General features: G+C 48.6%; 7 protein-coding genes, 1 long non-coding RNA gene and 1 other non-coding gene across 18 annotated transcripts; 6 read left to right on the forward strand and 3 right to left on the reverse strand.

The window, feature by feature from the left end:
• Positions 1 to 1,895: 1,895 nt before the first annotated feature.
• On the reverse strand, positions 1,896 to 14,661 carry FAM78A (family with sequence similarity 78 member A). The gene is made up of 2 exons (XM_069031942.1): positions 13,554 to 14,661; positions 1,896 to 6,286 (listed from the first exon to the last, which is right to left on the reverse strand). Exons 1-2 carry the CDS (start codon positions 13,814 to 13,816, stop codon positions 5,758 to 5,760), a joined length of 792 nt encoding a protein of 263 aa, XP_068888043.1. The 5' UTR covers positions 13,817 to 14,661; the 3' UTR covers positions 1,896 to 5,757.
• A 6,071-nt stretch (positions 14,662 to 20,732) lies between these two features.
• Positions 20,733 to 34,115, forward strand: PLPP7 (phospholipid phosphatase 7 (inactive)). The gene is made up of 2 exons (XM_069031773.1): positions 20,733 to 21,375; positions 33,276 to 34,115. The coding sequence occupies exons 1-2, from the start codon at positions 20,925 to 20,927 to the stop codon at positions 33,638 to 33,640; spliced, it is 816 nt and encodes a 271-aa protein (XP_068887874.1). The 5' UTR covers positions 20,733 to 20,924; the 3' UTR covers positions 33,641 to 34,115.
• A 3,021-nt stretch (positions 34,116 to 37,136) lies between these two features.
• On the forward strand, positions 37,137 to 47,624 carry LOC138119771 (uncharacterized). Its single transcript, XR_011155613.1, has 6 exons — positions 37,137 to 38,191; positions 38,291 to 38,323; positions 39,041 to 43,748; positions 44,668 to 44,845; positions 45,437 to 45,538; positions 45,915 to 47,624. It is a non-coding gene; the product is annotated as an uncharacterized lncRNA (long non-coding RNA).
• A 1,334-nt stretch (positions 47,625 to 48,958) lies between these two features.
• PRRC2B (proline rich coiled-coil 2B) lies at positions 48,959 to 92,037 on the forward strand. Of its 7 annotated transcripts, none has more exons than XM_069031924.1 (32): positions 48,959 to 49,136; positions 62,469 to 62,636; positions 63,558 to 63,735; positions 63,950 to 64,052; positions 65,003 to 65,075; positions 67,793 to 67,936; positions 68,553 to 68,794; positions 69,152 to 69,273; positions 69,728 to 69,870; positions 70,468 to 70,558; positions 70,961 to 71,153; positions 71,520 to 71,835; positions 72,447 to 72,643; positions 75,189 to 75,393; positions 76,082 to 76,301; positions 76,934 to 79,000; positions 79,136 to 79,335; positions 80,019 to 80,164; positions 80,611 to 80,752; positions 81,362 to 81,444; positions 82,138 to 82,329; positions 82,469 to 82,663; positions 83,087 to 83,173; positions 84,102 to 84,206; positions 84,796 to 84,988; positions 86,166 to 86,263; positions 86,912 to 87,039; positions 87,638 to 87,875; positions 89,278 to 89,454; positions 90,127 to 90,218; positions 90,745 to 90,865; positions 91,262 to 92,037. In XM_069031924.1, exons 2-32 carry the CDS (start codon positions 62,522 to 62,524, stop codon positions 91,400 to 91,402), a joined length of 6,747 nt encoding a protein of 2,248 aa, XP_068888025.1. In that variant the 5' UTR covers positions 48,959 to 49,136; positions 62,469 to 62,521; the 3' UTR covers positions 91,403 to 92,037. The 7 variants fall into 7 exon arrangements, with proteins under 7 accessions (XP_068888025.1, XP_068888027.1, XP_068888026.1 ...); XM_069031926.1 differs by having other exon boundaries at positions 62,473 to 62,636; XM_069031925.1 differs by having other exon boundaries at positions 48,959 to 49,088.
• Positions 85,223 to 85,305, forward strand: LOC138119913 (small nucleolar RNA SNORD62). The gene has a single exon (XR_011155667.1). It is a non-coding gene; the product is annotated as a small nucleolar RNA SNORD62 (small nucleolar RNA).
• A 4,282-nt stretch (positions 92,038 to 96,319) lies between the features above and the next one.
• On the forward strand, positions 96,320 to 109,308 carry POMT1 (protein O-mannosyltransferase 1). Of its 4 annotated transcripts, none has more exons than XM_069031490.1 (21): positions 96,320 to 96,334; positions 97,081 to 97,204; positions 97,815 to 97,958; positions 98,614 to 98,720; positions 99,296 to 99,346; positions 99,690 to 99,836; positions 100,797 to 100,908; positions 101,382 to 101,447; positions 101,580 to 101,673; positions 102,119 to 102,274; positions 102,849 to 102,979; positions 103,205 to 103,300; positions 104,599 to 104,691; positions 105,688 to 105,784; positions 105,874 to 105,966; positions 106,477 to 106,597; positions 106,859 to 106,956; positions 107,471 to 107,584; positions 108,066 to 108,192; positions 108,276 to 108,453; positions 108,681 to 109,308. In XM_069031490.1, the coding sequence occupies exons 3-21, from the start codon at positions 97,837 to 97,839 to the stop codon at positions 108,853 to 108,855; spliced, it is 2,178 nt and encodes a 725-aa protein (XP_068887591.1). In that variant the 5' UTR covers positions 96,320 to 96,334; positions 97,081 to 97,204; positions 97,815 to 97,836; the 3' UTR covers positions 108,856 to 109,308. The 4 variants fall into 4 exon arrangements, with proteins under 4 accessions (XP_068887591.1, XP_068887588.1, XP_068887589.1 ...); XM_069031487.1 differs by lacking the exon at positions 96,320 to 96,334 and adding an exon at positions 96,382 to 96,650; XM_069031488.1 differs by lacking the exon at positions 96,320 to 96,334 and adding an exon at positions 96,382 to 96,626.
• A 1,290-nt stretch (positions 109,309 to 110,598) lies between these two features.
• Positions 110,599 to 116,055, reverse strand: UCK1 (uridine-cytidine kinase 1). The gene is made up of 7 exons (XM_069031491.1): positions 115,945 to 116,055; positions 115,549 to 115,708; positions 114,689 to 114,785; positions 114,424 to 114,566; positions 114,252 to 114,346; positions 113,109 to 113,157; positions 110,599 to 112,117 (listed from the first exon to the last, which is right to left on the reverse strand). The coding sequence occupies exons 1-7, from the start codon at positions 116,029 to 116,031 to the stop codon at positions 111,930 to 111,932; spliced, it is 819 nt and encodes a 272-aa protein (XP_068887592.1). The 5' UTR covers positions 116,032 to 116,055; the 3' UTR covers positions 110,599 to 111,929.
• An 839-nt stretch (positions 116,056 to 116,894) lies between these two features.
• PRRT1B (proline rich transmembrane protein 1B) lies at positions 116,895 to 118,721 on the forward strand. Its single transcript, XM_069031696.1, is given in 6 exon segments — positions 116,895 to 116,996; positions 116,998 to 117,042; positions 117,223 to 117,234; positions 117,236 to 117,583; positions 117,763 to 117,903; positions 117,991 to 118,721. Coding segments are annotated over 6 exon segments (795 nt in total). The 3' UTR covers positions 118,138 to 118,721.
• Positions 118,722 to 123,724: 5,003 nt separating this feature from the next.
• Positions 123,725 to 205,017, reverse strand: RAPGEF1 (Rap guanine nucleotide exchange factor 1). Its single transcript, XM_069032168.1, has 26 exons — positions 204,858 to 205,017; positions 173,027 to 173,166; positions 168,575 to 168,753; positions 165,727 to 165,883; positions 161,254 to 161,342; positions 160,725 to 160,877; positions 159,232 to 159,355; positions 157,751 to 157,934; positions 156,662 to 157,177; positions 150,131 to 150,333; positions 147,533 to 147,691; positions 138,184 to 138,465; positions 136,791 to 136,883; positions 135,060 to 135,148; positions 133,688 to 133,799; positions 131,974 to 132,049; positions 128,849 to 128,937; positions 127,297 to 127,385; positions 126,737 to 126,922; positions 126,497 to 126,581; positions 126,179 to 126,273; positions 125,650 to 125,728; positions 125,404 to 125,505; positions 124,879 to 124,976; positions 124,374 to 124,502; positions 123,725 to 123,876 (listed from the first exon to the last, which is right to left on the reverse strand). Exons 1-26 carry the CDS (start codon positions 204,880 to 204,882, stop codon positions 123,726 to 123,728), a joined length of 3,684 nt encoding a protein of 1,227 aa, XP_068888269.1. The 5' UTR covers positions 204,883 to 205,017; the 3' UTR covers position 123,725.
• Between the last annotated feature and the right edge of the window lie 34,320 nt (positions 205,018 to 239,337).

A 239,337-nucleotide genomic window follows, 5' to 3' on the forward strand; every position in this document is an offset into this window, starting at 1 on the left:
TCTCCAGTGCTGCTCTCCCATGTTTGGGTTCTTCATAGAATCATAGTATGGTCTGGGGGGAGGAAGGGACCTTAAAGCCCATCTCATTCCACCCCCTGCCACGCAGGGACACCTTCCACTATCCCAGGTTGCTCCAAGCCCCGTCCAACCTGGCCTTGGACACTTCCAGGGATGGGGCAGCCACAGCTTCTCTGGGCACCCTGTGCCAGGGCCTCACCACCCCCCCAGGAAATCCTTTTTGCCAGGACTCTGTAACCAAAAGCTTTGTGGAGACCAATTTACAAAAGTTACTAAAGGCAGCCCCGGGAATCTCAATGCAGGTTGTTTGAGGAGCTCTGTTATAATCAGGTGTCAGCTCATGACACTGTATTTTTATTTTATTTTTAATAGGTGCTTCAAGGTTCTTCAGGGCATTGCTAAAAACGTTTTGCTTTAAAACTTGAAAACATGAAGGAATGAAAGGAGTATTGCAGCTGTTGCACGTGAACAGCTTAAGGAGATGTGAGAGAAGAAATAGGGAACAAAACCTGATTTGCATCAGCAGAGGAAAGTCCCTGCAGAGTTTCAAGCAGGAACTGTGGAGGTCAGAGGGTTTCTTCAAATTAAGGAACTGTTGCCTCGGTCTGCTTAAAACTGAGGTTAGAAAATCACAAAGCCAAGGGACAAAAAATGTAGAAAGGTGAAGTTTGAGATGTGCTGCAGTCAAGGATTAGTGTTACCTGAAGCACCAGAACGGGGCTCCAGCAGCCCATGACCTTCCCTCTGTCCTTCTCATCCCTCGCAGGGGCTTTCCCAGTGTCCCTGTGCAGAGAGAAGTGACCGGGTGCTTTCGGCTTTTTCAGGATCTCACCAAAGCAGCTGTGAGTTGGCTGGTGTCCCCTCGCCACCCCTCCCTCCCTCCAAAACTGGGGCATCCAAATTTAACCTGCTATCAACAGATGAGGCTGGAGTGTTTCCACTGTGGAAAGGAATCCCACTCAGAATCTGTCCTCTCCCCTGCTCAGGCTCCATCCCTGCACATTCCTTTTCTCGAGCCGGGAGTTTCCTTCCTCCTCTTCCCCTCCTGCACTTGCGTGCGTGTCACTGCCACAGCGCTGGTACCACCGCAGACGGAGCAGGTCTTTGCTCTGCTGCTTTTTGGAGAAGCTTCGATGCTGCTTTGCCGGCTGGATCAGAGAGCAGCAGAACTTCTGAAAGACCAAAAAAATGTCAAAAGGAGAACCCTGTGTCTTGCTTGGGCACAGCCGGTGGGACGGGAGCCTGCAGTGGGGTCGGGCTGTGGCAGGAGGAGCTGGAGCACAGAGCTGGAAGGTGCCAGTGGGGCCCTGTGGATTTAAGGGATCAGCACTGGAGCTGTGCTGGCCTCTTGGCCAGGCACCCCCCGCTCTCCAGAACTCATGTCAGCACTTTTCTTTACTGGAAAGCAAACAAAACCTAAACGTGAAAATTTTCGGGGGCGGGCAGTGAATAATGAATGAATACAGGTGCTGTTTGAAAACCAGTCAGGGACTACAGCAGCTTTCACGCTCTCCTCTGCCCAGGGCTCTGCGCTGCTGCCGCTCTCCAGATGTGGTATTTTCAGCGAACATCTGACCCGGCTTTTGCTAAATAAGCAAACGGCGTCAGGAAACCAAAATGTGCGGAAGCTGAGCCGCTGCCTGCGCCGACCGGCCCCGCTCCGGCCGCCTGAGATGCGCAGCAGCCTGGGGATGAAAAGTGCAGGATGTTGGTGGTGTTTTCACCATAAACCTCCAGGGTCTGTCTGCTGCAGCCTAAGAGCTGACACGGAGGGAGAACTGGTGGTAAATAGGGTGCTTATCGCTGCCTCGAAACGTGAGCGCAGAGCCATTTGTTTAAAAACAGCCACCGCCCAAACGACTCCAGGCAGACGCGTTTGAAAATTTCACTTTATTTCTCTGTCTGTTATAAAAGCAGGGTTTTGTTTTTTACATCTCTGTAAGTGTCCAGACTCGGTACATCTTGGTTTTGTTTTCACAGTATCTCTGCAAGACCAAGGACGATTCTTATTGCTGCGCCGGGAGCCAGGGCAGGAGGGACGGCGGTGCCTCGCCCTCGCCTTCCCCCCGGGCTGGACCCCGCCTGGCGCCGGCTCGGCAGGTCTCTACCCCTCCCCAGGGCTGCTGAGGGTCTGCACTGACTCCCCGAGGGGCTGCCCCTCTCTTCCCACGCTCATCTCGGTGTCAAGGGTAGGGAAGGAGAACCACGAGGTCCGCGGCCCGCTCGGTGCCTTGGCGGTGCTCGGCAGCCCCTGCCCGGCCCTGGGTGCAGGTGAGGGTCTGGGCCAGGGCTGCTTCCCACCCTGGACCACGACGGGGCTTTGACGGGGATGGCCAGGCTGCACTCCGAGCCCCTGTGGGGATCCGGGTCTATAAAGAGCTGAGAGCATCGCTGATGGGAAGGGCGAGGCAGAGACACGCTCACGCTCATCCGTGTATCCCGTGTCGGTGCCCCAACACCTTCCCAGCGTATCCTTTGTGTATTCCTGGTTCTGCAAAAAGCTGCCGGAGAAGCTTGATTTACCTCTGCTCATTTACCACTCTGCTCTGGGTCCCCAGACATTTAAGTCCCCACTGGGACCCTGTCAATCCCTGTTGTAACCACGTGGCCAGTAACCAGCCATGGCAACAGTGGTGTCTAGCGCCCCTGATACTTCCAGCCACCCTTCCTGTTACAGACAATCTGTCCCCATCCGTTTTGTAATGAAGCAGCATTGGAAAAACATCACTTTCAATCGCAACGCATGAAATCTCAAAAGAGGCAGCATCACTTTCTATGCCATGTCTGGTGATGCAAATGGAGGTGAAGGGGCACATTTCGACCTAGGCACGGGATAAAAGGCATTCTTTGGGAAGGGAGAAGTCCATGCAAAGCCGACCCCAACGTGAAATTTGAATTTTGTATTTACTGCTTAGCTGGGTCCGTTCAGTGCAACAGGACAAATTAGCCAGGAGGTTACTATCAAGTTGCATGGATGTATCCAGTCCACCAGGTAGAGGGAATAGGAGGAACCAGATTTACTTAATGCACTGGGAGACTAAGTCCAACACAAAGCTAAGTGGAAAAGGACGTAGGTGTTCCCTGAATGTGGTTTTTGGTGACTGAGAAGAAATCTTTCCTTGGAATTCCTTCGTGCAGCTAATTAAGACAACTGGGTCCGATTCCTTTGACCCATGCTGACATCAGTGAGAACTGTAAGTACTCAGCACCTGGAGACAAAGTGAATACCAGACACAAATCCCCCTTCTGCTCCCACCCATGGGACTCAGCAGCAGCCGAGATGCGTGAGAGCATGATCAGCTATTCACCCACAGCTCACCATTTGTCCTCTTCTGCGTGTATTGCCTCGGAGAAAATACAGACAAGTCCCAAAGGGCTGTGCCAGTACAGCTATAGTTGGATCTGAATCCAGATAAGAAAATGGAGTTTAACATAGAGTGACTGTGCAAGTCCAAGTCTCCCTAGCTTCATCCTTTATAGTCCCAAAGCCGAGATTTAGGCACCCTTTGGCTCGTGGATTTGGGTTTGATCCAGTCCAGTCATTTGCAAGCTGGACCTCCACCTCGGAGCTCTGCCCGTGGAAAGGAGCAGCTCCATGGCTGAGCATCTCTGAAAGCCGGTGGATGGAGGAGGTTGGGCTCCCCTGGAGACAGGGGAATGGCTGCAGGGCCCCAGGATCCTTGTTTGCTGGTTTGAGGCTGTCTTGGTGGGGGACACAACTTCTGGGCATGCGTTCCCTGGGCAGGGGCTGATGTTGAACCTGTTGCCGAAGGAGGTGGTGTGGCTGTGGGGAAGTGAGGAAGGAGAATTTCTTGCTGGTAACGTCCCGTGTGGAAGATGAGGATGGGAATAGCAGCTAATTGGTGCCTCTCCGAGGGGAGAGCCTTTTGAGCAGCGTGTGTGGGGTTGTGAGACCTGTTCAGACCAGCTCGGCAGGGCCAGACTTGTACCTGGCATGCAGAACTCTCCTTAGTGCCAGCTCTTGAGGCAAGTTGTTAATAGAGGGAGAAATGTTTTCTGGGGGAAGGAGCTGCAGAAGGAAGTGATCTGCCTCGGGCCACGTGCTGGAGCAGGGCAGATCCTCCACTCCCCATCCTGTGCCCTGGCCTCCAGATGCCACCTCTACCACAGAACTTCCTCTGCCTTCAAACCCTCCCATTCAAACGGCTCTTCTGCTTCACCCTCCTCTGCAGAAGAGCATCTGGTTATCTCAGAAGCCATCTGGTCCTCATTAAAACCTACAGATTTCACCTCCCCCTCCAAATGCTCCTTCCTCACTGAGGATCCACACCCAAGGCTCAGGTGTTGCCCTGCCTGCACCTTCTCGTGCGTTACCCTTTGCTACAATGGATGTTTGTGCCATGACAGACAGGGACGGTGTCAAGGTCCTGTCTGTCCCTCATTCCTGACAGTCAGGTAGATTGTGAGGTCATTGGCAAGAAGATTATCTACTGATCCCAGTGTGATTCATTACCACAGAAGGAAGAGTTTTCCACAGCTGTCGCTGCTGTGTTTGCCGGGAATGGGTGCTGTTACTTTCAGACGTGGCTGCTCCTGAGCTACAGATCTTGCTGGGTAGACTCGGTAGGTAAGATCTGCCCTCACTGACACCTGTGTGTCTCCAGTGACCTCAGAAGGATCCTTTTTACATCCTGCTCTTCGTACAGCACCATCATTGGGATTTCACAGGCAAATGGGGCAACAGGGCTTCACCCAACAACAGCAGGCACACAAGCCCTTGGCTCTTACCCATGAGAAGGTGGGACTGTGGGCTAGCTGGGAAAACAACTGTGTGTCCTAAAGATAAACCCAGTGGGACATCCCCCCACCCCCCCTTGATTGGTGTTGACTCCCAGGGCCACAATTCCAGCTGTGAGGTTATTCCATATTAAACTGCTAACGGGAGGCTGCAATCACCACGGGTGAACAGCAACGAGGAGCTTCCCACCCCTCCTGCAAAGCAGGGAGATGGCCTGGGAGCTCCCCCTCAAGAGCCACCCGACAGCAGGTTTGTTATTTGCATTGCTTTGAAACTGAGATTATTTCCGTGCTTCCTTGTTCCAGGTTTTGAAAAGAGGAAGATTTTCTTGCTTCTTCCAATTTCATGCCCTTTTCATCCATGCTGACAATCTATTCCTTGTTCCAAAACTTTTTCTCCAAAATTCTGTAGAAAGGACATTCTGCCTGGCGGTGTTGTTGTTGGTTTTTTTTCAAACATAGCTTTAAGGCAAAAGTTTGGCAATGCAAAGCAAAGTCTACATAAGGCCGCATGACTTGGATTTGCAACTCAGAACCTTACAGCTTAAAAAAAAATACCTTATCTTAAATAGTCAACTTTTTGCTCCAGGAACTTGTTTCGTTCTCAACCAAAAAGAAAAAAAAAAAAAATTCTTAAAATCCCAAATAAAATGTTCTTATTGTTCTGACCAAGCTAATGAGACTGAAGTTCAAACGGGAACTAAAATAGGGAAGAAAAAAAAAGCTATAGGGTAGACATCAGTGTTAGTTTCTTCCCTTAGGAATCCAGTGATGAGACAGACCCAGTCCAAGGTCTCCTCTTTAGCTTTAGCACAGTGAAATCCGTCCCAATGGGAGAAGGTAGAATGGTTGCATTTGTTGAATGAATAAAAAGTGCATTTTGATTTTGCTCAGATTATACGTGTGTATCCTAATACCTAAGTGATTGTTTTGCTTCGGGTTTCGTTTTCTCCCTTCCGGTGCCGGGACGCCAGGTGTGTATTATCGATGTTTTGGGGGTATCACCACGAGTGGTGGTCCATCCTTTGGCCTCCACATGAGTACCTGAGCATCATTGGCATTGGGTTTGACAAGGGCACTGGGTGGTATTGGCTCATTCTTGCTAAGGACCTGGGGCTGCTCTTGAGCAGAGGGCTCCTGCAGCTTGGCACGCTGCCCCAGGGGCCTGCTGGGGTTCACCTCGATGCCCAGCCTCATGCGCCATTTGATAGTCTGCAAGGTCACCATCTCATTGGTGGCCGTGTTGGTTGCCACCAGCCAGGTGGTGAAGCTCTGATCCCGGTGGATGCTCGTGAGCTTGGCCACGTTGCTCTCGCTGACGGGCACCGCCCACGTCACGCTCGGGTAGAAGTTGTCGTTCATGCTGATGTTGAACTTGGACTCCTTCTTGGTGGGACCCACGATGGTGCAGGTTTCTGTGGTGTTCCCGTACCAGGGATAGTTCACTCCATCTGAGTCACTGATGGCCTGGATTTTACCATCCAGTAGATCTGGAAGCTCCCAACTTGACCTGCCATAATCAATAGCAAATTATGGACAATGCATTAATTAATTAGTTTAGAAACATGCCAGACTTTAGACAGGAAACAGAAGAGCTGTGGATGCATTCCCTCTCCAGCTTTTACTGGAATTTGTGCCCTCCGTGCCATCCTGCTCAAAGAGCTCATCCCTGCCATTAAAAGCATCCTTCTCGTCAGGCTTGCTCTCAATCCATTCATCCCCTAAATTTCTCTCTGGATGAGCCACTGTCCCTCCCCGCTGTCTGCCTGGCACTGTAAGTGTAACCCATCCTCCTCCAGCCCTTGGAAGGACCCAGCTTGAGGGCTGCACAGCAGGCTCTGGGCTGGGGATGGTGTTACAGTAATCAGAGAGCCCGAGGTTGAGCTGCTGGTAAAACTGCCCACGCCGGTCACCTGCGAGAGGGACAGAAAGGTCAGTGTTTCTAGCAAGAATGTAAGTGAAAACAGTCCCCTGTCACCTTGTACTGCTGATGCACAACTTGGAGTGGGTTTTTTCATTAAATTCCAATTTAATTTTTAAGATTAAGATTTGCCAATAGAAGGAAACTGCAGTAAATGTCTCAAAAGAAGGGTTGGATGTTTGCTCGGAGACAGCACAACCGCAGATCACTTGCTCAGTGCACACCAGCTGTTCTAAAGGACAGTCTTTCACAAACCAGGCTGGCAGAGGTGGCTCTCATGTACCTTCTCCCTCTTGCTCATGAATCAGCACTCCCTACCACCCAGGGATGATGTCCCAGCCATCAAGGTGGCAGAAGGGACTGGGTGGCAGCAGCAGTGGCATTTGCACCTGACCCCGCCATGGGACTGGCTGTGCCCCAGTCCCCCAAGCCTTGTGGCTCCCTGCTGCAGGCCGGGACATGGGAAATTATTTATCTTGGAGAGACACAGAGGGGACGCCCTGAGGCTCGTCAGGGACAGGGTGACTGTCCAAGCCTTTCATAAGTCTGGTGCTGCAGCTTAAAATAGCCCCTTGATTGCAGAGGAGGCTGTGGCTGGGGGTACTCGTTGGCCTGGCTGGCTCTTACACAGCTTTGGGATGAGCTGCTCTGGCCAGGACTGATGTGACTGTCTCATAAGGCTGTTTTGACTGTTAATTAGTTAATGACCGTGAAGTGCCTCCATGTTTGTACCCGCTGGATCGTTCAGCACTTAGCTGTGTCTGGCTCTGGCTAGAGGATACCGTGGGGGATTTAAAGGTCTCATTTGTATTTTTTCTATGCAAGCAGGGGGTCCTGGCAAACACCTCCCCAGTGGGAGATGAAGTGCGAGACAGGACGTGGGGTGCCCCGGGGGCTGCAGGGATGCTGGGAGCGGCAGGACCAGGGGATGCAGGGATGCTCTGAGCCGCAGGAGCAGGGGTTATGCAAGCACAACATCTCCCTGCACAGATTTACAGGCTGCTGTCCGCTACGGCACCGCAGCTGCAGCAATCCCTTCCTCCCGAGCTCATCGCCAGCAGGCAGAGGGAGTCCTTTCCCTGGAAGAAAATGTTTAGTGAAGGCAGCCAAAAGGAGATCCCTGAGCAGTCCTGCCAGGACCCTTGTGCACTGCAGAGATGTTTATACACTCTGCTCTGCAAACCGGAGTCATCCTGGCTCCCCACCCCTCGCGCCCTTCAGGCGGAGCTGAGCAGGGGAAGGCCCCGGGAAGGCTCCAGAAGGCTCTGGGGATGTTGGGTGACCCAGCCCTCGCTGATGGATGAGTGGAGGTCGCACTCTGCAGCCCCCACCCCTTCCCACTGCACAACCCAGCTCTGAAACCCCATCTGGGGGCTCTTCTCTCCCTTTCAGGAGCTGGTTTAGGATTACTTTCCATTCAGACAGTGGCCAGTCCTCAGCTTGGCTGTCACCCAGGGATGAGATGTGACAGTGTCCCAGAGGTTGACTCTGAGGTGACAGGAGTGGTGCAGCCACAGCATCTCTGCAGGTACAGAGGTGCCTGACCAGGGGGAGCTGACATGCTACAGAGGGTGATAATCCTCCTGGGCTGCTCCAGCCAAATCAGATCAGAGCTGGTGGGTGAGTGGCAGGAGAATCTGGTAGAGTATGCTCAGTCCTCTAAGACCTGCTTGTCCCCATCTTCATTCCCAGTGCTCCAGGTCAGTATGGATTTGCCCAGGGTTTAAGCAAGAGCACAAAGGTGGAGCTGTGTCAGGGCCTGGGCAGGATGCTGAAAGCAGGATGGTGCCTGCAGAGCCTGCAGCATCCCAGGACAAAGATGAGTGTGGCTGGGCTCAGGGTGGCCCAGGAGGGCACCCAGCTTGAGGAAAGGCGTGGGCAGGAACACGGAAGGAGAAACCAGCCTGTGTTTCATCACAGAGCACGCTGTGCCTAATTCTAGCCAGTGTGGTTAACCCCAGGGTTTCAAAACAATCATGCTTGAGCTGCACAGCTTGGAATGAGCAGAAAAACGAGGCCTCGTGATGATCCATGAGCAGAGCAGAGGCTGCATGGTGGTTGCTGCTGGCGGTTGCCCCTTGCCTGGTGCTACAGCAAAGCCTCTGTGCCAGCCAGGCTGGCAGCCTCTGCTTGCAGAGCATGTCCATGTTGAATAATATGCCAACAACTGGATGATTTTGGAAAGAATGCTGTGGAATGATCTTTGGCTGCATCAGCATCTTTCTCTGGTAGTGTCGAGCCAAGGAGAGACCAGAAAGTGCCCAGTAAACACTTTGCTGACAATAGCAGGAAAGAGGCATGAAAAGAAACCAAGCTATCTGGTTTCATGGATTCACTGATCAGCTCCAAGATCAGTAGGTTCTGGCTTATAACAGTGACAAGCCTGTTTCTGCCTCTTCTGAAACCTTCAGAGTCAGTTTGGGCATTGCCAGAGACTGGAGCTGCCAAGAAACTTCTCTTAACAAATGTCTTCTTGCTACCAGAAGGAACTTTGAGCTATTTCTTGTGGTACAACCGGAGCCCTGCTGCTGACAGCCAAGCAGCTTTATGTAGGTTTTAGCTTCCCAGTCCTCATTCAGACACTTTTTTCCTGTTCTGTCACACGGAACGAATCCCCCAGCTCATCCTGAGCTCCCAGATGTCTGTCCCACAGCACCCACCAGGGCAGTGGCAGCAAACCCAGCACAGCAGCCTCCAACCCTGGGCACCCAGCAGTGTGGATACATCCAGTTAACCTTTTCAGACAGGCACCAGGTACTGTTGCATCCTCAGCTCTAATTGCTTAAAGCCAGCTCCTAATTAGTCACAGGCCAGATGGACTTGCATAACCTTGTGCTTTCCAACACCTTCCTCTCCAGCAGCTCCCTAAATAAGAGCAGCCCCTCTGGGACACAGCCCCTGCTCGGTGCAGGGACCAGGGCCATGTGTGGGTGCAGTAAAACTCAGGCATTTCACATCCCTGCTCCTGCCTCCCTCCACCGCTGGCCTGCACTGGGGACTCACTGAGAGAAAGAAAACCTGATAGCCAGAACTGCTTAATTTTAAATTCTCCTTTACAGTGCCTCTCTCACCTACTCCAGCACATCAGGCAAGTCAAGGCAGGGTTAGAAGGAAGAACAGGAAGGAAATTTAAGATGCTGTTCCCCAGCTGACAGAGCTGTGCTGTTGTGGTCCCTCTTCCTCCCACCCTCCAGCTGCATGTTCCTGCATCTCTTGAACCAGCAGCAGCATTTGATGGCTGGGTCAGGGAGTAAAACTAGCACAAAACTGGCATTAGGAAAAAGGGAACAATTTCTGCTGGTTTAGGGGAGCAGACTCAAGTCCGACTGGACAGCCTGTGTAACTGGGCTGGGTGCTCACAGCACAGGTGAGAGCCAGGGGCCATTCCAGGGCAGCAAAGCCTTTTCTTCTAAATCCCTTGAGGGGTAAATTCCCACAGTGAACTGACCTCCCTTCAGTTCCTTTGGAAGAGATACCCTTGTGAGTTTTTTGGTGAGTTTTGATTTTGTCCTCCCTCCTGGGGACTGGGGGTTTATTCTCTTGACAAGTTGAGTTCATTGTGTCCCTGCTGCAGGGCATGGAAGATTTAATCTCACCAGGGAGAGATGCCTGGTAAAATGAAGTGATGGTGTAATGATGCAAGTGCTCCACTGGGCCTTCCATGGGGAGAAACATCCACATGAAACTTCTCCAGATTCTTGCCTGATCATATTCCAACCCCAATTTATTTATCTCTCTCTTTTGCGTATCTCCATCTGCACCGCTTCTTGCACATCTCCATGGAGATGAAGGAGCTGGATAATGCCATTCCAGCATGGCCCAGCCGCTGACACAGGTGCAGAAACCAGCACCCACCCCGGGAGATGCCAGCAGGGACCTGGCCCAACTGCTCCTGCACAGGTCACGGCTCTGGCCTGATCCTGATATCTCTCACTGCAAAGCAGCATCGTTCCCTAAGGACAAGGGTAAAATCCTGCATGGGAGGAGCAGCAATACCAGCCACGGGGTGAAGAGGAGTTTGCCCCAGTCCTGCACAGAGAGGGGTCAGAGAGCACATCCACCTCCTCATCCTGGGGGTCTTCATGTTCCCTGCAGCATCTACCGACTCACATGTAAAGTAATGCCAGCATTTATGTGTTATCTGAGCTTTAATTCTTTCCCTTTACATTTAAAAATGCTGCATTTAGCCCCCAAATTGTCAGTGCCACTTTAAACGTGCGTGTCTAAATTATCCCCTCGGTAGCTCCCATCCCTATAGCAGCATTATGCACAGCTCCATCTGCTCCAGTATTTCTCAGCTGTTTCCATCCTCAATGTAATGGCCAGCTTATGCACAGCTAACAACTTCCCAGCAGAGGAGTGAAAAATTAATCCAAAGCCTGCTGTAAGTATTGGTGCTTCAGTTGGCTGACTGATTTTTGATTATTTGGAGTTTTTTGTTTGCCGGTCACCACAGGGATTAAAAACATGGATGTGGCAGTAGCCTCTCCTGAATCATGGAAAGTTGGGACTCTGTTGGCATCTATTGATGCAGCTCTGTGGAGGTCAGTGGGATTACACCCAGTTACACCAGCTAAAGCCTTGGCTCATCCTTTCTCTTAGGTTTGTGTCCTCTCTCTCTCTGTAAAGGTCTTCCATGTTTCAGTGGCATTGAAGAGGCCTTTCCTCCTAAATGCCTTTATTTATAGCCTTCAGATGGCAATGAGTCTATAGAGAGTGCAGGAACAGACCAATTCCTGCTTGTGTTTGGGTAACTTTTTTTTCTTGGTATCAGTTAAATGTCAATGAACCTTCTAGGGAAAAATCTTTGTTTCCATGATTTTCTGGCTAAAAGCTCTCATACATAGCTGCAGTGTTTAATTCTACCTGTTTACAGCAGCAGCTACTAGATACTCCTTTTTTGGTTTTTTGTCCCAAAACATTCCAGCAAGGGCAGACTGTACCAAATCCTCATTTTAAACACAGGGAAACTCAGGTGCAGGGAAATAAAAGGCCACACAGAGGTTTGCAGCCCACAGCAGCACAGGCAGCATCACTCTGTGCCCAGTCCTCTCTATTTCGGTGCATCTGAGCTGTATTTATATAAAGTGCGCTTTTCTATTTTCCTTTGCAGCTGGTCACTAAAGACAGGATTCCTAAATGAGCCTGAGAATTACACATGCAAATCCCAAAGGCCTGGAATTGGAACATCTGAGCAACAAATTGTCCTTGCTAAAGATGCTTTCGGAGCCAAAAAGCCTACAGATTTCGGGCCTGCTGTAAGTACATTTCAAATCAGGATCAGCCGGTCTGCACTGCTGGTGTTTGCCAGGTGCCAGTTCGCTTCTCAAGGCACTTTCTGCTTGAGCAGAGAGGCGACACGGGGACAGGAAGGGGGGCAGCCTGTCGCTTCGGGCTGCTCCTCCCGTGCCCTTCCCTCTGGTCCACATCTTGCAGCCTATCCGTGTGATGCCGAGATGCTGAACCCGTGTCCTCGGCGGGGCTTAGAGGCAGCGGGGAGGGAAGGAGGGCCGGGCTGTGCGTGCAGATGTTCAGGCCGTCAGGAAGGCGCTGCATTAAGTCAGAGCTTGTCCTGCTCCCCACCCCCCCCGTGTCCCCCTCCTCCCTCAGCACTCCTCATTCAGGGATTTTTTAAGCCGCCCAGACTGACCCTCAGGGGCTGAGCCAGCATCCCCCTGACTCGGAGCACTTGGGATGAGCAGGGAGAGGATTGCTCAGACCTGACCTTCTCGTCCTTCCTCCCTCACCCCCAGAGGCTGGGCAGCATCAGCACCTCCAGCCACTGACCCATCTGCCAGCTCTGGCTCTGCGGTCAGGTTCTGTCCCCGTGGCTGGACAGACACATTTCTGCTGCGCCAGGAGGCTGCACCTGGTGCTGCCCAGCACCGTGAGTTGCAGAATTGCTGTTCTGTGCAGGCATTTGGGGATCAGGTGCTGGGGCTGCCTTAGCTGTGGGCCAAAGCCTGCAACGTTTGGAGAACAATCTGGTGGGGGACTGGGGAGAGATGACTTTTCCCGGCAGGGAGGTGACATTCTGATTTGACTCATTCCTGTCTCACTATGACTGTCTGACCAGTAACACGGGGATTTTTAGTGTGCAAACAGCCCCTGGATTCCTCCCACCTCTCACATATACCTATATATTCCCTTTCACATTACCCATAAGGAAGGTAACGTGAAATTTGCGCCCTGCTCCAAGGTGATGCAGATAGTTTAATTACCAATGGGTTAAATCCAGCTTGTGCTTTCCCTGTGGGCTGCCTGCTACCGTGGGCAAAGCAAGCAGGATTCCTCCCGTGACGTTAAATGTGCTCCCAAAGCTGGTGGGCTACTGAGCTCCCAGCCACAGCTCACTGCAGCAGCAGCAGCAGCACAGCACTCCAGGGACGGCTCCGTGCCACAAGTGGCAGCCCTTGGCTCTCCCTGGGGCTCCTCAATGCGCAGTTTGGGATGGGGAGGGATGCAGGCAAGAGGAGCTGGAGGTCAGGAGAACCACTCGTGTCAAACACGTATCAAAGCAGGGGTGCCTGTCATGGCAGGGCTGCCCCCAGGGTTTCAGGATCCCCAGTGCAACCCAAAAGCTGTTGTGAAATAGTGTTGCTTTTGGGTTCCTACCAGAACAAGTGGGGTTTTGCTGGGGCTTGGGAAAATTCCCACTACTCCTTTAAAAGGGCAGGGACAAGCTCTCCTGTATTTTAAACACACGAGAAAGTCCTGTTAAGTTTCAGAGGGGCTGGGTTTTCAAATATGGATTATAATTTTTGGCTTAATCCACTATTTCCCAAGCAGGCCATCGTCCTCCCGCTCCCTCTTCCCTCTAGGCAAACGCACCGCACGCGCTCTTGGAAATACTTACATTCCCTGTTCCCCGTAGTGATTGTAAAATTCCATGTGGCTGCAAGCCTGGATCCAGCCCACGATCCAGGTCTCCTTCTTGGGAAGAGGGGGCACCAACACTTGCGCAGAGGCTCGGAAGTGAGGGGTCCGGTAGCGCAGGACCACGCTGGAGGACTCGTCAATGCTGGTGGGAATGGGATCAATGGAGGCTTTGACTTCAATCACCGAAATACTTTCCCGGAAAACTTTGGATTTGCAGCTAATACTCTGAATACAGCCCATGGCATACCCCGAGTACAGTCTGACGCAGCTCCTAGGGTACTCCAGCAATCCTGGGGAATATTAGGCATTGAAATTATCTGGTGCTAGATCAATTACAGATCTTCTTGGTTTGTAATTTCAAAACTGATATCCATAGGATAGAAAATTCATCATGTAAAGCCTTAATTTGAATATCTGTCTTACAAGTACTGCTATTTTTGAGGTTAGCTGCGCTTCAGAAGCAAAAGGGCCTTTAAATTTTTTTCCCCTTTTAATGACCCATTAAATCTCTTGCTCAAACAGTCTTTGGGTTAAAAAAAAGTCTCTTGAGTTCAATAAATAACGGTGGTGTTCTTAGCTGATATATTTAGTCCTTTCTTTTGCTCAGATGCGGTCTGTCATTCACCGTCAAACATAGGACCAGCCAGTATTTCCCTTTATTCTTTGGATGAAAAGCAGAATGTTGATAGACACATCTATATAAATAATGAAATAGTTTTTAGCCCCAGCTTGTCACAACCGGTGTGGATTTCCACTTCCTGACTTGCAGTTGTTCATAACTTCCTTTCGCGCAAAATTACAATAATAACAGAAAGAAACGACGGCTGGAAAATGCAAAAAGTCGCCAAATCTCCGATTCTGGAGGCTCCTCTGCCAGCGATGTTGTCTGGGCTTTGGGGATTAATTTTTTTTTTTTTTTTCTTCCCCTTAGAAATAGCCGGACGCAGAGGGAACCGACCGCGGTGCCGGTGGGGCCGGCGGCTCCGGGAGCGCAGCGGGGCAGGCGGCGATGGAGCCTCCCCCGCGCCCGCCGGGGCCGCGCCGCTCCGCGCCCGCTCAGCGCCGCGGAACCGCCGCCCGTGACATCCCCCGCCACGCACCGGCCCGGGGGGCGCCGGCCCCGCCGCTCCCCGTCCTCCTCCTCCTCCTTCTCCTCCTCCTCGGCGAGCGGCTCTCCGCAGGGGTGTCCGACCTTCCTCCTCCTCTCCTCCTCCTCCTCCTGCCGCCGCTGCTGCCGCCGCTCCCGGGCGAGCCGGCTGTGGCTCAGCCGGCGGGGCTCATGGGCGGGCGGCGGGGCTGCCCCGCACACGCGTGGGCCCCGCAGGGCGTCACAGCATCCCGGGGAGCCGCGCCGAGCCCCGGCCGCGCCGCCGAGCCCCGGCTCCTGCGCTGCGGGGGCGAGCAGCGGCGCGGGGCGGGGGGAAGGCTCCTTCTCTCGCTGGGTTTTTTTTTCCCTTCGCCTCTTTGCTGGCTGCCCGGGGAGGTGAGCGGAGCAGGGTCGGTGCCTCCGCCTCCCGGCTGCCGCAGGCTTCCTCTCCCGCAATACATTCACGCACCCGGGGACGGCGCCGGCCCCGGGTCTCAGCCTCGCCGGGGGAGTGGGGGGGCGCGGGGGGGCTCCCGCTCCGCTCGCCGCCGCAGCATCAAAAAGGCAACGGGGTCAAACTTTGCAGAAACTCCCTCGCAGCCCCTCGCTGCCCCCGGGCGTGCGCGGCCGCTGCCGCCGGCTGCCCGGGCAGGGAGCGCCGCATGCCCGTGGCTCCCGTGGCTCCCGTGGCTCCCGTGGCTCCCGCGGCACCGGCTGCGGGTCCGGGCCCCCCCGCGCCCCCCGCCGCCCTGTCCTCCCTCCTTCTCCCAGTCCCATCCCTCCCCCTGTATTTCGCTTTTAAACTGCAGCTGTTGAAGCTAAACCTCCTTTGCAAAAAAACAGCATTTCCTCCCACACGTCCGTGAATTGTGGGTAATGTAGTTTTTTATTTTAGAAACGCCTTCCCCCCCCCCCCCCCCCCCCGCTCCCCCTTATTATTATTATTTTTTAATTTAGCCGCAATGTGTTTTTTCTTGGGGTTTCGGATTAAGATTTTCCTCTCCCGGCTGGAGCCTGCTGGGTAGATTTGGTACCAACCAAAGGGCACCAGAGGGGATGGTCTCCTTATTTGCAGAACCTGTAGCCCCAGATTGGATGTGATTCCAGCAACGAATAATGTAAAGCTCTCCGTATCAGCAGTGGGACTGAGGAGCAGCTGGAGCAGGGAGTGAGAAGCGTCTGAGGCAGCAGTGGCCTGTGGGAAAGTTGTAAACTTCTATTACAGGCAGTTTTAGGAGTAATGCTGCCGGCTGGTCCTGCTGGCCCTCAGCTGGCTGAGGATCTGAGCACCAGGTGAGGTGAAATTGTCTGGCTTTTCAGCAATAGCTGATGGACATTGGGCACTCGGTGGGTGTGTCCTCTGTCACTTTTTTCTAAATGGGAAACTTGGGGAAATGAGAGGTAAAAATCTCTTTGCCAGTGCTGCTTCTGGTGTGGCACAGCAGCGCAGAGCTGCTGTAAATGTCTTTTAGTTCTTCCCACCTGGCACTCTCAGCAGGCTGGATTAGCCCTTAGCAGGTAGGACAGACCAGAGCTGCCAGGTGATCCTCACAAGTGAATGTCACAGGATGGGGGTAGGCAGATTTGCTCCTTTCCACCCACAGCAGGTAGAAAAACCACCGTATATTGTCATGTTTTTCCTCCTTGTGTGTTTCTCAAAGCATTGAGAAGTATTTATTTTAAACTTCCCAGTTGCTGTGAAAGGCACAAGTTAGACACTAGTCCTGTGACAGAGAAACACTAAGAACGTGCTCAAGTTACAAGCCACTTACTATCATGTAGTACAAGGAAGACTGAAATTAGCATCTTCCAAATGAAATATCCAGCAGCCTCCAGAAGGTGCTGAAATCCTTTGACATTTCCAAGACTCTTTCACACTTTTCAAACAAGCTTGTCACAGTTTCCCAGAGCATCATGAGTCTGGTGAAACTGCATATTCTGCGACTCTAGTTTCACTGAAGCTTCAGCCAGGTCTTGCTTCAACTTGGCTGTCTCTGGTGCTCTGGTCAACTAGGAAATTGCATTATCTCATTCTAATTAAATCATCTTTTCATCTTCAGCTAGAGTTTTCGTTGGGTTTTGGTCATGCCCGTCTCCATCCCGCTGCTGTGAGTGATTAAGGCATTACCACATCCCACCCTGGAGCAGCTGCTTTAGGCCACGTGCAGAAGGGCTCCTGTGCCTGAGCTCATGGTTCTCTCTGATGGCATTGCTGGAGATGCGAAGCCAGGCTGTGATAAGTAAGAATTAGGAGTGGCTGGTGATGCTGTGAGTTGTGGTTCCTTCTGCTGCTCATTTGAGGAACCCAACCATATCTCCTTGTAGCCCAGCCATGCTCCATTCCTGCGGCCACTCCCCCTGGCATCATGGCCTGCACTGTGCCTCCGTGTCTTTCCAGCATGTTTTCCAGGTTTATAAAGGACAGGCTCTCCCCTCACCAGCCCACCAGAGGCTGCATCCTGTAAATACTGCAGGATATTGTATTTTATTTTGGCCAAGCTTTCTTTTTTGTCCCTAGAAGAATCCCACCCAGGAACTCTGCAGGTTTGCTGGGTGCACTTTGGTTGCAAGTGCTGCTTCTCGGCCAGCTGCTGCCAGAGGTTGGGATGCACCAACACTGCCAGTGAATTGCAGAGAAAGGGGATGGGGCTGTCACTCCTGTCCCACCCACATTCCAGCGTGGTTTGCCTGGCCATGCTGGCCACTGACACCGCGTGTGGCCAGGGCTGGGCAGGGAATTGTGGCCGGCAGCCCTGCAGGCGGGGTGGGCAGGACAGCGGGGAGCACAGCCAGGGCTGAGCAGACTGGGCACAGAGACCATGCTGGATTTGTCTGTCTGGGCATTCTCCCAGGTGCCTGATGGCCCCTGTGGATCATGTGTCAGGACTGGAATAGCCCCACCGGAGCAGGGAGCCTGTCCACAGGGATATTTATAAACCCCTGGGTTAGTGGCTGTTTTGCAGGATGGGGCTCGTCATGGCCCCAGTGCAATCAGGGATTTTTCCCTCCAAGCTCAGCTTCTCCAGCTGGGACTGTCAGTGACAGCCCACCTGGCTGCAGGAGAGACCAGACAGTTTTCCTTTCCCACTCCACCACTGACAGGCGTTTTGCTGGCACTGCATCCATCCCACGCTGCCCTTCCTCCTCCAGCCCCTTCCTGCTTGGGACTCCTGCTGGAGTGCGAGGCTGGAGTCTCATGGGGAGGCTGGGGCAGAGAAATTCCCTCATATCAGTGTCAACAGAAGAGACAGGCACCAGATTAAATTCACTCCCAGGGCTTTCAAGGTATTTTTTAACCCATGACATCTCCTGAGGAACATGTTAAGTTGTAGCTCAGCAACCCCAGCACCAGACTGGGCAGGAGTCTCCCTGTTTCTGCGGGGTCCTGGCCACCAGTGCCCTCATCCCTCTGCCCACTGATATTTGCAGAGCCCAACAGAGCAGCAGCCTTGCACAGAGTGGGAAAACCCAGGAGGCCACCCACTGGGGAGGTGATGGCTACAGCCAAGTGGTGCAGTGGTGACAGTTCTCCCCCTGGCTGATGTCAGGTAGGCTGAGGTTTTCCACACGCCTGGCAGCCGAGCAGTGGGATGAAGGCAGGCAGATAGGGATGGGGTGCTGTCTGCCCTGATAGCGTGAGAGTGTGACTGTGCAGACGGGGATCAAACAGGAGCTGGTGGGTGTTGGTGATGTGGCAGCTCCTGTGCAACCCCAGGGCTGCCACAGCCCCACGTGGTACCTGAGCCGGGAGGGTTGTGTTTTATGGGATGGGTAAGGGTGCCTGAGAAGGGAATGAGCTCTTCCTCCAGCTGGGATCATAGAATCACATGGGCTGGGTTGGAAGGAACCTTTAAAGGTCACTTATTCCAACACCCTGTCATTGGCAGGAACACCTTCCACTATCCCAGGTTGCTCCAAGCCCTCTCCAACATGTCCTTCCAGGGATGGGGCAGCCACAGCTTCTCTGGGCACCCTGTGCCAGGGCCTCAGCACCCTCACTGTACAAAATGTCTTTCCAACATCCCATCTAACCCTGCTCTCTGTCAGTGTGAAGCTATTCCCCCTTGTCCTGTCCACTCCATTTCCAGCTCTCCTGGAGCCCCTTTAGGCCCTGCAAGGGGCTCTGACCTCTCCCTGGAGCCTTTTCCCCTCCAGGTGAACCCCCAGCTCTCCCAGATTGGCTCCAGAGCAGAGGGGCTCCAGCCCTGGGAGCATCTCCATGGCCTCCTGTGGACTTGCTCCAACAGGTCCATGTCTCCCCTGTGCTGGGGATCCCAGAGCTGGATGCAGTGCTCCAGGTGCGGTCTCGCCAGAGCAGAGTAGAAAGGCAGAATCACCTCCCTTGACTAGGGATAAGTTCCTGGAGGGTAAGAATCAGAAATAAATTGATGTATATTATTTTCCCTGGAGAGAGGAAAATATGAACAAAGCCCAGGAGCAAGGGCTCCTCAGGATCTCAGACACTTGCTTGTCCAAGCACTGCTGTCACCTGGATGGTCTGTCAGTAAGATGGGCACAGCCCGGATGCACAGTTGTCTGAGAGAATTTTGAGAGCTACATATAAAAGTGCAAAGAAAATGTTATTATCTTTGGAAGCCAAAGAATCACCTTCCATTTAGCACTTAAACTCCCCAGTGCATTTTGGACAAGACCTTTAAAGAAACATGGGTGCCCTGTTCCCAGGGTTACCTGTACAACCACTGACCTCTGTAAACTGGACAGTTGTGTAGGCAAATGTCACCAGCTCCAAGAGATGTGGCTGTTCTGCTCCTCACTGTAATATCCCTCTTCTCCAGTTCTCCATCCACGGGGGATTTCCAGCCTATTTTGCATAGGAATAATCGTGTTCCTGGGACCTGTGGGTGGTGTGGAAAGCCCATTGTCCAGGGAAGGTGATGGCAGTGCAGGTGACCTAGCTCAGAGGTTGCTGCAGCTGGGCTGTCACCCTTCAAGCAGGAGGAGCCGAGATGGATGGTCTCTCCCAGAGGTGCTGGAGGCTCAGATCCACACAGCTGCGGTTCAGGGACTGTAGCATGATTATTCAGACCTGTGAACTGGAGCTGCAGGCTCCGATGGGATGTTCCCAGGGGCTGCTCAGCGCTGGGAGATGTCTCGGGGGGGTTCGCCCCAGCTGCGGCGGGGAGGTGGGAGGCTGACAGCGATGGAGCACAGGGTGTGTGGCAGGAGGGACAGCAGGTATTCCCTGTCCTCCTTGGGGCCTGGCGCAGCCTCCCTCCTCCCCGTGCCGCGATGCCCGTGCTGCACAGTGCCCGTGCTGCTGTCGGGGGACACAGGCACCGGCTGTCACCTGCGTTAGCACGGGCTGCGCGGTGCTGGGACACGGCAGGGATACGGCACGGACACGGCAGGGACACGGCACGGACACGGCACGGACACGGCAGGGACATGGCACGGACACGGCACGGACACGCGCGGTATCGAGGCCACGCGCAGCGCCGCGGGCAGGAGGACGGGAATTCATTAGCGGCTGCTTCGCGTGTAATCAGGAGGCAGGTGATGCTTTTCCTGCGTCCCGGAAGGGGGTGAGTGATGGAAGGCGCTCCAGGGGCGCATCCTGAGCCGGGAGGGAGGGTGGGGTTAGTGGTGCTTGAAAGGTATCCGTGCCAGGGTGGGAGGGGGTATTTAGGGTGCCCAGGCAGGGGGGCAGAAGTTGCAAAACAGATTAATCAGGAAGATTTGGGGGAGAGCCCCTTGAGGGGAAGCCCCTGAGCAACACCTGGTCTTGGTGCTGCAAAGCCAGGCAGCACAGCCCCCCACGGGGTGCCCTGGGGAGGGGGATGTCATCATCCCCAGCTCTGGCTCTGGCACTGAAATGTGAATTGCAGCACAAAAAGAACTACGTTTCCCAGTTTCCCTTGCAGCCCAGGGGAATAAGCAATTGGAAGATTTAAATAGACCAGGCCAGAAGCAACCAACCTTTGGCACAATGTTTTTCCCTCCTCTTCTTTGTATCTATTGGCTGTCCAACCTTTTTCCCTGGCACTGGAGTGGCTGCCAAGCCTGGCATTAATTTTCCTTCCAAGCTTGCTAGGCCCATGAAGTAAACAGCCATGTGCATTCCTTACTCTATATTTAACAGCTGCAGTCTGTGCTGGGGGCAACTGCAACAGAGGGGAACCTTTGTAGCTTCCCAAATTCACAGCTTGTGAGGGTGGGAGTGGGGGAAGCTTTCTGCAGGGAGAAGAGGGATTTCTCTCCTTCCCGGTATTGCAAAGCAGGTTGCGTTAAAGAGAGACTGCAATGCCAGCATCCCAGCCACGGTCCAGGGCCAGAGACAGGAACAATGTCCTCAACAGGGCTGAGTTCCTCTCCCTGAATCAGCCCTTGAAGGGGAACCAGGAGAACAGGAGCTCCAGCAGGAAGCAGAGCGGCCAGGCCGGGGCAGCCGGTGCCCAGAACACCAACCCCAAGGAGCGGAGACAGTCGCAGCAGCTGCCCGAGGAGGATTGCATGCAGCTCAACCCCTCCTTCAAGGGAATTGCCTTCAACTCGCTGCTGGCCATCGATATCTGCATGTCCAAGAGGCTGGGAGTGTGTGCCAACAGAGCCTCCTCCTGGGGAGGTGCCCGCTCCATGATCAACCTCCTGGGGATAACGGGGCACGGGATCCCCTGGATTGCGGGTACGCTCATCTGCCTGGTGAAGAGCAGCACACTGGCAGGCCAGGAGGTCCTCATGAACCTGCTGCTAGGTGAGTGGCAAACCTCCCTCCCTGCTGGGAAAGCCCAGCCCTGGTCACAATGGACAGCAGCGCTGGGACTCCTCCTCTGGCTGTTCCCAGCATCAGATGTGGTCAGGAAGCAGGGAGGGACCTTGAGGGTAAATGTTGCACTTATTGGCCCTCTTAGTCCCAGGTACTGTGGGTGGTGGATGTCACAAGAAGTTGTCTAAGAGGGATGGAGTAATGGTGGTAGGTGGGGACACCCATGGAGCAGGGACAGGCCTCTGGTCCTGCATGGGGCAGGGTTGTCCAGTCAGACCAAGGGAGTATCCGTGGTGGGAGGGTGGATACCAGCAGTGATGTCTTTTATTTAATCTGTGGTCATCTGCCTTGGTGTTTGATAGGTGGGGAAAACATAAAGATATTAATCTTTGATATCTGGATCAATTCCTGAGGATGTTATTTCCATCCCCTTGCCACTTCTTGACCAGACCCTGGCTCCACGTGATGGAGTCCTGTCACCTTCCCTGCTGCAGTTCTCTCTCACATCCTCCTTCCCTTGGGTACCCTTCTTGCTGCTGTCCCCATTTCCATGTGCTAATTTGACCCAGAGGCTGTGTAGGCAGGCTGGGATGCCTCTGGCTCTCCTGCTAGTCGTTCCTTGCATGGTGGTGGTCAGTGTCCCTGGTTCTGGAGATTGGGATGTGTTGAAGGGTTTGGCTTCTCCATTGTGCGGGGCCCATCCCACCCTGATGTCCCACCAGTGACCAGGATGAGCTCTAACTTGCCTTAGATCCTGGCCCCAACGTGCCCTGGCCATGTATACCTGAGGACCTTGCTCTTCTTGCTCTTCTGCCTTTGGCACAGGGTCCAGTTATTCTATTTTTCCTTGTGACTAATTACCCTCTCCTCTGGCTGTGACCCACTCTGGCGTTTCACCCTCCCTAAAAACTCAGCAATCCCACTTTTGGTTGGTGGGAGAAATTGAAAACATTGGATTTAGACACTTCCTTCTCAGGGAGAGTTTTGAGGGGCAGGAGGGACACTTTTATTTCACAGGCACCACAGGAAAGGGACATCCTGTCTGCAGGGGCTGACTGTGATGTGATACAGCTCAGCAATGTGGCCCCGGGTTTTGGGTTTTTTTCCACAAATTCATCCTTCAGAGAGGGTGAAGACTGAGCTGGACTGGCTTGAAAGGCACAGTGGTAGCTGCCTGTTCTCCCCTGTGCCTTTGGAGGAGACTGTCCTCGTGCTGTGGCATCTCATGGCGGGAGGCCGTGGCAGGGAAGAAGCCAGAATAGCACCAGCGTGATGCAGAGCCCGCCAACGTCAGCAGTTCTTCCAGGGGCTCCTCGGTGCGCGGGGTCAGCCCCTCGCTGGGAAGAGAAGATCCATTTAAAAGGGCACGAGGATGAAATAGTAGGTGACTAACAGGGGCCAGCACAGTTTCCAGGTGTCTCTTGACCCAAGAGCCTCTGATGGGGCTGGAGTCTGAACACTGACCTCTTTGACTCCAAGTTATTTGAGATCCTTGCAAAGAGCTAATGCCCATTTTGGCCTGAAAACAAGGAAAGTTTTCTCACCTTTCTGTTGCTGTATGAGGAGGCCAAATGCAAAGGCACCTCGGGGTAATGTTCTAACTTTATTGAGTGGTGGCTGGGAGAGCTCAGCCCTGCATCACTACCCACATCTCCAGGTCTCCTGAGCTCCAACGCGGTGCCCAGGGGCAAGTTGGGGGTTCTGGAGTCTTGCATCCTTGCCTAAACACACTACTCCCACCTCCCCTCTCCCCCTGCCAAGACAGGAAATAGTTAATTGGTGTGAAGGACCAGTTCCATAGGTCTGGCAGCCTCCAAAGAGCTCCACTGCTCCTTCTGAAAAGACAACACTGACTGGTGGGACTGCCCAAGGTGCCCTCAGCCTCTCTTGTGAGAGCTCCTGCAGCAGGACTTGTGTCACCCCACAGAGCAGATCTCTGCTGTGAGAGTGGCCTTGGGCTGATATTTAAGACTGCAGTCAGGAACTCTGAGTATCTGAGTAGCTGCTGCCATGATACCTGCACTGCTGGTGGAGAAGGAGCCTGGCTGGGAGCCTGGGGCTGGCTCAACAGGTCCCAGGAAAAGTGGGGTCTTGTATAGACAGAAGGTCATGGCACCACTGCTGCATCTGGCATCCTTGGTCCCTCTTGCTGCTGCTTTCCTGTGGTTCAAATCCACTGGGATGTGGTGAAAAGCCCTCCTGGACAGGCACAGGTCAAAGGGAAGGGAACCTCCTGGTGCTTCCCTGCTGGAAGAGGGAAGCCGGGAAGTTGGGGTTGTCCGTGGCACCCCTTCTGTACCTCCCCGGGCTCTCCTCCCTTCCCCCTGCTTCCTGAGGGTTTGATACATCAAGCAGAATTTCTGATGCAGTCTCTGGGCAGGGAGCCAGCCCATCATAGAGCACTTGTTTAGGATTTGCAATCAGGCTTCCAAGGCGAGGAGACAGGAGACTGCTGAAATGGGACTGGGAACCTGGCAGAAGCACCACTGCAGATGGAGGAGGAGCTCTTGACGGGGGCTTTGCCAACACATGTGGGAGCATTCCGGGTGAAGGGGTCTGACCCTGGGCTGCTCCATCCATCCCCACTGCAGATGTTGATTAGCAACCCCAAGCAATGTTTTCCCTCCATGTTTATCATCTGTGATGGAATTTATTGATTCCCCTTCTCGCAGTAATCTTTTCCAGCAAATGCCAAACAGCCAGAGAAGCACACACAGCCTGTTACTGAAAAGATGGAAGAAACCAGATATGTGTGCCCACTGTGAAAATCTCTGCCAGGACATGCTTTCAGGAAGACTGTCTCAGCATCACCAGCCCTGGCTGAGCAAAAGTCAGGGAGAAGGTCCACACCCCTTTGGCTAAATTGAGAACATCACAGCTCAGGAAATCCCCAGGTTATAAAGTTCATTTTATTTGTCTGCCAGTGTTGGAACTTTTAGGACCATTCAAGCTTTTCTCTGCAATCACAAGGGTTTCATGAAAACTGAGGTGCTTAGAAAGTAATTTGAACCTTGCAATTGGGCTTGCAGGGGGAAAGCAGTTATAAAACTTTCAGTAAAATGCCCAGATCTGCTTCAGAACCAGACGAAAACTCCATTAAACCCTGGGGGCAGTGGTACCTCGGTTTCTGATTCTGATCCATCTGGTGAGGATGTGAATCCAAATTTAGTGATTCATTGACTGCAAAGCCAGCAAAGAACATTTGGATCATCGATCTAACCCACGGCAAAATACAGGCTGTAGCACATCCCTTAATTTATTCCTGTTCAATTTGTTAAGGGAAAAAACCCAAACACTCAATCTGATGTCCAGTTACAAGTGAGGGTGAACTTGTCAGAGCCATTTCTGTATTACTGCAGTGGTAGGGATTCTCACAAGTGCTTTTAGTTGGATTCTTCCCTTCATTGTGTCTCCATACCCTTCTCTCTCCAGCTGAACAGCTCTTTCAGCCAACATCTCTTCCGCCTTTCAGTATTTTGGATAGTGCTCAAGTAATTTCTTCACCTCCTATTTATTAAGCTAAACAGATTGATCTCGTTAAACTGATGGTCTTTGCAGATCCAGGCACCTTCTCACTGCGGTGGGGATGGAATATGGTCACTGGGGATGGAATAGGGTAACCCACCCACAGTGGTCACTCCAGTAAAGCCCATCTTTTGTGTTGTGAGCCAAACCACCACTGTGTTTAGTTATTTTCAGTCCAGCTGGGTGCCTTTGCTGTTGGGAGGTATCTGCTTGCACATAGAATTGTATTTGTGCTTGGTTTGAAGTACCAGTAACTGGTTCTGCTGTGCTCATGGCTCTCTGGAATAGGTATCCAAACTAGGAGAAGAGAAAGCCCTTGTCTTCTCTTTGCTTGCAGTCTCAGTGACACTGGTCCCAGTGCCCAGCCATCTCCAGCTGGCTCTGCATCCTGCTTGGAGGGGCAGGATGGCTCTTTGGTGCTGTCACTAAGCATTTATCCCATTAAGTAAAGCAGTGCCTCGGGGCAGGGATGTATCATCGAGCAGTGTGTCAGGCTGGGGATGGGTGAATGCCACGGGAGGGGGAAAGGAGGGAGCCCAGGACCGCCTCTCCACTCCTGGAGGTCAGCAAGAAGGAAGTTCTTGCTCTGTCCAGCCTTCTTCCTGAATACTGACATAGCTTCACTCTGACCAGGAACTAAGCCATGATCTTCTGAAGCATAGTCCCCTGCAGACCCCTAAAAAAGAAGATTATAAATACATATATATGGTCAGAACTCTGTGGTCCCACCCTGGCAGCTTCCAAGCAAGACCAGAAATTGGTGGATTAGGAAGGAAAGAGAGCAAGAAATGCCTTCACCAAGCCCCTCGAGACCCCACTGACCCTGTTCTGACAGTACGGACGTGCTTCAGGTATTGTCATGCTTCTCTTTGGAGGCTGTGTGATGAAAACCCAGACAGTACAGCCCATTACTGGTAAAGGTCACCAGGCAGATGAAATGCCCAGGCAGTGCAGATGAGCTGATCCTGTCGAGCCTCAGGGAAGCCCAGACCCAGCAGAGAGGCCGGGGAGCTGCACGGCAGATGGATCAGTCTGTATGCAGCAGAGCTTGCTCAGCCCAGAGCCTCAGAGATGGTTTGGGGCCAAATGTGTCTGTTTTCTTCCCTTTCATTTTTCCACTGTGAGAGCAGGGATTTTCTGAGCCAGGCAGGGCAGAGGACACTCCATCAGGGAAGGGGAGAGCAGCTCGGGAGCTGGTGCCCTGCGGAACCATCCCTCCTTGGACAACCTGGCACATGGAGGGGGCTCAGCCGCTGTCCCACTCCCCTCCCCTCCCTGCCAGTGCCCACCAAGGTCTCACTGAGCCAGCAGCACGTCTGCCCAGTGAGGTGGAAACATTTAAATGCCAAATAACCCAACATGAGTGACCCGTGGAGGGTGCCAGGCAGAGGGAACAACGCAGATGCCCACTCCCTGCATCCAGCATTTAGACGCAGGTCCTCTTCAGCATTCCTCTTCATCACTCCAGGCTGCTAATCTGCCTCTGTTCTGCCCAGATACAGCAGTTGAAGTCCGTGGCCCTTTGGTGGGTGCCATGCTCAGCCTTCATCCCTTCACAGCTGATGAGCTCAGGCATCTCTGAACAGCCAGCAATGCCCAGCTCTCTCGGCTTCCCTGCCCCCCTTCCTGCCTGCTTCCTCTACAGGAACGTATCTTGCTCACTGCAGGGCAGGCTGGCGAGCCTGCTGTGTCCCTTTGCATGAAGGACGCTCAGTGACAGGCTGGGACTCCTCTGACTGTGGCTGGAGCAGGCACGGGGGTATTTCCAGGGACCTGCACATCTCCATCAGACCCAGGGTCTGATCAGCCCCTCGGGACCAGGCAGCACCGATTTGCTTAGGTCCTGGCAGGCTGCTGGGGATGCTGCGAGCCCTGCAGGCATCAGTGTGCAGCCCTTGGGGAGCGTGCAGCGAGCTGGAATCCAACCCTCGCAGAGCAAACAGCGAAACGTTCCCGAGCCTGAATGCAGAGCGAAAGAGAAAAGAAGTGCGAGGGTTGTTGAATAGGAAGAGGGGGAATAAACATGGGAAATGAGTCATCCTTATGTCTGTCACTCTGGGAACAACTTCCCATTGCCCCTGCCTGCAGCTCAGAGGGGACAGTAGCTGTTTCACTCAGGCAGAGCTGGAGAAGCTGAGCCGGGCTCTGGCCCGAAGGGAGATCCCAGGAAATGGGTGAGTGTGTTTGCCTCTAACACGCCTTGACAGGAGCAGTGGTTGGGAAGAGGAAGGTGGGGGAGTGAGGTGAGTTGTTGGGAGGAGCAGCAGGCAGGGAGAGCCCGTCGGGTCTCCTGCTCCGGGTCAGGATTGGTGGAGGATGGGGTGGGAAAGGGGGGTCAGATGAACTCTCCTTTTTTCCTCCGCTTTGAGGAAACCTCCATGTTTTAACCTGGAGCAGAGAACCAATTCCATCTCTACATGGATGCTGGCAGATGTACCTGATCTGGGTCCACACTGTGAGTGGTGGTTGGAGAGCCTCTGAGCATCACTGAATCAGACTTTTTTTTTTTGCCAGTTTGCCTCTTTGAAAGCAGTGGGGTGTAGATCCAAGCCCAAACAACACTGAGGATGAGCAAGGAGCCCAGCCTTTGTGGGCTGGGCCATGCTCCACCTCATCCCATACAGTGCTGTTGGTGCTGGTGCATGTGGTTCTGGGCTGTGCTGATGGTACCTGTGCTGCTGCCATGGGGTACAGGGGCATTTCAAGCTGTCAGAGCCCTTCTGGGAGGCAGATGAGCCATCCTGGTACTGCTCAGCTCCTTCTCCCCAGTGGCATAAGCCCTTTTCACTGTGCTCCCCCTCTTGCCTGCATCTCATCCCAGCCTATGCAGACCGCCAGTGAAGCAGCCACACTCAGTATTTGATGCTGAGTACAAATTTCCCAGCTCCCAGGACACAGTGTTTCCAAGGGGAGAACTCCAGGCAGCCTGTGTTTTCACTCAGGGCTGCTTCTAATCATCTAGAATATAGCAAATCTATTTTTAGTTGTTGTGGGTTTTTATTTTAATTAATTGCACAATTCTGCTTTCCACCATTTTTTCACCTCCCCATGACCACTTACCCCACACTGCTGCTTGTTCAGCCAAAAAATACCCCCCCCCAAACACCACAATGCCTGATTCATTGGCTCTTCAATGTGTCATGCCATCTGTGCTTTTTGTCAGCTCTTACACCCAATAGTGCCACATTTGGGGGACAAAATGAAATGGCGGGGTTCATTTCCAGAGGAGTGGACCTCTTCCAGCTGCCACTGACTCCACTGGAGAGAGGGTGAAGATTCATCTTTTATTAATGTCAATGAGATAAGGCTAGAAACAGCTCATTTACCAGGTCAGGGAGCTTAATGCCTGTGGGAGATTTGGGAAGTTCAGAAGGAGTAGGAGGGGGCATGTAAGTAAAAAGAAAAATGGGGGGAAATTTACAAATTCTAACTATGGAGCTAAAGAAAATGTTTCTTGGGAATGGTGGCATTTGTCCAGAATTCGCTCCTGAGTGAGGGTGGGTAATCTGGGCAATACAGCACCTTCACAGCCAGTCTTGGCCCTACACGTGGCCTCAGCAGCTGCAGTAGGGAGCACATGCCACCTCCAGCACGGTGGGTTTGAAGCCCAGGCCATGAGTTGTCACCAGCTTGGCTCTGCTCTGTGCACATCTTGTCTGAGGCACATCTGCTCCCACACTGGGAGCCTCCTGAGTTCATGAGATGGGTTCTCTCTTCATTCCTGGGTATTTACCTCCCTGTTTTCCTCTCCCCATGTGCTCAGCTGCAGTTCTGGAAGGCTGAGTCCAGCTTGTGACTGTTTCTGATCCCGACCTCACAGGCTGGGCTCTGGAGAGCCGCCTTGTCTCATCCAAGCAGCCCCATGTGTGTGAAGTCATGTGGATCTTGGCTGCAGGAGCAGATGAGGCCAAGGGCTTTTTTGGCTTTCTCCTCTTTTCCTCCCCCCCTGCCCCCAGCACTGCACCCAGGTTGTTTTTCAGCTGCGGTTTTGATAACTTGTTTATATATAAACATCCCAGCTGGAATCTGCCTCTGTCCCTGGAGACGCTGCCTGGCTCCAGCCTGGAGCAGACGATGTCCCCAAGGGTGCTCACACCATCCGCAGCCTCTTCCAGCCATAAGGGATGGCAGCAGAGGTGGCACCTTGGGGTCAGAAAGGACCTTATGGTGGTGGGGGACATCCAACTATTTCAATTTCTCTTAAATACAAACTTTGGAGTTTGATTTGGTTCTGCTGACAATGGTTCAGGTTTGTCCTTGTGCCCTGCCTGCACAGGGCTTCTCTCTGCTCACCTCTCCGCTCCTAATGGGCTCCTAACATTTGGTGGTAGGAGCAAGGCAGATAATTGTTTTCTTTTCCTTATTAATAGATATAAAATGCCTGCCGAGGGGGCTCACTTTCAGCTCATTTACTGTGCATCCGATGCCAGATGTTGCTTTTTACAATACCAAGGTGATCTCTGATGCGAAAATTGTTACATGCAAGAAAATACTTGCTCTTTGTTTTTGTGTTTTAGGGACGTTTTAGATGTTAATGTAGGATTTGGGGATTGGATGGTTTTGCATTGGAAATCTGAAGGATTCTTTCACTTAACACCAGGTCAACAAGGAAATTCCTGATCTTTTTCAGAAAAATGTGAAAGGAGCAAAAATGGGCAAGAGCTAATCCTTCCTTTGCTTGTAAATACGGTGCTACCTGGATTTTACATCCAGTGATGCCTCTGGTTTAAATCCAGTGCTACCTGACTCTGGGGGAATGGCATGATGAAAAAAATGCTTCAAATTAAAATTTCTTGCTCTTCTCATCTCACCCTCAGTCAGGTGGCACTCTGCCATCTCTGCTGTGCTTGTGACAGCCCCGAGGGTCCCCAGAGAGCAGCCAGTGCAGGCTGGTGCATCAGCTGCAGGCTCCCTTCCACGGGCTCCCCTGGGGCTGTGTTTGCTCCAGCCTCCAGTCAGGTCAGCCTGAAGGATTTGCAGGGCTCTGTGTGAGGGACCAGGGAAGGACGGAGCCAAGGTGGCCATGCTGATTTGCAGGTGGCAGGTGCAAGGCTTGGAGCTTTGGGTTCAACAGCAAGAACAGTCCCCAGTGCAGAGACACCCACCTGCAGATAGCACCGAGGGGACCCATGATAAATTTAACCCCTTATGTGCCTGATGCTGTGCCCACCTGAGGAGGGAGGGTTTGATGTGCATTAAGGGTAGGAAGGAAGCGAGCCGAGGTCCAGGCGGGTATGTAGGTCATGGGATTGCAAGGGAATAGGGCTGGGGATGGGGCTGCTGGGCAACGGCACTGTCTGTATCTGTTCCTGAAGGATGGGCCCTTGGCAGCACCGTCGGCAGCAGTGCTGCCTGCTGATTCACCCTGCCAGCGCCGGCGGCAGCAGCAGGAGCAGGAGAGGGAAGGGGAACAGCAAAGACCCAGCACTGGGAGAGGGCCACGGGACCCCCATACCTCGGGGACCGGGGCAGGGCAGGCTGCTGGGGCTGATTCATAAAGAAATCTCCATAAAAGGAACAGAAAGTGCAAGGGGAAGTGACAGAAAAAGCACCAGACGGAGGGATCTTTGGTGGTTTTTTCTTTTAACGGCAAATTAACCCCCGGTTTTAATGCTGTCATGCTTTCCAATCTTGAAATGTGGGCAAACGAGGCTTTTTGCTTTCTGTGCATCATTTGATGAAAATCAAAGCTAGCAGTACTGAAGGCCCATTTTATTCATCTTCTGAATGAAAGGATTATTAAAACTGCTCTTTGGCTTGTTCTCCATGCCCTGAACACCTCCATGCACACATGCCTGCATCCCTCGAGTTGCCCTGACATCACCTTTGACCATAAAAAAATACTGCCAGTGCAAAATACTGATGGACAATGGTGAACACCACACGTTGCTGAAGCATATGGCACTTATGCTCTGATCCATGGGCAGGTTTGGTGGTGAATTTATTGAACACCATGGAAAAGACTGGGATCTGTTGAGGTGCCCAGACTCCTTCTGGAGCTGTGGCAATGCAATGGGTGCTGACTTCAGCAGGAGCAGCTTGGGCCAGAGTCTTCTCTTGGCAGCGCTGGCGCATAATCTCTCCGATGCTTCTGGGTTCCCAAGAATTTGATGAGTCTGGGTTCCCGAGAGAGCATCCTGGAGCTTTGGTTTCACACAGTTCTCATCCAGGGTGAGATGGGACTGGAGGGAAATGCAGCCAATGAGCTCTGAAAATCATCCCCTGAAGCACTTTGTTGGATCAGGGCTGCGGGGGGGTCATTTGGTGGGGTGGGGGGTTGGGCTGGGGGTGATTTAGGAATCCGAGCCTGAGCAGAGCCGTGCACAGCGGGGCAGCCCTGTAATGGTCAGCCAGGCCTGGGCTGACAGCATTTGACCTTAACAGGGAGCCAGGGTGAGTGGCTGCTCCAGGGCTCCACAGCCTGTGTCTGAAATCCTTCTGTCCCTTTCTCCCCCCGGCCGGTGTGTCAAAAAAGAAATCAGCAAATTGCAGAAACTGCTCTGCTGAGTGCTGGGGTCCTGGTGGGCTGCAGACTTCCCCCTGCTCTCTCCCTGTCTGCCAGCCACATCCAGCAGGATCTGGGCAGTCCCTGGTTGTCCTTGTCCTCCTAAACCCATCGCTAGTGCTACAGCCCCGGTGCTGTGACCAGCCTCCTTGCCACCTGCAGCCTCAATGCCTTTGTTCAGGTGCCACCCATGAACCTTTCCTCCATGTAAGCCTCCTGCTTCTTGTGTCTAGCCTGGATTCCTGCTACTGTCCATGCCAGGGAGGAGCTGGTATTCAGATCTTTTCCTCTGCTCCATCTGCCCTCCACAGCTCTGAGACCCCAGGGCATGACCTGTTGGGCAGAAGGTCCAGGGAGGTCCTGCTGTCCCATTTCCCAAGCAAGATGGCCTGCAGATGAGGGAGAAGAGCGGCCTCCTATACGGAGAGGGTTTGGCCAGGATAAATACCAGCCCCTTCCCAAAGCAGTGCCAGGGGCTGGGCACACAGGGAAGGTGGGTGAGCAAAGCTGCCGTGACAGCTCCTCACTTCCCAGCTTCTGCCAGGTGCTGAGCAGGCAGGAGGAGCTGCCTCCCATGTGCCGTCTCATTTCCCATCCCCACCACCGCTGCACTCCCATCCATCCTCCTGAAACCTTGTCATCTCTCAAGGAATGGTCTCTACCAGGGCCTGGGAACCAAACAACTGGCCCCTGGCATTCCTGCCGAGGGAGCAGGCTGTGCTCGTGATGACAGATACCTTCTTGTCGTTGCTGCGGGGAGCTGAAATCAGCACTCTGACTAATTAGGAGGGGTGGGGAAAAGCAGATGAGGGGATTAAAGAGAAATAAAATTGATGCTAGGAAATAGGAATGACAGTACCTGTCGGCTAGGACGAAGCAGGTGGGCTGAAGAGAAGGATGATGTAGACAAGTGCTGATGGGTTTCACTCCTGAAGCTGTTAGGGAAGAAAGGTGGTTTGGTGGAGAGAGCTGCAGCTGCAGGGATGGTCCTGGGCCATCACAAACCTGGGTGTGCTGTGGCTGGGAGGTGTCTTACCCTCAATGCATTTGCACAGGGAAGGGGGTGTGTGGGGTGACTTGCAGGGAGAAAGTCACAGGGAGCAAGAGGTGAGCAGAAACAAGAAATGACTTGTGAGTGTTTGATGCATTGGCAGAGGAGGAAGGATGGGTGCGGGCTATCTAGGAGGATGTCGCCCACCCTCCAACACACCGTGGTGCTGTTTTTAACACAGAAGCCCTTTTTTTCGTTATTGCGTAGCTTTCCCCTTGGCTCACTGGTCCTAATGCTCTTTTCTTAGTGAAATCTGTCAGTGTAGTGCGATCCCCTGGCTGCTCTGGGCAGGAGGAGGTGGTGGGCTTGGGAGAAGACAAGGGACAAGAGTAGAAAGTGCTGTGGGGCACCTTTCCTCCAGCAGGCTGCTCACTGCAACCTGGTCACCCTGGCACAGAGCCCCAGGCAGGGACCTTGCTGCACGAGGTTTCTAAAGCACAGGGTGGAGGCAGCAACAGAACACCCAGAGTGGTGGTTTGAGGGCCAAAAGAGTTTCAATTTTAGCTTTGCCAGTTGCTCTCTTCCTCCCCAGCTGGATCGCTCGCCTCTGCCGTTTGGGGTTCTCCTCTGTCAGATGGGGACAGTGGTATTTGCCTCCTCTGTAGGTGAACTGGGAGGGTTAATCAACATTTGGGTGGTGACCTGAGGATGGAGAAGTTGTGTGCAGCTGCACTGTGGACGTCTGGCCAGAACCAAACCTAAATTTTTATTTAAACATTATGACAAACCATTAATGTTCTGCCTTGAAAATTTCCCTCAGCTCTGCTTCTGTCTCTCACCGTTCCCTCTCTGTCTCCCTTTTTGCAGCCCTGCTGCTGGACATCATGATTGTGGCAGGTTTGCAGAAGCTGGCCAAGCGGAAGGGTCCGTATGACATCAACCCTGGCTTGTTGGACTACCTGACCATGGACACCTACGCCTTTCCCGCCGGGCACGCCAGCCGGGTGGCCATGCTCTCCAAGTTCTTCCTCAACCACCTGGTCCTGGCCATCCCTCTCCGCATCCTGCTGGTCCTCTGGGCCCTCTGCGTGGGCTTTTCCCGCGTCATGATCGGACGGCACCACATCACAGATGTTCTGTCTGGCTTTGTTTTCGGCTACTTGCAGTTCAGGCTGGTGGAGTTGATATGGATGTCTTCCAACACATGTCAGATGTTGATATCCATCTGGTAAACATGGAGGACTTGGAAACTAGAAGATACTTTGAGAGTTCCCCTCCCAGTATTTTCTACGTGTTGTCTGTTGGAAGCAGTTGTAACTTCCATGAGTAGTGGTGTTTTTTAATGTTGCTTCCCCACCTTTAAAAAAAAGTTTATTGTAATGGATTGGGTTTTAGCAATCAAGGGCCATACCTGTGTTATGGCTGTATTCTCAAGCTGTGTTTGGACAGCAGCCTAATTAAGCTTTACAGGTGAGAGAAATGAGCTCCATGTCTGCCTTCTTTAGGTGGTTCACATTGGCACCTTGATATGTCCTCAGGATGGGCAGTGCCTGAGAGCTTCCTGAGAACACATTCGTTAACTTATTAGAGGATAAATGATTTTGGCCACAGTGCTTTTTTTTTCTTTTTGTAAGCCCAGCAGTTGTGTCTTGTACAGAGTCAGGACACTGCTGGCACTTTACAGATAATAAATAATCATAAAAATCCTGCCCTGTTTGGTTCTTATCATGAGGGAAGGGAGAAAACGAACCCAGTGTGGCTTTGAGATATACATTCAGCATGGAGCAGGTCCTGCAGTCTTGCTGCCCAAGGGGATGCAAACTTTTGCTTTGGACGGGGTGGGCCTAGATGGTGCTCAGGACACTGAAGGAAAATCTGTTCTGTGAGGGTGTGTGAGGAGTTTTTGGTCTGGTAGGGAACACACGATGCCCTGACGTGGTGCTGTTTCTTCCCATTATTGACAAGTGGCCTCTTTGAAGCCTGGTGGATCCTTATCCAGGTGATGGCCATGCTCAATGTGCTGTCTCTGAAACAGATCCCCCCTCACAACTGCCATAAGAAAATCCTGTATTTTGAATGTGCCAGTTCTCTGTGGTTTATCTGTCTCTAGAAGACAGTTTGCTATTTGGCAGGTGAGGGATACTATCAGACATAGCACCTTCCCTGACTGGATGAATCCTGCAAAATGGAGGGATCCTGTCATCCCTGTCCTCCTGTGGATCCCAAGTGAGGAAAATACACCTGGCTTGCAAGGCCAGGAAGGAGTCAGCTGGGTCCTGTGCCATCATCTTGCCCTGCATGTTGGGAAGCCTCTTCCTACAGGGGCTGGTGAGAAGAAGACATTCAGCTAATGACTGTTGTAAGCTGCTGACATTTGTTGCTCTTTGATGATTAATATGAAAAGAAGCTAAACAGCAAATCTATCCCTGGCATGTGTCTCCAGCTGGGATGTCAGTGCAGAGCCCTGGGAGCTGCTGGCTTCCCGCGCTGCCGGCTCCGAGGCTGGAGCAGGAGCGTGGTAAGGAAGGCATCCATGTCCTTTAAACACAAGCCTCCCACAGAGCTCACGGATGAGCTGTCCCCTGGGAAGGGCTGTCACTGAGTGTGTTGAGGAAAGGGGAGAGCTCAGGGTTGTCCCTGGAGGCTGGTGCAGCAGCAGGCAGAGCAGCGTGGGTGGTGGGTGCTGTCCTGCTTCCCTCCTGCTGCTGCGGGTGGGAGCAGCGATGTGCTACCCTCCCATCAGCATTTTCCTTTGCCTCCTTTCCTCCTTCTCCTGCAAAGATTTCTGTGAAGAAGTGAGCTGTGGTGCTTTTTTTTCCTTCCAGGCATTACTACACACAGAGTTTATCCTCACCCCTAGCGAGGATGGAGCTCAGGTTCTGAGCTCTGATTGTGGGTGATGCACCGATGTGTAGCTGGAGATGACAGGTTCCTGAAGGGGCAGGGAGCAGGGGATGCATGTTCCCCCATGGCTTTGTGGGAAACTCTCGCTTTGTAGCTCCAGAATTTATTGAACCTTTGCAAATAGACTGGATGATTCTACAGTCGTGTCACCTGGTCCAGGTTTCCTTGCACTTGTGTTGTCTTCTCCTGGTATATCCAGGGTGGCAGGATGGCTTTGTAGGAGTTGCTCCTGATCTTTGCTGGTGTAATCAGGAGAGCATGGCCTGGAGAAGCTGCCACAGTGGGTTAGATCAGCTGAGCTGGTCTCGTCCTAGCACATGGTTGCAAAGCAAGGCAGGAGAGCAGGAGGAGAGGAGCTGGAGTGATTCCCGGGGGTACGTTGGGATTCACAGGCCGGGGCTTTCTCCCACGCAGGGTTTCTCTGGGCAGTCTTCCCCTTTAGCCCCCCTGCAACCTGTGCCCCTTCTCTCCTGCAGTACTTCAGTGCCCAGAGCAACTGAAGGGAAGGTTTTGGGAGACTGCCCACAAGGTGAGTGTGGATTTGGGCACAGAGGCACCAGGAGAGGTCTGGCAGAGCCTTGCCTCAGCCATGGCTGCCCTCCCAGCAAGCCAAGACATTCCTGATCCCTCCCTCCCTGCCTGCCACACCGAAGGTAGCGCTCAGAAACAACCAGCATCGCTGTGGAGAAAAGCAGCTTCTGTCTCTATAGCAACAGCAAGGGATGGTGGGTGCTGTGTCCCCTGTCCCTGTGAGCTGGAGCAGGGCACTGGGGCTGCTCTGTGCAGATGCTCACCATGGCAATGTGGGGAGACAAAAGGACAATTGGTTTGAGCTCCTTCAGGATTGTCCAGCAACGTGTTTTGCCTGAACCTTCAGATCCAAACTGAGCCACACAGGGCTCAGCCTGTGAGGCTCGGGAGGAGGAGTGGTCCTTCCAAGCCAAGACCTGTCCAACCAGAAGGAATGAAGAAGTCCTGACCATGGCATCTTCTGCCTTTCAGTTTGTCTCACAGATTAATTAAGAAAGTGGCCAGGAGGAGGCAAATACAGTGTGTGGGCAGTCCATGGTGCCACTGGGAGAGAGTCCCAGGCTGCTGTGACAGTGATTTCGTGTGTGATCCTGCAGGGGACAGTGAAAGGCCCCTCCTCCCCTCACCCTAATGCTGATTATGCTCAGCAGCAAAAAGAGATTTTAATTTATTAAATTAAAAAAAAAAATAAAAGGGTGCCAGAGCCAGGGCAAGTAGCAAATCTGGATTATATCTTTGGGCATATGTGGCAATCACGCCTGGGGTGTTTAGTTCTCTCCTTAACCTAAGCTGGTGTTTTTTTCCTGACAAGCTGTTTTGTACGTTTGTGGCTGGGGCTGTGCTGAAATGAAGGCAGGACAAATCCTTTCCCACATCAGGACTATGCTGCCCTCCCTGCCATGGTGGGGTCTTCTCTGTTGTCCATATCCTTCCCAGGATGAGGCAGCTGAAGGGGAGGGAAATGTGGGAGATGGCTGGAGGGTGGGTTGGCAGATTTGAGGATTGAGGGGGGCATTAGAAAGGCCTCCCAGCAGTAGCACAGGTGTGGCTCTAGCTCACCCCAGACTGGGTTTTCTTGGGCAAACACACTCCTTTTACTCAGTCAGGATGTTTCTGAGGAGGGTGAAGGGACCCATGGGTTTATCTGGCTGCCAGAAGCTCAGTGCAGCAGCCCCGGCTCCCGTCACAGCCCTGACACTGCTCCCTGCAGCACCAAGCCACACAGGATGTCCCTGGCAGCCACGAACTCACTTTTGGGGCTCAAAGGTTTCATCCCAGTTAGGGAGGATCACCTGCATGGCATTCAGTTAAGATTTCCTATTAAAGTGATAATTAACCATGAAATTTCCAGGCTAAGAGTTTAATATATTGGGCAAAGCCTAAGGAAATGGGATGGTGTCTCCCCTTCACATGCGTGTATCCCAGAGGCTGCTGCCCACAAAAGGTACATGAACACAGATGCCTTTTATGTGGTTTTGGTCACCTGAACTGGAGATGTGGCCAGTTCTTGCCTCAGGACACCAGACTTCAGGCAGAGACATGGACATGGAGGCTGCAGGGTGGGAGCAGGTGACCGAAGAGGTGTTTTTCTCTGGTGTTGACCCAAGTGCCTGGCTGATGTGCCTCTGTCTGCATACAGTGCTTTATTTAGGGGTGATGCTGGGGCTCTGCCCCCCAGACAGGCAGGGATGGCGTTGTTTTCATTCCGTGCCTCGCTGGGACCCGGAGCAGCAAAGATCTCCGTGCTCGTTCGTTCCCCAGGACGCAGGAGTCAAAGCGGATTAAAGGTCCCTCGGCTGATCACATTTATTTCATTATTTGAGTGAAATCCCTTGTAAATGCCGCCTCCCTCCATTTTCTTATTATAAAAATAGAAGGCACGAAAGAATTGGAGATTTAGGAAAAGTTAATCACAGGAGTCGCTTGAAATCCATTAACCTCACACAGCCTGAGCGAGGCTCATCCGTGCCCGAACCCTGCTGCAGGGGGGACATGCTGAATGGCCCGGGGGGCAGCCCCGCCAAAGAAGAGCTTTCCCTGCAAAATACCTGGTTCTTAGCAGGCTGGGTGGTATTACAGCCTTTGTTCACAGTCTGGCCATGATGAAGTGCTAATTGCAGTGTTGGAACAAATTGGCTCAAGCTCCCAGGCGGCTCCAGAGCTCTGGGCGAGCGGGATCACGTGTGGGAGCCCTGCAGCAGATGCTGCTGGCCAGCCTCTGGGCTCAGGGCCATTGGACATGCCAGTGCTCTTCCCATTACCGTGTGGTTCCTCTGAGCCTCTCTGGAGGATGAGACCTGGGCTTTGCACAGGGATCTCCCCCAGTTTTTCTAACAAATTTCAAACAGGTGCAGCTGGTTTCCACTCCCCAGAAACTGCCCTGAGTCCTCATCCCTCCAATACCCCCACACCCTTGGGACTCTCTCTGACTTCCTCTCTTCTCCCAGGACCAGCAGTTTTGTGCAAGACCATCAGTGCTGGTAAGTCAGACCTGCAGAAATTAATTAAATGAAAAGCAACGGGAACAGAAGCTGAGAGCTAAAATGATGGATGTTCATGAAACACTTGCCCAGAGCCCAAAGTGCTGTGGGCATTCGGTGATGTTTGCTTCCAGCCAAGGAGCTGTGCAATAGTTAAACAGACTCAATGCAGTGGTGATAAGAAATCAGTCTCTGGTATCTGGGTGTGGGTCCAGAGCTGGTGCCCTCTCTCCATTGGGATTTGCACCTTGGAGCTGCCAGCACTGGTCTGTCATGGATTGCTTCTCCTGGCTGTGAGGGGGTTTATTTGCTTTAAATCCTAAACCTTGAGCTGTGTATTAATAGCACAGTAATGCATTGCTTTTGTGTCCAGCACAAGCCAGGGGTTATATAAAACACAGATTAATGGGAATCAGCAAAATACAGGAGCATGTGGAGGGATGCTGTGAGAATGCCTTGGAAGATGGGGCAGGAGGGAGGTGGCAGGTCCAGACAGTAGAGAAGGTGGCTGAGTGGGTTCAGAGCGCTTCCTGGCAGGATTTGCTCCAGTAATTGTTCTGCAGCCCCCGATTCAGGCCATTTCCTGAAACAGCGTGTGTGCGATCAGGGGTCTTTTGTCCCTGGGTGATAACAAGAAGGCAGAATGGGGGTCTGGGAATTTAAGTGGAAACGGCTGCTTTTTGGTTTTTTGGTTGGTTTTTTTTTTCCTTTTTCTAGCTGATATGCATCATTTCTGCAACTGCAAAAAAGCAAACAGTACAGGCAGAAAGATGAATGAACAAGCAGTCGTCTAAAGGAAAGGCATATCTTTCACTCGGTGGTAAATGAACCTCCATTCCCAACATGGCTCGTTTCTTCTCTCCCACCACAAAAAGCAAGGTGATACTTGGGTTAAGAAAGGCTGAGAATTCTCAGAAGCTCGTTCCTGCTCTTGCTCTTTGGTGATCGGTGGGAGGTTGGTGCTGATTTCCAGAGAGCCCATGCACAACCCAGAACAGCAGTTCCTCACATTTGGGCAGAACAGTTCCCTGTTGCAGACTCGTCAGCCCAGAAGCATTCAAGATATGCTGAAGGACAGCAGGGATGCTGATCCAAACCCCTCCTGCTGCTATTCCTCAGAGCAGGGACAGGGCAGGAGAGAGGGAAAGCAACAGGTTTTTGGGCACCTGCCTCTGATGTGACCTTCCCTGGGAGAGCATGACCTCGGCAGCTCTGGCCTCCCCGACGGGAAGATGCCTCCCACCCCGGGAGGAAGGCACAGCTGGACTCCAACCATCAATCACATTCCGCCGGGAAGAGCTTGTATGGGTTGTGGGATTCCTGGTGGGGTGACTTTTTTTCAAAGCCTCCTGCAATAACAGCAACCGTTGCTCAGCTTCCTTTCTAGATAACCTTTTTCCTGCTGCCCAACATGCTTATCTGCTGCAGACAGGCTGGCAAGATGAACCGGAAAGCTGATACCTTATCTTTCCCCCTCAAGGAGCCTATTTAAGTGCTGGAATGTGTTGAGATGGTTAATGATTGTTAAAATCCAAATGAGGAACATGGACCTAAGGACAGGTCCTGCTGGGAGGGAGCACTTAGTCAAAAAGGAGACTTGAGAGACTACAGCCTTTCCAGGCTCTTCTATCTTTTATCTGCCAAAAGATGCATCACCTAAAATGTAAAATACTTGTTTAAAACTAAAAGGTACAGACTGGGTTTCTGGCTAATCTGGGGGTTACCACTGCAGGCTGCTCCCAACTCAGTGAGGTTTGCCATGTCCCTTGGATATGGTTTTATCTGTGTCTCAGTTTACTCACTGCAGGAAATACACTGCTGTGGGTCTGCCCTGCAAGGGATGCAGTATGTGATTCCTCACTCACCCTTTAATCTGACTGCTGTGGGAAGCAGTAAGATGCTCACACATTCATAAAGGTAAATAGGATTGGAGAGCTATCGGGCTAATTGAAATGAACGGGGCTCAGCGGCTCAGACAGCCTTACACAATGAAATGAGACCTCTCCAGGGACACAGGAGTCAAGCAGAGCTTCAGCACTTCACTTATTTCACCCACTGCAAGTGGCAGCTACAGCAACAGCAATTGTAGGCACCAGGATTTGAGCACTGTGACAGGAGAGGGGCCAGGGAACGCCGGCATGGCCAGGGTGATGTCTGTAACAGCTGCTGGGGATGGGTGACACAAGCTTATTTTGGTCCTGACCTGGGTGAAAAAATAGCTGTTGGAGATGTTGCCAGCCTGAAACACTGCCAGAAAGAGCTGGGGTGCTCTCCTTCCTGATAGGCAACTGTGTCCCAGCACACCCGGGGGTGTGGAATGGGGAAAGGATGGGGAAAGGGGAGCAGGGCCAGGCAAACCCTCACACTGCTGCATTGTGTGGCCCTAAGGAGCTCTGGAAGTGCTCAGATCCCAGCACACAGAGCAGCAAATGATGGGAGCTCATGTGCATATGAGGGGTCCTTGACAGCACCCCTGAGGGCCAGGCTCAGACCTGGGGATGGTTCTTTGCCACTCCATCTGCTCTTGGGCTGTGTTTGCTAGAGAAACTGTTCAGCTGCAATGCACGCTGCTACCATGGGCTGCTGCATCTGAAAGTTAATCTGTTCCACATCACCGACTACTTTTCCATAGCGATGCATAAGGAATCACCCCGGAGCAGACCTCAGCCTGTCTCAGCCAAGAGCTTCAACAGAAACACAGGTGATCCTGTGGCAGCCAGGATTCAACAATGTGCTTTTTGGGAGGTCTGGTCCCATCCCAAGCATGCTAGAGCTGCCCTAACCCCTAAGGCTTTTCATCCCCTGCAAAACTCTTGAAATTAGACACTGCAATGTGCATGTCTGCAAGATCCTCCAAATTCTCTTTGCATCTTATGAGGTCCTTGGCTCCATCCTTTTGGGTAGGAGCAGGACACCAGCCTCAGTCACAGCCTTTTTGGGGGTTGCAGAGAGGACCCTGCAGGGAAGCAGGATGGGAGGCCTGTGGTACTAATTTTTCTCTCCATGATGGGATTTGATTACACTGATGAGGAACGGGGCTGTTATGGCTGCTATGTGCTGGCATAGCTGATCAATCCCGTGTGTCTCTGCCCCCGACCTCCTTATTTAATTCCTTTAGGACAGCTCTTGTATTTTTGGGGACGTTGCAGCTCCAGTCCTCACCCTGCATCTCTGCCGGGTGCAGTGGCTATCAGGATGGGGCTGGGCTGCCCTGCAGATAGAACAAGGCCAGCTTAGCAGTTGTCCCTGTCAATGTAAAAAGCAGGAATGAGGGAGATCCATCTGAGCTGCTCGGCGCCTGTCTTGTGATCCTGAAACCCAAGAGCCCCCCCTGACTCAGCAGGTTATTAATAACCCCCTGGCTGTGCTCCCACCGCAGTGCCTGCCAGCCCTGGCACCGCCTGGCTCTCCTCCATGGTGAAGTGAGATGCACATCCCAGGCAAGGGCAGGAGCTCCTTCCCGACAGCCCCCACACCCCATCCCCACCCACAGGGCTGGGCATGAGTCTCATGGAGGGATCTGGAGAGACCCAAGGCCTGTGCACCTCCTGCAGCACAGGAGAGGCTCCTGCTAAAGTCAGCCTCATTGCATCCTTGTCCCACATCCTCCGGTTTTTATATCTAAAATCAATCCTGGTCCAGGCTGCAGGACAAGTGAGTTTGGCCTCCTGGAGTGTGGCATCAGTACTGCCACCTACCCCCTCCCCAGGCTGGGGCACACTGGGTGTCCCCAGGCTGCTGCAAAACCTGGTGGCACTTGGCCCCTGTGTCTATTTGAACAGGACAGGGTCTGCCAGCCACTGAGCGTCCATCTGTCTCAGCTGAACCTTTTCTGTGGTCATGGCCTTTGCCTATGCTCCTCTTCCAGGCTTGTGAGGGCAAAGCAGATGAGCCACAGGTCTCTTGGAGACAAGGTGGGGGGAAAGAATGGCACATTCAACAAAACTGTGGTGATGATGCAATCTGACTTTGGTCTATTCCAAAGGGAGCACCCGGGCTGCAGGCAGCTTCCTGGGGGTCCCTCAGCTCTGGTGGTCCCTGCCAGCCCTGGCGTGCACAGACCAGAGCTGCCCAGGTTTCCTCCTGTCTGGGGAGGGCCGTAGCACACCCACATCCCCACCACATTACACACAACAACCCTAGCCCCAGGGGCTCAGCAAAGCTGGGGGTGATTTGGTGTGAGGGTGAGTCCGGCTGTGTTCACCAGGGCTGCTGCTCGCTAGCCAGGTTCATTGGCACTCCTGGGCAGGTTTTAAACAGCAAAGTGGACGTGCCCACAGCACCAAGAAAAACCCGCTCCCACGTGGCGAAGCATCTACTCGACACCTCGGCCGCCTCTTTGAGCACCAGCGGTGAGTGTGAGCCCAGCGCACCGCGGGGTCTGTCCCCCGACACAGGGAGTGGAGACGCGGGGAAGGGGCTGGCCGCTGCCGGGGGCCACCCTCCGAGCCCTCCGGCCACCGGGACACGCAGCAGCCGGGACTGGGGACAATGGGGAGAGCGGGGCTCGCCCGCCGGCGGCTCCAGGCTGGGTTTGTCGCTCCATCTAGTGGGGACGCGGCGGGATGTCGCCGCCGCCCGGGATCGCGGCCCCGGGAGGGCGGCCCGGAGCAGCCCCCGGGACAGCGATGCCCCGGGCCCTGCGACCCCCGCCCCGCCGTGACCCGGGAGCTGCGCCTTGTGCCCCCACTACAAGCCAAAGTCCCGTGGGAAGTTACACCCCGAGCCGTGCGGCCGTTCCCGAAGGGACAGGGACGGAGGGGCAAGAGGAGGGTGGAGCTTTTGGGGCAGATGTTGTGTTTTTCCTGAGCAGAGGTAATTAGCACCCACTGAAATATTTAGGAATTGTGTTAATAATTAAAGAAGAAGCTGAACTCAAAAGGGACCATGTGTGATCTCCTGAGATGGAAGGGACAAATCTAGTCACGAGGAAAAAAACACTCACTAAAGAGTAGAGTTATTTCATGAATTCCCCAAGAAAAAGGAAATGCTGCAGCTCCAGAGGCGTTCCAAACAACGGCCTTGGCTTCGGGGCTCTGGAAGTGCATCCTGCAGCCTGTTAATTGCAGTTTCCATTTCTGTCTCTGCACGTGTGCAGGATTCACACGCTGGCCGGGCTGTGATCATCCCGTCAGTGATCAGAGCCACGCTCGGCAGGGACAGCAAGAGCTGGCTTGTTTACAGCAGGGGCTAAAGCTCTACCAAAATCCACCCATTTTCATCAGCTTCAGCGCATTCAGAAGCAGCTGATAGTTCCCTTTGTCCGGGTGAAGCAAGATATTTTTGATCTGTGAAACAGCAGATGTCTCGCTACACATGGAGGGGAGGAATCAGATTGCTGTGATGGAAGGTTGGAACCATGACCCCAAATGTGTCCGTGAACTCACATCCTGACCGCAGCTATGGTCATTATGAGGGTTTCAAGGTAGCAAACAAAATTATTTGTTAGTTTAAATTTGGACTGATCTTCAGATTTAGAGTGAAAGAAGTTTGATATATTTATGTTATGAATTGTCATAAGAGTCAGACAGGTTGATCTAACACTGGAATGTTTTGACTTTCTCAGAAATATTCCTTGTGTTTTGAGATACACCTTTCAGGACCCTATGTTAAATAACTGGATCCCCTTATTTGTCTTGGATTTTTTTCCAACCTCTTTGAAGAAGGGGGCTTTGATAGAGTAAACAGACATGTTAACTAAAAAAAACCCCAGGTGCTTCTATAAGTGTTTTCCTGTGTACTTTGGAAGTGAGTGTTGTATTGAAAAAACACCCAGGTCTTTGCCTGACAAAACTTTAGTAGTTGCACCTCCATCTCCCCGTTTTCCCCTCTTTTCTGAATGTGCTGAAAACTCAGCATGTCACCAACCATCTTTGGAGTCTTTTGAAGAACACAAGCTGTCACATTGTAAGAAAGGTGTTTGATGTTTCTTGATTTTTTTTTTCTTGAACCTCTTGCTATTTAAGCAACCAAGGTTGTGTGAGGGCTTCCAAGTGGATGTAGCAAGAAAGGCTGGGCTTTAAAAGCTGCCTAAAGAACAGCCTTGGTGTCTTCTGAACAGCACAGGCAGAAAAATCACAGAGCCAGGATGAGCAGAAGCAGTAGACTTGTTTTGCAGTTATGCATAAGGAAAAACTGAAGTCATGGCCGATGAAGTGCCTCCAAAATACTTGCACTATCAGGCAACTGGTATTTGGTTTTTGTTGCAAGCAAAGCTCAGTGCTCAGGCCAGCTGAAAGCAATTCACTTCTCCTTGGAAGAATAGTTTCTTCCTTTTAATCAGCTCTGTTCTAAATGATTTCCATTTTTAGTGCCTTAAATAGTCATTTTGGTTTGTCCTTCAGGCAGCCAGCATTTTCTCATGAAGAATGGAGTGGGTCTGCAGCCTTTTAAAGGACAAACAATAGCCTGGCAAACAAACAGTTCCATGGCATCTTGTTTTCATACAGAGCCTGCAACTCCCATGGACTGCAAAGGAGTAAAAACCAACAGCTCTACCTGATCTAGCAGCTAGAAGAAGTGGTAAGTAACACAATTATCACAATTAACCCAGTTTGGAGTAAAGGCCAAGATTCCTGGGTTTTCATACTTTTTCCCCATTCCCAGTATTTCATACTCTATTTCAGTTTAGACTGACGAGAGACTCCAGCTTCCTCTCTCATCAAAATACCTCTTCATACTTTTTAAAAAGCTTCTCTATTGATATTAGGTCTTAAATAAGAGGGGAAAAAATCTTTTCTATTTGAAACCCAATGTCCCTTTGTTCTACTTGAGGTCTGGCTTTCAAAACATTTCCTTATATTTGGATAACAGAGCCTAATACGTGGGATTACAGAGAGCTGCCAGAGCTACTCATGTCTTCTCTCCCACCTCTCAAATATGACAGCTCAACTCTATTGATGTTCTTGCTGACTGGGTTTTGGGTCCTAAGGCCCTGCTCACTTAGTTGCAGGCTTGAATTTCCCTGTAGCTGTCTCAGATGAGCTAATGAAGTCAGTGCAGGCATGAGGCATTCTTGATTTAGACACAACTGAATTTGAAATCATTTTCATGCTTCAGGGCATAAACAGCTCCTACTTCATGGAATTATAAAGCATATTCTCCCGTGGACAGGTTATTCCACAACTGACCATAGCGTGTTTCTCCTGCAGCAGCTGATGCTGGCTGCTCTGAGACAGAGGGAAAACTGGAAGGACTGTGACCTGACCCACTAAGGTAAATGTGTATTTTGTGGTGCCAAATGGCCTCTGGATGGGGAACAGAGAAGGATCGCTTTGCTTTTTCCAAGTGTGTTGTGGAGCTTTGTGAATGACTGCGAGGGCAGTAAGGCCCTGTCCTGTGGTGCAGGCTGCCACTTACAGCTGAACAAAGTGATAGCAAAATGGCACAGGAGCACTGGGCCTGTAAATCACCTTGCTTGGTGCAAGGCAGGGGCAGATTGATGGATTCAGAGCGAATTTTTGTAGAAGCTGTAGAATATAATAGACATTCCGTTGTTTCTAGGAGGCCTTATACCAGAAGATATTTCTGTAGGTGCATATGCTATACTAGGGCAGTAAGTCCTCTGTAATGGGTATTTTATATTTGGCAGGATTTCTCACTAGTGGAAGGATGAAGCACACAGCAGGATTTCTGCTCTCACTTGTAATTAGTCCTGCAAGGAGGAAGCAGAACATTCCTGAGTTTGACACTCTTGTCCAGGAGATAATTTGGTAAGGTCTCTGGAACAGGTGAAAAATCAGAGTGGGTGAGCTGTTTTTCCAGAATAGACCTGCACAGAGCTATGCACTGAACTTCATCCAGATGAAACCTGTTCTTCAGTCTCTGCCCAAACCTCTTCTCATTGTTGACACTCCTCCTTCACAGTCTGTTGTGGGTCTAATCCTACCAGTTCTCACTTTACATCAGTTGTTTTGGTTTATACACAGGCTGGTGAGAGGTGGTGCAGGTATTTTGAAGAGCACCAGAAGAAATTCCTCACCTTATACCAAAGTCTGATGGTGTCCCCATAGACCACACGTAGTTGACGAGGATGTAGAGGAGCCACACTCTCTCCTGTGGTGGTAGAGACAAGCCCAACTTTGAACAGTGAGGTGGTAGAAAATCCAGTCCTAATGCAGTCCTGAGCCAGACTTGCAGAATTCCAGAGCTGGCCGTGGCACACTGCTGGGCACAGGTGGAAAAGTCAGGAGCTCGTGGGCACTGCAGTGTGCACACCTGGTAATGAATGTACAATTCATTTGTCTTCCATTTGTTTACTTTGGCCTTTTGATCGCCACAACTGTTTGCATTAATTTTTTCTTTAATTGGTGCATCTCTTCCCTTGGCACTGGATCGTTGCCTTGGAAATGCACAGGAGACCTTTGGAGAACTGCTTATTACAGCAGCAGGTGTGGATAGTGCTGACCTGGACAAACCTGTGTGAGTCACCTGCTGATGGTGAGGGTTGTAGGTGTCTGAATGAGTCACTGAAAGTGAGGGGATCCCATATTCCTGATCTCCCGAAGGGAAATGTCAATGCCATTGACTTCTTGTGACTGTGCACCTGTAGCTGCTCCCGTGGAGGACAGTGAGGTTTGTATGGGCAGGAAGCAGGTTAGAAGAGCTATTTGTGTGTACTTGTCTGACCAATGGAGAAAGAAAGAATTAAGTGGACTAGACTAATGCCCCACCTGCCAGTGAGTTGGTGAGAGCAGGAGTTGGGAATGTCGGGAAGGAGGGTGGGCTCCTGTAAGAGGAGAAGTGGAGAGCATTGTCCTACTGTCTCTGGACAGGCAAAACACTTCTAGAAAGATGAGATGAGACACCAAAGGGGCAGGAGTGAATACTTTGATATGCAGAAAAGGACATCTGACAACCAGATGATGGTTTTCAGCAGTGCTGGTGCATCTCTTGGTAGCTCAGTGCCTGGCAACTTCAGTAGCAGCGCAGATCAACTGTAGGGACATCCCATATGGCCCAGAAAGCTGTTCATGCATTTCTTCCCTCTGCATTACTCTTGATGACTGTTTGAGATCAGACATATCTCTCATGAGCAGTGATCCGGGTGCCCGGCCTTACGCTGTTCCTGTAACGTGGAGAGAGGTGGGAATTGTTCCTCCTGAGACATTGCCTGCACTGGGGAAATGTGCTGCAAAATTCCTCTAAAGCCACCTTCCCTTCATGGGCAAGGGCATGTGGGGTGACAGCATATGTCTGGTGACCTGTGAATAAGCTAGAGTGCATTTGCATGAGACCAGCAATTGCCCAGGTGCTTGTCCAATATATATAAATATACATAAATATGTGTGTGCACCAGTTTTCTGAACTGCTGAACAGTCCCTAAGAAATAAATGCACGTGTACCTGCAGTCTGGCCTTCTGTCACCAAATGTCACACTGACAGACACCTGTGTGTGTTACAGGACAGGGAAGGAGAATTAAAGAGAGGCTGCTCTGTCCTTGGGTGCAAGGAGACCACATCTCCAAAGCTATAAAAGATCCACTGGGCAGAGGAACTGCAATTTGCAGTAACTTTTACAACACTATCTTTAGTGACAATTTCTTGCCAGTGCTGCTGCTCGGGTTGTGTCGACCTGAAGCTCTTTTCATCTGAAGCAGGGACTGTGTTTGCCAGTGAGGCTACTGGAATTTTATGGCTCTGTAGAGTGTTTTGGGAGAGGAGTGACTTCCTTGCTCCACTGCATTCATTTCCATCATCCTTAATGACAGACCAAATTAAAAGATATTTCTGGACTGAAGTCCTTCCAAGGGGCAGCTCCTCCAGGTTGCCTTTGAACCTGCTGCCCATGAAACCAGGGAGCCTTCAGTGGTGTTTTCTGGTCCCTCTCAGGCTGGACAGGAATCCTCGTGGGCCTGTCATCGCCCCATGTCCCTGTCATTGCCCCATGGCTCTGGGGTCATAAAAATGTGAGGGAAAAACTTCTGGTATCCCCTTGGAGGCATTGTCCCTGCCACAGGAGGTTTGAGCTGGGATGGTTATAGCAGGGATGACCCTTGCTTCATAAGAGAGATGCTCCAGTCACCCAATCCTCCTCAATGCCCTTCCCCTGGACCCACTCCAGAAACTCTGTGTCCCTCTGAGAGAAGCTCACAGAATCACAGATTAGTTGGGATTGGAAGGGACCTCTGGAGATCAAGGCAGGGTCAGCTGGAGCAGGTGACACAGGAATGTGCCCAGGTGGGCTTGGAATGTCTCCATGGAGGGAGACTCCATGCCCTCCCCGGGCACCTGTTCCAGAGCTCTGCCACCTTCAACCTAAAGAAGTTCTTCCTCATGTTGAGGGGAAACTTCTCGTGTTTTAGTTTATGGCCATTGCTCCTCATTGCACCGCTGAAGAGAGTCTGGCACCATCCTCGGACATGCCGTGGAGATACTTACGTGGATTGCTGAGATCCCCTCTCAGCCTCCTCTTCTCCAGACTAACCCGACCCAGCTCCCGCAGTGTCTCCTCATACGAGAGATGCTCCAGCCCCCAAATCGTCTCTGTGCCCTCCGCAGGACCCTCTCCAGCAGCTCCTTGTCCCCCTGAGGGAGCTCCCCCTCAGCGCCGCCCCCGCGGTGCCGGCGGGGCCCTGCAGGGGGCGCTGTGCGGCGGGGCCGGGCCGCCAGCGGGAGGAGGAGGAGGAGGCAGCGAGTGCCCGGATCGGCCGCAGCCGCCGCCGCCGCCGCCCCGCGCAATCCGCCGCCATCCGCCGCGCCCCGCGCCCGTAGCCCGTCCGCACCCGGCTCCGCAGGCACCCCCGGCTCCCCGCCACCACCACAGGTGGGTATCGGGGGCCGGCGGCGGCGGCGGCCGCGGATATTTGGGGCGGTGAGTGGGGCCCGGGGGGAGGAGGAAGGGGAGGGAGAGGGAAGGTGGGACGAGGCAGCGCTAAAATGGAGCCGGAGCCAGCGGCTGCGGCACCCCGCGGCCTCCCGGCTTGGGCGGGTCCCCCGGGCGGCTTAAGGGGAGACTCCCCCCCAATGTCGCGCTGCTGTAGCCGCCGGTGTTTATTGTGCGAACCGCCCCCCTTCTCCCTGCGGGGACGGGGCCGCCGCGGGGCCTGGCCGGGCCCATCCCCGGTGGGGCTGGTGGGGCCGCCCGGGCTCGGGGCTCCCTTGTCCGGGCTCCGGCCCCCGGGGCCGAGCCGCCCCCGCCCCGCTGCGCTCCCCGGTGGGTGCAGCCGGGGCGGGGGGCTCCCCGCCGCAAAGGCAGGTTGTTTTTCTTCGTCGTCTGGAGTGTGACACAAAGATATTTTTGTCGCGCCGTGTGTGTGTGTCTCAGCAAAACAAGGGGGGGGGTGGCATCCAGAAGGCTCGGCCGGTTTGTTATTGTGCGGGAGCTACAAAAGGGCCGCTGAGGCCGAAATGCGGCTGGGGCGGGGGAGCGAGGATGGAGTTTGTGCGCTGGGCGAGCTCGTTCGGTAGGTTTGGAAAGATGGTTTAGGGTTTGTTTTTTTTTTTTTTTTTTTTGTTCAAGAAGGAGTTTCTCATCTCGGTGTGGGAGCAGCTGTGCTGCAAGCTGGGGAAACCCTAATGTGGGTCCTGGGACACGTGCTGAGCATCTTCTCTGGGGGGTGGTTTTAGTCGTGTTGGTTGTGAGTTTGGAGGGTTTTTTCTTCAAAAAAAACCCTATGATCTCCAAAGTCAAAGCTGCCGTAAGGGGTTTGAATGAGCTGGGAATTGTGGGGTTTGTTAGGAAAGTTGTTTTGTTTGGTTTCTGTCTTCTGAGTGTGCAAAGGGTGAGATATACATTGAGTATCTACTCGTCAGATGCTTGTATATTGACGTTACTGGTGTTTGGGGTGAAAAGGTACAGTAAACATTAAACGTTTAGGAATTTAGTAGTTTCGTTTCTCTCTAGGAAGAGGTATAAAGTGTAAGCACCTTGCAGTGTCTACATGATCTGCAGGGGGGAAGGCATCCCACCCCTTCCAGCACTGAATGCAGGTTTATAATGGAAGTTTTACTTTTGTTAAGCCTTATCTTACAGATTCACTTGAGGCCTTCACTGGAATGGGCTCTTCCATGATGGATAAATAGCTGGTCCCTGTCCTGGAGAGTGCAAGTTTGGAGAATCAGCTCCTGATGAGTAGGTTTCTCAAATATAAACTGACCAGGACATTACTTTTATACCTGCCTTTTCCATGTTCAGTGGTCACTGGGGTACTGAAACCCCAGTGTTCCAAAGACTACTGCTCTGAGCCAGAGACTGGGGAGTAAAGTCACCTGGAAGAGGCAGGGAGGCTGAGGCCATATTCTGAAAGTGGAATTTAAAGAGAGGATGAAAAGTGATGTTTTCGGGCTGATTTCTGACTGAAAATATGAAACAATTATGTGCATTTTTCACTCCAAATGAAGTATGGTAAACGAGCCTAGGTTTTATCAGAGGCACATCTCTGGTCCATGAGATCTTCATGGGCTCATCATGGGTGATGCTGCTTCTTTTGGGTCTCTGGCTTAAGACATTCTTCCTAGTTAGCAGAGTATTTTGGGGTTACAATAAACAACACGTCTCCTGTAATGATTTTCTTGTTAAAATTTAAAAGTTCAGATTTAAAATCTTACTCAGAAAAATCGCAGATACTATTTGGAGTTGCTGCTTTGTTGTTTCCACAAGCCAGTGTGAGTACATCTGCTGTTAGCTGTATTTTGATTTTGTGCTTAATTTGCTAAGTGCCTTGAGTGTAAGTTGATTCCTTTTTTTTGTTCATTAGTCTGGTCTGCTTTTCTGCATGGGTATCACACATCTGAGGATGCTTTCTGCAGTCTTCACTGTTAAGAAAACAAATTTTTACTTGAATTTGACAGATACCTTTCTTAAAGAAAAGAAATTAAACCACGCATTTGATATGGATTTCGAAATTTGTCATTATAGACAAATTGGTGCCTTGTTTTTTCTGAATTGGGAAAATTTTTCTTTGGTCTTACAGTGCATTTTTTGGATGAACTCTTGAGCTTTTCTTTCTTTTTTCTATATGTGCATGAGAGCTTAAAAGGGCAGCTCAGCCAGCTGGCTGAAACTGGAAAAGTGAGTAAATAGTCCATAAAGATGCTGGAAGGGAAATGCAGGGTTTAAAAGTATTTTTGTTTCAGTAAGTGAGTAATATTCCTAAATATTTTTTATTAAAATTATTTCACTTTATAGTGACATCTTAATAAAGCCTTTTAATAAAGCTCTGTGTGTAAAGCCTGACTTCAAAGGCTGATTTATTTGAACAACCTCCTAAAGGTAGTGGTGGCATTAGAGTCTGTGTTTGTCTGGCGCAGCTCCCTGTGGTACCTGAGTGATGGTATAAGACAGACAACCCTCAGTGCCCGTGTGGCCTCCTCGTCCTGCTGGGGTCACACCTGAGGTGTGACTGGGGAAAACAAGGGCCCTGGTGCTGCTGGGCTTTACCAGAGCTGTGCAGTGCAGCCTGTGTGATGATCCAGTACAGAATTACCTGCCTATTCAAGAGTGCTGCTTGCTCAAGCCTTCATTGTGCTTACCTGAGTAATTGAGAGTATTTAAGGGCAAGCTGGGCTAGGTTTAAGTGCTGTTGACAATAATAGCAAACCTTTTGTATTATTATTTTTTTTTTTCTTTTATGATGGTAGTCTACAAAGAGATTTTGCTGTAGTGGCATTTCCACTTAAAACTGTATTTTCATGTTGAAGGAATAGAAGCAGTATGAGCAGGAGAAACTTAGTAATACAGGATAGTAACTTTAGGAGAGGGAAAGGGTTTATTCCAAGGGCTGCACCTCTCTGGTTCCCTGTTTCTTTTTACAGACATTCCTCATTTATTCTGCAACTTGGCACTGAGCCGTTGTCTCAGTATCAGACCTTGCTCTTCAGCTGATCCTGCCTTGTAAGTGGGTTTTGTTTTTCATGTGTCACTGACTCATTCTCCTAATAGGTCGATAAGTTCACAGCTCCTTATCACTAATTTCTCATTTGGAGCAGAAGAAATACAGCGGTGGTTCTGTCAGGTATCAGACAATGAGGTGAGAGCACAGAGAGCAGGTAAAGGCTGGGGAGCTGCAGCTCTCTCCATCACAGAACAGCCTTTTCTAAGTTCTGAAATTAAGTGACTTCCTCACCAAAGGGAAGCACCCTCTGAGGGTGGGTTTTGCACACATCTGGGTTGGTTGAAAAGTTTTTCCTTCCCCTACAAGGATAAAATGGGGCTAAAGCAGGACATTGCATTATATTCAGCCTCACTGAAACATAGCTTGAGCTCATGTTCTGTTAGTAACTTGTACTAGAATTCAGGATGTTCCCTGCATGCACATGTACTTCTTGTGCAAAACTAACAAAGCAACTGGAGCTTATGAGTTGTTTATTTCAGAGCAAAGCTGTTCAGATACATAGAACTGTTAAATCTTGATCTGGTTTTTTGTCTGGGAGCATTTGGACAGTAACTGAAGTGGACTGGAGGCCGCTTTAGTAGCCCAGTGTTGTTCTGTAATTCCCTGTGGCATTGGTTGGTTATGAAGCTGCTTGACCTGCCGTGCTGTGGGGTGTGTGGGGACAGAAGTTGTTAAAAGGTGTATATGCAGTTCTGCAGGGGGTTATTGAGCTTGCAGCCAAAATCCAGTGTCTGTGTTTTGATTCCAACACTTAGATTTTCAGGAAAGTGTTGGTAGGCTGGAAGGGGTGGAAAAGTAAGAAGGGGGTGGAAGGGGGGGATGTCAGCTCACTATTACCTCTTTAAGAGACTGCAGGTATTAGTTTGTGGGGAACTGAAGAAGAGTCATACCTTGGGTGAAAGGGAAGAGGTAATGACCAGGTTTGAAATGTGCAGCTGAGCCGGGCTTAAGTGTGAAGAAATACGGGAAAATAACCGGTAAGAAAGCGAGGACTTGCTAACAACCCTCTGGGATCTGGCCAAGAGCACCACTATGGTGGACCATAGTATTTCAGATGTCTGCCAGGCTTCAGTCAGCTGTTGGGAGCATCCTCAATAGCCTTTTAATTTCAGGTAGGTGGCACTTAAGAGGAGTGAACTACCTAGTATTTGCGCAGTTAGCACCCTTATGGAAGAGATTTGGTGGAGGAATCCTTCCCAGGTAGCCACTGAGACATTTAGATGGGAATTGTAGTGATGGTGCTCCAAGGAGTGAATAGAGACAGATTTGAAGAGCTTGCACTGGGACTTTGCCTCCCCCAGGCACTTATTGTGTGGGAATATAGTGATTTTTTTGGAAGAGTTCTGCTGCGGGGTGAGTTCTTCAGCTCTTCCTACCTGTATGTGGGCCGGGAGGCTGCATAAAAGCCTCAAGTGATCTTGTTCAGAGTTGGGAGTGGGCTGTGAAGCAGGCAGGGGAGTAGGGACATGTTCAAGAGGTGCTGCTTCTTTGGCTACAATAATAACTGTGGTTTTATCTTTTATTGAAATAACCAAGCTTCAAGAACCGTCATTCAGAAGCAGATTCATGAGATCTTGAGTGTTATTATGGTGTTAAGTGTTCTGCATCTGAGCTAAGTGTTGCCTCTAATGATGCCTGTGATCCTATTGCAGTGAAAGCCGTGTTTGGGGTGGTTCATTTAGGAGGTGTTTGCAGCATTCCCCATCCCAGCATGCAAGGACCTGCTCCTCCCAGAGCTCCTCTGGAGCAGGACTTCATGCTGCTGCTGGCCCCACTGCTTCAGGCAGGCAGTGTGATTCAGAGGGTGGTTTTGAGCCCCAGAAAGTGGGAGATGCAGGCTCTATTTCTTGCTCTGCCACTTAGCATAGCTGCAGAGTTCTGCGGTGTCATTTTCCTATCTGGAAAATAGAAGTGATGACGCTTACACACCTTGTCAGTTATGCATTGCAAATATCTGTGTAAATTAAAGCATCTGTGAAATGTTTTCACTTCCTGTCTGGCTTGGTGTAGTCCATATGTCCTGGGCATAGTCCGAGCTGCTTAGCTCTCCAGAAAAGCTGAAGCTTCCTAAAGAGTCTAAAGCCTCTTTCATCAGAATACTGACTCACAACGCATGTGAGATGCTTTCTTAACCACTTTGTACCTCTGTCCCTTTCCCATCACATTCCTGTTAACTCATGTCTAGTGCAAATGGCTCCCATGAATAGGCTTCCTGAGGGGAGAATTGCTGTGCAATGCTGCATTGCCCTAGTGCTGTTCAGATTGGGGAATCTGGAGGAAGACTTCCTTGGAAGCTTCAGCCTCTGCAGTGTTTATGAACTGCAGGCCTGTCTGGACTGCTTGTCATCTTATTAATGGCTTGAACCAGCTGCATCAGTCTTGATGGCTGTGGGAACTGGGAGAAGTGATAGAGAAAGAGGAGTTAAGCTCTTGCCAGGGCAGCTTTGTACCCTGCAGCGTGTACCTGCCAGGGGAGCTCCCAGCAGTGCCTTGGGGAGGAACAAGGCCAGAGGGATCTGCTCAGCAGGGGTGTAAAGGATCCTCTCCCTTGCTTGTGCAGTGAGGGACTGGCATTTGCTGCCTGCTGATCAGTAGCATTGGGCTTTATCTCTTCATAAAGAAAACCTTCTGTGCATAACCTGAGTGGGAACTGAGGCCCTGAAGTCAGCAGGCAACCTGGGAGAGTGGAGACGTGTTACCAAAGTCCAGATTTTGTTGTGAGGCTCATCAGGCACAAGGTAAACATCCACATCCCCATTCCAGTGTGATCCTTCCTGAGACTGCAGAGAAAACAGTGCAGCTTACTCAACAGCTGATGGCATTTATGTGGAAAGAGCTGTATCTGTTCCTGAAAAAAGGGCTGGTAACCCAAAGGACTGCCAGCTTTGCTCTGATTTCATCTCTTGGAGCTGTGACATCTTTGCTTTTCTCTCTGCTTGTTTGCTATAAAATTTATGTTCACTGCTGAGAGATGGAATAAATTGCTGAGCTTGGGACCTGGTGAAGGATTGTGAAATGTTAGATAGAGAAGCATTCTCCAGTGGCCAGTGGTGGCCTTGGATGGGTAGTGCTCTCTCCAAAATAAGCTACACGTAATGATTTGGAGCCTTATGCTTGGGTTCTGCTGCTGCCAGCACAGGTGTTTCACCTATGCTACTCTGGCTGTGTCTCACCTGGTTATATGGGTATCATGGCTCTGATGACTTTTAAAAGTCTGGGTAGGCAAAAGTATCAGGACTAAGGGACTTTCACAATCTTAACATGCAGTGGTGTTTATTATTAGTGATGGAAGAGTCTTTGCTTTCACCTGTCAGACCTAAGGTGTGGTGCAGTGACTGAGAACAGTTTGTGCTTGTGTGGGTTCATCCTGGCCTTGGCTCCTTGGGAGCAGTAGGCATGATTGGGTCCACTTTCTGTGCCAGTGGACAGTCTTTTCCACTGGAAGGGAGTGTTCTGGACATGGCAGGTGCTGCTGCAGCGCATTTCTTCCTTATTTGATTCTTCTTTGCAAATTGCTTCTTTGTGATGAAGAGCTGCATTTTCTCTGAGGGTCTCGGCATGCAGGTTTGGGTGGCTGAGTCAGGGACCTGAGCTCTGGGACTTCTTGTTCTCTACAGTCTTAGTTGAGCAAACTGTTCCTCTGCCTTGGACTGATAGTGCCAGCCCTGTTACCCATCAAGAGATCCCCACCAGCTACTCACAGTCTGTTATTGTTGCTCAGATGCCTAAATGCCCATTTACCTTACAGTTGCCAGGAGCTTTCTGAACAAGTTTTGCCAACAGAGCATTGTGCCAGGTATTTCTTTTGTATTTGGATTTAAATTGCTTGCTTATGATCAGCCTCCTTGTTTTGGTGTTGAGGGAATGGGATGTTGCATCTCTGTGTTCCCCCTGGACACTGAGATCTCAGAGGAGCCTGAGCAGGGCAGAGTGGAAGGCAGAATCATATTGGAGGCTGAGGGTTGTGTTTTTCAACTCTGACCCTTGGTTGTAGGGGAGCCAGAGTGAAAGTACAACTCGGAAGGGTAAGGATTTGCACTTGAATATGAGCCTTGTTGGCAGGCAGCTCATGGAGATCATGAGGTCACTTCCCTTTCCTCTTGTACCAGAGGGGTTGGAATCTGGATCTGTTGAGGCCACAGGTGATCCTTGCTGAACTGAGCGGCTTTGTCCTTCCTGGGTTTGGCCTCTGAAATGTGTAACAGCAGAGAAATAGACTCTTTTACTTCAATTTGTGCTGAGCCTTGTCTCCTTTAACATCCTCATGGCCTAGATGAGAGGGTAAGGAGTGTAATGTTGGTAGCTGGTGCCTCCAGGTTGTTCCACATGAGATAACCTTCCTGCTTCCCTGCAGGGTATGAAAGCCCTGCAGCACTTCCTCTTGGGTTGGAGGTAAGGTTATAACTTCCTGAGCGGCTGGCATCAGCGGATCAGTTCCTTCTCTACAGCATGATGGGGCAGATGGGTGAAACTGGCTGTTTCTCTGGTGGACTGTTGTAAACAGACACTCCTTTCAAGGAAAGAATTAACTGCACACCTTGGGTTTTCTGTTGCTTGAAGAAGAGGGGGAGTTTCATGAGCACAGGATCTCATAAGTACTTTCTGTGGGCTGTGGACCAGCCTTCTGACTGGGTTTTTTTTGCTGTGTGCCGTAGTCTTGCATACTCAGGATGAACTATTTCTTTGTCTGCATCCTCAATTACTGGAGGTCGGGGCTCCTTTCCAGGGTGTGGTATTGTCTGTCCAGCCCGCACAGAAAGGACCACTCGTTAATGTTTTTGTGTAAATACAATTGAGCTATTCTCTAGACTCCAGTCTGCTTTATCTGTTTTACAGTAAGTTACAATTCCAGCCTCTCTGGCTGCCTTTGCCTTGCTTGCCTTCCCAGCACTGGAAAAGTTGTTTAGCAGAGAGGTGAAGCTGCTTCTGTATTTTAAGGCCAAACCTGACACTGCGAAGACCTGGTTTCTCTGTAATGTGCAGTGATTCACTGAGAGTAGTTGTGATTCCCAACCTGTTGGTACATTTAGAAGAGGGGACAGCAGGTGAGCTTGGTGAAGGCAGAACTGAGGAAACGAGGTCACGTCATCTTACAGGACATGCCCTTTCTGTCCCCCCTCCCTGTCATCATGTTTTACCTCTGTCTATAGAAGTCCACAATGTGTAATTAATGATAAATCCACTGTCCAGAAGACTCCGCCTCTCCTCTTTATAGTCCTGCTCCATGTTTCAAATCCCAGGAGGCTTGACTTAGAGATCTGAGGATGGGACTGGGCTGCAGGCAAGTCCTCTGGCAGGCAACTTCCAACAGTATTGCTTGGCCAGCAGCATACTTCGGCAATAAATCATGGGAGATGTGATCCTCCCATTCCCTGAGCCAAGGTTCATGGGAGATGGTGAGAAACTGTAATTGTGCAGGATTAAAATAATTGGTACCACCAAATACGGCTCTTGAGCTAAGCAAGGAGGGTCCCTCTTGTGAATCAGGCGCTCGGCAATGGGGTGTCTTATCTCTTCTCTGCACTGCAGACTCCTGACTTGCTTTTCCCTGTCTGGCAGGATTCGGTGCCATTTTCTGGCGCTACATCCAGATCTTGGCAGGGCCTTTTTCAGGTGTACCAGCAAATCTTGGCATCTCCCTCTGGAAATAATGCAGTAGAATGACAACAAGAGGGTTTTTTGTGGCTTAAACTCTTGCTACAGCCTCTGCTTGCTGCACAGCTCTTCTGCATTGATCCCATTGACTTTGTACTTGGATGCTGATAATCTCCTGTTGCTCCCTGCCTTACTAAGCAATGTGTGCTGGGAACTGAGTGCTGATCTGGTCCCTTCCTTGCTAGGCTCATGATCGCTGCATGGCCCAAACAGGGCTTCTGCAGGATGTAAGGGCATCTGACAGCAAGTCTCTGGGCAGACAATACTAGTGTCTCACCAAAGCCCTTCCAAGGGCAGCCAGTGGTGTCTTTCATCGCTAAGGCAGGTGGTGAATGTTTCACAAATAGCTGGTTCTTGGTGGGACATGGTCCAGGAGAAGTAGTGGTATCTCTGTGTTGACAGATAAATGTTTAGCTGTGGAAGTACCAGTAAAATTGACCTGTGTGTGTGTTTAAAGAAGAGTGAACATCATTAATCTCCTGTAAAACTATGCTGTGTTTTTTAAAAGGTTTTGCATTGCTGGTGACATTAAGAACTGCAGTATATTTCAGTTTAACATGACTCCAGACACTTTTCTCTTCTGAAAGTACTGTTTAGCCTTTCCAGCCTGTGAGTTTCTGAACAATTTGCATAAAGTTACACATCAGAAATCTTTCTGCTTGTGGAGAAAACCCTTTTCACTGTTAATCTCCATCCTGTTGCTTTGTTTTGTGTTGGTGACTGCTGCTGTGAAGTGAGCAAGGAGTGAAGGTCTGCAGTAGTCAGGACTGTGCAAGGAGTGAAGGTCTGCAGTAGTCAGGACTGTGCTTGGTGTAGAGCTCAGTGGTGTGTGAGTAGCTGAAGTGATTCCTTCTAGTATGTGTGTTACCTTTCATAAATCTGTTTGCCCTGCTCAGTTAAGGCTGGCTGACTTCCAGGTACTCAAGCTCCATTGAAGTCTTGTGAATAAAACACCAGCAGCCCAGCCTCCTGCATACATAGATTTGCAAAGAGCTTTGCAGACAATCCTGTTTGTCAGGAGTTCCTCCATTTGGCTGTGTTTTCAGCTCAGGGGTTTCCAGTTGTTACCAGTGCCAGGAACTCAAGGTTTTCACATGGGCTTTTGCAGGACAGGCTCGGTAGATGCCTGCTGTAGCTCCAGGACTTGTATGCTTGTAAGGCTAATGTCTTTAAGACATTAAAATGTCACTGTTGCTCTCTGGATTAGAATTTACCCTTCTAAAAGGCAGTTAGACAGGGTCAATACCTAAAAATCGGATGCAGGGCAGTACAGTGTGGACATGAGGATGCCTGGGCAGTGGAGCTCTCTGCCCAAGTGCTTTTGGTGCAGTTATTTGCATCCTAGGATCTCTAATGGAACTGGTCATACTGCAGTATTTTGTGATTGCTCAGACACTCAGTGTTTTGCTGTCTGGTGCTGTCCCTGGATATAGTAGGAGATGCTGCAAGTCCTGAAAATGGGAAGAGCTACACTCCATGCTGAAACTGATAGCAAACCTTCCCCCACAGACCTCTATAAACACAGAGAGAAATCTTGCAGAAATGCTGGTGATTGATTTTTTTATGATTTCTCTGTAACAGGGGATATTGCTTTCTTCAGGGTCAGCTGTCGGGCATAGAAACCCTGAGCACAGGTCAGAGGCTCTGCCGAGGCTGTCGGTTTTCACTTGTCAGCATCAGCATGTGCCTTCTGGTTCCAGCTCTGCTAATAATGAGCACACAGACTGGCAGTTCAGTTCTAAATAAATCACGATTTTTATCAGAAATGGCTCTGCTCTTCAAAGCTAGAAGGCCTTTATGATCCCTGCCTGGATTCCCTGCTTAACTGTGTGATGGGAAGATAGTCCAGTGTTGTGCCAGTCTTGGGAGGCTCTGTGGCTTCTTTGAAGTGCTGTGGGTGAGCTGGGTGATCTCCCTGGCTGATACACCCTTGGAGTAGCTGGGATCTGCAGCTGGCAGGAGGGACAGGCAGCAAGGTCCTGCCCGCCCCACAGCTCTGACCCAGCTCAGTTCTGCTGCAGCCTCTTTGCACAGTGACTATGGAAATTGCTCCACCTCTCCATGGTCTTGTTTTCCCCTTTGGAGCACACACATAACACATAAACAAAGATGTGTTTCATGTCTTGTTGAAGGAGTTGAAAATAAATTTAATTTATCCAGAGAGCAGTTTTGTCTGTCCCAGAAAGTTTGACAAGGGCTTTATCCCGACATGTCCCCAGCTCCTCCGCTGTGAAGTGGTTGTTTATTCTTCCCGCATCCTTTTAATGATATAAGATGTAATCAAGAGGCAGCTGAGACCCAATTACGTAACTGTTGTCAGGGTTTCTCTTTGGCAGCATTGCCCTGTGTGTTGTTTGCACATTGACTTTCAGGAACTCAGGGGTTTTCTGTTAACCAGATAACTCCTGAACCTGATCTGCTAGGTGGTTTGTTATTGTTGGGTTATTTTTAAACACCTTCTAATTTTGTCTGTTTTGAGCTTTCTAAACTTCAAAGTGGATTTTACTGCTTTTATTGTGAGGTTGGTGCAGGGTTGCCATGGTGTGGATAGGCCCTGAGCCAGGCACCCTCTGCAAGGCGCAGTATACCTGTACAAGTAGGTGGCTGTGCTCTTGCCAGCACAGCACCCTCTGCTCTTTGTTCTGCTCTGGGGCTCCCCACAACTCTGCCCCTTCAAAAAGCTCATTGTTCTCAGTCCAACTTGTGCTTTCCTGCCAAGTTTGTGCTAATCAGTGTGTTTTCTCCCTCTCTCTTTTATGTCTGTCCTACTAATAAAATACAGTGCAAATGGGTAAGTGAGGGAGGAGCTGTTGTTTTCTTTGGCACATAGTGGCCATCCGAGCAAAGATGAACCAGACTGGAGCCAAAGATCTGTTTGCTACTTGCAGGAAAAGGTGCCCTGTTGCCTCCACAAAGCCTTCATGCTGCATCCCCATGTGGTGGTCCAGCAGAAATGCTGTGAGGGGCTTCTTGGGGAGCCTGGTGTTTTTCCTGAGCATCCCGTGGATGGTGTTGTTGAGTGACAGAAAATACTCTTCTGTCTCTCTCCCTGGCTACCTAGCACAGAGTCCATGGCTTCTTGCACCTGACAGACCTGATTTAAATCCTGCAGTGCAAGAACAAATGCTGTGTCGTGCCAGGCTTATTGGTCAGACATCTGCCTCCGGCATCAGCCTTTAGATGGGCTTTACTTGACCGGTTGCACTTGGCACTGCGTTCCAAGCCTGGCTCTATCCAGCATGTTCTCAGTCTGTGCTTTAATTTGTACATAATGTGTGATGGACTAATCCTCTTACCTGCAAATTGTGTTTGATAAGGCATTGCTGATGGGAGTTGTAGCCTTTGGTCAGATAGTTTCTTTCAGAAAGTGATTGCTCTCTCTGTTGGAAAAAGGCTTTCAGCTGGGTGAGTTTCAGAAAGTGTGAGGTGTGGGAAGATCCGAGGGGGGCGTGTGTGTGTATATATATATATATATATATATATATATATATACACGCACACATGTATATAGTGTTTTGTTACTCCCAACACAGAGTTGAAACCCTAGGATGGGACCTAGCAGATGGTAAAATGAAACTGCCAGCAGTTTTAGGCTCAAAGTAGAGGCTTTACAACAAGAAATCTGGAAGTCTAAATTATGTGCAAAAAGGTTAGATGAAGCTGCTAGATTTGAGAAAATTTAGAACAGAATGATGCTTTAAAAAACCAAAAGATAGGTCCATTGAAAGTAAGCAAAGTGTCTTTTCTGACATAAAAGTTGATGTTATAGTGTGTGCATTGCCCATGTTTCAGCTTTGTCCCAGGCTCCAGGAGCCAAAAAGTCAATGTAAGGAGACTGGCTCCATGATGGGTGTTACTCATAGCATGTTGTGCCAGCAAAGATCAGATTGAAAAATAACAAACCGCATCTGCTGTGAAAAGTATATTTCAAGCTAAAAATTATGTTCAAGGTGCCAGCAACAGAGGAATGTAATTTTTTGGTAATGTGTTCGGAGAATTCATAGTAGAACAGCTGAACTCACAGGCTCAAGAATCTGAATCTGGTATGGCTGAGCAGTTTTTTTTTTTTTGACTCCTTAATTCTCTTTCATGGCCAGCCAATGGGAAAAGGAAATTTGGAGAAATAGTTCTGTTGCCTTCCAGTGATGCTGTCAAAGCATTAATTGCTGGTATAACTGGCCAGTGTGGAACCATAATCTAAACATTACAAACCTAGCTGCCAGTGTTTGAGGGGAAATGCAATGATAAATTGCAGTGTGGTATAAGATACAAAGATACAGCGCTTTTCTGGCTTTTATGTTTAGGAATCCCTGTGTTTAGCTGCTTATTGTCAGACTTACCCTTCTAAAGCAAGGACTTGTTGACCCCCCCTCTCGTGTTCTCATACTTAGAGCACCTCACTTCTTTCAGCACTGGAGTGGCAGGAAAAAAGATGCCGTGAGAAGTGTGTTCCTGCAGTTCTTTTCATTCAGTTTGTGAATCTTAAATCCCAAAAGCTTCTTGTGGCTAAAGAGGAGGGAGTTAAAACCTTGTAACTTGATGCGTGTGCTCACTGAGTATGTTCAGTTCTTGCTGTTGTGCGTGTGCTGTGTTTTGCTTGTCTGTGGCTGAACAATCCGTTTGATGGGGGTTTCCTGGTTCTCTTCCGTTAAAAGGCAGATCGGGAGCGGCGCAGAGAAATTTCCTTACTAGATGACATTTCATCGCAATGTCCGATCGTTTGGGGCAAATAACCAAGGGAAAGGATGGGAAAAGCAAGTACTCGACTCTCAGCCTGTTTGATAAGTATAAAGGAAAGTCAATAGAAGCTATCAGAACTACAGGTAAGAAACACCTCCAGAAAGCTTTTGATGTCTTCTAAGAGTATTGTTGCAGAACTCATTCAGGTTGTTGATCCTGTGGGACACCACTGGTTTGCAGTGTCTGTGCAGGTGTCAAAGCCTGTGTTTCATTAAGACATAAAGGAAAATGTCCACGACTCTTTGTGCTGCTGTTGCTGTGGAGACAGAGGAATTACCCAGGACAGCTGGGGGCTCTTGGCCCTTTCGTTTTGCCTGTGTCCTTGCTGCAGAGTGGACAGGTAGCAGGCTTAAATGGAAGCCTTACCAGGGCCTTAAGCTGTGCCAGGGCAGGGCACCTGAGCTGACTGAAGTGCCTTAAGCTCGTCAGATATTGTGTGAGGTGAGAGTCATGGACTGAAGGCCACTGGGAAAGAACTGAGTTGGTTTTGCAGTGGAAATATGACCAAAATTAGATAGTGGGTTCAAAAAATTACCTTGCCTGGACTGGTGCTGGATTTGGTGTGACAATAGAAAACAAAAAATAAAATACTTTCTTAATAAATGTGGTCTGGTGGATAGAGCTGGAAAATGGAGACCTCAGGATTCCCGGGTTAGGTCACCTGTTTGTCTGCTGAGAGGTGGACTTGCGTGGCCATTTCGCCAAGCTGTAAAAAGGGGATGCTGCTGCTCTTTGGTGAAATGGAAGAGCTACCTGTGCAATCCTCCAAAAAGACACTGTGAGCACTTTGTTAGGGAGAAGGATTTTTCTCCTTCCCGCTGTAGGAGCTGTTTGCCAGCTGCTACAACAGACGGCTGCATCTGTGGTCCTGTGGGAAGCAACCTGTGTGTTGACATAGCAGCAGCACTTCTGTTGGGGCTGCACCCAGCCACAGGCTTCCTAATTAAGGTTAGTTATCTAGCAGGATACAGCCCTCTGACCTGCTGCTGTTCCTTTCTCACCAGTTATTCCTAGACATGGCTTACAGAGTCTTGGGAAAGTTGCTGCTGCCCGGCGCATGCCACCTCCTGCAAATTTGCCTAGCTTGAAGTCTGAGAACAAAGGAAACGACCCCAACATCATTATAGTACCCAAGGACGGTACAGGATGGGCAAACAAGCAGGATCAGCCAGACCAAAAGAGGTGGGTAGAGTGAATCTTCGATAAGTTTTGTCAGGCAGGCAGCAGTGGTTGTGCCCTACTGTGCTTGGTGTCAGATGTTACAGGGATCAGTTCTGTTGTCCAGGCCCCTGTAGAGCCAGTGTTTTAGCTTGATCTTTTAGCAACTGCCAAATTGCCCAGAGTTGTTTTCCTGCCTTCCTTCCCCTTTGGTCTCACCTCTTCTGTCTCTGCTCAGTTCCAGTGCGACGGCTGCACAGCTGCAGGAGTCGCTGCCGCAGCAGGGTTTGCAGAAATCTGTCTCCAATTTACAGAAGCCGACACAGTCAATCAGTCAGGAGGTAGGTGCCAGCAGTCTCTGACTGCCACCCTGCTTCCCCTGTCCCCAGGCAGCTTGAAGGCTTTAATTGCCTGTGTTGCCTTGCACTTAAGAAAAAGCTCCTGTATAATCGGTTCTCGTGGAAGTGACTCTCTTGAGTCCCAGCTGCTGTGCACCAGGAGTGTTGTGCTGCAGGTTACAAAAGTAACATACACAGAACTATATTTCTCAAACGTGTGCAGAAAGTCTAGTTGCAGTCTAGAAAAAAAATGGCTGGAATGTGGGATGGCTGGTTAGCACTTCTAAACTATTCTACTTCAGTTGTAATTCAAACGTCACGTGGTGACAACAGATCCAGCTCTTGCTCCCAGCCTGATGAGACTTGATGGGAAGAGATCTGGTTATGTGGGAGAAGTAGCCAGTGTTAGGACCTGAAAAAGCTACTGGCAAGCAAGAAGGTGTCTCAGAGAGTGCAAGGACCTGGCCCCATGTGTTGCGGATCTCACACTTCCTGGCTTAAAAAAAATTCCCAACCCTTGAGGTTCAGGGAAATCAGGACAGGAGTTATGTTTTGAAGAGGAGAAGAGTAGTTAGTGCATGAGAAAGTAGGGTAGCCTTCAAGCTGAGGTGTAGCATGGAACAAATCTGGAAGATTAAGGAGACCATTTGGAAAAATGCAGCAGAACAAAGGGAAAGCTTGATGAGAGTTCAAGTTGGGGAAACAGTGAAGATGGGCAGAGGAGACATTAGGGCAGAGCAGAGAAGAGGATTTTTGCTGTAGTAGTAGTACTACTTTGTAGTACACTAGAGTGGGGGACAGCTCACTGTAGCCCCAGCTTGAAGCTGTGGAGACCTGTGGTATCTGGGTGATCTTGAGGCCTGAACCATAGCAGGTGCCAGTCAGGAAATGAGAAACAGTCATGAATCTTAACTGATCTGTGTTGGGGTTTCTTTTTTTGCTTTTGTTTTCAGAGTACAAATTCAGTGCCAGGTGGACCAAAGTCATGGGCACAGCTGAATGGAAAGCCAGCAGGACAAGAAGGTGGTGAGTATGATAAAGGGGAATGGTGTGTGCCTGCTTTTCCCAAAGAGGCATGAGATGGGGTGGTGGGCTCCATTTCTTCCGGCCCTCCCTGTCAGCCTGGTGCAGAATGGGAGTGAGGCCTTCTGAGTCCTGTTTTCAGTCTGTGTGGTGTGTCGGCTGGAATGATGCAGCTGAATCACTTCAGGGCTGCCAGTGCAAGACATTGCTTGAACAGAATGTGTCTCATGGCTGCATTGAACCAGAGCAAATCATGCTCTTGGGATGCAGCAGGGAGTTCTGGGAGGGGAAGGTTCTGAAGGAGAAGGGAAATGTTTGCCCCGGCATGAGAATCTTCAGTCAGCCCAGAGCAGTGTGTAATAAAGGTGCAGTAAGCAGAGTGAAATTCGGAGGGGGGGGGGGGATTGGTTTAGAAGAGAAGAAGAAAGGAGAAGGGACATTAGAGAGGGGAAATGTAGGCATCTCCATGGGTAGTAGCAAGGGCATCTTCACCTAACTGGGTAGTCAGAAGTGAGGCTGGAATGTTCTTGTACAGAACTCCTTGGATCCATGATCCAAGGGAGTTGCAGTGGCAGTGGAGCTGCTGCAGGGTCCACCTGTCTGCACATTGGCTGAGGCCTTGCTGTTAAGTCTCCCTCAGTAACTGTGCTGCTAATGGCTTCTGCTTGACTGAGAATCCTGAAGCAGTGTTAACATGAATTGGGAGTTTAGTTGTCTTCAGATGCATCCATTTCCACACAGGAGGTGGTTTCCAGCTGCACTGAGTAGTGCCATTAAAACCATAGTGAGAATAACGGCTCAGTTCCACTTTTAATGTGAACAGACCTGGAACCATTCACTTGTCAAGTGAAATTGCAGAGAGATTTGAAAGAACTGCTGAAGAGACAGCTGCTGATTGCAGAAACAAGGGGGGACAAGTTTACCTTAAATTAAATGAGGCCCTTAATGAGAGGGTGTTTCTTGAAGGCTAAATGTTAAAGCAGAAACTTGTACTTGCCTGAGGTTGGTGGCCAGTGCAAAGACTGTCTTGTTTGGTTAATTGGTACTTTCTTGAGTCTTGCTGTGTAGACCTCCTGTACAGTCATTTTGAAATCTGATCATCTAACGATGTTCTTAAAAGATTTTTTGAAAACTCATTCTAGGTCACACTTAACAATGTAGAGTTCTCAATCCAAGAAAACAGTTGCCTATGTGGCTGAGGGCAGCTTAATTAGAAGATAATTGAATCACAGAAGCAGCAGAAATCTGTCTGAAAGGATTTCTTAGGCCATCCCATGCTTGCACCTCTTCTCTAGTGGCACTGAACAATTGCTTTTCCTTCTAAGCTAATTCAGGTTTTACAGACAAAGAGGAGAGTCTCTTGCTTTTTGTTCTTTTTATGTCTTAGAAGAGGGCTGCACCCTCTTTTGGAGGGTGTATCCTGAAGAAATGGGGTCTAATAAATTAATTATGGACTTCTCCATGCCTGTGTTTTCTGTATAAGGGACATTTGGAGGGAAAAAAAAAAAGAGGCACCAGACTTTTTTCAGTGTGATGCTGCTCAGGGTTAGAGTACAAGTTGTTAATGTTTGCACCTAAATAGTTCTTACATGGTGCAGCCTTACCTGGGGGTGGATGTCTCCCCTGAAAGACACTTACCTGTGCCATTCTAGTTCAGTAAAAATCAGAACTCTTCAGGAAGTCTTAGCTACGTTGTGATGTATTTAGGCAATGTCCTTCTCAAGTAATTTCATCTGTCTAAAACTGAGGGTGTTTCGGGCAGCTGTTGCAGAGTCTTCCCTGGAAATTTCACATGGGAGGTCTTGTGCAGTGTGCAAGTTCCAGAAAATAAAAATGACTTAAGCCAGTCTGTCTTGACTCTTCAGGGCAAGGAAGGAGAAGGATGAGACTCTTGCAAGTCTTCAGTACTCATTGCTGATGGTTCTAATATAATTCTGAAATGCCTTTTTTAGAGAGCATTAGCCAAGTAACACTGAGAAACAGTTCTCAAAAAAAGCAATTCTTTTAATGTCTAATAGTACAGTAATGCTAGCAATTTCCTTTTTTTCAGTGTTATCTTGCCAACAGATTTAGGAGAATTGCTGTGTTTTGTGTTCCAGGCACTGGCAGGTCTTTAGAATTGACAGAGAACTGTTGTTCTGGGGTGACTGATGACTCAGCAAGACAATTTCCAGTGACTAGAAATGAACCTGGCCTGATCTGGCCAGTGATCTGCATCTTGAAAATGCTGCAGCAGGGAGGAGAGCGTAGCACATCTGTCCTTACCTGTGATCTTTCACTGATACATCGACAGAAATTTTAACAATTTGCTTCCCTGGCAGAGTGAGGTGTGAGCAGAAAGAGTCTTAATAGAAATGTCAAATACTTGATAGCAGGGTATCATTTATGGGTGATCTTGCAGAATTTATATCTCTGCCTCTGTCTAAATTCTGTACTTCACAAAAATATTTGGAAGCTGAGAAAGTTCACTGACTTCATTGAATGTGAGAATAAATAAAGATCCTGAGTGTAGGAGTGCTGGGTGAGGACATGTGTTGTTGTGTTGGTGACAGTGTCTGAGAGTGTTGGGGATGTGAAGTGAGGTGCTGGTACGATAGTAATTTGGGTTTAAATATGCCAGAGGCCCAGATTCCCAGGAGACACATTTCCAGGCTGATCTCATAAGGGAGTTGAAACAGTGGAAGGATCTTCTCTGAGTCCAACACTTATTTGTCTGACAGGTTCAAGGGCCTCAAGCCGACTGTTATCCTTCTCTCCCGAGGAATTTCCGACGCTGAAAGCAGCTGGCGAGCAGGACAAGGTTGGCAAAGAAAAGGGCGCCTTAGATCCGTCGTATGGGCCAGGACCAAGCCTCCGCCCCCAAAGTGAGTGAAGGATTGTGTCTTTCTGCCTTATTCCAGCACATAACCCACTGAGTCTGTTTTGGGCAGGGGGTGCCAGTTCACAGTAGTACCAAGTACTCCATCCTTATATTTCCTTTTGTCTTTCTGTCAGGCCTGCTTAGCAGATGATCACGTGGTGCTGATGTTCTGTGGTCCAGACAGCCAAGTATGGACTGTCATCTACTACACTGTTTAGTAAAAATTGCTGTGTGATGTTGCAAAGCAGGCCCCTTCCTGGGTGAGGGGAGCCACAATGAAATTAGTGTGTGGTGTAATGTGGCTTCTCTTTGAGTGTTTTTGCATCTAATTGGCCTTAATTCTGCAGGGTAAGGACTGTGGAGATGGGGAACAGAGTTGGTAGGAGTTCAGGTTTATTGGCAAATAAGGATACCACTGATGCAGCAATTACTTAGTAACAGCTGATGCTGCTCCTCTCTTAAGAAAATAAACACAGTTGGAGATTTTTATTGGTCCTTGATATTTTTCTACAACCTTAGTGTAATTAGGGCTTGACCAGAGCACTTGAGATTTTGAGACTTTCTGGTAGAGTGGCTGCCTGCATTTACAAATATTAACATAGTTATTACCTCCCTTCCAGATGTCACCAGTTGGAGGGAGGGCGGTGGGAGGAACATCACCTCTGCCACATCTCTGACCGCCTCCCCTGCTGAGCTGGGCAGCAAAACCTCCAGCACTGGAGACGGGGCCCCCTCCTCAGCGAGCGCCAGCGATCCCAAGGAGCCGTCTCTCCGCCCAGCTCAGCCTGTCCGCAAAGGGGCTTCGCAGTTCATGGGAAACGTCTACCAGCCACCCACATACCATGACATGCTACCTGCTTTTGTAAGTGACCCTTTTTCCACAAGGGTGTCCTTGATTCTTGGAATGTGTGTGTGGGTTTGAAATCAGCTGAGATGTATTTTTTGGGCTCTTGGTTTTCGGAGCTTGCTCAGGGATCCTTCTCTTGACATGTTTTTAGTTTGTGTAGCACAGCCTTGCTCTACCCAAAGAGAAGTTGCCCCTTTGCCTCTGGAGCTGGGGAGGGAACCATTAGCATGTGGCCTGTTGGGCAGACAGATATGAAATGTTCATTTCCCCTTTGTGCGGGTGCCACTACTGTGCACATGTTGTAACCTCATCTGGGTAAACCTTCCTGTGGCAAGGAGAAAAACCAGGCTGTTCTGCTTTGCCTCATTCCAGATGTGTCCACAACAGCCATCCGAGACCCCTGCATCGCTGGACCGAGGGTCTTTCCCCGTTCCTCAGCTTCGGCTTGAGCCCCGGGTACCTTTCAGACAATTCCAAATGAATGACCAGGATGGGTAAGGCTGCCATCACTTTCCCACTTGAGAGGCAGGTTCAGGATGTGGCATGAACCTTAAACTAGGCGAGAGTTTGGGCCAAGGATGCAGTTGCATGTGTGAAGCTGTAGGCACCAAAGGGGAAACCCTGTTTTTTGCCCAAAGGAGGAGTGCTTTGCTCCAGCTATACAGCAGCTGAAATGTTGCAAGGCTGTAGGCATTGTGTGTCTGAAGAGCGGGGGACATGGGAATTGGTGTGTGATCCTGGACTGGAGGGGTTGCAGCTCTGATCTGTAAGTTCTAGGAAGTGTGTACCAGGTAGACAGGGGGAAGAAACTGCTGGACAGGGAGAGAAACTCGGATGCATTGTTCATAAGTGCACAGTAGAAAAGGACTGATTTGGTGTTACAAATTTGGCTTTGCATTCTTTAATTTTCTGTTTGCTGTTTCTGACCAAGTCTGTGTTTTCCTGCAGAAAAGAGAACAGGCTCAGCCTGTCTCGCCCAACACGCCCAGTTCGGCAGCAGATGGAGCGAGTGCCTCGTCCCACCATCATCAACGCAGAGAACCTGAAGGGGCTGGATGAGCTGGACAATGATGCAGATGATGGATGGGCAGGTAAAGTACCTTCATGCTCTAGCTTTGTGTAGTTGTGAAATTGCTGTTGGTGTAAATGATGACACAATGGATCCTTCTGATCCTTCCATCACACTGTGCTCAAGGAACCGGATCTGAAGACTCCTAAAATCTGAAAACACCAAGCGCAGCAGGAGGAATAGCACTGTTGGTGCGGGGAAGGAGATTTAGTCCTGCCTTCTCAGTCATGGCATTCAGTATCCAATTGCACACAGCCTGTCTTGGTGACTGTCTCCTCATTTGCAGCCCCCATTTCCAGGCTGTTTGTGCTCCTCCTCTGGGACCAGCCCAGCTGTTCAGCAGTGTGTGTCCACACTGCTCACATAATTTCTTGCTTGATGTAGTTGAAGTTGTCCCTGCTTATTGAGGAGAGGGCTTGGTAGATGACATTAAAGGTCCCTTCCAACCCAAGCTATTCTGTGATTTCTAGGACCAGTGCTGGACATTTGGCTTTGCAAGTAGTTCATGCCAAGTGTGTGTGTCCTCTAATTCAGTGCCAAAGTGGGGCATAAGCTTTATCAGGACAAGAGACCTGTTTCTTTCCTCTCATAAATCCATTCTCCCTTGCTGCCTTCATAGGCATTCATGATGAAGTGGATTACTCTGAGAAACTAAAGTTTAGTGAAGATGAAGAAGAGGAAGAAACTCTTAAAGATGGACGACAGAAGTGGTAAGAAGTTGCTCTATTTGCACCTACAGTTGTTTCAGTAAAAGTGAACAATACCAGGGTCTTTAAAAACTTGTCCTAAATGTGAAGTCTTGATCTCTCGGGTTTGTTGCTGTGACTTTGTTGATTCTACTGGCCAGTGTTTGAGTGGTCTTCAAGGATATGTGTAGGCCTAGCAGCTGACTGCCAGTTTGCCAGGCTTTTTTCCTCCTCTTTTCTCAACTTTATCCTGCTGCACAATAGTGGAGTTGATTCTTATGCACCTTAAAGAAAAGCACATCACTTCTGGTAGCATTTTGTGATCTTTCCTTTTTATTAGAGTCAGTTGCCTTTGCCACTTGATAAGGCTGCAAGTGCTTTCTGAGGCAAGTAGCAAATGCAATAATAAAGCTATTTATGTGACAGGACCAGCTGGGATCCCAGAAGGCAGCGACAGTTGTCCCTGAGCTCTGCAGACAGTGCAGATGTCAAGCACACCTTGGAGGAAGGAAAAAATTGGAATGATTCAGTTGGTTTGTCCCGGCCAGTCCGGAAAGTGCAGGATTCACAGCAGCCTCCAAGGAAGCTGAATGGCTGGAGCTCTGCCTCGGAATACCAGGTAGGTTGAACCCATGTGGGTGAGCTGGAAGCCCATCTGTGTCCTTAAGAGGCCAGTTTGGCATTTTATTGAAAATGGGACGCTAATGAATTTCTCTGTTTTTAGTTTATATCCACCTATCCACATCTATGTGCATAGCACTTCCACTAGGGAAAAGAAATTGAAGCTGGTCCAGAACAGCGGGGTTGTCAGTGAGAAAATGGAGTTATTAAACCAAATAGCAATAACTCTCCCCAGTAACGGGGATTTGTGTATGGGGATAGAGGGGAGAGAGTCAGGAGGGGATACCCTCAGCATGGGATGCAAAGCTCAAGAGAGAGGAGCTAGTTGGGTCATGATTATGGAGGAATGTTTTTTCTCTGGCAGAAGCCTGCACTGGGAAGTGTTCTCAGGCAGCAGTCCCTCGAGGATAAAGAAGAAAAGGTGCCTGTGAGACAGAAGTTTGTTCACTCTGAGATCTCTGAGGCTGTCGAGAGAGCCAGGAGGCGACGGGAGGAGGAGGAGCGGCGTGCCAGGGAGGAGCGCCTGGCAGCCTGTGCTGCAAAGCTCAAGCAACTTGATCAGAAATGCAAACTGGCTCAGAAGAGTGGGGAGACACAGAAACACACAGGGAATGAAGATGTGCGACCTCCCAGCACAGAGAAAAACACTGCACAAGAGAATGGCCATGCTTTCCGTAAAGGTACAGAAACACTGCCTGCCTCACCCTGTAAAAATTGCTTTTTTTGCCATTGTGCTGATCTCTTACCTGGAGTGGGGGAGTTCCTGGGAGGGAGTGTTCAGAGGGCCCTTCAGCTGCCCTTGAGAGATCTGCTGCTTCTTGCATTCTGCAGAGTATTTTGCATTGGTGAGGAAGGTTGATTAAATAAAAAAAAGCTATTGAAATAAATGCAAACTTCTTTAGTTGCTGTGCTCAGTGAGCTGTGCTAGCAGGGGCCTTGTTGGAATGGGCCTCATGAGCTTCTCATGATTGGATGATAATATTAAGTGCTCATGGCCATAGATCAGAAAATCAGTAAGTGCTGGCAGATTTAAGGACTAAGAGGAAAAGGACTTTGTCCCCAGTGCTTAAGCAGAAGGCTGATAGCAAAGGAGGATCTCAGAATTTATCATTATAACAAGATGGACAAAACCCTTTATAGGCTTTCAAGGTAGAAGATGTGCTGTATATGATTGTAATAAGGTTCAGCCATGCAGTCAGGACATGGCCACACCTGTGTATGTTTGGTGGTGGTGGGGCACTCCCAGCTCTGTCATGAGCAGGCTCTGGAAGGCTTGTTTTCTTCTCTGCAGCAACTCCTGAGTTTCACACGCAGGATGCCTCTGTTGGCTATCTGGAAGAGGAGACTCCTGCTCCAGCAGTAGCAGCCCAAAGCAGCAGTGAGGAGGAGCTCAGAGAAGCTCCCTCACCAGCACAAGAATTCAACAAATACCAGAAGTCTCTTCCCCCACGATTCCAGAGGCAGCAGCAGCAGCAGCAACAGCAGCAGGTAATGGCTGGAAGCTCACAATCCTCTTTTCTGGACCCCCACTGAATCATTGTGTTTGCTGGGTTCTCAACACCATCAGTCTTTGGGCTAGGAGGAGATAAGTGGGTTTTTACCCTGGCTTTTTTCAGTACTTCTGATCATGGATGTATCCTGTCTGATTGGGTAGAAAGGCTCTATATGAGCTACATGAGTTTTCCGTGCACCCTGTGATGCTGAAGCTGTTGTGGGTAGGGCTCAGCCAGGTTTGTCACTTGCCTAGGAGAAAAACACAGTGCTGTCAGAAATGCTGACTTGTCTTGCACAGTTGTCTGGGCATCTCCTGACAGTGGGAGCTCTTAGGACTGTGTGTTTTGTGGCAGAGCTCTGCTTTACAAATGGCATGAGCAGGAGAAGCTGGGGATGTTCTGCTTCCCACGTCCAAAGCCATGAGCACATCAGTGGCTGTCTTGGTGCTTGTGTAGGCCTGGCCCAGGGAAGCTTCTGTTCCTTGGGCTGGTGCTGAACCTGATGAACATCTCTTCTTACTCTCTGGCACAAGATGAGCTGCTGTTCTTCAGCACTGCTGCAGTGGCTGAATACACAGGGGAAGGGAAGGGAAGGGAAGGGAAGGGAAGGGAAGGGAAGGGAAGGGAAGGGAAGGGAAGGGAAGGGAAGGGAAGGGAAGGGAAGGGAAGGGAAGGGAAGGGAAGGGAAGGGAAGGGAAGGGAAGGGAAAACCCTTGGGGTTCAGCTGCTTCCATTTCACTCGGTGCTTGCTGTGCTCTTACCATTGTATGTATGGGCAGCCATTTGCTTGCCAGGGCAAACTGTGCTTAGGTTGGCAAGTTGCTGGACTGCTTCTGGACTGGGAGGGAGTTCTGGTGTGGCACGCTTCTCATTCCACCTCCTGCCTTTGCAGAGGGCCGATCCTTTGCTCTGCTCTCATCTACTGCCTGCTTGGGTTTTTTTCTGTGAGGCTCTTTCAAATAATTGTTTTCTTTGCACCATAAAAATGTTTGGTCTTAAATGTTTCATTTCTGTTGCATTGAAAACTCTCTTCTGGGGCACTGAGACATCAGCTGAACTGCTTTGTGCATCTTGGCTCTTGCCTGACCTTTCAGTGCTGTATGTGCCATACGTGCTGTGCAGCTCTGCTTCCAGATGCAGTGAGCCTCTATAGGGCAGCGGGGCCAAACCAGGGGACAGGATTCAGGCTTCAGATAATGCAAAGTTAATTGCCATTCTTCATAAAATAACCACTTGAAATGTGATACAATCAACTCTGCCGCAGATCTTAGTGAAGAGCTCACAATGGGCTTCTGCTTGGAAGCTCAGTAATTGCTCTTTTATGGATGTTTCCTGTGCTCCTTGCTCAGCAGTTGACATTTTCATGATTCAGATGTACAGCAGCAAATGCTGCTTAATGTTACTCTTGAAAAGAGATGCTCTTAAACAAAAAAGAATTGGATGTCTTTGCTGTCATGCTAATAATACCACAGGTCATTGCTACTGGAAGAACACGAAGTTTTATTTTATTTTCTCTTATCCTCTGTGATGTTAGTATATATGAGGCAGTGCATGTTTTGGCTGGCTTGTATTGCTGCTTTGGTAGCTCTATGAAAAGAATAAAATGGAAAAGTTTTGGTTTCATGAAGGAAATATTTTCTCCAAGGTACCAGAGGACTAGATAATGTAGATATAATCTGCATTTATCAAAGCCTTCCTTGCTGTAATGATGTGTCAGATTCAGATTTAAAGGTCTCTCTTTTGCTCTGCAGTTGGGGATTGGCTTTTTTAATAAACAGGTACCGTATCTGACACTTGTAAGCTTAGCAAAAAAAGATGGTGGCAAGTTTGACACGTAAGTAGATACATTTCATGTTAATTGGAGCTGTTTAGTGTTTGAAAGCTTTCTTCAATACAACAGAACTCCCTTCAAATATATATTCTTTTTGGATCTTCAGCAAAAGTTAAATGTCAAATCAAATTAACATCATGACAGTCCTCAGCTAAAGGAAGGTGGACTGGCCATGTGGGAGATGTAGAAACAACCTGCAAGTGCCAGCCTGTCTCTGGAGGATGCACAGGAAACACTGTAAAATATTAACAGCTCTCTTAATTTGGTTTAGGTTGTTTTTATATAATCTGTTCAGCTGACAGGGGTGGAAGTAATATATATACACACTAAATAAATTTCAAGTTTCATTTCCTGAAAAATGTGACATCTTCTAAAGTATTTGGTTCCAGTTAGGAAGTGGTGTTTTGACAGGAAGCTGTCCTGTATTCATAGGAGTGCTGAGAAGATGCAAATTGTGATCTTAAAGCTGATCTGTTGTGTTTGGCCACATAGCCTGGCCCACAGTGGTGTGATAGTCTGGCTGCTCTGGTATTTACAGAATTAACAACTGCCACATTCCCAGTTGGTAGTGAATTGCCTGCTCCCCCCTCCTATCTGATTAGGGATTGAGCCTTTGATGGATGGCATGTGTTTTCCTTTGGTTGACCGGTATGTCAGTGTGATTCCTGGCACCACAGCCATGTCCAATGGCCCATCCTCTTCCCTGCAGGAGCAGCTGTACAAGATGCAGCACTGGCAGCAGCAGGTCTATCCTCCCCCGTCCCACTCCCATCCCCAGCGGACGTTCTACCCGCCGCACCCGCAGATGCTCGGCTTTGATCCCCGCTGGATGATGATGCCGTCCTACATGGACCCTCGCATGGCCCAGAGTCGCACCCCCGTGGATTTCTACCCTTCAGCCCTTCACCCTTCAGGTGAGGTGTTGTCAGTGTTTATCTTGGCCGTTGAGTCGGTTCATATCTGGAAAGTTGTTGTGTGTCTTAACTTCTGTCCAGACTTTGCCTTCTGGCTGGTATCCATTCTCTAGGGATGAGAAAGTTGGTTGAAATGCACTGCAGTGAGAGACCTTCCCTGACTGCTTTGTGAGCTTAGCTGATGTGACTGATCTTGCCCCTTGGAGGAAAGGGTAGCAGATCCACTGGTCTCACCTGTTGGAGAAGAAGGATGAGTTTTGGAGTTTACTGTAATCATGTGAAATCTTAATAGACCCCCTTTAGGAAATGTGATGGAGAAACCCTGTAGTTCCTGAGCTGGTGCACTATGCACCTTCCTATCTTGTTACTGATCTTCAAAGGTGTGAATGTAAACATCAGGATGTATAAATCATTCCCTGGAGTTTGTGGGTTGCTTGATCCCAAGCCAGTGATGCTGTGTAGTGTCTATGTGGGCTGGGCTCTGAGAGCTGTGTCATCTTCTGTATCACTCCAGGTGTATTTCCCAGCTGTGCATTTTCCAAGCACAGGCTCCCCTTTACAAGAGAGGTTTCCATGGCTGCAGTGGCCTGCTGCCTGAGAAGGAAGGGGGAGTCCAAGCTAGGAGACTGTTAAATTCTTCTTGTCTGTGAGATCCTAGTGCTAATGGCATGAACTCTGTCATGAGCAGGAATTATGAAGCCCATGATTCAGCAGGACTCCATTGGTGGGAGCAGCTGTCGGTCTGAAGATCAGAACTGTCAAGCAGGGCAGGCAGAGAGGAAAACTGCTCCCTTGGATCCTGTGCCAGTGTGGGGCCAGGACAGCTACACATCTCTGCAGAGCAAAGGATACTCCCTGTCACATCAAAAACAGGCTGACAGCATGAGCATGGAGGGGCTGCATGCCAGGTGAGTGCAGAATTCCCCTGTCCTCATGCATGCTGCCATGGGAGGTGCTGCTGTAAGTCATCTACTGAAAAGTGGGTGTAGAGCTGACCTGAAAGATGTCTGTGAACAGGCCCAGGTGCTGATCTGGGAGCATCCTTACTCTCCTGAGTGTTTTTGCTGTAGAGGTGTTTACAGACTGAGCTATTCAGAAATTCTATATCTGACCAGCTTGGAGCCTGTTCAGAGGGAGAGGGGGACTTGTCACCTACATGGGAAAGGTATAAAAAACAATGAGGCAAAAATTCTGATGCTTTCTAGTTTATCTCCTACATTTTTTGGACATTCTAAGACCAGTTCTTTGTTTTCAGATCTCCATGTTGTTGGAGGTTGAATCTCCCTTTATTTCTTAAGTTTGCTGCCCGTCACAGGGACTGTTTCCTTTATCATGCATTGATTTAACAAACCAGGCAGTACAGCCTGAGGCCACAGCAGCTCTTCCCAGCATTTTGGTATTTATAGGTTCAATGCCTCATGATTTAGCATAAACCCCAGTTTATTTCTTTCCACCTCTTGTGTGCAGCCTGGGCCCTTGGAGCTGTGCTGTGCTGTGCATTACCTGACTTTCCTTTGTTTGTTGTTTGTTTTATTCTCAGGAATGAAAGTTACTCTGCTTCTGGAAGACCGGAGAGTCTGAGCACTCAGCGAGATCTCTTTGAGGAGAGAGGGGAGGAGTATTTGAATGCTTTTGACAAGAAGGCCCAAGCAGACTTTGACAGCTGCCTGTCTTCTCAGAGGATAGGCCAGGATCTCTTGTTTCAGCACCAGGAGAGCGTGCAGGAAGCCTGTCCTGCTGGCAGCCGCCATGTGAACCTGAGGTGTTCGCCCCTTGAGCCTGATTTTATCCAAGCAGAGAAGAAGCCTGAATATAATGGTTGGGATATCAGCCACCATCAGAAACCTGTGGAGACGGCAGCAGAAGCTGCTGAAGAAGTGCCCCGGGATGAGCAGTCGTTCAGTGCTGACCCATGGAAGAAAGAAGGAGCCAATACCAAACAGGCCACTGAAGAGACAGCAGAGTGGGCTCCTGAGAGCCGCAACACCAGCGGGCAGCAGCACCAGGAGCAAATGGGGAGGACACGGCGGTCGGGCCCCATTAAAAAACCAGTCCTGAAAGCCCTCAAGGTGGAAGAGAAGGAGAAGGAGATGGAGAAGGTTAAACTGGAGGGAGAGGACAGCTCACGCCCATTGAAGGAGAAGGCAGCTGTTCAGAAGGCAGAAAACGAGTCAGACGACTCTGCTGCCTTGCTGAACTCCACACGTTACCTGCTGGATGACAAAGGTTCTTCCCAAACCAGCCTTGCACGAGAGGCTGAGAAATCCCAAGAAGAAGAAGAAGAGGAGGAGGAGGAGGAAGAGAAGCCAGAAAGAACCTGGGAGAAAAAACTATCCAGAGAGACCAGTGATCTCCCTCCCACTAAAAGAAACAACTGGATCTTCATTGATGAGGAGCAAGCTTTTGGTGGGAGAGGTCAAGGGCGTGGGCGAGGGAGAGGCTTCAGAGAGTTCACTTTCAGAGGCCGAGGCACAGTTGTGAGCAGCAGGGGTGTCTACAACAACCAGAGGAGCAGCCGGGGCCGAGGGCTCCGGGAGTTCAACCAGCCAGAGGACTTCCCCAGAGGCAAACCAAGGCGCCGGATTGCCAGTGAGACACATAGTGAAGGGTCAGAGTATGAGGAGCTCCCCAAGCGTCGCCGGCAGAGGGGCTCGGAAAATAGCAATGAAGGTTCTGTGCTGGACAGGGAGGACAGTGATTTGAAAAAGGGAGACTTCAAAGAGTCTTGGAGGTCCAACAAAATCTATTCAGATGATCACAATAGCCTGGATCCTAAGATGAGGGCTCCAAGAGCCTTTGGGAGGTCACTGCCACCGAGACTGAGCAACTCTGGCTATGGGCGAAGGGGGTTCCTGGGTAAGGAGCCCAGCCAGTGGCAAGGCAGGAGTGGGGGAGGAGGGTGGCAGGAGTACAGCCACACATCTCCATCAGACGCTTTCGGGAGCAGGCAGCAGTCTGACAGGGACTACATTCAGGACTCTTACAAACACACGGATTCCTTCTCCAGCCGGGTTTTTGATGAGAGTCATCTGGATGACAAAAGGCACTTTTTCCAGGAGGATTACTCAGCGGATCAGGAGAACATAGAGAACAGGCCCTTCAGGAGGCGGCGTCCCCCCCGCCAGGACAAGCCCCCACGGTTCAGGCGCCTCAGGCAGGAGAGGGAATCGGTTGGGCAGTGGAACCCCGAGGAGGGAGGCCCCAACCTGCTGCCCAGCCAGTGGCCAGGGAGACCCAAGCTGAGCCCTGCAGAGAAGAGCAGCGTCTCGGGCAGACGCTCTCCTGAGCTGTCCTACCAAAACTCTTCGGACCATGCCAATGAGGAGTGGGAGACAGCATCTGAGAGCAGTGACTTCAGTGAGCGACGAGAGAGAAGAGATGGAGTTCCAGAGAGTGAGAGCCAGCTGGAAGGTGGCCTCGGCACTGGGAGCTTGGGAGAGAAGAGGGAACTGGCAAAGAGGAGTTTCTCAAGCCAAAGGCCACTGGTGGACAGGCAGAGCCGCAAGGCTGAGCCAGCAGGGTTTGCAGAGCAGTCCGTCAGGACTGGGGTGGGAGCAGCTTCCAGATACGAGAGCCAGCAGAACGGAACCCTGATAAAGAGCAAAAGGTAACGTTGTTTTCTGATCTGTTACCTGATACGCAGATGTTGAAGGAGTGGACATGCACCCCATGCATTTTCTTCTTGTCATTTGTACTCGTGTTCTACTGACAGAACTAAATCCTTTTCCTTCTTTCTGTGTAGGTCTCCAGAAGAAGGAGGAGGCCTTGGCAACACCAGTGGTGGGAGCAGCCATTCCATTTACAGCTTGGATAGGGCCTCCCATGTGAACTCAGAGAGTGCTGAGGGGCCGGGTAAAAAGCCAGAGAAGGAGCACAAATCCACTGCGCAAAGAGCAAGTGAGAAGGGAGAGGCCTTGTCACAGTTTGAACTGAGTTATGGAAGTGAGTGTCTTGATTAATTTGTTTCTTTAAGAGGATAACACATTGTGGCTGATTTCCAAGCCAGACTGATTCAATCCAGTGCAATTTTTAATATCAGATTAGGGCCTTTTTTCCATTCGTTTACAGAAACAAGAAAATTCTTGTGTATCTAAACAGAAAAACATGGAAGGTAAAATTGTTGTTAATTTTTAAACGCAAACTTTTCAGCCAGATCTGACAGTGTCTCTAATGTTTCTTCTATTGAAAGTTTGTGTTGAGGGAGAATATTTCTGTATTTCTCTCTAAGATGCTAATGTATTTTGGGCTTGAAATTTATACTGTGTGAAGGAAGTTGAGAGAGCATCCATAGAGGGGAATTAGAGGCTGAGCTAATGGCAGGGAGACAAGAAATGAGCATCTCTGAAAACAGAATTACCTGAATTATCTCACAGCTCCCGTTCCCAAGTTCTCCAGCTGAGGTGTGCTCATCTTGAAACAGAGACAGCAAAGTCCTGCAAGATAAAGTGGCTGGTAGATGTCAACAGACTATCATGATTTTGTTTTCAAAATGTAGCTGTGATGTTGCTAGGTGAACTTATTGTGGCATGGATCCTCTTTGGAGTGCACTTTTTAAATTACTGCTATTATAAAGTTTTATATGCACATACATGCACACTGTATTTTCCCCTGTGTGGTTTGTTCAGGTACCATCATTGATAATCGGGTGTCGAACACAGCAGAAGAGAATGAAGTTGGTTCCATGGCAGGGGAAGGCTTCATTGAGGTTCTTACTAAAAAGCAGCGTCGTTTGCTGGAGGAGGAGCGAAGGAAGAAGGAACAGGCTGCTCAGGTGAGGAATGGGATGCAGAAAAGTTGGATCTTTTACATGGTTTGGATTGCAGTCAGAGAAACAGGGCCCCAGAAAGTGTTTGTGTGAACAGAAGAACGTACAGCTGACAGTGCCAAAGTAGTACAGATCCTGTACTGGGCTCCAGAAACATATTTAGGGCCGCTGGTCTGAAAAGGACAGTTGGATTTCTGACTATTCTTGGCTTGCAGCAGAACTGTTAATTGGGAGTTAAGTTTTTAGAGTGGTCTTTGTCCAGAGCAGCTTGGCTCTCTAAGCCAGCTGCTGGCTGTAGTTGGTGGGATGTTGGGCAACAGGAGCAGTGGGGGACTTTGCACTCTCACTGTATTATTGCCAGAAGAAAATCTCACACTGCAAGAGGTGGCTGTTTCCAGCCTTGTTAGGCCGGGAGAACCTTCCAGTCTGACACCTGCGCTTTCCTGTCACAGGCACCAGCCAAGGCCCGCGTCCTTCAGTCGCGCATTCCACCTCGATTTGCTAAGAAACAGAACAGCCTGTGCTTGGAGCAGAGTGATGTAACAGTGTCTGGAAACAGCCTGGGCACAGAGATCTGGGAGAGCAACAGCCCAGGTAAGTTTGGGTCTCTTTGTTCCAAAGGGTTTCACAGAGGTGGCGAGTCCTTGAGTGTGCAGCAAGGATGGGGTCCATGGTTCAGAGGAGACAAGCCTCTCCTGTCTGATGCTGGAAGTGGCAGGGGAGCTGGCAGACATGTGGAGTAGCATCTGTTCTAAGCTCTACTCTTCAGCCATCCTGCTCCTGTTGCTGGCCATGTCAGTCTCCTAATCTATTTCTTGGGTCTTCGTTTCACGTCAAGATCCTACTACACAGCATTTTCTAGCTGGTTGGGCTGGATCTACTTGAGACTTCTTTTTTTTTGCTTTCCTACATTTTCTCATCTCTAGCCCTGAACAGCTAGTGCCTCCCTTGTTTCTCTCTGTCCTGTCTTTCTCTTTTGTCATGCTCCCTAAGAAATCTGTTCCCTGTTCTCTACTCTCACTCCTCATACCCTGTGTTCTCTGCTGCGTCATGTCTCAGATGTTTGGGCAACACTTAACTTTCTGAGGTGGTGAAAATACCCTTTCTCATGTCTAGAAATGGAAGGTTAATGGTGTCATATGTACAGAGTGTGCTCACAGCTGTGTTTCAAGCAGCTGAACCCTGCCCTCCATTCTCTTCCAGCACTCTCTGTTCAATCTCCTGGCAGTGATTCCTGGAGCAAGCCTGTAAATACCTTTAATGGTACTGAGTCTGGCACCACTGAGGTAAGTGGCACCTCATGTGCCCTTCAGGTATTGTGTGTTTAAAGTATTAATGCAGGTGGCTTTTATGCTTCTCATTGCTCCATCTCTGCTTAGTGACTCTCAGCTCTGCTTGTGCCATTTTAAACTGTCTCTTTGCAGTTATAATTTGAGCTTGATGCTGTTCAAATCTTGACCTAGAGAGCCAAGCACTGCTTGTGTGAGGGTATAAATCTGGAGTAACTGTGGTAGAGCTATTCCAGGGTTGTGCTCATCACTGCATGCAGACTGTGGTCGAGGAGGGTGGAATCCCATAGGTCCTGTTTGTGCCTCATGCCTGTGAGCAGTGTGTAGCTGTAGCCTTAATGCAGGGAGGGCAGAGGAGTTCCGGAGCGCTTCACCTCTGGAGACCAAGAGTTCAAATTTGGCTTGAGTCACATGTGAAGTGAGTTTGGCAATCTCAGCCTAGTTGCTCTGTGGGACACTTTCTCCTTACTCTGAAGCCATGGTCTGGTTGGTGCATCAGTTCACCTGTCTCAGGGCTGTATAGAGCTGAAGGAGCAGCCAAGGGGTGCTGCAGGTCAGGCTCAACTCCTTTGCAGTTAACCAGGATGGTGATTTGAAAAGGGGACATGGTCTTGCTGTTTTCGGGGATGTTCTTCCTCGGTGGCACTGGGTCTGAGTCCGGGGCTTTAACACATTTCGTGCTTTGCATAGCAGGGATTTAAAGGCAGCCAGGGGGATAGTGGCATTGACTTGAGCGCGGAGTCTCGGGAATCCTCCGCGACCTCCTCTCAGCGCAGTTCTCCATATGGCACCCTCAAACCAGAGGAGATGAATGGGGCTGGCCTGGTGGACCCAAAGCCTGACTGCCAGAAGGAGCAAGTGCAGAAGCAAACTGATAAAAAGGTAATCTGGACTCGCAGCCAAGCCAGAGCGCAGAGTGAGAGACCTTGTGAAATGGTTGTGTTGTTCTTGATAGCATTTTTAAGGCTTGAGGTTGGGTTATTTGGTCTTTGTGTCTCAGCCTCTCTGCTTTCCTGTTAAGGATTCAGATCAAGGCTCAGGACAGAACAAGGAACACAAGCCTGGACCAATCGGCAACGAACGCTCCCTGAAAAACAGAAAGGGTTCGGAGGGAACGGAACGGCTGGAAGGGAATATTCCCCCTGTTAATGGGGTGGAAATTCACGTGGATTCTGTACTTCCTGTGCCACCCATTGAATTTGGAGTAAATCCTAAAGTGAGGATGGAATTTAATTTTATCTTCTTGGTGATTTGATCTTGTTGAGACATGAAGTGGTTTGAGGCAGAAGGATTATTTAGAGGAAGCTTCCAGCTGTAGATTTGCCTTAGATTTCATTACTGACACAAACCAGGTACTCAAGATGTCCTGGCAAACATGAAGCATCCACCTGGAAATACTGTCCCAAGGACCAGCTGGGGTGGTAACAGAGATGAGGGACAAAATTATGGCCAAGCTTTTGTGTGCCTCTGGGGGTTGCCTGCTGCTGAGCGCTGAGAAGTGTTTTCTGTTCCCAGCAAGGCTTATGGAGGCCAGTCTTTAGTTTGTAATGTCATGATTCAAGCTAGAGTCATTAACCATGAAGAGCAGATGGGTGGTCCATGGACCTGGATTTGAATTTTATGTGTTTTGCCTTTTCAGGACTCTGACTTCAGCTTGCCACCTGGTTCTGCCTCTGGCACTGCAGCTAACCCTGTCACCAAATTGCAGGATGCCTTGGCCAGTAATGTAAGTATATTTTTTCTTCTGGCATTGATTCATTGGAGGTACTCCTCGGGTAATCCTCAGATGCTTCCAAGGAGAGCAAGCATATTTGCATCTGACTTCACATTTCATGCTTAGGCAGCACATGTCACTAAAATCCAAAATGGAAATCTAGAGGTATCTTGGTAAAATGAGTGTCACAAACTCAGAAGTGATGTGGGGAGCAACTTCATTATCATTGTGACCTGTGTAAAGCCATCTGAGATTACCAGTCTCTTCCCCTGAGACACACAAATCTTGGACACGGCCATGATGCAGATAGTGGCATGTTTAGACCCTGACTGCCCAGCTTCCTCAGAAGGTCTCATCTGCCACAGCAAGGCAGAGAACTGTAACGTGCTGCTCAGGCCTTTTTGGAGGTTTCCCAGCTTATTCCAGCCATCTGGGTATTTCATTATTCTGTGTGAAAGAGTGAGCATGCTGGTAGCTCAGCTGTGGACAGCAGTGTGAGACACACAAAGGTGCTTTTGAAATATCTTCAAGTTTCTAGGCTGTTTGGTTTTGATTTTGGAGATTTGTCTTAAAGGATGTTTTTTTTCAGAAATACTTTTTCAGAAACAGGTTTTGTTTGAAACTTAGGTAGTTTCTAAATACAGGGCAGGAGGGAGAACTCTTCTGCAAATGGAAGTTACTGATCAAACTGATTTTTAAGTGGAAGCTGGTACAGTTCAGCATAGAGGGGTGTCTTTGCACATAACCAAAGCTTCCTTTATTGCAAGAGCAGAATGGATCCCGGTTGAATGTGGTACTTGACTCCTGCAGTACTACAGGGGCCTGAAGTCTTTGAGGTGCAGTTACTGGAGCTGCACAGCTGAAACTCTGTCAGCCTCGGTGGCTCATAACATTCTCCTAAGAGTTCACAAGTATTCACCTTTTACTACTCTCCCCTCAGGCAGGGTTAACACAGTCCATTCCCATCCTGCGAAGGGATCATCACCTCCAGCGCTGCATCGGCCTGAACCCCATGTCCTTCCCCACTGCAGACCTTACTCTTAAGGTAAGGAAGCTGAAGGTGTGTGGATAGCATGTTTCTGTGAGCAGAGTGGTGAGGGTGGGGAGATCTTTCCCAGAGTGTTTTGTTAGGTATTGCTGAACTTGAATTAGCTTCTGTAAAAGTTGTGCCTATGTGCTATTCAGCATGAGTGCAGGGGTGTGTGTTTCAAGTCCTGGATGCAGGAAGTCCTTGCCGACTGTAGAACCAGTGCAACAGAGCTTTCCTATTTCAGTACTGGGTAAGGTGGCTGCTCAGGGATCCTGGGAAGCCTGGTGGTGTAAAGAGAGAGAAAAACCAAACACCCACCCAAGTGTACAAACAAGAACAACAACAAAACCAAATAAACCAAAACAAAAACCACCTCCACCCCAAACCCAAGAAGCTGAGCAAATACCAAGGGGTTTGAGTATTTGTGAAGGATTCTTGCCCATTAGAAAGTGTTGTGGAACCCCCTGACCTCAGACCTGTCAGCTTGCTACTATGTCTAGACTGCAGTGAATTTGAGCTCATAGGACACAGATGAGCAGCTCTGGGCTTTGGTACTGTCCTCCCCATTTGAACTGTCTGTAGTTATTGTCCTTTGTTTCCATAGATGGAGTCTGCTCGTAAAGCTTGGGAAAACTCTCCGAGTTTACCAGAACAGAGCTCCCCAGGAGGTGCAGGCTCAGGCATCCAGCCTCCTTCCAGTGTTGGAGCTTCCAACGGTGTCAGCTACAGCTCTTTTGGTGGAGTTTCTATGCCTCCTATGCCTGTGGCATCTGTAGCACCTTCTGCATCTATTCCAGGTACCTGCAAACTGCAGCAGCATTTGCATTGTCTTCTTGCTATCTGGGAGTCATCCTCTGGTTCTAGTAGATGAGAGCATGGTGAGAAGAGCTTCCATGTAGAGTAACTGGCTGGCTGGTGTTTGACAGATTCTTAATAATTCAGGCAAGACAGAGAGTGACTGTCTCTCCACTTAGAAGAATGTGACTGGTCTAAGCTTAGTACAAAGACAACTCTCCCTGTGTAGTGGCAAGTCTCTCTGATGTCTCAATAGATCTTGCTTACCCTTTACTGTGTGCCCAGTAGAATAGAAGGAAAGAGACCTATGGCTGAGAGGCTTCAACAGTCCCAGTATCAGTATCAGCCATTCCTCGGCTTGTTTTGCCATTGAAGTCACAGGTTCTGAGCACCTTCAGCTCTTTGTATGTAATAACAACAGCTGGCTTACAGCTCACAGAACTCTGGGAGGGGGGAAGAAAGCTTAACTCAGTCATGGTAGTATGTGTAATTAATGTAACAATTGCTTTTTCCTCTGGAAAGAGGAAATGTTCTGGGATTCTCTGACTCCTGGGTCCCAAAGGGCTTCTCATGTATGCACTGTCTTTCTCATGTCTCAATTCAAGAACAGAGTGAAAAGTGTAGTGACTCTGTTACTAGCTTCCACTTGGTAAACAGATTTTTTCAAGTCAGGTGATTTCCTTCCTCACCCACTCTAATCTTGCTGCTTAATCCGGTGGTTGAGATCTGCACAGAAGCCCAGGAGTGGCTAGCAGGTGCCACCCTTGGGGTGACTATGGCTTTTAGATCTCCTGTGTCAAGGTCTTAAATGCCGTGTTTGCTCTTTCTGTCCCTCTTAGCTGCAAAGATGAGATGGTTGCAGAGCAGATTTCTGGCATTTAGTTTGGAGTACAGGTTACCACCTTCTGAACTGCTAGTGTCTGACTCTTTTGTGGAGGTGGGAAACCTGGGTTTATATTTAGCCTCTTAGAGAAAGGTATGATTAATTCTCAGCAATCCTACTATTGCTGATGTTGTTACGTGGAGGTAGGAGCTTTGCAGACTCTTCTGAATGGGTACCATGTTTGTGTTGACTTGCTGAGAGGTAGGAAAGAGTCTTGACCTGCAGATCTCTGCAGTCTACTGTGTCTGTGTCTCTCCTGTACCTTGAATTTACAGCCTGCCTTTTCTGATGTCCAGGTAACCATATTCCACCCCTGTATCTGGATGGCCACGTGTTTGCAAGTCAGCCCCGCCTGGTCCCTCAGACGATACCTCAGCAGCAAAGCTACCAACAGGTAAGGGAGCAATACAGCCTGCAGGTGGTTTTTCAAGGATTCTTCAGGGTGGCACTTAAGAAATGAGGAGTAAATTTTCCCTTTCATAGCCCAAAGGAACTTAAATGTAGCTCCCTTTAGGTTCCTTGAATGCTACTTCCCGGTGGGTGTCAGAGGTTAGTAAAGCTGAAAGGAGGGACTTGAGGAGTTTTTCCCCTTCTGTACCAGTGCCCTTGGACTGGTTTTAACTGAAGCAGATGCTGAGCCTTGTGTGAGATGAAGTGACTTTCAGTAAATTCCCCAACCAGTCAATAATGATTAGTAACTTCACTAGTAAATAGGATGTTGGTAGGGCTGGGGAGAGCTCTTTCAAGGTAGAGTACAGGCAGGTGAGACCTGGGATTGTCAGTGCCTGCTTTATGTGAGGAGCGTGTTGGTTCCTTCGTGTCCATCAAATTCCTCTTGCTGGCATCAACCTCTGGGTGCCTGTGCAGTGTCTTCTTCCCTGGCAGTGCTGCTGTTCTGGGGAATGATGCAGGGCTGGGCAAGGCACGGTGTAGGTAATTGTCACCGCAGATTGACTCATGCAGGAAACTGATGGGTTTTTAACAGCCTTGGAGAGTTTCTGGCTCCTCTGGTACGTCTCAGTCATATTCATTTCTTCTGCAGGCTGCTGCTGCTCAACAGATTCCCATTTCCCTCCACACATCCTTACAGGCCCAAGCTCAGCTTGGACTGAGGGGTGGTCTGCCTGTTTCCCAGTCCCAGGAGATGTACAGCTCCATACAGCCCTTCAGGTAACTGCTTCCAGTTTTCCTTTCCTTGTGGCTTGCTCTCTTATGTTCCTGATTTCTGTGTACATTGATCAGATACTCCACACTCATCTTCCCTTTCCCCTTTGTTGGACTGCTGTTCCCTTCCCCTAGTAACAGTGCCAGTGTAGGGAGCATGAGAGTGAAAAATCTGAATTAGTGCTTCAGAAGCCTAAACACTAAGGTTTTAAAAAAAACCCCTTATTTGCTATAGCTGTTGGAATCTTTAACTTTTGATTTTTTCCTGGTTTGCAAAACTGCTGCAGGCTTTTGGTACCCTGAATCCTCCCTTAACTGGTAGTCCACAGGTGGTTCCGTGGGATATTGAAACATAAATATTAGATACTACTCAATGTTGTTCTGTTGAATATTCCTGGAACACAAGGACGTGGTTGTAAAAGCTTAAGAGTGGAAGTAAAAAATCCTAGTAACTAAAATGGAAAGTGGCATCACAGCTTATTTCAAAGCTGTCAGTTTAGTTGTCTGAGAACTGATGGCAGGCCAGATACGGTTTGGCAGAGTGTGTTTGTACAGTCTCCAAAGGTTTTGTGCATAATGACTGAAGCATGTTTTTCTCCTGCAGGTCTCAGGTGTATATGCACCCCAGTCTGTCCCAGCCCAGCACCATGGTCCTGACAGGAGGCACTGCTCTGAAGCCTCCGTATTCCGCCTTCCCAGGCATGCAGCCCTTGGAGGTGGTGAAAACCCAGTCTGGGTCCCCCTATCAGCCCATGAACGGAAGCCAGGCACTGGTTTATGAGGGGCAGATAAACCAGGCTGGTATGGGAGCCTCCCAGATGATGGACTCTCAGCTCACACAGGTTAGGAGCAGGACTGGCGAGCCACTCCTTTGGTCCAGGCTAATTCACAGCCACTTGTTTCTGAGAATGGGTTGTAACATGTCTGTCTGAACTAAACGCTTTGTAAAGAGGCAGAAGATTTCCCTGAGACACTGTTTTGTGAACCATGGTTTCACATATGCAGCACCTTATTTAATGAGATGGTTGCTAATGCGTTGTCTGTCCCTGCTGAGATGTCATTTTGTAACTTGGAAGTCAGACCTTCCAGTGCTGCATGCATAGGAGGCCATGATGCAATGGTTGTCCTAAAAGTACCTCTTCTGAGAGCCAAATCCCAATCATCTCTCCCATCACCTCAGCTTCCAGGGCAACTAGGAACTCGTATTAAAGGCTCATCCGTCTTCTCAGTTTATTTGTCGTCCAAGTCTTATTTGCAACTTCTGCTGATCTGTTTGGCAGAATTCTAACAGGAATTTCAATGTGTGAAAATGTTTTAATAAAGCATGGTTCACATAAAAACATTGAATTCTACTGTGAGCATAGCTGTGTTTGTGGGCATGTGCTCTGATTCTCTGGAGAAATTTGATAATTTTATTAAACTCATCTTACGTTTATCTTGTGCAACTTGTTAAGGTTTATTTTTTGTTTCAGAGGGATTTTTATGTTGTGACTGACGTAAAGAGTTAATCCTGAAAGTAACTTAGGTGAGGAGGAGAATACAGGCAAAGTAAATATTTGAAGAAATGCTTTATCCATCATAAGCGAGTAACTTGGTTTCTTTTTCCAGCCTTAGATTGGTTTATATATTTATTCCAAAGTGTTGATAGAACCTCCCAAATCCAGCAATTGTGCGAAAATCGGAGGGAACAGGAGGCGCCTCAGCCCTGAGCTACATTGTCTTTTGTAATTGCTCTTAATTACATCCATCATTGGTTTGAAGCTCACCACAAAACATGGAGCTTAGGTCCCCATCGCTTTCTCTAGAGGTCCGATCCTCAAAATGTTTTGGTGTAAAAGTGTAGGAGATTTTCTGGCTTGGGCAGCAAACGCGAAAACAAAGCACGTGACACTGTGCTGTCTGACACTGGCATTGTATCAAGGGAAAACAGACCTGTCAAGTGACCATGAGGAAGACTGGGAAACTGGGCTCTAGGAATGGAGGAAAGCCCCCATCCAAGGGCAGTTATGTTAACTTGATGGCATGTTATAAACCCAGCTGATAAGGGTGTTGGCAGCACTGCCAGAACATCCATTTCAGTGTGAAAGTCCCTCCATTACAGTGATTTGAATTTATTCCGTGCCAGACTGCGCTGCTTGGGAGCTTCCTGTTGGCAAGGCTGTGCTGTCAGGGTATTGGGAAGGCAGCATGTCAAACACGAGACTGTTACTGCCATTGAGGTAACTACATGTCCTTGTCACACAGCTGACAATGCCTGTGCCTGGCTCCCAGCTGCCTCTGCCCCGCTACGGCTCTGGCCAGCAGCCCCTGCTTCTGCCACAGTCCATCCAGCTTCCTCAGGGGCAAAACCTGCCTGTAGGAGCTCCCCGAAGAATCCTCCCTCCTGGATCCCAACCTTCTGTTCTTGCTGCCAGCAGGGAGGTAAGGATTAAGTCCTGGTGCTGCTCATGGCATTCAGTAACCCCTCCTGCGTTGAAGTTTTACTTCTTGCTAGTTAAAGGGGAGAATGGCTTGTTTGGGATCCTTAAATATCCAAGCCAAGGATTGCTGTTAAAATGAAGGAACCCTTTTCCCCTCCTCTCCAAAGTGCAAGCCAGCAGTTTTCAGGTTTTGCTGCTGGTCATCATTCTGTTTCCAGGGAGCCACATCCCGCCTTGATCCAGTTTGGAGTCTCCAGTTTTATTACATGTTTACACAGGTTTCCCCAGAGTGCTTGAGGGGTGGTGAGCTCCAGACACAGTTGGAATACTGCCCAGATATTTCACTCTGTTGTGAAGCTTGTCCATTTGAGTAGGTATATTAATGTCATGTCTGGTTTGATGGATTCATATCATGAGTTTGTCTTATTACAGGGGAGAGAGAGCACAGCAGTTAACTTCCAGGTTCTGTGTTTGCTTGTGCTGCTGGCTTGGTGCTTTAATACAAACAGATTATTTCACTTAAAAGCCTCACTTTCTTCACCTGAAAAATACTACTTCTTTTAATGGGCACAATGGGGAGAAGGGCAAAGATTTGGCTTGAGTGTTTATATGAAGTAATGAGTGATTTGTAAATGCAAAGATGATACTCTCTCTCACTCATTTTCCTCTGTAGTCCTCCCAGATGGAAATGAAAGGGTTTCATTTCTCCGATGGTAAACAGAGCATGTCCTCCGGAGGGTCTGTACCATCCTCACACACGTACAGGTGAGATGTTCACAGAACTTGGGCTCCTTAGTCAGGATGGGGGAGAAACATGTGGTGCACCCATCATCCCTGTACAATATCCACCTGGGTCTTCATGTCTAGAATGTGCTTACTTCAATCCAAATACTCGTATCTGAATGCATGGTCATGGCTTTCATTTTGGGTGTGGGCCAGTGTGTGTATCTGACGTGGTGCTTTGTGGGAAGTGCATAAAGTTACCTGTTCACTAAGTCTCAAAGGTTGGAATTGGTGTGTGCTTTTGTTCCTTGTGGAGGTGGGAGGATCATTGAATAAATGTTAATGGTCCTGAAGATGGGAGTGCATATGTCTATACACATCAGGTCACTGAGGCTTTTTGGGACACTCAGTTTATTTATTTATTTTTTTTTTCTCCTAACCCACCTGTGTGTTGTCATTTGGACTGTGGAGCTCACTGATCCGCACAGCACAGACTCGTGCCCTGTCTATTGCTGCTTTGCTGTCTCTTTTTCTTTCACACATGAATAAGGCTCTCATTCCATTGTAGAATTTACTCCATGAATGTTGTCGACTCTTCGATTTCCAGGCCTAGCTCTGCCAGCCCCAGCGGGAAGCCGTCGGGACCAGCAGTGAGCATGGGCTCTGTGCAAGGACACTATGTACAACAGGTAGTGTACCTGAGTTCTTTGTACAGCCCAAAAATACCTGCTCTTCTACACTGTTGTGTTTGTGCCTTGGGCGGCAGAGGAGAGGCAGCAAGGTAGAAAGGCCCTGGGTAACTAACTGAAGGTCCTTGTGGGAGCTGGTATTTTCCCCTGGTTAGGTGGGTGTTCTGTTGAGTCCAAGAGTAATGCTGTGTAGTTTGAAAGTCAGAAGAGATTAGAGGATTACCTGCTCTACTGTAGAATATTTATGAGTTACTTGCATTGCCAAGTATGTGAGACACTGAGATTCTTAAATGTGAGGTGTTACAGGAGCAAATTTGATGTCTTTCATGAAGTTTGCTTATTCTGTCTGCCTAGAGGTGTCTGTCCTAGCTAATGCTTTGGTTTTTGTGTCAAAAGGCAAAGCAGCGGGTGGATGATAACAAAGCCAATCTGGGAGCAGTGAAGCTGCAAGAAACAGCCTCCACAAACCAGATGAAGCCAGTGCGCACAGGAGCGATCAAACCTCAGGCAGTCAAAGTGGAGGAGAGCAAGGCCTAGGAACACCTCTGATGCCCAGCTGGTCCTGCTGCCTGAGAGGCACCACAGCTTAGACTGGACCCCACTGTATGTCCTGAAAATCTCACCAGATCTATCCCCACCCCACACTGACTGACTACAGCGACATCATTCAAGCCCCTCTCCCAACAAAGCAGTTTGAAACAGTGGATATGACATTGACCTGCTTGCTTTAAAACAAACCAATCATGTGACTTTTAAGTGGCTTTAGCCATTTTTTTTTATTTCCCCCCCCATGCCCCATCCACAGGTAGCTGTGATCGCTCACTTGGCAAAGCCCATCCTCCTCCTTCCTTACTTCTGTCTCAGCAGAGTGGCAACTGGGGGAGAGGGGTTAGTTTGAGGTTTTTCATTTTAAAGGCAGCTGAGGTTTTTACAAAAAAGCTGTATCTTTGTTTATAGCAGAACTTTTATATGTTCTCTCATTCCCCCCTTCTTTCTGCTTTCCTCATTCCTTTCAGAAAAGAATTCCCTTCAGCTAAAATGATGTTCTGACAAAACTCTGCTTAGTTTTGTATATGGTTCTGTGCTATGTTGAGAGTTTGAGTTTGTTTGGGTGTATTTCCCCAGATGATTTAGTCTTTCAGACTATTTGATTAAAAAAAACAGGACAGTTACGGCATTTGTTAATTTTTCACTGTTTTTGTTTGAAGCTAGAAGCAGTGCTTGCATTAGGAGTAAATGTGTACTAAAGACATAGTACATCAGTGCATAAATCCTGAAACTTGCACCACTTCAACACAGCTTTGGGGTGCTTTGTGCACAATAAAATTCGGCATTTTCATTTTAAGGAAAAAACCAAACCACCAAATTTCTGTTGCAAGCTCATACAGATCTAGGGGTTTGATTTTTCCTTTTTGCGGGTTTCGGATTTTTTTAGTGACTGCAAAACACACAAGAAGATGTAAATCATAGATTTACAGAATGTGTTTTGTAACATGTTAGGAAGAAAAAAATTCTCCTCACAGCACATGGGTCAGAAGAGTTGGCTAGAGCCAACGGGTCTGTATGGACTACTTTTTGTAGTTGTGATGCTCTCTCATGCTCCCTGCCTTGGCTGCTTGAATTCTTCATGTCTCCTGAGACTTGTCCTATATTGTGTCCGTCCCTTGGGGCTGCTCTCCTAAGCTTTGCTCTTTTCCCTGAGTCTTGCTTTCTGTTCCTCTAATCCACAGCCTTTTGTAAAATTTGCATAGAAACGTGTTGGTAAGGGAGCCCCTCTGCAAGGCACACTTGGAACCTCCTGTTTTGGGTTGGAAGCGCATGGTTACAGAGGCAGTTTGGAATCATCCTTCTCTCCTTCCCCAGGTGAACAGCAAAGGGTTCTTTACTCTGATGCAGTTGCATACAGTGTGTGTACAGCATCGTCACCTCACCACTCCTCTCCAGTATTTGATGATCTACACAAGGAAGATCCCAGTGGGAGAGGTTGGGTTTTATTTCTTTGGCTGTTTGGTTTTGGTTTATGTGCGTGTGTGTGTGTGTGTGTGTGTGCGCGTGTGTGTATACGTAGATTTTTTTAGGACGGACTTAAAAGTTCCTGAAAGGGCTTGGAGTCCTTCACCTGATGGTAGTCTAAAGTAAAAACTACTTTCAGCTAACTTGGTTTGTGTTGTTTAGCTCTTTCAAAATGTAAAGTAGGCTGGTCACTCTGAAGTGAGGGACAGAACCATTTTTGGAGATGATAGCTTGCTCATGGGCTGTGCGTCAGCCTCTGCTGGGTGGCAGAAAGTCATTTGGTGGTGGTTCCAAAGAAGATATTTTGAACAAAGAATGTATTAGGGAAGGGATCTGAAAGGTGTTCTTGTTTCTTTGTTTGCTTTTTTTTTTTCCTCCCTCTTCCCTTTCTGGAAAAAGATCCTTTGTAACTTTGTAAGGATGCATTTGAAGTTTTAAGCTAGGCATAAATATGATTTTTATACAGTAGCTTTAAAGAGCTTAGAAACCTAAACTAACTTAGGCATAGTAATGTCCCCTCTGCACAGGTGTCCCCATGGATCATGGCAGAGAACCCGAAGGGAAAGGGATAGCATGGTACTTCAAGAAAAAATAGGAGCTCTTTTTTTCTTAGGTTTTATGGATTTTAATTTCAGAGCAGAGTGTGCCAGCGTCTCTCTAGCATCCTCCTTAAAGTACAGGGTTTGAGATTTAGCGACAAATATTTCCCCCAACCTTCAGACATCTCCCAGACCTGCATCCTCATCTGCTAGTCCTGCTCCCAGTGTTTTCCAAAGATTGCACCACCAGTAAGTCATCCCACCTTCATTTGTATTTTCTCCCTTGAAATACCATTAACAGCAGAATTGTCTGTTTGGGATTTTTTTATTATCCTTCTGCCCAGCTGGCCCTAGCTAATATGAGCCCAGAATCTTAACTAATGGCTAAAGAGACTTACCTGAGCCCCCCTCTTCTCATCTCTTCCCTACTTTAGACACACTACTTCAGCTTTACAAAGACATTAACCTCCTTCCTCCCACCTGTATGACTTCAAAATGGTCAAACGTGTTGGAGAAACTGGGTTATTGCAAGATCCAAGTTACTGCAGTCCCTCTGGTGTAAATGCCATCAGAACTACAAAACTTCCTGTTGAAAAAGGTCACCCTTCTTTCTCTTTTAATCCCTCCATTCCTTCCCCCCAACAGAATAAAACACTAGAATTTATTTATACGTATTTGATGTTGTAGGTCTAGGTGAAAAAGTAATTGTTTCACTGCTCTATTTATATATTATGTCTGAATTATTCTGTGCAGGAAAGGCCAAGAAATGCATGTGAGCTTCATTCCATTCCTCACCTTTGCGTGACTGTCAGCTGCAGTTGGCAAGACTCTCTCACTTAGTGGAGTTTTGTGTGATGGAAAGCAGTTTTAGAGCCCAAATTTCTACGGTGCAATATCCTTCTCTGGCATATATTTTTGCTTGTTTGTTTGTTTGTTTAAAGCTAGTTCAAGGTTAGTGCAGTTTGTGGTGCTCTGGAGTCAAAAGGAAAAGTCTCTGATCCTCAAAGGAGCAGAAATGCCAAGGGAGCTGGAATGCTGATAAAAAATCCAGCATGGAGAGGAGGATGGAGATGGCACAGAACGTATCAACACAGTTACAGAGAGTCCTTCTGCTTGCTGTCTGCACTCCTGAAGGGTTGATTTATTGCTGATTTATTCCTTTGTGAGTTGCTTTTGCTTTAACTGGAAGTCAGCTACCAAATTGCAGCTTCCTTCTGCTGGGAAAGGTGCAGGGTGCAGTGGGAGGGAAAGGTGGAATCCATCTTTCCAGCAACAGTGGGTGAAGCAGGAATGTTCAGAGGCTGACTTGGCTGCTCATGTTCAGCAGAGGGTCTGAAGCACTCGTGTGATCAGTTCCCTGTCACACAGTGAGTCATGGCCAGCAGCTCCCCAGTCAGTGCTGCTTTCCTCACCACTTCTGCTGTTAGCTCTTAATTTAAAAATAAATCAACATTGAAGTCTGGGGAGAGGGGGGTAAAAAAGCACTCCAGTATATTTTAAATGACAAGCAGAAGCAGCACAGTCACCAGTGACACAGGTATTGCTGTTGATGTTCCATAGCTTGCTCCTGGCTGTGCCAGCTGTGCAGTGTCAGCACCTCTGGATGTGTTTGCTGTCCGTTGTGTGTGGTGTTCACACAGAGGCACTCACTCCATCAACACCTTCCTTGCAGGAATGCTGCAAAGCTACAAGCTGCCCTGTGGTTCCTGTGTGTTTATAGATAGGTATTCAAACTGAGCCGAGTGCTTTTGCTGTGTCTCACCTCTAGGCTACTCCAGTCACGTTGCAGCCAGCACCCTTGCATGCCAGGACCTCCTTCTGTTGCATTTTCTTAACCCTCCCTTTTACTCCAGGCTGGTTAAGCACAGGTTAATTCCTTGTAGCACTGGTTATTTTTTATTCAGCAGCCCAGTTTCTTCATAAGAAAGTTGCATTTGTGAATAAAATTTAATTCACAACAGCCACCAGTGTGCTTAGTTGTGGCCCACGGACAGAAAAGGTGCATTTTACTGAAGCAAAAAAGAGACGGTAGAGTCCAGCTATTTTTGTTGTTTATTTTAATCCAAAGACCACCAGGTTTTCCCAGTGGCCATAGACACTCGCTTGGCTTGTTCTGGCTGCTCCAGATGTCCTTGACTGTTCCCCCAGGAATCACAGCTGCAGCAGTGAGGCGCTCACCCTTTAGCATGTCTCGAGGCATTGTCCTTAGCTGGAATCCTCCCTCTGGTTCTGTATAAATTGCATTTGTTGTTTCTCAAGGGGATATTGTCCTCCTTAAAGCTTTTAACTTCATGACCTGTATAGTAAATTTTTTTTGGCCTTTCCTCTCTTTGTCTTTTCATGTAGACCAGATATTTGAAAGGGCAGACGATGGATAATTGTGTAACGTGCAACCTGTTTATATTTTTTGGAAACTTTTACTCGGACCGGAATTTGAATCACGGAATCACCAGGCCAGTTGCGGCACACTCTTTATTGCCCTTCTCCTCGTTTCAGTACCTATTGTTTCTCCTTTCAAATATGTGATTGTATTAGCTCTTTCCATATGAAAGAATTCTCCTTATTTAAATAAAAAAAAATTAAAAAAAAAAAAGCAGATTATGCTTTTCTCAAATTCCCCAGTGCCTTGTCTGGTTATTTTAGTTAGAAACCTGGGCGTTTTTCTTTTTTCTATTAAGTTTGTGTGAATGGTGGTGGCACACCACTGATGCCCCAGAGTGGGGAGGGGGACGGACGCAGTGTTTGGGGTGCTGTGGCAGTCTCGGCCGCGGTTATGACCGTGCGCCCTCAGCGCCGCCATTGCGGGGGGGCCGGGCCCGCTCTCTACACGCGGGCGTCGCCATGGCAACACATCCGGGTTCCCCTGGTTCCGCCCCGCGTCGCGGCGTGCGCCTGACGTCACATCCGGCGTCGCCAGGTAGGGGGCGGGTGGAGCGCGGCACGCGGAAGGGCCACGCCTCCGCCCCGGCGCGCGGGGCCCGTGAGGGGCAGGGGGGGCCCGGTCCTGATCCCGGTTTTAGTGCTGATACTGCTCACGCTCCCCGTCTTGGTCTCGATCCCAAGTCCTAGTCCTGGTCGTGGCCCCGGTCCCGCTCGCCATCCCGATCCTAATTCCGATCCTAGTGCTGGTCCCGGTCGTGGTCCCGGTCCCGATGCTGGCCCCGGTCCCGGCTCCGCGGTGCCGCCGGTCACTCGCCCCCATCACCTCCGTACAGCTGAGGGGGGTGGGCGAGGTCTGGGGGGGGGCTGATGTCTCCGGAGGGTGGGGGGAATTCGGGTCGGTGTTCCTTTGCCCCCCCAAAAACACTCAAGGGAGGATACAAGGCTGGATCCAGGGTGCGCGGTGGGTCCTAGGACCTGGCGGGTCCTGCTGTCCCCCGAGAGCTCGAAAAGGGAACAAGGCGGGGTGGGGGGCGGTGGTCTTGCTGCCCCCTGATGAGGGGTGCAGAGCCTGGCAGGGGTTTGAGGGTGCCCTGAGGAGGAGCCCGAGGTGGTGCTGCACACCCGCTCCGAGCCCAGCTGCACTGCGGGGACCAGCGGGGCCTCCGTCAGCTGCTCCCGGGGTCCCAGCGCCTGCGAGGGGCTGACAGAGCCCAGGGCGGAGCACAGCTCTGCCAGGGCCTCCTGAGAACCTCTGTTCCACGCAGCGCTTGTGTTTTGTAGGCAGAGAGAAACCAGGCCAGCGGCACCGCTCTGGATGGTGGTGATGTGCTCGCATCCCGCTTTGTTCTCTCCTGATCAAAGCCGCGCAGATGGATTTGTTCTGGTAACTTTCCGTTGCGTTGAGGTGAGGAGACACAGCGCTGATTCTCTGTTATTTTCTGACCTAGCTTTTAGCACTTCTGTTTAAACAGCACCTATACATGTGCTCCAGTAATCAGCTTTCTAAGGCAGAGGGGATTTGGAGGGGTCTGCCTCTCCCTTCCCCACCCCCAAACAAATACCTGAGTTGGCAAGGAAGTAACTTGTTTGAGGAGTTTTGTAAAGCTACCTGAGCTCTAAATAGCTCAGTTAGTGAGGTAATCTGATGCCTGAGCACATGGGTTGTCCATCTGTAGCATCAGAATTTGGGCTGTGAGGTTTGCTTGCAGGAAGCAGAATATAGGCTGGAGAATTAAGCTGCTGTGTTTCTGGAGAACCAGTGTAAGAATAAACAGGATTTCTAGCTTACTACTGCAGGCAGAAGCAGGGCAGATGAAAAGTGTGTCAGTTTAGTAACTTTATTTTTACAGTTAGTCCTGTACATAGAATTGAAACACAGATACATGAAGAGCAAGAGGATTTTGGGAAACGAATTACCATGAGCTGCTTGTAGCAGAAATTAGGCCTGATGCTTTCTGTGAAGTGTTCAGCTCTGCGTGCCAAAGGGTGACTGCTGTTCTCTTCTGCTCTTGAAGGTTCAGACAAACCTTTGACAGGATGTTGGGGTTTCTGAAGGAGCCAATTGTGGTCACTGCAAAGATCAATGTGAACCTCGTGGCACTGACTGTGATGGGATTAATAAGTCGTCTTTGGGGGTTTTGCTATCCACGGGCTGTGGTGTGAGTAAAGTTTCTTTTCTACCTGAATGACAAACTTGTTTTTCAAGTATATGTGAGTAAGAATGCAGGAGCAGAAGAGCACAGCTTGGCTGATGTCAGCCTCTGTAAATCATAGAGTCACAAAATCCCAGACTGGTTTGGGTTGGAAGGGACCTTAAAGCTCATCCCATTCCACCCCCTGCCATGAGCAGGGACACCTTCCACTATCCCAGGTTGCTCCAAGCCCTGTCCAACCTGGCCTTGGACACTTCCACAGGGCAGCCACAGCTTCTCTGGGCAACCTGTGCCTCACCACCCTCACAGGGAAGAATTCTTTCCTAAAAATTAATCTCAACCCACTGTCTGTCAGTGTCAAGCCATTCCCCATTGTTCTGCCACTCCAGGCTCTTCTATTCTCTTCACATCTTTCCTGTAGGCTCCCTTCAGGTACCAGGAGGCCACAACTAAGTCACCCCTGTGGGCCTTCTTTTCCAGGCTGAACAATCCCAATACTGTGATAGTCTTTCCCTAATAAAACCCCCTGAGGAGGAGGGGCAAAGCCTCAGTGCTTCGTTGCATTCTTAGCTTTCTGCCAACAAGTCAGTGTTTGCTTTCCAAGTATCCCTGCAGGATAATTCCAGTTAGATTGGACATATTTCTTCCTCTGGTGTCTCAGGTTTGATGAAGTTTATTATGGCCAATTTGTTTCACTCTACATGAAGAGGATCTTCTTTGTGGATGACAGTGGCCCACCTTTTGGCCACATGCTGCTGGCCTTGGGAGGTAAGGTCTCCTGGAACTGGGAAGTGCCTGTTGTGTGTTGCTGTGGAAGAGAGAGGTGCTGGTTAGAAATGAATCATCAGATCCAGTTATGGGGGGAAGGCACAAGGCAAATGAGAGACTCTGATGTTGACAGAATTGAGTTTTCCTTTATTTAGGATTGTTAGGGGGCTGTTGCATGAGTAGAGGGGGGATGATGAAGCCATGTATCCATCACCTCACTGCTGTCTAGTCTTTTGGATAAAGAGAAAGGTAAGATGAGAACTGCTAGTGACAAGAAATAGGCAACAAGCCTCAGTTCCTTTCTGTAGCTATCACAACATGAAAGTGTCTGTATGGGAGGGAGGGATTAAATATACATCTGACTTTGTCACTGAGAATCCCTTGTTCCCAATTTATATTCTTTGTGCCTCTGCACATTCTCAAGCATTGCTGCAGACAGAACAGTATCAAAGAGGACCCTTTTGGGAAAGAAGGCCTTCATGCAAGGAAAAGCTGTGTGTTTGGGAAATGGTTCCCAATTTAGCACCAGGTTTTATACATGTTTTGAGACTGGAAATTCTCTTGTTCATTTGTAGGTTACTTAGGAGGATTTGATGGAAACTTCCTATGGAACAGGATTGGAGCTGGTAAGATCTGTTTTCAACTCTCTCATTCTTTAGATAAAATAAGCAAAATTTCAGCAACTGACAGATTCCTTTTGCCTGTCTAGTGGAAGTAACACTTTATCCAACACCTTCACTTCTCTTTTTAAATAAGTCTTCTGCAGGTCTCTAGCACAAGTTAAAAGCACTATGAATTCACAGCACAAGCTTTCTAAATCAGCTAAACAGTTTAAGCAGTACAAGATGGACAAATTAGTACAAGTAGGAGTTAGATTCATCTGACAGCTAAGAAATTCTGTCTTGGTCTGTCCTCTCTGCAGTTAAGTTTCCAAACTGGTGGATCACTGTTTCCTGTTTTCTGTTTCAGAATACAGCATGAATGTTCCTGTGTGGTCCCTGCGACTCCTGCCAGCTCTGGCTGGTGCTCTCTGTGTGCCTTTAGCCTACCAGATTTTGGTTGAACTGCACTTCTCCCACTGTGCTGCACTTGGAGCTGCTCTTCTTATTCTCTTAGGTAAGGTTGTTCCACTGAGCCCCATTCTTCATACATGGGGAAAAGAGTCCCTTTTCCCCTTAGGAATGTTTAGGGCAGAGTAGCATCTCCCCAGAAAACACTGACAACATGTCAGCCCTGGCCTTTGTCAGTCTGTGCTGAGCCTCCCTGGTCTCCTCCATCGTCTCTGCTCTGCAGCAGGCTGCCCTTCTAGGCATTACACAAGTCCATTTCAATATTAAACAAAGTAGGCAGCCTTAAAAGCCTCACAAGAAGCCACATTTCTTGTATCCAAGGAGGCCTGTACTCCCTTCCTCAGAGGCTTGCAGGATGAGTTACAACATACTGGTTTTTCACAGCAGGACGACCCTACTTGCAGTCAGAGCTCATCAAATTTCTTCATGTCCAAACTGCAGCAAACCAGCCTATGTCCTTAGCAGTGATTTGACACTGTTCTGGTGTGTACAACTCAGCTAGTTCTGTTTCTCTGAGGGGCTGCTGGCAGCTGCCTGAGAGGAAAAGAGCCTCTCAGCAGCCTTTTAGCAGCCTGATAAGAGACACCTCTCCTAGCTACCAGCTGCTCTGATTCTGGCTCATTGCAGCTCCCTTTCCCGCAGTTCTGTTGCAGTGCTCATTGCTTGCTGAGCTCACTGCCTGGACTCTGCCTTGAGAAGCACCTCTCTGGATTTCCCAGTACTGATTTTCTTTGCCTTTGTAGGAAGTACAGCAGCTTTATCTGCCTCCCAACAGACTTTACTGCTCACCCAGCTCTTTGTCTTGGAAACAGTTATGGCCATGTAATTTGCTCCTGCTGGAAGGTTTTTGTCCCTCTAAACCCAGCACTTGCCCATTACAGCCAGTAGGAATGGGCTGTCCCTAAAAGGGCAGGTCCTTCTGTTAGATAACGATTTAAAAGTCTGAGGTAGCACTTGCCTGTAGAGAAGTTTCTCTAATTTTGTCTCTGTCTCTCTTTTCCAACAGAGAACTCTCTGATCACTCAATCAAGGTTCATGCTTCTGGAATCAATACTGATTTTTTTTATCCTGCTTGCAGTTTTGTCCTACCTGAAGTTCTACAATTTGAAAAAGCACAGGTAAAGCTGAATTGTCTCCCACTTTTTTGGATATTCTCATGGTGACATTTTTTTTGTCACAGACTGTGTTTTTCTATGCCTCTTAACCATTCTGCAACTCACTTCATCTGTCTGTAAAATCCAATGCTTTGACCTCTCATATGGCTGCCCCAGATGTTTTCTCCTGAGCAGTGTTAAAGACTGATTTTACTGTTAGCAGGGTTGTCTTTTTTTAATGTTAAAATAGAAATAAAATCCCTTGGGAGCACTTCTTTGCCCACGCAGATTTTTTACTGGAAGGTTTCCTCCTGTGCACAGAAACACTGATGATATCAGGTCACTTAATGCTCCTTTATAACTGTTTACAGGCATTCAATTTAGAGATATTTGTCTCTTTTGTTCTCTGATCCTTGCAGAGGATGAAGTAATCCTTAGTACAGTAAAGTTATCTTTAAACTGAGCCTAGCAAGTGATTTAATACATTTATCTTTAAGTGCCTTCTCTGGAAGCTGGTGGTTTTGGCTCCTGCTGACTGGAGTAGCCTGTTCTTGTGCAGTTGGGTAAGTGATGATGTCTTACCTGGACTTTAATGCCTCCTTTAATGTTCAAGAGAATGTTTGCATATTTATATCTTGTGTTAGGTAATTGTGTAGTTTTTAACCATGTTCATTTTTTATGCACTTTCTTTTCAGAGTGAAATATATGGGCCTGTTTACCTATATGCTGCTCTTGGCCATTGCAGGACTCCACTTCTGGCACATGATGGGAGACCAGGACTTGTCAAATGTAGGTAGCACAGCATGCAAAATTTATTATTTGTAACTTTTCAGTGCAGGAGCCTTTCAAGCCCACAGATAACACTGCTGTCTGTAGCTGGATTTTGTACTAAAATTCCTTGTCTGGAAACCCTCCTGTCTTAGCACAGTTCTCAGCTCAGTTGCTGGGGAAGATGGAATTAAGTTTAAGAACAATATGTGTGTGTGATTGTCTTTTCTGCTGTTATCCATGTCTTGGTAATGTGTGACTCAGAACATGCACTTGTCTCACACACTCCTGCCAGCTCCACTTCGAATCCTTGCTGGAAGTTATCCAGTGGTCCACAAAGTTACAGCTGAATGAAAGTGGTGGGGAAAACTTAGAAAAAACAAAATAAGCTAAGTGCTCTGGAATTTTTAATATCTAGAGCATGAACCAGTGAGGTTTTTTTTTTTTCTCTGTTCTTCTTCTCAAGGTTTCCTTGCTGTGCCATTTTCTAGCCCGGGGTCTGGCCCTCATCATCATCCCCATGGGGTTGTACCTCTCCTTCTTCTATGTTCACTTGGCTTTGCTGTATCGCTCTGGGCCTCATGACCAGATCATGACAAGTGCTTTCCAAGCCAGCTTAGAGGTAAAGGAAATGTGGTCTTGGAACTGATTTATTAGAGAGAAGAGGGGGAAATGTTCACTATTAGGTGGTGTTCAGTCCTGTTCCTCTGATCCTGTATATTTTTTCCCTTTTATGTCATTTAACTATTTTGCTGCTGTAGTACTGCTTTAAGGTGAAGCAATAATGACTGAAATCCTAATAACAGATGAAAAGCTTTTCCCAGTGAACCAAGAGCAATGTATTCACTCTTCTGCTGAAGGTTTGTCCCTCCCTACAGGAAACTCCACAGAAGTAGATACAGTACTGAACTCTCATGTGGTGACGTGGTATACGATAGGAGTTCTTAGCCTGTCTTTTAGAACATGGCTTTGGGGATTTCCTGAGACCCTGTAGTCTTTTAGTTTTTTAGGTGTTTAGGTGTCTATTTACTATCTATTGAGTATGGTGCTGCAAGACTTGATTTTGGTAGATAAAACCAAATGAGAAGGCACTGTGGGAAGATACTGCTGTGTTGAAGTGGCATGTGACTCAATAGAATTTAAACAGCCTCTGGGTTGTTTCTTCTTCATATTTATCCTGTCCTTACCCTTCTCAGGGTGGGCTGGCTCGAATCACTCAGGGTCAGCCTTTAGAGGTGGCCTACGGCTCTCAGATCACCCTGCGGAACGTGCTGGGCAAGCCCATGCAGTGCTGGCTCCATTCTCACACCAACACTTACCCCATCAGGTGAGCAATCAGGGTCTGTATGGGGAGGGTGGAAGCAGGCTCTGCTTCTTCACCTGCCAGTCCAAGTGTAGCAGTTTAGGTCCTGGCAATGTCGTCATTAATCCTTCAGATTCCCTGTGCTCTGTAGGAGTGATCAATGATGTGGTGCTGGTTTGTATTGCTGGCACTGGTGAGTGCAGCAATGTCCCTTTACACTTCTGTGGGGTTTTGTAACTTCCTGTGCAGGTATGAGAATGGCCGAGGGAGTTCCCATCAACAGCAGGTGACCTGCTATCCCTTCAAGGATGTGAACAACTGGTGGATTGTCAAAGATCCTGGAATGTGAGTATGCAGGAAACTTAAATTCAATCTGTATGCTTCCAAAACCCAGCCAGGGCTTGGATTGGATTGGACATAACTCTTCGCTGCTTATGGGTGCAGAAGCCTTGTGTCATCTGAGCAAGTGATTGCAGCTCTTTGCACAATCCTCCTCAGTGTGGTAAAAGCATTATTGAGAACTCTCAAATCCTGTCTGAACTGCTCCTGTCGGAACGTGGGCTGTGCTGTGCACAAGGGGAACTTGAAAGACTCACAGGACCAGTGGAGATTCTTCAGGTGTTTTGCATGAAAGGGAAGCTCTGCTTTTTGAAGTGTGTGAGCCGTGGTGTGAGTGTCTTGATGAGTTTCATCAAACTTGAATGAGTCTCAGAAAAGAATAGAAAACACTTTTGAAAAATGAGTAGTTCTTTGTATTAGAAACATGGAGCGAGCTGTAAGATCTGCCACATTAGGGAAGGATTCCAAGTTTGTGCTGAAGTGTTTTGCCATTGTCACTGTCAGTGCAGAGCAGGACTCTCTGCTCTTGTTTAGCCAGTAAAAGCCCTTGAGTGATACAATTCCATACTGATCAAAAAGTTGCTTCTGTAGGTTTCTTACATTGTTCTGGGAACTTTATAAGGAGTCCTACCAGAAGGACTGTGTGCCATTACAAGTCATGTCCTCATTGGGAAAGTTTGTCCATGGTGCAGACCTTTCAAATAGGGGCTTTACCAGAACCACAGACCCCAGATATATTCTTACAATTCTTCAAACTCAAAACACTCCTATGAGCACTGGAGGATGTGAAGTCCTTCAGTAAAATACAGGCAGCAGTTCAGTGAACTGCAGTGTTCCCCCTTGCCATGGCCCTGCCCAGAAGCAAGGTGAGAGTTTACTCTGTATGGTGGAGAAAGCCATTAATTCTCCTATAATTGTGCCAAAGTGACATCAGCTGTAATACAGTACCCGTCAGACCCAGTGAAGCACTTAGTGTTTCACACAAGCCACCAAACAGCTGTGTGACGGGAATAACCTTAATTCACTCCTGACTGACCTGGATTCAGACCACTGACCTAATGCCTGGAGTGTCAGTATCCCATTACTGATCCTCTGACTCATTCTGCCCTTAACTCACCTTTGCCTTGATGAGCTTTGTTTCCATTCTGGTACAACCTAGATACTGCTTTAATTTCTCCTTTTCTTGCCTAAATGTCTGTCCCTGCCTGCAGCTTCATGACCTAACAACTTGGTTGTGACAAGGTTGTGTTCTACATAACGATACATATAATTGAACCATTTTCTCTTGGGTGTCCCTTCGCCAGGCAGCAGCTGGTGGTGAGCAACCCACCGCGGCCCGTCAGGCACGGGCACATCGTGCAGCTGGTCCATGGCATCACAACTCGCTACCTCAACACGTAAGTCCTTTCCTCGTGCTCTGCTGTGCCAAGCCTGCTGGCTCATTCTGCTGGGTTGGCTCTCAGAATAACCACTCAGGGGTTGAAGCACAGTGACCTTGCGTTCAGATATGCTGTAAACTGCCTGTTATTTGTGGATTTTTACACCAGGAGGGGCCTCATGTGGTTAGTTCCATAAAGCATCCTTGTGGCCCAGAGGAAGGGTGCTGTATGCTTATTTATTTTTTCTGGTTGACTCAGCAGTGGAATTTGATCCTAATCACAAACTTCTTAATGGTTGCTTACTGCTTCTGTTCTTCCCTACTCGTGGCTTTTGGAGGATTTCACAGTTGTTCACATTTCACGGTAGTTCTGCAGATTCCTAAATACAGAATCCCCTCTGTGCATCTTCATCCTCACCTCTTCACTGCCCCCACTCCAGACAGGTGCAGGTATTCAGTATTTTGTGTGACTTTTAACCCAAAGCCAACTCCACTGACTGATGGCATGCTGCTACCTGAAGGATGTGCTCCGGAAGTGAGGAAGATGTGCTGGAGAATCCGCTGTGCTGTGGCTGATTGCCAGAGATTCTTGCCTGCTTTGAAAGCCTGCAGTATGAAGTTGCCTCCTGACTGCCTCCCAAAGGGCATCTGTGTGTACTTGAATATCACTCAGATTAGGAAGGGGGTTGTTCTGAGCTTGGGTTTTTGCTATGTCCCTTCCAAATCTAATTTGTTCATTATTGGAAACCCCAGTGAACAGCGTCTCTGTTTGTCACAATCAGTGCTTGTTCTTCAGCCTGGCATCGCAGGCATCTGCATTGGCTTCCTCTGAGCCTGTTCCTGGCAGCTCTTGGTTGTGGGGAATGCTCTCTCTCAGAGTAAACAGTGCAATCTCTATAAGTGAGTTACTTTTCGCTTTATTACTGAATCCAGTCTAAACCAATTCCATATGGGTTTGCTTTTTATATGTATTTGGGAAATGGTGGTGGAGGATCTTCCTTTATTTGTTTTCTAGGCATGATGTTGCTGCCCCTCTTAGCCCCCACGCCCAAGAAGTTTCCTGCTATATTGATTATAACATCTCCATGCCAGCACAGAACCTCTGGAGAGTTGTGAGTGGTCAAAGGGAGGGGAGGAGCTGATCATGCTCCAGCAGAAACAGCTGAGACAACATGGATCAAAAGCCATCTTTCTGTTGTAGGAAATTGTAAATCGTGAGTCTGACACGGATGTGTGGAAGACAATTCTGTCAGAAGTGAGGTTTGTTCACGTGAACACCTCTGCAGTGCTAAAGGCAAGTGGGGTTATGTTTATTTGCCTGTAGCTTTTGCTTCATGCAGTTCTTGTAATCTCAAAAACTCTGCTCCAAAATAGCTAAACCACTATAACAAGTAACCCCAATAAGTAAATTAAAGGAAACAATAAACTTGCTCACTGTGACAAAAGAGCAGCGTGTGTTTTAAGGTAGTCACACTGGTACTTCATCCCTTTCAGCATCAAAGCTGTGCTGCTTCTCAAGAGGTTGTGACCATTGTACACAACTGGGGCTTACAAACTGATGCTGAGTCTTTGTGTCTGTGAGACCAGCTGGAATAATTAAAGATCTTTTTCTTTACAAAGTTTACCAGAATCACTGATTTTATGGCTGTAGCATTTGTTGAGACAGTTTTGCATGGTGACTCTTCACATATTTTCTGGCAGTCCCTTGCTGTCATGCAGTGCTCAGGCAGAGCCTGGGAACTTCTTCCATCCTGAAGTTCAGATTGGCAGAATTTTTAGTTTAAAAGTTATCTTTCTCTTGTAGCTCAGTGGAGCATCTCTACCTGAGTGGGGATACCGGCAGCTGGAGGTGGTTGGAGAGAAGCTGTCCAAAGGCTACCACCAGAGCATGGTGTGGAATGTGGAAGAGCACAGATATGGGAAAAGTATGTCTCAGCCATGTTCTTGAGGCAGGTTTCTGTGACTGGGGGCACATCATGGTAATGTGAAGGTGGCTCTGTGTGTATGTGTGTTCAGATGGCTCTATCATGATGTCAGAATCATTACAAAGTCCCTCCAAGTGCTGTTGCAGTTGGATGATGTATTGGAGAAGGGCTCCTGGGAGAGTGAGGAGCCTATGTGCTCTCTCCCTTTCTAGCTTTCTGCCTGTTGTGTGGTTATTTCTGAGCTATGCTGTTTTCTTCCAGGCCAAGAGCAAAAAGAGAGGGAAGTGGAACTCCACTCTCCCACACAGATGGACATCAGTAAAAACCTCAGCTTCATGGCAAAGTTCACAGAATTGCAAGTGAGTGTCTTGTTATTCCCTTCATTTTTCCTTCTGCTGCAGAGCAGGAACCTGAGCATTTCTGCAGACTCTGGGTCTGAGGATTCATTGTTTAATCCTTGCTGATAGTTTGGCTTCCTCACTGAAAAAAAAATATGTCTGAATGCACTTATAAGGGCATTAAAGACCTGAGCTGTCCAGTAATGAATACCCGAGTGATTGTGTAACAAAAAAGGGGGAGGAAAATTGGTTGGGCACCCAGAGGCTGCCTGAAACTGAGCTGTCACGTATGGTAAATGCAGTGAGTAGTGTTGGTGCCCCTTACTATCTTTGTAGAAATTCACTAAGGAAAGTGCATTATTTAATAGCAAAATAAAACTGTTCTATTGGTCAGTATCCATATGAGATATGCAAAATGTTTCTCCACTCCCAGGTTAGGAACTTAACATCTTACATCTGGAGCTCTTCACCCATGCCTGCTATCCCACCTGTTGTTCCAATTCTGAAAGCCTTCTGTTCACCTTTCTTTTTCTAGTGGAAAATACTCACATTAAAAAATGAAGACACAGAACATAAGTACAGCTCCTCTGCCCTGGACTGGATCACCATGGACACCAATATTGCCTACTGGCTCCACCCAACCTCGGGGGTAAGTACAAGAGGTAGAAGTAGCTGTGAAGCTGTTGAGAAAGCAGAACAGCTCAGATGTGAGCTCCAGGAGAGGGAGTCAGAGCAGAGCTGCAGCTTCCAGCCAAGGGACTCTTCCTGTATTAATACATTTTCCATGAGGGGTGAGGTATTTATTTTAGCATGAGATACAGCTTTGACAGTAGTTGCTTTTAATTAAATGTCTGCTTGTGCTTTTTTTTTTTTTTAAGGTAAATTGCAGTTTAATAGTTTCCATTCTTGATTTCATTTAGATGAGTGCATCTCCAATAGCATCTTTTAAATGCCTTCCATTGCACATGAGTCTTAAAGCAGCAAAGTTTATCAACCAGCTTTGTTCCAGGTTACTAGGCAGGCACATTCTAGAGCTTAATTTAGCAAGTTTGTGTAGGTAATATTTAAACTTACCTAAAAGAACCACAGCATGTTCCTGCTTCTGGCTTAGACCATCATCTATCCTGCAGGCCCAGATCCACCTCCTTGGGAATGTTGCCACCTGGGCTTCAGGTAATGCTGCTGCTCTGGTCTACCTGTGTCTGTCCCTGTGGTACTTGCTACGGCGAAGGAGGAAGATTTACGACATCCCTGAAGGTCTGATTGCACTGTGGGTGTGTGTCCAGGTGGAGGCTTGTGGCTTGTTCTGCTCTGAGATGCCCATCTCCTGTCTCCTGCAGATGCCTGGCAGCTCTGGGTGTCAGCGGGAGGCGTCTGTGGTGGAGGCTGGGCTGTGAATTACCTGCCCTTCTTCCTGATGGAGAAAACACTTTTCCTGTACCACTACCTGCCTGCTCTCACATTCCAGATTCTCCTCATTCCCGTGGTACTGCAGCATCTTGGCGATCATCTCTGCAGGTATTCAGCTTCAGCAGAAAAGTTCTCTTGAACAGGAGGACTGGCACAGTTCTTTCTCCAGGGCTGTCACCTGGGCAAGCTGCTGCAGGGAAAGCAGTGGTTTTTTCTAGCAGTGGCCCTACTCTGTCATTTGCCTTTAGGGAAGCCAGGCCAGGCACAGGTCTTTTGCATGAAGTGTTTGGCCAGCCTTGATGTAACTTGAGTGCTCTTTCCCTCTCTCATCCCAGATCTGTGCTGCTCAAGAGCATGTTCAGTGCACTGCTTGTAGCCTGGTTCTCCTCGGTGTACTTTGTGTACTGCACTTTCAGCCCCGTGACCTACGGGCAGCCCGCGCTGGCCCTCGCGGAACTCAAGGCCTTGCGCTGGAAGGACACCTGGAACATCCTTATCCGAAAGCAGTGACCACTCCAGCCTTGTTACAGCAAAAGGAAACACCTTTTGTGCAAAGCCAAGAATTTATTATTTATTGTTAACATCATGGAAATCTTAACAGTCGCATCAGGTATTTTGTGGTAGTCCAGATCTAATGATTACAGGAGAAGAAAAGAAAGGAACACTGTTACAGAAAAGGTCTCAACAGTAATACAGCTCTTATGAGCACAGTTCCCAGTTTCTGCCCCTGTTACATGCACCCTTCACTGCCCCTCAGGGTGTGAAGGTTGCTGACTTCAAGTCAATAGCATCCCAGCTCCTTTGCTGGGAAGAGCTGCAACAATTTCTTCTCTTTCCTGGAGTATGATGGTGGTTTCTTCCTTCTGGCACTACATTGCACTTAGGGCTATTTCATGTGTTTCCTATCACTGTGGTCTGCAATCCCATGACACAAGTCACTATAAATGGACTCTTTCCAACACATCAGATACTTTTGTTCATTTTCTTTGTTATGCCTGAAACCCAGGTTTTCCCAGCTCTAAAGCTTGCCTATCTTTAACAATCAGTAGCTGGCCCTGCAGCCTTACAGCATCATTCCATGACTCTATTCCTCAACAATGCATTGTTTGCCCCCAACTTCCAGTGCTCTGCTATCACTTCTATTTATGTAAATACAGCATTAAGCTACATTTATAAATAGTTCATTCTGCATAGACTAATGACTTGTTACTATTATCTATTTATAATCATCTGACATAAGCATCACTTTTAAGAAGATAAGCAAAATAAAAAGACATTAAAAATTGCTGTTACAGCTGAACAAGGCTTCAGGCAAGCCAGGAACTGAACCAAAGCCAGAAGAATCTTCTGGCCTTGTGGCACTGATCTGAAGCCTGAGGCCTGTTACCAGCAGTGGCAGTATTGCCATTACACCTCAGAGCCCATGGGAATATGGGCAAGGTAGGACCGATCCTGCTGACAGGGAAACCTGCTCCAACTTGTGCACGTGGGTTCAGGGTAAAAACACTGAAACCCAGCCCATGGCCTGGCCTGCACCAGCAGAGAATTCACAGGGAAGGAGAAGGCAGAGGTGAAGGACTGGGATTGCTCAGTGGGGAATTTCTAACGTCCCTGTGCAGGTGTCCAAGCAGGGCTGTAGTACTGGGCCACATTCCATTTCTGTATCTCCACACGGCTGCAGCAGCAGGTCCTGCAGGGCAGCACAAAGCTGCCAGAGCAGCATTCCCATGCCCCAGGGGCTCTTGGCTGTGCAGTTCCTCACTGCTCTAACGAATTCTATTCAAGGCTCCCCCCCACCCCCAGAGGAAGGTATGATCCAACACCACAGTCATTCAAAGTAGGTTTTAGTGACTGTTTTGCTCCTACTGTAATCAGCCCTGAGAGCTAATGCTTCAGTGCAGTAGCTCATACTCCAAGTCTGTCCCCCTGAGCTAAACAGCACCCAAGCAGCAGTCAGGAAATAATCTGCCTTCTCCTGGGCACTGCAGAAGTACCACTGAACTATCACTGAGACACCAAACCTTCACCCCTTGCCAGTGTTGAAAAGACTATAGGGATGAAAGTGCAGACTGCATTTCTTAAGTTTCGGGTTTTTTCTCTAAATTTTCAGCCACAGCAGAACCAAAGGTAATGATTCTGGGTTAAGGGGAGAAAAAACTGTTGAGTATAAGAGCCCCTCCAGCAGTGTCCCTTTCTGTGCCTTTGTGCTGGCATAGTGCAAGTACCGGAATTACCTTTTATAAAAATGGTCACTTCTGATCACTGTTCATTTATTTATTAGCCAAAGTAACACACCCACAACCAACACAGCCAAACCCTGCTTTTAGAAAATTAGTAAATATGAAAAAGTTCCTCTTAATAACATTTCCCTCCCACCCTCATTCTTAAAATTACACTGTAAGTTCAGACTCAAGAACAAGGACATTTTCAAAGGTCCAACCAGCACTTCATTGCAGATGTTTTTTTCCAGACAGACACTTCACGCTGCTGCAGTATCACTTCTCTGGGGTAAACTACAGAAACTGGGATGTCACTGTTTGTACTTCTTGTCTGCTGTTTTTAGAAACCCAGACATTCTTGAGTTGAAGCTGCTGGAGTGCAAGGCAAGCGCTCTGACCCTGTCTGAGGGTAGAACATGTCCAGGCAGCTGCTTGTGCCAGCAGGAGGAGGATCCTGCAAGTCCCAGTTTCCCCCCTTGCTGACCTCACCAGCCATCTCTGGAAGTGGACGGATTCTGCCCAGCAGAATTTGCAACCAGCAGTACAGAAATGCACTAAAACACACTAATACTGACAAGGTCAGGTTTCTGTTTCCATGAGCAACTCAATCCAGTTGGAGCTCACACATTCAGTAACTGTGGTACAGCACACTATCTGGGTACAAAAAATAATCATACAGTGTAGCAAGATTCAGGAGCTTAGGAATAAATTAGGAATCAGAACCACTCAACTTCTTGGGCCTGTCCCGTGGTGAACTGCAAGTTCCCGTTTGTCCCAGACAGCCTCTGTCTCACCCCTATCTCAAGGAAGAGGTGTCTCTACAGGTCAGTCCCTCTGATCCCACAGGTTAGAAGGAGGCTGACCAGCAGCAGAGCATGGCCACAACTCAAGATACCAACAAGGCCGAGAAGAGTAAAAGCTGTACCTGCTTGTTAAAATTAACAGCATGTGAGCTAGTCTTGGATAGAGAAAAACACCCAAGAGGCAGATGATTTTCCTGCTACAGAAGGCTGTCGTCAGGGGAATGGGGTATTTTGCTAGTCACCTGGTAGTGCTTAATTTTCAGGGGAGTCTCAGCATTAGATCTCACTTTGAAAATTAAAAAAAGGCAAGTAGCACTGCCTTTAACCAGTTCATCGAGTAACAACTCCCGATATCTCAGGGAGAATAGGGAGGAGTTTGAAGGGAAGAGGGATGGATGGCCAAGCCCTTCCTCTCCCCTCTGAGACAAGATTCCCACCAGGATCCCCTCCGCTGCTAGGACGACTTAAAGGGCACTTCACCAACCATTCCGTGGAAGTCCTTTTCCCAAAGTTGTCTCCAGTGGTGGTGTGGACCAGAGGCAAACCCTTGGGACGTGCCGGGTTAGTGCGGGCGGCTGCTGGACTCCAGGTGGGAGCGCTTCCCGGCCGCCAGGACGCCGCCGCTCTCCGCCTGCTCCGGGAACGGCCGCTTGTACGTCCGGCCGTGCCCGTTCAGTGCCCCCCGCTGCCACTTGCAGATGTCTCCGTTCAGGATGTCCTGAATGTGCTGCACGATGAGGTTTATGGCAACTGCAGAGAGGAACAGGGAATACAGGATATGAAGGCTTTCCTGGCTGAGTTATCTAGAAAATGTGGAGCATCCAGCCCTGCTCAACCCAAGTTTTAACAAGCCTGTAGGAACCCAGCGTGCCGAGAATATTTCTCTGCCTGTTTTTAAGGGTTCTTACCCCCCTGAACACCAGTGTTTTAGCTTCAAACCTTGGAAAAAATTACCAACAGTCAGACAACAACTAGAAAATACAGTGGTGTGAATTAGGTGATAGACTGCTCTGTAAGATTGTCACAGGGTGAAAAATTTAGAGGTTTTAGGCTTCTCTTTGTAGTAAATAGATAAGAGTAAAAAATATCGAAATGGAGGATTGTTGTTGTTCTCTAAACCTTCTTCTCCTTCTTCTACTACTCCATATTCTGCAGTAAAAGTGGTTTGGAATGACTGGATAGAAAATTCTGCAGTTCCTAGTCATGTTACTGAATAATTGGCAGGAAAGTGAAAATAATGTACGTTTTTAGTAACTACTGGTTAAAATATCTTTAAAAGGCTCTGTAAATCTTGATTATTGGACTCACTCCTACTTTTCCTCCTTCTATGCTGTACCTGGGTCACGCTAGTGGCTCTGTTCCTCTGATAAGACTTAATAAACAACTATCTGGAAGCACTGAAAATCAAAGAAAAGTCTCTGTTTATCTTTGAAACTCCTTGCAAGGACTTTCAGCAAATTCTCTCCCATGAGGAGAGACTTGATTTATGGCACGGTAAAAGTGTCAAAGCCCTTAAATGAAATTCTGCCTGCAGGTGAGGTCAGACCTCAACAGGTCACTTTTCCAGAGGCTTCCAAAGGCTGAGCAGCTGGTCCTCCTGATCAGGCTGAGCAGCTCCTTCCCCTCCAGCAAAAATCCCTTCCTCAGGAGCAGGCACTCAAGGCAGCAGCATGCCTCCTATTCTCTTCCCAACCCCAAAGGTGTCTCCCCAGGGAAATCAGGGAACCCAACTCCCTTTTACCCATGTTGTCAACTCCTCGGGGGATGATCACATCCGCATACTTCTTTGTCTGCAAAACAGAAACAGCGGTGGAGCCTGTTAATGGGAAAAGTCAGCTTCATTCCAGGAAGAAGCAAGCAAAGGCCAGAAAAATGGGCAAAGGTAGAAGGTCTCGGTGCTCCAGGGTTGTAAGTTAAGGCCCTCTCTCACGGCAACAACCTAAATGAATTAAGACATCACACTGGCAAATGTGCACTGGATTTAAGGCCAGAGATTGTTCTTACTGTCCCTTTGCAGGGAGTCACCAGGTAAAAGCAGCAGGTCAGGTGTGGAGTCCTTGCTTTTACCCTTCTGAGCTGCCTTCAAACATTGCCCATTTCAGGCAAGGTCTGTTTGCCAAGAGCTCGTTTTAATCAGCATTTCGCAAGCCCTTGCTAAATCTCTGCTGAGAGCCAAGGTAACCAATGTGCATGTGAAATTCCTGCCTGCCTCTGATAACGTTTTGTTGATCTTTTCTACCATAGCACTCCTGCTTTTTCTTCCCCCACAGCTGGAAAAAACCTGGCAAATTCAGCATTTCTAAGGAGTAGTTTAAAAATCCCAGAATTCCTTTGATCTAGAGCAAGAGGTGCCTGAGTTAGCCTTTTCCAACTTACTTAATCCACATACTGGATTTTGTCCTCATAGGGTTTTTTACAAATTAATTTGATTATGTGAGCACCTAAATTGGCCCCACACTACATGGTATAGTAAGCAGAGCTAGAATGGTCTGCCCCAGGTTTTCACCAGTGTTCCCTTTGAGAAAGGCTGCTGGAAACCAAGCTTTTCTTTCTTCCTACAAGACTTAAGAATAAACTGAGAGTGGGAGTGTTTCATTCAGAGAGACCCATACTAAAATAGCCCCAGCAGCCAGCAGTGAGGAAACGTGCTCGAGGCATTTCCACGGTGCTTTGCCAGCAGAAGGGACCATTTCAGTTCCTTAACAACCAGCTCGAAATGGTTGAAGACATGAGGCAGGGGGGAAAGCGTGGGATTTGTGAAATACAGATACCAAAAGCCACCATTGCTGCACCTACAGCAGCTAATTCCCAGGCAACCCTGCTCCTCTACCCCCTCCCAAAAAGAAAAAGACCCCACAAATTAAATTACTTAAAGGCTCCATACCGGTAAGCAGAACTCCTCAAAGGCAGGCTTGACAAACGTGGTGTACTGGGTGAGGATCTGCTCCAGGTCCCTCCCACGTTTCATATCTCGCAGAACTGGGATGGGGGATAAAAGCACTGAGTGTTGCCCCATGGTGAGGGTGGATAAGGAACAGGGCACGGCAGGGCCTTACCTCTGCGGGACAGCCGGACGTCAGAGTCCGTGTCCACAAAGAGACGGAGGTGGAACATGTCCCGAATGTCTTGATTGTAGAAAACCAGGATCCCCTCAAACAGGACGACGTCAGCGGGATAGACCACCGTTGTCTCTGCCAGCCTGCCAGGAGAGAACACCCAGAGCACACTGTTAAACAGGCCTCGTGCCACCCCCAAGCGATCCGGCCCCGGGCTGGGGACACCCCCACACAGCCCAGGACTTCAGGCAAAGCCAGAGCCTACCTAGAATGTGTCACGAAGTCGTACGTTGGTACATCAACTGTTTTGCCCTCAACAATGTTTTTCAGGGTTGAATGCATCAAATCGTTATCGAAGGCATCTGTGAGAGGAAAGTTTAAAAAGAAGGACTTTCAGATGCTGTTGTATCAAGAGTTCTGCTCGGATTTTTCCAGACCCAAAGGAAAAACCCTCTGCCCAGTATTTCACCAAGAAAAAAGGAACTTGTGGCTCATTCTTTCCTACCAGTAGCAACACAACACTACCTGCCCAAGTGACAATGGCTGTGCTTGGTTTCAGAGATAAGGAAGAGACAGTTTGCTGTTTCTAAGCAACTACAACACAATGAAATTAAGATCCCAAAGGTGAAGCTGGTCATTTTATAATTTTATCAACCCACTTAGTAATTGTGTAATTTTCTGCAACTTTGTTTGTCTGTTAGTCAAGAGCCAATTGGAAAACCTCAGGCATCTTTCATGGTTTCCATTACCCACCCAGCAGGCACCAGACTTCAGCCAAGGGCAGCTCCCTGTCCCGCCTACAATCCACAGCACTCCCCCGGGCGAGGGGAGCAGCTGTTTGTGTGGACAAGAAGTAACAGGAAAGGATTTGGGGAACGATGTGGTTTATTACAGAGCCTCTCAAGAGCAGGGAGTGGGCTGGGATGTTCTGCACCTCTCCATGGCTCCAGAAGGGCCGTCAGTAACAACGGGCACAAGGGTAGGGACAAACGGATGTTTTGGTGGGGGAAAGCACATTTCTGTTCTCCCAACACCTCCCACTTCCTACAAGCATTTCCCGCAAGACCCAGCTGCGCTCCAAGCACCGACTGAACCCTGCTGGGGCCGGGATGGCGAGCGGCTCACCCGGGTGGTCGAAGTTGTACTGTCCCTTCAGCGCCTTGGCCTGCTGCTCGGCCGTCAGCACCTTGTAGAAGCTGTCCTGGCTGAGGATCAGCACCTTCCGCTGCCGCTGCTCCACCTCGTTCTGCCCCAGCAGCTCCATGATCTTCTCGCACACTGTGGACTGAGCGGCACGGGGGCTCAGGACCCCGAGCCTTCCCGCGGCGCCCAGCCCGGCCCGTGCCCCGGCCCGACCTCTCCCCGGTGCCGGGACGCGGGGAGCGAGCGGCGCTCGCCCAGCCCGGGGCCGGCACCGGCGATGTCCCGGCGGGAGCCGCGCAGCTCCCGCGCCACGCGGACCGGCCGGGGCAGGGGTGAGCCCCAGCACGGCCCGCACGGCCCCCGGCTCGGCGGTCTCACCTTGCCGCTGGCGGTGCCGCCGCTGACGCCGATGAGGAAGGGCTTGGGGTGAGGCCGCTCCGCGTCCGGGCCGCCGGCGGACGCCATGGCGGGATGAACGGCGGGGGCGGGCCCGGGGCGGGGCCGCGGGAGGGGCGGGGCCGCGTGTGCTGAGCGCGTCCGGTCTCAGCCCCGAGGCCGCAGCGTCGGCGCGGACAGATGGACGCACAGATGGATGGACGGGCGGAGGGGTGGGCAGATGGGTGGGCGGGCAGATGGACGGGCACACGGACGGGCAGATGGACAGCCGGACATCTCTGCCTTATTACAGACAACGCTGTCTTACCCAGGCACTTGTGTGAGCGTTTGTGTGAGTGCACGCCTGCCCCCGGGTGTGTGTGTGACACCTGCTCCCGTGTGTTTCACAGCTGCACCCACGGGTGTGTTTACACCTGTAGCCAGGGGGGCACACGCAGGTGTGTGCAGAGCGCGGTACACGGGAACGGTGAAGGAACACCTGAAGGTACAGCAGAGAGACACATAAATACACATATGGGTAAGACACGGACACGCAGAGTGCGCACACACGTCCTGTGCGTGGGGTGTGATACAGATATCTACACACACACGTGTTAAATATGAATAGCTATAGCTAATATACACAGAATTTTATATGCATTTTGTGTATAAATAAGAGCCAGAACACACACCACAGTCGACATGTAAATATAATATTCTAAAGCAAAACCAAATACTACGTTTAAACGTGAACAAATCGCTGTGAAGCTCCGTGACCGCCCTGAGCCCAGGCCCGGCTCCATCGGCCGCGATGGACCTCGGACCCTCTGGCCGGGGGCAGCGCAGACACCCCCCCTTTGCCTCCCCGGGGTCCCGGAGCCCCCCGGCGCTGAGGGCCGAGGTGGCCGGCCCGGGGCGGCCCCGCCCGCAGGCCCCGGGCAAACAGCGGGTCAATGATTAACCAGCCCCGGCTGCGCTCCCGCCGCCCGCGCGGGGCCACGCTGGGCTCGGGGGCCGCACCGGGGCCGCACCGGGGCCGCACCGGGGCCGCACCGGGGCCGCACCGGGGCCGGCGGCAGTTGGGACCCCGCGGGCTCCGGCGTGAGTGGGGCCGGGAATGGGGCGCTGGGGCGGGCAGGGGAGCGGGCGCTGGGGGCTCGGGGCGGCCGCGGCCCCGGGGGTGGCACAAGGGGGTCCCACGGGCAGCCCGATCCCAGCCCCGGACCTGGGGCGGGTGTGCCGGGAATGTCCCGTCCCAGCAGAACCTCCCTGTCCCCGCAGGCGTCTCCGCGGGATGGACGGTGACCCGCCAGCCGGGCCCCAGGGCCCCGGCCCCACAGCCCGGGGAGCGGAGCAGGGGGATGGCAGCGGGGCAGCCGGGGCACTGCCCGCCTCCGGCACCCGCAGCGAGCCCCCCGCGGGCCCTGCGGACAGGCCCGTGGTGGTGTCGGTGGTCACCAACTCAGCCTTCGAGGGGGCCCCGCCGCCCTACTCGCCCCCGGACCCGAAGAGCTTTCACCACCTCCACCCGCCATTCCCAGCCGGCTTCTCCGAGCAAGCGCCCGTCTTTTACCAGCCGGGGCCCGGACCGCGGTCCTTCCCAGCCCCGGGCATCCCAGCCGGGCCCCTGCCCTACACCACCGTACGTATCCCCCACCCCGATGCGTTCCTGCCCCGCTCTGCAGCGGGGGTCACCCCTCATCTCCCCTCCCGGGTTTGTGGGGTTCTTGCGGTGCCCCCAAGTGATGCTTGAGCAGCAGAGCCGGGGAGGGGAGCACACCCAGGGGGCTCGCAGCTCTGATCACCCGCCCTGTGCCGCAGTACAACGCGCAGCCGGGCGCGGGGCCGTTGCCCGCCGGCCGCGGGCAGCAGTTGCCCAAGGACTACATGGTGGAGTCAGTGCTGGTGACCCTCTTCTGCTGCCTGGTGACCGGGGTCATGGCCCTCGTCTACTCCCATGAGGTAAGGAAGGACTCATCGGGCAGCCTCGAAGCCCCTCCTGGTGCTGCGGGTCTCTTCTAACCCCTCCCCTTCTCGCCCCTGCGCCAGATCCGGGCTGCGCTCGCCCGTGGGGACGTGGCCCAGGCGTACGTGGCATCCAGAAAGGCGCAGTCACTGGTCCTCTTCAGCCTCCTCTTCGGGTTGTTCGCCTCCATCACCTGGATCATCTATGTCCTGGTGTCCCTGTACCTGTGACAAGGACCCTGAGCCCCAGGGACACGATGTGTGCCGAGTACTCCTTGTGGCTCACCGCCTGGGGGGCACGGGCACGTGAAGTTGCCGCAGCCTTGTGTGGAAACGGGTGACAACGAAGTGTTATTGGGACTGCGGGGCAGCGTCCGTCCTTCCTGGCGGGCCGAGGAGCTGCCCGGAGCCTTCAGCCATCTGCTCAGCCCTGCGAGCCCCGGCGAGGGCAGGAGAAACCCAGCCCACATGCCGGTGCCGTGTCCTGCTGGATCCAGCTCTGGACAGGGAGCTGTGTCGGATCCAAGGGCGGGATCACGCTCCGCTCGCTGCAGGATGCTGAATCCCATTGCTGTGCGCTGTCCCTTGGAGCTGCCAGATGGGACTCTGGTGCAGAGGGAGCATCTTGTAGGATTGGACTCGCACATGGAGCAAAAGTAACAAGTGTGTGGGAAGCCCTCACTGGTCATTAACGATGTGAGAAGATACAAACCCATGTATGTAGTTCTGCAGTAATTCTGCACGCACAAGTACACACACACACACTGCATTGCCACCTTCTTGCTGCTTCCAGATTGAAATAAAGTACAGCCGTAGCCAAAGCGTCTGTTTTCTCTGCACACTAAGGACCTACATCTCCCCGTGCCATGACCTTTGTCCACCACAAAATTCAGGGTAGGTGATGCGCTGGCTGTGAGGGGGGTGGAAAGAGCGGCGCGTCCATCCCGATCGCGTCCCGCCGGAGCCGCTCCGGGGGTTGCTGTGCTCGGACACGCTCTGACACACTCTGACACACTCTGACACACTCTGACACACCGTAGAAGGTGGAATACTCGCAGCCACACACACACACAGAGCCTGAGGATAAAGAGACGGGAGGCGTCCTTTGTATGGAGTTCCGAGGGGTTTATTGAGATCCCCGCCCGAAGGGATCCCAGAACAAAGAACACACAACTGAGCGGCCCGGGGTTTTTATCCAGATCGACACCGAGGGAGGGGCAGAACATCAGAGCCTATCCTTTGGGAGCCAGGGGGTGGAGAGGGAGTGGGGTGACAGACAGTGACCAGTGGGAAAGGCGAGGGGTGGAACAAAGGACCCGGGAACCAGTGGGGTATCAAGGAAAGGAGAACTATCTAGAACATGAACTTAAAAAGGGTAAAAGGGGGTGGTCTTTGAGCCTGCCCACCAGCGGACCTCCACTGTTTTGGGGCTCTGTGGCTTCTTGGTTATTCCTGCAGTGGATTCAACCACTGGGACAGGTAAGGTCTCCTGCAATAGCTGAAATCAGGGTTTTCCCAAGAGCAGGTGGGCGCCAGGGTTCCAGCCCATGCAGGACCCTGGGGGAGTCTCCACGTGGCCCCGGGCCCAGGGGTGCCACTGGCCGAGCTGCCTGGGGGGACAATGAGCTGTGGACAGACCCCTCCCGCTGTTCTGCTCCCGTGGGATGCGGCCCCACAGCCCAGCCCTGGCACGGGGGGCACGTGCTCGGTCAGTGTCTGGGCATTCTCCTCCTGAGCTGGCCCGTGACAATTATTTCCAAAGGAATTTTGAACCCTGTCCAGGACTGAAATAGCACCGCAGAGCAGCTCGGCCGCTGCAGGGGTTATTTATAGCCCTCGGCTGCCGGCACACGGCCACTGCACGGGCTGGGCACACGCCGGGGGCTGGGCAGCCAAAACCCCTGACACGGGGGACACCGGTGCCCAGAGAAGGTGACAGGAGTAGATTTCCCCTCCCAGGTGTATGGCCTGTAGTGGGGCAAAGCCATCTTGGCAGAGGGAGGGAAGAACTTTACAGTGAAAAAATAAAGGGAAAAAGAGCCATGGGCAGAGGAGAACCACAGGGAGCACATGAGAAAACACGAGGCCACACCAGTGCCAGAGGCGGATTCGATTGTCACTTTAATCCACAGACTGTGCATGCACTGTAAACAGGATCATCAGGCAGGTTCGTTACTGGTGTTTTATTTGTCTTTAATATAAAAGTTACAGGTCTGAAATGTTCGCAGGAAGATGCCACCATCGGGGTTAGTGGTAAATCTATAATACAACGGAACTGCTCGGGGGGAGAGGCCTGGGAGAGGGGCAGGGGGCTGGTGACTGGGGGCATTGCTTCTCCCCACTCCCTGCCCCGGGTGGAGAGGGGACTCACACTCTTCCCTCTCCCGAAAAAGAGGTGATGGCCTTGAGGACGCTGCCTGCAAGATGGGAACACACTCATGGCCAGTCTTGCACGGGGATGTTCTGGGCTTTTGCTCCCCAGGAACTGCTCCTGGAGATGGGGGGGGATCTCTGCTCAGCAAACCTGAAGCTGCTCCAGGCAAGGGGACCCTCCTTCAGGGTCCCTCCAGCCCTGCAAGCCTGGCCCGAGGCTGGGACATGAGCCAGGAGCTGTGGTTGGGACACTACTCAGCTGGGGATGACAGGAGAGGAAGGGGAGAAGGCAGAGGAAAGCCGGGGGGCTCAGCCCCATCCCACTGAATGGGATGCTGTGGCCACTCAGACCTCCTGTCCCCACGCCCTGGGCTGAGCCTCTGGCTCTGGGGGGGCTGGCAGAGGGCAGGGAGTGAGACCTCCTTCAGTACTAACTGGGCTCGTGGGTTCAAGTGCAGGGAAGAACCTGGAACGGCTCTGACTGGCAGGGGAGGAGGGAAACACCCTGATCACAGAATCACAGAATATGCTGACTAGAAGAGACCCATCAAGGTCACTGAGTCCAACTCCTGCCTCTGCACAGGACACCCCAAAAATCCCACCATGTGAGAGCGTTGTCCAAACGCTTCTTGATCTCAGGTTTGGTGCTGTGACCACTGCCCTGGGGAGCCTCTTCAGTGCCCCACCGCGCTCCGGGGGAAGGACTTTTTCCTGATATCCAGCCTAAACCTCCCCTGACTCGGCTCCAGCCGTTCCCTCAGGTCCTGTCACTGGTCACAAGTGAAGAGATTTGCACCTGCCCGTCTGCTGCCCCTTGGGAGGATGCTGAAGACCACAGTGAGGTCTCCCCTCAGTCTCCTCTGGGCTGAACAAACCAAGTGCCCTCAGCTGCTCCTCACAAGGCCCCTCCGGACCCTTCCCCATCCTTATGGCCTCCTTTGAACACTCTAATAGCTTAATGTCTTTTTTATACTGTGGTGCCCAAATTTAGTGTTGTCAGCAGATTTCCTTAGCATCCCTTCCAGTCCTGTGTCCAGGTCATTAATGAGGATGGTGAAGAGCACAGGGCCAGGGAAGGAGCCCTGTGGAACCCCAGTCACTGCCACCCTGTGAGCCCAACCCACGAGCCACCTGCTCACCCCTCACGTACCACGGTCACTCGGCTGGATGAAGACAAGCTGCCCCCTCCTGTCCCTCTGCCCTCTGAACCCCCAGGGCTGTGATTCCAGAGCCACCACCACACACGGCTCTCCTAGGAGAGCCTGGCCACAGCACCCAAGGGCTGCTCAGAGCCACCAGGGTGAAGCCCACACCACATCCTGGGTGTATTCATCAGCCTTTTCACCACCTTGCCACGCTGGGCTTTTAAAAGACCTTATTTACAAAGGAAACATGGGCATTACTTCCTGGGAAGCCTTTGGGGATTGCAAAGCCTTGGCTGGACACAACACACAGCTCCAGTGCCCTCAGAGCCATGAAAATAAACCACTTTTGAAGTGTTCTGGCTCAGACACTGTGGTTCAGCACAAAAGATTCCTGCTCCTCCTGCTCTGGGGCTGCACAGAACTGTGTTGAACCCCACACTCCCCTCCCCCAGAAGAAGAAGGGCAGGGAGTCTCTCTGTGCTTGGCCACTGTATGAGTGCCATGCCTGAATGCTGAGGAAAATAGCCAAGCTGGGTACAACCCCGGGCTGTCGCTCCCTCCTGAGGGTCAGGCAGAGCCAGCCAAGGCTTTGCAATCTGTTTGGAGAAGGAAAGGAGTGCAGCTCTGATTCACCCAGAACAAACAGAGGCTTTAGCAGGCACAGAGCTGCTATTGAGAAATAAGTTAAGGATGCTCTGTGGAACTTCACGTCTCTACTCCTTGGGAGCTGCTGCCCTAAACCTGCAGGATTTTGTTAGAACCCTGTAAAAACCTGTGACCACGAGACAGGGAGATGAGGGGCTTGCAAGGCTGCTGAAACCTGCAGGGCACACTCACACCCACGATCCAGCTGCAAACCACTGGAGCAGGACAGAGAGGAGGGATGTGAAATGGCCTGGCGGGGGCTGTGCTGGGGAGGACACGCTGGGTGGGACACAGAGGGGGGACAGAGGGGCTGAATAAGGCACACTGAACAGATTGGGGTTAACACTGTGTGTGGGAAATGACACCCCTGCCTCACCCTTCCATGCTGGGCTGTCCCTGCCCTGCTGGCACCAGCACGGCAGGACTGGGGACAGGGACCTGCTGGGGGTCCTGCCAAAGTGGGGTCTCAAAGCACAGCACCGAGGGTCCCAACGGGGAGCCCCGGAGAAAAACATTTGGCAACAGAGAGAGGAGAGAGGAGTGGGGTGGGAGGACAGAGTGGCTCAGCTGGGCACAGGGCTCCTTCCCGGTTCCCATTTCCAACCCAGAAATGGATCCTCTGGCTCCTTCACGAGGCTCCTGCCCCTGCTCTGCAGCCAGTGCCCACCTGGCCGCCCGGAGCCTCCTTTATCCAGCACTTGGAACAACATTGTCACTGGTTGTGGATTTTGTACAGACTGGTTTGCACTTTTTCTTTTTTTTTCCTATAAACTCATCGGTATTCAGACATGCATCAAAAATCCCCAGGGGGTTCTAAACACTAGGTATGTACAGTCTGTATCCTACAGCATTTCCTGTGCAAAAGCTAAGTACCATCGCTAAGAGACACAGGGTCACAGACAGGTGACCCCCAGTACCCGGGCAGTCCATGTTTCCAGGTTCAGAGGGATTTACTGTTGCTTAAATAATGAGATCTGAGAGGAGGAGGGGGATGTGATGACTGGAGATGGCGGGTCCCTGCCCACATTTTCAGTGCCTCTTCCATATCTACGACCGGTGCCTTCCTCCCGCGAAGAAGGCGCCAGAGATCTGGGGTGAGCCGAGACCCCTGTAAACACAAGCAGCTCTCTGACAGCAGAGCTCCTCTGGCAGGCAGCGGGAGACGCTTCCATCCTCGTGAACACGTTGGGAAGGTGGCATTGCAGGGGAGACTCCAACCCTTGGCTTCCACGGCTGCTGCTGCCCGACGCCGCTCCGGAGATGAGTCAGTGGGTGCTGAGCTCCTGCTGCCCCTGCTTTGCGGATGGAAACAAGAGCCAGGGTACACCTGGATGCAACGGGCCAGCAAACCAGCAGCACGCTTGCGTGGGACGCTCCTTCCACACAGCTCTGTCCCCGGGGTTAAAGCTGGTTCATGGCACAGAGGGACGGGAGGAGGAGGAGGGCGAGTGCAGCGAGCACCGGCCGATCTCTGCCCTCGGCGGCTGCGCCGGCGCCTCCGGCCGGCTGCGAGCACCCGGCGTTCCCACCCCCAGGGATGGCTGCCAGTTGGGAGGGAGGGTGTGTCATCCAGTGGCAGGTACAAACATTGAACTCCAGTCTCATAGCTGCCCTCGGCGCCTCTGCGGAGCGATTCTCCTCGCACAACCCCTCCTCCTAGGTTTTCTCTTCCCGATCTGTTTTCCGCCTCGTGATGTTCCGAGGTTTGATTTTCAGGGACAGTTCCCACAGGGCCTCCTCAGCCAGGTGGTCGCTGAAGTCGTTGAAGAATGACACTATGTCGTCATTCCTTTTGATGTCGTAATGTCTGGAAAACCAAAGAGGAGCTGAAGTTAAACAAGGGCTACCTGGGGACCTCTCCCAGCTTTGGGCCACCCCTGTCCTGCTCTGAGGACATCCAGCACTGTGTACTCATGACAGTGCTGTCACACCACAAAGGGGAAAAACCCATCGCTGAACTGGGGGAAAAAAGCACCTATCACACAGAAATCAGCACTTGGATCCGCTGCCTCTGGTGCAAGACAGCACTGAAGAAAACCCCAAATATCCCAGAGAACACAGGAACCAGCAATGGCAAAACCTGAAGGCAAAACTTGTCTGGATCTCAAAACTAGTATCAGAATAATGTCCTCACAATGTTTATCCAACCTAGAGAGGGAAGGAGACTGATTAGAGCCCTGTTGCTCCCAGCTCTCCTTACATCTCCCTTCCCCCTTGCACAGGGGCTTCCATGTCCAAGCTCCCCGCCCCAATCCCCACGGTGGTGCCCCAAGGCCAGCTCAGAGCCCCCACTGCTGCACTTACACTTGCTGGAAGCACCTCATGCTGTCCAGGATGTTAAACTGCTGCCAGCGCTTGGAAAAGTTCACTTTGCTGTCAATGTAATCAGGGTTTCCCAGATGGACAAAGGTCAGGTCCTGCAGAATCAGGCCTCTGGAAGAGGGAAAGGGGCAGCAGGCCAAGGGAGTAGGCAAACAGACACAGAGGTTAGTCACACAAGGCAGGGTGGCCAGCCAAAAGGCAGCCCAACAAAATCCAACAGCCTCCCACTGCCACCAAAATGGCAACCTTATCCAGAGGGAAACATTCCCCAGCAGCAGATCCAAAGATGCAAACACCCCCAGCTGGCCACTCCAGCCCAGAAAAATTGCTCCAGAGAGGGCCTGTGGGCTGACGTGGCACAGTGCTGCCTTACCCCAGATGCTGGGCAAAAGGCAAGGGCTGAGCTCAGCAGCAGCTGCTGAGAAATCCTTGAAGGAACCATTCTAATGTGTGGAAGCAGTGGCAGAGGAAGGAACTGCCCACTCACAGGTAGGGGATGCAGGGGGGCTCCACGTCGGCCAGGGCCGCCCGGTAGGCGCGGAAGGACGAGGAGCTGTCGATCAGGGTGCAGTACTCAGCCAGGCCCTGCAGGACACAAACCCCGTGCTGACACTGCTGCTGCAAACCCATTTGCTTTGTTACCTCCCCCCAGAGAGCCACGCAGAGCAGGGAGGTAATGTCATCCTGCAAACACCTCCAGCTGATTTACTCAGCTCAGCCCTGGGGTGTTCACGCACAACATTGCTGCCTTCAGCCTCCCCAAGCCTTGGGCTGCAGGAGGAGGAAGAGGAGGAGGAGGCTGTTCTCCCCTGTGACTGTGCTGGCACTCCTGCAGCTCAGAATGCCCAGCCATGCTGCAGGCCTCCAGCACTGTGGCATTTCACCCACTGCAGAGCAGTTATCCACCATCCCTCCACCCTGGGACACTGCTGAGCTGTTAAACCACTCAGCTGTTTCACACATAACCACACTTACCCTTCTCCCAAAGATCACAGCCCCCACTGCTCCTCACCTCTGAGGTTTGCTTCTGCCACTCCAGCCTTCGGATGGGTGCAGAATCCAGTGCAGAAAGAATGGCCAGATAGGAATTAAAATTATTCAGCTTTCGTAAGTGCTGTAAAGAAGGAGAATATTCCAGTTTACTTGAGAGCTCTGAAAAGCCTTCTAGCATCAAACAGCTCTACCAAGCAGAGGGCCCCACTCCCCTGCTCCTTTAAGCAGCAGTGTGTGTGATTCACAGGAAAAACCAAGCTGGTACCTTCATAATCTTTATAAATTTAAGGAGCAGCCTCTCTCGGTCCTGGGCTTTCTCTTGTAGCATAATTATTGAACGGACCCTGGAAGAACAGACAGAATAAAAGATAAACCTACTTAAGCAGAGCTCAGATTTCCTCATGTTTCATTAAGAAAACTGATCACTGACAGGGATGAGCCAATACTAAAAAGTTCACAATACCTCTAACTTAAATGGAGCATTCTAATCCACAGCAAAGACAGGGCAATTTCACAGAGTGCATTTATTTGCATGGGGAATGTTTGTTTCAAGGGCTCAGTGATACTGATAATTATTTCCTCTGGGTTACAAAGCCTTCCACAACCCTCCAGAATTTTATTTCTGCTGTGCTCTGGGGGTCTTTGATAAGTGCTCTGCATCTACTTCCAGGCCAAAAATATACATTATCCCATTTGTAACAAAGGAACCCAAGCCTACGAGGAATATTTGGAATATTTGCAAGGCATTGGAAGTTAAGCACAGTTCAGTGCCATGGCTGTTCTGAGCTCCTTACCAGTAGGACATGTTATTAAAGTGCTCTGTGAACTGTGTCAGGTTGGGGCTCTTCTCTTCATTTTGTTCCTTTGCCCAAAGCAAAACTTCTGGGATCTGCCAAGGAAGAAGAGGAGAGAGGTGGGAAAACACCACACATTAAAATGAGATTTCTACCCCAAGATTCCGAGCTGCAGCCTGTGTTCACAGCCACTTGCTGACAACAAGATCAGCTGTGCCCTACAATCCAGCAGGTGTCTGGGAGAGCTGGCAGGGAATACCAGAAATTGCAGAGGGTCCAATCCCTCCCACTGCCCTCAGCCCATCCTTATCTCTGTACCTCGATTTTATAGAAGAGTTCAGCATCCAGCAGGGTCAGCTGCTCGGCTATTTCATGACTGTGGAAATCATGCAGTGTCCCTGGCCTGTGGAAAACAAGGAGGAAGTACAAAGGCTCAGAAAATGTGACCTGTTTTCTTTTATTTCTTGTATTTTGAACTGAGGAAACTCTTGTGTTCCCAGGGAAGGGATGCCCTGGCTCTCAGAGGACCAAGACATGGTTATGTGCACCTTCCCTCACCTGGCTGCCACGCCTCGGGCCGCGAGAGGTTTGATGGAGTTGGCGTAGCTCAACATTTTCTTCTGATCCACTTTGTCCAGGATGTTCTTGCGCAGCACTCTGGCCAGGCTCAGCTCCCCACTGCACACCAGCCGGAACACCAGGTCCATCAGCAGCTTCAGGATTTCCTCCGTCAATTCCACCAAGCTGAGAGGAAGATGGAAAATCCAGGGCTAAGACACCAAACTCTGGGGTTTGTATCTGTACTGAGTGTCACTGCTTTCCTACAAGCAGAATTGGGTGACTGGAATTCCTCTTCTTCCCAGCTCTTCCTTTCCCAGACATTCCCCTTTTACTTGTTGTTTTAAAACCACTGACCCAGTTAGGACACAGAGGAAGAACCTGTTCTTCCAACATGAGGCTTCAGCACTACAGGTGTCTTGCTGGTCAGGGTTGGGGATTTCAGCTGTCATTATAGATAGGGTTAAAAAAACATATCTTCCCTAAAAACCACATTCTCCCAGCTGCCAGATTTCTGTGTGTTACTGACCCTGCATCCCAGAATGAAGAAGGCAACTCACCACAGCTCATCCACCACTCGCACCAGCACGAAGAAGGTGTTCTTACTGACTCGCTTCTTGAACGTGTCCGGGAAGTGGCAAAACTTCTCATATGTTGGTTGCAAATTAAAGAATCAACTCAGTGTGGTCAGACCAGCATCAGTGCAATTCCCAGCTGCCTCGAGGAACCATAAAATCATTGACTGGTTTGGGGTGGAAGGGACCTTAATAATCATCCAGTTCCACTGCCTCCTATGGGCAGGGACACCTTCCACTGTCCCAGGTTGCTTGGAGCTCCATCCAGCCTTGCCTTGAACACTTCCAGGGATGGGGCAGCCACATTAGAACACCACACCGTTCTGTCCCGATGGAAACTGGTGTTCGATTTCCAGGAGATAAGGGACACTGATATGGCTCTAATTAAGATGGTATTAAACTGACACCAGCTGCTGGTAGCAGGGGGTGTCAGGAGGTGCTTTCACCTCACAGAATTCAGAGCAGGTGTATCCTGAAACTGTTCTCTCTAAGGTGGAATTTAATGAGCAGCACTCCCCTGCAGTGATCTCCCCCACTGGTCTGTGACATCTGGTCTCAACAGATCTCAGATGTCGTCTCTACCTTCCTTGCTGCCCAATCTGCTGCAATGAGGACAGTGACAGGGGAGACAGCACAGGTTGAAAAACCTTCTGCCAGGTGGCCAAAGGGACAGAGGACAAGGTTATCAGTAAGTCAGCACTGGCAGGGGCCTGCAGGGATACCCCAGACGGGATTGTCACCTGGGCTGAGCCGTGCCGTGCCCTTGGCCGCCGGTCCCAGCCGGAGCAGCGGCTCTGCTGCAGATGGCACTGATGAGCTGCAGCAGGACACGGTGACGTCAGGCTCCCTCTGACGTGGGTGCACAGCACCAGAGCCCACGAGGCCTCGGCACTGCCCGGACCCAAACCCTGCCCTGCTCCGCTGGCAGGGAAAGGAGCCACGGGAAAGGGGCCAAGGAACGGCAGCAGGCTGCTCAGGGAGAGGCCTTCTCCATCCTCTGCCAGGAATGCTCACCCTGCACATCAATCCCCTGCCTTGTTACCAGTTACAAGCTCAGTTCAGGACTGGGAGGCCAAGAGCACAGCATCTTCATGGCTGAGTTTACTGCAGTAAGAGAGAGAAGGTCTTGATGGTTTAATCATCTCTAATATTAAACTACACCTGCCCATGCAGGCAATTCCCAGGGCCCCTCTGGAAGCCAGAAGGTGCTCTGGTCCCCACTCTACAAATGAGATGTCCCAAATAAAAGACCAGGTCCCCAGTGACATACAGAAACCCTGAATTGCTCCTCTTCCTAGCCAGAACCCTCAGGAGACAACTCTCAGGTCCAGTATCCACTGTGACTGGACCTGGCCTGCAGCAATTCCCATTGGAGAGACTGGAAGGGAAGGAATTCCTGCCTGGGACACCATCAGGGCAAGCACATCACTGACCATGCTGCCAGCAGGCTTTTGACCAAAAAACTTGCCACCAGCTCCCTCCACGACGACTGTCCAGCTCTGATTCCTGGTGGGAGTGAACTGTCACTAGTAAAAGGATATCTGTACTGCAGCTTCTTGATGAGCTCTTCAGGGGTAATAAATGTCCTGTATGTAGTCAGAAAGGCTTCACAGTACAGCACCAGATCTAGGGAAAAAGGCAAGAAAGCCTCAGTCAACCTTGCTTTCAGAAAAAGGAGTTTCTTGTAAGGTTGAACCCCGATGTACAGAGGAGGACAAGGACACATTTTGGTACGAATGAACTTCCCAGAAATGCTGTGCTGTTGGTCCTTACCAGCAGATGGACCCTTTGGCACAAGAGCAGCAGTGACACTGCCCTGTCCCCACCGGCCTGGCCCTGCCTCCCACTTGCAGCACTCGGGCTTGTGCCTCATAAAAGGGTCAGTGAAAAACACCTGCTTGTGGGACAGGAGCTATCAATAATGTGTAAAGGAAAAACGGAGTTTAGACCTTGGGGATGCTTTAAAGAGAAGATCTGATGGCAAGCCTACTCTGGCTTTGGTGCTCAGGCAGGTCACTCTGCCCTCCCCATGAGGAACACACATGTATGCTGTGGTGCTGCAGATCTGCCCTTGCTGAGTTCCAGGAAGTCCCAGGGCAGTGTAAATAGAAGATTATTCCCAGCCAAAAGAAAAGCAAATTGCACTGCAAAAACTGATGCTGCCACAACCCGTGACCCTGCCCCAACAGAGACGTGGTGCACGCAGTCAGCCTGTGTTAATTCATGTGCAGGATGGGTTGTTACAGGGCCTGGGATTGCAAAGGCTTTGGGCATTATCATGGGCACAGAGGATGGAATTTGAAGAAGCAGGAACTGCAAACAGGAATGCAGATGTCAGGTCAAGACTGCAGAACACTTGCAGTCCCAATGCCTGGTCACTGTGGACAGCAGTGCCAAAATGGGAGCATTAGGCATTAGTGCCAGTATAAAGCAGGGGCACGGCAGCAGGGTGTGCAGTGGATGGCATCCTGCCCCTGCCAGCAGCACTGCACCAAGGGCAGACAGGGAGCAAAAGCTGCTGTTGTGCCTGCCCAGGCTCGGCTGTACATGCAGAGCTTGTTCCAGCCACGACAGGCAACACCCCAGACCCACGTGCTGTAACACCCAGCCACTGCTGTGAGGTGGGAAGGAGCAGGGCACAGAGGGAGAGTGGTACCTCTCTACCTGCAGTGTTTCTCTTGGCAGGAACCTCACCTTCCTCTTGCTCTTAAATCAGGAAGTGCTGCTGCCTCTTGGTTACAGACAACAGAGGCTGGGTGGTCACATCAGGGGTGAGCCCCAAGCCTTGTCCAGCTCTAATCCTGCACTCACAGCAAGTGTGTGTGGTTGTGAGCACTTAACTGACCATGCATTTTATTCCTGAAGACCACAGGTCTCTATTCTTTATGCCATTTAGCTTTTTCAGAAAACTCAAATGGACAAGAAGCATCATGCACCAGGGTGTGGAGTTGCATTTATTCTGGGTTCCCATCTGCCCAAAAGGCAACGTGAGGTAATACAGCTGGTCTGCTCTGGCACTTGAAACTGCCAAGAAATTCATCTTTAAAGGAAAGCCTCTTAACTCTACCCCTCTGTGCCGTATGGCTGATTGATTTACAAGCCCCGAATTCTTCTCATTGTAAGCTTAATTCATTAACCCTCTCAGTCACCCAAACAGTGGGTTAGCATAGCACAAATTCCTCTGTGCTCCGTGGCTTGGCAGCGCCTGTGAGGCCGGGCTCAGGCACTGGAAACTGTCGCCTGCCCGAGCTCCCTCCACCCAGCTCTCCACAGCTGCACCACTGGGCGGATGAAACCCTGCTCTAGCTTTTCCCAGGTCTGAAAGGTTCTCCACAGCTCTCACCCCACTGCTTGCAGAACCCTCAGAGCCTCCTGTTCATGAACTGGAGGTCCAGCACTCATGCCCTTATCAAGCAGCTGTCTTTCAACAGGAACAGACAGTAGAGAAGTTCTTTGTGGTGATGCTTGCTCCAGAGAACAGCAGGAGTAAAGCAGAGTTTCTCTATTCCACTTTCAGCATGTTTATAAGGGATATTTCCACCATCTCATTTAGACTATTTTCTTTAATATACTTTTCCAGCCTTGGCACAACCCTCCTCTCTGGTGTGTTCCTAAGTTTGGTCCTTTCTGCCTGGATTTGATGCCCAGTGCAAACTGGGAAACACAGCTGTCAGGGGAAGGATTTTCTTGCTAGCCAAATGGTGCTGGTAAGTAATTGCAAACATCTTATGCTACAGTAAAACCCCTGTCATTTAAAAACGTACATGACAGATATTTCCCCTTTGACTATCAACCTCTAAACTACGAGTGCTGAGTGATTCAGAGGGTTAGTGTTTTGCCTCCCAGGAGATAAGGAGATCAATCCTAGTTAAGGCCATCAGCACAAATGTGTTTGGCAGGTTCAAATAACTCTCTGGAAACACTGCAAAGGCTGTCTTTGCCACAGGTCTTGGAAAGGAGCTGTTTCATGTGTGTGCTGACTGGGTTTGGACAGATGAAGAGGGGTTTTAACAAATCTAGAGCTAAGGATTGCTGACATCCCCTCTCCTCGCCCACGCCTCTTCTTTGTACTGTGGATTCCCTCTCTGAACTGGTTTGGGTGGCTACCAGGACACAAGTGGTACAGAATGGCACTAGGAGGTGGCATGGTAAATTGAAAATATGGGGTGTCAGCAGAGCAGCACCTGAACAGACTCCTGATGCCCACGGGTACTGCATTAGACCCAAACTAACATCCCTTTTTTCCTACTTTGATGCAACAACCGTTCCAGTACATGACCACTGCCCTGAAATTCAAAGGACAAGGAACACCACTGGAAACAGGATCCATGCACAACAGGCTGGTCACACCTGCTCTCACAGAAGGCAGTGGCCCAGCTCAGCAGGTACAGGGACACCAACACAGCACTGGTCACTGGTGTGCCTCATCTTCCCAATCCAGGCAAGGGCTGGGAGGAGTTAATCCCGTCCCTGCTGCTAAATGGAACCACCAGGCGCTTATCCAGCTTACCTCCATCTCCCACAGATAAACACAACCTGCCAAGCTCAGAGGACCCCTGCAGACTCTCCCCCAGCCCAGCTGTGTGTGGCCACGGGGCAGAGGACAGGCAGCCAAAGCTGTGCCAGGCTGTGCCCCCAGCTCTGCCCTGCTGCTCCACGTACCTTTCCTGTCGGTCTCTGTGGCGTGCACCAGCAGAATGTCTCCAGATCCACCACGGACATCTGGCCCATCATCCCCCTGCAATGGGAACACAGCCACGTCAGGCACAGCCCAAGCTCCCTTAGGCCTAGTTTAACATCGCTGGGGTTCCAGCTCAGCAACAACTGGCAGCGCACACACTGTTCCTGGCACTGCTCACAGCACAAGCTGGGACATGGTCTTCAGTGCTGGGATAATCCTGGAATTTGAATAAAGCATTTGGTGTCCCAGATGAGGAGCTGGGCTGATCTTGGGGTCTCTGACTCCTTAAGGCCAGGTTATGAAGCTCAGTGAAAGCTGAACCTTCTGCCCACAGAAGAATGAGCAGAAATGCCACAAATACTCCCAGAAGACCTTTAACAGGGCAGCAGCACTGTGTGAACTGTCTCAAAGTGCAGGACCACGTACCACAGTGGCTGTGGGGTGGGAGGTCATGCATTCAGCTTGCATGTTCCTGGAACATCAAAACCCCGCGAGTTAATTCCCTAATCTGGAACTATTTGGCTGGAGGTCACCTGAAATGATCCAATAACTGGAAGAAGAAAACAGCCCTGTTAATTGCTTGACCCCCGCCTTGACCTGTTTTAGAAAGTCCCTGTGACTCTCTAAAACACATCTTTCTTCTAGCTACTGCATTTCACAACTTAAAATATGCAAAACTGATCCACCACTCAGCCAGCAGTTCCCATACTGCAGGAAGCAGCTCGCAGTGACAGTTCTATACTGCTTCAAACATGTAGATCAGGAAGAAAAGGAAGAAAAAAGACAGTAAGACACAGATCTGCTAGTCCCAAATGTTCAGAAATCACTGATTTTTAAATGTTTTTTAAAGGAAACAATCCATCAGAGAAGGCTGGAGTTGTGTCTGGCTTCCCTTAGGAATATCTTTATCACTTCAATATGCAAAACAGTCAAACAACCATGATTACAGCCATGGAGCAGCTCTAAGATGGGAATTTTTCAGGTGACCCTCTGGCAAGAGTCATGAAATACTACTTAGAGAACAAGTAAAAGCTTCTCACTCTCTCCTGCACATCTCAGCTGACCAAAGAACACTCCTAAAGTGCCAGTAAATGATCCATTCTCTCTGTTTTTCAGCCAAGCCCCCTGACAGTCTGAAAGCTTCAAAAGCCTGCATGTTCCCTCCAGCTGCATGTCAAAGACAGCATGGTTCAAGAGCACAGTGAGCAAAGCTGGCTGGGAGTGCACCCAAGGCTGAACAGAAAGCTATTTCTCAAACACAGAAACAGTTCCTTTGGCTGCTTTTCCACATCAGTAACATCATGTCCTGCTCATTCACCTGCTGAACCTGCTGTCAGAGAGAAAGGCCAACACCATCACCCACACCTGGATTTACTGTGCTCAGGCTCTCAAGTGATTCATTTCAGACTGTCAGAGGCTGAAGAAGTGGGAAGGGGCAGACTGGGAAAAGGGCACAAGATGTGCTGGTTTTTAGGGAGACATCTCATCTTTTGCTAAATCCTCAGTCACTGCTGGTGCTCCCTGCCTGTACCAGAATCTCATACTTTAACAGCTGCCTTCACACACACCCCACTTCTGCTGCAACCTAGTTTCTCCTAGCAAATAAAAGGTGATGCCTTGTTTGTGCACACAGAGAGTCAGATTTCAGCTCAGAGTAAACCAAAGAGTACAAAAACAAACCCTGAATGCACCTACCTCTTGCTTCAGTGTTAATCTAGACATGATTTCACTGTGGTCAATAAGGGACAGCTCATCTACCTCTTCCTCCAGCTGTGATGACTCCAAAGTATCTGGTGACTGTGGCTGCCTGTGAAAAGAAAGGGAAATAACCTTCATCAAATGACAGTAAGTACACAGACACTCTGGAGGTAAATCTTTTGCAAACAAGTCTGGCTCTAACTCTGTTGCTTTGAGCATCTCTTGGAAAAGAGAAAGATAAACCTTTAGGACCTGAACACCTGTCTGTCCGCATTTCTGGCAGACAGGATTTTACTATAAGTACACACTTCCATGTCTCCTTAATCCACCAAATTTTTAGTGCACACAAATTTAAGCCCTTCCTCAAGCGTACAGAGACTGAGCACACTCTACACACACATATCTTAGTCAGTTCATGACCTGCTGTGCTGAGACAAGGCGAGATGACAGGCTCTTGTTCTGCAGGAAAATAGAGCAGAAAATCATGACCATTTTTTTGGAGTACATCCCCCTCTAGAATTTCTACCCCCAAAGGCTGGTACTCTTGTGCCAGGACATGTCCCCTCTGTGCCTGTAGTTCTAAAAAAAAAAAAAAGAAAAAGTACTGATGTTCCTTATAGCTTTCCCCAGGCACAGGCCAAAATCCCGTGCACCAGCCAGTGCTTTGAGCAGATAGTGAGCTTTGCAGAGCACTCCTGTGTTGTCTCCTTCACTGTAGGGTTTAAAACCCTCAAACCAACTGCACAGGAAAATAGGAAAATGGGGGAGGGAAGTTGACTGTCACACACAAATCAATGCTGTTCTCTATTTTTGCTTTAGAAATGCAATTGCAGAGCAATCTTGAGCAGCAGGGAAGCACTCACTCCACTCCTCCTGAAGCCCATCTGTTACAGCTTGCACCTCTTCATTTACATAGGCAAATGATAGCTAAGAGCATTAGAAAGGATATAAAGCCTCCTGCTCCAGGGCCTCAGCCAGCCTCTAACGAGCAGGGTTAGGAAGAAATTTCCCTCTGGAAGACTATTCCAAACAGCAATGCAGACTCTTTTCACACATCTCCCTGGAAGCAGGAGGGAGCAGCCAGTGTCAGTGGCAGCCCTGCCAGTGAGATGGACTGAGGATGGCTAACACAGGCTGCATTAACCCCCACGGACTCCTTGAGTTCAGCAAGGATATCTTGCCAGGATCCTCCTCGTTCACCAGGATCCCACCACGCACTGGCTGTGCAATAAAAGTGGGCTCAGAAGTTTAGACAACATGCAGGAGGTTTAGGGCAGAGCAGGCAGCCCCAAGGATGGTTTGGCAGAGGGGATGTTGGGACTCTGCACCCTTCAAACCTGGAAGGAGGACACCAGGGGGTCAGGCTCACCTTTCAGCACCATCTTTACCCTCCTTCCCCATGGCACTGCTGTTCAAAGCGGAGTCTTTGGAGTGGCCGTCTTTGACAGGGGGAGATTCCTGCCAAGAGAAAGGAGTTTTTCATCATTACACGAGGTCCTTGAGCCCAGCGAGCCTTGCATTTACAGTCTGCCTGCCTCTAAATGGCCCTTTACTGTAAATTCCTACAGAGCGGTTAAAGATTGATGCAAGTTAATGCCAAATGCCAGGAAAACACAGAAGTTAATCAGACAGGAAATTTGGGACCATCTCTGGAGACCAGTGTAATTAGTACTGTTTGCTTTCAACATTGTGAAATGATGCTGAAAGTTACAACACAAGTCTGCTGTTGTCTTGGATTTTAACCCTCTCATGACCTTTTATTTTTCCTCCAGCCCTTCCTGTTGAAATACACTTTGCCTCCTGCTTTAATCCAAACAGACACAGTCAGCTCTAAGCTCTCCAGTTTCAGTTCCCTTCCTGATCACAGCCCCCCCTGCCTCAGGGGGTGGATGCTCACTGCTTCCTACCTCCCTTCTCTCCCATCAGAATAGGTTTTGCAATGATGCAACGTTTCCACTCCACAACTCAGGGCTGTGGAAATGAGGCTAATGCAAAAAAGCACAACCAGCTCAATCAGCGGCATGGAACAGCAGGTAGAGAGCTCAGAGCAAAGATACAGCATTTTAAATTAGCCATTTATTAAGGAGACAAATAGCCATGAACAGCAAATGGGAATATTAATTCAACAGTGTCAGGAGTTCAGAATTATTTAACGTCACGCAGAGTGAAGCCTGGAAATTCAAGCTCTGTTCTAGTGAACAGACAGGACTGAAGCCACCTCCACGCTATCCACTCGGCATGGAAACATCCTGCTGAGCTTGGGTTTCTTGGTGCCTGCAGGGTTTTTCCAGTCTCTATCTGTAAACCCCTTTGCTTCAAAGTTGAGAACTCACTCACAGCTGTCCAAAAGGATGGGCCTGCCCAGATGTGTCTCCTGAGGGGAAGTGATGGGAGCACTATCTCTTGGCGTATTTAACACCACCGTGGATAAAGGTCTTGGAGACATCCTGTAGGAGATGTACCTTCCAAGAAGAGGGCAGGCAAAAGGATCACCATGGACCTCTGCCAGTTTCCTATGACCCAACAGGAAGATGAGACCTCCCTGGAATGGAAAACGCCCTGGCTCCTCTAGGAAATATCTAAGATACAAGGCTTGAGTAAAGGAAGAAACAGCGTGTGAGTACAATGCTAAATCCATCACTTACTTTGCAACCAAACAGTGAAGAGAAAAAATAAATATTTAAAGCAGAAGGCTTTCTGTATTAAAATAGGGAAGGCAAAGCAGTTACAAGAAAAGACGTGGTCTCAGGATGGCACAGGGTGCAGCTCTCTGGAAGGGAACTTCACGCAAGCAGCTCCAAACAGCCAGCAAAGCGCAAAGGAAACAGCGCGGCAGGAGAAGCCATCCCTGCCTCCTGCCAGGGCTCAGCGTGACCCCAAAAGCATCTCCTGCTCTGCACCTGCACCAAGAGGGCCCCCAAACCTGCAGCCAGGAGTGGGCAAGCAGAGGGATGGCCAGCAAGGGAGCCAGGGCAGCAGAAGGACAGGGAGTTCTGGGGTGTGCAGAAGAGGCCGGTGCCAAGCGCGTGAGCCCCGGCGTGAACCCGGCATGCACCAGGCAGCCCCGTCCAGGGTCCGGCCTCTGCAGGTTGTTACTTACTCCTTCAGAGCGAGGGAGTTCCCCGTTGCTCTGGCCAGAGGAATACAGATTGACATATTCACCCTCACCAGCCTCCTCACTGGCGTTTTCACTCTGAGGGAGACAGGATGAAAGGAAATCTGTGATGGTGCCCCCCACCAGCGCTTCATGGCAGAGAGAACCTGGGAGCAGAACTGCCCTTGGCAGCTGCTGTCACCTCACTCGGAGCTGTTCTCTGTCTCCGTGGCCAGCACCGGCCACTGAGGCTGCACCATCCTGGGGGTCGTTATTTCTGGCTCTGGAGGACTCTCCCGAAGGCCCTGGGCTGCAGGAGGGCAGCAGCAGGCACTGCTTTGCAAGAGCTGTGGACTCCAGTGAGACTGCCAAGGTGCAGCGGGCAGATTTCAAGGTGCTGGAAGCGGAGTGGTCGGAGCTGGACACAGAGTGCCTGTCCTACCCAGGGCAGTCCTGCTGAGCACAGACCAGCCCTGCAGCCCCAAGGGCATCAAAGGTATCCCCCAAACAAGGCTACAAGCATGGACTAGACTCATCACACCAGAATAAACCAAACTCGAGGCCTTCTGGGATATAACAAGGACCAAAAGCAAGGAAGATGCAAAGCAAAGTCACGTCCAAAGCGTGAAAAGCTGCACATTTACTCTGTAATCAGTGACCCTCTTCCAAACTTGGCAGAGAGGCAGCACTAGCATGCCCTGTGCTGACAGCTCTAATCCCATCAACTCTCGGCTTCGCAGCAGACGAAAGAGGAACTGTCTTGAAAATGAGGTGTTCAAAAAAGTATCTGTAATGGACAGACCTGCTCAGCGATCTGCAAAGTGATCTTGGGACCTCAAACTAGCAGCATGGGAACAGCGTTAGCCTAACTTCACCAACATGTGATGAGCTGCCACCAAGCACACAGCTGGGGCTGATGGGAACTAGGAAGAGCAGGAACCTGTAGAGAACAATAGCTTTTATGCACAGGAGAGACAGAGCTGGACTGCACCCACTGCTTCTGGTGACTTAGGCGGGAGCAGGTGGCAACTGCAGGATGTGAACTGCAGTTAGGAGCCTGTGTTTGGTAACTACCAACCTCACAAAACACTCCTTTACCTCCCTCAGCTTTGTATTACAATTGCAGGAAGCTACAGCCAACTCTCCCCTTCACCAGCATTTGACATTTTGTGTTTCCTATGTATGTCTAACAGTTTCTCAAACCTGCTGAGGTTGTCCATTTTTTTCTAGCCACCATTTTTATATGAAATTTCCTCTCTGCAATTCACACTCATTTGGAAGCCAGACTAGACCACAATTTAGCATGTATTAACACAAGAGACATTTTCTTTTAAAAAACCCCAACAAATAAAGGCAGCCTTGCGTTAAGGTGCGTTATCATCTCTTTGGATAGTCTCACCGAAGGCGTCTGGAGAGAATCAGTGAAAGAGGTTTCAGAAGGAAGGCAGACAGGAGCATTCCCGTTAAAGCTGCTCTCCTGAGAAGAGGAGTTTGGCACATCCACAGTGCTGGGTGACTGGCTGGCTGCAGCGGGCACCGCTAGGTCGGGGCTCTGGGATGGATGGACGGGCGGAAAAGGCGGGGTGGAGCAGGAGGAAGAGGTAGAAGAGAGGAAAGGAGGTATGGAGACCTGGTTGTGAGGCACAAAGTCCTGGGAGTAGGACCTAAACACAGATTTGTACTGCAGGATGCAAAGACACAACACAAAAACAAGGAAGATGGGGAAAGGAAAGAGACAGACAAGAGAAAAAGTAATTAGATTGGCAGCAGCATAGCAGTGACAGCACAAGGCATTTCTAGCACAGGCAGCACTATTTTACCATCCACACACTAGAGCAGGAATTGCTACCTGGGATACACCAGCCAAGTTTTTCCTGGAGAGGCGTGTTCTTGCACAAACAGCAGCCTGGCTGCTCATCTCACAGAGGGAAAGTGAGCAGCAAGGTGTGATCCAGCCTTTGCTAGGCAGGGGAAAACCTGGGTATCTCAGTACTGCTAATGCAGTGACCCTGAAAATCCCCTGAGTGGAGGAAAAGAGGCAAAGGCACACAGAAACCATGACTCTGAGCATGCTGGAAGTATCTACACAGAGAAAACTGCTTCAAGTGCTTATTGCTTTTCTAGGATTTTCCACAGGATCCAAATTTAAGATGCTTTTTGCTCCAGCCCTGTAATTTAACAGCTACTGTGTCAAGTCTGTTCCAGAACACACAGCTCCCAGGGAGGAGTGGCTGGATACTGCCTTCAAAGTTACACTGAAGGATAAAGGAGATTATGCTGCTACTCCTTCCCATTCGTGAAAAACAGGGAGCAAAAATGGTAATTGCCCTCTGGAGTGATGAATTCCTTATCAAACCGATCCTTTAATGCAGTGCCTTGAAGAGTCAGCTGAAGAGATGAAAAGAGATCATCTGCGTAAAGCTTTATTTCACTATCTCTCCTAATCATCAGATTACTGTTCAGATAATATTAAACAGGGTGCAGTGGGAATATATTGTGCCAAGAAAAACAAGAGCAACCCTCTGTCTTTTAACATCTGGTGCTAGTAAGATTTGCCATCGGGGTAAGTCCAAAACAAAGCTGACAACCATTAAAAAAAAAAAAAAAAGCTAAATCTGCTGGAGAGGAGTTTATTTTAAAACCTGCAAAGCTGGTCATAGTCAAGTGGACTGAAAGAAGAATCACATCATCCAGAACACCCCAGGCTGGAATGCAGTTGTGGCGCTGCTCCATTGAGGGATCTGCTGCACAAGGACGGTGCAGTACAGAGCTCTCAAGAAGCACAGACACAACTTGCTCAAACCAGGCTGAAAAGCAACACCACTGTGATGTAAAAAGAAAGGGAATCCAAGGCAGGAATTGGAGAATTCAGGCTACATTTTCTCAGGAGAGCTGAGTGGGTAAGAAAAAGCAAAGCTTAGCCCATCACCTGAGCCCCAGCAGTAGCACCCAGCTCAGCAGCAGTATTTTTGTTTCTACCTAGGAAAGATGTGGGCTTAAAAATCTTAACTGAGAACAGCCTCAGGCCAGAATCCTGGTCAAAAAAAGCTTTTCCACTACAAAGGAAAGGAAATGTAAAGGTCAATGGCTAGACTTTACCTTCCACCACCTTAATCCTTGAGGGGCTGCGCCTTGTGCCTTGCGTGGAGTCCAGCAGTGCTCTGGGTGTATTCTCAGGCCCCAAAACAAATTGCAGGCCATAATACAGAGGAGAGGAGGTGGATGCTTTGGAAAGAGAGCTTAAAAGACTACTGAAAAATAATTAAAATGCAAATCCCCACCACATGCCTGTGGCTAAAAGGAGACTGGCTCTAGGACGGGCTCCTCTCTCTTCCTGCTCATTTCTTTCCGGATGAGCAGCGCTGGCTCCAGGGACACTGTCAGCTTTTGGAGCTGCCTCAGTAACAATGACAAGTCTAATCTCTGTATTTACTTTCTGCCTGGATAAATGCTCTACATTTATTCATCTTCACTTGCATGGCACAAACCTCTAAATCCCTCGTAAGACACCAGGCTCATGACATCATCTTGGCTCAGCAAATTCATTATGCCTGCCTGGTATTTCATGATCTCACTGGCATTAATACACCAACCATCACCCCAAGTCCCAGCCTAGACCCCAAACCACTGCTCAACGGCTCAAGAAGGCACTCAAAAAACTGCAGTGCTGATAACAAGATCCTTTGCTCCTGTAGAGGAAATAATTAGCTCCAGCAGGAGCTCTGTGCCAGCTCCCCCATTGCTGGACTTCCTGCACCCACATGACACAGGCAGCACACGCTGTCCTTCACTTTGTAGTTGATGGACATCTTCCACCCAGGAGTTCCAAGGGGCTTTGTCCCTGACCTGCTGAACCCAAAGGAAAAGCCAGGCTTTTGCAAAGCAGCAGTGGAGCTCACGCAGGGCAGGAGTGAAAGGAAATGACTGTCCTCAGCCAAGTCACTCTGGGACAAGCAGAGCCCTGCGTGAGGCTCAGGGCAGGGTTAGCTCAGGGCAGACTCTGCTTCCCTGCCTGCAGCCTGGACCAGCAGCTTGGGGAGATGAGTTATTGCTACTGGGGCAGGAACATTTGCACAGCTCCTGCCTTGTGGAGTTTCACACACATTAATCCTAATCTGAAGGCAATTTAGACCTAAATATAATATTACCTTGCAGAAATTTTAGAAGTTTGAATGCAGATATGTCTGTATTGACAATCACTGTATGTTTCTCTCTCCTAGGTCTCATAATACACCTTCAGAACAACCTCTTGGCATGAGATACTCTGAAAATGCCAGTTTAAGGCCCGGGTACCTATGAAAATGCATTAATCTTCATTATGTGATCCGTGAACAATCATTTAAGGATGCAGACAGGCTCTCAGCATGCTCTTAACAAAAGGAACAGTGCCGAAAAGCCTTTGGTGTGCTGGCATTAATTAGTCAGACTGCTCTCAACTTCCAATCTTGTTGTAAAGTTGCATCTTGTAGAAAGGGAGCCAGGGAGCCCCCTCCTTCCTCCGGAGCCTGCAAGCAGCTCTGGAATTCCAGTTATGCAGCCGTGCTGGGACAAGAGCCAAGACTGAAGCATACTTTTCAAAGGGAAAAAAAACCCACCCTGCAGTGGAGATGATGTCCATATGGCACCCATTCCTGCTGCTCCCCAGTCTGACCCAGCCCAGCCAGCAGCTGCCCCAGGAATCGCAGCAATGGCTTCCACGGGATCTGGGTGTTGTCCATCTCTTGGAAGCCCTGTCATCCTCTAAAAGACATACATTTTTTGGGGAGGGGACAGTCCATTCAACACAACTGTCAGGAGGAAACAAGCCATCCTTTAGTGTTCCCCCCAAGAGGCAACAGTTTATCTTGGAAACAAATCACTGCTTGTTTTAATCAGCTTCTCTGAGGTTTCCTGTAGGGTCAAGTAAGGCCTTGGTTATGGCTTCACGGACACAACCTCCTACTCCACAGCTTTGCTCTAAGTGAAGTATTTCCAAATAGTCTCTGGGAAAGCTAGAAAACAGGGTGCACCAGGAATCTTTGGGAAAGGATGCTCTCCTGTATCCAAACTGTGGCCACTCTGCCAGTTCCCACCACACGAGCAGAAGGGAGTCTCCCAGCGTAAGTGATCCTGACAGCAAACGGCCGAGACAGGGAGAAGAGAGAGTTCTCTCTCCTCTCACCAGTGCAGTGGTTTTTAAAAAGACCTATCTGCCACTTTGGAAGTGCTTGCACAAAGCAAGCTTTGAGCTGGGAGCAGTCTCGTCTCCTGGGAACAGCAGGAAGAAAATGTGCCTGGCCCTGAACATTTACCACACACTGTGACACACAGAGGTCTCCCAGAGACAGCATCTCTCAACTTTTTTAATTTGCTGCCTTTGATTTTTTACAAGGTTGAGTATTTCAGAACAGCTTTCCATCATTAGAAGCCGTGTTCCAGGATGTCCCAAAGGTCAGTGACATTCCGGCTGTTTGTTTGGATTAGATGGCAGGAGATAAGCACTCTAATAGAAAACTTGTTTCAGGAGTGATGCTTCTTCCCACTCACTAGGCATGGCTGACCACAGCTAACAGGGACACAGGGGTATATATGCAGAGAGTCAGTGGCTGCAAGTTACAGCAGTCTCCAACCCAAATCCAAAGTTGAATTCAATTACATGGCTGACAGAGCATCTGCAGCACCAGCAGACACAGTCTTTACCTTTTAAGCACAGCCTTCTCAGTTACCCTATGGACATCTGCCAAATTAATCTGCCATCCTGCCAGACACTCCCAGATCAGGTAGAGCATCAGACTCCCAAAATATGACGCTATCAGAGGAAAGGATCAATCTTTCAGATCTCCTCTGCTAATGCTATTAAGGGAACGACATGGGCAACATTGCCAGAACTGGATGCCCAAATTGTAACAGTACAGAATTATGTTCACAAAATACTGGGTGTTGCAAAGTCGTTACACCCTAAGAATATAATTGCACAGACAACTATTGGAAAAGACTTCCTATCTCATGACACAATGCTGGGCTTCCAGGTACTTTTGCTAATGAGGAAGGAAATGCTCCTGCAATGAATGGCTGGAAACACAAGCTGCCAACAGAATGGCTTCAAGCACTGCCACAGGAAAGGCAGCAACTCCTCAGGCTGGAATGTTTCTCAGCAAGGCCTCTGACCTGGCTGAAGAGCTGACCTCCCTGGTTTTAACTGGTGGTTAGCACAGTACGTGGATGGATGGGGCTTGTTGTGTCTCCTGGCTTCTGCACAAGAAAACACAAAATCCAAACTTCTCCTTGTGGGGGAAAGATTCCTGCACATCTTTGCAACAAAACAAATAAGGGCGCAGCAGGGGAAGAAAACATTTGTAAGATTTACTAACCATGCTGCACCCCTCTTTGGAAAATATCAGGAGAATTCAATTCAGTTGCACCTACAGCATCAACTTTTCAGCTTGTGGAAACAACCCCCAGATCAAGATGGCATTTCTGGAAAAGACAGAGTCTGGAGACCAAGACAAGACTTCTAAAAAGTCAGTCACACAAAAACATGGGGTGTGCGGCCTATGAAGTTAACATGGGACTGTTTGTAAAAAACTACAGAGATCTGCAGTGTTCCAAATGCAAGGAAAATGTATAAACTGCCAGAGGAAGTGGTTTTCAGCAGCAAAATCCAGTGATGCCAGCAGGCAACAGCACTATTAATACCAATGTCCAGGCTGCCATGGACAGTGGAAATGAACACAAACACAGAAGGAATGCTAAACAGGAAAGGCAAAACAATACCTAAGACAGAGCAGCTGGTTAAAGGGATGCAAATCTTCTCAGCCCCCCTTCCCTCTGCTCCAAATTAAGGAGCCAAAACCTTAGGACAGAAATGAACCAAACATATTATGACTTCCCAGCCGTGGTTTGTTTGAAGCTCCCACCATATGAATGAAAACAGCTCGGTCCCTGGCGAGGGCCAGAGCCTGGTGTGTGCTGCAGGCTGGAAGTGAGCTACAGGAATGGGAGCAAGGCACGGAAAACATGGGAAGCACATGTCTGCGTGGTGCACGCCTTTAATCACTTATCTGACCCCCCTTTTCCTGAACATACGTTAGCACACACACAAGAAAGAAAAACAGTTGCTGTGAATTTTCTGTGCACTTGCTCAATTTTCTCAAGAATGGTGGGAACAAGTGAGAACAGAAGCGCTGAACTGGAGCTTTCATAAGGAAATCACTTGCGCCTTCTGCTGGAATCTGACAGCCAATTGGTTTCTGGTAAAGTTTCTTAATTAAAAAGAAAACATAAGAAAAACCCAACATTTTGAGAAAGGCAACTTGTTTCTCCACAGCGGAAGATGCAGCCAAATTTCCACTAATGGCTGTCTATGCCTTGGAGATACAACTTTTCCTTGTTTCAGCAAGGAAAAGCTTCCACAAGACTTTCTGCAGCCCTTGGTGGAAAATGTGTGGATGGGCAGCAGTGGAGCTCGTCACCGGATGATTTCCTCTATCAGTGCAGAGTTCTCCAGCTGCCGGGAAGTAATGAGATTTCAAGATCTGATTATTCCTGCTGCTCGGATACCTGCCCACCCATTTCCAGGCAAACAGCTAAGGATTGATTAAACCAAGGGACAGCAGCTCTGTGTTCACGAGAAGAAGGGAGGGAGGTGATCGGCTGGAGAGAAATTACAGCCAACTGTAACCAAGGACGATGCCTTCCTGTTGCACACCTCCTTTCCCACTGCTTAGTACTTTCAAAAGAGGTGGGAATCCCTTGAATGATTCTCAACAGTACAATCCAGTTGTCCTCCCAGTGTGGGATTTAATGGTTCAGCTGTCCATGGGATGGGGAACATGATGCAGTTCCTTAAAACACCAGCCCACACTACCAACACAACCCCTGCTGGCACAGAGGCCAGACACGAGTCAGACTCGGTTAAAGAACAGCCCAACTTGCCAAACCTATGAGGTCTGATCCAGTTGCTCAAGATCTGCCTCTATCCAGTAAAAGCTATTATCTCTGACACAATTTCCTGCAAAGGAGGGAAAAGCACAATTAGTGGGCTGACAGAGCAGAGGTGGCAGCTGGGCTTCAACAGCCTCTGCAGTGCTGATTGGAGGGAAAGGAGTCATGGCTCTAAAAAAATTCATGCATTAAAAATTAAAAGATGCTCTAAGCAACTTCACCTCTTTTGTGCTGTCTGAAAACAGTCTTTTTGAGCCGTGTAAATCAGTAGTAAGGCACTAATCCTTCACCTGGAGCACAGAGCTAAGGGGATAACCAGCAGAACGTGGTGCAGGCTTGGCTTCCCTGCTGCTGGCATGTGAACAGATGGGTACAGGGCCAGGTCCTCCCTCTGGGAGTGACTCCTGTGTCCTCCCCAGGCCAGTCTCCAGGGAAGGAAAAAAAGCACAGAGCACTTTCTGAAAATTGGCTACACTTGCAGGGCCTTTCTGCCTCTGGGTCAGTGGACAGCCATCAAGTTTAGCAGCTCGGACTTCCTGGTATTGATCCAAGGAGGTTTTTGCTTCCTGTGCAGAATGAATAACAATTTATGCAGGAGACATATAATTTTAGAAGATCTGATAGCCACCACTGCTATCTCGGTACACAAGAGGCCAAATGCTCAGCTGGCAGCACCTAAAAGGTGTGCTCTCCTGGCACTGACTCCCTCACTGGGGCTGGTGGGAGCTAACACTGATTTCTGCCAGGTTTACTGCTCACCAGCACTCACTTCAGTGGCCTTTCCCAAGGGAGAGAGGAGAAATGAAGGCATGAGAGTATGAGGAGCAGAACAACATCCTAAAGTTACTGGTGCAGCTCGTGGCGTCCCTGGAGTGAAACCCCACAGAGCAGATTGCAGGAGGGGCTCTGGTCCTTCCCCTGCTGACAGAGGGTGTTACCCTGGGAGGGATCCAAACCTCCACAGCTGCTTCACATCTCTGTCTTATTAGGGATAGGGGAAATGGGATAAACCATGGTTATGGTATTACATGGGTCAGCTATGATGCATGTAAGGACATTGGTATTTTGCAGCTCAAAGAGACACTTTCATAGTGAAAATCTCAGAAAAAATAGACCAGATAGAGTAATGAGAAACTGTGAGATTATCCTAATTTAAAGGCACTAATGGAAAAATCACAGGTTTTAATTCCTTATTTCCTTTGTGCATTTGACAGTGCACCGTCTCACTGTTCTCGTTGTTCCTCGTGTTCCAGCCATTTATTTTATCCCTCACTAGATCCTTGCAAAAATGCATAAGCATTTTTAAATGAAGTTTTAACATTTCTTAAAATAATATATTCACAGTAATGTAGTCCAAAGTAAGATGAGAACGGGTCAGAGCAATTTAATAGGTAGCAACCATTTAATCCAACGAGGACGCTTTTTAAAATCAAAGTGCTCACATATTTTTAGAACATTATAGAATCATATTTATAGCCTCTCAATTATATCAAAAATAGTCAAGTACTTTTATCTAGTCCTACAGTTCCATGTTTTGCTTGCTAGAACCACTACCAAGTAAGAGACCGGTACAATTCAGGACTTTTACTTCAAATTTTAGAACTGTTTACCACAAATTTATGCAAACACTAACCTTGCCACCCCTCAGCCTTTTCATCTGTGCAGCAAAGCTGTGATACTGCTCTCTCTCACACAAGTGGAAGCCAAAAGCTTTCATTCATGGCTTGTGAAGCAGCTCTACTTGCAAAGCACTTGAACACTTTCTTCTTCTTTGGACCAATGATTATCACTGATTTTTAAAGAATGAGTAAGTGCTGAAATGGGAAGATAGCAATGGCACAGTGGGAGGATACTGTTTTCAAACATTTTAATATTACACTAATTGAACACTTCTGAATCTTCTCAAGTCTTCTCTGATAATTCCTTCTCCAGAAGAAGCCTAATTTACTAAACATCCAGGTCACTGTCAAAAAATAGCGTATTCTCAGTTGTCATCACATGGCAATCAGAGCATAACCACATAGTTTTACATGCAAACGAGCCCCACACTGATGAGCTGACAGAATCCCATGGTTGCATTTAATTTCATATTAACACTTTGTTATTACTACCATTTAATTTAAGCAGCTGATCAGAGATTCAAGCAGTGCTCTAATATTATTTTGATTTAAATGATTTCCAGCTCCTCCTGCCATTCTCTCTTCAGGCTGCTCAGAAGTGCCGTAGGAAGAGAAAACCCTGCTCATCCACCAGCAAATCATACAAGCAAACTGAGCTTGTTTGGGACCATGGAGATGTGAAGGGAAGCAAGACAGGCAAAAATGAGATGGAACATCTAGCAGAGGCCGTTTTCTAGAAAAAAAATTAAGGATCTGCAGCCACTGTTCCACGTGTTTGACTAAACCCATGGATTTTGGGGACAGCATCTTGTTATTTCTCCCAAGGCCAGGCTCACACAGCAGCCTTTAATTGACTCATCCACATCACTGGCGTTATGCAATGGGACAAAAAGACTTTGCAGTTCCAACGTGCAGCCTGGGGCACACAGAGGTCACAGGAGTGTGCCTGGGCACACAGACCAGCTCTCCTTCCTCATCAACATGGACACGTAATATAAAGCAAGCTACACCTCCCCTGGCTTCGCTTAGTGAGATTTACACTTAGTGAGATTTACACACTGTTTTTCCCACCTGGCTGGTTACTACAGCAGCTCAAAAGCCCCCAAAGGAACCTCCACCTTCAGCTGAGAGGGCAAGCACAGAATTTGCACACAAGTGATCAGCAATAAGACAACACCCACGTGTTCCAGAGCGGAGAGAACTCACCGAGTGCACAGGAAAGGAGCTGTGCCGGCTGAGAAAGGAGTTAGAGACTGACATAGTGAGGCCCTGAGTGGCACCGCAGTCCTCGGGGGTGAAGGGCACTTTAGGTTGCTGGACACAGTAGGAGACAGAAGAGAAAGAAGAGGCAGCATAGGAGGCCTGCTGAGGAGGGGGGAGAAAGCAGGAAACACAAGACACAGAGAAAGAGAGCACAGAAAAGGCGATGAATAAAGGGCAAGAAACGCTAACTTAAACAATGCATATAATGGCTGGCTAAACAAACAGCTATTCATACAGTTCATCACAGCCAGACACACCAATATGCCTTTCTTGAGCTCAACAGGCACGACAAAAATCACAATTCAAATCTTCTTTGTTTCACAAATCCCTTAAAAAATGAACTCCTGCCTCCCCCTCCCCGCTCACCCGTGGACAGCTGCTGCTGGCACAGACAAGCTGCTCCTCGCTGCCCTTTTCTCCCCATGGCGTGGGGGCAGATGCCCAAAGGAGGAACTGCCTCTAAGCACACAATTCTTGCACACTACTGTTTTTTTCTGGCAACCTGCAGATTGGGAACTTGGCCTCTCCAGCGTGAGCTATGGGTCCTCACTGGTACTGCTGGGAGACTGGGTGACAGTGATGTCCTGCCATTTCTCTGTCCAATCCAAGATTATAATAATTTGCACAGGAGGCAGCTATTACACTGGAATAAATCCTGGCAAGGAACTTCTCCTGAATCCCGCTATAGTAAGGAGACTGAGGGAGGATGAGGTATATTCTGGCTTTCTCAGACTCGCTGAATAAAACATACAATGCAAACATACAATCTTACTTTTGATTAAGATCTGAAGCTGACAAGAAAGGACTTCCCCATTATTATATTATAGAGGAGTCCATCCAGCAAAACTTGCTGCTGCTAGAGCAGCTGATGCCCATTTGATTTGCCAAATCAAAAGCTCCCAGGGCAGCAGGAGCAGAGGAACAAGAGTCTGGTGGCTTTTACAGGGATTGTTGAATAAGCCATCACCTGCTTACACCTCTTTCCCAACACAGGGATGAAGGGTGGGAGGCTGCACCTGCAGAAACCTTTGCTTCAGGGGAACTGCAAGCAACACCTTGATGGTATCAGCAGGCAAAGCAGGGACATCGTGGCTGTCCAGATAATGATTAAAGGGAAGCAAAGAAATGCTCTGCCTTCAGCCAACAAATTCAGGACAGGAGCAGAATTTCCCTTCTGCACAATGGCTGCAGTAAATCTGTGCTTTGCAGACTCTGATCATGACTGTGCAGCCCAAGTCACCTCTGCAAACATCACTGAAGTGCAGCCACCTCGAGGAGGGAGAGGCAGGCAAGGGACTGCAAGGTACAAGTGACAGTGCAGGGGTCACACTGATGGGGACCACAGACCCTGGAGAACTGCCTGATCCTCCAGAGAGGAGTCCTGCAGACTCTTTAGTGTCCCTGCAAAGCATTTAAGGTCTAATCCCCACAAAGAATTAATGCACAATACTCAGTTGAGCTTAGCCAACAACGTCACTTTATCTTTTTAGGATTCCTACTTGCATCATAGGAATGTAGTTATGCAAATCCCAAAATTAGAGTTAAAAAGTAACACTCTAGGACACTCAAACTTCAGCACAGGTAACACGAAGAAATATTGCAAGAGTCACCCTCATGATGGTGAGACCATGGCTCTGTTCCCATATTTCCTCCCATTTTGATAATGCCATGGCCAATTTAAGTAAGCTCCAGCAGCAAGAAAGAATATTTTTTTAAACAGAACAAATAAGATAATTAATATAAACAAAATGCCTTAGGTTGGAGCTGGGAAAAAAAAGGGGGAAAAAAAAGAAATTAAAGGAAAACCTTTAAAAGGAAATGAGACAAAATTCCACCTCCACCGAGGTCGGAAACAAAACTGCTGCTGCCACCACTGAGGCCAGGATTTCATCCCCCACATGGAAAACGGTCCTTTCTGTGCTGTTAAACCCACCACCCACACACATGTGGATGTGCCTTTCTGTGCTGGCAGCCTGGGGGGGCAGAAGAACTCTGAGAAACAGGTAAAATCCTGAATCACACAAGGGGACTAACGTGGAAGAAACATGCTATAAAGTATGAAGTAGTGGCTATACCAAAGGTCTGTGCATCACACAAAAGCAGCTATTATGTTTAAACAGTTATTATTAGTGGCATCTCTGACAACAGTTTCAAAACAGCAGTGGGAACAACAGTGCAGTAATCTCTTGAAAAGCGTTCTGCTTGCTCAGTGTGTCAAAATCTTCCAAGCAGTTGCTGTTACACAAGCCTGGCAAGATTCAGCCCTGCCATGTGGCAGACGAACGTTTCATTTTTAGGGCATTTTAGGACTTTCAAAGCTTATGGGGAACGGTCTGAACATGGGGTTCAATGGGGTTAGAAAGCAGCAAAAATGATGCAAAATGCCTAAACCCACGTTCACAAGCTGCCAAGGAGCACGATGTGGTAACACCAGTGAGACATCCTCCCACCACAGCCGCCCGTCAGAACCAGGAGCAGGAAGAGCAGAGCTGTTCCTGGGAGCCTGGTGGCCCTGCCAGGTGTCCCTGAGGTGTCACTCACCAGCTGCCGCTGCTTGGGTGGGAGAGCAGGAGGAGGTGCCAGATCTTGAGAGGGGTCTAAGCTGATGAAGGAGTCATTGATCCCGTAGACTTCCCTGAGGTACTTGTTCTTCTTCTGGTAGATGTGCTCGTTCTGAGGGGTCTGGTAGAACATGGACGGCTGTGGCTCTGAGTAGTCTTCCACAAACTGCATGTAGGCCATCACTGCAAGGCAAGGAGAGGTCACACTCACTGCCCCTGGTCTGCAAGCCCCAGCTGAGGGTCAGCAGGCAGCTGCTCATTCTCAGAGGGGCACCCACGCTGTGCTCCCAGGGAGCTCACGCAGTTGCCATCCACCCTGCAGGAAAGGATCTAAATATCCCATCCTGTGAGCCAGCACAAAACAAACACCATCCCAGGCCACAAACACAGCTGAGAGAACTCAGGAACCAGTGAGGTCTCCAAACAGCAACTTGAGAAGTCTGATTTACTGATGCTTAGCCCAAATCCTCACACAATCCATGGCAATTCTGAGAACATTCCTCAACAGCTGATGTCCAAAGTCACCAAAAAGAAAGAACAGTGGCAGTCTGCTTTTTAGGAGTGTAACAGTGCAACCTTGACAATAAATCTGTAATAATTCTTGTGTTCATAGTAAGTCTCATTTCTGCAGTCAGCGAGATTTCTAGAACCAGGAGGTGTACAGTGTTTTTCCACTCTAGCAAGCTGATAAAACTGTTATCAGAGAACACCTACCTGTGAGACTGGGTGTACCTCTCCCTCAGCTCTTTAAATGCCACTGCCAATACTGGTACAAAATTCCTTCTAAAAGTGCCACTGACCACGTGTTCTTGCCTTCTTAGCTCAAATCCAACACCCATTGCTCCCATCCCTTTTTAAAGCAACTTACCATCTCCAACTTTCAAATTCAACTGATTCACAAGCTTGTGTGAGATGTGGCTCAATAGAAATCTTAAATGGGATCAAACCTCGTCTAGAGGACCTTTCCATCTGTACAATATCCTTCCAAAATCTATTAAAAAACCCACACAGGTCAGCCTCTGCAGCTCTGACAGAGGATTAGTTACTGGTGCAATATTTTAGTGTTGCAGGGGGAGGATGACATCCAGTGCCATAGAAAGACTACTACAAGCCCACCCCCATAGGATCAGAAGTGTATTGAATAACGTAAAACAAAGAAAGAACCCTCTTCTTTACACCTGAGAGCAGGAGAAACAGATGTATTTAAGTGTCATGGAAAGCACTAGCCAAGGCCTTCTTGTAAACTCGCTGTCATGCACAAGGCCCTGTGGTCATCCCTCCCTTCCTCCTGATAAACAAGCAGTTGTCACTTTTTGTAAATCTGGTCATTTGGTGGCAATTATTCAGCTTCTGCTGGCATTTCAGTTGTACAGCTGAAAGGAGTGGATGACTTCAGTGAAAGCTAAAAATACAACGAGCACAATGCAGGACTTGCACATCATGAAGCTGGTTCCCACACTGGCTGCAAGGCAAAGTCCTCTGTTCACCTGCCAACATAGACCCCCGGGCCAGCCTTTAAACAGGATGCAGCCCTGCAAATGTGTCAGCAGGAAGGAGTTGCTTTGCACCTGTCTTGGGCACCTTTTTTCAGATTTCCTCTAATATTTTAAACTCCATTTAGAAATGGAGCTAACACAGCTGCCCTTCCCCGAAAGAATTATAACCCTTGTCCAAAAAATAGAAAAAAAGAAAAAAAGAAATTAAAAAAAAAAAACAGGTCGAGGCAATGGGAGTGCAGGAAATGGAGCTGATGGATTTCAATCCTGACCGGTAACACCTGCTGTCCCCATCCTGTGACCCCACAGGCCTGCCACTGGACAACCTGTTCGTGTCCTGCAGTACAGCCAGTCCTGCACAGCTCTGCCAAAGCTGCTAGAATTCTGACCCCCAACTCTCCCTGCCACCTGAGCCTTGCCTCTCTTCCTCCCTCAGACTCCCTGCTCCTTCCCAGCACCACTTCACAGTGAAGCATGTTCATTTGGAATCATGGTGAAGGTGTAGGAAACATGGAATTGCTAAAACACTCTTTCCAAGTATCAGTGATTCAGTTGGCTAAGGTGCTCCTATTAATACCTGGGCCCTGGAAAATGTCCTGGTATCATACAACAACTTCTGGGGACAAGATCTAAAGGAGGCTTATGAAAGATATTTCTCTAGCAGCAAAACTGAACTAAGGATCAGGAGTCCTTGCAGAAGTGTAGAGGACAAGAGCTCGAGGGTAAGACCACATTTTGAGAGCTCATCAACTGAGCAGGACAAAAGCCAAGAAGGCAGGCCTGGCAGTGCTGGCATAATGCAGCAGACACTGCTGAATTCAGATCAACCCTTCATGTTGAGTCACCTACAAAACCAGTGCTTCACTGAACACCCACATCTGCAGACACCAGTGAGGATCAATAGCTGTGAGTCCTGGAATGACACCAAACACTGGAATGACACCACAGCTCGGAAGTGTTGGTGAAAAGGGCATTGCATTAGACACTTGTGTAAAATTAAATCACTGTTAACTCAAGGCAGTGAGCCTGAATGCTGTCAGGAGCCTTAACTCAATCTGCAAGGGAATAATGAAGAGCTCTTTTATCTCAGCTCTTTATGGGGCTAATGCATCCCATCGTCATGGCAGCTCCTCTGCCTGTCTTGTTACAACAGGTCCTGGGCAGGTGAGCATGTCTGTGCCTCTACTTTGTCATCTTTGTTTTAAGGCAAAGTGAAAAACAGTTGGGATGGTGAAACACAAACCTGGCTCACAAGCAGGCACTGCAGAGTGCAAATCAAAATGGGCATCATCAGAATCCTGCCAATTTTGAACAGCAGAGTAGGAGAGCAAGACCACTCCCATGACTGCTGTTTGCAAAGGGTCTTCTCTCCCCCACTCCACTCTGGTTTTTAACAAGGCAGAAATTTAAAAAACAGATGGGAAATTACATCAGCAGCTCAGGCTGCATGCCCTGCAGCAACTGTGCAGAGGGAGGGATGGGGGCTGCAACCCCCCAGTGAGCAGCTGGGGTGGAGTGACAGTCTCAAGGCAGCACCCCAGGAGAGAAGGGAGGCGTGACAGAGAAACCTCTCCCACCACATGCCCAGCTTATGTCAGTTCTTAACCCAGACAGAAAATATGTGAAATTAAAAAAACCATGAAATCTCAGACTGAGGCTAGGAACACCTTCCCAGCAATCTGCTTCCAATGCCTTGGCTGTCATTTCTGAAGGAGATAAAGCTGCTTAGGGATTTCCAGCATGCACCAGTTCAGCCCATATGGTAGAAGTCACAGGTACTGCTCTCCCAGGACCCAGCTCTCCCCGCAGCCACCAGTTCTGGAAGCAGCAGTCAGCTGCAGGAGAGGACCAGTGCTTGCTGGAGTCTAAAGGGGTTTTTAGGAGATGATCAGCACTAAGGCACACCTGCAGTAAGGTGAGGCACAGCAGCATGCCCCTGGAGGGCTCACTGACAGCCCAGCCCAACCCTGGTGCTGTTGGCAGCTGCACCGGGAACAGGCACAACAGATCTGTGTGCATGTGCAAGAGCCAAAATAATGGGCATTCTTAAGCTATACCACACATCAACTCACTGGAGAAGTCAAGGTCAAATGAGCCAGTCGTTGCTGTCACCTCTGGGAGGAGAGCTGTTCTTCACAGAGCTCGCATTATCCGCTGGCTAAGCCCAGCCTGCCCTCAGCGTGGTTCCTGCAGTTAAATACCAGCTGCTCACTGGGCACCAGGCTGCGTTTGTTCCCACTGACAGGGAGGGAAACATGAATAAGTGCCTCACCAGTAGTTTCCAAGCTGTTTGGGGAAAGGATCTTGTTATTTCTGACTCTGGGCTCTTAATGGCAAAAGCTGTTCCCTGTCTGTGTCTTGTTCAGCAGGAGCACGATGCTGGTGCTCAAGAAGTCTGGAGTAATTTGCCCTTAGCACAGTAACTTGTACTCTTACAGCACAGTAAAATAACCATAACTCATGTCAGACTAAAAGCCCTATCACTCCTCTGTTTAAATTATACAGAAGTCAACTCTTGGAGGTCCCTCTGAGCACAGCTCACAGCAATACACAAGGTTAATTCAAGCAGATCTTCTGTATATTACCAGTAAAAAGACCACCAGAGTCTCTGCTGCAACACTTCCTGACAGCTACCAAAAGATGACCCACAAGAAAGGCACTACAACCAAGCCCCATTTATGTGAGCTCTGGATCTTTTTAGCAAATCCATGCATCTCCTCCAGATCCCAGGAGCTGCTTGGGGTTGTGGAAGCAGCCTTGTGTGATTACACAAGAATATCTACATGCATCAGCCTCTGGGCAAAAAATATCCTGGGTGTCACCACAGAGCCTGAGTAATGTCTGACTGACCTTTTAAATGCTGAAAATAAAAGTAAAACTAGCAACCACAAATCTGTGGAGTGATGTACTGGGGAGTAAAGACAATCTAAAACAAGTTCTCAGCATTACATGAACGCAACAAAAAAATCTGCAGCAGTCAGGTATCAGCCCAAGTTTTGCAGCAAGGATGTTTTATCAAATCATCAGAGTTGACAATACATTAGGTCACAGCTCCTACCTCTCCTAACAATGCAATCTGATCAATACTCCCCAAATTTCTGATAGTGCCAGATTACAATTAACTCTAATCCAACATCAAAGAAAATTCACACAAGGCCTCAGTACTGAGGTTAAAGCTGTGCTCAGGTAATAATGCAGATTGCTTTTAAACTTGTTTCCAAGTAATTCTTTGACATCTTGTGTGATACCAGAAAACAAAGACATGGGGGCTTAAAGACAAGCAAACAGCCCAGATCTCTCTTTCAAATGTCAAACTGCCTCTTACCCAAGATTCAGCCAGGAATCTCCCCTCCACTGATGCTGCCTACGTGCACAGAGGTGCATCTCCCTGCATCCATCCCAGCCTGAGTGGTGTAACAGCCATTCCTCATCACTAACAGCAGATCCACAAGGATCTGACCTGCACTGACGTGCTCTGTATCACAGCCCCTGGCTGTTCATACTGCAGGTGAGGATTTTGAACAGCACAAGCTGTAACAACCAGCCTTGGCTGTGCCCTGTGCCACCATTTACTTCCTTTCTGCTGTCCACAAACAACCATCTCAGCTCCTTTCTAAGCTCATTTTAGTGTCTTTAACTGCTTGATTACCAGAGAGGAACTAAAGAGATTTCCTGCATATGGGGAAACTGGATGACCCTCACTTTCAGGTCAGTCAAGCCTTGTGCTCTGAGTTAAATCCCTGAGGGTTACTAAAGTGGACTGGTCACTTAGAGATAATGGAAATGCTTTTAGACAAGGCATATTTTTAAAGAAGTAACTGGCAGAGTGCACTACATAGGAATTGAGAGAGTACACTGTGACACCACATCTCCATAGAATCACAGAATCTTAAGACTGGTTTGGGTTGGAAGGGACCTTAAAGAATCCAGTTTCAATCCCCCTGCCATGGGCAGGGACACCTTCCACTAGGCTAGGTTGCTCAGTGTCCCATCCAGCCTGTCCTGGAACACCTCCAGGGACAGGGAGTCCAGAACCTTTCTGGGCAAAAATTCTTCTCAGTAAGAAGTCTATAAACTGCAGTAAGAAGCCAGAAGGCCAACTCAGCACTTTGAATCAGCTCTTCTCTTGGGCTGCCAGCCGTGCAATGTAATGCTCCTCATCCAGATCTTGGATACATTACCTCCTCATGCAACACACACTGCAAAGCCAGCCAGTGACCAGTAAACCAGTATCTGCTGGATCTCACTGTGTAGTCCACAGCCTTCCCCAGCAGAGCACTGTGGCTCCCTGTTTGGCAAGGAGGTTTCACATTTTTCAGCCATGAACATTAAGGAAATCACAAGAAGGTTGTGAGCTTGAGATGTGGTCAGCCCTGGTGTGCCAGGAGTCTGGCTGGGGACAGGAGCCTTTGCTTTTAGAGGCTGCTTGTTTTAATGATGTGGGAAATGCTCAGGCATCCAAAGGAAATGAGATCCTGTAGCAAAACAGCAGTACTGGATCCTAGCTAATGGTGTTGTCTTGCACAGCTATGTGGGTGACTGTGCTCCTATTGCCAAGTAACTGCTCTGGCAAGGCTGGGTTTTGGACAGAAAAGCAGTCCTTTCTGTGAGCTCTTGGACACCACCCAACGCTTCTCTGCAGTGGGAAAACAAAATTGGGGAAGGGGGGAGGGAATGGACTTAAAAAGGGAGAATAGACCAGAAAGATCTGCGAGGTAGAGTGCCTCAGAGATTCACATTCAAGTAAACAGAGAAGTAAAACAGTCTCACTGCAGTAATGAAGATGCTGTGTGATTCCAGATCCCTTGGGCCTGGATCAATCTTGGCCCCAGGAATCACTCTCTGCCCACCACAGGTCTGACATTTCCCTTCCATGTGTTTGACATTGGCTGACTGCTTTTGACACTCCGACTCACATAAGCAAGAGCATTACCACGATCACCACTACTTAGTGATGATCAGAAGCACAAAAACTGCAAGGTAAAAGTAAAACTCAACCGCAGGAACTTGCTTACTGTGTTTGTTTTTCTTCTCTGGCAGAGGTGGCGGCTTTTCTGGGTCACTGTTTGAATCTGGAGCAGCAAAATCAGCAATGAATTCCACTGGTCCTGAAGAGTTTCCTTGCTGGAAAGGCAGAACAGCAGCAAAGGGCGTGAAGGGTATTGATGGGACAACCACGGCATTCTGCAGGTCATCCTCGGAGATGTTGTCATACTGGGAAGGGTGCCTCTCGTAGGACACCCTGCAGCCCGAGTTATCCAGAGTCTGGGAGGCTGCACTCCTCCTCTTCTTCTCTGGTAAAGCTGGAGGAGTCTCTGTTGGCTGTGCTGCTCCCGAGAGGCTGCAGAATTCCAGTGGAGGAGAGCTGCCCTGCGGGAGCTGGAAAGTGTGTCCATGGAAAGGGGAGCCAGACTCACCCAAGGACTCTGGCAATGGGCTGAGGATACCTGGCCCCTGCTGAGGTATCTGATCAGCATTGGAGAGGTCCTGCTGCAGGAATTCATAATCTGGATCATAGTGATCTGATTGATCTGGGTAAACAAGAGAATGATGGATTAGTTTCTCTCTTTTGCTGCTTAGCCTTTCTCAGTTCTGTCCCACCCATTCCATCAGTTAATTAATCAGTTTGTTTTAATCAGAGTGGAACTTCCTTGCAGCTGGGACCATCTTTTTACACCTTCTGTAACATCCAGACTTCATGTAACTCATAATTAATTCTTTATACTAGCAAACAAATAACAAAAATTCAATGGGTAGATGACTGCAGACATAATTTGTGTCACATTTATATTTTTATTTTCTTTTCTAGCATGTAGAAACAACATTGCTTTAGTCTACCAGGACTGTCATTTCTGCAGACAGGGCTGAAATGAAGAGAACATTCCACTTGAGAGCTGAACTGAGTTTGAGCACAATCACCTACAGCAAGGGAAACACAACCCCCTGGGCTTTTTCCTCGGACAGAACAGCTCTACACTGAACTGCCTGCAGCAACTCCAAGACAACAGCTGCAAGTGCAGTGCATTTACTACATCAATTTCTGCACCTCAGCTGTGGCAGCTCCCCAGTGAGAGGGACAGGGCCCCCCCACCAGTCCCTCTTACCCAAGGTTTCACAGCTTGTGTTGCGGGAGCACTGGCCGCTGTCGCGGTCCAGAGAGGAGAGCTGCTCGTCAGACTTGCTCAGTTTGCCGATGCTGCTGCACGGAGACAGGCGAGGAGACTCCCCCCCATAGGAGTGGCTTCCACCTGACAATCTCCTCTGGGCATAGCAGTCAACATCAAAATCCTTCAGGATTTAAAAAAAAAAAAAAAAAAAAAAATCAAATCATCATCACTCTTGGCAGCTCGCTAGTGAGGAAGATGCAGCTCGAAGAGCAACGACCTCACAGGAGGGGAGAGGATCAGTGCTGCTGGCCCTTACTAAGCTCATGGAGAACACAGAAACCCTCTGATCTGGTAAACAGCCCATGCCAGGGAGCTCTGTGTGTTCTTGATTTCAAGCAGGGGTTGCTGTGGCCCACACTGGACTGCAGATGCTGAGACGATTACCAAGTTCTTCACAGTGCTACATGTGTCTGATGACTGCTTGTCATGACACTGAGACAAGGGAATGACACTGCCAGATCTCTCAGGACATACCTGGGCCTTTAGCAAATACTTGGTTAGCTCAGGTGCGTGCAAAGGGAAAATAAACTGTAGTGAGATACAACTTTCTGTGCCTATGGCTATAGTCCCATTTCAGAAATTACCTCAAGCTTATTAACCTGCGAATGAACCCTTCAACTACTCCCAATCCATCAGAACAACCTTAGTGTGACTGTAGTTTTAACTGAAGAGTGGCCACAGCTTTATCTGGGTCAGCCAAATGACTGTAGAGACTCCCTAAGCCAGAGCTGAGGCTTAGGGGATGAGGACAAGATTTGATTTTTGTGCAATTTAATATGATTCGGGTCCTCACTGCTGAGCTAGTAAGTTCCTGAATGTGTAAAGCAAACCCAGCCATTTACAACCTCATAAACCCCAGACTAGCATAAGAAATGGAATGTGATTAACACACACAACTTTTCCATTTTTCTACCAAAAAATGTACAAATTTCCTCAAAGCACCAGCAGCGGTCAGAGCAGTAGCTCAAACTACTGCTTGAGTTAAAAGATGTTTTAAATTGTGACTGGATGAAGACACACTTCTGATCTCACTCAGCCACATGCTCCCTTGGCCTGTGAGGAAACCCTGGTGAGATCTCAGGGAGCTCAGCCAGCTGCTGTCCCCTGATCTACTGGACATTGCAACACTCAACCACTCCCATCCTCACACTCTGCTACCGCTCAAGGCAACAAAGTTTGCAGCAATTTGTTAATTAAATCCAACAACACTGTAAAAAAAAATTAAGCTGTTCACATTATTTATGATACTGCTGCTCCTGCCACTGCCACTCCCACTGCAGGCTGCCTGCGCTGGGCTGCTTGGGACGAGCAGAGACGTGCAGGGATCTGTGTGGCTGCAGGTCACAGCATCTCCCTGAGCTTTTCCTCCAGTTCACAGCACATTTCCCTTGGCTTTCACAAAGGGGTTATGCCATTACCTGTCTGTTGATCCCAACAGGTAAACTGGACCCACTGGTAGCTCGACTCATGGGGGCCACAACAGCCACTCTGGTTGGGGAAGGCGCTGACTGACGTTTTTTAGGGGGCAGTGCTGGTGGAGGGCTGCAAGACACAACAGGAATTGATGCTTCCATCACTCTTCCAGCAAAAAGACTTTCAGAGGCTTCACAAGTTGTTTTCCAGAAAGCTTTTGTCAGCCAGCAGCTATTCAGCAAAATTTATCCACTGACAAATACCAATCTAAGAATACTCGCACAGGTAAAGTCCTGTTAAGTGATTTATTTTTAAAGGTTGGAAAAGAGTTGGTATTTCTCAAACAAAAACAAATGCTGTTCTAAAAAGTATTTTTAATCCAGATAATTAGCATGGTAATTATTTCCTGAAAAAAAAGCAGTGAAAATCCAAATTAAATGTTTTGGTTGACCCAAATATTGTTTCCATTCAGAGAAGTCCCTCCCCCTCCTCAAACCTTCCAGGTTTGAAAAATGCTTAAAGTTTCACAAATTTACAGGACAGGAAAATTCTTTTTTTTTGGCCTTTGCTTTCTTGGTGAAGTTCAGGGAACAAAAGGGCCTCTCTCACCACGTGCACTGTGAGGGCCCCATGTTTTGGCCTGAATCTGTGTCAGACCCACACATTTGCAGTAACTTGTGAGACTTTAACCCTTTGACTTTTAGGTTTTGCTTCTAATGACACATAATTCTGGTAGTCGTCAAGCCTGAGAAGTTCCCAAGGGCACACATACTCTGTTCTTAGAACATACCAGGAAATTTTTACATAACCTTTGAGAATTCATAAAATACACAGAAACGTGATTCTTTTTGTCAGCCACAGCCCTTGATGCCGCAGTTCCAAATTAACACGACACGTATTTTTCACACCAGCCATTAGCACCAGTACTAGAGAAGAAAAACAACACACACACACACAAAAACCTGCAAACTGGGGGTTTTCTCTTCCTTCTCAAAATAGAACACAGAAACTTTCATGTGGTTACTCGTAGAGCAGGGTAAGAAGAACCAAGCACAAGATTTTTTTCACACACTGTTGGCTTTCACTCTTAAGCTCACAGGCAAAGCAGAACAACCTGGCTGTGCAGGACAGATTGGTAACTGTCCCCCGAGGTTAGAGGAACATCTCCCATCAGATACAGCAGCCCAAGACAGTTCTAAGTGTGGAATTCACACAGTTTTACATTAGGTTATTATGGCTTTATGTGATGCTTCTCGTGTGGACGTCAGGGCACGGCACTATCCTCACATGAAAAGAAGGAGGAAAACACACAAAAAATAGTAAGAGAGACAGAACACAAAGCAAAGTCCAGGATCAGGGAACAATTACTCTGGAGGACTGGAAATTTAGGAGCAACACTAACCCTCCTCTCTTGGGCACATTTTGCAAGGCTGTTTAAAAACCAACAGGTTGGTAAGAGGCATTGGTGTTCTTCACTCAGCTGGCTGGTCAGCATTACCTGTTCTCTGCCACACGAATGCTGGGCAGAGGGGGTTTAGGAGGTGCAACTTCTTCATCCATGGAGTCAGTCAGTAGCTCATTGGATTGAGTCATATTAGTTGTTTTGTTGAGGATTTCCATTTCTCGGTCGGTAAGGGGAAGTTCTGATGGGCTGCAACATGCAAAACACAGACTGTAGATCATAAACCACAGCTGGAATGCAGCCTGATGACAGATTCAAACCTATTTTAAATCATGTGCTATCAGACACCTAGAGCAGAAGGCAGAATTTGCATCTGCAGGTGGAATTCCATGTGTATGCAGAGCACAGCATGCACGTGACACAAGGGATGTCTCACTGCCAGATTTTGGTGTCTTTCCTATCATAGCATATTCTCTTTTAGTGATCCTACTGAAATGGATTGGGCTACATAAAGAACACTACCCACCCACTGTGAAGAATAGCTGAATGATTTAACTCAGCTGTCAGTAGTCAGAAATAATCCCTTCTATATCAGTCCTGCACACAGAAGAAATCAGTGACCCACCTGTCAGATTTACATGCTGGTAAACTGGGTTTAACTGGGCTTGTGGGAGAGGGATGCTCCTGCTTTTCAATCGTGAGTCTGACCAGCTCCTGATGGATGGAGAGAAGAAAAAGAGAATAATCACTATTTGCTGAATGCTGCACTTAAACATCCTAGAACACAAAGGGATGCTACTGCAGTAAACTCTTGGTTATGGCTTAATGATGGCATGGACACAGAGCTGAGCTGGGTTTAAGTCTGGTACAGAGCCACAGAAATGATGCAGAACAGCTGCTAAGGAGCAGGCTCAACCAGAGGAAGTTTGGCACTATTTGAGTGAAGTTCATTACCCCTGACTGTGTGGGGACTCTGCACAAACCCACGTGTGTGTCTTTTTGCTGCGCTTCCTCTTTCCTCTATCTCACAAATGTGTTCCAGATCACACAACACCCTAGACAATGGTAAATTGGCTTTACATACATAAATATAAGTACAAAACAGTCTTACCCAGTGGAGTATTTCACCTAGCCAAAACCAACATTAAATAATTGCTTTATATTTTATAAATAAGAATGTATTTGTTTCAAAAAGCAAGTTTTCTGTAAAATGCCCGACCAAAAATTTAACAGTGAACACCTTTATTAAAAGGCCTGCTTCCCCTGAAGCCACCTTTTAACACATTAGCAATGGAAGACTTAATCATTCAAGGAGCTACTGCAGTGTCTCTGTTATAGGCAGATAAGGCTCTGGATAAAGAGATAAGGGCATGATAATCCTGAACTCTAAGTCTGCCAGCAGTCAAAGCAACAATCATTCACACCAGGAAGACGGAGAGAACATTTTATGGATGTCTGAGGCTGACAAATAGATCTCCTGCTCACAGATACAAACACACATGCCCCTGTTACAGGCAGGCTGGAAAACTGGCAGTGTTTCCTGCCAGTATTGGCTTCCCAGCAAATTACGCAAAGGAAACTATAAAGGATCAATTTTAATTTTTTTTTTTTTTTTAAAGCAGCCTGAAGTACAGTGTCATCATTCCAGTATCAGGCTCGTGTCCTTCTCTATGGAGCTTGGAAACAACTGGCATTGCTCTCTCAATGCAGTAGCTGCAACTGGAATGTCATTGCCATCATCCCTCCGAGGAAGGAAAATACTCCAGTTCTGGTAGTTTTACACAAAGCTCTACTGAAAGCTGAAATTCCATGGGTTAACACACACACACAACATGAGAAATAAGGTGCAAACACCGTCCAAGTGTCCACCACAGCTGCCTTTGGTCTCCATGCTCTACTTACACTCTTGGTGTGAGCTGGTGCTCCAACAGAACCTACACTGTGTTACCCAAAACCAGGACAAACACTCAGCATTCCAGAAGCTGTCCTGGAACATCCCACACAGCGGGAAGGAAGAGGGAGCACAAACAGATGTACATGGGGACTAAAGCTATGAAGATGTCCCTGCTGGGACAGAGAGCCCTGGCAAGGAACAGCATGTTCTGAGAAGTGCCCTGATGACTAACATCACTTGACTCTTTTGGCTGCATTTGGCATCATGGGGTTGAGTGATGACACAAGGGATTGCCAACTTTCTGTGCTCTGGACAAAATTCCACTGCTGAAGAGATTTTTGGAGACCCTCATGCACTTTAACAGACTCAGGGCTGGACCCCGTGGGCCTTTTGGATAGTGGCCACAAAGGACTGCAAATGTGCAGGAGCACAAGAAGGGAAATGGAATGTATGGGCATTCAAACCAAAAGCCAAAATACTCCTTAAACATCCCTCTGAAAAGGCTATGGAAGGGAAAGGGTATTGTCTCCTTTTCCTGACCTTTCTTCACCACCTTAAACCAAAGCCAGGCCAACACTGCAGACTGTGGTGGTGGCTGTGCCACAGCAGCACTGAGGAGCCCCAGACACTCAGGGCTAAAGTGCTCAATTTTCCTATTTTGCCAGTCACAATGAACACACAGTTGTCCATCATATGGGAATGAAGGTTAAAACGGGAGAAAACCAATCCAATTTGGCTCAAATGTATCTTCAGAATGATTCAAACCATTGGGATTGGGGGAGAAAACCCCTAAGCACCTTCCAGAGAAGGCACCAAGGCAACGCACGATTGCCATTACCTGAGAGGATCACTTTCCCTTCAAACTTTGACAAATATCACCAGACCCTGAATGTTTCTCCTCTCTGCTATCCCCAAATGAGAACTAGCATTTGGAAATCACGCCAGAATCTTTAGCATACACACAGAGGTAATCAGCACACAACTGAGCCAGATGCACATTATGCTATTCCTTATCGGCAAGGAAAGAGATTCCTGCAGCAGTAATTAGAGATAATTAAAGCCTCTCTACAAAGTATGCTCCTTCAGCAAGCTGGAAATTCCACAATGAGATGGATTTTTGGGAAGTTATGTAATCAAACCAAGGATTTTTTTTCCTGCCTAGCAAGGCCCTAAAACCTGAGATCGAAGTGTCAAGTAACAGAGGTGAACAAGAGACTCCTTTATGCTCAGTTCTGAAAATAAAGAAGTAAGCACTGAAATGTGGAAGTGGATCTTGTGTGATCTGCCAGAAAAACAAAATAGGCTCTGCTGTGGAGAGAAGTGTCTATCTTCTCAGTTCTGCTTCCAGATCTGAAATGTGGCTTGGCCTTTCTAAAATAAACCTTGTTCCTTGCTGTGCAGGAGGTGAGAGGACACTGCTTCCAAATGCTGACCTCTTGATGGGCAAACACTCTCCCATCTCCTCAGACAGCCACACATCTGCTCTAAGGCTGACCAGACATGAGCCAGCTCCAACTCCAAGGCCAAAATAACTTTCAGTCTAAAAACAAAGCAGAGACTGACACAGCCATGCTGCTGAGCAGGGCTGCACAGCTCAGGGTCAGCACTGCATGGACATGCCCATGTTGCTCCCAGCCTGGGCTTGCTCATGAACAGACATCCAAGATCTTCCCCACTCTGAGAGCTTCCCCCAATCCACACAGGACACAGCTCTGACTGAAAGGCAACAGGTACCAAGGGTTTAAATATTGCTTGAAGTCAAAGGACAACGTTGTGTCCAAGTCTCCTGCAGTAAGACCACAGAACTCTCTTCCAGATCTGGGGACAACACATCTCTCCATGGGATTGTGCAGATTCAATCGAGAAAACTCACCATTTGCTGGGGAATTACAGTTCAGATACCACAGCACAGATTTTCATGTACTGCAAATTGCTGCTGAATTCCAGTGCTAACAGCAGCTGAGATTTTAGACTAAACTCTTTTCCTCTCTCCCGCTGTGCAAATTTAAGACCAGCTTTATTTTTATAATGTGTGGCTTAAAGTTAAAGAGCATACTGTGCAAAATAATCCTGGAAAATCCATCTTCTTTGAGTGATGGAAATTATTTGTTTCAAAGATATTTATTTAAAAGGCTCACAAAGTAATAGTAGATTTTAGTATCTGTGAGTAACATTAAAGAGATAGCCAGATGATGCAGACACCAAACCAAGAGGCCTGAAAATGTGACAGTCAAAGCTTGAGAGATCCACTTCATTTTCACATTTGGCTCCATTTCATAAAACTGAGTCTGAGTACAGTGAAAGATGCCTGTTCCTGATACATAATTCCAGGTGAAACACCTGCTGCAATTCTTAAAATACAGTCTCTATCCCAACTTTCCTTGTGTAGTTGATTTAAGCATTCTCCATTAGATCCAGCCCTGCTCTTGAAAGAGCTTTAACTTCCTCTACAGTTTCCAAAATAAGATGCCCAGGAGATGTGACAGTCCGTCCACTGGTGCCCTAAGCCCAGGTCAAAGATACTTGTACCTGCAATGCTAAGACAGGTGAGTGACCAGCCCAGAGACAAGCCTGGGACACAGAAATAATGGGTACAAGAACCTTACCAGGAGGTAGAAGGAAAGCCAACAGCTTTCCTAGGGGGGAACAGGGAGGGAATGCTACAAGCAGGTCTGACAATGGATACAAAGGTTTCTGTTAAACCATTAGCATTTCCATTAGCAATGTAAAACTAATCTCCAAGAAACTGAGTTTAGCTCATCACCTGTTCCACACCCTAATCCAGCTGCTTAGAGTGGTGATGTATCACTGACAAATCCCCTGAAATTTCTCTTAAAAGATGGAGCTGGAGTCTTTAATTCTCTGTGGGCATTGACAGGGAGCATTTTCATTTTATTTTACCAAGACAGAAAATGTGCAACCCGGGTCTTGTAATCTGCATGGGAGACTGGGAATGACTCGCTGAAAATTTAATGCAATGCTGAATAAAGATTCATTGATTCTTCCAATTCATCCAAATGCCAGGGTGAGCATGCTAGAAATTCACATTCAGAGCCAAACTGTGCTGGTCTTTAACCAGCACTCCAAGAAGGAACATTTAACTTATGGAACAGTTGATTTAAGGGGTGGTTTACTGAAGGCAGAAATAGGGTGTTCACATAATACATGTAAATAAATAAAATTTACAGTATTTGTCTCATGTACCTTGACTCCATCCAGAACAGCTTTTATGACATCCTTCACTGTTGTCACCATCTCCTTGTCCTCTGAATTCACCCCCTCCAGCATCACCTGATCAGACCAGCGGATGAGGTTGGCCAGGCTCTGGTACACTCGGCTGTAGCAGGATGAGATGGCAGAACTGCACAGCAGGAGAGGGAACAGTTGAGAAAAAACAGCAAAAAGAAATTTTGGAGATGTTATCAAATGTTACAGGAGTGAGGTTCACACTGTGCATTTCACTCCTTTGCTCTCTGACACTCAGAATTTGTGTTGAGCAAGTGACAAAGCTCAGGCTTCTCCTCCACTGCAGCTGCTCTCCTGTTCTCTAGCACCAAACTATGACAGTTTGAAGGTACAAACCATCAACAGCTCATTCCCAAGTATCAGAAGGAATTATCTGGGATGCAGGTTAGCACAGCAATGCTAAAAATAATATTCTTTCCATCTTAATTTACAGCTCCATCCTATGCTTTAACTTTAAAGATAAGTTTTTAAGCCCTACATTTAAGTTTAAGCTATGTTATTTCAGTATTATCCTTCTTCCTTACTAGCTCTCCCCAAAACCACCTTGGATCATTGAGAGCTGACTCTATTCATTCCTTTACAAATCACTGCCTCACTGTTTATAATGCCTGAAAACACACAATTAAAGTTACTTCTTTAGAGAAATTGAGCTGAATGAATTTCAGGTTCGAAAGAGGAAGGGTGTTGCTTTGTTTTGTTTTTAATGAGAAACAGAATTGAAAGCTATTGTTCTGAAGGGCAAAAAAAGGCGTGTTTTGGAAAGATGACAACTCTAAATAAAAGTTAACTGTAACAACAGTGCTCCCAGGCATCTTCCTGGCCATTCTGAAAACACTGACTTCATTACTAAACAAGGTGTGTTAACAGTACTGCTGATGGCAACGCTTCAGCAATTCTTTGTCACGTTAAATCAATTTCAAACTGCATCAAAACCATAAACAGATAAGAGAAGGTGTAATCTTGCAATCATTACTGATACAAGTTGTTCCAAATCTTCCCATTTCTCTCCAGTATCCATTTTACATTGGCTTAACTCCAGTAACTTCATTATCTGTGAGAAAAGAATCAAGCCCTCGAGCTCCAATGAGTTTATTTAGGTGAATGAGGTTTGCAGGACTGGGGAAAGAACTACTGTCAAGTTACAACCAGGGGATACAAACAATGGCAAGGACTTGATTGTTTGGTTATTGTTTGGGGGTTTTTTAAAAGCTTGTTGCTTGCCATTTGTTCTCATTTCAAATGAAATTAGCTTGGTAGGAGATATTTCCTAAACAGGGCCCTCCTGCATCTCTTTCTAAGACTTTGATTTCTTTGCCATTAATCTTCAGTCTGCTTCCTTCTAAAGAGGCAGTAATCGAAAGCCCATTTTGTGCGAGATTTAATTACTTTTTTCCTTGATGCAAATGTTTCCCCTAAAGTAAAAAGAAGTCCCAACAATAATTTTAAGGCTTTCTTCATCACTTTTCTTGCTCACTTTTCTTGAGGGGACTCTGTCATCAGAATCACCCCTTTGTGTCCTGCCACTATAGTACACAGGTAAGGAGAGAAGGACACAGCTTTGTTGAGAAAGCTGGATCACCTTTTGGGTTTTTTGGGAGGCTAAGCAAGGCAGGGCATGCACAAGGGATCTGTGCTTTAATGCACCCTGTTTCCAGAAAGAGAGACTGATCACTGTGTAGAGGACATGCCCATTCTCACAGATTTGCTCTTATGGTTCGACAGATCCAACCTGAACTGGATCTTACCTGTCCCAGCCACATGTGTGATACTCACCCATTTCCTCCTTCCTTCTGCTAGAAGCAGCTCTGGCCTGAGCACTGGGGCCAAACACGACTGAGCATCTCTGTTTGCAAAGTATTTGGCACCCCACTGCTGCCTCAACTACATTATAAACCTTCCCTGTGCCAGCACTGAAATAAGCATCTTAAAAGGAAAAAATTTGGAGATATTTAATGGGAAAACAAATAGGAACAGCACAAAAACTGGCAGGATTTCAGGAACCAAACACCTGCATTTCTCTGCTTTGTTCTGTGCTCTTCTCTGTGTTAACTTTGCTCTTTCAGTATTATTCAACAATGTTTATTTGTTTTCTGTAAATCAATTGCTCCAGCATCCATGGGATGAACACCAACAAGATCTCTATGGCTTGGCAACACCACAAATTCTTATAATCCATGCTGAGCTTGGCTTTGGCAAATTTCTCCTGCTTTCCTGGCTTCAAACCCATTGCTTAACTGGTAAAAACATAATGCACATTATCTGTTAAAACATAAAACAATAATCTGTTGAGTGCAGCAGGAATGAACTTGGACTGGTTAATCTGCTGAAGTACATCTATTTACTTCTGTATCTGATCCAGTAAAATCCAAAAAAGCAGTTAAGAGTGCAGGCTCAGACTTCTGTAATATCAGGGTGGATAAACTGAACACAAAAAAGGATTACTCTGAAGATAAACTCCTTTTCCAGGTGAAGCTATTAGATTTGTTAGCTTTTAGGATACCACCATGGACTGCAGAAACAGGAATAGCATCTGAAGAGAATCTCCCTCTACAAAATGATGAATTTCCAAGTTTATGCTAAGAACCATCCCTTCCTCCACTCTGAAAGAAGCCTGATTTGCTTTATCTTTCCATGGCATGAGCTTCTTGACAGCAGGGAATCTGCTTTTAAATGATGTTTGAAAACCACCAAGTAATTAGTAAAAACAGCAGTCACTTCATCAGCATCTCCTGCACGATGCGGTTCTTCAGATAAAGAAGGAGCCTGTTGGTCTCTCGTGGTCCCAAAATCCAAGAAGGAAACTCACCTTTGCTGGATGCGTGGGTCAGTTTGCACCAAGGGCAGGATGGCTTCCAGCACTTTACTTGCTGAGCCTGGCAGCATCTCTAACACTTTGTTATCAATTGCCATTTTGTCCACAATAGTCTTAAAGTAGCGCAATGCACTGACAACCTCCTTCTCCTTTTCCTCTAGCCATGATACATTCTAAACAGGAGAGGAAAAAAAAGGGGAGAGGTGTTAAAACTTCAGTATTTTTAAAGGCAGGGTTCCTTTAACACACTCAAAGTATGGTGACACTAAGGTATATTCCAGGAGGAGTGGAAAAAACCCCTTCTACCACAAACACTTTTAAATTGAATTACTACTCTTTCAAAGGAATAGTCAGTGCAAGATTACACCCACACTTTAACTTTCAGAATTACCTGCATTCCAAACTGAAGGCTGATCTTGATCAGTTTTAGGCTAAGATTAACACCACTGATGACATCAAGGGCACTGCTTTGAAACCCACACCCTAAACTAGGAGGGTGAAAGAAAAAACATTTCACAGAATGGTTTGGGTTGGAAGGGACCTTAAAGCCCATCTCCACCCCCTGCCATGAGCAGGGACACCTTCCACTATCCCTGGTTGTCCGAGCCCCATCCAACCTGGCCTTGTCCAACTTCCAGGGATGGGGCAGCCACAGCTTCTCTGGCCAACCTGTGCCAGGGCCTCACCACCCTCACAGGGAAGAATTTCATCCCAATATCTAATCTAAACCTGCCCTCTGTCAGTTTAAAGGCAACACTCCTTGTCCAATTATTATATGTCATTGTAAAATACATGAAAACATCCACATAAACTCCACTCTGATGAGCCTTCAACCTAAATCATTTTGTGATGCTGCTGGAACAAGAGAACTCACACAATTTCCATGAGGACAAACTGTAAAAGCTAAGTTTTGGCATTGGTGAATGAATGCTGCAGAAGGGAACAATTCATTGGAATAAAGTTGTGCTGTGGTCACCAATTTCTGTGCCACCACCAACACCAGAAGAGGAAATTCAGAAGTGATACATGATACCTCAATGGCACTTTGGACTGGGGTATTTTTTGAAAGTTTACAACAGCATGCCTGGAGGACTTTTAGTGCCACAAGTAGTTCCTAAGTGAGATTTAAATTAACTACTGAACACTGCTAGAAAAGGAGCAGAGAGCTTAGCAGAGTCAGATTTCATCCATTATCTCCTCAGTAAATTCAGCTTCAAGAATTAATGACCTATGGGCATTGTGTGCTCCCCATACTCTTGTCAGCTGTTAAACCACTGCTTTTCTGCAAAACCAGGCCAGCAGCCCAAAAGGTTTTAGGAAGAACAATTTATAGGCAGCACTGGTTAGTAATTTGGGGCCAGTTGCATAAAAGGATTAGAGTCCTAACTTCCATCTAGCTCCAACTTCAGAAGTCTAAGTCCCAATCCAAGAACTGCAAACCACCCTGTCATTTTCCATCTCATCTGGGAAGTGCCCAAACTTGGCTGCTGCTTCCCCTTTGGACAATGCTTCTTGCCAGGAACCTCAAGTTCTGATCTGCAGCCCACAGTGCCCTGAACTCCCTTGCTGAGAAGCATCCTGGCAACTCACTGGGATAAAAAAAAAGACATTTCCCATTTTGCAGGGATGTGCCCTCACCACTGCACAGTTCATTCCAGGATATAGAATCATAAAAACATTTAGGTTGGAAACAACCTCTAAGATCATTGAGTCCAGCCATCAATCTATGAAGAGCCTTGGCCTCTCCCGAGAAGGTTTTGCACTTCATATGAAATGATCACACATTTTAGGGATCAGAGAGTCTGTAAAATCCCTGGGTAAGTATGACCATGGTCCAGCAGTCAAAGCTCTCAAACAGAAGTGAAAAAACACAGACTGCAGTTCCTGCTCCGATGGCTGTTTATGGGTTTCATTCAACAACTGTTTCCTGCAGAAAGGCTTGTGACTTAATAGCTTAAACACTCTCCTGGTGCACAAAAGGGATGGGCCTGCCTGAGAGTTCAGGGCTGAGAATGACAGCTGGAAACACAAATCCTTCCGCTGAGCACACCAAGGGATGCGAATCCAGCCATTGGACACTGGCTGGGACACAGCCCTTTTTTCTCTTTTGGGTTTTTTTTCCCTGCTAGTTCTTTGGGTGACATTCCACAGGAGCACTTTCTAATGAATCCTCTTCCAAGGTCCAAAGGTATCATACATAGGTGTGTGCAGGGGTGCACAGAACCATGGAATGGTTTGGTGTGGAAGGGACCTTAAATCTCATCTCCTTCCACCCCCTGCCACACCCTCCCCTAGACCAGGATGCCCCAAGCCCTGTCCAGCCAGGCCTGGAACACTTCCAGGGATGGGGCAGCCACCCATCTCTCTTTTGGGCATTAAACAAGAAAAAGTTAAAATTCAGGCAAAACAGCATCTCCTCTCCACACCCTGCCTGACACATATAGATATTTTTGGATGATTTCTGAAAGTTGCCCTTAATAATCAAATTGCAAATGCATAATGTATGAGACACAGCTGACCCAGAAAGGGTCACAGTGAGCTGTACAGAATACACCCAATTACAGAAGCTGGAATCATCCTTTTTTTCCTTACATTTTGGCAGTGTAAAACCTATCATAAGTCTGTATATAGTACTGAAGGACACTCCTGTTCCTACAATATGCCCTAGGATAAGAATCACAGACAGAGTTCAGGGGACAAAAGGAGGTTCTGAAAACAACTCCCCCAATGCTGCTCCTACCCAGGTATAAAGGGGAAGAGGAGAAGATGATGTTTGCACGAGCTGAGCATATCCTTCAGCTTACACATCATGATTTTACATTAATTTTTAGTATTGCTATTTCTGCTCTACACTGATTATCTACTTCAAGAGCACAAAAATAGCATCTTAAGTACTTAAGAGGGAGAAAAGGACGATATTTGGTTTATCAAGTGAGCCTTCTGACAGAAGATCTGCCGTTTGTCAACTGATGTCTATATTCCAGTAAGAAAACCTGGCGACAATCCAGGCACATCCTCTTCCCCACTCCCTTCACACAAAGCTAATGAGCTGACTACATCCAGTGAATTGATTAGTTGGACAGTAGCTATTAAAATAGGTAAGGAATGAGCCAGAAATCAACAATATTTCACAGCATAAAAATGAATGCAGCTTAAATAATCATGTACAATAATAAAAATTATGGCAAGTGTTTTGTTTCCCAATTTTAAAAATCCCAATCTGTACATAAAAAATGGTTTTAATGTCCAGCATGGCTTATTAGTATATCCTCTTGCACTGTTTTTAGGGGAAAAATAGAAGAGCAAAAACTTCATCTATTATTAACAATTGCTATAGACCACATTTTGAAAAGGGCTCTTCATTTTCTAATGTATTTAATGTGGTAACATATCAGTTTAAAGGAAGGCCTCTAAATTATCTAAGACATCATCCTGAACCATCATCAGAATTAAAAGCTTTAATGGAGTACAGTCACTGGGGTTATTTTATTTTGTTTTTTAAATAACACTCAGCAATGCAAGGTGTTTGGCTCCCTAGAAAGCATATCCACAGCTTCCTGGGGGAAAAAACCCACAGTCTGGGGAAAAAATCCTCACCATCTTCCACCTCATGGTGCAGAATAGGGCGAGGAAGCGCTGCAGAGACTTTTCTGGGTGTTAAGCAAGTCACACAGCCTAAGAAAACTTTATCTTGCTGGCTGCTCTCAGTAACACTACAACAACTCTCAGCAGAGATAATCTGAAGAATTCTGCGTGTCTGGCACTGCACATTGGATGAGACTTTTAACAGCTGAGAATGGTGTTTAATTATCATAAACAACCTCGACTGTTCTCAACTTCTGGCTTCGATTTGTACTTGAGAACTGACTGCAACAGTGTTGTCACAGAGATAGTCTCCAGCTACATAATCAGGTCACAACAGGAGAGGAGATAACACAGATCAGTTTGTGACCTCATTTCTTAGAGGACCTGGAGTAAGTTTGGTCTGAGGAACACTGTGCTGGATCAGCAGCTGCCTGGACACATCTGTGTGACTCTCCCCGCTGGTGTCATCAGAGACTGAGCACATCTTTGGACCAGCTTCAAGGATGTGCTCGCTTGAGTCTGGGGTTTTTAAAAGGATCACACCCCAAAACCAGGCAGCTATTTGGAAGCTGTAAGCATAACCCACAGGGTGTGCATGTGGAGAGGATGTGTCAGGCCATACACCACGTTCCATAATGAGATATTTAAATGCTTGTGGAAGGAGGTCTCATCGTGCTCTCCAAAGGGATTTATGTATTGATTTAATACTACACAGTGCTGTTTATAGGTAACCATAAAGTAACCCTGAGGATCCCTGAGCTGCAGAATTATGCAGGGGACAAAGTCACACACCAGAGTGTGATAAACTGAGTACCAGGAAGCAAGAAACCATCAGGATAACAAAACACGGCCTTTGCTTACTTTGTTCACTGACTTCTCTGGTGTTTTCACTGTCAGGTCAGCTTGCTTTCCTTTCTTTGAGGGTGTTCTCTTTATTTTTGGTGAATGAAACTTGCCTTTCAACTTCATTGTGAACGAGGAGAGATGAGAACGCTCAGAATCTAGAAAGACACAGAAAAGCATTACTGGATTAGGGCAATTATGCTGAAACCAGGGGTGTTGTGTTACAGCATTATCTGGGAAGAGACTTGCACCACGTAAATTTATTGAGTGGAACACAATAAAGGAAATTAATAAACTGTCGCTCTGTATTATGTTTCAAACCACAGTGCCACCATCATTTCCTGCTTTCCTCAACTACAATATCACCATCATTTCCTGCTTTCCCTCGGAAGCAGGAACGCTGCAAAGGAGAGGCAGGGACAGCAGGACTGCACTGCTCTGTGCCTTGGAGAAAAGAGGAAAAATGCCTCTCTTCAGAGCACTTATCTCCAGCAGGTCCCAAAGTACTTTACAAAGGAGGCAATCATCATGCCTCTTTGGCAGATGAGCAACTGAGTCAAGAGGATGAAGTGACTTGTTCACAGACCTCTAGCAGAGCAGAGCCCTTGGCTGTGGGTCACTGCAGGCAGGGCTCTGCCTGGTACCCACGACCCGGCTGCTTCAGGGTTGGAGAACACAACCCCAGGTAATGCCCTTCCCAGGATGCTGATCTCTACCCACCCAGCAGCATCTATTTTGAATGTGGCTCTATGGATAATCTGAACAAAAATGCCAGCCCTTGTCATCTGCAATGGATTTCACCTCCAATGTACCAGAAAAACCTGAGAACAGAGGAACCGCTTCGACACCAGGGCATCCTTCGAGGAGCTGAACTGCAGAACTGCTCAGCTCTTTTAAAAACTGTATTTTCATTGTTTTTTGAATACCTAAAAGCAGAAGTCTCAAAGGTTTGCAGTCATGCCATACGCAGACTTACTGCTGAAATACATTTTTATCTGTTTAACCATGAAGCTAAATAAAAACTCCCTTGTAGAGAGCAATTCAGAAAGTATTTTGAGCAAAGAGCACTTTAATAAATGAAGGTCTGAATTGCTCTCTAGTGACCCAAATAACTCAGCAGAAGTTACCCAACTTGTCTGTAACTACATTATCAAGAAAAGTAAGCAGTTTTGCTGTATGTTTTATTTCTCTTTCAGGTTATGTGAGCATTAACTGCACTGGCTGTAATGAGTCCAAAGGACAGCCCCATGCATGCAGCACTGCAGCACCTCGTTAGCATGCAGACTGCAAACTGCAAAGGCTGCTGAGCCAAATTAGCACCCAGCAGCTAAATACCACAGAGCAGTGCAAACCCCGCTCCTCGTACTCAGAAACCACCCGACTACAGCTCAAGGAAAGGAACCCTGCTCGTCTTCCTTTAAACTTGATTTCCTGGTAGCGTGTTATGACCCTGCTGTGAGCACACGCACCAATACTCTGGTGAGGTATGTCCCCTAGACCAAGATTTTGCAGGCATCCTACGAATGGAAGCTACATGAGCACCGATCCTAATCTAGTCTGGCTGCAGACCTGTTCTCCACTTACAGAAATAAATGTTTCCCCAGGTTTTCTTTGTATCATAAAGTCCTGTTTAGTGCACTGAGGAGGGAGGCACTAAAAACTTTGGCCACTGCAGATAAATCCAGGCGTATCAGTTGGCCTCTGAAGAATCACTTACAGCAGCTGGCACCCCAACTTAGCAACAATTTACGTCAGTGCTTTACATCCGCAAGAGGATCTCCAAACCTTTAAAACCTCTCTGTCTCCACAGGGTGCTGAAGGTCACCACTGAAGAGAGTTCCTGGCTGCTGTGATAACACTCTTGAACTCCTCCCCAAAGAATCATTTGTATTTATTCCATACACCATATGAGAATTTCCATATTTGCACACATATGCACGCTTGCCATGAGAAGTCATGGCTCTCAATTAATTTTTCCAGAACTGGCAAACAATTACAGTAATTAATCTACAGGGAAGTAATGGTGACAGCAACAAATTGTGTCTGGCTCCTCCATGGGCTGCAGTGAGATCCAAACTGCCAGTCTCAGTAAGAAAATACTCAATGCCTACAAAACCCTTGGTTACCTATGGTGATAATTTTCCATTGCAGGGACAAGATATTTGGAAGTGAGAAAGATTTCAAAAGATTACCATTTCCTTTTCTCCTTGCCACCAGACATCTCTACCCATTTTCATGGGGCAAGCACACAAACGGCTGAACCAACGTGTGTGCATGGTCAGGAACCTCCAAAAGGAGGTGTCATCAGAGAAAGTTCCTTTTCTGCTGACAGCAGATCCTCTTCACCACCACCGCCACCAGCCAACCACTGCCCCTTTGTTCTTCTTACCCTTTGGTCACACCAAATCATTTGTGTGCCACACTCTGAGGGAAGATAGACACACAGAGCAAGGACAGAAGCAAGTGGCTGGAGCAGAATAGGAACTTACGCTTAAAATAGTACTGGTGAAGTAAACCAGCTGACATTTGCAAAAATAATAAACGTTATTGTTTGAACAGCCCTGCTAAGTCCTGCTTTGAAGATCACAAATTAATGCAGCTTTTTACTGCCATGGCTTTCCGTCTACACCAAGCACTTTCCAGCTCTCATCTGCTCACAAGTTTCTGATGCATTTGCAGTTAAACAAATGAGTCACAAACCAATATTCTCTCACACTCAATTACACTTAGCACTTAAAATAGCGCTTTTCTTGTTCCAAACACATTACAAACACATCGTTCTCATCCTTAACCAGTCAGGCCTTAACCTTACTCTGCAGATGGGAAGCAGGCATAGAGGTGAAGCAACTTGTCTAAACAGAGCAGAGGGTGAGTCAGTGACTCTGGTACAGCATCTCCATCACTCTGCAGGCCCTCAGCCCTCTCCCCCTACTCATGGATCAAGCTGTGGAGCTCCTATGATTATGTTCAGTGAATGCCAACAGAATTATTTGGCACACTGGGCTTTACAGTTTGCAAGCTGATACATCATTCAAGCATTATAAACAGAATTTGCTTTGTAATGAATCTGGATGAAGTGGTATAAAAGAGAAGTGACACTTGAGTAGGAAGGGATTCCAGCTCACAGGTGTAAGGGACCTAAGCCTTTACAGATGAAGCCTGAAACCCTCCTCCAAAGAGCACAGCTGAGCAAGACTTCTTAGAGTGGTTACCACAGCACTGTCTGCCTTGAAAAAGTAACTTTTTTTATACTATATCCTAATTTAAATATCTTCCATGTCCTGTGTGTCTGTCCAGTTAAAAAGTTCAAACAGCACAGCATGCCTTTACAGATTAAATAATTTGGTAACATATACAGAGGCAGAAAACAAAGCCATGGCAGTGCTCAAACCACTTCTCCTGTCCCTCTGCTCCTTCCTGCCTATCTACAGTAACCAAACCCCTTAATGCAGCATTGAGGTTGTTCTGAGCTTGGGAGTTTGCCCACTGGAAATTATTCTATCATATTACCCTCGCCTCTTGTTGATGAATAGCCAGCAGTGTTTAGCTGGAGTCTCAGCACTGGCTTTCTCCTCTCTGGTGTGCAGGAGGAGGGTACCCTGCACTTCCTTTTATGCAGTGTCCAAATATTTGTGAGATGAATGGGAAAAGTCAGAGTAATAAACTCAATTGAGTGATTTCAACTGGAATGGGGGGAAAAAATGTTGTATCAAAGTGTTTCTGTCTCGAAGGAACCACTGACTTTCCATCCCCTCATATTTCATCTGTCTAGATGTTCTGCTGCTGCACACAACTCGAAGAAAAGCCCTTCAAAATGACTTTACTATGGATCTGAGTTTCTTATTTCTGACTGGAAGCTTTACTATGTCACTCATTTCATAGCTGATTCCATCCCCCGTTAGTGAGACTCCCACTCTGCCGTGCTTGAACGTGCTCCAGCTGTTGAGTCACGGCCCTGCTCAGCTCCCAGGCTCTTCTCCCCCGGCACGTGTCTGGGGTCTGACCACACACACAACACCAGAGAGCTCGCCTGACATGCCTGCTCCAACCAGCCCTGCTGTCAGGTGCGGCCAGAGGGGTTTTTCAGTATCCCTCAAGGCCCCGGACCAGGCAGATGAAGGCTAAGGAGACCACGGCCAACCAGGAGCCACCTGATTCCCCATCAGCTCCCCAAGCTCCAGCAACGGGTGCTGCTGCCAGTTTGCCAACAGAAAGCTAAATCTGGTGAGGGAAGAACTGCAGGTTTAAAACAATAGTGGATTAAAAGGGAAGGCAGATAAATCAGCTGAACGTGCTTGTGGGCGAAGAAACTAAGGCTGCTTAGGAGAAAGCTGGCAAGTCAAAGCCCAACGTCCACCTCTGTCATAGTCAAATGGCCACTCCCCACTTGGGTTCAAATGAAGGCCAGAAAATAAGTCAAAACACACAAGCTGGTGAATTCCACCAACTTAAGCAAGCAGAAAATTATTTGCTTTAAAGTCAAAGCGAAAGTTCAGCCTTTTACAGAGCTCAGTCACAGCAGAGTTTCCATCTGTTGGGTCCCACTCGCCAGCCTCATGTAACCAGCACATCGGAGGCTTCAGAAATGGGAAATAATCCCCTGCCTGTTTCTGCACCTCCTGGTCTTGTTTGTGTCACTACTGCTCCATGGCAGGGAGGCTCCCCAGCAGCTGGGACGGGCAATTTAACTGCTCAACTTGTCTAATGCTTGGATCATATAAAACTAATTGAAAATAGTCTTATTTTTAATTAAAACCCCACAAACTTTAGAATACAGTACCTTTTCTTTCCTTCACCTGAAAAACTAAACCCTCCATCTTCTCTCACTCTCTGTGTGTTCAGACACCAAAACCCTGCAGCTTTAGAGGAGACACAGCCTTAAAAAAGGGTTATAGTTCATTTTCCAGCTTGTCCTGACTCTTGTGGCTTGTTAGAATGAACGAAGTGGAGCCTAAAAATCTTATTCCACAAATGGTTCCTTTTTCAAAGGCCATTTGGGTCTCTGCTGGATGCACATATCTAAAAGCTATCAGATTAAAAATAACAGCAGACATCTCCCCCCGTGTCATAATGAAGCTATTGTGCACATTTTTAATCAACTGCTCCTGCCACTTTTGCCACGAGTCCTTTGAAGGCAGCAGTGACTTATGTAATGAGTTACACAACGATGCCCATTAAAATGGCATTTGTTCCCTTGGGCTCAGCTCCATCATTTGAGAAGACAAAAGGCAAGTTGCAAGGCTTCAGCTAAACCCTAGCTGACAGGGACTTTAAGGGTTCTGAAGCAAAAGGCAAAAATAGCAAGCTGGAGTTAAAAATGACCTTTCTGCTGAGGATGTCTGTGCTGCGATGCAGCGCCCAGCCAGAGCCTCTGGGGCTGGGGCTACTCCAGATGTAATTCTGCTCTCAGAAACACAGGAAAACAGGTGATTCAGGATGGGCAGACAGGCACATGAGAGCTTACCACAAAAATCATGAAACATACTGCAAAGCACGGGTCTGTCCAGATTTTATATGGATATTACCAGAATTCCCAACATCTTCCTTCCACCCTTAGGGCAAGGGCAATATCTGTTACATACCTGTAAGCACACAGATCTGGGGGATTGTGCCCTGGCTAAAGCTTTTGGGCTCTCTTGTAATGTAAATATTAAAATCAGGGATTGACAGAAAATCTAAGCCTTTGAGCTTTGCAGGAAACAGCCGAGTTCCTCTGCAGAGGAGCTGGCACAGGAAGCACAGTGTGATGCTCACCAGTGAGCTGTGGGCAACAAAAAACTACTGCAGGGACACTTGTAAAAATAATTTTAATAATCCTGTCTGTCTTGTGACAAAATGTTCAACCCTGCCAATGTGTAGCTATGAAGGTGGAGAGAAAGCATGAGGTTTTAAGGAAGGTTGAAGAAACAGATGAGGAGAACCCCCGATAGGTTCTCCACCTTTCACACCTGCAATGTGTCGCTGTCTCTCCCATTATGATGCAAACAGCCTTCAGTTACTTTTCACAACCTCTTTCTCCAGAAGTCCTGAGGATGTTGAGAAGCCTAAAAATGCTGATATGCATGTTCCCAAAAGGTTGAACTGGGATCTTGAGTACAGAAAAGACAGAATGTGACAGAACAGAATTAAAATATCCCTTATTAAAATATCTCCACTGCTGCATCACGGGTGCTCAAAAGCCTCAGACCTACTACTCCCAGCTTTGTGAGTTTACTTTTCCCAACTTTGCCATTATCCCCAGAGACTGAAGCAAAGAGAATTTATGCAGAAACAACAAAAAAAACCCTGGTAGGGGACCTAGAAAGGAAAAAAAAAGGGAGGGTCCGGTGTCAATCAGGAAGGTTGCCCACCCAAACTTTTGTACCTTAGGTGGAGTTGTTTGTAAGCTGCTCCAAGTCCCTCTCCAGGGAATCCAATTGCTAGGAGAGCCGCCAGGTTTTAGAGGAAAACGATGGAGGAAGGGCAGCTGAGAATCAAACAATCGTTCTTGAGTGCTAAAGAAACTTTTCCTCTAACATCACGTCACCTTGGAAGCAGCCAGCTTTTAGACCGACTGCCCTTTTTCTTTTCTGGCAACATTACAGTGAATGAGCATAAACCAGTGAGCATTAATGATGTGCAATGACAGCACACAAACTTCTCTGGAAAAGGGAGGCTCAGTTCCCTCTCAGCTGGCCAGGCAATGCTCACTGACTCACAGGCTTCATTATTTTTATGCCGCCCTCTGGGGCCTCCAGAGGAAGCAAAACATTTTTATTTGTCAGAGAGCACATTTTTATTTTGATTTTTTTTTTTCTTTCTAAGCAACCATGAATGAGGCATCTCCAGCTGCAGCAACCTCATGTGGGAAGAGCTCACAGTGTCTGCACGGGAATTGGAAGGCAGAGAGGGCAACTTATCAATTCAGCCACGTCTCCCAACTGCAGTGAAAAGGACTGGGTTAGTCAACAACATTAATTTTATGGTGCATTAACATTACAGCTCTTCTTCCTTCCAGTATCAGATCTGGATGCAAATCATCAGGTTGCAAGGAAGAGAAGATGCACACGATCAAGTAGCAAGTTCAGAGTAGATGACCAGATTCCCTTCAACTCCTCTTTTTGCCTGGTATTTCAGAACAGAGAAATCTCCTTGTATGCAGATACATAAACCAGGAATCCTTTGCCTGCTGAAAACTGCAGCAGTATCACTCAACCAGTTTACAGGGGAAAAAGAAAAGGGAAAAAGCTAAAATTAACCAAACAAGGAGGTATTTAAGGAAGTAAAACTGCTACCCAAGTTCAGTTTCCTCCAGCACACAAAAGCTGGCTTTGAGATTTCTTTTTGAACAAGATACTGTAATTTATTGATAAGCAGCAGACAGGACTTTTGCTGTGGTTTATCGAAAGCTGCTCCAGCAGACCTGGTGCCATATCAACCCCCCAGCAGAAACACCAGCAATCACCAGCAAACCCTTGTGCAGCATCTGGTGAGTCTCTGGTAATTTCCCATCTAAGTACTGATTTTGCACAGCCCTGCAAGCCCCAGAGAACTGATGGGATTACAACACTGGTAACATGACTCGTAACTCCCCCAGTGCCAACAGCACTAGAACAACAAGAGACTCAAGTAGCCTCCAACACCAACGTGAACAATGTGGTCCTTGCTCACCCTGTTCTACCCATGAAAGCCAAGGATGTTAAATAAACATTTAATTTTAAACGGAAAAAAATAGTCCAGCTACATGGCATAACATCTGCATTACTTCAGCAAACAGCCCCGAACACAGAAATTGCAACACTTGCAAGGGAATCTGCTGAATTTCTCTGTTCACCAAACATGACTTAATATGGGGTCCGTGGGCATCCCCACTTGTCTAGCAGCTTTTGGAGGATATGGTCATGACAGTGATTCAGACATCTAAAAATAAAGCCCTGCAGGCACAAGTGTGCGTGCGCACCACCTGAGTCACTCCGGGCTGCGGGGAGCCTGTGAGCCAAAGCTCATCTGTTTCATTGACACCACTGCCATGGCCAAGCAAAAAGCCTCATCACCGAGCTCTGCTTCAACTCCTTCCCCCCTCCTCTCATTTTCTCAAGCACATTTAGGCTCTTTCTACACTGAAAGATCTTTGCTGGGCTTGGGTTTCAGTTGTACGGCCATCAGCTTTGAAACTCAGACCTGAAAGATTATAACCCAATGTTGCTGAAGCTGTTTATCCATCTCCAAGGTGACAGGATGGCGTCACAGGCACTCGGCAGGACACCAAGCAGAAAGGCATTATTTCAGATGCTTTAGGGAAAAGCCTAATTGCTCACAACCTGGCCATAGGTTCAACAGCTGACAAACAAGGTTGTAAATGGAGCCTTGGCTTCTTGTCTGCCCCACAGCACCGGCTCTGAATGGGAAAAACTCAGCCCTCTTTCATCCTTGGAGAGTAACCACTGCTCTCATTCATTAGGCAATGGAAAAAAAAAAAAAACTGAGAAGCTGGCTCAGATCTGCCTGACACAATTTCCAGTTGCTTTGGACATTACTAATTATAGTCATCTTTATTTTTGACCTCTGATTACAGACTCTTTGCACATTCGGTCTGAATGGCAAAGATAACCCCTCTTTTCTAGTAGGCTTGGGAGGAACCTCATACCCTGCCCAAAAGCCACCGCCCACACTCAGCCGAGCTGAGCACAAGAAATAAGATGAAAACATGGAAAGCATTTGCTTAAACATGCTCGGGTTTACTTCCTTCTTTAGCAAGTACCATAGATCAAGGGCAGCAGTCCAGGTGAGAGTGTGATGTAAGCTCTTTTCCATGCGTGTTCCCAGATGAGCTAACTGCTCCGTGCAGGAGCCTCATTTCTCACTGTTCTGACTAGTGCTGTATCCTGGGGGCTCAGATGCTGAAAAGCAGATATTCAGTTCAGTAAGATTAAACATGTCTGCACAACTTCAGTGCACCATGCTGGGGGCTCACATCTCTGCACGAGAGAGAAAAATGAATTTCAGGAACCAGGCCAGCACTATCTCCTAGAGGCACTGCAACACCAGTGTAAACTTCCCTAATATTGCTTACTCAAGAAAACAAGGCACCGCAGGAGGGCTATGCAAATCCCTCAACTTTGAAGTACTGCTCTCCTGTTGCCCCAAAGGACCAGCTCTGTATCTCCACACACCCAGACAAGTGTGTGTGCAAAGCGATACAGCAGCACCGCAGGTGTGAAATTTCTGATGTAATCAGGTCAGAAGCTGCTTTGACATTATTGTTGTGCTGCTCCGTAAAGGGTTAAGAAGCTGCAGGCCATATCCTCAATTCCATACTCTGTTCTATACCTGATAGAATCGGCAACCAAACCACCAGCTTTATTGCCTGCCTACAGGCAGGAGGAAATATTAGTCTTCTCTAAGCACAATTTGAAACATCAGTGCCTCCAGCAAGGGGAAACTGAGATGTTAATTGAACTGAACAGCCCAGGAGGGAGCTCCCTCTTCCCTTCCTCTGCTGTAGGATTAGCACATCCCTACACCACCACGGCAGGAAACATGAGGGACCTTAGGGATTCTAAGTGGGATGTCTGTCTTTCACTCTGCTGCACATAAACACTAACGTTACTTTAGCAGTAAACAATTATTTGTGACAACTTCCTATTTTATCCCATCTCTTCATGCCTGAATTAAAATCTGGTTACATCACTCCTACGGACAACACGTTTCAAGGTAAAGGCACACTGACACCAACACCTGCAGTTCTCCCCACTCTTTTTGGCCAATCCTGACTTTGAAAGATACAGAAGACTGAACTTCTACAGCAGCAAACCTCAGCAGATTTGTACAAACATCAACAACAACATGAAGGGAGTGTGAAGGAATCCATCCCATCTCTAATTCATCTGAGCCTACTGAAGACTTGAGGTTTCAGTACCAGGGAAACAGTCACTAGAATTTTACTTGTTAATTTAATTTTGAAGAAAAAGCAGCTATTCCCCAGCTACTTCAGAATATTAGTCAGCCTAATGCAGTGACAAGTTTGAAAACCCACTTAACAAGGATCCCCTGATCAGACCTGAGCCTGATTTCTTTGGCACATCACTCTTTGCTGGCATGCAACGTTATTTTTTGTATCACCCTATCTGTATTTAACAGTAACTGTCATCTTTAATGGAAATTCCCAAAAGTGGGCCCTACTAATAATCAGTTTCAATTTTTCGATGAACTTCCAGTTTGCTCACATAGGAAGATGGCCTGAATTTCAAGAAGAAACACCTTCAACACTCATATACAACAACTCAACAGCTAAAGGGAACCCAGCTCAGGCTAGATTTCACCAAAACCAAAGCAGAACCTTATCTCAGCATCTCTTTACAATCTTGCTGAAACTATTCTCTTATCACAGAATAAATCTTGGTGAATTAATAGCTACTTGACTGATGTTAATTTTACCAACAGCCCATTTCCTCATCATATCCCATCCCATTCAAGGCATGGCATCGGGTTTCAAAAGTGAGATCTTACCCACAAGCCAGCCCTACTGGCCAGGAAGACACACAAATGACCCACTCCAAGAAAAAAAGCATGTTTTAAAAGCCAGTACCCAGATTCTGTGGTAGAGAGACCTTAGGATACTATAAATAAGAAATAATTCTGTAAAGTAGTTCTATTTAATTTGGTTTTGACAAAACAGCAAACCCACAACTGCCAAAGCTATTTAAGTCTGTGCAACACAACGTGCGACTGTGTGGCGATCCTGCCATCAGCCCTGAAAGGTGAATCAATACTAATTTCAGTTTGTGGTCCATTGAGCAATACTTTGGAGCTTTAGGAGGTCTGTTTGGAAAACAGCAGCCAGTTTGTAACAGGAAACTTCAGCTCCACCAGGCCTCGAGCCATGTGGTGCAGGGTCAGCACGGCCCTTTGGTCAGGCTGAGCCTGGTGCCTTGTCAAAGCTTCACTGTGATTAACTTTATGCTCCTTCACTGTGAAAAACAGGCAATAACCCCCTGCTTTCTGCAGTGCATTCAGTATGTCACACAGCTGGGTTCAGAAAGACATCGAGAGGTGTTTATAAAAATACCCGTGGTGCTGTTGCTAGAAGGACAAACACCTCCCAGACCTTCTGGGCTCAGTATTATCAACTGGTAATGCACAGCCCGCCCACAAAACCTTCACCCTAACCAGATTTTGAGTCTTCACCTGGATCCAGCCAGTGAGTTCAAAAAATTACACTGCAGTAAAGCAACAAGAAACACTACAAACCATCTTTCAACTAAAAAACAACCACCTATAATGTTGCAAGCACAGAACTGACTTCATATTTATACATGTTTATTAATACCACTTTGCAATATAAGAAGAATCTAGTACTGAGCTTTGTGTCAGTGTGGTAAAAAAGCATCACTTTTTTTTTTCTGCTCAGCAGAAACAACCTTGTGTTGTGAGGAAGGGGCTGAGGGGAGTCAAACACTGCAGCCATTGACTGCAGGACCTCCACAAACATCTGCTCCACACAAGGACCACTCTCCCACGACGCTCTGCATGACTTCACACGATTTGCAATCTGAGCTTGGACTTCATTCATTTTAGCACATGTTTTCAGGAAACTTCCCTTTCTTTTCTACCCTGTTTACAAATTTACACAGCAAACTCACTTTGCCTCCCTCCCCAAACAAACACATAAATTTTGCCTTTTTTCTCTTCTATGTACCCATGAACTCTGAAGCTCAGCAAATAAACTCTCAGCTACATCCACTTCTAAACTGCTGATTTCTGTAGAGGAATGACAGATGGAGGAGAGCTCTCCTGCTTCATTTTTGGCAACTCTGCAGCCAGAAGTCTGAATACACTCAATGTGCCCTCATTCCTCATTAACCTGAGAGCCACTTATGTACCTACCACAAAGAGTGCAGAACTGGAAGATGGCTCAAACAAATCTTGGAAAATGCAGTTGGTTTGGGAAAAGCTGCTTCATTAAAATGTGTTGAAACTCGTAAGTCCCTCTGCAAAAGGCTCCTACAGCTTTGTATGACTTTAAACAGCACCATTTCCATGTCTATCCTAATATGACACACCAGCCATAGGTACAAAACACCCCTCAAGGCTTGATTGCTGCTATTTGATAAAAAAAACAACACTATGTATAGCAGTCACAATCATAATTATGAAACTGAACCCATATGGGAACTTCGAAAGATGCCCCTGACAGAAGATACTTTCAACAGGGACTCAAATCACTCGTAAAAGAGAGTGTAAAGATATATAGAAAATACTTCAAGTCCAGTCAAGTTAATTTGCTATTTGTTGGCAGAAAACAGAGCAGGTGAAGAGCTGAGCTGGTTTTCTGGCAATTGTACAAATCTACTTTTAGGGAAATAGCTTCAAACTATAACACATCAGAATTTATCATGATAAAACAGGCAACATTCAAAATCTCAAGAACCCTGTAGCTCAGACTTTATAGTGAGAGGGCTCCTCCATCCTGGGAAGGTAGCTCAGATCAAGGTGGAAGTTGGAAACTCACAGATACTATTCCGAATTAACTCCCTACATAGTTTTACTTTGGAATATTGTCCACTTGCAGAATGGATTTAGCTAATTAGAAGGCATAAGGATGATATTTAGACATAGTTCTCACATATGTATGGGAAGTTGTTTCTCAAAGATAAAGTCTAGCTTTGTTGAACAGAAGTAGATAACAAACCTCAAAGGAAGAGATTTTTCTTGTATGAACTGTCATTTTTTTAATTTAAAGGACACTCCTGTATTATTATAAGGAACCAGGACAACATAATCCCAACATTTTCCACTGTAAAGCAGAAATCCCTGTTTTCTGCTCTCCTGTTAAGAATTGGGTCTGCATTTGCAAAACAACCCAGCAAAGAAGTGCCAGCTCCACTCAAATACTTTGTCACTCAGGAACCCAGGGCAAGGAAAGGCAGCTCCAGGCCTAGCAGCAAAGCTCTAGGCTTACATTTGATCAATAGTCTAAACAAAGCCTGACCTAGCACCAAACAGGCAGCTGTTCTGCACACAGAAATTTGCAGAATGCTTCTTTTGTCCCTTTAATGATAAAATTGCCATCTCTGTGCCTCCAAAACGCCCGTGTGAAGGTTTTTTCATTTTACAAGCCAGAAGTTCATGGCATAAATTGATGAGGTGGGGATTCAGAGCAGGTGACACCGTCAGACACCTGAAAAGCTCACGCAGAACAGTCGCAAAAACACGTCACCGTTGGCAGATGACCCACCTGGGTGATGGCAGCTCAACTCCTGAAGCCACCAGGAATGGCTTTAAAGGACAAATGGACTAACTGTGATCCTGAAGCCACAAAATATTCCTATAATGGGTTTGAAACACAGTGCCAGTCACAGGCAGCACACAGTAAACAATAAAAAGTAAAAGTAAGTAAAAAAAGTAAAGAAAAAAGCAAAGCTGTCCAAGCAATAGGCAGGTTACTGTGAAAGAAATGACCAATCCTCACAACAAATGACCCAGCAGAACCAATCTCACCATCCCTAACAAGCTCTCCAGATGTAACAATACGAATGCTCACAGTAATTTTCAATATTTCAAACCAAGAAACCGCTCCCTCATATTCTTAATTGCCTCCCACAGCAAGACAGACGGGGATTTGGAGCCTCCGTAAATTCTCAGTAGTAGAGAAATCAACACATTAATTTTCTAACATTAGGGCTACTAGGTTTATTTTATAAAATTACTAGCCAAACCAGAGTCCAATAATGAGATGATCTATTTGGAAATAATATTTTGCTTGGAGGAAGAAAAGAAACACTGTTTTCATCTCTAATACCCATCAATCACTGTATTTACAGACTACAGCTTGGGGAATCAGGGCCAATCTACTGATAGGATTTCTCTTCTATTTGCACTGTGTCTGCATCTGCTCTCTTCATGTGAAAACAAAAAGCTGCCCAAGGAGATTATGGCACTTTCACACCCTAGATCACCCAGGTCCCAAAGAGTCTGCCTAGTTCAGCTCGTTAAGAGCACACCACACTTTGCATTTCCTACTATTTTAATACTGTGTTTAGTGAATATAGGAGAACACTGGTGAAGCAGCTCTTGTTCAACTTCAAACAAATGCAAGACAGTTCTTTATTATGAAAGCTGAAATCAGATGCTCCAAGGCTCCTTTCACAAAGTGATCATGGGCATAACAAGGTGAACACCAGTAAGTACAATCAAACACACATCCTCCTCTCCCCAGACATGTTCCTACTGTTCAATTACACTGTGGTAGACATGGTTTATTAAAGGATTTTCACACACCTAAGGAGCTATGTCTGGCAGTGATTTCTTTATTTATTTAAATAAACATTTTATACCTATATATACATAGTGCTTTTAAAGAGAACCTCCAAAAAACATCAAAAATCATTCAACTCCAGGGTAAAAGGTAACAGCAAAACATGGGGAAAATCACAAGGGAGAAGAGAAATTAAATTCCAGAAAAAAGAGCAAATGACATGGATTTGAAAGCATGCTAGGGGCTATGCAGGGCCATACAGAGCCCACTTATCACAGATAAGAATTGAGATTGAATTTTGGAGGTCTAATCTGAAATAAAGAGAGTCATAATATTCCTGGGGGTAAACAGCTCTAGAGAGCATCAGCGTTGCAGGAGGAGGCTTCTTTTGCCAAATTACCACCACTCTTACTCAAATTCACACCTTCTGGTAGTGCATTAACACAACAATCTTGTATTATATTAACCTCAGTCAATCATTTTACCTCCACAGAGGCAGAGGCCAGAAAGGGAATTTCAGAGTTCAAGCCCGTTCTCTTGCTAGATCATAAAAATCACAGCATTCCTGTATCACACAAAGGGTCACCCACTGGGACTTGATGCAAAACAAGGAAAACCAAAACAAGGAAACAAAGCAAACAAGGAAAAATCCTTAAACAAACAAAGAAAATCTTTAAAATCATTGGTCCATCCACTTAAGTGCTCTTAATTCATAATGATCTTGATTCCTATAGCTAGTTCTAAATTTCCAACGCAGTATGTGTCGTTTTATTTAAAAAACACGACCTACATTTGAATTTCTGAGTAAGAGCACAGACGAACACAACGCTTTGCATGCTAAAGATGGGGCTTTATAGTGGCTCAGATTTCACATGTGCCCATCCTTTGAATGGCAAATCTGTTCTGACGCTGCTCATTGTTACGGGATTTTTTAGATCCAGAGACACAGAGAGCACCTGACCCGGGAGTTCTGACAGCAACCAGGCTATTGCAGAGAGGCAGCAGGAAAAAAGAGGCCGCTCAGTCATCAGTCAGACTCTCTTTAATCAGGCTGAAACGCTGTGGAGAGGGGGGTTCAATCTCTCCAATCCACATTCCCATCGCTCTCGCTGCTTTCTTAATTAGCAGCAAGTGGACAACAGCTGTCAGTAGCCTGGAGGCCAGAAAGTTATCAGCTAAAAGGGGGACGTGTTAAGAGAGAGACACAGAACGGGGCTGTTAAATGAACCGGTGGTCAATACAGGCAAGAGAGACATCCACAGCCAACATGGAATGCTTTGGGTTGGAAGGGACCTTAAAGATCATCTCATTCCAACCCCCTGCCATGGGCAGGGACACGACCTCATCCACTGACACAGAGAGGATGCTCTTCCTGCTGGCTTTAGTCTGGATATTTTAACATATGACTAACTGTAATTCAGGTTTTTTTGGTTTTTTTTTTTCTTAGTATTCCCGTAACAGGAAAATTTAAACAGAATAGAAGGAAATGGGAAGGCCATCCTAATGTCTTGATGAAAATACATGGGGGTCAGTTCAAAGGCACAGCAGAATAAAGTCTTCAACATGGTTCCAGAGATTTTAAGCATACAAGTTGAAGCTCAAGAGAGAGGGGGGAGAAAGGATGTTTTACTTAGCAGTAGAGAGAAAATTTAGCAGAAGATACAAACTTCATCTAGAAGCCCTAACCTCAAATAGCACAAAAGAAGAAGACTCTACTCAGTTATTATTGTCTATGTATTAAATCCCATGAGCCCCAGTCATTGGTCTTGACCTTATTGTACCACATATTAGACTAAAGTGGGTCAAAAAGAAATTTCATTCCCGAAGAGGTGACACCCTCTGGTCATACCATGTGCTTATCTCGTAACACAACTCGCTGACTGTCTGGATGATCAAGAAATAAAGTAATTGCTTCCCTGTTGGATGTCCTGATTACTGTCATTTGTGGCAATAGGGAACTCAATGCAATTGCAAGCAATAAAATGTATTATTAAAATTCCCCACTGCCCATTTGTTACTGATAAATTGTCATTGCCCCAACTTCTTCAGAAAAGCCAGGCTTCTTTTGAATTTGGCTTTAACCTACCCAGAAAGCAGAGATTTGGAGCAATTTTCTGAAGCCTGGCTGGCAGTTCTGCCAGTTCTAAATATATCCCAGCTTTCTGAGCTTGAACCTATGCAAGGGAAGCTGGGAGGAAAATGGAAGTATTTCCCCAAGCTGCCAGTAGAATAGCAAGACATCTAAAAGCCCTCATCAAATTAAGTGCTTAATTACAATTCAGACTTTGAGACTCTGGAAATTAGGATAATCTTCTGGGAAATTTAACAGTCTCCCACAAAAGAAATTGCAACATACAAGCCAAAAAAAGCACTGAGCTTGGAGAATGTTATCCCATCAAATCACACCTTGTACTAGATTACTCACCCTAATTCCTGGAGAATATGAGGTGAGATCCACAACTTAATTTCAGGTCCTTGAGCCATTGGGAAAGATGAGGATCAACATTTAGGAGGCTAAATCAGGAAAAGCAGTCTCATGTAAAAAGCTGAGAAATGTTTGTTGAGTTGATGGAGACCTGCCTGTGAAGGGACCTTCTCACACTTGACTTCAGGACGGACTGTGAGGCAAAGCCACAAAGGGCACAGCTTGGAGAAGATCTTGACACAGCCACTGGCATGACCACTGAAATTTTGGCAGCAAAGCATGGCTGCAGCCTTGCCAGCTCCATTCCTCTAGGTGGCATGATCTGTGCACGCATCACCTGGATCTTCCCACGAGGAGAGATGTCACCACTACACAGCACTACGTCTGCCACTCTCACTACCTCATGACATCCCTAAAGGCATGAACTAACAACCCACTCGCAGGCTATGCAGCTCCAGTGATGACTGAAAAGCCCACAGAAGCTCATGGAGAAGTAGAGATCATCTGACCAAGTAAAGTACCAAGTAAAACCACAGCAGTGAATGAAAGAAGGGCAGAAGTTGTACTCACTGTCCTTACCTCACTACAGACAGCACTTTCCACCACCACCCATCATGAAGTCAGAAGTACAGAAGAAATGTTTGCACAATGCTCTAAAAATGTAAAGCTCTAGATGAACACTAAGCATTACACATCTTCCTTTTTGATTCATTAAATTATTGCAAGGGAAATAAAATCTTGATCTCAGAATAAGCCAGAACGTTCCACACTTCCCATTGTTACCACTCCCATGAGCCATGACCCCAGAATCACATTCAGCAGCAAGAGGAGCTCTGCTGCTTGGGCAAGACGTGCAAGGATGTTCTTTTGCTGTGACACATGTACCCCTGCTCGCTGGCACATCCCTGTACATCTCCAGGACAACGCTGCAGAGTCAAAACCTCGTGACACAGAGGATGCACTACAAGCAACGCCAGTGTTCGCATCCAAAAAATCTGCAAACTAAGAGAAACAAGGGGCAGGGAGAACCAACAGAGAAGAAGACGTATCCTGGTTTCAAAGACAACAAGGGACAATACAAAATGAAAAGCAATTCAAACCCAGAGCTCAAATGGAGAACAAAGGAAGTGACTGACCTTGGGTTGGAGGAATCTCAGAAGCTGAGCTATGACACTGGGCTCACTTGGATAATGCAGAAGCTGTGGGTGAGAGGGTGTTTCCCATCAGCAGCTTATCTCTGCACACTCAGCTTCCAGACAGGTTCACATCTGGAGCACTGCACTCCTTGCTCATTGTTTTTTCCGTGAGCCAAAGGTCAGCAGTGCTGCTACAGCCTCTCATACCCTGGATGAGCCCACTGGAGCCTGCTGCTCACACCTGGCATTTGTAAGAGGGGTCTGGACCAAAATAATAATTTATTTTTCCAGAAAATGTTGACTGCAGAAATTCACAAAAATGTTCATTAATTCAAACCAAATCTTTTGGCAAAAAGCTATGGAAATCTATATATAATCTCATCAGAAGTCAGCTCTGTGATTAAAAACAGAGAGAATATAACAAAAAAAGTCCGAACTTGCTCGTTAGGAAGCTCAGGACAGGGAGCTGACTGCATTTCCAGTGTGTGCCCTGCCTAACACAGGTCCTGGTAGAAACCCAGGCTAGGTAACAGGGTGCTACAATGCCAGAAAACACTCAAAGCCATGCAGCCAGCAGAGATGCCTACTTGCAGGAACATAAACTGCTGCATTAACTCAACATGGAATAAATCAATTAAATTTGTACCCTGGAGCAAGAGTCTGGGGAGTGTCCAGACAAGCCTTAACAAATATTAACTAGCCTGAAGCTAAATACCTCTCTGTTAACTATCCTACAGACCTTAAGAACCAGATTTTTTTTTCCCCAATCTAAAATTCCAAGCAAGTGAAAATATGGAAGCAGTTCTTCATACAGCTTAACTAGACTTTAGTACTGATCATTTAAGCTCGCACTGCTTCCTAGTGATATTATGGCTTTCACAAGATTTTTTTCTATAGCTTACTCACAAGAAACAGCTGCTCTGGCAACTGCTGGAGTCAGCAGGTACTTCCTGCCCTGAAAAATACTAATCAATGTATCTCATGACAGAAAATCATACTCTCTTTAAAACAATTCATGATAGGGTTTAGATATCAACTGGCTCCATGCCATTGACACTCCCTTAAACAATGGTTACACCCTCTATACAGCTAAAAATGAAACAGCTGAAAAGGAAGACGTTTATACCAGTTCCCAGGGTAAAGCACATCTGAGAAGCACTGGCCTGGGACTGACATTGTTCTACTGAAAGAATAAATATCTAAGTCCAAATCGTATTTCCTTCACCACCTTCCCTGACTTGTACAACGAGAAAATCCCTCTGAGCTTTCCTTTTATTCTTCTGGTGCTCTCTAACAGAATGAAAACCCAGCGTTTTATAAGACTGTAAATAAATTAGAAGTGCTGCAGATTATGATTTGCCCTTTTGTTAACATCGCTGGTAGCACCAGTGAGCCTGTTTGCCAGCTTAGTAGAGGTCTGAAACTCTTTCAGTGTTGACTTTAAGCTGAATACAAATATTGAGTGATCTGCCTGTACACGGAGTCCTCAACCACAGCAACCTCCTCGCGTAGCAATGCTGCTCACAATGCTGCCAGTGAGCCAGGGTGTCAAAACAAACATCATTGTATTAATTGCATCTGTTGATGAACCAGCCCAAGAACAGCTTTGTTTCAATGACAGGCTTTATAAGACAGTACTGAAATGTTACTGTCAGTGTTGAGATGGATGAGTCAACAGACAAAATACAAAAGCATTTGTAAAGAGAGTCTTGCTGGAGTAATTTGAAAAGCTGCACAGCTACACAAAATGATGGCCTTAATTGACATAGCTTGCTCATAATAGTCCTTAACCTGGTTTTAGGTTTCAGTTTTGTTTTCTGCAGGCTTTCCAGTCAAGGACAGGCAAACACACAAGTATTGCTACCTTTGCAAAGGTGAAAGATCAGTAGACGCGTAACCAATCTGAAAATAGTTCAAGAAGTCACGTCAGATACTAATCCTCACTTGAGGAGTTACAAATGGCTCTTCCCTGTATTTTGGAAGCTTTCCTTGACCTTGTGGAGTGAAAGACCTCTCAAACTACCAGGTAAATATAACACTGGGGCTCGGGGTCAGACCACGGCAGGAAGCACTGGCCACACCCCCCAGCCAGCCTCTCCTCCTGGTCTTACTCGGCTGAAATAATCTCTGCAGTGTCACATAAGGTCAGGAGATTCAGGTTACTGAAAGAACGACATTTTAAACCTGATCTCTCTCCCTCTCTCATCCAAAACCATCTGCAACTCATCTTTTAAGGCAGAGATTATTCATTCTGGGGGAATTATCCACTAATCAGTTTTTTATTTCCGAACTAGGTCCTCACACTCGCAGCTAGGTCTGGCAGAGGTTTTGGTTCCTTCCACTCTCAGAGCAATCTCCCACTGGACAGACTTTAAAACACAGTTGGATGCAGCTCCATGTGCTAGGGAAACTGGCCCAATTTACCAGCCAACACATCATGTGCCAACGCAGGTACAGAGGCACAAAGCAAAGCTCCAGTTATGAGCCACCTTTACTGGGCTGGGCCTTAGTTCTTTACATCTTCATGCCTGGGAACGGCTGTGTGAGGTTTTACACCACCCTGATTTTCTGAAGTACAATAAAAGTAAGCAAAACCAGACTGTACAACAGGAAAAGGAGGCAAGGACTCCGGTATTTCCCAAAAAAACCACATGCACATTGAAAGGTCAGCCCAGACCTCTGGCTCTCAGCACACTTGCTCACTAGCCTGGATGCTATTCCGTTCAATATGTGCCACAGTCAAGTGTGAAACTCAAGAGAAGCACGTGGTCAAGTGAGTCAGACCCCTGCATTCTGCAAGTGCTTCACCCCTACTTATTATAGCTCATCATTCAGCTGCAGCTCTGCCCTGTGACACCAAAGCATTTTCTATCCACTGCTCAATCACATCAGTACCTCCAGGTCCTTCCACTCACCAGCACAAAATTCATGTCCATCACCTCCCAGAGGTGACATCCCTGTAGGGCCTTCCAAATAGGATGTGCTCCTCATCTGCAATTATCATGCAAAAAAAAAACAACCCACGAAAGCCCAGGTAGATAAGCTGCCTCCCGCATTTCACCCAGAGGCCAAGGCAATTACTGCAGAACTTGTAGTTTGCAACAGTAAACAAAGTAGTAGTTTTGGGTTTTCTGATTTTCAGTTTTGAGGACTATGTTAAAACAAAACCAAAACCAAACCAAACTCACCCAGATTTCTCCTGACAAGCAAATTGTTAAACTGGCCCAAAATCATATTTTTACCAACTGCAAAAGAGGAATTCTAGAGATTCTTCAGCTGGTATGAATCAGGATAAAAGGCATTTCACAGCTGTAGAAGTAAGAATATTTTGGGGAAAAGAGATGTTTTTTATTCCCTCTAGTTCATTTAATAAATTCTAAACATCATAGCTTCAAATAATCCTGACAGACAAAGCAGGCAAGACCTTCCTATCCCACAGAGTACAACTATGCACTGCCTCAGAACTATTCTCTACCCTCTCCTTGGGTAAAACAGCAAGGATGAAGGGAAAGAAACTATTTTAGACTGAAGAGGAGAAACCTCTACTCAGACCCATTTGTTTTACTCTGCAAGTATTGACAGATGAGTAATGAAAACTTTGCTGCGGACACAGGCTGTTCTTCAAGGCAGCATCAGTTAATAAACCACAACCACAGCTGCAAAAATATTAAGGAATTTAACTAAATGAACTCCTTCAAGGGCAAAGGACTGCAGGAGGAGCCAGTTTTTGTGCTTTATTATCATCCCAAAGGTTATGATCAGAGCATGCAACATCGACACAAACCAGTGTTACTGTTTTGGACATAAAAGCTTTGAATAACAATTTCATTAAATGTACACAACTGGCTACTAATATTTCTAGCATGACTCTTTCCCATTATGATAATATTTGAAACTTAGTATACTATGTTGCCAAAGCTTTTAGATGTGAATTATCTCATCTGAAAAGAATTAAATGGTAAAAACAAATTAACAGTAATAATAAAACTTACAGCCTGTTAGCTCTCAGAACCACAGAATCATCAAGGCTGGAACAGACCTTCAAGATGATTTGGTCCAACTGTCAACCATAATCACCCCAAAACCACATTCCCAGGAGCCACATCCAGACATCTCTTGAACACTTCCAGAGACAGTGACTCCACCACTCCCCTGGGCAACTTATTCCAAGGCCTGACTTCTCTTTCAGTGAAAAATCTGAGCCTTCTCACAGGACAAGCCACAGCACTGGCCTGGCAACATGGCTGAGAAGGGTGTTTTGCAGGCATTACAGACTTGGATCAGGATCTTGATCCACAGCCATGTTAACAGCTCATGCACACTGGGAATGATTTCAGGAGCAGTTATGCCCACAGCTGATGGGGGAATTTCTTGGTGACATTACCAGTGGAGCTCCAACAATGGATGACCAATGGCTCTAACCTTAGGCACTATGATTTATACCAGCCTCAAGTCCTTACAAAACTTGAGAAGCATCAAAACAATGACATGGGCAATCAACAACCTTCCAACATCCTTTTCATTGTTACTAACATTCTTACACACCTTGTTGCCAAAAGACCCTGAGGACTCATAGATAAATTCCTCTGCCCAGAGCAAAGGAGGGTTTGGATCCCCTGGAGCTTGGCACTCACCAGGCTGCCAGCCAAATGGAAGCTCGGGGAAATTCTCCTGGGCATCACTTGTGGTGCACCTGATGTCTCCAGGGAGCCCTCCGAGTGTTACAGTGAAACACACACCTCACATTTGAGGTCTAGTGAACCGGGTTGTATTTCAGGATAAAAATCTAAGAGTAACAGCTGCCAATGAATATTTACAGAATTTATACAAGTGCTTCCACCTGAGACAGACAGGAACAAAACCATCTTTGTTTAAAGCCTACCTGGAAATAGGCACAGAGAGTAACAAGAACCAAATTCTTTCCTGGCGTGGTTTTTAAGTGTTCCTTTGCCCTGCAATTTTTACCAGGCTTTTACTGGCAACCCACCCTTCACTGACCCCCAACTGGCTCCTCTGAACTGTCTCCAAAACACACTTATTTGCTTTTTTCCCCAAAGATTTTGCTTTTCCTTGGCACTCCCCATTCCAGGCCGTTCAGAAGTTATGTTTGCCAAATGGCTACAAACATGGGATGGCTACGTTTTCAACTTTGCTGTAATGAAGGCTCTATTTGCACCCTCTCTGATCTCCTCTGCCTTCTTCTGAAAACGTGCAGAAATTTAAATACATTTTAATATCTATTCCTCTGCAAATTTTGACAGAAAATGGCCAGTAAATCCAAGAGTTGTAACTGGACGAGCTATCACGACTGCCTCATGTAAGGATGTTACAGATTAAAGAAGAGAGGTGCAGACAAGGAGCAAACTTATCTCTGAGAGATGTGCCAAGTTAGGTGTGAAGACTCAGTGGTTCTTCTTTAAAGGGCTTTTATGCACCTGAATATCACAAAACTGGCCAGAGCTGAGAGTGCCAGCTCACGTACTTTAAATACCATTCCTTAAATTCACTCCATCATTTTAACAGGGTGGTTCTAAAATGTTCCAAAGTGTTTCTCCTGTAAAACAACATCCCAGACAGAGCAGGGGACAGAAGTGCCACTGATTCCCGTGACAAAGAGCAGTTACACACAGAAAAACCCAGAAAAACTACAAGCTGAAAACAGAGAAACTCCCCACCTAAGTTTCTATCACTTATGCTCTAGGTATTGCTCATAAAGAGACAAGATTATGGGTTTTTTAGAGTCACGTGACTTTCAGATGCACAATGTTTTCGGGTACTGCAAATTTTTCCCACACTGTAGCCCTGGAGAAGCAATTCCAAGCAGTAAAAGTTAAACTCAACCCCTGTACTGTTCTTACCATGCTTCATCAAAAATCTGGCATCAGCCTCAACATCTGATTTCATGTGACCTTTCAAGGATATTTATACAGACAAACCACCTCCTGCACAAACCAGTGCTCTACATTTTCTGTAAATCCCTGTACATTCATAGATGAGTTCTAACTAAACCTTTTAGCAGAATTCTCTAGTTCCTCAAACGTATTATTCTTGTATATAATTCAGTTTAAAGCTGCTTCTACTAAGAAAAGTAGAAAATGTAGACTCAAAAAAAAATTAAGATGGAAAATATATATCCAAAGAGGGATATTTCATTTTCTTCCATACAAAAGTTGCCCACACATCACTCTCAACTGTGAAAAACAAGGCTGAATTAAGCATTAAAAACTGTGTTTAAACAGTATTGTCCTGCTAACTGAACCCCCTGTCAGATGGATTCACTGAGCTCCGCTCTCCAGAATTGATTGGAATGCACTCTACAACCAGAACTGCAATATTGATCTCCCTGGGTGCCCTTTGTGACTTTTGGTTCGTAAAGGAAATTTTCTAAATATGGAATTAATTCCTGAGGCTACTTTAGCACCTCTTGGGCAGCACAGACAGGACAGATTGGTAGACAGAACCCAAACAAACCCATCAAAAGGTAAGGGATAAAGCAGCGTGTGCTGTATATTGGGAACACGCTTGTTTTGGTTCCCATTTTAATTATTAAAGACTCCCTGCAAACTACAGCTGAACAGATACAGAACTATAGATTCAGTCTCCTGGTAAAATTCTATCAAGGTTTAATCACCCAACCAAGCTGCAGTATCTGCTTCCTCCAACCTTACCCGCTGTGAGTAACTATTCTTTGATTTTCACCTCCACTGATTTTTTCCTTTCTTTCCAGAAGCCTAAAAAAGAAAATTGTCATGAATTTTCTTTCAGACCCCAAGATTTTGTACACGTCAGGGATGAAATTAAAGATCTTGTTTAGAATATAAATGGGACTGGTTCAGTGAATATGTTAAGTACTCAACAAAGGGCATCCCCCCATGAAGCCTTCAGAGAGAAAGAATGAGAGCATGAGAGTGCAAGCAAGCTTTAACCCCTCTCCCTGGGCAGAATAATGGATTAGGATTTCCTCAGAGGCACTGATGGCCACGCCAAGATGTTAACTTACATCACAAAATGCACAGGCTTTACATGGCACCAGAAAAACTCTACCCAAAGCAGTAGAAAATGTCACCCAGGTAAAGTAAGATAACGCAAAACATGCATTTTTTCAATTCAAAAAGCCTGAGTTTCATACGTGAGAAATCTCTTCCTCAGTGCCACCCATGCTCATTTGACCCTCAGAGAGGTTATAAAATGGGAACCAAAAAATTTATTTAGAATATAGCTCTTATCAATTCTCAGATCTTTTAGATACTTTCCTAAATATGATACAACAGAAAGCAAGTGTAGGAGAGAACCAGTCCTCCCAAATACTGTGAATACTGTACCTCCCACAACACCAAGTGAACACTCTGATACAGAACATCTTTTCCCTACCACTTCTCCCTTGCTCTCACAAGGAAACATTCTCTTACAAACTCCAGAGAGGGTGAGCTATGGCAGCAGCTCAAGCAGCAAAGAGATTTAACATGAAGAGACTGTTTCAAAGCTGGAGAGCTGACACTGAAATATGCAACCCAAATAAAAGTAGATCAATAACGTGATCCATCAGCCTTCTCGGGCTGCTTCACAGAACATGGGAGGACATCATTTCTCTCTCACACAGACGAAATTGTTTGCTCTGTCAGTGCCAGTGTCAGACACCTTAAGAAGAGATTGGAAATGTATTTTAAGAGTGGATGCTGTGGGTCAGGGAATAAAGTTGTAATTTGTCAGGCTGCAGCAACGTGAACAGCACAACTGCAGAACATTCCTTTGGCAGCACGTCCCAACCTGCAGGATTCCTGCAGCTTTTCCGGATTGCTGAAATTCATCTTCTGTCTCTTTGCCTTGGAACAGACTCCCATGAACGTCCTCCTTGCCTGATTTCCTCCTTTGCCATCCGTCTTGTCTTTTCTTCTCTGCTCTCCTTGCATGCAACCCAGCCCCCTACTCCCTCCTCTTCCATCACCGGTGGGTTGGGCATCCTCTCACTTATTTTCTGGTCTTTCCAGCCATTCCACCAACATGTGGTGCCCCTTTTTCCTTCCCTGGCCACCTTTTCATACACCTTGGAGTTCTGGGACTGCGAATTCAAATTGCAAAGATAATAAATCTACTTTTCCTTCAACCTGTTCTCCCTTTTCCTCTGATTTCATGCCCTGAGAATGACACACGGTTCTCCTTTGCCATCCCCTCATCCCATTATGTTCTACAGTATTTCTCAACTGTAGACCATGCACGCCAAACTTCAGTTATTTAGAAAAAAATTACAAGTAACAAAGCTAATATCCTTGCAATAGCTATGTGATTTTAATATTCCTTCCATGACACTGGCTGAATCCCATAGTCATAAGCTAATAAAGAAAAAGGAAAGATGTAACTCCAAAGCAGAATTTCCCAAGTGTTCAGGCACTTACAGCATAATAAATTCTCAATTCTTTTCAGAGAGAAAAGCCTATTCTGTCACTAATCTGAGAAGCTGAAGGACCCCTCTCCATGCATATGATTTTTCTCCAGATAATGTGAAGTCTCTACAGGCAGAATACAAGCTGGAAGGATTCATTTCATGCTAAGCAACAGTACACAGAGGACAAGAGCTTCCCAAACTACCAAAAGATCCCAAATCTCAAGTTCTAGCAGAAAAATGTCATGATTATATCTTTGGAAAACTGAACAAGTTATATCCACTACATGTATTCAAACTATGCAAAATGATGGGTGTGGTGAGGAGGGGGAGAGGAAGGAGGCTATTAAATCACCCTACCTGTAGTTCTGACATGTAATTTGTTATTTTTAATATACAACACAGTTTCTGGTGTTTTATCTGGCACAAAGACAGAAGATGTTCTTTATCATCTTACCTTTGCTGGGGTACAAGGGATCTTCCAAACTGGGTGCTACGGTAACAAACAATTCCAGCTCCCACTAGCTCAGCTGAGAGCTACCTATAATACACTTAAATGATTGAGTGATTGAATTAAACCTGATTAGCCATCAAGTGCCTCTGCCAAGGAAGGTACAACATCTCTCTAGCTTCTTTAAAATGAAGTCTAGAAAGTTAACTCTTCATGTTCCTCTACCTGCAGTTCAAATGCTGTAAGATTCTGGATGGAATGCTCTCCTTCCAAAGGATTTGTAAGTCAACAGCAAAGCTCATTTTGCCAATTCTACCCTCAGGCTTTCAACTTTGGAATAAATAAGGTCTTAATGTATATTTCTCTTTAAAAAAAGACCCACACTTTTGGCAGCAGAGTCTATCTGCACCTACAACAGAGTTACTAGAATCAGCTGAAGCATCAATTGCAATTAAAAACTTCCAAAAATATGAACAAAACCCCAAAGAAACCTGAAAGAGGAGTTACAGATTGACTCCCGACCCTAGAAACAAACACCCAGGTTTCTTCCACTCAGGCAATACACTGCAGCAAGCAAAGCCATGCAAGTGAATCAAGAGATCTAAATGAGGAATATTTGTTTTACAATCTTGACTGACAGTGAACTTCCACTCCTCTTTCTGCTTGCCACGAGGTTAGCAAGAGCCAGTGAGTTACCACCACATAAAAATCACAACCAAGAGATATATTTAGTCACTGTGGTTCAAGGAAAATGATTGCTTACACTGAAAATAAATTTAGCAATTGTTTCCAGTTTCTGATTTTCACTGACTAAGGCACAACCCAGCTGCTTCACATTCCAGTAGCCTTCAGCTGTCTTCTTTCTCCACTCCTTGCCCACTTACTTCTTACAACTGCTAAGACCATCTCAATCTTGCAGCAGTTATCCCACAGGCTACATTTTGGACCACACCACCTGTCAACCTACAATGGCTTACAAAAGATGCCAAATTCTGCTCTTTGTGCCATTTTGTAGAAAAAAAACCCACTAAGCAGCAATCATCTTCTACCTGTATTTTACCTCTACAGAAAACTGGCCTGAATGGTTGATGCTGTTTAAACAAGTTGCAGTAAATCACACGTGGGATGTCACTATGGGAGCAGCACACAGGAGGAAACAGTAAGTGTTAAAAGCCTGACTAAGGAAGAATTGGAACTGAACTGCTTTTGGGGTTGAGAGGTAAGATTTCGAAGGGTCTAATTTTCAGATTTGCAGATAACTCTTAGTTTGCTTGAAAACCACCAGCAGAGAAGCACTCAAACTAGTCAACTGCAAAATTTTCTAACCTGAAAGCCCTCACTTATATTGAGGAACGTGGTACAGCTGTGAATGCACAACAGAGCTGAGGAAAGAGTCCTGCCTAGTAACTCACCTAAGCATGACAGACAAAGAGAAACTGCATAAAACTGTACAGGTATATAAAATAGGCAGGCTAATTTCCATAAAATGATCCAAGACATGATGACAGTTCAAAATATACCCTCTGCAAAAACAAAATCCCTGGGAAACTTCGCATTAGTACAAAAACATTCGCAGATGAACAATTCAGAATCACATAAATTGGCCTGAAGGACTCCAGATAAACACTAAATTCCTACAAAGACAGGAATAATGTGACCTCCTGAATTGTCTCTTCAATTTTGCCATTTTCTTAAGAACAGAGTTCTCCTGGGATTACCCCTAGATGTTTATCCCACCAATACTAAAGGGTGAGAATTGAGGTGGATTTGCTTATCAGGCCAGTGCTTATGAGTAAAAGTTGAAGCCAACAGCATTTTTGGTCTACTGGGAATAAACACATCCCATTGAGTCCTGAGCAGAATAGAGATGACTGCCTGCACTCCAGGTAGCTAACACCTGAAACAGTTCTCTCAAACAACCTTTAGTAGGCAGCTGTTGGAAAAGCAAGCTCACAAGGGATATGAAAACCCTGAAAGAAATTACAAGACTAAGAGTGAAAACACCAAGTAGAATAAACCTCCAAAATATGGCACCCGTATGTTCTTTGGTTTTAATAAAAGGGCACTTTTGAATGGACTTGTTTCACAACAAGCTTTTGGTTTAGAGCTGATGGTGTCTAACTCCTCCCTTACTCTCCCTGAATGATGCAGAGTAGCTGAATTCCCTGGAGCACGTAATCCATCAGGTAAATAAAAACAGGAATTCATGCATTGCCATGGTAACAGGAAACCCAAGCAGAATCAGTGACCTTCTCTGCTCTTTCTTGGCATCCCTACTTTGGATTTCACATCAAAAGAGGGAGAGCAAATATTTTCTGAAAGTGAAGACAAAAAGTCACAGTTCTGGAGTAAAGAGAAGCCAATGGCCATTCCTTCTCTTCAAGCCAAGGAGGGTTCTGCTTTGGAAAAGTGTCTGGAAGTCTCCTGGCTGGAGCCTAACAAAAGAGGGGCTCTATAACACCAGCAAACCCCAAATATACCGTCTTATTCTACGTAACCAGATGGCTGCCCTTCACTCCAAAGCAGAGCTCTGAATTGCTCTACAGTGACCCTTCTGTTGATTAAACAGCAGCACTGAGAGGCTCCAGAGGGAGCCTTGTCTGCTCTTCCTTCATGGACAGGATGGAAGCTGTTATCTCTAATCATTTATTATTGTTCTTTATTGAGTGCCAACAAGGTGTTCCAGTTAAGGACCCAGGGAGCAGATGTATGAGGGTCTCTGGGGGTCTAACCCTGGAAGGGGTATCACATTTTTTCCAGCAGCCTGTCTAGATAGACACACGAGCCAAACCAAAGCCCACTCCAGAGTCTGTCACCACAGCTTGTGACCAGGCACTGGTCTATTTTATTTATAACACAATGCACAAATTTCTGTCCCCATAATAAAAATAAATTCAAATATACACAACTGCACAGACCTTGGACCTCACAGCATTTGTTTCATGAGTCTGTTTCCTTTGTTCTGCTACTGTACACGTTTTGACAAACATTACCCCCGAATGGCTGTGGTATCACAGGCTGTGTTTATTCAGTGATGCTATTAACCAAACTGTGGGTGTCAATCAGAAGTTCAAACACTCAGAAACAGCGATGGAGACACTCCTGCTCTGGAACAGCCAGCTCCCAGCCCTCCTTCCCTGTCTCTTCTCCTCCCATTTATATTTGGACTGGATTTTTTTTTTTTTTAAATATCCTTCCTAAAGAAATGAAAGTACAAGCAGTTGAAAGAGGACAGATTCCCAGATTCACTGTCTCCCTCCTTCAGCTAACCATCACTGTGACAGACTTTCACCAGGACAAATGTCTCTGCATCAGGGCTTCTCCCACTGCATCTTCCAACTGCACGCTCGCAGCACCAACCTGGGGATGGATCCTGCACGATGCTTGAGTTCTTCAGTGGGAGCTCAGTGTGTCTGGTCTCTAGGCTGTGCAGGGTATGATTTTTATATGGTATTTTATTGCTGTTATATGGTATTTTATATGGCATTTTATACGGTATTTATATTTATATGGTATTTCTTGGCCTCTCTGTTCTATTGTTTATGGAACCGTGCTGGGTTTGTGTGTGTCTCCAGAGTCATCTTCCTGTGCTTGAACTCCTCACACTGCCTCTCTGGTGTGGAGCTCTATTTACTATTCTCCCAGGGTTATTTACTGCACGCGAATAAACAAAACGTGATCACTTATTTATACGTCTGTAATTACTGTCTACAGTTACTAAATCCCAAGCCAAATTCACCTCTAGCATAAACAAGTGGCAATTATTCCAGAGCTGGCCCGAGGTCTGTGTACTCTGCTGTAACACCTTCCTTGCTCGCTGGAGTAAGGGACAAGCACGGAACAGCTCAGCAGGATCCCAGAGCAAAGCTACACCGCGATACCATGAAGGGGATCGTGCAGCGGATTAACCTGCGATATTTCTGGAGTGACATTTGTCCCCTGATGCGGTGCACACTTGTTAGACAGTAACTCAGCACGAGGAGCTGGAAGCATGCCGAGGAGCTGCACGGAGGAGCCGGCTGCCAGGCAGGCAGGCTGCTCATCCCCCGGGGCCGCTCCAGAACCCGCAGCACCGAGGAGAACACGCTCACACACGGTGCGGCGCAGCAGCCGGAGCGCACCAGGGTGCGATGATCAAAACCAGAACGCGCTGCTACCGACTCCACTCCTTGGAAACGCGGATCCTTCCCGCATCCGTGGCTGCTGTCCTTTTGGAAGCCTGGATGCTCCGCACATCCCTACTCGGGCTGCTGCCCTGCGTTCCCCAGGAGGAGACAGCCTGGCTATTCCTCACAATGAAATATACAAAACAGCATTGATTTTTTTCTCTGCGAATTAAACGCAACGTAATTAAACTACGTAACTTCACTTCTTGATTTGCACACCACTAATTGAATCTTCAAGCGTACTACTCCCACTACAGAGAAAAACAGGGTCATTCAACCATCTAAAGTGACAACTGAGAACCAGGCACGACTCCAGAAGCACAGAGAGACAATATGATCCGTGCTTGAGCGTTTCCTTGTGAGAGCAGGAGGAATCTCAGCAGCCTCCCCTGGCTCTGGCTCTCATGAGCACCCCGGCAGAGGGGAAGAGGGAGGAAAAAACGTGCAAGTTCCCTCTGACATTTGCCCACGGACCCATCTTTTCTCATCCTGCACACACACCAGGAGAGGAAAGTTGGGAGAAGTTGAAATTAATCATTGCGTGTAGGCCCCAAAGCGCTGCAGCGCCCGGCTGTGCTGATGCCTGGCTGCATGGCAAGGACGGAATGAGTGCAGGGACGTAAAAATGAAAATAAAAGAATTAGGGAGAAAAAGAGGAAAGCAGCGAGCAAAAACGAAAACGCGGAGGAGACACAAAGACCCAAACAGCGCCCGGGAAGCGCAGGACCAGCCCCCGGGGGGACGGGCAGAGCATCTCCTGTGGCCCCCCGGGCCCAGCCCCAGCCCGGGCCCCGCTCGCCGCCCGCGCTGTCAGGAGCCCCCGTGGGGACCCCGCCGGGCGCGGGGGGCCCTGCCCGGCTCCCCCCGCCCCGCCGGGCCGCGCCAGGCCCGCGGCACCGCCGGCACCTCCCGCAGCTCCCGCACCTCCGGCGGCTCCGGCTCCTCCGGCGGCTCCGGCGGCCGCAGCGGCTCTGCGGGGCGGGCGGCGAGCGCGGCCGCCCCGGCGCGTCTCCCCCCCCCCCCCCCGCGCTGCCCCCGGGCCTCCCGGCGCTCACCTGCTTTCTCGATCTTGCCGGACATGTCGGAGCCGGCGCTCGGCGCTCAGGCCCGGCGGCGCACGGAGCCGGCCGAGGGGCTGCCGGGCTCCCGCTGCTGCCGGGCGCGATGCGGGAGCGGCTCCGGCGGCGGCCGTGGAGCAGCGCCCGCCCCCGACCCGCTCCGCGGGGCCGCGACGGGAAGGGGCGGCCCGGGGCTCCCGCCGCGCACGCCCAACGCCAGCGCCGCCTTCCGGCCGCAAAGGGAACCGCGGGGCGGGGCCGGCGGCGGGGCGGGCACGGAACCCCCGCGGGCCCGGAATCCCGGGATGGGCATCGGGATCCCGGGATGGGCATCGGAATGGCGGGATGGGATCGGGATCCCGGGGTGGGCATCGGGATCCCGGGATGGGCATCATAATCCCGGGATGGGCATCGGGATCCCGGGATGGGCATCGGGATCTCGGGATGGGCATCATAATCCCGGGATGGGACCGGAATAGCGGGATGGGATCGGAATCCCGGCATGAGCATCGGGATCCCAGGATGAGCATCGGGATCTCGGGATGGGCATCATAATCCCGGGATGGGATCGGAATAGCGGGATGGGATTGAGATCCCAAGATGAGCATCGGGATCCCGGGGATGGGATTGGAATGGCGGGAGGGGATTGGGATCCCGGGATGCGCATCGGGATCCCGGGGATGGGATTGGAATAGCGGGATGGGATCGGGATCTCGGGATGGGCATCGGCATCCCGGGATGGGCATTGGGATCCCGGGATCAGGATCACTATCCCGGTATGGACATCAGGATCTCGGGATGGGACCAGAATCCTGGGATGGGCATGAGGATCCTGGAATGGGATTGGAATCCCAGAATGGGCATCAGGATCCTGGGATGGGTCTGGCTGGGAGGGACCAGAGCCGGTCAGCTGGTCCGACCTCCTGCCCAAGGAGGGTCATCTCAGAGCACACAGGGCTGCAGCCAGGTGGGTCTGGAATATTTCCAGTGAGGGACACTCCACGCCCTTTCTTGTCCCTGTTCCAATGCGTGGTCATTGCACAGGGAAGAAGTTCTTCCTCGTGTCCAGGTGGAACTTGGTGTGCATCAGTCTCTGCCTGTTGCCTCATGTCCGAGTGGTTGGCACCACTGGGAGAGCCTGGCTGTGTCTTCTCAGCACCACCCTTTAAATACTTACACACATTAATGTGGTCTCTTCTCGAGGTTGAACAGCCCCAGCTCCCTCAGTCATTTCCTAGGAACCCAGGTGGTTTTCCCCCCAAAATGCAATCCTCTGGATGTGGGCTTGGAAGGAGCAGGGACCCCCATCCTGAGCTGCCTGGGGATGTCCTGCTGATGCTCCTAACTCTTCAGAATCTCCTCAGGCCTCACAGGTTCTGCCTTTTTCCAAATTTGCTGCCATGGCAGAATCTTTCTTTTGGAGCAGTCAGCAGCAAAATTAAAATGAATCAATTACAATTAACTCCCTACAACTATCCCAAAGGAGGTTGTGGCAAGGTGAGGGTCAGCCTCTTCCCCCAGGCAACCAGCAACAGAACAAGGGGAAACAGCTTCAAGTTATGCCAGAAGGTTCAGATTGAATATTAGGAAAAATTTCTTCATGGAAAGAGTGGGTAAGCATTGGAAAAGGATGCCCAGGGCAGTGGTGGGGTCACTGTCCCCAAAAGTGTTCAAAAAATGAATAGAAATGGTTTAATGGGCATGGTAGTACTCACTAGGAGGTTGGACTTGGTGATATTGGAGGTCTTTTCCAACCTTAATGATTCTGTGATTCTATGAAAAGGGAGCAAAGGGGGGATTTGTGCAAAGCTGACTGCAACAGGACACCAGTGCTGCTGTCCCAGAGCATCCTCACGGCATCTACAGACACCCCAAATCCACACTCAGGGCAGCTGTGGCACATGTGACCCCAGGTTGCCCAGCACGGCTGCTGGTAGCCCCACAGCAGCCACAGACAAGCGCTGTCATCCCATTCCTGCTCCTGCTCCTGCTCCTGCTCCTGCTCCCGGCTGCTGACACCCCCAGCTCCGTGTTTGCCATGCCAACCTACACACTTGCTTTCACCTGAGCCCAGGGAGCAGTGGCAGCTCCCTGGGGACAAGTGGGTTCACTCCAGAGGGAAGTGACAGCAGAGCCCGGGGGGAAGGGCTCCAGGCAATAATAAAATAACTATGGTCGTATTTGAAAATTAACTCATTTCTACAACTTCATTAGGGACAAACATCACAACAATGACTTGCAGGTAGCCCTGTGCTACAGGCCAGTAAATCTGAAGCCTGGTGAGCTGTCAGAGACTGTTTACTTCCCTTATCAAATAAATCATTCACGAGGTTGCTATTTCTGTAAGCTTTACACACAACTTTGAAAGTGACTTCATGAGCCTGTTTAAACATCTCACACACCCGGCGCTCGGCAGAAGGTATAGGAGAAAATGTCCAAGAGGCAGAGTATGCATTTTTCTCTCATTTATTTTCTTCGTTGGGAAGCTTGTGGAGAGTTCCTGGGTGCATCTGCTTAATAAACCTAACAAAAAAGAAGTATCTAGGTAGAGGTTTTCCTCTGGCTCCCACAGATGTAAATGGTGGCTGTTGTAGCCACGCTGAGCTGTGCTGACTCACTCGGATTAGTGAGCAGTAGTAACGAGGAGCTGCAGCGGGTGATGCTAATGAGAGCAGACCCGACTGGGAGTACACACAGGAAGCAGACAGATGAAGTAACAAGCTGCTATTCTTACACCCTCCCGTTTTCAGACTTGGGCAAGGGAGAAGGAGCGTGTGTGCAATAATGTGAGATATGAACAGAACAGCTACCAAATTGGAAGGTCTTTTCATAGTCTCTGATATAAAAAGCCCCGTTGTGCCCAAGATGTGTTGCCTTCCGGGGGATGCTGGAGTTTTTCTTGTGGTTTCTGCATTAAGATGTAACTCACAACGCTGGGAAAACCTGATGCTTCTAAATATCCCCTGGAGTCAGCTGGGGAAAAACACCTCAGAGCTGATTGTGCCCATCTGAGCGTGTTGTTAAGGGCAGAGCTGTGGCCAGGAGAGCAGGAGGAGATCTGTGAAGAGAGCTGTCACTTTTCAGGCTGTTACAGAGCAGCGTGAGATCCCTCAGGGACGGTTCTTGCAGCGCATTTGGGTAGAGGGAAAGGGCTGGCAGTGGCTGGTTACCTTCAAGAGGGAGCAATACTGGAACACGCTACAAAGAGCCAATTTTTCAGGTGCTGATGCTACATCAGGAAGAAGAAATGAAGAATATGTTGGGTACCTGCTTTGCTATCAGATGAGAGCGCAGTGCTAAAGTTCACCTTAAAGCCAGACACATGCAAGATGCGGGGGCAACATCTGGAGCCTCCTTCCCCAAATGTTTCTTCACTCGGAGAAACTCCCTGGCAGCAAAACCTGCCAGGAGCGCTTGGCAGATGGTGGAACCCCTGGATGGAGGCTGCCCCAGACGGGCTGACAGCACCTAGGGAAGGCCAGCAGACATAAACTGCAGCCCCACAGGGTCATTTCCTGCAGTGAGTCACTGAACTTTACAACTGACCCACTGAACAGGGGAAATTGTGCAAGAGATGCCAACAGGACTCGAGCTGCGCGGTTGGAGAAGAGCGCTCCTGCCCTCTAGTGAGAGCTCTGCCCAAATCCCAGCCCCGCTCTCCTGCTCCCCTCCAGTTTGTGGGATCGCGGCTCAGGTCCTCCTGCTGTGTCTATCCCTGCAGAAATCCCAGGACGTAGCGGCCACTCGCCCCAAACAAAGCTGTCCAAGTGGGCGTTAGCAGCAGGGAATAACTGGGATTACTTAGGGAAACGCAATTTAGCCAACCTTGCTCGATGCCTTCTGCGCCAGCACTGGCCTCGATAACATCGCCGCTCAGGATAGCTGCAGTTTGATTAAGACTCCGAGAGCTCACTGAAAAACCTTCTCGAATGTGCTCGAGACCCCCAGGTGACAAACACACCGCAGTGACTCCATGTGCCCCTGCACCACCCCTGCTCAGCCTGCAGGGGTGGAAAGTTTTGCCACTGGGAAGAGGTGAAAAAATTATTTATTCGAAGCCACTAAAGCAGAAGGGCAAGATTCTCACCTCCTGCTAATGGCTGCAACTCCTCTGAGGTCTTCAGGGGTGGAAAAAATAGGAGGGGGATGCCAGTATGTGGCGAAGGAGAGGAATTGTTCAGGGAAGGAAAAGACAGCACCATCATGGGGGGCACGCTCTGGGTGAGAGACTCAGAGGAGCGGTGCAGAAAGGGACAGAGCTCAGCTCCCTGAAAAATATTCGTGATGTGAGCTGCATCAAAGTTCATATGAGAAAAAAAAAAAAAGGCAAATGGGAGACACTGATCTTGGGCACATCCCCACTTTCACCTCCTCAAGGAAGGGTCAGTGCTCAGGCTTTCTCGGTGCAGCAGCTGATGGCACCTGGCTGGTGGTCCCAGCTGTGTGGCAGACCCTTGTGCTCTGTGTGCTGGAGTGAGAGACAAGTTATTATTATTAGGAGAGCTGATGGTCTGGGCAGCTGGTCAAGGTTCCCCCTGTGCATCCCCCGTGGCCGTGGGGCTGCTCCCCCCGAGGGGTCTCACCCTGCCGAGCCCCGGGGGGAGTTTCCACCGGTTCTCCCATTCTCACGCAGGATTGTCAGGACTTGCTTTCTTCCAGCTTTTTCCTTTAAAAAAAGGCGAGATTTGGGTGCTGGCTCTAGAGGGCAGCATATGCCGGCACATGGGGCTGGGGGCCACCGCTGGCTCCCCCCAACCTGCGCCCTGCGCAAGCCCGGGCCAAGAGAAGCAAGGAAGAGGAGAGAATCCCGGCAGAGGTTATCCCGAGGAAGCAGGTGGGAGGATGCCCCCCCAAGGTGCACGCTGTCCTCAGTCTGCAGTGGGACAAGAAGTGACAGAATCATAGAATGGTTTGGGTTGGAAGGGACCTTTAAAGGTCATTTAGTTCCAAACTCCCTGAAACGAGCAGGGACACCTTCCACCATCCCAGGTCGCTCCAAGCCCCGTCCAACCTGGCCTTGAGCACTTCCAGGAATGAGGCAGCCAAAGCTGCTCCAGCCAACCTGTGCCAGGGCCTCCCCACCCCCATTGTAAAGAACTCCTTCCTTATATGTAATCTAAATTGACCTTCTTTCAGTTTAAAACCATTACCCCTTGTCCTATTGCAACATCCCAACCTTGAAATTCCTTGGTCCCTTCCCTGTTTGGTCACAGACCTTTGATTTGTTGTTTTGTTTTGTTCCCCAGACAATTTTCTGGTCCAAGACCAACAAACCCATTGGATGTCTGGGGTGGGTCACTCACTGTTTCGGGGCTCCCCATCTGTAAAACACCAATAGCCAGGTGGGCAGGAGGGTAGAGACTCGGGTCACTGGCACTAGGGGATTAGTCAAAAAGTAAATAAATTGCACTTTCACATATATCTGTTAAAGTGGCAGCTTAAAGTAAAGCTTTTTGATGTCTTTCTCTCAGTCTTTTGTGAAAAGAAGTAAATTGGGAAAAAAACTGTTGGCTTCACAGTGCCACAGGGGATGAGGTGGGTCTGAGGAGGGACACTGAGAAGAACCCCAGGCCCTGGGATTATTAAAAAGAAAAACTGAGAGAGAGATTTAACAGTTTATGACAAACCGTTTGTACATTTAAAGTAATTAGGAAGGTGAGGGTGGAAGGAGAAAGGGTAGAAAGCTGTAAGGGTTCTTTCTCTGGTTTAATCTTCTCCCTCTACTGGGGACTGTATTTCACAGTGGAAACATAAGCATGTGAATCACCAGCACAATATATACTGGCTAACAAGGTGTCTGGCACTCCAAGGTGTTTCTGTCAGCAGAAACTTCCTCAGTGGTCAGACGTCTGGCTGTCCTTTCACCTCCCCACACGTGGAGGTTCACATCGATGGCTCATCCTCCTGGGGTTTATTGGGATAGTGGCAGGTAATTGAATAAAGATCTCTGCTGTGCATGGCTGGAGCTCGGCTGCTGACTTTGCTGACCCCATCATGGTCTGTCTGTGCTGCCCCTGAAGAGTAAAAGCAGCTCTGAGCAGGGTCTCTGAAGACCTGACCCTTCTGGCTCTGGAGTCTGTGTTGCTGAGGACAGGAATGGTGGGAAGACCCTCTTTCTTTCAGAGGAAGGGAACAGGATATCCTGGGCAGTCCTTTCCACTTGCAGATAATGAGGGCGTCTTCCCAGAGACACAGATGGTCCCAAGCCCACCCCCTTTGGATGGCTTGAACATCCCCTAGTGCCACCCTGCATCACAGACCCTGGCCAACCTCTGTGCACTGAGCAAGCAGAGGAGAGGGAATTTGTTGTCTCATGGCACAGGCTGCTGGATACACCAGGTCTGTGGGAAATTTCCCTTAGACTCTGCCTGCTGCAACTGAATTCTTCCCTCATCTGAAGCATCATTACGGGTCACTGCTGAAGATGGAACACAAGGAGATGGCCACATTTCTGTGGCAAACTCTGCCTTTCATCAGAAGATGGTCCTGCAGGTCCTGCTGCCAGCAAAGACTGGAGGAGTTCCACATCCAGACCTGCTTCATTGCCATGCAGTTCCCATCCACCTCTGGATGAGGGAGACAGCTCACCATAAAGCCAAGGGGTATTCAGGAAGGACAGGATGGAGGGGCCCAATTTAGAGCACCAGAAGCAAGCCCAGCTCCTACACAAGCCCTCTTTAAAACCTGGCTTTTCTTCCAGGTCATTTTCCATGGACAAGTGACCTTTCCTGCCTCACACTACAGAGCAAGCAGATGCTGAAGGTGAACCAAGTCACTCCCAGCAGGAAAGAGTGAAACGAAAATGAATCAAAAAAGGAAATCAAAATCAATATTACAAAGTCAAATAATAAAAATTGTGTTATGTAAACAAAGGTCACCCAGGGAAAAATGTAATTGGATGTGACAGCCTAGATTTCCTCTCCCTGCCAATCCCGGGTGGGGAGACCTTGTGCCCAAGCCAAAGTGTCACCTGCCCATGTTGCTGAAGCTCCATACGGTCTGCACAGCTGACAGCAGCTGCAGGAAGGATGGGGGAGAGAAGCCTGGGAGAGCTGCAGGTAGTCGTGGTCTGAAATAGCAGAGGTCTTGCAGGGCAGGAATGAGCTGTGTTGGCAAATTCACCTGGGGAGCCCAGCACCAAATAAACGAGCCTGTGGCAGGTCTGGAGCGAGATGTGCTGAATCCTGAAGACTGCAGGAGATCCAGGCTCGGGTAAGGCACCGCTGCCTCTGAACAGAGAGTGGCACCAGCACGGAGGATGTGCATGGCAGAGAGGAAACTCATTTGCTTTCAGTGAAAAAGATAACTTGGGGTGGGCTGGCCTCTCGGTGCCTCAGTTTCCCCTTTTGTAAAACGGCCCTTTCACCTTTGCAATTAGACAGGAAAGGCACAGACACCTCAGGACCTCATTAATGAGTACAGCAACCAGCCTGGCAGTTGATATGAACATGAACCAGGGATTCCCACCCAGCCCCTCTGAGGTCCCTCTCGTGCAGGGTGACAAACTGCAATGTCCCATGCAAGTCTTCATTTTGGCCCTCCTGGCCTTGAAGGAGGGACTGACCAACCCCCATGCCGCTCCCATTACGCTACATAAGCCCCAATACATTTCAGAGAGCGTTGTAAATGTGGGGCACATCTCTCTGATAATGATGCAAACTTCAAACCATTATTCCTCAGCCCACAGCGCTTCTCTTCATCATCAAGCTGGTGCTGATGGGTTGTTTGGTGTCTTTCTTCTTCCTTCCTTATTTTTTTTTTTAACTTGACCTCCTGATTCCACCTGGGAATTTGTGTTGGATTCTTTTTATTATTGCTTTCTTTCTTTTTTGTTTTGTTTTGTTTTGCACAAAGTCAGCAGCAGGGAGATAAACTTCCCATGAAGTACATTTGCCAACAAAGCTTTCTTTAGCACAACAGACAATAGAAAAGCAAAACCAATGCTCTGGCTGGACATGACATTTCCAGCACCATGGTGACCACGGCGGCTGCTCTCTGTCCCCCCACAGCTGGCCCAAGGGTGACCTTCAGCTCCACGAAATGCTGATTTCCTTGTCAGCTGAGAGCCTGCCTACCTGGGCTGGGGGGGGGTCCCACTGCAGGAGCTGGAGCTTTGCAATTCTTTGGCAGCCCCATATGAGCAATCGCCTCTCCAATTGCCTTCCCAGCTTTGTTACCTTGTTTTGCTTCTTTCGGCCTTCTGTGCTTCCCTGCAGGCTGTGGTATTTGGGGGATGTTTCCTGCGTGCTTAGGGGTGGCTGGATTTAACCAAGGAGTCAGGAGAGAAAGGAAAAAGGTCACTCAGCCTTCAGTACAATTAGCATGGGACCAAATCTTGTTTTCTCCCCAGCTTAAAGGTGGGCAGGGTTTAGCTCAGTTTCTGAGAAAATTGACACTGCTATGGTCTGGATGGCAGAAAACTCAGCATGCAGCACCTTTCAGATGGACATCAGGACTCGTTTCCTTGTGGCTGCAACAGGAATAAAATAACCCCTCAGCAAGCTGGAAAAGCAGTAAAAGCAAACTCCAACTTGAAGAAAACCCAAGGGATAAAATCAGGGAATCAGCCCAATTGCCTTCCAATAACAAAAAAATGAAGTGATTCAACTACTAATATTTAACTAATAAGTATCCAGGTGAGCTGGATGAGTGGGGAGAGCCCTTTGGCAAAGGAGCTTTGTCCCCCCAAGACCCCGAAGAGTAGGACACAAAGAGAAGGCAGTGGGGAGCCCTGCCTGCCACTCCTTGGGCTTACAAGATCTCCCGAGGACCCAAATAATTTTATATAAATTGGGCCACCTTCCCAGTTAAACGGGAGCCTGTGCACTGCCTGCACCACCCCCTGGTGGGTTTGGATTTGCAAACACGAGGAGCTGCTGAGGCTGTGGATGTGTTGGGAGAGAGCTGGAGCAAGTCAGTGAAGGGGAACACGTTTGCTCCCCGTTACACAGGGATGCTGCTGAGGGACCATGGGGAGCAGCAGCATCACCTCTGTGTCTGGGGGGTCCAGAGGGGCTCTGGACCATGCAGCAACAAGGCCTGGAGGGACTCAAAAGAGCTCCGTGAGTCCCAGCAGTGGCTGAAGAACCGAGAACTCCAAAAGGAGCAGGGGCTGGGAAACGCAACTGCGGATCTCGACTACTGCAACAAAACACATGGAGAAAACCACAGATCCTTCTGCTGGTGGATGGGCTCTTCATGAAAGATAAACCCATCAGGAAGCAGCCTGGCACTGCTGCAGGGAGGTCCAGGAGCAGGGAATGTGATGGGCAGGAGCTGCGCCTTCCCAGAGTGAGAGGGTTTGGACAGAGCAGGGAGAGGTGGCAAAACTGCAAATGTTGCTGCTGTGACTTTATAAACTTCACCTTCAGCAGAGCCTGATCATCACCCCATCATCTCAGCCAGGATAGAGCACAAATGGAAAAGATCCAAAGAATTGCAACAAATAGTATCAATAATCCATGAGAAGAGATTAAAAAGACTTAGGACTATTTAGTTTTAGAAGAAGAGGGGACGGGATAGAGGTGAAGACGTGGAGGGCATGGCAGAGGCATACAAAGCACTGGCTGGGGTGGAGGAGGTGGCTGGGAGCACAAATTTGCCCCTGCAGCACCAAAACAGGAGCCATTCAATGCAATTTGAGGATGGTGCCTTTCAAACCAAGAACAGGCAGAGCTGCAGGGTGCCCTGCCATGAAGATTCACAGGAATGTGGAGTTCAGCAGGATCTTCAAGGCCAGTGGGCATAAACTGGAACAACAGAGGTGTTTGCCAGGATTAAATTTAATAAGCTACAAACTGTCTTGCCCAGGATTTTGTACCTCTGGGGTCTCTGGCATGGACTCAGCTGAAAGACAGGACAGTGGGGTGGGGAAATAAATCTCTGGGGGTAATTCCTGTACCTTCCACATTAAATAGCCCGAGGACAGGCCTAGAGCTACTGATGGGGAAACAGGAGCTGGATTTCAGCATGTGCCTGGAATAGATCCCGTAAGCATCCTTGAGGGACTTGGCTGTGAGATGAGAGAAAGACTTTTGAGGACCTATAAAAGAGCAACAGTGAATAATAATAACTGGCATCTACGAGGTGTCCTTCATCCTGGACCTCAAAGTGAGAGCCTGTGCCTGGAGAAACTGAGGCACGATGACACAGGTGGGAGCCCACAGCTCCTGCCCACATTGCAACAACAGCTCTCCCTCCCTAGAGCTGCACACCTCCTCAGCAGCAAGGGATGTCAGTAGGGCACAGCAGAGAAAGGAAAGCAGGTTATAAATTCAGGGCCAGGTGGGTGCTCGAGGAGGGTCAAGGGGATGGAGAGAAGGATGCTGGGGGGGCTCCTGTAGCATCAGCGGCATTGGCTTGTCCCCCTGCCCTGCAGCCGACAGCATCCCCAGGGCTGGGTGGGACTGGGGGTCTGCAGCCAACACAGCCCAGCTGCCCTCTGTGTGGCAGGGGGATGGTGGCACCGGCAGGACTAGGGACAGGCTGCAACTGGCTCAGGGTGAAGGGACAACAGGAGCAGCTGAGATCACCTGCTCCACAAGGTTTATTTGAGGGTTTTGCTGGTTTGCTGTAAGAAGCCAAAAGCAGAGGAGCTGTCAGGAGGCCAGTGACATTTATTAAGTATTAATCCCTGCAGTGTGTCCCTCTCCAGCCTGTTTGATAGTGGCTCTGTGCTGGCTGCCGTGGCTTCTCGCCTCTGCTGCTCAGGATGGGGTTCGATACCCTTCAGGGACCTGCTGGATATTTTTCCCCCCATTCACTTTTTCTACCAGGAATTCCTCCTCCTCCTCCTGTCCCACAGCCCCTCTCTCCTCCCTGATTTACCACATGGCTTGCTTTGATCATCTTCTCCCTCCCTCTTACCCCAAGCCCCCAGCTTCTCTCCAGACACAATCCCCAGTGCCGTCTCTGCCAGCTCAGCCCTATTTCATCTTTAAATGAGGCTTAAAAGACTCTTTACAGGGGAAGAAACAAATATTCCTCCTCCATACGCACCCTGTGGATTCCCTGCCAGCCCAGCCCGGAGGCTCCCGGCCACGCTGGGGCTCAGGGAGCATCACGACACGGTGACACCACCACGACAACTTCTGTTGCTTAGCTGCCCTCGGGGAAGAGAAAATGAGCAACTGTAGCTTTAAAACAAAGATTAGATGCAATTTTTTTCCCCTCTCTCCCTCCCTTTCTCTCTCCTTTTTTAAAGGGAACTTGTCAAGGTTTCCATCAATAATAGATAATGGTGCATCACTCTGGCAGGTTACACCCTCCGGCTGTTTTGATATTTTCCAGAGAATTTGTCAGCAATCTTACAGCAAAGGAGGGCTGGGGGAAGGGTGCGGGGTGGGGGGAGAGGCCTCATTAATTTTTTGTCATTTGCATTCCTGCTGCTAAATAACGTATTGATTGCTCTTTCTCTCTCCCTCTTTAATTCTCTCTCTTCTGCGGCGTCTCGCAGCCCATGGCCCTCACTCGGTGACAGATGAGTTTGTCAGAGGCACCAGACAGCTCGTGCTCCCCAGGCTGGGAGGGCTCAATGTGACCCTGGCACCAGCTCCAGCCACACAAGTCCCAGGCCTGGTGACACCAGCTCCTCGCAGGGGGACACCGAGGTCTCCCCCAGACCAGTTGCTGAGACATCCCAGTCTGTGCCTTAGTGATTCACCTCCACACCCAGCTCCTGCAGTTTGGGAGGTCAAGGACAGCAGCACACGGGTCCCAGCACGCTTGGATGCCACCAGAGGAGGGATTGCCAAGCAGCTGGAGGAATGGCAGCAATGCACAGCCAGGGAAACCATCGCCAGCCCAGCTCCACAGGCAGCTGTGGGGATTTGCAGGAGGGAGCCACTGGAAAAGCCAACACGGGCAGCTCTTACCTTGGGAGAACTGGAAACTGGAAATGCTGAGCAGATTTTGGTCTTCTAACTTCAGCAAAAATCTGCTTCCCTGTCCCTTCGACAGACCTGAGCCCAAGGCCCTGGGAGACACAATCAAGGTCCATTGAGTTGGCAGCTGAGCTAAACAAGAATTTGCACATGATTTGGGGCTTTGCTCATCTTAATGCCGCTTGGCTTTTTTTAATTAATAAATACTTAATTACATAGTTAATATTTTAATATTTCCTTTTAAAAACATCTGATTTAATGGAATTACTGCCAGCTATTTGTTTTGTATGACTTTTATGTTTATTTTCCTCTTTCATTTCTTGTTTCCCCCTCCAACCCACTGCTCTAATCCCTGAAGCTCCCAGTTGATCTTTGCTACTGGAAATTAGGAGGAAATTTGCTTGAAATTGCTACTGGAAATTTCCAGGCTTTCAGCTGCAATAGAGTCTGGCCCCTGGTGGTGACACTCACCAGCCCAAGGTGTTAATGTGGGTTATTAGCACTCGGATACCTCTCTGCAAATGTTCCAGCCCCTGGGGAGGGGAGGAGAGGGGAGGGAAGGCAGTGGGGACCCGCCAGGGAGGGGAGGGGAGGTGGGACAATGGGACGACCCCCAAGGTCATCCCCAAAGATGGGGAGAACCCCGAGCCTGTGTTTGCCTTTCAGACCTTACCTGGCTGCACAGCCTGTGTCAGGAGCAGCACACCTGCACCCAGGTGAGGACGGAGAAAAACTCCAGCTGTGGGGATGGCAAAAAATGGATGTGACCTGCAGCAGTGACAGCTCCTCTCTTCTTCTCCTTAGCCCTTGGCTCCTTTCTCCAGCTCCTCTTGCTCCAGGGTAGTGCCCACGCCCAGCCCTGCACACGATGGGTGGATGCACCGAGAGAGTCACTGAATTAAAGCAGCTACTGCTTCCTGCATCCCCTCCCTGCCCAGGCAGCCCCTACCTCCCAACCAGCACACCTCATCCCCCAAGTGCAGCTCCAAAGCACCATTCCCACGGCACAGGTGAGCTGTGCCTTACCTGGGGTGGGATATCTCCTCCAGCCTCGCTGGGGGAGCCCACGGTGGGGAAAGGGGATGTTTCCACAGTGATCTCCGTGAGCAGCCTGTTGGGATAATAAAACAAATAAACAGAAGAGTTACAGCCAAGGCACTTGGGGCACCATAAAACAGGCTAAAAGCAAATACAGCATCATTAATCCATCATAAAATAACAGCCTCTTACAATCCAGAATGCATCAAAAATGAACGAGAGACTGGCAGGGTCACAATTCACTCAGGGCTGTGTGGAATGTGAAGTAGGGCTGGAAGCAGCGGGTCGGAAACAAACCCCAGCCTGCTGGGTACCAGCTGAATCAGGACCCCAGGAACTCAGACCTTCCTGCCCAGGTGAGTTTAAAACCAGTAACACCAGTCCAGGCCAGGAAGAGAGGTGATGAGAGATGTGCACATGCTCCTGCTGCCGGTGAAGCTGGAGGTGGTGGGGCCTCGTGTCAGGAAAGGAGGAGATGAAACAAACCTGGATGGAAACTTAACGGGACTCTTTAGTGCTCCATCTTCCCACTAATGAGGGTTCTGCATGTGAGGGCAAGAGAAAAAAACCCACCATGCGCTAATAAAGCCCCGTGACTTTGCTGACTGGAGGCACTGGCGCTAATGAAGTCACCAGAGAGATGGGATTCCTCTGGCAGCTCTGACATTTCTCTGTAGAACTGTTATTTTAATTCAGTCTGAGGAAACAACAATAAAAATAGAAAAAAAGCCACGGACTGGTGTGACATGCCCAGGCAGCAGCCAATCCCTCGGGTTTGCCCAGCGGCTGCGAGTCTGTGTGGGAGATGGGTTTGGGAATGGGGGTGTTAGGAACTCATCGAGGGATGGGATGCTCGGGTCTTCTCAAAGCTGGGCTGTGGGCACCTCCCAGATGCTCACCAGGGAAATCCAAGCCCCATCCCAGAGCAAGGAGATGATGACCCAGGTCTGTGCCAGGAGCCCTGAGTCAAAGATTGTTTCCTGAAAGCTGTGGCTTTATACATACAGACATATATTTAAATGTATTTATACATATTACTATATTAGCATGTTTATATCTAACATATCAATATATTAAATAATACCCCTAAATGTTTACCCCCCCCCTCATATACAGGTGTGTGTGTATACATATAAAAGCTTAGGGCTGTAGTGTGGCACTGACAGACTGTGGCAGAAGCTGTTTTTGGGAGCCCCACAATGTCCCCAGAACCCCCAATTTCAGCAGCTTTTATTTGAGCTTTATTGAAGTGAAGGAGGATTTGCTTCACCGTCCTGGAGCCGACAGTGCCCGGTGTCCTCATTGTCACCTCCTTGAGCAGGGAGGAGCAGACAGATGCCCCCCGGGGTTCTTCAATGCCTCTTTTTAATTAGAAACCTCGTCTCTGAGTCTTACATGCCCTTCCACAGGGTTAGCTGCTCTCACCTGCTTAATCCTGGGAGATTATTTTCTGCTCTCTTTTAAAAAATAACCCAACCACCCCAAACTCTTTGGTCTCTTTCAATTCTTTTCATTTCACCTCATTCCATTCCTTGCCAGCTTAATGACTTGGTAGTAATGAATAAGATGAAAATTAGGGCTTAATAAGTGTTAGGAAAAGACAGTTTTCTTGCTGATGAAGGGAGCGTGGTGGTGGGAAAGTGGAGCCTGGGGAGAGCACAGAGATAACCCCAAAGCTCCTCCAGGCCTTGAGAGGGGCAATGCTAACTCCAGCTGCAACTGGTGACAATGACAAGCTGCAGCGAGACCAGGGACACGCCAATCCCAAGACAAGGATGCTGGAGGGAAGCAGGAGGGGATGGACATGAGGAGAGGCTGGCACAGGGGGTGCTGGAGGGGAGGTGACTGTGCCCAGCTCAGCCCCCCAAACACCCCATTTCTTTCTGGCCAGAGCAGGGGCTGAGCTGGGGCTGCAGCTCTGTGCAAAGCTCGATGGCTGCAGTGACCCCCATGTTTGAGGAGCCCACTGCCCCACCTGGGGCACTGAAAAAAGCCCTGAAAAGCCCTGCAGCTTCTGCTGGGGTGGCACCCACTCAGTCTGTGCTCGGGGACCTCAGAGCCCAGCACGGTAAATCCGGTCCTGGGGTGATTGTGGGACCAAAACTGCCTTAACCTCACCTGTAACCTCACCTGTAACATCCCCTGTCACCAAGTGCCTGCGGGGACGACTTCTCATCCGGTCCCCTCCGTGCTGGCACTACACCGGGATCACTGTCTGGCCACAGATGACATCGGACAGATAGAAACATCTCACTGCTGCCACCGCTTCATCTGCCAGAGCTCGTTTGTGGCTGTTCCCCCTCGGATGCAGCGCCCGCTTTCCCAGGGGCACAGCCCGGCTCCGGCGGTGCTTTTGCTGACTCAGCTGGAGCGAGGATCCTGCTGACTCAGCAGCGCTGGCAGGAGCTGCTGTGTCACACGGGCAGGACCGGGAGCAGCCCGTGGTTACCTGAGCGCCGCAGGTACGAGTGTGCCCCGTGGCACTGGGAATGCCGGTGAGGGTGCCAGGATGTGCAGCCGGATCAGCCCAGGATGAGCACGGCTCACGGCTCACACTGCATTAGAGGACTCTGGACATGTGTTCTAATTACTGATAATATTGGAACTGACAGGTTGATCAGGGGGGAAAAAAGGTGCAGAATTAATTGACCTGCCAGAAGATGTGTCCAGCAAGATTCACCTCCCCATAACACAAACACCTCCCTGCCAGACAGGGCAAACACTGCTGGTGAGTCCCATGCTGGCACCATGGGCAACACTGGTGACTTCCTGGTGCTCCCTGAGAGCTGCCTCCATCTCTGCCACCCACCACATTATTCAAGCAAGCAGCTCTTCCATCATCTTTGCAGGACCTCTGGCCATCCCCTGCTCCCAAGCTCTGTTTGGTGCTGCCAGCGCTTTTCCCTCCCAGGGACTGGTTTGCTCCTTCTGCCCCCCAGCTGCTGTCACTTCAGAGGTACTGGTCAGTTTTGAAGTGCATTTATTGCTGTTTGGCTCCTTATTTTATTTCCCTGGGAGTAACTGGGCATGACTGAGGGAGAACACGGGATCTGAGCCCCGGTGAAGGCGTCTGTGTGGCTCCGTGGAGGGCTCTGGGTGCCGCCCAGTTTAATTCAGGGCAGGGCTGTTTTGGAAAGAGGATTTTGCCCCAAGCAAAAGCATAAATCCCAACACCTCTAATTAACCCAGCGAGCCTGCTGGGTGGCAGTGCTGCAGCTCCTGCTGGGGCCCAGGAACGGGTCCGGCCCTGGTGCCATCCTGAGCTCGGCTGAGCAGGGCTGTGCCAGGAGCTGAGTGTCACCACGAGCCCAGGGAGGAACTGTTTGGGTTCAGTGTGAGAGTGTTTGCCATTAAATCCACGTGCTGGAGGCCTGGGGTGCATGCACATCCCTACTCCCAGGCTGGGACTGTGTGACATTACACACATGCAACTTTAATTCCAGCCTTTCCAGCTGCAATGAGACACTGAAACCCAAGGAGTGGGAAGCGTGTGCAGGCTTTGCAGAGTTGCCTTCCCAACGCCGCCTCCTTTTCCAGGTGCAGAGGGGAGGATTCAGGTGACCTTTCCTGTTTCAAGGACTAGAGATGGTTGAATGGGTTTTCCCATATCATCTGAGCTGCTGAAATTCTTATCCATGGGTGGAAAAAACTGAAGGGGAGAGTGAAGGAGGAGCTCGATGAGATGGGGGCAAACAATAGCAGGCTCAGGCAATTCCCTGAGCTAAAAATAGTTGACACTAAAACCTATTAGAGGGCTCAAACATATTACAGGGGATCAAAAATCCTGTTCCTGCTTGCTCCTGTGCACCTGATTGTGGCTACTACAGCAGACAGGAGACCAACAACCCACTAAAACCCTGCTATTTCATAGCAGGCACCTCCAGCAAGACAGTACTCCCAATCCTCAAACCTTCTTTTTAATTTTTTTGGAATAATTTTTTCATTATAAGCCTCACAAGTTTCCTCCAAGTCTGTTTCTGCTGTGACAGACATCTTGAAAGAGCCCCTCAACAATAAAATCAGATGCTGCTCCTGCACAGCCCAAGATCAGGAGCACCTGCAGTGGGGATCGATTGCCTGATTAAGGGGAATTGATTGCCCCAGCCTCATTAGCATATCGTTAGTACTGACCCCATGGCTGGCCCCACTCAAGCAGGCCATGACCTGGATGGATTAAAAAATGCAGTGCACTGGGGAGGGATGGGAAATCAGTAAAGAGGAGAGCGGGAGGCAAAGATCTTGGTCGATAACATCCACATCATTACCCAGCTGAGGCTTTGAGTGCTCAACACCCATCGCCCCTGGAGCAGCCCAGGGGGATGCAACTCGCAGGGAACAGTCCCCTACCCATAGCAGTCCCAGTGGAGCATCCCCCTGGGGACCATGGAGGGTTTCTTCAGGAGCTCCAGCTCTTTTGAACGTTGACTAACAGGTTTTTTTTAGTGCTGTGAGTCAGTAGCCCCAGATAGGATTTCCATCTGCGCCGTGCGGGGCCTCGCCAGACTGTGTTTTGGGCCTCCATCCAAATAAGGCTGAAGAACTGGTTTGGTTTGATTTGGTTTTATGGTTGGGGTTTGTTTCCTTTTTTTCTTTATCAGTTTTGCACACAAAAGAAGGGGAGAGGAACCCAGGCTGCTCCCGAGGCCCTGTCCAGCCTGAATTTCCCCAGGACCCACCTTGTGAGTGACTTACCGAGGTCAGGGGACAGCCTGCAGCAGGGAGCCTGGTCCAGCCTGGTATCCCTTGGGGATGGAGACCCCCAGCACCCAGCTTTGCAGAGTGACCTGGGCTTGTCCTGAACACCTGGGCTATGGCACATCACAGCTCTGGTGGTGGCATCTGGGGGCACACAGAATAAATACTTCAGTTTGATCAAAGGAGCAAGGACGAGCCTCTGGGAGTGGGTGGAAGGAGTAGCTTCTAGGATAGCTGCTATCCAATGCCTCAAGGTGACATTCACCCCAAACCAAGCTCCAGTCCCGTTCCTGGAAGCACTCAGGCCCCTTCTCTGGATTGATCCACACAGGAGCCCCTGAGCATCCTCTGCTTTTGGGTGGAGAAGCAACTCCCAGGCCCACGATGGGCAGGAGCATTACAAATGCAGTCAGACATGCAGCACCAGCCCAACGCTGGACTGTGAGCTAATGAGATCCTGGCTCCAGGCAGGAGCAGACTGGGCACTTGTCCAAGGCCCCGAGAAGCACCCAGGGCTGTTCAGGAGGAGTCAGTGCCAGCAGCCAGCCCTGGGTCCCAGCCACGACAGGAGCCCCAGAGAGGTCACGGCCAGGAGTGCAAGAGCAGGTTGTCTGCTCCCACACATCCTTTGCGCATCCAGGATCAGTTCTCTCCTGCATTTTTGTTTTGAAAATCTGCTGTGCAGTGACAGCTGCGAGCAGCTGGGATGGGCGAGGACCACGAGTGCAGCACAGGTGACCTTGCATAGGGCAGGTGACATTCAGGCATGCACACCCTGTGCCCATCTCTGCTGACCACACCAGAAACCAGCGTGGTCTGGACAACATCAGGAGGACACAGGGTCCCCCACAGTCCCCTGCTCTTGCTGTTCTGGGGGGATTTGGGGATCCCATCTCCACCACCATTCCTTCCCACCTGCAGGACGGAGGTGTCCGTGTCTGATTGACAGCAGTGCTGTGGGTGTTTGTTCAGGTTTATGAGGCACTTTTAAAGTCAAAGGTGCTAACAGCAAATAAATTCCAGTTCCCCAAATAATCAGCACAGATTTGGCTAAAATAAAAGAGGTTTCCTTCCTTCCACACTGGTGTCTGGGGCAGTGGAAAGCTTCAGGAGCAGCTCGGAATGCAGTGGCATTCCCACATGGGATGAAGTCCTGCCCGCTGAAGCTGTCCATCAGCTCTCATTATGGTTCATTTTCTCTGTTGGGTGAATTATTGCAGGAGACTCGGTGCCGGCAGCCCTTTGCCAGACCCTGTAACACAGCAAATTAATTAGCAGCGATGTGCTAACTACCCGCAAATCTCATACCCGTAATTGCAGCGCGCGCTCCGGCCGGGAGCATTTGATCTCCTATTGATTAATGGAACCGGCTTCCTCCTCCCACAACGGGCCTACTCTCCCACTGGCTTTTGTGCCACCATTTCTGAGGAGGAACAACTTGTCCAGGAGCACGGGAATCACACGGGATGGATGCAGCAGCCGGAGCACGGGAATCGCACGGGATGGATGCAGCAGCCGGTGCTCATCACCCTGGCGCTCGCAGCAGTGGTGGGAGAGAGGAGCACACCCAGGGACCGTGTGCATCCTGCAGCACCCCTCAGCTCCTACAGGAACCCTGGAAATGTGGAACAGAGCCTGCTCCCTTCCTGCTTTTAGCTGTTGAGCCTCTCCAAGGCCTCCCAGTCACAGCCAGCGCCGTGGTGCTGCACCTCCCTCAAGGACACAGCTCCAAGAGAAGGTGCTCTCTTCACCCCTCTGCACTGGGACAGAGCAGGCAGCTGCTCTGCTCTTCAACAAGGACCACGTATGAAGCAGTGTTTTCCAAGAAAAGCCCCTCCTGAGCTTTCCACGTGTTTTTCCAACTGCAAGAAATGTGAGTGTCCCACTCCCCTTGTCCTGCTCAGTGCTGGGCTCCACCAACCCAACATGGAAATGTGTGAGCAGGATCCATCTGAATTACAGTGACCCTTCCCAGCCCAGCTCTTCACGGGGATGATTACACACTAAGCCATGAATAAGTAATGTCTCACCATAGACTTCCACCTATTCCAAGCTTCTCCCTGTGATCTCTGTGGCTTTCAGGAGGGGAGCTGGAAACAGAAATCTATTTTGCAGGCAGCAGAGATGTTTGAAGCCTCCTTCATCATACATTTCAAGTGTTTATCTCCTCTGTTTGGTACAGCTGTGCCTCCTCTGTGGCAGCTGGGTGGGAATGGGCAGATCCAAGCTCTTGACGTCAAGTTTTTGCTGCTGCAGGTCCATCACCTGGTCCAAAAGAAAAGTTGTGGGCATCATTAAGCCACCAAATCCAGCTAAACTGCCTTGGCAGCTGGATCCCAGAGACTGATTAATTAATTGGCTCATATTAGAGATAACTTACTGTTGCTGAAGTGTCTTCCTCCTCCTCTCTGGAACAGGCCAAGAATTAAAGTACAAATATTGCTTTATTGCTCTCGAGCACCTCCACCCACCCAGCAAAAGGCAGGCATATAAAAACTGCTGTGGCCTTCAGGAAAAAAAAACAACCCCAAACCAAATCGCCCCAAGCTTCCTATTTCCATCCCTTGTCAAAATAAGCAATTGAAAAAAAATACTGAGAATGTTTTGCCACCAAACCTAATGCCTCACGCTGTGTAGGTGTTCTCCTTCTTTATGAAATTAGTGTTGGCCAAATTTAGTTACTTTCACATCATTTCAAAACAAAGAGTCAAGATACTCCATCTTTTAAGGATTATGAAGAAACATTTTGACACAAAACCCAACCCCCCCATTCATCAAGTCCTCATCCAATTCGGCACAAGTTCATGAATAATTTTCATCAGCCTGAAACTGCTCGTGGCTGATGAGACTCAGCCCCAAGTGCCCATCAGGGTGGCATCCTCTCCCCGCTCAGGAGCTGCAGCAGTGAGATGTCCATCAGCTCCTGGGAGCCAAGGACCTGCAGGACTTGCTGGGAATGGTGACCCCAACGTCCCTGAAGATCCCCTCCCACGTCCAATGTTTGCTACAGCAAACAAATGAAATCCTGGAAGAGTCAGGTGGCGTGGTGAAAACCTCCACCACACCTTCCTCCCTGGGACATGGACACATCCCCATAAACGTTTTGCACTAGTTTTGGTGCTCTGGCCAACAAGAGCTGCTTGGAGGGACACAGAAAAGCCCATCCTGGAGTGAAAGGCATAAAACAGTGCTTGTGGAGCCACTGAGGGCCCAGCCCCATCCCTTTCCCAGGGCACGGTGAGGGTTTGTCCCTGTGCCCCTGGAGAAGATCTCAGCCATGCAGAGCATGAGGGACACATGTCCAGTCTCAGCTCTTCTCTCTCCACAAGGCTGCAGAACCCCCCCACCAGCTCAGCTGCAAGCCCTGCATCCCAGGAAGGGGCTTTCTGGGCTCAGACAGCAGCACTTGGGGTGGTTTGGGGGGCAGGAAGGCAAAGAACTCCCGCTTCACCTCCCTCTATCCCTCCACGGCAGGCCGATGGCAGCAGCAGTGCCCGCTGCTCTCAGGGGCTCCCAGGCAGCTTCCCAGACCTCTCAGCACGGCAGGGGCTGCCTCTTGTTCTTGTTTTCCTGAATAAACTTCTCTACTGCAAAGATTTTCTGCACTGACTTGTGTTGGCATTAGCAGATCCCCCCAGATGTGGCTGCCTCCCTGCACCGCCTGCCTCCGCTGGGAACCCAGCTATAAAACTTCTGGCTGACTTGCAAGAGAATATTTTTATCATTAAGTTTTCCTTTCCTTTTTGAACCCCATTTTCCCTTCCTGGGATCTCTTGGAGTCAGCCCATGGGTGTTCAGTGAAATCAGGGGGTTAAACTGGAAGTTTTTCTCCTTCCAACGTTCACATCTTTGCACGGTTGATTTTAAATTGATGGTAAAGATTTAGGAGGGGTCTCAGCTAACAAATGCTACCAGATAACCTGGGAAACATTAAATACCATTTAATCACCTGTCTGTTGTCACAGAGGTTTCACCCGGGGCGGGGGGCAGTTTTGGCAGCCCAGGCTGGGCAGATGCTGTTTTGTCAACCAGCTTTTCTAGCCCTGTGCCCAAACACCCCCGGGGAAAGGTCCTCAGCCTCTCTCCCCTCCATGCTCTGCTCCCACTCTCATTTTCCCTGATGGTGAGACAGGAATCGAGGCATTATCCAACCCCCCTGAACTTCAGGGCTTGGAGCAGCACGGACTCCGTAGGTGGCAGCGGCCAGAGGTGGATCTGAGGTGCACTTGTGAGCAGGGAACACCCTCGGGAAGCATCTCCCTGCAGGCAGAGGGCATGGATCTGCCCGGTGCCCTCGGCTGGTGGAGCCATCCACTCGCGGTGGGACGCTGCCTCTGCCACAGCCGCCTGCTGAGAGCCTCAGGAACAAACCGGCCTCGTGTGTGGGAAGAAAACAATGAACAAAAAAATAAAGGAGAGAAGGAGAAAGGAGATTAAAAATTATAAACGGCAACAGACAACAACAACAACAAAAATATACAGCTTTCTCCTCAAACTGTTCTTTTAGTCCCAACAGCGTCTGCTGTGCAGAGCTCACGTCTCAGAATTCACAGCTGCTCAAAAAACCCGAAAAAGCTCATGAATTATTTATCCCCGCTCAGATCAATCCTTCAGTGTGCTGTCAGAGAGGAATCAAAGCCCCAACAAGGCAGGCGGGCGAGGAAGCAGCTTCCAAACTCCCCGAGTGACCAGCAGGTCCCTCAGCTCGCACGCTGCCCCTCACCTGCCCCATCCCCGTCCCCCTGTGGCCGTGGTGCCCATCACACACAAACCATTTCTGAGCTCCTTCCACGGTCCTGTTTATTTATAATTGATGGCAAAGGCTGACTCCAAGGCAAGTAAGTCACCTTGTTCCTAGGGAGGCTTCTCCCCCTTGCCCCCAAATGCAGCCATTTCCCCCAGCTCAGCACAACTCCAGGGCACCTTATCCCCAGCTCTGCCTTGCCCAGGGGACTCTGTCTCCTGCCTGCACCCTCTGAAACTCTTAAAATCCTGGACCTCTTTCCTCCTGTAAACTGGCAGGGAAGTTAAAAAAGAGCAATTGCAGCAGCTGAGGGAAGGAACCATCCGTGTCCCTGTCCCCATCCCCATCCCTGTCCCCACCGTCCCCTCTGTCCAGGGCTCTGCAGGGTCTGTCACGGAGCTGCATATGCAGAGGAGAGCAAAGGACAGTGGCACATGGGGCCACCCATGTGTGCCCACCCTCTCTGGTATGGAACAGGGGCGAGGGTGGGCTGGAAACAGAGGAAACGTTTCAGCTTCTTTTCCTTTTGCTTTTCAGGTGAAAAATCCAGCCCTGCAAAGAGAGGTGGGCAATGTCCCCGCTCTCAGGGATGCTCCAGGCTTTGAGCTGTGGCCGGGAGTGCTCCCAGGCTCTTCCCTGGTCACAGCAGTGAGAGCAGCTCCCGCAGGAGCGGTGGCCCCGGGCCCCTCGGGCACCTGAAAGGCTGCCCCACCGCAGGGTGAGGAGCTCTCAGCGAATGCATTGCCTTCGGTCTCTCTTTTTTGCACACCCCGAGTTCTGTGCTGTCAGCTCTGGTTTCAACCTCGTTCCTGTATCTCCTCTCCTCCTGGAGCATCTCCGCTTGCCTGGGCGAATGCAACGCTGCTTAATTAGTGCCTGCCCAGCGCTGGCTCCGTCATTAACCCGCCCGCTGCTCCCGGTCCGAGCGGGGTCTGCTCCTGCAGAGCCCAGCCGCGGCTCAGGTCACAGGGAAAGGCAGGAGCACACCCGGGACACCCAGACCCCATCCCTGCCATGCCTGGGGTCCCACACGGGGTTGCCTTTGCACAAAGGTGGGCAACTCCCTGCCAAAACCCCAGACAAAACTGCGTTCCTCGCTGCCTTAACCTCCCCGGGCAGCGGGCGGTGGGCACAGGGGGCTCAGCTCAGCTCTGCTGCTGCTCCCCCCGCTCCCTGCTGTCCCCATCCAACCCCCCCGTGATGCTCCGGGAGAGCCTCCAGCGCAGCCCTGAATTCCCGCAGCTCCCTCCCTGGTGCAAAGCCATTCATCAAGGCGCACAAACGGCTCGGCTGCTAAAGGCCACGCCGTGACAAAATGCCAATAGCTGTATTTACATTCAATATGTCCCGCTAATCTCGCCTTCAGGAGGCGTCTGCTGAACCTGCCCGTTCCTTCCTGGGCATCACCTCTTTAATCAGCCTCTTGTTACTGATCACAGATTGATTTCAGTTCCAGTAGCCAATAGGTTTTCCTTTTAATTTTCAGCATCATGTTTAATTAAAGCAGGGTGGGTCCGACCCCATCAAATCATATCAAAGTCTGTCTAAGGCCCAGGTGAGTGAAAACACCAGCATAAATTATTGATCAAACTTTGTTCAGATTAATCTATCACTGCCTCTCCCCGGGCAGTGCGAGGACGGAGCTTGTGAGGTGTTTGTCTCGTGGCAGCTCAGGACACCGTGGTGGCCCAGCCAGGGAGATCAAAACTTGCTCCTCAAAAGCATCACATCTCCTTATCCTTTCCTCCCGGAAAATCCCAGCCCAGGGACACAGCAGGTGCTGGGAGATGCTGCTAAACTTCCCGAGCTCATTATCCACTGGGAGGAGGATGCAAACCACAGTGAGAAGCCAGGATTAAAGAAATCCCCATTTCTGCACAAATGCCAGTCTAAAAGCCCTGGAGGAACAAGTGTTTTTCCTCAGTCTTGGAGGCCCTGGAGCTGCAGGGTCAGTGGGAGTGATGCTCAGGGCAGGAAAACCTTTCTCCCCTGCCCTGCTGCAGAATTCCAAGTGATCAATGGAAACACAGCTCGTACCCGGAGGCAGCTTTATGTCAGCGTGAAGAGGAGATGAGGAGCAACAGGAGGTGGCTGTGATGGGCAGAGAAAACCAAGCAGACACGACGGGAGGTGCTGCTGCCCCTCAGCCCGAGCATTTCCCCCTGTGGGCTCTCCCAGCCCTGAGCCGGGAGGGCTTTCTGCTCCTCTCGGGCTGGGCAAGAGCCTGAGCTCAGAAATGATCCAGAAATGCTAAAAAACCAACAAAGCCTTGGAGCACCTAAGAGGTCCTGTGGGGTTCAGCCGGAGCCGGCTGCTCCGGCACTGCAGCAACCACAGCCCGGAGAGCAAACACGCCTTTGGATTATGAATAAAGATGGAGGCGAGGCATTCCTGCCGCTCCCAAGGCTCTCCTGCCTGAATACTAATTGCTGGTCTGAGCTAAGACTGCTGAAAAGCATGTTTGGGGCCAGGGTCTGGAAGAGACTGCAGTGCATTTGCATCATTTGGGGATAAAACAGGTGGTTTTGCTGGATTCAGAAAACTTCTGTTCTTGGAGTAAACTTTGGATGCTGCCAAAACCCGAGAGGGGTGAAGGGCTGCATAGAAATAGCTGGAGAGTGGGGAAGGATTGCCAAGAGCATCAGCTCAGCTCGTGAGTCAGCAGCATTAGCTCTCACCTCAACAAGCAATCTGCAAATTGTGCAAATCTGCTTTTCACAGTTCACCTAACCTGCGAAATGGCCTCAGATTTACAGCCCCGGCGTTCACGCTTAAAAACAACTGAGTTAATGAAGAAGCGGGAGGGAGGGAGGGAGGGAATTACACAAAGACAGAGTTTGGGTTTCACCTGGAGCCATGGCTGGTGCCATTCTGCATGAGGGTTTCTGCCACAGGATGCTCGGCCGGGCTCGGTTTGCAGTCCCATCCCCACAAACACCTGGGGCTGGTTCCTGAACCAGGCATCCCTTTTGCTTCCCTATTTTTCCACCTGTTCACTGCAGCCCCCATCTGAACCAAGCAGGGGGATTCTTTGATAAGGCAAAGATTTCCAATCCTCCCGTCATCAGATGCAAAATGGACAAGGAGATCAGTCTGTGCAAGGAGAAGATGAAAGGGGCCGTGTTTCCCCTCCCTTTGTAAAGTGGCGAGATCAATACCATGTTTCCAGTGGGATAAAAGAGCCAGCTCGGCTGTGGGGAAATTGCTGGGGAAGGAGGAGGCAGGAGCAGAGTGAACCGGTGGAATGAGCCACCCCAGGGTTTACCTTTAAAGTATTTTTAGCACCGAGCTCAGAAGAAAAAGCTGCAACTGAATAGTTCAGAGCAGGACAGGTAGAGGACATGGAGGAGTTACCTTTGTGCACAGGTCGTGGGGCAGAGCTGGGAATGGAGAGGGAGCAGAGGAGAGGAGGGAAGGTTGGGACAATTCCATCTGCTCCTTGCACTGAGCTTCTGGAAAGCGTGTGACAGGAGGGTCGTGGCTTTGAAGCCTCTCTTGGGGCCTTGCCCCTTGGATTTTAGATCTTTAAAAGAGAATCCATCAGTTCTTCATGCAGGGCTGTGTGTGAGAAGGTACCTGTTAAATGTCCCATGTGTGTGAAATCCCAGTGTTCAGAAACCCTTGGGTGATGCTCTGGATACTGTCCAGCATTCCATGGAGCTGTGCCACCGTTTGGCTCCTCCAGCCCCATTCTGGCCCTGAGGCTGAGCCACCCTGAGCAAAACTCTGCCCACACTTTGCTGCCAACCTGTGCACCAGGGGCTTTTTAATGGGAACAAGGAGTCACTCACCTTTTCCTGCAGAAACTGGGACTGTCAATCCCATTCCAATCCTAATTTCAGATGGTGTTTGCTCTCTTTCCAGATAATGTCATCTTAATGTTCTCCAACGGGCTGCTATTAATCTTGTGCTGCAGACGGATGGATCATTAGGGATGGGGGGAGTGGGGGATCTGCAGCACAGATGGATCAAGCCCGTTACAAAAAGTGATGTGATTTATGTCCATATTACACCCCACGTATGGATATTTCTGTGGGCAAACCCAAGCACGTGCCCCCCACACAACGAGCACGGTGTGGAGGCATTTCAAGGGCTGTAACCAGATCCTGATGGAGAAACAGCTTCCTGCAAACTGTGGCTGGAGAAGAGGCCAGGCCAGGGCTCCTCCAGTCTGTACTGGGGGCCTGACACCTCCTTGTCCATGGGACAATGCAAAGACTGTGGGGTCTCCCCATGGATCACCCCCTATCCCTCTTCTTGAGGGTTGGATCCCTTCTCTCTCTCGCCTCCAGAATGACCAGGCTTCATTTCCCCTTCCCGCACAGCGACTGAGGTGAGCATCAGGCAGAACCTCCCTTCTCATCCAGCACCACTTGGAGCACACTTGGGTCCCTGTGCCATCCTCCAGGTCCCCTCTGTCCGTGAGCCTCCGTCTTCAGAATGTCCCAAGCTCAGTCAGAGGCTGCAGGGACGCCCTTGGAGGGGTCATTAAATCAACACTGGAATCCAGGCTCTTTGCCCAGGCCTATCTCCAACCTCCTGCTACTTCAGGGGTCAGATCCAACCCACGAGCTCCCTGTGTTTTATTCAGGCTGACAAAGCATCTCCACTTGTTCTACAGCATCACCCCGTGAGGTTTAACAGCTGCTGCATCCCCCTGTTGCACTGCTGCACCCTGGGACCTGTCCAAGATCTAGGGAAGCCAGTGGAAAACTCCCATTGGCATCAATCAATCCATGATTAAACAGGGGCTGTAAAGCCTGTGATACCTGAGGGATGAAAGATATAAATATAAACTCTTTTTCAAAATTTACATTTTAAAGAAATGCGGTTTTCCATGATGAGTAAAACCCCCAGCACTGCTTGTTGTAGTGAAAATGAGGAGATCGTTCTCCTGATTTCAGGAGACACTGAGCACAGGGGGAAAGCTGCTGAAATCTGAGTACAAACCTGGAGGATAGAGAGGAGCACGTGTGCCAAAAGCACCTCAGAACTCAGGCTGAAGGATGCCACAAGCCAAGAGACTCTTCAGCCCCAATGGCCTTTGAGTGCAATGAAGAAAAGCCAAGAAACTCTTTATTTTTTGTGGTTTCCTTGAAATAACAGGGGGAGAAGACAAAATGCCAGGTATCCTGAAGTTATTTCTTTGAAACAGGAGCCTTAAAAGGACCAGTTTTATCTAAAGGTGATAAAACAACAAAACTCAAATGGCATCTGAGCAGACCAAAAGCACATTACTGTATGCTAGGAGCCTTACAGGAGAAAAGCCCTGGCTGGCAGCAACAATTTAAAAATGAAGCTTAAAGACCAGCGACTTTGAGGTGGATTTTTTGTTTCTGTTTTGTTTCATTTTTAAAAAAATTAATTACTTCGCCTTCTGAATGCCCTTCAAAAGCTTTGCTTTCTCTATCCAGCAATTCTCACACAGTGTTTGGGCAGAGCCCTGGTGGCACCAGACTTGTGAAAAATAGAGTAAATCCAACTTTTAATCTCAAGGGCTGAGGGTGTTGGGTTTTTTATATCACCACTGTTTAATGTTGAATATTTTCAGCACTTCTGATAACCAGGGTGAGGGTGTATTGATTTCTCCACCCTGTGCTACAAGGTGGCTTGTATTAAAAAAGAGATAACTCAGCTCTTTTCTAGTTCAGAGCCTGCCCATGTCTGGCTGTTTCTTAAGCAGTGGTGAACCACTCTTTCTCCCCCAAGAAAATCCTTAGAAATATTCATAGATGAAAATTAAACACCAACTTTTCTGCTGAGTTTTGTAACAGTCCGTTAACAGTAAAACAACCAAAAGGATTTTTAACAGAAGCAAATAAACCAGTTTAACTGATGTAACAGGAAACTGAGGTGTCAAATGTGGGACTATACCCAAAGATTAGAGCTAAATTTGTGAGGAAAATTCATGGTTTTAGAGCTTCTTGAGCAAGTTTGGGAATTTCTGCCTTGCAGAGGGCAGGAGCCCCTGCACACCTGCAAACTCTTTGGGGACCAGCTGTGATGATATTGGAGAGCTCACCTGTATTTTCCCAGCACGGTTGTCAGGTGAGTTTGGCAGGACCTCCTTCCTGATCCCCCACCACTGCTTTAAGGATGGAAGAATGTCCTGTCACAGCAATTTAAATGTTCACCAGCCTGGCCTTTCCACTCTCCTACCTCAGCAATTTGCAGCTTTAATTTCACAGATGTTTGTAATTACAGCAAGGGGCTCAGTGAAAACAAAAAGCAAACCGGGCGAGCTTGGCAGCTCCGCTTCTTGGCGGGGTTTGTTGAATACTCTGGGATTAATTTCCTCATGTTTTTCTGTAGGAGAAAAGTACTTAATACAATGAATCTAATTTGGCTGTAACTTTCCACGGCCTCAGACCCAGGTGGCATCTGAGCTGAGCTGAGGCCAGGAGCACATCCTGCAGCAGCATCAGTTCCTTCATCCACAGGTCCAGGGGAGGAAAAACCACCCAAAGCTCAGGGAACCACACGGGGCCTCAGCAGAGCAGACCTTGATGAGAAGGACCAGCACAGTTTCTCTCCCTCCCCTTAGCTGGGAGCACATTTCTGTCAGAAAACCAAGGTTTGGGAAGTTCAGGATGAAGGGTTTGGAAGCGAGCGCGAGCATTTCATCAGAGTCACCTCCTGGCTCAGGAGGAATTCATCACGAGAGCAGGATTTACAGGAGAGCTGGGTAAAACCTCGGAGGAAGAAAACAAAATCTAATTAAGCCCCCTGTTAAGGTCGTGGTTTAGCAATTTTTGCTCAAATTCAGCATCCTGGGACATCACCTGGCTTTGGATGCTCCATCCCCCTCCGGGACCGCCTTTATTCCCTCCCTGGGATGCAGCACCAGCCAGCAAATCTCCCGAGCTGCCATTCTCATCTGACATTTCCCTTCCCCTCAGGTCCCCCAGCGGGTTCTGGCCTCTCCAGCTCCGGGAACCGATGTCTGGCAGAGTTTTTCATCCAGCAGAAAATGAGCAGTGGCCACAGGTCACCTCTGCCTGTGGCTGCTCTCTGGATTGTTCTGAACCGAGGGGAACCCACAGCCCATTGTCACCCCCGAGCCCTGGCTGAAGACACTTTAAAAAAAGCACTCCTGCTTTCTTTTCAGCATTTTAAAGAGGAATTGTCAACAGTAGCGAGGCTGTAAGGAAAGAAAAAGGGCTAAAAATACCTTAATAAACCCAAAACGCAGGGAGGAGGTGCAGATGGTGAGAGACAAGGGCACGGCAGCGCTGCACAGCCACAGGATGCTGCTCTCCTCCATCAGCTTTATTTTTATACCAAGGCTACACCGAAATTTCCTGCTCATAATTCTTCACCTGCGGATGCCGAGTGAGCAGCTTGTTGTGAAACTCGATAGCTGAGACGTTGGTAGCACGGGTTAATTGTAATTGGGTACATCAATCCCAGCCTGCATTCCTGTCCCGAGCGCCACTCATCATCACGTCCTCGACGCAAATATTTGTTCTCATGAATTCAAAATGATCTCACCATTAATATTTTTTCACGTATTTGTTGTTTTCTGGCAATACTCCTGAGCTGATTTGCAGGAACTGTTGGAGATGTTGAAGACCAGAGCATGGGGCACCTTTAAACCCAAAATGCTCAGTCTCAGCACCTGAATAACAAAACTTCTCTGTCCTTGATCCCGGCCCTCTGGTTTTCAGAGCAACTTTTTAATCAGCACAACCCTGTCTTTACCAACTACAAGGACTCCCATTTTAAATTAGCCTCCTTATTAACATAAAAAAGTAAATAAAATGAGAAATGCTCAGTTGTCCTGGGGTTCTTCCACCTCAACAGACAATAAAAGCCCATTTACATTCCTATGCCATACTTCATTTTTTTTTAATCCCCCTTTCATTTTTATGACACAAACCCGGTAATCAGGTATTTGTGCTGCTGTTGAACTTCACAGAGGATAACATGCCAGATGATAAAAAATCCTGGTTGCTGCAGGGACACACCCCTGCCCTTCCAGAGGGTCACTGCTCTCCTTGTGTTAACAAGGAGCACGTCTGGAGATGTTTCTCGTTTTGATCATTTGCTTTAAAAGGGAAGAAAAAAGACAGCCTCACAAAATTTAACAAGTTCATGACACACACGTCTTTATGAGACCTAATTATCTGATATTGGAATCACTGTCCCTCAAAGCAAGAGAGGAGACACAAACCCCAGCGACTTGGAGCCAGCTTTGTTTTGGGGCTGTTGCTCCCAAAACAACCAATTCCCGCCTTACCCCACTGCTTCCAACCAGGGAATAACCATGGGAAAAACAGCTGATGTCTGATGTGAAGAAACCCAGCTGAAGCCGACCCTTCCCAGGTGTACTTGCAGCCAATCTCCTCTTCTGAAGGACACCAGGTGAGTTTAGAACAGAAGCCCTGACTTGCAGTGGTGCGTTCGTGATGTCCAGGGCATCGGAGACCTCGGCTTGGGCTGGGGGATTCAGCCCCCATGAGACAGTTCCTGCTCAGTGCTGGGGGAGGGAGTCCAGGACATGGACTAAAGGGCCAAGCTCACTGATGAAACCTGTGTTGAGAGTCCTCTTGGGGCTGATCTGCCACCCTCTTGCACAGATGTGAGCTAAATCCATGCACAGATCCATGCCGGGGTCACACCAGCGGAGGTGTGGCCAGCAGCAGGAACATTTGAGGTTTCCCTGCAGTGTTGAGTGAGAGCTGGAATGGGACCCTGAGCCTCCTGCCTCATCCCCTCCATGCCAGCATCTCCCACCTCCAGGGGCTTGGCTCTGGGGTGTTGGTATAGAGCAAGGAGCGATGGATTCCCAGGTAAATGCTGCTGGAAAGTCCAGTCACAGCAGTGTGAAGGGGCCAGTCCTGGCCACTGCCCTCATGCAAACCCTCCATGGAGTGTGGCCAGTTCCTCTGGAAGGTTTTGCCACATCTTTGGAATTCACAGCTCTGGAGACACCAGGACAAGCTGTGGAGATGCTCAGGATGGGGGATCCTGCCACACACCAGAACCCCCCATTCCTGCTCTGACAGGGCAGTGCTACGCAAAGGAGCAGCACCCAAGACAGGACTGCAGCACCACAGCACAACACAGAGCCCAGAGGCTGCAGTGACAGACAAATATCCTCATATTTAAGCTGCATTTCTACCTTGAAAAGCAATTTGCAAACCCACAGAGCGATTCTGACAAGCCTCACTGAAACCACGTACTGAGTTCGCAAGAAAGATGCTTCTGCCCACTTGCCAGCCCTAGGATTCATCATCAGGGCTTAAAAGTGCTCTACAAGGCAAGCTGGCTCTCACATGTGCAGAATTCCAGCAGCTTTTGGAGCATGCAGCAGCAGTGGGGTGGGTGAAACCTGTGAGCCTTCAGTGGGGTTTAGCCAAGGATGTCAATTTGGGGTTGAAGAACCTGCAGGAGCCCTGACAGGCACCCAGAGCCCTGGAGCTGTTGGTGTGGCCAGGGGTGCTGCAGTGCTGTGATGGGATTCCACTCTGCTCTGTAAAATTTAAAGCCAAAGTGAGAGGCCAAAAAGAGAAACTTTTCCTACATCTTTTTCAAGCCCTTCTCCAAAAGGTTTAACTTTGAAATGGGACCACACCAACAGCACTCTCTTACTGCATCCCTGGGTTAATACTTCCCTGTGGATTCCTCTGGCTGGTGCACAGCACCAATTAACCCAGAGACTAATTCAAAAAAATGTATTTGTTTCCTAGCCAACATTAAAAACTTTGGGAAAAGGCAACAAATATACAAGAAAGGAAAGAGAACAAACAGGCTTTGGTTAGAAAATTAAAGTTGTTTGCCATGGCTTGATGGCTTAATCAGTCGATCAATATTGTTCACAGGGCAGGCAGGGAGGGAGCCATGAGCTGTGATGAAAAATGCATGAGGGGACAAGGGAGACCTGGGAGTAGAAAATTAAAAAGTCAGCCTGTTACATTTGTCCAATATTGGCAGAGAAATTAAAGTGGTTTGGGGAGGGGTGCGGGGAGGGAAAGGGGAGCGGCTGCGAATCTGCTGTGGATTCCCTTCACCAGAGAAATTTTCACATTAATTACGTTGCTTTCTTAGCAAAAAGATGGATTTTGTAACCTTTAGCACTCACCAGCACCACGAGCCCAGCGGGAGGGGTTTGCACAGGGGAAAACAGAACGGGATCTCTTCCCAGAGGAGCACGGTGGGCTCAGGGTGGGTGACACCAAGTGACAGTGCCCAGGGCAAGGGGCTGCACCTGTCCTGCAGCAGGAGGGGAGCTGGATGGATCCTGCATGGAAACAACCACGCTGGGATGATGCAGCTCCATCTCACACAGCCAGAGCCACCACAGCAGCTCTTGTTTCTGCATGGCCACCACTTCCCTTTTCTTTCTCTGCTCAATTTGGCTGCTCCTGATTCTGCAGCAGCACTGGCCTCGCAGAAATGAGTGCAAGGAAGTCTGGAAGATGCTCTGGAAGAGGTGAGAGCCAATCACTCCTTACGGATCATGGTCCTTGGTGTTTGCCTTAGGGATTGGGACTGCTTTAATAACTGAACAAACTAATGGTAAAGAGCAAAGTCACTCATTCTGCAGTTAAACTGCTTTTGGTCACCCATCCCTTCTAAGGGTGACAAAAATAATTAGAATGCCCAGCATCCAAGTGCCAAAGCTGAGAAGGAACACAGGAATTCTGTAACTGTGAGTGAGAATGGCTCTGTACTTAGGAGTGAGCTCCCAGTTTTCACCCCTCACACTCAGAACCCGGAGCAGCCTCTGCTTTCCTTGGAGATCCACATCTCGGGGATAACCAGGCACTGCCACCAGGCACACGAACTGCCAGGACAACGAGCAGGGACAAGCACAGGCTAATCCAAACTGCTGGAACTCCTGAGTTGAGTTTCACTCCCCCAAATGAAAACACTCCAACCTGCTGCCCTTAAAGGCTTGTGGGGACAGAAATCCCTGCTCCTCCCAGGGCCCTAGCGAGGGGAGAAGATCCCTGATCCCTCTGCTGCACTTCCTGGGGGAAGGAATGTGACAAAGGGGGTTTGTGTTGCACTTCAATAAGACAAATTATTTTTGTACTGAGGTACCTGTGGTGAATTGTGTGACTCTCCATCAGACTCCCCAATTACAGGTTTAAATTTTCAGGCTCAATTAACAGACTTGGACAATGCTGTTTTCTGCAACTAATTATCTCCAAATGCCAAGACACGATTCCACACACGGTACTTTTGTGAACCTCAGGATTTGCTTTCTACACCATTATTTAAGCATAAACAGAAGGGAGCAGCCAGCAGTGCCTAAAGCAGGCTGGATATCATATTATGACCTTTATAGGAACAAAAAAAAAATGCTTATGTTATCAGAAAGCCAGGCCTTCTAATTAGCACAGCGACGGGATGGAGAGGGGGCCGATTATTTCCAAGGCTCGGGCTCATCCAAGATGCAAACGTTGTTCTGTCTTGGCTGATCTTTGGACTGAGAAGGCTACTTGGGTCAAATAACAGCACAAAAAGTTTTCATTAGGTAATTCAACTGCAGCTGGGTTTGAAATGGCCATTATCCCACACTGCTGTGGTAATTCTTCTGTTTGGTGATTTGGAGTATTATTACTAATAATAATATGGGGAAAAAAAAAGAGATCTCATTACCAACATTCTCACACACACTCATTCTCCACACACAATGTTGTGCCTCCACAGTCATAAACATGCATTTTCTTTCAAGGTCTCTTTCCTACAAGCCAATCCTGCTACAGAAGCTTGTCCACAGGCAGAAGGAACCTCAAAAATTACTCTGCAGCACTGTCAATTTATTTGACAATTAATGGAGTGACAAGGGACCTCCAGAGTTCCCCTTCCCAGCTCCCAAATCAGCTGATTACTGAAACCTTTGTGGTTTGTAGAGGAACAAGGTGAGAATGACAGTGGAATTAATCAAATTGGCTGTCAGGGGGTGACACAGGAGATGTGGAGTCAAGAAAATACCAGAGAAGACACTTCACCCACTACACCCCAGGGCTGGGACAGGACCAGGGACCTTTCCCTGTGTCTGGGGGAAGCAGAAACAGCCAAGGCTCATAGGATGGAACTTTCCCATCCCTTCCAAGCTCAGGGATTGCTGGGAGGGATCCGTGTTCCATGTACATTTTAAATCATT

This window comes from Aphelocoma coerulescens, chromosome 17 (assembly GCF_041296385.1).
Source record: "Aphelocoma coerulescens isolate FSJ_1873_10779 chromosome 17, UR_Acoe_1.0, whole genome shotgun sequence".
In the NCBI taxonomy this organism is placed as follows: domain Eukaryota; kingdom Metazoa; phylum Chordata; class Aves; order Passeriformes; family Corvidae; genus Aphelocoma; species Aphelocoma coerulescens.

Excerpts from the sequence above, each read along its gene's own strand:
- FAM78A (XM_069031942.1), bottom strand. The coding sequence starts at position 13,816 with ATGGGCTGTATTCAGAGTATTAGCTGCAAATCCAAAGTTTTCCGGGAA. Across the intron at positions 6,287-13,553 it reads CACTACGGGGAACAGGGAAT|GTCAAGTTGGGAGCTTCCAG; the intron begins GTAAGTATTTCC and ends TGATTATGGCAG.
- PLPP7 (XM_069031773.1), top strand. The coding sequence starts at position 20,925 with ATGCCAGCATCCCAGCCACGGTCCAGGGCCAGAGACAGGAACAATGTC. Across the intron at positions 21,376-33,275 it reads CCTCATGAACCTGCTGCTAG|CCCTGCTGCTGGACATCATG; the intron begins GTGAGTGGCAAA and ends CCCTTTTTGCAG.
- PRRC2B (XM_069031924.1), top strand. The coding sequence starts at position 62,522 with ATGTCCGATCGTTTGGGGCAAATAACCAAGGGAAAGGATGGGAAAAGC. Across the intron at positions 80,753-81,361 it reads CTGGGAGAGCAACAGCCCAG|CACTCTCTGTTCAATCTCCT; the intron begins GTAAGTTTGGGT and ends ATTCTCTTCCAG. Across the intron at positions 84,207-84,795 it reads CTGCAGACCTTACTCTTAAG|ATGGAGTCTGCTCGTAAAGC; the intron begins GTAAGGAAGCTG and ends TTGTTTCCATAG.
- POMT1 (XM_069031490.1), top strand. The coding sequence starts at position 97,837 with ATGTTGGGGTTTCTGAAGGAGCCAATTGTGGTCACTGCAAAGATCAAT. Across the intron at positions 105,785-105,873 it reads CACAGAACCTCTGGAGAGTT|GAAATTGTAAATCGTGAGTC; the intron begins GTGAGTGGTCAA and ends TTTCTGTTGTAG. Across the intron at positions 106,957-107,470 it reads CAAAGTTCACAGAATTGCAA|TGGAAAATACTCACATTAAA; the intron begins GTGAGTGTCTTG and ends TTCTTTTTCTAG.
- UCK1 (XM_069031491.1), bottom strand. The coding sequence starts at position 116,031 with ATGGCGTCCGCCGGCGGCCCGGACGCGGAGCGGCCTCACCCCAAGCCC. Across the intron at positions 114,347-114,423 it reads CGTCCGGCTGTCCCGCAGAG|TTCTGCGAGATATGAAACGT; the intron begins GTAAGGCCCTGC and ends CCCCCATCCCAG. Across the intron at positions 113,158-114,251 it reads TTGAGGAGTTCTGCTTACCG|ACAAAGAAGTATGCGGATGT; the intron begins GTATGGAGCCTT and ends TCTGTTTTGCAG.
- RAPGEF1 (XM_069032168.1), bottom strand. The coding sequence starts at position 204,882 with ATGTCCGGCAAGATCGAGAAAGCAG. Across the intron at positions 125,729-126,178 it reads TTTAATAACATGTCCTACTG|GGTCCGTTCAATAATTATGC; the intron begins GTAAGGAGCTCA and ends CTGTTCTTCCAG. Across the intron at positions 124,503-124,878 it reads CCCCCCTGCATCCCCTACCT|AGGCCTGATTCTGCAGGACC; the intron begins GTGAGTGGGCAG and ends TCCCTCTTCCAG.